Source organism: Semicossyphus pulcher, unplaced genomic scaffold (assembly GCF_022749685.1).
Source record: "Semicossyphus pulcher isolate SPU_LCO1_2020_fin unplaced genomic scaffold, fSemPul1.0.p SCAF_5, whole genome shotgun sequence".
Classification (NCBI taxonomy): domain Eukaryota; kingdom Metazoa; phylum Chordata; class Actinopteri; order Labriformes; family Labridae; genus Semicossyphus; species Semicossyphus pulcher.
Window position 1 is genome coordinate 14,025,065 of NW_027211726.1, and position 252,671 is coordinate 14,277,735.

The 252,671-nt window shown below is 40.3% G+C and overlaps 23 protein-coding genes and 2 non-coding genes across 31 annotated transcripts; 10 read left to right on the plus strand and 15 right to left on the minus strand.

The window, feature by feature from the left end:
- Positions 1 to 4,512: 4,512 nt before the first annotated feature.
- vps72a (vacuolar protein sorting 72 homolog a) lies at positions 4,513 to 8,834 on the minus strand. The gene is made up of 6 exons (XM_069681642.1): positions 8,507 to 8,834; positions 6,745 to 6,897; positions 6,472 to 6,592; positions 6,151 to 6,327; positions 5,622 to 5,766; positions 4,513 to 5,381 (listed from the first exon to the last, which is right to left on the minus strand). The coding sequence occupies exons 1-6, from the start codon at positions 8,621 to 8,623 to the stop codon at positions 4,991 to 4,993; spliced, it is 1,104 nt and encodes a 367-aa protein (XP_069537743.1). The 5' UTR covers positions 8,624 to 8,834; the 3' UTR covers positions 4,513 to 4,990.
- An 877-nt stretch (positions 8,835 to 9,711) lies between these two features.
- On the minus strand, positions 9,712 to 14,438 carry LOC138609195 (leucine-rich repeat and immunoglobulin-like domain-containing nogo receptor-interacting protein 1). Its single transcript, XM_069681835.1, has 2 exons — positions 14,359 to 14,438; positions 9,712 to 11,655 (listed from the first exon to the last, which is right to left on the minus strand). Exon 2 carries the CDS (start codon positions 11,641 to 11,643, stop codon positions 9,826 to 9,828), a length of 1,818 nt encoding a protein of 605 aa, XP_069537936.1. The 5' UTR covers positions 11,644 to 11,655; positions 14,359 to 14,438; the 3' UTR covers positions 9,712 to 9,825.
- Positions 14,439 to 20,154: 5,716 nt separating this feature from the next.
- Positions 20,155 to 25,438, plus strand: ctss1 (cathepsin S, ortholog 1). Its single transcript, XM_069681588.1, has 8 exons — positions 20,155 to 20,181; positions 21,343 to 21,466; positions 21,566 to 21,688; positions 23,680 to 23,832; positions 23,909 to 24,133; positions 24,298 to 24,463; positions 24,706 to 24,811; positions 24,924 to 25,438. The coding sequence occupies exons 2-8, from the start codon at positions 21,344 to 21,346 to the stop codon at positions 25,021 to 25,023; spliced, it is 996 nt and encodes a 331-aa protein (XP_069537689.1). The 5' UTR covers positions 20,155 to 20,181; position 21,343; the 3' UTR covers positions 25,024 to 25,438.
- A 1,163-nt stretch (positions 25,439 to 26,601) lies between these two features.
- Positions 26,602 to 28,389, plus strand: LOC138608988 (cathepsin S-like). Of its 2 annotated transcripts, none has more exons than XM_069681589.1 (7): positions 26,602 to 26,721; positions 26,932 to 27,054; positions 27,242 to 27,388; positions 27,492 to 27,716; positions 27,804 to 27,969; positions 28,100 to 28,202; positions 28,290 to 28,389. In XM_069681589.1, exons 1-7 carry the CDS (start codon positions 26,602 to 26,604, stop codon positions 28,387 to 28,389), a joined length of 984 nt encoding a protein of 327 aa, XP_069537690.1. The 2 variants fall into 2 exon arrangements, with proteins under 2 accessions (XP_069537690.1, XP_069537691.1); XM_069681590.1 differs by having other exon boundaries at positions 27,492 to 27,707.
- Positions 28,390 to 30,061: 1,672 nt separating this feature from the next.
- On the minus strand, positions 30,062 to 52,350 carry LOC138608482 (synaptic vesicle glycoprotein 2A-like). Its single transcript, XM_069681078.1, has 13 exons — positions 52,201 to 52,350; positions 44,571 to 45,303; positions 43,252 to 43,432; positions 42,265 to 42,416; positions 41,236 to 41,369; positions 41,013 to 41,102; positions 40,608 to 40,715; positions 39,617 to 39,705; positions 39,364 to 39,528; positions 39,117 to 39,250; positions 36,057 to 36,263; positions 35,811 to 35,970; positions 30,062 to 34,629 (listed from the first exon to the last, which is right to left on the minus strand). Exons 2-13 carry the CDS (start codon positions 45,178 to 45,180, stop codon positions 34,446 to 34,448), a joined length of 2,214 nt encoding a protein of 737 aa, XP_069537179.1. The 5' UTR covers positions 45,181 to 45,303; positions 52,201 to 52,350; the 3' UTR covers positions 30,062 to 34,445.
- Positions 52,351 to 53,647: 1,297 nt separating this feature from the next.
- On the minus strand, positions 53,648 to 56,881 carry sf3b4 (splicing factor 3b, subunit 4). The gene is made up of 6 exons (XM_069681755.1): positions 56,814 to 56,881; positions 55,803 to 55,931; positions 55,151 to 55,693; positions 54,561 to 54,728; positions 54,295 to 54,456; positions 53,648 to 53,959 (listed from the first exon to the last, which is right to left on the minus strand). Exons 1-6 carry the CDS (start codon positions 56,845 to 56,847, stop codon positions 53,799 to 53,801), a joined length of 1,197 nt encoding a protein of 398 aa, XP_069537856.1. The 5' UTR covers positions 56,848 to 56,881; the 3' UTR covers positions 53,648 to 53,798.
- Positions 56,882 to 57,426: 545 nt separating this feature from the next.
- On the minus strand, positions 57,427 to 66,388 carry lix1l (limb and CNS expressed 1 like). Its single transcript, XM_069682040.1, has 6 exons — positions 65,888 to 66,388; positions 63,274 to 63,437; positions 62,857 to 62,997; positions 62,063 to 62,158; positions 61,710 to 61,787; positions 57,427 to 60,468 (listed from the first exon to the last, which is right to left on the minus strand). Exons 1-6 carry the CDS (start codon positions 66,219 to 66,221, stop codon positions 60,217 to 60,219), a joined length of 1,065 nt encoding a protein of 354 aa, XP_069538141.1. The 5' UTR covers positions 66,222 to 66,388; the 3' UTR covers positions 57,427 to 60,216.
- Positions 66,116 to 72,612, plus strand: LOC138609391 (type-4 ice-structuring protein LS-12-like). Its single transcript, XM_069682042.1, has 5 exons — positions 66,116 to 66,485; positions 70,738 to 70,836; positions 71,475 to 71,546; positions 71,657 to 71,780; positions 72,307 to 72,612. Exons 1-5 carry the CDS (start codon positions 66,446 to 66,448, stop codon positions 72,518 to 72,520), a joined length of 549 nt encoding a protein of 182 aa, XP_069538143.1. The 5' UTR covers positions 66,116 to 66,445; the 3' UTR covers positions 72,521 to 72,612.
- A 231-nt stretch (positions 72,613 to 72,843) lies between these two features.
- Positions 72,844 to 79,591, minus strand: LOC138608342 (polyadenylate-binding protein 1A-like). The gene is made up of 14 exons (XM_069680907.1): positions 78,838 to 79,591; positions 77,126 to 77,319; positions 76,622 to 76,737; positions 76,174 to 76,313; positions 75,971 to 76,065; positions 75,758 to 75,895; positions 75,328 to 75,423; positions 74,875 to 75,241; positions 74,637 to 74,747; positions 74,358 to 74,503; positions 74,188 to 74,272; positions 73,889 to 74,019; positions 73,506 to 73,599; positions 72,844 to 73,237 (listed from the first exon to the last, which is right to left on the minus strand). Exons 1-13 carry the CDS (start codon positions 79,028 to 79,030, stop codon positions 73,513 to 73,515), a joined length of 1,899 nt encoding a protein of 632 aa, XP_069537008.1. The 5' UTR covers positions 79,031 to 79,591; the 3' UTR covers positions 72,844 to 73,237; positions 73,506 to 73,512.
- Positions 75,534 to 75,669, minus strand: LOC138609562 (small nucleolar RNA SNORA5). Its single transcript, XR_011309487.1, has one exon. It is a non-coding gene; the product is annotated as a small nucleolar RNA SNORA5 (small nucleolar RNA).
- LOC138609560 (small nucleolar RNA SNORA5) lies at positions 77,528 to 77,664 on the minus strand. Its single transcript, XR_011309486.1, has one exon. It is a non-coding gene; the product is annotated as a small nucleolar RNA SNORA5 (small nucleolar RNA).
- Positions 79,592 to 81,931: 2,340 nt separating the features above from the next.
- On the minus strand, positions 81,932 to 91,481 carry LOC138608311 (14-3-3 protein zeta-like). The gene is made up of 6 exons (XM_069680870.1): positions 91,399 to 91,481; positions 88,916 to 89,220; positions 87,101 to 87,224; positions 85,271 to 85,434; positions 84,547 to 84,642; positions 81,932 to 83,336 (listed from the first exon to the last, which is right to left on the minus strand). The coding sequence occupies exons 2-6, from the start codon at positions 89,204 to 89,206 to the stop codon at positions 83,265 to 83,267; spliced, it is 747 nt and encodes a 248-aa protein (XP_069536971.1). The 5' UTR covers positions 89,207 to 89,220; positions 91,399 to 91,481; the 3' UTR covers positions 81,932 to 83,264.
- Positions 91,482 to 94,298: 2,817 nt separating this feature from the next.
- On the minus strand, positions 94,299 to 97,481 carry znf706 (zinc finger protein 706). Its single transcript, XM_069681603.1, has 3 exons — positions 97,389 to 97,481; positions 95,352 to 95,497; positions 94,299 to 95,141 (listed from the first exon to the last, which is right to left on the minus strand). Exons 2-3 carry the CDS (start codon positions 95,484 to 95,486, stop codon positions 95,046 to 95,048), a joined length of 231 nt encoding a protein of 76 aa, XP_069537704.1. The 5' UTR covers positions 95,487 to 95,497; positions 97,389 to 97,481; the 3' UTR covers positions 94,299 to 95,045.
- A 7,455-nt stretch (positions 97,482 to 104,936) lies between these two features.
- On the plus strand, positions 104,937 to 121,730 carry grhl2b (grainyhead-like transcription factor 2b). The gene is made up of 16 exons (XM_069681090.1): positions 104,937 to 105,236; positions 107,050 to 107,239; positions 107,505 to 107,572; positions 107,918 to 108,308; positions 109,085 to 109,155; positions 109,336 to 109,492; positions 110,487 to 110,598; positions 115,509 to 115,603; positions 117,656 to 117,814; positions 119,529 to 119,586; positions 119,747 to 119,886; positions 119,965 to 120,002; positions 120,172 to 120,263; positions 120,400 to 120,485; positions 120,570 to 120,634; positions 120,727 to 121,730. Exons 1-16 carry the CDS (start codon positions 105,217 to 105,219, stop codon positions 120,839 to 120,841), a joined length of 1,857 nt encoding a protein of 618 aa, XP_069537191.1. The 5' UTR covers positions 104,937 to 105,216; the 3' UTR covers positions 120,842 to 121,730.
- A 1,420-nt stretch (positions 121,731 to 123,150) lies between these two features.
- On the minus strand, positions 123,151 to 138,443 carry LOC138608753 (neurocalcin-delta B). Its single transcript, XM_069681316.1, has 4 exons — positions 138,250 to 138,443; positions 128,334 to 128,765; positions 126,300 to 126,405; positions 123,151 to 125,508 (listed from the first exon to the last, which is right to left on the minus strand). The coding sequence occupies exons 2-4, from the start codon at positions 128,709 to 128,711 to the stop codon at positions 125,414 to 125,416; spliced, it is 579 nt and encodes a 192-aa protein (XP_069537417.1). The 5' UTR covers positions 128,712 to 128,765; positions 138,250 to 138,443; the 3' UTR covers positions 123,151 to 125,413.
- Positions 138,444 to 145,549: 7,106 nt separating this feature from the next.
- Positions 145,550 to 152,184, plus strand: LOC138608991 (probable 2-ketogluconate reductase). Of its 3 annotated transcripts, XM_069681594.1 has the most exons (7): positions 145,550 to 145,577; positions 145,734 to 145,851; positions 148,132 to 148,504; positions 148,757 to 148,928; positions 149,845 to 150,023; positions 150,132 to 150,228; positions 151,730 to 152,184. In XM_069681594.1, exons 2-7 carry the CDS (start codon positions 145,735 to 145,737, stop codon positions 151,884 to 151,886), a joined length of 1,095 nt encoding a protein of 364 aa, XP_069537695.1. In that variant the 5' UTR covers positions 145,550 to 145,577; position 145,734; the 3' UTR covers positions 151,887 to 152,184. The 3 variants fall into 3 exon arrangements, with proteins under 3 accessions (XP_069537695.1, XP_069537694.1, XP_069537693.1); XM_069681593.1 differs by lacking the exons at positions 145,550 to 145,577; positions 145,734 to 145,851 and adding an exon at positions 146,780 to 146,828; XM_069681592.1 differs by lacking the exons at positions 145,550 to 145,577; positions 145,734 to 145,851 and adding an exon at positions 146,784 to 147,090.
- A 982-nt stretch (positions 152,185 to 153,166) lies between these two features.
- Positions 153,167 to 156,774, plus strand: psmg2 (proteasome (prosome, macropain) assembly chaperone 2). The gene is made up of 7 exons (XM_069681271.1): positions 153,167 to 153,371; positions 153,883 to 154,054; positions 154,343 to 154,401; positions 154,507 to 154,625; positions 154,713 to 154,892; positions 155,269 to 155,389; positions 155,638 to 156,774. The coding sequence occupies exons 1-7, from the start codon at positions 153,315 to 153,317 to the stop codon at positions 155,716 to 155,718; spliced, it is 789 nt and encodes a 262-aa protein (XP_069537372.1). The 5' UTR covers positions 153,167 to 153,314; the 3' UTR covers positions 155,719 to 156,774.
- Positions 156,775 to 157,230: 456 nt separating this feature from the next.
- On the minus strand, positions 157,231 to 170,066 carry ptpn2b (protein tyrosine phosphatase non-receptor type 2b). The gene is made up of 10 exons (XM_069681270.1): positions 169,859 to 170,066; positions 169,224 to 169,314; positions 169,011 to 169,111; positions 165,697 to 165,795; positions 163,586 to 163,723; positions 163,041 to 163,250; positions 162,591 to 162,752; positions 161,149 to 161,381; positions 160,229 to 160,324; positions 157,231 to 158,114 (listed from the first exon to the last, which is right to left on the minus strand). Exons 1-10 carry the CDS (start codon positions 169,913 to 169,915, stop codon positions 158,093 to 158,095), a joined length of 1,209 nt encoding a protein of 402 aa, XP_069537371.1. The 5' UTR covers positions 169,916 to 170,066; the 3' UTR covers positions 157,231 to 158,092.
- Positions 170,067 to 175,130: 5,064 nt separating this feature from the next.
- Positions 175,131 to 196,350, plus strand: LOC138609040 (E3 ubiquitin-protein ligase RNF19A-like). Its single transcript, XM_069681645.1, has 10 exons — positions 175,131 to 175,257; positions 184,515 to 185,368; positions 190,164 to 190,372; positions 190,523 to 190,667; positions 190,932 to 191,094; positions 191,177 to 191,291; positions 191,502 to 191,660; positions 192,610 to 192,829; positions 192,935 to 193,078; positions 193,308 to 196,350. Exons 2-10 carry the CDS (start codon positions 184,770 to 184,772, stop codon positions 194,095 to 194,097), a joined length of 2,544 nt encoding a protein of 847 aa, XP_069537746.1. The 5' UTR covers positions 175,131 to 175,257; positions 184,515 to 184,769; the 3' UTR covers positions 194,098 to 196,350.
- Positions 196,351 to 197,966: 1,616 nt separating this feature from the next.
- Positions 197,967 to 211,284, minus strand: spag1a (sperm associated antigen 1a). The gene is made up of 9 exons (XM_069681908.1): positions 211,193 to 211,284; positions 209,752 to 210,360; positions 208,212 to 208,311; positions 206,369 to 206,521; positions 204,281 to 204,438; positions 201,191 to 201,332; positions 200,114 to 200,240; positions 199,841 to 199,984; positions 197,967 to 199,155 (listed from the first exon to the last, which is right to left on the minus strand). Exons 2-9 carry the CDS (start codon positions 210,107 to 210,109, stop codon positions 199,150 to 199,152), a joined length of 1,188 nt encoding a protein of 395 aa, XP_069538009.1. The 5' UTR covers positions 210,110 to 210,360; positions 211,193 to 211,284; the 3' UTR covers positions 197,967 to 199,149.
- Positions 211,285 to 211,914: 630 nt separating this feature from the next.
- Positions 211,915 to 213,150, minus strand: polr2k (RNA polymerase II, I and III subunit K). Of its 2 annotated transcripts, none has more exons than XM_069681773.1 (4): positions 213,083 to 213,150; positions 212,781 to 212,849; positions 212,375 to 212,467; positions 211,915 to 212,023 (listed from the first exon to the last, which is right to left on the minus strand). In XM_069681773.1, exons 2-4 carry the CDS (start codon positions 212,839 to 212,841, stop codon positions 212,001 to 212,003), a joined length of 177 nt encoding a protein of 58 aa, XP_069537874.1. In that variant the 5' UTR covers positions 212,842 to 212,849; positions 213,083 to 213,150; the 3' UTR covers positions 211,915 to 212,000. The 2 variants fall into 2 exon arrangements, with proteins under 2 accessions (XP_069537874.1, XP_069537873.1); XM_069681772.1 differs by having other exon boundaries at positions 213,061 to 213,136.
- A 244-nt stretch (positions 213,151 to 213,394) lies between these two features.
- On the plus strand, positions 213,395 to 219,715 carry stk3 (serine/threonine kinase 3 (STE20 homolog, yeast)). 2 transcript variants are annotated; one of them, XM_069681692.1, is made up of 11 exons: positions 213,395 to 213,535; positions 214,490 to 214,570; positions 214,694 to 214,822; positions 215,086 to 215,200; positions 215,319 to 215,483; positions 215,604 to 215,771; positions 215,881 to 216,018; positions 216,168 to 216,293; positions 216,379 to 216,583; positions 216,671 to 216,864; positions 216,988 to 219,715. In XM_069681692.1, exons 1-11 carry the CDS (start codon positions 213,513 to 213,515, stop codon positions 217,144 to 217,146), a joined length of 1,503 nt encoding a protein of 500 aa, XP_069537793.1. In that variant the 5' UTR covers positions 213,395 to 213,512; the 3' UTR covers positions 217,147 to 219,715. The 2 variants fall into 2 exon arrangements, with proteins under 2 accessions (XP_069537793.1, XP_069537792.1); XM_069681691.1 differs by lacking the exon at positions 213,395 to 213,535 and having other exon boundaries at positions 214,443 to 214,570.
- A 255-nt stretch (positions 219,716 to 219,970) lies between these two features.
- Positions 219,971 to 225,162, plus strand: rida (reactive intermediate imine deaminase A homolog). 2 transcript variants are annotated; one of them, XM_069681631.1, is made up of 6 exons: positions 219,971 to 220,084; positions 221,279 to 221,384; positions 222,014 to 222,068; positions 222,172 to 222,240; positions 223,349 to 223,404; positions 224,751 to 225,162. In XM_069681631.1, the coding sequence occupies exons 1-6, from the start codon at positions 220,020 to 220,022 to the stop codon at positions 224,805 to 224,807; spliced, it is 408 nt and encodes a 135-aa protein (XP_069537732.1). In that variant the 5' UTR covers positions 219,971 to 220,019; the 3' UTR covers positions 224,808 to 225,162. The 2 variants fall into 2 exon arrangements, with proteins under 2 accessions (XP_069537732.1, XP_069537733.1); XM_069681632.1 differs by lacking the exon at positions 219,971 to 220,084 and adding an exon at positions 220,335 to 220,399.
- A 7,832-nt stretch (positions 225,163 to 232,994) lies between these two features.
- Positions 232,995 to 235,620, plus strand: rpl30 (ribosomal protein L30). The gene is made up of 5 exons (XM_069681423.1): positions 232,995 to 233,060; positions 233,176 to 233,224; positions 233,714 to 233,859; positions 234,691 to 234,821; positions 235,520 to 235,620. The coding sequence occupies exons 2-5, from the start codon at positions 233,204 to 233,206 to the stop codon at positions 235,570 to 235,572; spliced, it is 351 nt and encodes a 116-aa protein (XP_069537524.1). The 5' UTR covers positions 232,995 to 233,060; positions 233,176 to 233,203; the 3' UTR covers positions 235,573 to 235,620.
- A 5,210-nt stretch (positions 235,621 to 240,830) lies between these two features.
- laptm4b (lysosomal protein transmembrane 4 beta) lies at positions 240,831 to 251,488 on the minus strand. The gene is made up of 7 exons (XM_069681407.1): positions 251,255 to 251,488; positions 249,861 to 249,978; positions 248,240 to 248,313; positions 248,018 to 248,140; positions 247,751 to 247,849; positions 246,090 to 246,185; positions 240,831 to 243,005 (listed from the first exon to the last, which is right to left on the minus strand). The coding sequence occupies exons 1-7, from the start codon at positions 251,345 to 251,347 to the stop codon at positions 242,931 to 242,933; spliced, it is 678 nt and encodes a 225-aa protein (XP_069537508.1). The 5' UTR covers positions 251,348 to 251,488; the 3' UTR covers positions 240,831 to 242,930.
- Between the last annotated feature and the right edge of the window lie 1,183 nt (positions 251,489 to 252,671).

Below are 252,671 nucleotides of genomic sequence, written 5' to 3' on the forward strand. Positions count from 1 at the left end.
CCAATTTGATCTGTTAAATCCAGAAGTCTGAGGGGGTTAATTTGTCTGATCTTCTGCAGTTTGATGTTCTTTCGTCGGGCAGACTGTCGTGATTAATACAAAGTACAATCAGTCTGTCACTGTCAGCATATGACAAACACAGAGCAAGTTAGATTGTTTGTCAGACGCGCAGCCAGAAAGACTTCCAGATGGCCGATCAGCCTCTGCTCGTCACTGCACCAACATTGTTTTGTATCATGACAGCGAACATCTGACTGCGAGAGAAGGGAAGTGGGTTTGATCTTTATCCTTGGTGTCGTCTCAGCAGCTTTTGTTTGGCTCAGGAACGTCAGCCTCACAACTGGAGGGAGAGTCAAATCTAGACGGGACATTTTGGACTGTTTGTCTTACATCTGTTTTTCCCCAAGTGGCTCTTATTGTTTACCTTTACCTGTGCAGAGTTACATCATTTGATTCATTTCATCCTCTCGACTTGAAAGATAATTTGGCCTCTAGTCTCGAAATAAATTAATATTGCAAAGATTGCAAATAACAAATGAAGCTCCGCGTTACTTCATGCAGGACACGCCCGAGCTGGAATCAGCTGACTCGGCTGACTGGATCACCATGTCTGATCAGTGAAGCACCAATCACAGTCACTTCTCACAACAAGGCGCTCCATTTAAATGCAACTTCCTTCTCACTCGTCCCTGCTACACCAACGCTGCAGCTTCCTCCTTTCTAGTCTGATGCCTTTTTCCCACTCTGTACACTGCATTGCGCTCCGTGGCAAGCTGTAGCATGCTGCTCGGCTAACGACACTAACAGGGCCTGTCACTGTTTCCTCAAGCCTGAATGGGGCTTTTAAATGTTGTGTCTTGTGAGACTTACAGTCCTCAAACCAAAGAAATCCAGTTGATAGAAAATATTTTTGTTGGAACAAGAACATTTAAAACTGTATAATGGGGCGCTGGTTTAGCTCAGTTGGTAGAGTAATATATATATAGAGGCTGCAGTCCTCGAGGCAGTGATCGCAGGTTTGACTCCCGGTCTGAACACCATTTGGTGCACGTCATCCCCCACTCTCTCGCTCTACTCCCCACATTTCCTGTCTCTCTTCAGCTGTCCTACTGATTAAAAGCCAAAAAAAGTAATCTTAAAAAAAACAAAAGGGTAAATCTATGATGAGTGTCCCTGACTGTATTATTTGAATTTGAATTATTTATAAATCCAAAAATGTTGAGCTAAAGCTAACAATGCTAACGGGGCCTGTCACAGTTTCCTCAAGCCTGAATGAGGCCTTTAAATGTCGTTTCTGGTGAGATTTACAGTCCTAAAACCAAACACATCCAGTTGATTTAAAAACAAGACAAGTAGGGACACGGCCGCCTTTGCCGCCCTCGGCGAGTTTAGAATTTTAATTTTAAATTAATTAAATTAATTTGCTGTTAGTTTATTGTAATATTAAAGGTAATAATAAAGGTCGAGCAAGTAAGAGAGAGAGAGCAGCAGAGTGACAGTATATGTGAGCAGAGCAGAGAGTGAAGGTGTAGGATTGAATTCAACATCGGGGCTACATTCAAAATGTTTGAGGCTCAAGCCAGCGCCCTCCAGAACGTGGCCCCCCGGGAGACCGCCTATAACGCCTATGCCTCGAGCCGGACCCGACCATGAACATTTGGAAACATACAATAATTAATTATAGAATTAAAAAACTCTTATTTTGCTTTTTGTTCCTTTTCCAACAGTCAAAAAACATTCAGCTTTTTGAAAGATAGTCTATCATATTATTACATCAAGCAGAAACGCAGCCGGGTTTACAGGATATTTAAAGGGAGGACATGAGGTCATGAATCATCGACGTGGGCTCTACATCCTGAAAACATGCATTTCTTTTTTTTATTCTAATCCAGCTGGAGGTAAAGAACTTTTTTCCCCTTCAACAGTCCCTGTACTTCTGAAAAGGAGCAGCGATGTGGTTGACTGCTCATCGAGACGCTCTGCTCAACATCATCAGGACATTACAGGAACAGCAGGAGAAAATCCGCATGAGTGCAACATGAATCTTTTGGCAGCAGCGTCAGAAACAGAATTGTGGGAGCTTTCATGCAAAAGTAAAATTTCTGCCTGAACCATCTGCTGAGGGCTAAAGTGACATGAAGGCACACTCGGCCGGATCTGTACCTGAAACTCCAAAAGGAATTCAAGGTCGGCTTCGGTAGTCGTCCGTGACGCCGGCGTCCTCATCGATCACGTTCCCGGCTGAAGTGTGAAAGTCAAAGCTGGCGCTCTGCAGCTGAAAAACAACCTTTAATGTTTCCGCTAATGCTGGACGTAATGTGAAAAGTGCTGGTGTATTTCAGGAGGATGATTTTTACCCTTCACTGAGATCTCTGTGACTAAAAATTAACATCAATGTTCCCAGGGGACCCTTATGTAACAGATGCAGGACAAAAATGGCCGAAAGCGACAGGACGTTGTGCAGGGGAGTGATTCTCAATCAATGTGCGCGGGGGGTCAAAGGTGAAGCTCTCCGCGCTGTTCAGGGTGACTCTTTTCCTCTGTTAATGTACCCTCAGAGAACAACTATAGGAAACCTGATTTAAGGCCCTGGAGGGTTTAACACAGCAGCAGCATTATTTGCTGTGTGACACTCGAGACTGGAGCTCCGACAATTTTCTGTTATTATTAAGCATGAACGCAAACAACACCTTTTATAATGGCATGCTCAAAATGCTGGTAAATCGGCCGTCTGGGTTATATAAATACTGTTATGTGATGTATGTGGCTGGGATTATTAAGATGTCTGTTCTGCACAGTGAGGCAGCAGGCAATTAGTGGGAAATTTAATTAAAATCCAAAGAATCAGACATATAATGAGGAAATAAGGTTCAAAAAGTGGAAGAAAGATTTTTAGTTTGAAGTGTTTAAATTCCTGTTGTTCTGTTCAGATTAAGCAACGAGCAGGGGAAGGGAGGAATAACGGCTTTCAATGCTTTGATCAGTTTACAATGTCACAATGACTTGACGGGCAGAGGCAGGAAATTAAACTGCAAACTCTCTCTCATGTGATTTCAATCAAAGGGTCGGACTGAATGTGAAATCAAGTTTTTGATCACAAATATGAAACTGTTTCAGTTGGCTTCAGGGTAAATGAAGGTTAAAGTGATAATATTAAAGATTTTCATGTAAATAAATGTCTGTTAATTCACTATCAATCGTCGAATGAGGTAACACAATGGTGATTGAGCCTATGGCTCACTGATGAAAGCCTTTGCATTTGCAGAATTACAGACTGGGTGTCTGTGGCGACTTTTGCGGAAAAAATAACAAGGCTTTTTCGCTTAATGGGAAAGACTACAATCGGTACTCAGACCCGGGTCAAATGACTGCAGTAGACCCGAGTAATTATCGCCTTGGCTCCGATCGGCAATGATGGGAACGCTCCGTCGGGAACTTCTGCAACTCCTTGTCATCTCAGCTACTAATTCCGCCCGTCTCTGTCCGAGCAGCGCTCGAACATCGTTCCATATTTGACGGAGCCGAGTTTAATAAACAGGCTGAGTGAGTAATAGATACAATAAAGACCTAACCACCGTAACATCTTCGCTGTTTACTAACCCTGTTTCTGGCGTGTTTGTGACGTCAGATGTTGACGCAGCAGAAAAGAGGCCGACAGGAGTATACTTCACTGGCAATGGGAAAAGAGTCAATCGGCATCTATAAACGGGTCTTCCCAGGTCTGACAAACCTGCGTCAACGTGCTAATTTCGGTGGGAAAGGGGTATAACTGACATGTGTCCCATCACCCAGCAGTGGTTGGTCTGCCAGAGAGGGTAGGCGGAGCTAAGTGGCTGCTTTTCCGGTCTCTGCAAGTGTTGCGAGTAAACAGTAATCTACTATAGCTGAATAAACAAAGAAAAGATCGATGACTACAGATACAACTTCAAAAATAAGTGAAAATCCAAAGACAAAGAAACAAATTGGACGCTCAGATGAAGCAAACAGTCTAAAAAGGAAAGCGACCGTTTGCGAGGAAAATCAAGAGTTACAACCGGAGCAAACCGTGGACGTCACACATGCGACACTGTCTGGATATCTGGGAAGTGTGCTGCCGCAATTACCGTATATCGCCATAGGTGCCGACAAAGAGAACGAAACTGAGATCTTCGAGATTATAACTTTAAAGTTAAGTTGATGACATGAAAGGTGCAGGATTCAGGATGCGTCTGTGGAGGTTCTCAGTCATCCAGGTCATGGTACGGTCCGCCATTCGGATGAGAGATGAAACGTCTTCAAGAAGTCCAGTTGCCTTTTGGATTACTCTTAGAAGGATTCAGGATGGATTTATGAAGCCTTACAGATTAAATACATTTCAATGCGGTGAGGATGGACTGATACAGAGTATTAATCAGACTTGGAAAGACAGACTGGTGCATCTGTTTTTAGTATGCTGCTCCAGCAATGTTAGTGTTGTGTGAAAGGGTTACAAACCAAGGTTCATATGAATAGAAAATATGAATTATTCATGTTTCAAAAGTTTATTTTTGTTGAGAAATATGTACACTCGTAGAAAGCAAATGTGATGGTAAAAAAAGGCATTTTATTTTGAGAAAAAAAGGAAAAATCCAAAGCTGCTCGTGTGCAGATGGAGATCTTTTTATCCACTCAACCTTTGTCAGGTTGTTAATGTAGAAAATTGATTTTTGTACACAAACGAGACATCACAAGTGAGACTAGTTTGCATTTTAAGGTGATGCACAAACTGATCTGGTTGCAGAAATGGGTTTTTTTGTATTTTAGCATTGAAACTGGTGAAGTTACATCTCTGGTTCCTGCGGTATTTAGTATGGAGGGAGATAAAGTTTGATGTAGACAGCTGTACAAAGAAAATGTTTTTACTCTGTGGTTGTGAAAAGTCCCCTTTTCTGGTTTGTCCTGACGTCACTAATCGACTTACTCTACCTGAAAGAGCACATTTCAAAAAGACACAGATCGATTGAAACCTCTTTTATGTTCCCACAGCACTCTGCTTTACGACCATTTTGTGGCGGGCGCCCTTCGCCGCTGACGAGTCAAGTCCCGTCGCCCCTCCCGACGTGTTTGGAAATCCATGAGCGGCCACGTATTTACGGTACGCTTCCCGGATGATGCGGAAGGCTCGTGTGTTAGCGTACGGTATGTCAGTGACCGGGTCTCTGTACAGTGCGGCCTTGTGGGTAACAGGACAAACCTCCTGGACGGGCAGCTGAGGACTCGACTGCTCGCTGAGTGGAAAGGCCGCCTCGAAAGTTTCGTCATCACTGAAGGTTATGTAAGTGCGGGAGCAGAGGCCGCCGGCGGGCTGCTGGGACGGCGTGGTGGGATTCTGCGGGGCGGTCTGAGGGACGTCCTGATCCAACCTTTGGAAAATGAGAAAATGACACACGATATGCGTCATCTTAACTTTTGTTTTGAAGGATGGAACTACTAATCCTAACCAAATAATGTTTTTCTTAATAACAGTCTTAAAAGGATTAAATACTTCAGGTCAATTCAGTGGAAACAGATTAGAGATTATAAACAATGGTTCAAAAAGGTCAGCATTCTATCCACCATATTTTATCAGAAGCCGATTAAATCCAGCAGTTGATCAAACGTACCCTTCAACATCCACGTTCTCTTCTTTCAGGACCGAGTGAGAGACCAGCGGCATCAGCACCGAGTGGTAACGGATGGTCGGTCCTTCAAAGCGCCGCTTCTTGTGGACTTGTTTCTTCTTGTCCGCCTCCAGACGCTCATAATTCTCTGCACACAGACAGGCACAATGAATGTGGGCATCCACGTTTAAAGTGTATTGTCATTTAGTTAAACAACTTGAGATGATATAATAACTTATTTATGACGGAAATCAGCCAAAAAAATCTGCTTTAACTTTAAAATATCTACTGTGATTTTGTGTCTCTCTTTGCAAAGAGGCAGGCTAGATGGACTCAGGATCCTTTACATTTATATACAGTTAATTTCATGTTTCTTTTGTCATTATTTTGTGTATTTTTGCTGACTTTTGCTGTATTTAAAACAAAAACCTTTGATAAACCCACTGATGAAGGCAGAAATATGTCCAAGTAATTAATCACTGAAGTTTAGGGAAAATTATCTGACACAACCTTTTACTATAAATTATTTTACCTAAAGATCGAATGTTGATCTCAGCTGTTATTTTGGCCTCGGCCAGCAGCTCTTCCTGGGTCAGGGGTCGGTCACGGTGAGCACCTCTCCGTCTCCGAGGGGCATCCTGACGCTCTTGCAGGCGCAGATTGGTCTTTCTGGTGTGTTCACTGGTGGACTGTCGCACAGACTTCCGAGCTGATGAATGATTGAGGCATACAGATAAAAAGTTACAAATATGAAGAGTCATATTCTACAATTAGTAATTATTAAAAGCTGACCATGTCTATGGGATTTGGATCATTTATGGGAATGTTTATGAACAGAGTGTGTCAGTCTTACTCTCGCCAAAATCTTGGAACTCTTGTGGAATCCTCCGTTTGAGCTCCACTTTAGTTTTCTCTGTCTTCTTCAGTTCCTCAGAGGGTCTTTTGGGTTTGGGTTTGGCCACCTTTATAGGTTCCTTGGTTTAAACAAAAACAACTTTTAACATGATTGATACTCAAAATAAGTACAAACCTTTCTAAACATTCACCAAATGCAGGCTTGTGACCAGGACAAATTATAATTCCACACTCACAGATAAAGTTACAACATTAAATAAGTTGTCACTACCTTATAAGCTTTGGTGACAACCCGACTTTTCCTCTTGGGCGCGTCCTCCTCCTGGTCGCTGTCGGGCTCGTCACCCTCATCGATGTCAAAGTCACTGTCCACCTCGTCCTCTGTGTCTGAATGTTCTCCATGATACTCGTCGTCTCCCGATTCCTGAAGAGAAAAAAGTTTAAATCCATGATCTGTAAATGCAACAACCTTTCAGTGCTCCCCTTAAGTCAGTCCAGCCAGTAGACCAATATTGTATAAAAGAGTCCTTTTAATCTGCATTTTGATATGAGCTGTGAAAGTGACACAACCATCAGAGCTCTAAGGATGAAAAAAAATCTATTGTTGATATGTGCTTAGATAAGAGAAAACCTGCAATGTTATTTAACTGTGACATGAAAACCATGACAACATGTGTCAACTCGAACAGAATGCACTGAAGAAGACCAACATCACACATTAAAATGCTTGACAGACTTCTATAAGACGAGCCAGCTACTGGAGGTGTTTGCACAGGCATGGTCTCTCTGTTTATCAGAGCTCCAGCAGAGATGACTAAGGCGTCACAGGATTTATTTGTGATTCTTTTTTTCAGTTACTCTTGTCAAAATCAGCTGAGACTAACGTCAGAACTGCCTGAGTAACCGCTGCCAAATCCCCCTACACAAGCTGCCCTTTGAACCAGCAGCTGTTTGAAGAAAATTAGCCAGACTGCAAATTGATGCTACAAATCAGCATCTTTATATGCAAGCCTTAAATGAAGTGGCTGCAACATCAAATAATAGCGTGCAATGTTCTGTTTGAAGCCTGTACAGCCTTTCTTCTCTCCTCAAGTGTGAAGCAGTGAGAACTGGCATGTTCATCCAGCCTTCACAAATCTGAGAGCTGATAACAAGAACTAGGTCTGGGTATTTTGGAGGCGCTGTCACAGTTTTGGATGAATCACAATGGCATGGTGGTTTAGATGACTTGAGTTAATGCACGAACTGCAGGAACAATGGCATAAGCAGAGTCGAATCGACACATTTTCCAATACTGCAGAGACATGAGATGAACTTGAAGAAACACTCAGCTGCTTGTCTATCAGGTTAAGATAGCTGTAAATAATACAATAGCTTTACAATAAACTGTGCCTTCAAGACAGAGAGAAAGATTATTGATTCAATAATATGGTTGAATCAGCTGCACTTGAGTGAATGTGTGTATTGTGTTATACTTTGGTCATTTTCAATGAAGGAAGACTAAATACCAGTCACATGTCAGTCCCGGGCAAATAAACTACTTGACCTCCCTTAATATAATCTATTTACTTCTAAACACTGAATGAATCATATGATCTGTGCAATAAATAACGTTTGATTTTATGTCTGGTGCAATGGTAGCAGACGGTCCATTCAGTGATATTGATGTCTGTCAACAGTAAACGAAGTTTGTCAAGTATGGATATTATTTCATGTATTTAGTTGTGAAGTCGTGTAGGTATATAACAGGAGTATAAACAGTCATGCGGGACGGTTTTATACCTTCTGATATATTGTGATAGACATTTTAAAGCTAATTGTTTACGTTACGTCAATCATTCGTTTGAATGCTTAATGCAGTAACCAAAATAACCAAGTGCTGAACTACAATCAACTAATAATAGAGGTCTACACGATTCAAATATACAACGTATCCCCTCTGGGAAATAATCTAAATACACAAAACACCTCAAGCTAGCTGGGAACTAATGCTAACTCATGAGCTCACTGTCTTTATACATTCCGGTACTCACTTCGTTGAAGCCTCCATAAGTCGTCTTGTAGAATTCATCCTCTTCTTCAGCATCCAGTAATTTTGACATGCGATTACCCGCAGTCTTTCTGGGTTCGCGACCGACTACCAGAGTCATGGTTTTATTTTCTAAACAATGCTACCGTATCAATGGTGTGATATCTAGCTAGCTTATGTTATGCTAGCTAGTGGCTTATAGGCTATATTTTTACCTTGTCGTTACTCACTTATCTGTCCTTCACCATATTTATCAAATGTATAAATAATACTTGAATTCACGCGAATATTCTTTAAATTGTTACTAACACAAGATAGTACAAAGCTAACCACTCACGATAGCCGCTGCATTCTTGTAGCTTACTAATACATCCGGTTCAGGTGGTTGTACTTCCGGGCTACGTTCAAAATAAAAAAGGCTCTAAAGTATATTTCTATCTAATTTTGCTTATTGTAGCTTTGAAACGCAGCGTTTCATTCACATTATGATTCGTAATACTTTGGCTGCTAAATTAAGTGTAGACAATATTTTATATATTTTTCATGTAAACCAGTTGATTTAGCGCCTGGTACTCAGAGAGTTGCCATGGCAACACCACAGACGAACCTTCCTGTGGCAGGTGGGAACAATATTCATTTTTTATACTTGTTCATCTTCCTCTTTCAAGTGCAAATGGATATGATTATACTATGCTTTTACTGAACGGCTTTAAAGTTTGTGGTAGTTGTTAACACTTATTTACTTAGTGTTTAAAAAATACTAACCATTTACATTAAAAATCGTCTAAATTATAGCATAACACGTTTTCGAAGCAGCGTAGTTCACATATGGATACATTAAGGCGTAGTCAACCGGTGTGGCTTTCCTTGTCTGCTGTGGTGTTTTTTAAGTTCTAGGCTATTTGACTCTTTCAGAGGTTGTGAATCTTACCTTGCACAGTGCACAGGGAAAACATTCACTCACTGACTTCTGTTGTTTCTGCTGTAAATGTTTTAGGGACACCAAAAAATAAATAATTGCATTTTAGAGAACACAAAAATTATATTTTATTTTATTTTATATAATATATATTTTAGTCAAAATACATTCATTGCATCCATTAAACATGAGCAAAATAGTAACTGAGACTTTATTGAAACACAAGCAAAACATATATGATCAAATAAGCAGAAATAACATGCAACATTGACTTGTTGTGTACAGTAACCATAAGATAACATGCTATAAAATTATATAACCTCTGTCTAGAAATTTTAATTTATAATCTACATCTTGTAATTCATTAACCCTAAAACTACTGAGTTATATCAAGGTGCTTGTAGTCATATCAGCTTCATGGTGAACCTGCTTGTCTCCGGAGGGCCACCTGCCCCTCCTTTATTGCTTGACACAGCGCTTCGTGGCACGTATGCTATCGTGGCTGTGTGCTTTATCTGCCCTTTGCTCTTACTCCAGAGGAACATGAAGATGAAGCAGACGCTCACAGAGCTGAAGAATGAGAGAAACCCGATGGTTGCTGCTACCAGTAACGTCTTGAAATCAAATGGAATGTTATGATTTCCGTTCACACCTGGAGACACTAACCAACCTTTGAGACGAGAGGGGTTTCTAGAAGACGGTGGAAAGGCCCGGACATGCAGGCTGACAGGCAGGCTGGTATCTCCTGCTGCATTAGACGCCACACAGAGATATGTACCACTGTCTTGAGGTTGAGCATAGCGAACCTCCAGCGAGCCGTTGGGGAGAGCTCGTATTCTACCTGTGTGTGATACAGGTTTTAGCTGAAGGTTCAGCCAGGTGACAGATGGCACTGGGTTACCTTCTGCATTACAATAAAACACCACTGTGTGTCCCTGATCTACTCTTACTTCTTGACGTTTCCTGTTCAGAATACGAGGCTGATTACATGTGAGTAGTCTGGGGAGTTCTTCTTCAGTGAGGTCAAGAAAGTTCAAACCCTGGAGGGGAACTGAGGTAGCACAGGTTGGTGAATTTCCACCAAAATCCAGCTGTAGTCGCCTTCGCACCAACCACAACAAACGGCAGTCGCACACTAGGGGGTTGTTATCGAGTCCCAGAGTTCTTAGGGTGTCCGCTGAATGAAAAACTCCCATCTCCAGAGTGGTGAGAAAGTTTCTGGATACATTCAGTACTCTGAAATGAGCTAAACCCTTGAATGCACCAGTCTCAATACGCAGCAATGATCCACCAACCAGATGGAGCTCTTGGAGTCGGAGCAAATCTCCGAGCTGGTTTCCGTAAATGTATGTGATCGGATTAAAAGAAAGGTCAAGATACAGGAGATATACGAGATGATGCAGAGGGATGTACGGGATAGAACTGAGGTTGGAGTGTGTGATGGTGAGGGACGTAAGGTTTAGGCCGAAGAGGCTGTTTCCGGAAAGAGTTTCCAGCCAGGGGGAATGAGAAATGACGAGTTCTTTGAGACGCTCTAGATGTCGGAAAGAGTAATTTGGCAGCGTGGAGATGCCAAGTCGCTGAAAAAGAAGACTCCTCAGCCCGCCGAGCTGTGTCAGCGCCTCTGTCGGCACAGCGGTGAGGTTGCAGCCATCAAGGTGCAGCTCTTGCAGACTTGTTAGTCCACTGAAAGCTTGATGAGAGATAAAAACTACGTCATTATCTGCTGCTGTTAAAAACTGCAAAGCGGCCAAGTCACGGAAAGTGAAATCGAGAAAAACAAGAATCCCATTGCTGCTTATGTCCAAAAATCTCAGTCTTTGCAAGCCAGCAAACGCTCCAACAGGAATGACTTTCAGGCGGTTGCGAGCAAGGCGCAGATTTATCAGATTTTGCAAGCCGAGAAAAGCTTCCACTTCAATTATTGCAACAAAATTGTCACTCAAATCTAAGTCGAAAAGTTGTGTCAAAGTCTGGAACTGCTGCTGCACCAGAGTCTTGATCTTGTTATGTGTTAGGTTGAGTAGTTTGGTGTCTTGTGGGAGGCTGTCGGGCACTGTGTTAAGTTGACTGTCAGAACAGTTTGCCTCCAGCAGCACGGTGTTGCAGCGGCAGGGCTGAGGGCACGGCCGACGCGTTGCAGATGTTAATGTCACCCCTGCTGCTAACAGGTACAGAGCTCCCACGCGCAGCCATCGATGGATGGGAACCCCTCCAAACATCTGGTGGCCTGCCTGCACAAGAGAGAGAGACAGAGAGAGAGAGGCGGAAGCTTTAAAGTGGAAGGAGGCAACAGGAAGTAGATTTTCATAACCGGACAGCTGCTGATGGAGGGCAGAAAGGTATGGTCGAATGTTGTCAAATGCTTATGATGCTGAATCACCTTTCTCAAACTGTTGTGATTTCAGTTCATGTTTATGTTGTCTACAGTACTTCGTTAAACCGAGATGATAAGAGACAGCAGTAACAGCCTTGTCATCCATCCAACAAGTCAGTTCACATCTTAGTAAGCTAGCAGCTAAAGCTACATTTTCATTTCTGGCTTTCTCTTTATTTTATTTTTTCTATATGGCATTTTGTAATTTGAAATGTGTTGTATAAATAAAGTATTCTTCCTTGCCACCTTTCTGCCACCTTTATCTACCTTTAACAATCAGGCAGTGTTCACATTTAACTTGTTTCTTACTGTTCAAAAATGTACGAATTTAAAGGGAATAATTGTGGGACATCCTCGTCACCTCCATTCACCGATCGCCATCACAGGCCGTTGAAAGCTCCCCAAAGAGGGTTAGTGGTGTTTTCATTTAGATTAACAAGTATTAGCTTCCATCCTGCAGTAAGAACACACACACAATTTAAGCTACTTACGCCAAATAAGTCCACGCAACAAAAATGCTAATTGAAAACATTTTAAATGTATGGCATCCGTGTTGTGGCTGGTTAAGTGCGTCGTCTCTAAAGTAATCACTACAAACCTCTAATTGCACTTTTAAACCACCATCAATTTAACCTCTGACCTCTATAAGACCAACACAAACTGCGGTGCAATCAGTGCAGCTTATCTCCTCCTATATAACTGTGTAGATCAGCTCGCGACCCTTTAACTGATGAGTGTTAACAGACAAATGTTGCTTCTTCACAACAGAGATTAACTCCGCTAACAAGCCCCTTTCAGTATAAATATGTGTATTATTCTCTTTTGTTCAAGGCTGCTTCACTTTCCGTCAAGGAGTTTTTTTTTTATCCAACTTGACAGCTGCTCAGGAATAATCAAAACAAGAGCAGGTTATGAACTTTCTGTATTTATGTTATTAATGTTTGAAAGCGGAAACAGGGACAAAGCTGCACAACATGAAATTACATTGAGGACTCAACCGTTCAATTATCTGTTGGTCCTCAATTATTGTAAGTATCACCCTTCTCTGGGTAAATTATAAAGTCAGAGGTACACATGCTGTATTTGATATTTTGTTTATTTCAATACTGTGGTCATAGAAGCAGCATTTTTGGGTATAAAATGCAACTTGCAAGACTAATGCAGACGGGATGTTGTTTCTTTATGAGGTAATGGGGTGAATCAGAGATCATATTAATGCACATTTTCTTTACAGACAAAACATTTACGATATATGAGACATTGTATTTCATTTGACTAGAGGGGACTGTGAAGACTAGCTCTTCATACTTCACATATTTCTTCTGTCTTTGCTCATCCTCAAATATTGCCATTTATTTGAACCCCCTGAACTTTTTTTTTCTTTTAAGAGCCAAAGAAAAAACTGTGTTTGGCTGCAGAATAAACATAAATCTTTCACGTACACATTATGAGGGTACTTCCTTGATATTGACCCAGAGCAAAAATAGTTAATTGTAAGGGCCAATCAGTTAAATCAGCTCTGGGACACTGATTATATGACATAGATGTACTTGTTAACATCATCACTTTATTGAAACTGTATCAAAATCAACCACAAGGGGGCGACAGAAGCGAAACTGTATTTGTGTACAGTAAGTCCAGGTCCTATTTTTTTTTTTAAAAACTGCTTGGAAACTGAATCAGGCAAATAACTGCCCAGTAACAGTGAAATTGCGATCAGTAATCCCATGATAGCGGATAAGTTAAAAAAAATCTATAAAATTTAACCGTGCATGTATGTATGTATGGACATGTAAACAGACATCATTACTTTTAAACTGAAATAAGAATATGAGGAAACAAACCTACGCAAAAATGTCATCAACTCATCAAAAAAAATGTGTGACTGGAACGTGCTGTTTAAGTTGCCCAGAGAGTGCTGAAATAAAAACGCCTTCAAGTGTGATGCCACCCTCTGTTCTGGCAGCTCTCCTCTATAGAGTGTGAGAGAGAGGGACAGAGACGGACACACTAACGTAGGAGTGGGACTCTTCTTTCATTTAAGGCAGAAAGAACTGTCTCTAAATGTAAAAGTGCTCATATGACTAATTGGAGTTCTTTTACCCATTCATTTTTTACTTATTAAAATACTTGACAATTGTATTTTTAAGAGCTCCATCGTGATTTTATGCTTACATAATTTGATTTTTGAACTCAAGGTCAAATAGAAAACTAAGTAAGTCAAATATTGAAGATTTTAGCAATCAAACACACTCGGGGTAATCATCTCTAACTGTATTCATCATCATATGTCAAAGTAGGTAAAGTCATCTTGACACTTATAGGTATAGAGCTGGGAAATCTAACTGATGACAGCAGCCCCCCACAGCAGTGAATAATGGAGTCTGACTCCTCCTGAACTCTTCTGGGAGCTAGGGAAATAGTGCACAAAGATGAAATCACAGTTATTAACTGTCGCCGTGAGCTTCAAGATCTCAAATACAAAAGGATGCTTTAATAAAAGGCTCAGAGTTGAAGTTGTGTCGTAGGGAGAGTAAAGAAAACAAGTGTTGTAACTCACCGTCTCTTTAGTCTGGAGGGCTTGTCATTGTGAAAACTCCACTGTGACAACTTTTGTAGTTAAAAAAAAAACACGAGAGAATTTGCAGGTGTTTTTCTTACCCTGAAATTGTCTCTTGTTAAGCTGTTGATAAAAGCAAAGAGAATTCAAAAAGCAGAGTTCAACTTCAGGTCTGTCAGGTCGACCTCATAACCTCCTGTTGCTCAGAAATAAATCCAAATAAAACCTGCAATGTGAGAGAAAGACACGTCATAACACGAAAGCTTCATGCTCCTTTTCTCTCATTTTTAACGTCTTACTTTCCCTGTTGCTTTGCTGTCCTCATGGCAACAACAACAACCTGGCCGTGGATGCGCGGGAGCTCGTTGCATGCTGGGGGATTATATGCACCAGATCCTGGACTGGATCCAGCACGCTGCACTGGATGACAGGAGGCAGGCGGGCACAGGTCAGCCAAGCGCTGAGATTCAGGAACAACACACAGATGGGAGTGAATTTAAGCAATGACACTTATTCAGAGGTAAAGGAACGTCTTTTTAGCTTTGATGGAGATATCAAATTAAATAATATTAATTAACCTGCTAGGTATTTGCATCTTGTTAGTATTTAGATTGTAAGTACAACGTTGCAAAATCTACAAGCCCTATAAAACGAAGCTGAAACAAGAGCATGGGGAACAACAAAGTGTGCAGGCTAGACTATTTGGTGGCCACTTTTCTCCCCCTTTTAGGCTGTTATCAAACCGAAACAAGGCGTGCAGGCGTTAACATCAGGTGACAACTGTTCACGCTGGTTAAAGGGGCCATATCTTTTGAATGGATATTCTCATATTTTGCATGGGTTTTTTGTTCACTGTTTTTCCAGAATTACAAGTTCTAAAAGGTCGCCTCTGAAATGGGGCGTTCAGAACAGCTACAGGTTTCTACGTAAAACCTTGCTTTTGCTGAAATCGAACAATTGTCATTCAGCGTCATTTAGCTCAGGAAGCCTTCTTGCACTAGCTTGTAGTCGAGTCGTTGTCAAGGTTTCAGCTTACCATTCAGATACCTCCTGGCAATTCTGGCTCGTACATTTAAGGCCGCATAACCGATCCTAGAGCAGCCATGTTTTCTACAACTGTGCAGTTCAGCCGCTCCCCCACGTGGGGGATATACTGTCTAACCTTTGAATGGCAAAACTGCTTGTTCAAAGTTCCTGTGAGGAACTTTCGGTTTGTGTTGACTTTGGCGCCCCCTGTGGACAAAGCCGTACCTCTTATCTCTCTGCTGATTTTGTCCTGTACATGCTTAAGTGGTGGTTTTTCACAAAAAATCTCATCCTGCTTTCTTTAACAGTCATATGTATCACTCACTTTAAACTTTTGCCCTGGAAAATGTAAACAAAGGCAGCGTGCAGTTAATCACTTCGTCTGACACCTACCCCCCCGCCAGCCGTTTCAGGCATTGAAAATAACTATAAAGAAATAATCAATCTTGTCACTGATGGTCTGGTTTGTTTTTGTAGGTCATATAGAGTCATCAGAATTAATTTCAGTCTGTTTCATAACCAACGAAAAACTCCTCACCGGAGATTTAAAATGTCACAAACTTTACCAGCGTGATTCAAAAACACATTCGAATAATAGAAAATTGATGCATAGCTAAAATATTTCCACTTTAACGCAGTTACAACAGGGTACGGGGGCTAAAATATGAGTGTCTAATGTTCATTTTTGACTATTAAATAAGACTTTTATTATCAAAAGTCCACAGTTCTGCTCTTTTTAAAGTTTTAATACACTTTTATTATCTAGTGTTAAATGTTCTCCCCTTTTCTTGTTTATTACACACTAAAAATAAGCTGAGCTGAGCTTTAAATTGCAACTTATTTCCACTTTTAAATCTTTGAATACCCCGTAATAACAAGGCGTGCAGGCTGGATTATCGCTCTTCTTAAAGACAGTAAATTCATAGATGAGAACTTTACATGCTTTGTCTGAAATGTGTCACCACATTTCTAACCAAATTTTATTGCTTTTCTACAATAGGCTACAAATTTAACCATGTTATGCTTTAGGTTGCACATGCTAAATCATATCATTACAATGCTGTATTATGTTTCTGTCATTGGATGACACTACAAGACTTTTATAGCTGTGCACCTGAGAAGTTTGTTTTCTAGTCCTGTCTCTGCTGTGCAGATTAAACTCGCCTGCTACGAGCCAATTTTAAAAAGCACAGACCAGTTTCTCGCCGTGCTCTTTTTCCAAATTAAAGTAACAGACATCAGCATAATAAATCCCCCGGGGGGGAATTTGTAGCTTAGCTGCCAAAGAGGTGAGAATTTAATGTCAACGCTGCCATCAGCAAGTGGCCAAGGCTTTTGTTAATAATGTTCCTCATCCATAGTATATTGAGTTTTTGTTGCACCTCATTATTGAAATATGTGTGTCTGTACTAATTCATACAACAAAACTATGCTGTTAATTGCAGGCTATTAAATGTTACCGGTGCAGTTAGAAAGTGCTGAATCTTGAGAGAAAAAGGTTTGACTATGACTGATTGATTACTCTCTAACTTATTGACTGTGGGCTCTTACTAAGGATAACATTTCCAAACAAACTCTAGTTTTATTAGCAAACAAAAATTCCAAAAATAAAACCATCAGGTGTTTCAGAGGAACCACCTGCCTCTCTGCTCAGCGTCAGGAATATGAGGTGTGTCGACACAAAAGGTGCGTGATCACCGCAGAAGAAGAGCCGGTGCTGAGTCAGGACCTCACCATCTGTTACCTCGGGGAACCTGCGTTCATCAGCAGATCTCTGTCCAACCCCGGACTCAGGGAGAGAAAGTCAGCGCTTAATGCCAGCTACAGCCTCGGCCAAGTGAAAGATCCTAATTACATAATATCCTCCTGTCTTTTTTAGCAGCATATTGTTTCATCAAAGATGCTCCCTGTAGTTGTGACTGCAGCAAGGCTTCTGGGTAATTCTCTCTTTTTAGGTATTTTTGGGACTTTTTTTGTCTTTTTCACATAGAGTAAATGAAAAAGAAGGTAGGTGGATATTGTCAATGAGTCCATGATCAACTACATGTAAAACATCTTAACATAACAGTTGCCATAGCATAGCATTTGGTCTGTATTTGATCTGTATTTGCATCCTTGCTGAGAGTTTCATTAGAAAGTTGATACCACAAAATGAAAACTATACAGCTACAGCCAATTAGTCTAGCTTAGCATTTATATTCAAGTAAGAAAATTAACCAACCATTGCATAGTTATAGCCAGTTAGCTTAGCATTAACGTCAAGTAACAAAATTCACCAACCAGTACGTAGCTACAGCTAGCAAACATTTAGCCAAGTTTAGCATTAAGAGTCAAGTAACAAAATTAACCAACCAGTACCTAGCTATAGCCAGCAGCCAGATAGCCTAGCTTAGCATTAAGAGTCTGGTAACAAAATTAACCAACCAGTACGTGGCTATAGCCAGCAGACATTTAGCCTAGTTTAGCATTGAGAGTCAAGTAACAAAATTAACCAACCAGTACCTAGCTACAGTCAGCAGACATTTAGCCTAGCTTAGCATTAAGAGTCAGGTAACAAAATTAACCAACCAGTACTTAGCTATAGCCAGCAACCAGATAGCCTAGCTTAGCATTAAGAGTTGGGTAACAAAATTAACCAACCAGTACCTAGCTATAGCCAGCAGCCAGATAGCCTAGCTTAGCATTAAGAGTCTGGTAACAAAATTAACCAACCAGTACGTGGCTATAGCCAGCAGACATTTAGCCTAGCTTAGCATTAAGAGTCTGGTAACAAAATTAACCAACCAGTACGTGGCTATAGCCAGCAGACATTTAGCCTAGTTTAGCATTGAGAGTCAAGTAACAAAATTAACCAACCAGTACCTAGCTACAGTCAGCAGACATTTAGCCTAGCTTAGCATTAAGAGTCAGGTAACAAAATTAACCAACCAGTACTTAGCTATAGCCAGCAACCAGATAGCCTAACTTAGCATTAAGAGTTGGGTAACAAAATTAACCAACCAGTACCTAGCTATAGCCAGCAGCCAGATAGCCTAGCTTAGCATTAAGAGTCTGGTAACAAAATTAACCAACCAGTACGTGGCTATAGCCAGCAGACATTTAGCCTAGTTTAGCATTGAGAGTCAAGTAACAAAATTAACCAACCAGTACCTAGCTACAGCCAGCAGCCAGATAGCCTAGCTTAGCATTAAGAGTCTGGTAACAAAATTAACCAACCAATACGTGGCTATAGCCAGCAGACATTTAGCCTAGTTTAGCATTGAGAGTCAAGTAACAAAATTAACCAACCAGTACCTAGCTACAGCCAGCAGCCAGATAGCCTAGCTTAGCATTAAGAGTTGGGTAACAAAATTAACCAACCAGTACCTAGCTACAGCCAGCAGCCATATAGCCTAGCTTAGCATTAAGAGTTGGGTAACAAAATTAACCAACCAGTACCTAGCTACAGCCAGCTAACATTTAGCCTAGTTTAGCATTTATAATCAACCCATTTAACTTAGCTTAGCTTTAAGAGTCAATGAGTAAAATTAGCATAATAGTATCTCCAAAGGTAATTCATTAAAACTTGATATCTTGTTCGTTTAATCTGTACAAGAAAACAAAATATAAAAAACAGCCTGTTGTGGTTTAAAAGGGGGGAAATGTGTCAGACTTCTTGGCTAAGTGCAGTAACTTCCTGAGGTTTGTTCTTGTAGCCAGGGCAACCTCAAAGTGATGACAAGACAATGCTATTGGCCAAGAAATAGTCAACCATACTGTAGGTTGATTTGGGATAAATCAGGCTAGCCGTTATCTATGTTTACAGTCTTAATGCTAAGCTGAGTGTACCAGCTGCTAAATGTGTGTGTAGATGTGCTTCACATGTAAAATATGTGTATTTACCTTCATGTAATATGACTGCCAGATTTGCAAACAAAAAAAGAAAGTAAATAAATGAACAGAATATTTTCCGATATAAATAAAGTGCATTTTGGACTATCCTACTGTTTTGGTTTATTTGGTTGTTTTACAGCAGCTAATTTTAAAGCTTTTAAAGCTAATTTTTACACTTTAAACTTCACACCAAAACCTCTCACACAAACGTCAACACAAGTGAGCCGAGAGGGAACCAACCCCAACCTCCAATACATAAAAAAATAACTTTTATTCCCCATTTATAAATTATTTTAGTCTGAATCTGAAGAGCTTCAATTGTGCAAAGTTTCTTTTCCTGTAAAAGTCAAAAATACCTGCAGCTGTCTGCACAAACTGAATCTGATGCAGACAGCTGTGACCAGGTCTGCCATGGGAGAATTTCAAAAACGCACTTGGAATAAAATGATTAACATTTACATTTTGATGGTCATAGGTCACTGTTACACTCAAAAAACTATACAATTTCATAAGTCAAGAATTCATGCACAATTAACGACATCATCTCACACAAATATGATGAAATAATGAAGTGATTGCATATCCTATCTCAAAGGTCTGTTTGGCTCGGTTTCTTTTCTCATCACATGTATTTTACTCCAGAATCAGTTTCATTTTTGTGTATTTCAAGCATGAAACCTTTGTCACTTTCATGTCTGGTAGTAGAGGAGTATTTTTGGCCTCTGCAGCTGTTTGTAAATTAGATTCACATGACAAACCAGTGACTAGACGCTCTGAAAAACAGAGTTAAAATGAACTGTGTGTGTGGGTGAGGAAACTTCTCTATACTTCCTCTTTTTAAGTGTGAAGGTTCTCTAGTCCGTTAAAAAGGGTGCAATTTCTCACCAGGACACACAAACACCCTGCTGAACATTCTGCAACAAGGTAAAGCAGCTCAATATTTCTTTTTATCTATAGTAATGAATTTCAAATGTTCATTGATTAAATGCTTTAATGCTCAAAGGTGCAGCATACTGTATAGTTTAGATGAACAGGGCTTAAAGAGGGTAGAAAAGATTTACTAAAGGAAGTTCAGAGATTACAGTGAAACAAGTTCTCTATTTTCTGCGAAAGAAAACTTTTAATAATATCTTTTGCATCTGCTCTCAAAGGTCCTGCTTTCCTGTTCAATAGTGTTGTGGTTGTAGATTAGACTAGGTGTGCACATTAGCAACATTAACAGTCTTTAAAGAGATTGATGTGTTAATTACACTGCAGAAAGATTTCTGAAAGACGGGGATACAGGGACTGATGTTTTAGTGCATTTCATTTGTAAAAAAAAAAAAAAAAAAAGAATACTGCTTGTTTCACAGTGTTAAAATGATCTTACTGGTTGGTGCAGATTTTGATACATTTGGCTTATAACCAAGCTTACATACAGTATTTGTAGGAATTGGGTTAAAATAGAGCTGTAACTCACAATAAGTTTCTTAATCAATCCATGCACATAGCTGCACGAGCATCGGGCTGGGGGAAAAGGGGGCTGAGTACGCAGGGTCCTGTGAGAAGACACATGAAATAAAAGCGGTGGATGTGAGAGGGCTTTTCACAGGGCCCTTGCATGGCTGCAGGTGTCTTAGGGGTTTTAAGTTTACATTCTACATTAAACACTTTATTCTTGGCGGACATTTTTCTCTAGTATTTCTAGTAAATTTGATGACTTAAAGGTCAAAAATGTAGATTCAGTATTATACGACCACGAGGCAAAGCATTTGGAAGATAATGCTGCGATAAAAAGTCATCAGAAAATCATTCGATAGTTAATAAAGAAGAAAAAATTAAAAGGCATGTTTGAGACTGTATTTGTGGTGTCTGCTCAAACATTTCTGGGGGACAGAAAAAGCACATCATATGCGATCTGGTATCAGTAAGAGACGTGGTAAGTAAGAATATGGAACTAGTGCTAGTCAGTTAATACAGTGCAAGTGTGGCAGTCAGTATAGAGTACATACATTTTGTTAAACCAACAGTCTAAAAGCTTTACATTACTAACTTCCTCTTACACAAAAAAAGTAGCTGTGTATCAGAATTGTTTTTTACCTGCAGGATGCACGTTTTGTGCGCGACGTTGATACTGGCCTCTCTGGATTTCGGCCACTCTTCTTCTTCCGCCTTAAATAAAGTGTGGGAAGAGTGGAAAATTAAACATCGCAAGGTTTATGATAATCAGGTAGGACTGTGAAAACCTCCATCTCTCTCTCTGTCATCACACACACACACACATATAGACACACACCGTCAGATCACTGAGCCAGTGTTTGTGTTTCAGGCTGAGATCGTTTTCAGGAGAGCCGTTTGGGAGAAGAACATGTTGTCGGTGTTGAGACACAATCAGGAGGCCTCAGCGGGAAAACACAGCTTCACAATGGGACTCAATCATCTGGCTGACATGGTACCAATCTGCTCTACTGAAACTGTGTTTTCACTCTGCTGCTCAGGAAATAGGATGTCTAAACTTGACGTTGAACTCCCAACAGAAAGACATGTCTTGAATATGAATCTAGTCATGGAAAAACCTGCACAGAGATTTAGCCGTGCAGACTATTTTATAACTCCATGTGTTTCCAAAAAGCTGCCCCTTTTAAACATCGGTTGCTTGAATCATATTACGGATGATTAATGATGACCGAGGGAGGTTTTAAGGAGGATAGCAGTAAAAACTTTTGCTGATGTTCGGCTGTGGGTTGCAGTGGGTGTGAACTCTGCAACGGAAACCTTAACCAGGGCAGCAAAGTCAGAAAGTCACAGAGTTGTTATCCGCCTCTGCTGCCCCCGAGCTCTTTACAATTATACTTGTTGTTGTATCAGCTACGACCTGCAGCGTCCTCCCTTAGCAACACCGTGGTAACAGATGCTAAATGCATGACTTTTGTTAACTAAAATCAAGAACCTCAAATTTGAGAACTGTTGCATACACACTATGACTCACAGCTCAGCAAAGTAACATAATAATAACAATAAATGACCCCTCTGTGGCACAACAGGAGACAAATAACTATTCAAGATCAAGGTATTTACTGTCAAACAGAGTGCTCATGCCCTTTCTTGAGGACAGAAATGTATGAGAGCGTCCTCTGGTGGCAAAAATAGGCATGACAAACACTATTCTGAACATTATTCCTCATTATGTCCCCTAACTGGATCATTATCCCTCCCAGAACTGCAGACACATGCTTGACATTACAACACTGCATTCACACTCACTGACATCTGCTAGTGAAAGATGCATGTCACTGACTGACACTGTTAATCTGCATTTAAAGCTGCACCCTCTGCTGCTTCATTTAAACCCCAACCTATAGAGCGGCTGTAATCTTGTTTTTTACCATCTGATTAATTTAATCCAGTATGGCTGCTGCAATCTGGAAATTCAGGACATACAGTTCATCTGGGAATGCCAAAAAAAGTTACATAAAAGGTTTGTGTACATGAAAACTGGGACAAAATGTCTGGATTGGAAAGGAGATCTAATAGACTTGGACAAAAAGCAGAGAATGAGAGAACAGTATGTCCCAGAGGACAACATGTAAAAAATGCCTTCGAGATAAATAGAAGGACGGATGAAATGTTCTTAAATTGTTTCGAAAAAAAGTGAGACGGTGTGATCCATAAAACTATGATGAAAGTCAAATTCGACACCAACTGGTGATAAAAAATTAAAGCTGGATTTGTGGTCGACTTTTTAGTCTAATTTCCTGAGGGCAGAAGATCAGATTTAATCAGATCCAGAGGAACTTGTGGTTCATTTTTTGATTGTGTTGCTGAGGCAGAGGGACACTGTGTGTAAAATAAAACTTCTTCAAAGATGTGACACTGAAAGTAACTTTTTCATTTAAATAAATGTCTGTTACGTCACTATCTATCGCTGAATGAGGTAACACAATGGTGATTGAGCCTATGGCCCACTGATGAAAGCCTTTGCATTTGCAGTATTACAGACTGGGTGTCTGTGGCGACTTTCGCAGAAAAATCACAAGCGGCGCCCAGTTAGTGACCCGTTTTCCATCACCCAGCAGTGGTTGGTCTGCCAGAGAGGGTAGGCGGAGCTAAGCGGTGTTGCGAGTAAACAGTACTCTACTATGGCTGAACAAACAAAGAAAAGATACAACTTCAAAAATAAGTGACAACCAGAGCGAACCGTGGACGTCACACATGCAACACTGTCTGGATATCTGTGAAGAGTGCTCCCGCAATTACCGTTTATCGCCATAGGTGCCGCCAATGAGAACGAAACTGAGATCTTCACACAAAACATTAAGCTGCAGCAAATACACGATATCGGATATCGCAATGTTAATTGTGGTATAAATTAGTAAGAGAGCTGCTGTGAAGAGGTCATCACAAAGATTTGACCTTAATTCCATGCATTTCTTTTCTGTAAAGACAGCAGAGGAGATCAATGAGAAGCTGAACGGCCTGAGGGTCGAGGAGCCGGGTAACTTCAGAAATGTCACTTTAAAGGAAGCTAGTGTCGTATCAATACCTCAGAGTGTGGACTGGAGGAAGAGCGGCCTGGTCAGCCCCGTCCAGAACCAGGTAAACAAAGATTTTAGACGAGAACAATCTCATAAATAATCAGTGTGACAATCATAATAATTATTGTTCTATTTAGGGGATGTGTGGGTCCTGCTGGGCCTTCAGCTCTCTGGGAGCTCTCGAGGGTCAGATGAAGAAGCGGACAGGCTCCATGGTTCCTCTGAGTCCACAGAACCTGGTGGACTGCAGCACCACGGATGGAAACCACGGCTGCAGAGGAGGATTCATTTCTAAAGCCTTCGGCTACGTCATCCGCAACCGAGGCATCGACTCTGAGAGCTTCTACCCCTACGAACACAAGGTCGTCCGCAGAATTTGCTGCTGTCAAATTATATAAAGATCGACCCTATCGATATTTACCAACATAACAAATCAAAACACATAACTTCCATAAGATCCGTTTTAAGAAGAAAAACATCTTAAAATGAATAATATTTACCTGTGTGATTAAACTTCTTTTTGCAGAACGGGAAATGTCGTTACTCTGTCACAGGAAAAGCCGGCTACTGCTCTGACTTCCACATCCTCCCTCGTGGCGACGAGAAGACTCTGCAGGCCGTCGTGGCATCAGTGGGTCCGGTTGCTGTGGCCGTGAACGCCATGCTGAAATCTTTTCATTTCTACAGAGGAGGTGAGGATGGAGGCAGAGAGAGGTCAAATAACGAGCGGTGGGTCGGTACTGAAGCTGTGAACTCTGATATTGGTTTCAGTGGTGGTATGTTGGCAGTGAATAAAAGACGATGAATTAGAATTATAGTCACACATGGCATTAACATCCAACTTAAGTGTTAGATATCAGGGGTAAATCAGGGGTAATACCACTCTGTTATCTAACTGTTTTTTTCTGTATTAACACTTTAATGTGTCTTTCAGGTTTATACAACGTACCCAACTGTAACCCCAGGTTCATAAACCACGCCGTCCTGGTTGTAGGTTACGGCACAGACGGAGGACAAGACTTCTGGCTCGTGAAAAACAGGTGACTTTGTCTCTTCTGACTACAGCTGTTCATGTTACCACACATGTAAAGACTGAAAACTGTGACTTCAAATGTATGACCAATTAATATGTTACTGTTTTTGTTATTCTAGTTGGGGAACTGCGTGGGGAGAAGGAGGCTTCATTCGAATCGCCAGAAACAAGAATAATCTCTGCGGCATTGCCAGCTTTGCAATCTATCCAACGATGTGAAAATTAGCTAGACCTTGTTACTTAAACGAAATTTAAGTTATTTAGTTTAATATCAGAGATAAGTGTTTGTTGTTTCATGTTTAATAAGACCTGCAGACGTCCTGAAATTCAAAAGTACATTTAAAAAAGTGTTTCAAAAAATCCAATTTGAAGTCATTGTGTATATGAAATTTGCTCTACAGTTTGTTTTGTATACTTGAAGTGTTTATCTAAATATTAATATCTAAATGTCAGCTTAGCTTCTGGTGTGTTTAAGTTCAAACTTACAGAAAATGTTTGAGGTAATAGGAATACAGTACCTCTTATCTATTTGTAAAAAAGCTAATGGAATTTAATTATCATCCTTACTTTTTTTTTTTTTTTTTTACAATTTTATAGTGGAGGTTATATTGTTAATAAAGTTTTTTAAATAAACGATGAATGAAAATAAGAAACCTTTTGTACAATGGAATTCCATTGGTCTTGGTGGACAATGAAAAGGGTTATCAGTCACAAAAGTGGTTGTACTCGGGTTGTATTAGTTAAAACCAGTTCCACATATTTAAGTGAAATATATTTAAGTATTTTCAAACTGAATTTCTCATTATTTCAAGAGAAACGACTTCAAGGATAAAGGCTAACTAGCTAGTTTTGCTGATGTACATTTAGCTAACCGCCCACCTCTTTCTCCACTATGAGACTATTTTGGACTGTCAGGCTCAACTTTAAGATTCCTTATAGTAAAAGCTTATTCTTAATCTGTCCGGCCAACAACTTTACTGTTTTGTTTATGGTTTCAGTGAAAAATCTTTTAAAATTTAATTCATTGTACATTTCTGCTCAGCACCATACAGCAGACAGACACAGCTAGCAACTAGCTTGTCAACACAGTGTAGCATTTAAGCTAGGGGCCTGATACTTTCCTTATAAGTTGGTGAAGACCAAAAACAGAGTCTAAAGTGATTAAATATTGTACTTACAATCGTCACGTGGTCAGAAAAAACGACTTAAATGATTGGTAGTGTTATTTGAGTGATAGTTACTTGAGTGATAGAAGCAGCTGCTACTTAAAGTGAGATGTTTATTTGTCAGTGTTGTGCTTCCACCGCCCCCATGTGGCCAAAAAAACGGGTTAGTGAGGGTTTAATGGTTTAATGACTTGCAGGTGTGCAGTCAGTGAGCATGCTGATAAATAGAGAGACTCCTTCAGGTTTTGCATGGACTCTCCCCTGGCCATCTGCTCAGGTAAGTCACATTTTAGCATCTCTGTCATCAAGTGAGGATGGTTACTAACATCTTCAAGTTAAATTGAACATGCATGTTTTTCATTTGTCAAATGTTGCCTAAACATCTTTTGCTCTAAAAAAGCCCTACTGAATTAAATATTTTGAAACGTACACTTCACTAAAGCATTGGTTTAGTCAGGGTTTTTCTCCCACGACTTCTTGATCTAATCCAAATCAGCTGGTAGAGTATTAATGAGGGCTGCTGCAGCTGGCTGCTCAAAGCATGAGTCAGGCCTTTTAGTTTGATGTGGGAAACTAATAAGACACTTTTGCTGACTCTGTTTAATGTCAACTTCTTTTCCTTGATAGAGAAATGTTTTTGACCGTGCTTTTCACCACCCTGTGTGGGTTCTCGGCAGCCGTTGTGAGTACAGAGTTGGATCGACACTGGGAGCTGTGGAAAAAAATGCATAACAAAGTTTATTCTAAAGAGGTAAAGCTAAAGTCTTTAATCTAACTGTGAATGCTAAGTATTCGTGCATTTAGAATGCAACTAATGGCCAATAAACCAAGTTGAATTCAGTTTATGCATGGAGAGTTGATTTTTAACTGTTAAATCATTATACCTACCAAAGTTTACCTTATTTTTCTGTGGATGGACAAACTGAAAGTTGTGTGGTTCATGTTGATGCAATTTTTCCAGCTTGAGGAGCTTGGTCGTAGGCGGATTTGGGAAGAAAACTTAGAAATGATTAATGTCCACAACCTGGAAGCCTCCCTGGGATTACACACCTATGAGCTGGCAATGAACCACCTGGGAGACCTGGTATGTAGTCCATCATCACCCATTGAATTATCATTAAAACTATGTGCTCTTTACAAAGGCTGCACTGATTATTTTCCCTAGTGACTTTGGTATACAGTGTCTCGGGTGACAAAATAGTTTGTCCTTACCGGACACATCCTCACATTGCTGTTGAATGCAGAGAATTGACTGGTGTGTTCATTTGTAGACAAATGAGGAAATCACTGGCACGCTAACAGGCACCATCGTGCCTCCTAACCTGGAGAGAGGTCCTAACAGTGTCAAGGTCAACAACTCTCTACTGTCATCTGTGGACTGGAGGGATGAAGGCCTGGTAACTGAGGTCAAAATGCAGGTGAGGTTACAGTAAGCCATAAACATTGCTATACTTATGGGACTAGTTTTTCTGATGTCTTAAAAATGAAATGTTTGATTTCTATTAAACTTTTTTCTTTCAGGGTTTGTGTGGCTCTTGTTGGGCCTTCAGTGCAGTTGGAGCTCTAGAAGGGCAACTCAAGAAGTCCACAGGTGTCCTGGTGTCTCTCAGTCCTCAGAATCTGGTGGATTGCTCCATAAGATACGGCAACCACGGCTGCAACGGCGGCTTCATGTCAAACGCCTTCGAATATGTCATTAATAACCAAGGCATAGATTCTGACTCGGCTTACCCCTACGTCGCCCGGGTGAGCTTCAGAGAAAATGGTGTTTCTGTGGTTAAACCTTGAAGATTAACTCCTGACAAACTCTCTTGTACATCACTTTTCTTTCAGCGTGGTCAATGCAAGTATAACCCAAAGAATCGGGCTGCTAACTGCTCAGGCTACGGCTTCTTACCAGAGGGGGATGAGTTTGCATTGAAGGCAGCTCTAGCTGATATTGGCCCCATTTCTGTAGCCATTGATGCTTCCAGGCCAAAGTTTGGCTTCTACCGTCATGGTGAGCTTTAAGGCTAATACCTCTTTAAAAATGGTACCCAAGTTAAAAGTTGGGTGAGGAAGTAAGTTCTTCATGTCTGGTTACAACTTTAGCTCAGTTTGCTTTTAATTTCTGTTTTGTGCTTCCACAGGTGTGTACCGAGACCACACATGCACCCACAACGTGAACCATGGTGTACTGGCTGTGGGCTACGGCACTGAGAGAGGACACGACTACTGGCTGGTCAAAAACAGGTGAACTGTTCAACCACACTCTGCAGAATATACATTTTTAAAGTCCCTTTTATCTTTGGGTTTTATGATGCAAGTATTTCCTTGCAGTTGGGGTGTAAACTATGGAGATGAAGGCTACATCAAGATGGCGCGTAACAGAAACAACCAGTGTGGCATCGCTCTCTACGCTTGTTACCCCATCATGTGATCAGCAGATGGTTCTTGTTTTGAAAGTACATTTTAAATAAACAGTTTGATCCTGAACCTGAGTTTCAGTTTTATTCCAAGAGGTGAAACCTTGTTTCTCTCAAGGCTAAAGTCCTACCTGACAATGACTGCAGCTTCTTTCAGAAGTTTTCACTCAAGTGGCATCATGGCTGCAAAGTTGAGTTCAATTCATGAACAAGACTACAAGTAAAAGTCAATGCGCTAAGAAGTCAGCTGAAAGGTTTCACAAACCATTGGGAGAGATCCGGTTGTCTAGGTCAACTCTTTCTACACTGTCTGATAGTTTGTATAGCGCCAAATCATAACCAGTTATCTTGAGACACTTTACAAAAAGAGCAGGTCTAGACTGACTCTTTGTCATGTTATTTAAAGAGGCCCAGCATGAATCACCATGAGTAGCACTTAGCAATATTCGGCACATTAGCAAGGAACAACTTCCTAACAGGCAGGAACCTCAAGCAGAACCAGACTCATGTTGAACAGCCATCTGCCTCGACTGGATGGGCCGAAAATGGGATAGAAGATGATGCAGGATAGAGACAGGCAAAGAGAGCAACAACATATGTCCTTGTAACAACAACAGACACATGCGTATGGTTACAATGCCAATAATAGCGGTAGACTAGGGTGAAGATTAGCTAAATAAATTGGCGAGAGAAGCTGAGTAATGATAAAGGCTGTATTAATGGTAATTGTAACAGTTGAAGTCAACAGGTCTATTCGCGTTAGCAGCAACAATGATACTAGGGGGAAGACTGTTAGTAGTTGTTGCAGTCAAGCAGGTCCACAGCAGCAGGTGGTCTGCAGCAACGATCTCCCAGGAACCTACAGGACAAGGGAGCACGAGAACTCCCGGGAAGATATATGGTTAGTATAGTTAATGGGACCAGAAGATACAGAGTTAATGAGCTGCATTATTATAAGAGAGAGGAGCTCGGTGTGTCAGATCCCCCCGGAAGTCTAAACCTATAGCAGCATAACTATGAGCTAGTCCCAATACAAAGTGTCCCAATACTGGAATGGGCTGATTAACGTCATGGTTGAGTTGTAAATCTCCAAGGTTATGAATGGCAATTTTGAACACTCCTGAATTCTTCACTAGGACAGGATCATGCTGAAGTGTCCCCAATGTGCTTTCATTGGTTGAATTGGGGACAAATGACCATTAAAGTAAATATGGCACTTAAGTAACCTCCATCCTTTTTTTAGCACCTACTTCCCTTGCCCTGCTAAGGTGAAGAGATGCTGCCAAATGATGTATTCCCTCTTAAATTGTTCAGCTCAGATGATTGAAGCATCAGAGTTGCTTTAGATTAAGTTATTTCCCCAGGAGGAACCTGAATGCAGGAACAAATGCAGGAAAATAACCTCATGTAAAGAATGAGGTTTTCTAAGAACGGCTTAACCATCATTTAAACACTCTAGATCTTCATGTGACCTCTTTTTAAATTCCCCAGGTTTGTAACCACAGCACTGGTTAACTTCAGGTTTACTGCAGTATCAGTCCTCAAAAGGAACACTTCTGGCAATAAAACCAGTAACTTTCCCTCCAACAGCTTCACCTGTGATCAGTCCAACCTCCCAGTGACATTTACATTAAAGATCGAAATAAACTCTGACTTTATGTTGTGTAATGCAAAGCATGACATTGGTTTTCTTTCAAGTTTTATTTCCATAATGATTTATCATTTTCTTCATAGAACTGGATAAATGGCACAAAAGTGCGAATCCCAGCATAATGAACAACTCTCACATAAAATAAATACAGCACCTTTTCAGCATCACTAAAATATTCTCAATATCCAGAAGTAATAAATACTGAATTTACCAAGATTTTCAGTCATTTACAAAACACAAAGACAACACACAATAGATTTTTGTGTCATATTGAACTTTTTTTGGAATTGTTTTCCTTGATCTTTTGTTCCACAAATTCCAAACTTGCACGTACAAACATCTACAGTTTCTACACACGGTACATTGATTTTTGAATTGAACTCACATTTAGAGTAGAACTTTTATCATTTAATAAACAGGTCAGAGTCAAACTTAAGAAACGGAAACATAAATCCCTTCAGTCCAAACGACGGCAAAGGTTTGTTAAAGTTCTTTGCAGATGATGGAGTTGTTTTCTTGCATGGTCGGTCCTCCTTCATCACTGGTGTTTGCTTTATTTTGACCACATCCCATGTCACTGCAGTCATCATTGATAAAACTCAAACCAGTGACCCTTTTGATAGTTTATACATATATATATAGAATGGAAATTCTACACGTAGTAACATTAAATAGTAAACTTTTACATTTTGGACGGGAGCTTCAGTTTGACAAAGGGGGCTCTTTTGATAAGTTGATAAAGCGTGGTCCTTTTGGATTTAACTTCCTGTTTCCTCAGAAGAGGGGAAAGCCTCCACTTTATTGCTTACACTTCCCCCTTTTAAAACAGACTCATGTGGACAAACTAGTTTAAATCAAATTGTACATTATTTATGCACATTTTCAGCTCCCTGTGTATTGCCTTTTTCCGGCCTTATCTTGTTCCTCTGTGAATTGCACGACTACAAGCGTCCTCCTCAGAAATTCAGGCATATATATAAAAAAGAGTCACCTGGGTCCAAGGTAAACAAGGAGCACAGTCACCACTAACTTACTTTCAGAACACATACTCAAGTTTCACCAATTTTAACCCCACTTTGATTAAGAACAATCACTGCAAGCAACAAATCTATGTCATCATACAACAATGAAAACACTAGTTCTTGCTTTAGACAAAAACAGCTGGCATACAGGACGTCCAAGAAGTCAGACAATACGATACAAACATGCGTCACGATCGGTTGAATACAGAAGGGTTAGAGGGCGAAGTCGTTCTTGAGAATTAAAGATGTGATCCTTTACTGCATTTCTAAACAGAGACTTATCTCTGAGATTGGCTATCGATATCAGGCTTTGTTTTATATACCGAACTGTAACAGCAAAAAAGCACCCGAGTCTACTTTGAAGAATAAAAGCATTAAATTCTACACTGCATATATTGCATTAGGTTTGTTTTTTCTTCTCATAGTGTAAATATATTTCCATGGTCCCCGTCTGAGCCGAATTCATCACAAGGATGAAAACACCGCAACAGAAAAAAGTAGAAAAATATGTGACGGACTATTTAGAGTCAGCTTATAGACACATACATCCACACGTTAACGACACATCCAAACAGTCTCTCTAACATGAAGACGGGACAAGTTTGTTCGTTAAATACACACAAGACTTAATACACAAACAGCAAACGGGAGACATGTTCATCAGAATGTACTCTAGGATCAAAAATAATTGTCCAACATTAGGAAATACTTTTATTTCATACCTGTGCCCTAAATTTGAAGCTGCAGCCAGGATCCGATTAGCTTAGCCTAGCATAAAGACTTAAAATAGAGGGAAACTGCTAGCGTGGGACATTCTGAATTCACTATGGCAACAGGAGTTCATGTTAGGTACTGATGGAAAGTGTTCGCTACTAAAACATATGCCAACTTTGAACTAGAAGCCATATAAATTGGATGTTTGAACTAGCTAACTTCCTTAGCTAGCTAGCATGACCCGTGCATAAGGCTACAAAATCTGCCCACCAGCATATATAGCATGTTTTGGTTTTATACAGAGCTGTAGTCCGTACAATTTCTTCAGAGTTGGCCTTTGGCAGAAGCAGCTAGCTGTGTCCTCCAGTTTCCAGTCTTTATGCTAATCTAAGCTAAGCTAATGACCTCCTGGTTTTAGCTCAATGCTTAGAGGCACAGACATGTGAGTCGTATCAATCTTCTCATCTTGATCTGGTCTGTAAAATAAATAAGAGTATTTATTAAAATGTTGAATAATTATTTTAAAGTCTCTCTCTCTTACACACACACACACACACACACACACACACACACACACATAAACATACGCATACAGTTGAAGAGCTCAGACAAACTCCTACAGCTGAGATTAAATCCACTCTCTTTCTGAAGTGTGTGTTTTTGAGTTACATTTTCGTCTCCTCTGGCCCACCAACAGACAATGCCAAAGCCTCCAATCTCCTGAACACACATACACACACACACACACACACACACACACACACACACACACACACACACACACACACACACACACACACAATCCAGAGGACGTCTTGAGGTGAAACAACAAACTCTACTGGGCCACAGCAGCACCCATGAACTCACTCACTGATTGTCAGCACAGATATTGATGTACACCTTTGGAGAAATGATACCAAGTAGGGACATGTTTCGATAATGATCCTCAAATAGCCGTCCAATTCAGATCTTTTGAGCAGTGTCATACAGTTCCTGGCACAAATAGAGAAAATAAGGGGAATGACAGGAAGCAGAGCCCTTAAAATGAAATTAGACAAGAGATTTGTAATCTCTGTTTTCTTTTTGTGCTGAAATGCCTGATCAGTAGGACTTTTTTAAAACTGATTTCTCTTCTTTTGGTCCCGTTCAATGTGTGCTTATGAGTATGAAAAATCATCATGACTTTTACGGGGCATAACACAGTTTTAAGAAAGGGAGCTGCGTTCTTTGAGTGTTTGGAGCCTTAATTGAAAGAGACACAGCAACTGAATATCTCTGGGAAAAAAATATGTGAGCTTTTATCCTCTTTGAACACCAAGCTAACTGGAAAAGGCAGTTGGGAGCTATGTAAGCCGACCTTGAGCGGTTGGAATTAACTTTCTCGCTCAATTATAAGACTAGTTTGTGACTTGTTTTCGTATTAAGGCTAAAAAATGCAGGTATGGGATGTCTTAAAACTATCCTGCATGTACAATTACTTGGTGGAGGGGTGCTAGAACATAATACCAGCTGTAAACGTGGTCTAAACACTTCACTTCACCTGAGCTACTGCATGTATTCAGTAATATGTTTCTAAAAACGTGACTGCTGTTCTGTACATTCTGCTGTTGGGTCAGTGAAATATGGTCACATGGCTGCACTGATTTGCATCACATGATGGCGTTTAAACAAATAAATCAGACACTTTGTGTTGTCTCACATGATTCAGACACACATGCATACGCACACTCACACGACTTCTACTTCTGGCGAGGTTTACACCTGACCAAAATCCGTCCCACAGACGTTCCTGTGTTTGCCGCAACAGGGAGGGAATGTAACATGAGTTTAACACTGAACACTGAGGAGCTGGATCAGACTATTCCCATTAATGACAGAGAATCCCGTGAAATGCATCTCCACCGGTCTGAGGTTACATGTAGAGGAGGAGACTGGGTTTATTCAGGGACATGAGAAGCATTCAACTCTCCGTCTCCGAGTAAATCGAGCCTCGCTGGAATGTTTTGAGAGTATTTGGTAGAAAATAAAAGCGCTCAGAAGGTCTAGCTTCAGAGGCAGGCAGTGATCAAGGGTCAGGGGCGTTCATAGAGAAAATATAGTCACCCTGACAGATTCATTTCATAGATTTTAAAAGAAAAATCAATAAGAAGCATCAGTGTGACTGTAAATGTGAGGTGAATTGTACCTGTAAACACCACAGCGAATGAGCGAAAGCACTGAAAGCCAGACAACGAGGCTGTAAACAGACGAGAAAGAAACACACTGCAATCATATTCAAAATTGGACCTCATACACCGACTAAATCTTTTCCCCATTAATGGCTTTTTTAGTCTCTTCATTTGACATCTCTGGCTTCTTAATTGTGTTTAGGATCTATTGGCCCAGAAAAAAACATTTCAAATTAACACATTATCCTTCCAGTACACACAATTTGTACTTGTCAACCTGCATGTAACACTTAAAGGATCTGTTGTTTTACAGTACCTCTTATCTTATCACTGTGGCTCTGTGAAGACTTTGACTGATGTGGTCCGTATTTCAAAGGATTCTGGGCTTACAATGGGGGTGTCAGTCTGTTCTGTTGGTGTGTGACGGGCAGCGCTGAAGCTCTCAGGGATGTTCGGGCTCGAGTTGTCAGACAACACGCCAGCTGCGCTCTGCTGCCCACTGCTGGTCGTCTGTTTTACTGCAACACTTGGCCTCGTGTTTCAGGCAACTTTGTTGCAAGGAAACTACCGGCAGCCAGCGCGCCGGCTGCAAACAAGATGGGTACAGCTTTGGTGATGCCCACGAATGACTGGAAGATGCTGATGCCCAGGACGGCCGCCAGCTTACAGAGAGCGTTCAGGAAGCCGAACGCTGTGGTCCTGAAGGAAGGAAAGAGGGACAATACACAACTTTCAGCAACCGATACAAACAATTCTGATCCGACCAGATTAGTCTACTGAAACATGTTACGTTTAACGTAATCACACCTCTGTTCTCATTTGTAGTTCAGACGAGTCAAAACATAAAACTCATACTGCCAATAGATCCTGTTCCAGCCTACATTGACTTCAGACACACGTAGTTGCGGTTGATGTGGTGAAACACTTTTCTAACAAGAATACTTTTTACACATAATATTGCATTAAAAACAAAGGGTTTAGTTTGGTCCTTAAATAAAATCTTTAAAAAAGTAAGGCACCCTTACTAAAACACAGCTTCACTTTACTGCTGTCAGGTTCTCTTTAATGATACCATATGGTTTAAGCTTTAGTTTGGTAGACTATGTCTCTGCTTATATATGAGTGTCATGAATATTATACTGTAATATGTTCTTAAAAGTATTATTAATCTTGCAAAATAAGTCATAACATATGCTAAGATATATTCCTATTGTTAGATATAATGAATATAGAATATTTGTCAGACTTAAATTAAAGGAGAAGTTCTGTTTTTTTAACCTTGGGCCCTAGAAAAAAAAACGGTCCAGTAGTTAGCCTCCACTGTAGTCACGATACGGCCGCAATGGCTGCAACATAACCCTTGGGGCAACTGCGCTCGATCAAAGTACGTCCACTAAAAGTGCTTGTTTTTGCCACTGACAGGCTCAGGTTGTTACCCCCCGTGTCTGACAACATTACGGAAATGATCCTTACAGAGGTCGACCTTTAAAAAGAAAAAAAAAAAAACAAGTAAGGAAAAAAAGATTGCCTATATATATATATATATATATTTTAAATACATTTATTTTGAATAATCTAATCTACTACTACTAAACATTTTTTAGCGTTAAAACCTGCATCAGAGCATGTAAGAAAAATTATAACATATTCATATAATTGGGAATCAACATATTAAATAGCACCTGTTCACCTGCAGGAAGAATCTACACTCATGACCAAAAAAGCAACCCAATGAGATGTAAAAATGAATCGTCTGTCAGAAAAACCCTTTAAAGGTTTGTTGCATTTTCACCACCACCACCACCACCACCCGTTATTCTACAATTCAACATAAAATCACACTTAAAACAGCCTTGAGTTTCTGCCTCTCATGATCTCACCTTTTATCCGAGGGGTACAGCTCCACTGTTATCACATCCAGGGCGTTCCACGAGGCGATGCTGATGCCTCCAAACAGACACAAGAGGGCGATCATCCCCGACTCACTGTTGCCGAACATCAGGAAGAAACAGCTGACACAAGATATGACACTGGACCCCGCTGTTTAAAGACAGGAAGGACGTTAAGTTAAACAGCCTCTTAAGCGAGCCATGAGTGAGTTATCTGCATTCATTAGATTTACCCACCCAGCATCCTTAAACGCCCAATTTTGTCCATCAATAGAGCAGACACGATGTTGCCAGGCAACACGGCCAGCGTGCCGAGGAAGTTGACAAAGTAAATCATGTAGGCATTGTTGAAGTCATCGCTGAAGTCGAGTATGCAGCCCTCCTTGTTGTGGATAAACGTGCTGTTCACCAGTTTGCAGTTGACAAACCTGTATTTGAACAAATCTGATGAGAGAGAAAGAGAGGGAGGAGTGACTGTTCTGAAATATGATGATTACATATGAATACATGAAGAATTAAGGGACATAAATGCAAGCAAATTGTTTTAAATGAGGAAAGAAAGGGAAAATTGTTTTACAGTTTGATTTTCCAAAAGTTTTCTGACAAAATCCAGATGAGAGGACGTTTCTGGACCTGGATTTCAGTCAGTCAGGGAACATCCATCCATCCATCCATTATCTACACCGCTTATCCTGTTTGGGTCGCGTGGGGCGGGAGGCTATCCCAGCCGTCATGAGGCGAGAGGCAGGGTACACCCTGGACTGATCGCCAGTCAATCACAAGGCTGACACATAGATACAGGCAACCTTTCACACTCACACTCACACCTACGGGTCATTTTAGAGTCACCAATGAACCAAACGAGCATGACTAAGCTGGAGTACCCAGAGGGGACCCACGGATGCCCGGGGAGAGCACACAGAAAGGCCCCCTACATCCAAACCTGGGATCTGGACCAGGAACCTTCTAGCTGTGACAGTGCTAACCACTGCACCACCGTGCAGCCCTTCAGTCAGAGAATATTATTCATAAAATGTGGAAGTTTTTATACATATAAGGATTACCTTTTGTTGTTATCGCGTGCATTTGACTTCAACAGTAAAAACTAAAGGTACAAATAAAGTAACCTGCATAAGGGAGGACTGAAGTTGCTCCTCAGGCTGAAAAACTTCAGGAGTGAAAGAATGCATTATATATATGTTTATTTGTTATCCTGGAAAATAGATCAATCAAAGTCTTAGCACTATAGCACAGTGCTTTTTAAAGATGGTAAATGACCTGCACTTAGAGAGCTCCTTTCCAGTGTTCCGACTGCTTTTACTCTACGTCACACTCACCCTTTCACAACCACATCCTACATCATACTCTAAATAAGTGCCATTTGGGGTTTAGTATCTTGCCCAAGGGTACTTCGACTGAAAGAGCTGGGGATCAAACCACCAACCTTCAGATTGTAGGGCGACACACTTTACTTCTGAGCCACAGCTGCCCCTCAAAACGCCGCCACTTAAAATGACTCAGTAGGGTTGCAGCATTCGTGAGATTACAAGAATATCTTTCCCCTGTTTCCGCCAACCTTTCAAAGCAAACCTTATTGCACTCTTGAATAAATAATCAGTTTCTCAGTCTCTCAGCAAAGAGCACCCGGACGTTTGCACCGCCACCACACCACCAATCATCTGCCAGAGGCTGTTTTTAATCTAAATTCCTTTCAGGCAAAAACCGAACATTAAAAATGCATCTATCACTTTGAACATTAGAAAATAAATAAGAGGGAAAATATGGAAGAGGTCGGTAGCGGTCTCGCTGTCTTTCAGCAGCAGCTTCCCTTGAGGTTGCGAGCTCTGCTGCTCTGTTCTCTGGTTATACTCTCTGCAGCCGCACAAACGGCAGCTTTCTGATGACGCTGCTGAAACTGCGTCCATACCGATAACCAAACACAGCTTTATGAAGGGGAGTCAGACCTAAAAGTGCTGAATAATCACACAATTTGAGATGCAAAATATGACGTGTAGATAAAAGAATGTATGGCTGGCTTTAAGGATGTTGAGATTTCAGTCTTGTGTTAGCAGAGTTAGCGCTTCCTCTCAGGCTGAATCTGACATATTGATTGGAAAAACACGCAGAAAACCACTGACTGCAGCTTCCACATAAACAAATAAATTATTCCATCATGTTTTCTATTTCTTCTAAATCTTCGCACATGCTCGCTGACGACGCGACATAAACGACGTCTTGCGCAATTCGTGTCATTCCTACGTCTGTTTCTTCTTAATCACAGAGCTCTGTTTCAGTGTTAGTCCCATCTGCTCTCTGCTGTCAGACAGGCTGGTCTGGACGTCTGTTTACGTTGCTACAGTAACACTTCTGCAGAGAGGTAACCCGGGGATACTCGCAACAGATTGTTTCCATGGTTGCAGTCCTGCTCAACAACTGCGTTTTGTCTTTTCTTTATTTTTACTTCAGAAGTAATCTAATTTAAATTCATGTTTTAAATCAAATGATTCATGTTTTTTCCCCGAGCAGCAGTGAAACAAACAGTGTAATGATTTTACTGTTTGTAATTCTATATTGCTTTATTTGGGATCTAATGACTTTATGTAATGTGAATGGAAACACTTGGATGTCCCCCTCAGTTCTACAGAGCATTTAAGTAATTACTTTGCTTTAATGGCATGTAACAAGATGGTTTGGTTCACTGCTCTCATTAGTTTGTTCCCAGATGCAGCAGACAGATGTTTCAGCAACAAAAAAAACCCTCTCACAACACCGAAGGCAGCCTGTCCAACAGCAGACAGACACAGTTAGCAGCTAGATATTGAACCTAGGGGAGCATTTAGCACCTAAAGAGGCAGATAGTTCCCCTGCGCGTTGACGCAGGTTTTTCAGACCCGGGAAGACCTGCTAATCAACGCCGATTGTCTCTTTTCCAATTGCCAGTGAAGCATACTCCTTTCGGTCTCTTTTCTGCTGCGTCACTAGTGTGTCAACCAAGGTTTTGTGTTCCCATCATTGCCGATCGGAGCCGAGGCGATAATTACCCGGGTCTGAATGCCGATTATAACCTTTCCCACTAAGCAATAAAGCCTGGTGTTGGCGGGTTTTTTGACCAGTGGGAAAGGGGCTTTATATTTGCTGGGTGGCCAGAAATGCGACTCAAAATGTATGCTTATGTTGTTAACCAGAACAACATAACATTTCGACAACGACACTTGAGGAATTCAACTCAACACCCAGTTAATATTAAAAAAGGGTTTCCATCACCATTCTGTTAACTTGTCATGACGTCATATTTACCTGTGTTATAGAACAAACTTGCAACGAAGGTGCAGTTTCTGAAGAAGGTGTGTGTGGAGGTGATGTCCTCAAAGTAGCACTCCTCGAACACAGAGTCCTCAAACACCATTGATTTCATCTTCATGTTGAGGAACCTGAGGTCAAAGGTCACGGGTATCCAGCTTTAGCTTTGTATTGTATATATTGCAAATGTCAATCGGACTATACAAAAGACATCTCTGTTTACCTAAGCGCGGGAAACACTTACTTGTCGTTGAAGTAGTGTCCTTGGCGATGCACTTGGTTCTCCAGGGTGAAGTTAAAGGTGACGTGCTCCACTCGCTCTTTGGTGAAGGTCCTTGTGCGGGAATCATACTCCTGCTTCTGGATGTACTTGATCATGTCAGGGAACCAAACCGTCAGACCGTAATAGCTGCAAAGTTTTCAGAGAGTTAAAAAATTTGCCTCAAAACTGAACTTGATTCCCCATATATCAAAGGTTTAATGAGTATTAAGTTTACCTGAAAGACATGGTGAACCAAACAGCCATGAGCATGAAGGTTGTGCGTTTATACTCTGGGCTGAAGCAGGCGAGAATGTTGTTCCTGATCTGCAACATGGAGCAAGAAAACAGACGACTTTTAAAGAGAAAGTAAGGGATTAATAAACTCTTCATGAAACATATTTTACACGTGCACACTTTGCATTTGTGGAACTTTAATCTAATAATGTTTCAGTTCAGGTTAACCCTTGAACACAACATGGCAGAAGCTAGGCAAGTTTTCTTTGCGTGGACCATCCTTGGCAACCACATTGAATAATCTTTACAGCTTCAACTTTAAGAGTGGAGGCTTTCAGTAGGCATTAAGCAGGCGGGTGGTGCAGCAGCAGATACAGAAGATGGAGGCGTGCAGCGTGCCGATTGGAGGATGAATACAAATTAAAAATCAGGCACGGTGCTGCTAAAGTTTCTATTGGGAGCAAGGGTGATGCACAACTTTGCAACGCAATGCAAAGGCTTCTTTAAAGCAGCCACACTAATAAAATCAATGTAAGGCAAAAAAACTGAGGCACAAGCATTTATCATGCATTTATTTGTTTGTCATCAAACAAGCAGCAGAGAAAATCTGCATGTCTTAATGGCGGGAACAAAGCTGCACTAATGTGTGTTTTTTCTGTTTTAATTCTCTCATTAAATCAAACAAAGGTCAAAAGGTCAATATAATTAGAAAGGAAAAAGATGGCATTTTAAACTCTGAGACTTGCTTTGACCCACATCGGCGCTGTTCATTTACACAGATTCCTTCTCCTCTGAGGCCTTTCCAAAGCATGCCCCCAAGCTTTAAAAGGCTGCAGAGTCATAATGTGGTACCATAGCTATATTCTTAAAGAAGCCCTCATTAAAATTCGATTACAGTTTATGTTCAGAACTGCCTGCACGAAAGACAATTTTCCCAAACTAAAACCCAAATTTAAGACTGTGTAAAGTGTTTCCCTCCGACGTTCACTCACCTGTTGGGAGAGGCTCATAATCTTCAGCCTGTATCGCTGCCAGACGGGAGTGTCAGTGCCAGTGTCCACCAGCTCATCCATCTGTTTCACCGTCTTAATGGTGGTGACCTTGGGTGAAAGAGACACAGGTCTATCAGAGGTTAACTCCAGCCAGATGTCAGAGAGGAATTTCCAGAGTAACCTCCTACAAGTGGCCTAAAACTCTTCCTCATAATGCTTTGAGTCCAGCATAGAGGCATTTCCCCCACTATTTGCTTATATTCCCATTCTCTGCCTGCGCTCTGTACCTTACATATAGCCACACATATCTTCTGTCAGCTATCTAATGAAGATATAAGACGCCTAAAAACCTGACTAAAATTATGTTGTTAAAGAGATTAAAAAAGTAATATCAAATATACTCACAGTAAACACTCTCTCTGGGTGCCCCTTTGCTCTCATGTTGGTGTCATGAACTTGCTTCAGAATCATCCAGCCTTCGTCGTGTTTGCCATTCTGTTTAGAAAAAAAGAAAACATAATATTTACAGCCTTTCTCTGATTTTTTTTGGTATTGTACCCTTTATTTTAAAAGAAAATTACAATCAACTTTAGGCATGACGTTACTGTCAACAAGCACGTCTGCTAACCTCTAAGTAGAAGCGTGGGCTCTCTGGCATGGCACTGAGGGCAGCGATGGCGGCAACAGAGGGAAAAGCGCACACTAACACAAACACACGCCAGCTGTGGAACTGATACGCAGAGCCCATCTGGAAACTCCATCCTGAGGAGACAAAAAACAACATGAAAAACTGAGCTCACACTTTCACTTTGCCCAACAAATGTGCGTCAAATCAATAAGGTCACTAGGGAGTATGTTCAATTTGATGTGACACAGTTATGAACCATGTTCTTATTTTTACTTGCCTTCAGGGAAGTCAGAGGTCAGCTGCAGTGCATTGTGTTTCTGGGAAGCTGCTTGCTAGCAAATTAGCTTAAACCAGCACAGTTTCACCAACAAGCTTACACTGAAATGTGCCTGTTGGCTTTTTTCAGCAATGTAGATGAGAAGACTGAACCCACTGTTATATTGTCTTTTAAATGTAAAGCTACATTTGGCAGCTGCTTAGCTTAGCTTAGCTTAGTTTAGCATTCCATAAAGACTGGAAACAGCTATCCTGGCTCTGTATGAAGGGAACAAAATCCAAATCCGCCCACAAGCCCATCTAAAGCTTCCAAGGTTATATCCCGTTTTTAACACACGACACACAACTTACGGTTTAAGAAACATCACTATTTTAATGGGGGTTGTGTACCAGAGTATTTATGCTAGGCTCAGCCTTTGTCTGGCACTGCTAAGAGCCAAAGAATAATCCATCCAAACAACATGTAACATGCTACTTACTGAGATTTACCATGATCCAGTACAAAAACAAAGTAGTTTCCAGTCTTTATGCTAAGCTAAGCTAAAATAAGCTAATTAGCAATAGATTTATATGTAATTAACATATATGAGTGTGGTATCAATCATCTCATCTAACTGTTGGCAAGAGAGCACAAGAGTGTTTTCCCCAAAATTTTGAACTATTGCTGTGATTGAAAACCAAAATGCGGACCATCAGCGAGCTTTGGTAGCAACCAACAACCTCATAAATTCAGGGATGGGTAACTGTACTCACCATAATGTGGGATTATAGCCCAGGCCATGGCAGATGCATATATTCCCCCGATCATCCAGAACATGCAGAGCCAGCTGAGGTGTTCACCACGCTTCTCTTGGGCCAGAAACTCAGAATAAAAGGAAAACACGATGGGGATCGAGCCACCAATCCTGCAAAAAGAAGATATAATCTATGATAAGCTGCGCTGTTGTTTAAATAAAAATTAACAGCATTTTGTTACTCCTTCCGTAAAACTAGAGCACCACGCCCTGAATCTTCATCCTCCAGTGTCTAATTTCCCGCACTGGTTGTTTTGTTTGGTCACTAAAGCTTAAACATGATTAGCTTTCATCACTCCATCACCACAGTGCAACACTGACTCACAGACGGTCTGTGGGAAAGTGATTAATTGCACCACAAATGGATTTGTCAGTATCTCAATTTGCCACTTCACTAAACCGGGGAGACTGCAGTTTTAAATGATTTAAAAACTCTGAGTGTTGAGAAACTTTGATTCAGGGTTTCATTTGGGGTTTTTCAGTTGTGCATAATTGTATTGGTTAGTGACTGTGAGGAAACTGGAAATGTTGACCGAGGTTGGATTCAAACCAGGGTCTGATCCTACCCTCTGATACACGGATGGGATACTCTATCCATGCTATCTGATTGCCCTGCCTTCAGGGATTAGTTTGGAGTTTTGAAATTATTTTTTAGTGTAACCCAAAAGGCAACTAGACTTTGTTGAAGTTCTTCAAATCCAGTTGTCTTTTGGATTAAGCTTAGAAATACCATGACCTGGATGACTGAGAACCTTTACAGACACTCTGTGCATAATTGTATTGTTAAATGACTGTGGGGGAAAAGGAAATGGATACGTTGGCAGAGGTTGGAATCGAACCCTGAGTAAGCTAAAACACATACAGTGTAACATTAAATTGATTGACAGATCAGATCAGGATAAGTGACCCAGGTTTAAGAGCATATATACAATATTTTTCAATTTACCCAACACCGGAAAGGAGCCGGCAAAAGAGAAAGGTGCTGTATCCCTGGACGAAGGAGGAGAAGAAGGAGAAGATACTGTTGATGGAGAGAGAGATGAGGAGAGACTGTCGACGGCCTATCCGGTCAGCCAGAGCCCCCCAGAGGAACGCCCCCACCATCATCCCGAAGTATACAATCAGACCTGTGGAGAGGAAGAAAGGACGTAAACATAAACGTGTGATAAAAGTATTTGTTAATCAAATGATTAGGTTATCTATTTAAATTTAAACTGCAGAGCTTTTACGTTGCAGTCTGAAGCTTAATCTGCTGACAGCCGGCCTTCTAAAGACAGGCAGACAGCAGTTTAAACATTGACAGCAACAAACCTCTCATCTTCACAAAATGAGGAGCTATTCTTTATTTTTTCTCATCGTCAACAAATCCAATGAAAACAGCAAAACCAACAACAACTGCAAACACTGCTCAAACAGGAGAGAACAAGGTATTTGTTGGGGACTATTTTCAGCTGTGGATTAATACACATTTGCTGCTTTACTAGTAATGTTTATAATATTGAAGGGGCACTTCATGGAGTGTAACAGTGTGGCTCATGTGTTTTTAATGTTTCAGGCTCTGTCAGGCCTTTGATACAAAGCCGATTGTTGTTGGTAGAATCAATTCATTGGTTTTTTGGGGGATTTGTTGACCATAATAAGAATATAGCCAAAAGACAGGCTTATCTTTAAGCAAAAAGTGAAGCGACAATGTGTCTTCATTGAATGCGATACAAGCAAGCATCAATGACATATTGACTTCTTTTTGGAATGTCCCAACTAGCTTAAACCGATAAAGTGCGCCAATTTGAGTTGAACTTTTGCCAGACGCCTTGTTTCTATATATTCTACATATTCTGTTGCTCACCTTGAACCACTGATGTTTGAAGTTAATGAGGAGTTATCTATCTGAATCCTAAAACGATGGTAGCTGGCTGGAGAGAGCTCAACAGGGAGCTTGAAGTTTCTTCTAAGAGTGTGTCAGTACGCAGACGACACCGTACTTGCTGTTGGTTATATTGTATCTCTTTTCCAGTAAAGAAAATCACATAAAGAGTTTGTTTTATGTTCAAAAAAAGGATGATAATTAACCCTCCCATCGTTTACATGAGAGTTTACCTTTCAACTCTTATGTTGAGCACACAGCTGATAGGTACATGGGTTGCCTACATTTGCATTTTCAATGGACAAGTTATGCGATTAGACTTGATTGTAGGACACTTGCTTGCTTGCTGTGAGACTGTACACCAGAAGTAGGAGACACAATCAGCAGTAAAAGCGTCTTACCCAGCATGCTCTTGTTAGGTTCAGACAGGCACATATCCTTCTCAGCGCTGGGCAGCACAAACCCGACCACGAAGATCTCCACACCGTCTGCCATGAGAGCCAGCCCCAGAACAAAGTACAGGGTCCACTGGAACTTCCCGTGACCGCACTCTTGTAAAATGGTCTCGTACTGTTGAGCCAGCTCCTCCTGGTCCTTCCTCCTCTCTGCCTCCGACACGCCGATATCTCTGAACTGCTGAGCGCCAGCCCTCACAGAGCCCGGGCCTCCTGCCAGGCTGCCTTTGCCTGACTCTGCCCTTGGAATTCCCTGATACTCGCCCTCGTAGATCTCATCATCTTCATCGTGGCCCTCCGTGGAGTCGCTGTGGCCACCCTCGTCATCGTTGGCTGCCTGGCTGTCTCCACGGTAATAGCCTCCATCCTGGCTGCCCTGCATGGGGTAGTCATCATCATCGTCCTCTTCAAAGCGGCTGTAGGAGCGCTTGCTGTACTCATCGGTCACCCGATCCACTGAACGGCCGACCTTCTTACTCGCTTGCCGCTTGACTTCTTTGGCAATGTCTTTGGCACCTTTAATGAAGGCAGTCCGGTTTTGGTAGCCGTCCTCCATTTTAAAGAGGCTGGGCGGGTGTAAAACAGGTCAGAGATTTAGTGGAGAGGCCACCTGCTTCAATTTATTCAAGATACACCTCACAGATTTGACGAGTTGAACCACCACAGGTTCTTCTTGTGTCTGTGGAGAAAATGGAAATATAAATTAACTTTGTTTGGTTTTTGAAATCATTCATGGATTAGTCGCAGGTTTCATTGTTATCAAGAGAGGCGTTTGATGGGAGCTTCAAAAGCATGAGTTTGAATTCCTGGTGACACGTCACAATTGACGGCCTGGTCGTCCATGATCTAAAGTGGCTGTTGAAACTACAATATGACATTTCTTGTTGGAGAGTAGATCAAAAGACTACAAAGAGACCACAACAAATGAGAAATGATCAGAAAGAGACACAAAACTTCTACAAATAGACACAAAATTACTATTTAAATGAAAAACAGATACAGTTGACAGTAGTTGACCTCCTCCAAGATCACAGCCCCTCCCACACCCTCCGCTCAGCCTCTGCTGGACTATTAACCATCCCCACATCAAGCCTCAGCACCATGGGTGCCCGAGCCTTCAGCTGCTCGGCACCCAGACTATGGAACTCCCTCCCCCCACACATAAGACAGTCAAACTCCATCACAACATTCAAATCCAAACTCAAAACCCACCTGTTCAAACTGGCATATTCACTTTGACACTGTGCACTACACTTGTTTTAGGTTGATGTCTGGTTTTAATAATGTTTGATGTCTTTTTGATGCTTTTATTCCCTGTAAGGTGACCTTGGGTGACCTGAAAGGCACCATCAAATAAAATCTATTATTATTATTATTATTATTATTATTATTATTACAAAAGGAGGAAGAAAAGCTACAACTACAAATGTACACAAAATGACAACACAGAAATGAAAACTAACAGGTCACCAAAAAGAACAAGATAGAGATGTAAAACTTCTCCAAACGACACAAAATGAAGACAAATAATCATCACAAAGACATAGAAAAGGACTACAAAGAGACACTACAAAATGCAATTGACCCTTCGCTAAGTCCCGACCCCCTTGGTTACTGTTGCTATGCCTGTCAAGCTTTAGCATATTTTGGCGTTTTCAACTATAACAATGAGAGGAATTAATAGCAAATTTCTGGAAAAATAGTTCCCAAATATCAGAGAGAATACGCATTTGAAAACTACATCCAGAATATAATTTGTCAGCGGAGCGTTGAAAATGAAGAGGACATCAAAATGGAGGCAAAAGCTCACCGGTCCCAAAGCAAGCATCACCCGCCCACCCACGCCTTGACAACTCACGTTAAGGACAATCATACAGGAACAACAATGTTCTTGCCCAGCAGGGTAAGTCAATATATTGTTTAATTTTGAGCTAAAGTTAAGTTATGACTCACTATAACTTTCATTATCTAATATGTTTTAGCCTATTTCTAGCAAAACTAAATGATCCCGCTTTTAATTTTGTTTAAAGCTCATCAGGATGATGCTCGCATATCGTGGGCTCAATCCATATACACAGGAGCTCCTAAAGGCACAGCCAAGACAAAATCCTGTACACGTTTGCCACATCAATGGCGCAATACACTTTGGGGATATCCGCTGTCGGACTTGCAGATTCCACATGCGCACCGTTTCGGCATTGCTCCTTGTTCTGAAAGCCTGACAGGCCTCCCATGCCTAGTTACGGTTGCTAACGTAGGATTGGGCAGTGGCCGTTCAAGGGAGGGGCTTAGCGAGGGGTCAATTGCAAAGAGACAAATAAAGGACTAAAAAGAGGCACATAACTACTACAAGTAGACAAAAAAAACTACAAAGAGATGCAAAACTACTACAAATGGACACAAAATTACAACAAAGAGATAAAAGGTTTTGGACTATAAGGAGAACCTAAACAACAATGCACAAAATTACACTAAGAGACTCGAAATGACTTCAAAAACACACATAATGACAACAATAAGACACAGAACAACTGTACCAAGACATAAAACAACTATAAAGAACAAAGAGTGCACAAAAATGTGTTGCAGTCGTTCTCTGGGTTTCTTTAATGGTCTTATTGTCTCCTTACATGTTCTTTTCTATGACCTGATCTTTGTTCATTCATGCAGGTAACCAACCACCTAACCAGCCTTTCGTGATATATTTCCTACACCTGTTGCATTTCCATATCTGCTCAGCATGCGCTTTCTGCTGCGTCACAGATGGGCCTGAGAAGCAATTACAGGGCGAGACATGAGGCCTGGAATAGTGAGAGTGATTTTTAATGGACGTCTCGTGGTGCGGAAAGGCCTTGAATGCCTCAGTTGAAGTTCCTGGTCAAGAGCTACAGTACGTGACCATGACTCAGATGTAATGTGACTGAGAGGATGAGCTCCAAAGGATCAGACACTAGTTTGAAATCAAAGAAAATAACTGTTGCGCCCTCGCTGTTTGTCATCATCCCACATCCTAACATATACTAACACCTCCTCATTATTTCTTTTAACGACTGCACACAAACGCCTGCACTGAGTTATTGAAGAGTATAATTGATTAAATGTTTAATATATTTACATTATTGCACAAAACCAATATGGATTAATCAAATAAGGCCAGAAAATGTTCCTTAATTGAAAAAACTAATGATTTACAGGAGCTGTGTGCCAGACTAAATGAGGCTTGAAATTGAGAAGAAGAAGACGGAAGATCGATGTGCGTTTTATCTGCTGCAGTATCACGTCTCCTTTAGAGAGGAGAACATTTATAAGGACTCGTGTAGTTCACTGATGATACCCTCGTCCATATGCTTTGGTCCTGAGACGCTGTGAGCCTCAGGTCAGCGTGCAATAAAACATGTCACTTTGATTTGGTAGTGCAAAGGAAAGAGCAGACAGAATGAGGGAGCTCACTGTGACATTCACTTTGACCCCTGTTTGAAAAGCTGATAGGTAATAACAGGCAGACAGAACTTTAAATGTCCGCCAGGGATACAGGACTCTAGAAATATTGAGGACAGGGGTCAGAATCTATTGACTCGCCATAAAAAATAACTGTATTCAATATTTTTTACTGTTTACTAATATTTTCTGTTATTCGTTGTTCCCTACATGGTGGTCTTGGTATAACCTCAAAGCGTTCTGCACAATCCCGCCATAAGATTATTATTGTTAATTATAAAATACCTTAATTATATGTTTATGTATTTAAGATTTTTGGACTAAAACATTCAAATTTAAATATCTAAAATTAAATTAAATTAAGATCAACCTTTAATACTGCTCCACTTGCAATACAGAACAGCAAAACTGCTGTTTAGGTTGGAGAACATGACGCTACAGTATGTCCTCAATATAGTTACAGCACTAGGTGTATGCCTTAGTTTAATCTACATCAGTGAAGCAAATTCTTGTTTGTATCGAGGTGCAGTTAATGCCTGTTAGCATAATCTGTGCTAATTGCTATGGAAATGTTATAATAGGTATGTTGAATAATATAAGATTGATGATTATAGTGGGTTTTATAATCAAAGTTATCCAGGATATAATCTCTATTTTCAGATTCTACATAATAGAATAGTCTACATAGTTAAAATCTGTAGGCAGGGACATGGATTTCCAGGAAGGCAAGTGTTCTGGTTTCCGTTTGAACTACGCTTGTAGTCCGAGTAATATTGACCAATCTCGTATCAGCAGGCTGCGGTGTATGCAAGAAAAACAGTCCGTGAGAAGAGCAAAAGCAGGTGGAAAGTAATCCGCCATAATACCAACCCAGCGTAAACAGACATCTGCATACAAGTTCAGCTAACAGCTTCTAGATCTAAAATTTAACTTGAGATGAATTCCCTTGACGCTGTGTCAGAGATGTCAGAGGCTATATCATCTCAGACTATAGCCGATGGGATCCGAGATTGTCCAGGATATAAAGTTGACCTATACCAGCATCTGTATCTGGAATAATGCACAACATATGCGTTTATTTGTTAATGTTAAATCCAATTCAAACATCATCCTCAGTCATAAGGCCACAGATCCTTCACTGTCAGCGAGCCGAGCAGATTTACTGGCACCGATCAAAGGAACCCCACAGGCCTGGTCAGCCAGGCTAAACTGTGGGACACTAACCTAATAATATCCTGGACTCCTGCACTTACAGGCCTGTATTCACTACAGTCTGAAAAACACAGGCAAACAAGCCTGGAGAAAGTAATGTGGAGAGGAAACAACAACAAAGCCCTTGCACACACGATATACCTGCACAGGTCTGTTTAGTTTTCAGAGCTAACTGAAAGATAGAAAAAAATCCATTGACCATATTCACATAGCCGCCATCCGCCAGCCTCCTTTGACATCATGCTCAAGGTAGGGAGCTCAGATGCTATTATAATGTTGTGCTGCTGTATGCCAGGTTGTCAGTTGTATGTGGGAAATCTGACAAGTCATTATGTTTTCAGCAATTACCTATTAATGAGCAACTGAAAAGACAATGATTGGAGAAAATCCAGGGGAACACTGGGCCATATTACAAGTTATAACAACATTTAATTACGCATAAGCTACTGTCAGACAACAGCTTTTAAAAACAAAAGCTGTGGCCCCCTCCTAGCTAATGTTACCGTTAGCTAGGAAGTTGCTGAATGCTAACATTACCTTTTGAAATAATAATACGAAATATGTAGCATTTAGAGAATTAGCTTTGGAAAAACAACATATTAGACATCCTATTAGCTACAAACACAAAAGCTAATATTAGGAAACAACAAGTTTCTTGCTAACAGCAATGTTAGCTAGAAATGAACGCCTTTCCTATAGTATCATACAACAAAAATAAGAAGCTAATGTTAGCTTTCTGCCATGCAATTCCTAGCTTACAGTATTATTTGCTAGTAAGTGGTTGTATGCTAACATTAGCTGTTGTCTGTTGGTAGCTAATGGGTCATCAAATATGTTGTTTTTACTTGAACTATGGCCCTATAGGTCCCTCTGTATTTTCACTTTCCAACGTTTTTCAGTTTCTTTTCAATCAGGATTTTTTGTACAAATTACAACCTAGATAATCAGCAGTATTGACACCTCCCAATCCAGGGGGTGCAGCCGTCGAAGGACACGGTCTACGGAGGCTGTGTCATTCATAGCTTGCATAGACCGTTAAAGCCGAACTGAAATGAGGTGGTCTGGTCTATGGAGGATTTCCTGTTTGCGTCACAAGCTGTACCCTTGAGTCACCAAACGCTGCTCCTGTCAACTAGCAACAGGTAGCTAGCGAGCTTACTAGCTAGCATAGCTTAGTTTTTTAAACGTGTAAAGCTAGCTATTCGATTGAGTTGAAACAAATACTTTGACATTCTAAGTTTATTCTTCAGCTGCATAAGAGTCCGCCATCTAGTTTGATGAATGAATCTCGGGATACGTTGGGCCGTGGAGGATGCACCCGATGGATCCCAGGAAAAGTAGGACGCATCTGAAGGAGCCTTCAACGTACCGCTGTGACGCAATCAGCCTTCAAATACAGCCTTCGAAGGCTGAAGCCCCTGGATGGGACACAGCATACAGCGTTTGAGCTTCCCACCCTGAGCATGACGTCAGAGAAAAATTGCCGCCGAGTGATTATGGTTAACAGTTACCATTGTAAATAACACCTGTGCTTTTCTTACTATGATAAATAAAACTGTCTTCTGTAAAATGGGTACGTATTAATGAAGTTTAGTTAGTTTGGTCATTATTCCAGCATACAGCTCCATCAAACAAATCTGATTGGACTTTTTTCATAGCTAAATTTTGACTGCAGGAAGATACAGGTGTCTATAAACAACAGTGTAAGCCATGCTAGTGTGACAATAGGCCAGGACGCTAAAAGTAAGGTGGATAAAGGGAAATCAACCATCTTTATATTTATTTCGTACACTTGTTTTAATACTGTGACATGTCAACTGTGTTAGCACAATGTATAAAAAGAAGCTCTTCTAGCTAGCAAGATGGATAGATAGATGGATGCAAAGCTACTTCCCTCACTATTAAATCCTTTATGCAACAGGTAAGCTACATGCATTCATTTTATTGTACTTTCTAGTTTGATTTGCTCAAAGAAAATAACCTATAAAGGAAAACACAGGGTGGACTCCAACAAAAGCTTTAAACCCACTTTTCTTCCTTTTTTGCTGTTGTCAACTTGACAGCATCTCTACAGCCCCGTGCAGCCTGACACACACATCGCTGTCAGTGCAGAAGAGCAGACAGGTCTGAGGAAGAGGAGGGTGGAGATTACTGCTCTCTGGCTTCAGAAAGCCTTTTACTGTTTGTTTTTTTTCCTCCCCCCCCATTCAAAAATCAATCAGCATCAGTTTACCACTTCCTTGTAGGGCCAAACAGGCTAGATAGCCATCACATCACATGCACAAGGGCTTATAAACGCTCTTTTTTCTCCAATTGTGAGATGCCATTAGAAATAACCCGCACACCTGAAGATAACATACAATTATAGATGCATAAAAATCGTGAAAAAAACAACAAAAAATCGTTCTACAATCTTAATAATATGCTCTTACAGGCTTATCTCTAACAGGGTTATAATAGGCCTATATGTTAAGTGGTTTTAGTGTCTTACAGGCATCAATTCAAGACACTGCTTAAATATGAGCAAATATAAGCCTCCAGGTCAGTCATTTCGTCTTCATTTATGCTAAAGAAAAAAAGGCCTTGTCGCCAACAGGCCAATTTACACATCCCATAAATACGGCCGGATTAAAATATTAATCTGTCACAAAAACCAGCCAATTGTTTCCTCGTCTGCTTCCTGACATCTGCGTTCATTCTTAGAAATCTCACTGCCAGCAGCTTGTCACGACCTGGATTAGATTATAGAAAGGCCCGCGACTCGATTCACAAAATCGATCTTAATTGCCTGGTGAAGCCAACGGTTGGAGAACACGCCCATCGTCTCTTACTCATGATGTCTTAATGCCAAAAAAATTACGCTATAATACGCCATTTGCCACCAAAAAAACAAGCTAATTATAATCCACGGTATATCAATGCTCACCTTTCCTCCTGCGCGGTGCTCCTCTTCAGTCCGGAGATGGTGATGAGGATGAGGATGATGATGCGTACGCGGCTGTCGCTGTGAACCGAGTGATGATGATGATACTGTGCGGTTTGGAGCAGAGAAGCCCACGCCATCCACACACACTCAGTGATGTGCAGGGGTCCCCTCCCCCCATGCAAACCCTCACGAGCGCACGAGCAAATTAACGCCTTCATATCTGGAGGGTTTTTTTGCGCATTCCTGCGTAAATTCTGCGCCGGTTTCCTCCAGGTCTGCGCCTTTTAGATCGTGTATTTTGTGCTTTTATAAAATCAAAATGTTGCTTATTGATTAGTATTAATTAAACATTAGGAAACACTAATTCATATTAAATCCACACTACAAATGTATGTCCTCGCACGCATGCGCGCACAAACCTCACTTTCACCATTTGCTTTTTTTTTTAACAATTTTTTTTTTCATTAAACATGAATATCCAATTGTGTGCACAGACAACACACACGTGCAAGCGCACCTGACTCCTGTTGCTATGCCAACCACTTGCCATATTCTTGATCCCTTCTGCTGCATCAAGATGAAGAAACGTGAGTTTTTCTCACTGACAGCGTGATGTCATCACCTGTGCCATTAATAAAACGTTTGTATTTCTCACACATTTGGCTGTCTTTTGTCTAAGCAGCATTGTCATACTCCCAGCTCTGAGGGGAGTCAGTGGAAACTGAAATGATTAGATATTTTGAAACTAGCCTCAAACACATGACTTGAAAGGCACCATCAAATAAAATGTATTATTATTCTGAGTCTGTTGTTAAACCCATATAGGTTTTGTTTGATCACTGTCATATAGGGATGGGGAAAAAAGCTTCCCATGCTCCTTGACCTAGTACTATAAGGATTGAAAAACATTTACAGGGTAAACCTACTAAATTCTTAAGTGTGCAAGTTCTACTGGAAGTATATTATCATGTTGTAAGTGTATATGCAGCATTTTAATGCTGTATCCATTCTAGTTGAAGTACAGTAGGCTACTTATTTGTGTAGTGACAGGTACTGTCTATGCACCCATTTGGCATTAATATTCTTTGTCTTCAGGGCTTGATTTCTAGTACTTTAGTGATCCCTCGACTGTTGCCTAATACCACTATAAGGCAAAAATCTCCTCGATACAAGAGACCAGAAATATCAAAGATTTTGCAGACATTCTGACTTTCAGTGTAATACAGCAGTAAAACCGCAGCTGGAACCAGCAATGTTTCCCAATTAGCATTGCTGTCTTGGGGTTGACTTGACGAAGGCCTCATCTCTGATAAATTTACAGCTGAATCTTCTTGCTGAGCACACAACATAAAGCAAATCCAAAAGTGGGTAAAATGTTCTTTTTTTGAGCCATTCAACATAAATAAAAATGATTATAAAGAAATATTGAGGGGGGTGGGGGAAGAAAAATTTTGTACTAAAATTTTTTATTCGTCTTCATCTGTACAGCGACAAAAAAAATACAAACAGGTGGTTAAATTATTCTCACTATGACAAACTTGAGTAGATCTTACGATGTTTTAAAAAAAGCAAAATGAACGCCTGCAGTCTGAGGTGGATTACGGGGGCATTGGTGCCCTCATAGGAACGCGTGGAGGGACACCGGGAGGCCTCGGAGGCATTGGGGGTCCTCTCTGGAAGCCAAAGGGAGGAGGACGAGGAGCACCATAACCAGGTGGAGGCATGGGGGGAGGGGGCCCTCTCATCCCTGGGGGCACACCTGACAGAGAGAGAAAGAGGGTCATAATGTGAGAAATGTCTACATTTGAATATAAGCTCTCAGCAGCGAAAGGCAACAACAGTAAACATTATTTCACTGTGAAGAATAAGTGAAATATACTTCACATAACAAAACTCTTGGGACAAAAACATGCTAACATAAGAAGAGGCCTGCCTATAGCGGCTAATTTGTCAATGTAGTCATGGTAACATGGGTATATGTCAATACCAAAAATCATTAAATCAATGTTGCTGCATTGTACAGATATGTAGAGGTAACGTCTAAGGTTTCTAGAGGATTTATATTTGACACCAAAGATATGGAGAGAAGCTTACCCATTGGGGGTCCATATGGCGCTCTGGGAGGCATGCCCATAGGTGGGGGTGGGGGCATGCCAGGAGGAGGCGGTGCACGTGATTGATTTGATCCTGGAGGGGCAGGAGGGGGAGGCACCATGCCAGGAGGAGCAGGAGGGGGCATGGGCATCTGAGGCATACCTGTGCAACACAAACAACCAAGACACATAAAGACCAAAGTATTTGCGCTTAACTTCCTGCTTGCAGCCACTGTGGAAATACTTTAATCTAAAACAAATTATTACCTGGATGCATGTTGCCGGGAGGGAAAGGCGGTGGTCCAGGTGGAGGCCCGCCACCACCAGGCTGTTGGCCCGGTGCCCCTGCATTTGGAGGCATGGACATTGAAGGGGGCATCGATGGAGGCATTGACCCGGGAGGAGGAACAGGAGGGAATCCAGGGGGAGGCATGCCTGCACCAAAACAAGTCGTATTAATAAGTTATAATTTCATATTCTACTACTTCACAAAGCCAAACTGGCTGTTAAATGTTCTAGTCATCCTGAACCATAAACATAGTTTTTTAAATGCCATTAGAACCTCATAAAATGCGCTCATTATAAGCTGTCCTGTTCACTTTTATTTACATAAATCACCACAGAATAAATTGAATCAATGTCATTATCTCATGCAGATTAAAGATGCATCAGTCAGAGCAGCTCCTTTACATTTCCTAACTATTAACTACTAACTACTATATTACTAACTACATCTAACTGAAATCCTCATCTATTAAGTTAATATTAATGGGACCGGTCCACATCTGCTGGTGAGGAGTGCATAAAAAAGGCCCCATATACACTTAAACTGAGTATCAACAGTATTTCAGTCATACCTGGCATGGGCATTCCACTTCCCAAAGCTGTGAGGACCGGTGTGGGAGCGCTTGGTGGTGGCGGAGCATCTGCAAACAGCTGATGTGGCCTGTCCGCCTGGGAGAGAGGGTTCTGTGCAGCCAGGAGTCGCTCTGCAGCCGATCCATGTCGCTCTCCTTTGGAATCCTTCTTGAAGGCGTAGGACACTGTGATGGGCCTGTTGCAGAGGTACTGGCCGTTCATGGCTTCAATGGCAGCATCCGAGGCGTCAAAGCTTGCGAAATTGATGAAAGCATATCCTTTCGAGTTGCCGGTGTCTGGGTCTCGCATGATCTTTGGCGTTTGGAGAATCACGCCAAAAGCACTGAACGTGTCATAGAGCAGTTTCTCGTCAATCTCCGGGTCCAGATTACCGATGAAGATGTTGGCACCCACATCCAGGTTTTTGTTGTGTGCAGAGGCCTTATTGACTCGAATTGGTTTGCCATAGAGCTTTATCATATTCATAATTTTAATGGCATAGTCAGCATCCTCTTCACTAAGGAACTCTACAAAGCCATAACCTGAGAAGGAGGAAAAAAACTTGTTTGTTATTCATTCGCTAAAGAGAGGTTTAGTAACATGCTACCTTGATTACGTCACTTAAAGAGAATATTAGCTGATACCACTCACCTTGATGTTGGCCAGTCACCCTGTCTTTGGGCATGTGTGTGTTGACCACAGGACCAGCCTGCAGGAAAAGCTCCCATAGTAGCGGCTCTGACACTTTCTCATCCAGGCCGCCGACATACACAGTGGCATCTGAAAAAAAAAATTAATACGAATTAAACATGAGTTTTATAAGGAAAGTATCTTAGACAGACGTCATTATTGAACGGAAATTCGATCGATTAATGTAAAGTCAAAATACAAGACAATAAAAATGCTTCTTGTTATTCATTCAAATATCTGCTCAGCAAAGGCTCAATAAGGTTACAATAACTTGAACATAACAAAGAAAAACAAGTTATTCTTTGTTTAAAATAACTTTAAGTTTCACCAGGAGGACTGTACAACAATTTTACTAAATATCGCAACTATAATATGGTAAAAGGGATCATTATATTATGGTTTCTTTAAACGATGTGACTTAAGTCAATGCCAATATTTTAGCTAAATTAAAAACCTATCTGGCCTTTTAATAGCACTTCTAACCTTAAGTTAGCTAAACACCTATTCATCCATTATAATCGCAATAGTGACATTTATATTTTCCACAAAGCACCTCTCTCATTCTTGCATAAGTACCCAAGCTAGTAGTTTTGCCACAGACACCATCGTTAGCTTGCTAGGCTAACTTTTGCTGTGAGCCAACAGGACATACCTCTTCTTCAAGAGTGCAAACAACAGAACGAACAAATCAAACCAATCAATTATTAATGCTACTTATAGATTACAATGCAACAAGTAATCAAAACAACTTAAAGTACATTTGATTCATTTAAATGGCTAAATTAGCGGCGAGCCATGCTAACGAAAACTGAACACTTCCATGTGTCCGGTTGTTTACCTCAAACTATTAGCTAACTCGGCAACAAGCGGAGCTCGTAAAAAACAAGCTCATAATCTCGAAGTAGAACACACAAAGAGAATCATAAATTACTGAATAAAAGGCTGAAAAAGTTATAATATTGATGCATTTACCCTGGTTTCTTTCTGAAATTGGTCCCGCTGCCATGTTGAATGAACAACGAACGGCGAGCGTCCTTAACTGTGGCCCCGCCTCTTCCTGTTCGTGTGCCGGAAGCGGAAGTGATAAATAAAAAAATAAAATACAATAAATAATAATATAGAAAATGTTATATATTTTGATGTTATACTTGTATATGTATTTAAATGTTAAGTGTTGATATATATATATTGTTCGTCATTTATTAGTTAGTTTCAACCTGATTTCAAGCCATATCAGGGATTGACACTTAATCTTAAAGGAACCAAGATTTAATTTGCAGTCATAATATTAAGGTATATTACTTTTGACAATTTTAAGGATCCTACAAATTATTTTTCCGAAACTTTTGTCCCTTTATTGCTTTTTGAAATATGATTTGAATAAACTTTCATGGGTGTATTACAGACTATGTGAAAATGCAATTCTAAAATGTTTGTTAAAAGCTTCTTTTTCCTTAAGTGCACAATATATCAACGAATTATAACCTTCGTTCTAAGCAGAAAAATAAGTGACATAACAAAAGAATTAAACATTTGTCTGAGCCATTTTATTACATCATATAAATCTACTAAAAGTATAAACACGGGATACAAAATGCTCATAGAAAATACATACAATAAGGGCCTTGAGAAACACTTTTATAAAACAATACTGTATAGAATATGAAACATAAAAAAAAAAAACTTAATCAACATATCATGCATCAAAGCAAAAGAATAAAAAGCCCAAGTTTTTTCTTTTTTTTATAAAATGCATAGCCAAAAATAAATTGTTTACAAAAGCCTTCACTGATAATAATCACAAAGAAAGGTCAAAGGTAGTGTAAGAAGAGAGCTCGGAGATTAATGGCTTGTTGGAAAAAAACACATAATAAGCATTGAAATTAGAAGGAAAATGCATAAACACAAAATTCAAGATCCATTGCCACCTTCCTGTAACCCGCTCATTTAAACACTTGTTTACTTTTTTCTCATTCATTATATTTCAGTGTTACCATGAGTGCGCTTGGACTTGAAATTGGTTCATGGGACGATACAATCACTGATGCATTCAGAAAATGTATCTGCAGATTGAAGGTACGGAAAACGTGAGATTAAGGTTGTATTGTAGCTGCAAAGCTGTGAGGTCAAAGTGTTCATTGTATCACTTCAAAGGTTCAGTATTAAAGAAAGCTGCAGGGTCTTTGCCAAGAAGGAAAAAATGACATAGAAACATTTCTTATTAGTGTTGCACACATACTTTGCAGCTGTGTACTCAACAAACAATATACAATGATTATAAATGTATACCAAAGGAAGTAACTTCTATAACCTAATGTCATGTAACATTATATAAGATAAGACACATTTTGGTAAATTCACTTTCTGCTGGAGCGTTAGGTAAAAGATTGCTACCACCATCACATCTGTTTTGTTAATATTAAGCTGCCTCTAGCAATGGGTTAGCCTGACTATTTCTCTTAGCAAAGGCTAGCAAACCAGCGCAGACTACAGGAAGCTAACAGATTTAACCCCCAGTGAAAAGAATGGTTGTTTTTACACTTTTGTTTTTTTACAGAGTCAACAAATAAGATGTAGAATTTAGCCCGTACACTTTAGTTGTGCTGGACAGCATATTTTATTACTGTAGTACATAACCAGGCTGGCTGTTTCCTGTCTGCATGTTAGCTAAGCTAACTGGTATCCGGCTTTAGTCTTATATTTAATGGACAGATACTGGAGTGGTATCAATTTTCCTGTCACTCATGAGCACATTTCCAAAAATGTCAAACTATTCCTTTAAGGGACTGTAACAGTAATATAGCATGAACTGTTTAATTTTATAGTTATATTAAATGACAAAGACGCCACAAAGCAGAGTAATACCTCCTTTAAAGACCTCATTAAATGAAACTTTTGGGGTTTTTCACACGTCAAACTGTTTTCCATAAAGGCACAATGATCCCAGGGAAAAGATAGAGCAATGAAATAATAAAACTGGTTCTGGCTTTAATCACAATCCATCTCTGCTTCTTTGTTTTCTATTTGCCGTCTCCTCAGATTTACTGTAATCAGTTCCTGCTGTTGTTGACAATCCATCATTCAGCGGAGAGACGGGACCTCCTGCTGTTTTACTCGCATAACTCTCTGCCCACAATTCCTCCGAACCGAGCAGCGCATTAGCAATCAAACTCTCACTACCATTACACGGCCATTTAAAAGGCTACCTGCTGAAGTTTCTTCATTCTTGTAATGTATTCAATACCTTTTAGATAGAGAGAGAAAATAAAGATGTCACATTTACAGATCAGACAGAATGAGGTCCTTCAAAATAAAGGTATTTGAAAGTTGATAAGTGCGAGTTATAACATTGTTTTTAGCCCATGGACACACACAAGCACGGCTAACAATCAAATTATTCTTCCAGTCAAAAACAAACCACAAGTGCTGGAACTTTTTTGTATCGACTACAATGACTCACACATGATGAATCATCTCAACAAAAGAGCCCTCGACTCATTTTTTTTGGCCTTCACATTTTCCCTCCAATCATCACCGTGTGGCTACTTCTTGTTTCTGCTAGATGAAGCACATGACAAACACAATCCGTATCACAATAACAACTCTAAATGTTAAACACTTTGCGGATCCTTTAGTTGATAGCACACTGAAAAAATATACATTCAGCTAGTGTCATAAAACAAACGCTAAAATAATTGTCAAAAGCCTTCACAAACAAAACAAACAGAAGAAAGCATAGTGATGGTTCACTATCTGTTTTTTTAACACCTGAGCTGCTGTCGGAGCAATCGGTCTCCTGCTGACAATTTCTTAAAGTACCCTCAAATTATCACATGAGCCAAAAGTATGTTTGTTGAATCTCCGGTGTTATTTGTCACCATATTCTCAGTAAAAAAAAAAAGGCAGAACAAGTGTAGCCATGTAGCCAGACTCGCCATTTAAGTTTGAAGACCCATACATTTTTATACCTTCACTTGCAAGACTCCCAATGCAAGTAAACACACCCTAAACATGAGCGATCAGAATGATCCTGACCTTGATAAAATGTGTTGGTTTATGACTTTCTGTCCTGTACATTCACTGATGAAAGGCTTTGTTTCTTCAGGTCTACTTGGAGTAAATAATGTATGAAATAACCTCAGTCAGCTGGTATGCCAGGCAAGAAAAGCACTGTTATCACTAGGCACAAAGAGGTAACGGCTATAGCGGTGTTTGTTTTATGGACAGATGTGCATACTGTAAGTCAAGGCCTGATCACAAGATACGAAGCCTTTAAGTTCAGACGAATCACCTTAACATCTTTGAAGTGATCAATACTGTTACCAGGAATGCTATGGAGTGTGAAGGCTTGTTTCCGCTACAGACGGCGGTGGGTTTAGTGTGAGGGCAGAGTGGCAGTGTTGGCTGCGCTGAGTTGGCCCACAGCTAGCATCAGGATGTCTTTCTTCTCTTTGTAAAAACGCAGTTCTCTGCCTGCCAGCCTGGCGTCCTCCAGTTCTCGCTCTGTGGACGCCACCTCCTGCCCAATAGTTCCCGCTACGCTCTGCTCTCGGTTCACCCAGTCGGCAGCCATCTGAGTGCGCATGTCGTCGTCCAGAGCCCGGTGGGAATAGTGAGCCAGCACCTCCTACAAATGAAATATGTTTGGTAATATCAAATATCATTGGCATCACCTTTTTTTTTAATATAAAAAACAGGGACAGCAAACATCACTACAGGCAACACTGCATGTGTGTTGGTGTGTGTACACAAGAATTAAGTTGTTTGCCTGAATAAGGAAAAGTTCGACTAACACAACATCACAAATGAATGAAAACTACAAAGAATTTTGTTCAGTTGCTGTACTTAAGATTTTCAATCTTCTTTTGTGTCACATTTTCTTTAATAGGCTTATATATGTTTCAAAAGTATCTTATTACTCCTTAAATCTAAGGTGAATAAAAATGGCAACGATAAGCTTATACCACTTTATCACCCAGCTAAGTAGTCAACTATAGATAAAGCATAAAAAGCATGAAGTTAGGATGCACCATTATTTACAGATTATTGCACGGCTGAGTTAAATACTTGATTCTGATTGGTCAATTACAGCATTCTAAGGTTTACTAATTCTCGATAGCAGAGCGTTACTATGAAGAACAGACTGTTGCTAGGGATGTGGCTTCAATCACAGAATCTGGAGAACTAACTGAAAACCTCAGTTGGTTGCTGCGCTGACATATGCTGTCCTGTTCACCGTGTCTTACTTCACCATCAGTGGAAATGTTTTCATTAATGTGGTTAGATGATTAGATCATTTTAAGAAGGCTACAGAGTTAACCGTTGCTATGGACACAGCTCTAACTGTGAGTGTAACAGACTATTTTGAAACGGAAGGCAGAAATATTATCATTTTTTTAATTAATAAAATAATTTCCAAATCAATATTTTGTGTGAAATTATTGATTTCGTAAGTAAGTAATAAGCCCCCAAGACAAGACCCCTCCGCCTCATGGGGTCCATTACGTATCACAACCCACTCACTACATATTATCCCTTACATACTGATGTTAGGAAGGTATGTCATCGGCCAGACAAAGATGATGCACAGTCTCATTTAAATATGGCAAAAGACAGCACTGGTTAAAAAAGCAGACAAGTAAAAAAGAAATTGGTGCTTCTCTTAGTTAGAGATACTTCTATGATGCCTCACTTGCCAGCTGTACAACCAAAAGTATAAACTGTGTGACAGTAATGACAATCTGTCTGCACCAGTCCTGTCATGTGGGGACAAATGTGACACTCTGTTTAGGCAGAAAAATGCAGGAAAACAACTACTGCACTGGGATAATTAAACCCCTCACATGATGAAAGAATGTCTTACGGTACCTGTCGGGAACACTGTCGTTCTCTCATGGCTTTCAGACTCCCGTTCCAGTGCAGCAGCTGGAACACAGTCATCAGCTCCTAAAAGATAAACACAACCAGGCCGGCAGAATTAAGGGACAAATATGTAGCAATTCAGAAATGCAAAGCATGCATGCTGCATTCACTTTTCCCATTAGACACAGGGTTATGAGATTCTAGCTTTATGCTGTTAGTAGAAGATAAACATGTAGAAGTCTCTTTAAAACATATGCTAGTCTCTCTATGTATACATGCTATTTTCAGACTATCCCAGTGCGTGTGGGGAGCATAGAATGCTACTTAACACGACACAGACATTCCCAAAGTGACTGCACCTGAAACTCCAGCATGGATTTTCCTTTGTTGGACTCGAGCATGAAGCGAAAGGCTCCGATTCCTGTGTTGGGATTGTCGGCCTCTTCTCTGTTCCCCTGCAAGCAACAACAACAACTAGTTAATTTCAATGTGCTGTGATACAACACAACAATATATATGCTGTACTGCAAATATCTGTGTGCATGCTAGCATATATATATATGTTATAAATGAGTCTTTTCTGTCCTTTTTTACTGCAGGTATGTGATGAATTTGCTGGCTGTTTAGGACTTAAAGGTATAATAAGTAGGATTTTCCTATAATTTTTTTTTTACTTTTACAAATATAACATAATATAAATCATCACTTATGGGCCTCTATACATGTGTGTTGGTGAGTGTGTTTGTCAGTGACGTTTTCAGTAGGGGCGCTGTTGTGGTTCCCTGAGCCAATCACAGCGTATAGGTGAGTGTGGGAGTGGTTCAAATTAGCAACTGGGCCCCATTCAGACCGGCGAACATGGCGAAAGAACGATGCAGAGTTGGCCTTCTTTCTGTTGGACAGGTAGGTGCCTCAAACTGGTCAGGACAAGCTAACCGGCGCTTAGCATGCTAGCGCAAAGGTAACCATGATGCTGTTGGTGTTAGCTCGGCGGGGTGGGCGTGTTCTCGCAGAGAGTGAGAGTGAGCTTCTGGTGACGAAGAGCCCAGGAGGAGGGGCCCAGTTTGAATGTTGTTGACAAAATGCAAGATAAAATCCTACTTATTATACTTGTAAGAACACAACCTTCCGTAATTTATCGTACTTAACGTACATTGAAGGAGGCCAGCGCCTCACTGACGCTCTTCTCGATGAAGTCGTCCGTGATGCGGCGAGAGGGATGCTCGTTGAAAACAGAGTTCATCAGGGCGATCTTGGCAGCGCTGCGTCTCGCCTCCGCCTTGGTGGGACAGAACTGACAAACAGTGAGGAGGACACAAATTAGCACTCACATACAGTCAGAAACACAGATAAAGCTGCAAAACGCTGGTGTTTATATGGAGAGTAGTTAGCATCCATATTTGGTATGTAGTCTTGGAAGCATGCTGGAAATGTGTACACTTGTATAAAAGCCACTTGAATCAACATCATTCTTACTTTCAATGCACAATATGAGAGGTTCTATTAACTATTCAAAAATAAAAGAATCTCTCATATTCTCTTATTACAATTACAAATGTAGTGACTGTACCTGGAAACTTCCGAAGCAGCTGCCTCCAGGAAGACTCACATAGCACACATACGGAGGGCTGTTGGATGGGACCATTTCATAAACAACAAGCGCTCCGTTCCGCAGGTCGGCCCCTCTGGTCAGCTTCATCTGCCAGAACTCCTGTAAAGCCTCCACCACGTTTACTACAGTGCAAAGAGACGAGCCTGGTCACATTGTGGAATATCAACACTTTATTTGATCATTAACTGTATTTACTTTAAAATATTCTGGTTTCTAGAAACCTTAATGTTGTTTTTTTCATTAGTTAGAGGCCGTGTTCGGCAACATCCTCTCTAAACACAGAGATGGAAAAGGGTGGGGGGAGGGTCGTTTTCAAGGATACCAGGGGTTTTTCCTGAAAATATTTGGGTGGCCGCTAAGAGGAAACTCTGCATCACCTCCACGGAGCTGCTTAAAGAAACACTTCCTCAACTCTTCACTTAACGTGTCTGTGAGAGAAAATTATATATCCTGTCTTCCGAAAAGGAACAAAAACAAAGACAAAAAGACAGGAACATTTGCGGCTGAGTCAGAAATGATAATTTGGATTTGTCTGTGGAGAGAACAGTGCAGCTGCAGCCAACATTATCCTGAGCTATTTGACTTCTGCAGCCTCTCAGCTCTTTCTCCTGCTGAGCTCTCGCTGTTTGATACGAGCGCAGGCAGTAAGCAGGCTGGCTTGCTTCTCGCTCTCGCACAGAGTCTGGAGCGCGATCAGAACGCTTTAAGGCAGCAGCTTTGGGACTATTGAGGCCTCTGTAAACAAGCCGAGATATATTCTGGCATCTGATGTGTAAATCCCTTAACAGCGATCCAAATATTTGTTTTTATTGCTTTAATGTGTGCAGAGTAATATGCTTGCTGTAAATTGTACTCTTGTTTTCAGTCAATTATGAGGTTATAACAATTAAAACAGCAATTTAAACACTTTTAACTGATGAAAAAGTTGATCATTTTCACAACGAATACTTAGTTTTTAGAACATTATTATTCCTTTCATGTTTCCTTTCAAGACACAAACCTTGGGATTTGCAGTTTACTGAAATGTGGAAAAGTTTCCCTCCGAAAGAAGGCCCTGACAAAGTTTTTTTTGAGCATTAAAAGAGTCGTAGACAGCGACAAGATCATGTATTTTAGTCTTTTTTTTATCAGTTTTGGAGCAGGGCCTGAAAGATAAATCAGAAAGAGACAGGAAATATCAGGAGATAGTGGAGGATGGCATGTGACAATGGTGCTGGCCCAGACTCAAACCCTCAATGCGGCAGTGGCATGACATCAATCAGCACATGTCTGACAAATGTAGCACGGAGAAAAACAAAAATAGAAAAAATAACACCAAGGGATTAACTTTGCTTTGTATTAGTCTAAATAGTGGTTTCATTGCAAGTGTTTAAATTCCCTGGTAATGGCGTAATTCTGACTATGCAATAGGAGGAATGCAGAAAATGCAAATCACACTATAATGTGAGGGGAAAATGACTGTCAAAAGCCAAAATACGACGCGAGTTTCTGTAAAAATGTGATAATTTCCCTAACACATTCTTCCTCCCAAAATTAAATCACAAAATTTGAGGTATTAGGACAAAACTAAAGCCCTAATAAAACCGTCTTTATGGTGCTGCCAATGCTAGAGGTGTTAAGTAGCCTAAATGAGATAGAGCAGGAAAGAGGCTGTTAGTCAGAGCATGAGGGGACAATCTTTTGGAAATAAATCCTATTAGCACCAAAAGGGAACACTTAGTATTAGCTCGCAACTGCCAGCATTACCATTACAGTAGCTTTTTAGTCTAATGTTAGTTTTAGGCATGGCTCTGTCTCTGTCTTTGTGTAGTGCAGTGATAAGTCTAAGATATATAAGGGGAAACTATGGACGTCATCCAATCAACAGGCTAATAGGAATCATTATGAGCACAAATAAGTGACATTTCTGACTAATTTAGACTATATTATCTCTAAAAAGTTAACTCTGCAAATTACATGCATCTGGTATTACTTACATACTGTCTGGATAGTAAACAACATGTTCATGCTCATGTCTAAAAAGTTGGATAAAAAATATATATATTTTAAGCACTAGATTTTTGACATTGACATTTTGTAAAGCCCCTACATTTTTTCCTTCGTTATGCATATTTTCCAGTTAACATTACATGACTAATATTGTGTGGTGTACAATGTAAGACAGGAAAACTTAAACGTGGCTGGTTTATTTATGTACAAAAGCCTATTGTTCGGTTATTGTAATCCTCTAGAGCTGTGTCAGGCAACTTAATCCTATAAAAGTGTGATTGGATCCAGGGTTACTATAGTATAGCTATGTACATATCAAAGTAAAACTTCAGAAAGAGACATTATTTGATTATTACATCTGTTTTAAATTACTATAGTAGACGTTAAAACAATGTAAAGTGACACTGTAACATAAATGTAACAATGTAGCTCGTGCGCTTCACGTTGTAAATCCACTTCCAAATAAATGGCGCAGATAAAAGTGGCTTTCTGCTCCTCAAAAGTCCCTAAACCCGAACAATATAACACAATTTTACATTATAAACTGGGCATTAGACAGAGCTGTATCACCACTGTACGTTACCTCTGCCATAACCTTGTGTGTGTTTGGCGAAGCTGCGTACCACAGCCTCCACCGCCTCCTTCAGCACCGCCGGGTTCCCCGGGTTACATGGGCCGGCAGCCCCCGGCCCCAGCCCCGCTCCCATACCGCCGTACAGGCTGTGGAGCTGCAGCGGAGGCGGCGGAGGAGGAGGCCCGGACGAAGCGGCCAGAGACGCCGGGGAGGGAAGGAGCGGAGCGATGGGGACGGTAACCCCGGGCCGGAGAGAGGAGCGGAGGGTCCCGGTCGGTCCGGAACCGAATCCAATCCCCGGCTGCAGCCGCTGAGGGCGGATACTGTTCACGTTAGATTCCATTGTCCCAACGTAACGTCTGCAAAGTCCCGGTCCGGATGAGATTCAACCCGATCAACCCGACGGCTTCAGGTTCAAAAATGGTCTCTGGTGGCTGAATGAACAAAGTATTTACTGGCTTTTGTCAATCACAGCCGAAAGAAGTACTTAACCGATGTTGATTCGACACATATCACTGCTGCTATGCATCCTCACTCTCTGGATTAGGCTGCTGGATTGTCAGTCAAATGATGCCTTCAAAGACACCTCGTATTCTTCAAGTTTTTAGTAAGATATTTCATGGTTTTGGTAGTGTTTTTCATGGTTTTGGCCTGTACAATTTAATGTATCCTACATAATAGATGGAGGGACTATTTTTTGTTTGTTAGTTTGTTTTTGTTTTGCTCTGTGCTTTTTGTTAGCATGTAAAAGGATGTGTGTTTGGTGTTTGTTTAAGTAGGCTACACTTTTCTTTTAGTTTGTAACAGTATAGTATAGTTTCCATCCCTAATATGCCTTTATCTATGTTTGTATTTTCCATAGTTTGTGGTCTTTTAGTGTTTAATTGAGTAACATTACCTGGAATAATTTTCTGAAGTTTTGTGCAGCATGACAGAATATTATAAATCAATGTGTACGTAAAAAAGCAGATCACACTTCATAGCAGACTTACAGTTAAAAGCTGCTCACCAGAGATTTTGGATAAACTGTGCCAGAGGCCTTAAAATTCTGTTGTAATTTATGTATTGCAAAAACACACCTACAATGTAATAGTGTACATAATCCCCTCTTTAAAGTATATTACACATATTGTGAAAAAACATTGTAGAAAAGCGGCAGTTATAGTACAATTCCTCAAATGTCATGTTTTGTTGACTTGACGGAACGACAACTCCACTTTAACTGCATGTTGTTTATGCTGTTGTTCTGTTTCCGACATTTTCTCCGGAACTTGAAGGCAGCAGGGGAAAGTCAGAGAAATATCAGGACAAGAAATCTGAGCCTCCTCTGTTCTCCTCTGGCACCAACAGAGCACAGCTACAGTGAGGCTTTACAGCTCCAGCTCTGCAGCCTGAAGCATGTGATTAAAACTTGGAAGCAGAGTCACTCATTTTACCCGATAAGAGGGTTAAAAAAATAACAAAAGACTATCCTTTTTTCTGAAAAATTGAAACAGACAGCGCAAGTTTGAGGAAACTGGGTTTAAGTTTTGAGGAGGTGGACCACCAACTTTGTACAGAACAAAGAGTCTAAGAGGAAATGAGACCTCCTCTTGTGCTTCCTAAATGTTTTTTATGACTCTCTGGAACGTGTGTGATTTTTCATTCTTGCTGTGGTCTGGTGAGAGGCCAGACGAGCTCAGAGGAAGAACAAGGGAGGATTTGAATATCTCTGTTTTCCAGTGGAGTCACTTTTTGTCTTTTAAATTTCGAGAAGACCTCCAGAAGAAAAGTACAAAATCCGTGATTAGATGTGGCCTGTTAGCTTCGTTAACTTTAGAGTACTCACACAACAGGAAAGTCATTTATCACAATTGTAATGAGTGTTTGGCTCACTGGAGGGCGTGCTCTCATTTCACTACATCAGTTAATAGCCTAAACTATGCAGCTCAGAGACATTTGGACACTGATGTTGTTGCTTTTGGTCATTTTAAACATGTTTTTTCCACCACTGTCGGCTGACCCAGTGAGGATGGAAAGTAACTTCACTTAGAAACAATTTTAAGGTTCTTTACTTGAGTATCCATATGTACCTGGCAGGTGTATGGGCATTTTTTCATAGGTAGAAGTAACTTTTCATATCAAGATTTTACATAAGAACACACAGAAATAAATGCAGCAGTGGGTTGTAATTCTACTTTTGTCTCCCATTAAGCACCTTACGAACTCTCAGTTTTATCTTGAGAGCCTTTGAAAGCCTTTGACCCACTCGTGGGGAACCATGGGCTGAAATACCTGTAATATAAAGTCATCAAAACCAGCGTTGCATCGACCAGCTACAACTGTAAAACAGCTGCTTATCTGTTAACATCATGACTTTTTATTATTTTACTTAAATGGGAGTTTCAACACAGGACCTTGACTTGGATTAAATATATTTTACATCACGGTGCATTTACATAAGGAAAGGATTTACTTCTTCCACTACTGGCCTTTTTTTAAACATATTTTTCTATGTTTATAAATGTAATCACTAAGACATGGTTGGTGTCTGACAGCTGTGTGTGTTACTTTACAGGTTAATAAGATTTGATCTATCTGTAAAACATGGCACATTGTTAACCAGCCAACACTAAAACATATCTTGTTTCAATTAGCTGTACTTCAACCAGCCAAAACATTAAAAAGCAGCTCACATGTTACTACAACCACACAAAAAACCCAATATTATGTTAGCAGTATATAATAACACTATTAAAGAATGTATAAGCGTCTTTTGATTCTACTAAGTACATATATTTACCACATCTTCCAGCTGTAACATTTTAGTGTTGCACTCATGTCGATGTCATCCTTGTATACCTCAGCAAACATTGTTCCTTGTCTGAAGCTCTTTTATTTCACTTTTAGAGGCAGGGTTTGAGTTATGTAAAATGAAGCTGTTTCCACCAGGGGAGTCCAGGCCGGTGGTGAACAGACTCTGGACTGAGAGAATAATCTCTGGTTGAAAAACATTCCCACATCTGGTTTTGATTTAAGCTTTATGTCAAAATCTGAGTTTTAAAACTCCGGAGTGGGGTTTTCCCACCAGATGAATAGAGACTCAGGTTTGTCGTTCAAGTCTTATGAAACAGCTCTTGTTATTCATGCCAACTACTTGCATATTTTCCCTGATTCACCCGTGTTGACTTGTGAATTACTGATTGGGGTGGAGAGGGGTTAAGAATTAATTACTTTACAACAACCATAAAGATAAACTGCCAGCAATAACAACCTGTTGGATGTCAACCAAAGGTAGAAGGTTTACATCCACATGAACGAGTGTCACACATAAGCCCTAGTTTTCAATACTCTCATTAGCTAATTACTACATTACAGCTAATAACCTTAAGAGTTAAAAAAGCTTTTGTATTTAATTTAAAAGGTGGCTGAACTCTTACTTTTAATTAAATATTTACCCGTTTAGTTGGACATAAACCCTCAGAATCAAAGTTCATGTAACATAGAAAAACAAGCTTACAAGTACAAAGCCATGCTAGCAACTGTTTGAGGCTGTAACGCTAAATGCTAAGTGCAAACATTCACAAGCTAACATAATCAGAATGACAAACCTTATATGCTAACGTTTAGCAGGTATTATGTTAAGCATGTTCATTATTCTTGGTGTTTTAGCATGCTTAATATTGCTAATTAACACAAACAGCTAAGGGTGTACCATTTACTTTATTAAATAGGCTACAATTGCTAGCAAAAAAGTCTTCTTTAAGATAGAATAATGTTCATATTGTAAATTATGGCCACATTTAGAGTAAAATTGTTGCTACCCGTGAATGACAACCCACTACCAGATCTAACTGTAAGCCAGATTAGAGACATAACAATTTGTATCTACACCGTTGACCAAGTATGATCACTTCTGGCTTTAAAAAACCAAGACAGTGACTTCCAAATGCTAATCTCAATTCCCCAAAACAGAGTCCACAAACTAATGGGTGGTGACACAGTACGGCTACGACCACTCCTTTTACAGTCTATGGTCAGTAGGCTAAATACGTTCTGGAAAAAATAGCCTAGCATAAATGGTGACCTGTTGAAGGCGCTACATTTCGGCATGGGGTCAACAAAGGAACTAACTTTGATCCTGATGTGGACAGGCATAAGTGTACTAAATATCGTTTTTAATCCATCCAATAGTTGTGAGGACACTTCAATAAAAAACAGTGTTAACCCACTTGTTGCGATAGATAAAGTTTTGTTAGACCTTTAGCCTACCAAAGTGGTGGACCAACAGACAATCCTGACAGCCACTAGCATCCAGCTAGCATGTAGCAAAAAACAACGTGAAGGTTTAGCCTATGTCTGCGTTCAGCTATATGCTAACATAAGAATGCTGACATGCTAACATCAGCACGTTCAAGTCACATACATAACTGATGATTAAATCAGAGCTCATCAGCGCTATAAAAATAACATAAAAACTAATACCAGGTACTTAAAAGTGATTATTTTATATTTAGAATAAACTTTAGAAAGCACCTTACTTAACAAAGGAAGAAAAAAAACATTTACAGGCTAAATAGTATAAAGAATTCAAAAACACAAATATCAAATAAGGTCCTCTGTCAGTTATATTTCTTGCTATCATATCTGAAGCTGATGTGGCATTTGATGTCATGTGGCTGATGCTGTTACCAGTGATTAAGTGTTTTATTTAATCAATGAGATTAGATGCACACTCATGTAGGACAGTCAGCAGAGGGACTGTTGGACTTTGGTTGAGTTTGCCCAGGTGGAAGACTGAGCAACAAGGGTCAGACCTGTGACTCACTTACAGGCAAAACCATCCAATAATGTTTTGATTCTTTATCTTGTCCAATCAGAATCACATCTCCAGGGGGCTGCATCACCACACGGGACTATAAGAGGACTGAGTGTCCTACAGGAAGGCACCATCCGGTCCAAATTCTCCTGCCGCACAGGTGAGTCCAGCTCTGTTTGTCTTCTTTTCTTGTGGGCTTAGACAATTCAGCAAATACTTCTTGAAATTTAATAACTACCTGCTGAGTCTCAAAGGTGTTGATGTTTTAATTAATCTTAAAAGTTTACTAAACGTTTTTTTAATGTTTCTTAATTAGTTCCTTTGTCCATAATTAATTAGCAAATTATGTATTAAATTTTAAAGACAAAAATCCCATTCACAGGTGGGCTGCTAAGGCACTGAGGTAGATATAATGTGTAATAAATCTTAATGGTATAGAAGCTGGAAGACCATGTTAGTTTTTACCTCTAGCTTCTTCCTTGAGTTGTGGAAGCAATGTCCCTGATTAGGTTAACAAGTTAATGCTTAAGTTGTTTTATCAAACACACAGTGACTAAGAATTATTTATTGTATTAACTCATGACGAAAAAAAGGCAGGCGCTTTCCTAGAAGAACTTCTATCAGTGAGTCATCTGATTGCGCAACAGGAGGCCTTTCTGCATTCAACTACTGAAAAACAACTTTATAAAAATGCACATTCATATCAGGAGTTTAAATACACTGCTCTGCTGTCCAGAAAAGAAAAGATTAGCATATTAAAATACAGAATAATTAAATAGTGTCTTTTTTTTTTTGTAGGTCCTGTCCACTCAGCAGCCATGAAATCCGCCTCCCTCATCGCCGCCTTCGTCCTCGTTGCTCTGGTCCAAGGTACGACTACACACCAAACTTCTCCAAATCAGAGGGTGAAAGTATCTTTTTATATTCTTAAAAACGTACTCACTTACTGACCTTGCTTTTTTGTCTTTGGAAACCCACAGGAAGCTATGCTCAAGATGCTAGCCCTCTTGAGAAGCTCACCCAGTACTTGGAGGAGATGAAGACCAAAATGACCCAGGACCTGACTGAGCTGATGAACAACCGGGAACTGGTCGACACTGCTACGTGAGTACAGAGAAGCCCTCTACCTCTTGTGCCTGAGCATTAAGATTTAATGTTACCCTACACTTCTTAACCTATGATTTTACATACTAAATATGTCAAGAGTTAAGTATGGTTTATTATTATACTGTATTATATATTATATGAATGAACTATAAAGCAGTGTATACGCTAGTCAAAGCTCAATTTTGCAACAGTAACAGTAATGCACTAGTAATAAAAAAAGAAGAACGACATTATGTTAAATGATGATAATTAAATATAAAAATAAAAATTCAGTCCTTTTTTCTTGCTCATACTTACTAAAATATTGAAGGCAGGACTTTTATTTGTAATGGAGTATTGTATTGTAGTGTGGTTTTGCTAATTTTTTCTTAGCTATTCCACTAATCAGTCATTATGTAAGGCAATTTTTCTGGTTTTACTCCATTAAAATCTGAATAAAGACAGGAAAAAAATGTTCATGTTCTCATTTGCACACTGTTTCTCCATTTTCATATTCAATGCTTGATAATGTTCTTACCCACAGCTCCTTCATTGCCGACAAGAGGACCCAGCTGGAGCCTCTGGTCGCTCAGATCCAGGAGCAGCTGAAGACCGTCGCCGCCAACGTCGAGGAGCAGATCCAGCCCCTGGCCGCCAACGTGCAGGCTCAGATTCAGCCCATGATGGAGAACCTTCAGACGCACGTTGAGACCGCCGTCAAGGCAGTGATGGACAAGACCCAGGCCATTGGCAACTAAACCTGCTGTCCTTAAAAGATGCAAATGTGCCTTGAAATCACCACCTAAAAAGAGCTACTTGCATGTGATGGCTGGCCTGAAAGTGCAGGCAGAAGAGCCTAAGATGTGTTTCAGTGATTTTCAACATTGACTTTATCATCTGTCACAAAGCAAAATAAAAACTTGAAACACAACTTTACAGTGTCATTCTGTGCATTTGTGTGTGTGATGGGTAATTTTTATATTATTTTACCAATGGACAATTTAGGAAACACAATCACGTTGGTATGAGCCAACTCTGACCATCTGTATTTTCGCCAAAAAACAAAGTCAACAACATGAGATTATTTTTTAATTTTTATTCAAGCAAGCAAAGGTCAAGGGAAATTTCACAATAACAGGCATCTACAGCCCAAACATTCAAACATTTAAAAGGGATAAAATGGCAGAAAGGAATGCTTTCCGTCATATTTTCTTGCGGATTCTCCTTTAAAACCCCTCATAGAGTGATCATTTTCTGTTTTCACTTTTTCTCTTTTTGTGTATTTTTTCTTTTAAACTCAACAAACCAGGCCAGGTGTTTTGGTACATCACAGGCCTGGCTGGAGACTCGTTTCCATTGTATTTTTAATATATTATTTGACTTATTTTTTCTTTGTTTTACGCATTTTTGAACTTTTTCCACTGTTTGTTCTTTTTTCCTCATCGGTGAAGCTAGACTCTCAAGGTTCCCCACTCCTGTGAAAAAAACCCAAAAGACACAATAAGTGATATGACTATTTTTTTTTTACCTTCATTAGAACACACTTTGAAAGAAATATTCAAATTTTCATTCTGCTTTTAGTTCACCAACAACCACTTCTGTTTTTAAAAACCAAAAAAACACAAGCCTTACAGTAAATCTGAAACAGTTTTTGTACAAACAAAGTCTTGGTTGGAATAATGAGCCTTAAAATATATAGAAGCTGTCCTCTGTGTTGAAGCAGCTGTGGAGAAATAGCAGTACCTTGGATTTAGACACTTGGGACACCAGTTGAATTTGTCTTCTGGGCGGCCTCCTTGGCCTGGTGGGCCTGAAGCACAGCCACTGCCTCATCCACCTACAAAGAGAATTGTTCAATGTAAGAAATCCAAAATTATCACAGTGGGCTCATCTCAAAGTGCCCACTCGATCCAACTTCCCTGTGTCTTTAAAAAAAAAGACACATTTTCAATCGTATCTCTCACGTCACATCTTCATTTTTACAACTGGGGCATGTTTCCCTTTACTTATATTAAGACCATTAAGCATATCTGCACTTTTCACTCCTTTAAATATTATGTCCTGCTGAACTCTTCAGAGGCACAACCAAAAGGAAGTAATCAACTTTAATGAACTAATGTACTTACCTTCGAGCGGAGAGACTCTGGAGACTCCAGCATGTGGAGCAGCTCTGAGTTGTCAATCTCCAGGAGCATGCCGGTGATCTTTCCTGCCAGGCTGGGGTGCATGTTCTGGATCAGTGGAAACAGACGCTCACCTAGAGGGTTTATAGATACGACAGATACAGAGGACATGAGACAGGACATAATACACAATTGCCACTAGGACAACACCATGTAAAAAAACCCTTTTATATATAATATACAGATGAAATAGGTATAGTCATTCATCCTCTGCTTTATGAAGAGCTCTTAGTGACACTGACCCAGCATCTGCTTCTGTTCCTGTGGTGGAGCAGCGGCCAGCATGGAGGCAGTCAGAGGCTCCTGTCCCTGAACATGAACAGCAGGCTGAGGGAAGAGAGAATAAGAAGTCAGATTTTTCCAAGTAATTTGGAGGGCACAACTGTCTGAGTAGAGAGACGCTCATGCCGACCTGCTGCATGGTGACTTGTGGCTGAGCAGTCATGTGCTGCTGGGGGTTGCGGACTCCTGCTGCATACTTGTACTGGGGGACTCCACGTATAGGGGCAGCTCCTGCGGCGGCCGCAGCGGCCGGTCGGGGGCCCATCGTCTGAGCGGCTGCAGGAGGAGCCAACAGGGGGACATAAACATCAACACAAAGGCACAAGTAGCAGCCATGCAGATGAACTGCATTTGCTGTGCAGTTAGACTGTTACAAAAATAATGCTTAGAAAGAGTGAAGGTGACTGACCGACACGCTGGGTGGACATCATGCGGGGCACCTGGGAGGCAGGCCGCATGGCACCGTAGGTCTGAGGGCGCGGGGCTGAGGGACGCATGGCCCCTGGTATGTTCTGGAAATCTGCACATAAACATAATGGCTTCATGTATAAGCACAAACAACTGATTTCGTTCACCGTCTCTTCATGTGCTTTAAAAGATAGTTAATATACACAATGATGGAACAAAAAAGGGCGTTAGATACTCACGCTGTGGCCGGACACCTTGGGTGGCCCAGCGTGGGCTCGGGCGGAGCTGGGCCATCTGCCCAGCAGCTGGGTAGTAGGCAGCACGGTTCTGAGCCTGAGGTATGGCTGCCATGAAGTAGCCAGAGGGAGGGGCTGGCTGGTAGGGATTGATGACTGGGTTTGGCACTGCACGAACACTGGCCATGCGCTGCATGTACTGGTTGGTCAGGTGGGCTTGTCTCTCTTCTTTGCGCTGAGCCAGGGCCACATACAATGGCTTGGTGGCTACAATGCGTCCGTTCATTTCTGTCACCGCTTTGGTGGCCTCCTCTGGGGACGAGAAGCAGACAAAGCCGAAGCCTTTGCTGCGCCCACCCTCCATCATGACCTGAGAGCAGGAAATCAAACGAATGAATAAGACTGGACACTAATAAAAAAGCGCCAATATCGGACAACTATCAATATAGTCCTTACCTTGGCACTGGTTATGGTGCCAAATGGTGAGAACTCCTTCCTCAGACGTTCATCGTCGATTCCATCATCAAGGTTCTTCACATACAAGTTGACACCCTGAAAAGACAAAAGCACTGTTGACTTTTGTGTTTCACTACATATGAGGCAGGTATAATAAATCAAATAGACTATCATAAAAATGCCCTTTTACTGTTCATTGTTATACATTTTGTCTGTAGTACATATTTATCCCCTCAATCCACTGTGCAGAACGTGGGGCCCATGAACTACAGAGTCACTGTTGCAGCTATTTTGGCCAGTGCATCCTACCAAGAAGGGAGCACTGAATTTGACAAAACTGCAGTCTTTTAATATGCTTGATCACACATGAAAGCGGCTGAGGAACTAGGGCACATTATTTTGTGAATTTGTACTACAAGAGGAAAAAGACCTGGTAGCGAGTCATGCGGTCTTGTTTCATCTGCTCAAATTTGCGCTTGAGCTCCGTCTGTCGCTCCACCTTCTTCTGGGCGCGGCCGACGTAGATCAGCTTGCCATTCATCTCCTTCCCGTTCATCTCATCCACTGCCTGTGGAGGAAAACGAAACTAAGGAACTTGGGCTCTTTAAACCAGTCGCTAGAAAATGGTTGGTGTGACCCTTACCTTCTGGGCGTCCTCGTGCCTCTCAAAGCTGACAAACCCGAAGCCTCGAGACTTTCCGCTGTCATCGGTCATGACGCGGATACTCATGGCATTTCCTGAGCAACAGAAGCATAAACCTTTGGTGACTTCATTTTTTTCCCCATACTGCAGAAGATCAAACCACTGCGATTGTATGCACAGATGCAGACTTTGTGCTGACTGACCGTATTTACTGAAGAGCTCCCTCAGCTTCTCCTCATCCATGTCTTCACCAAAGTTTTTAACATAGACATTTGTGAACTCCTTGGCTCGGGCACCCAGCTCAGCCTCGCGCTCTTTGCGTGATTTGAAGCGGCCGACAAATCTATGTTGAAATGGACATTTAGCAAACTTTGAATTAGACTTTAACTGCATTAATTACAGCCACAGTTAAGTATTATTAAACACTGTAGAAGAGAAATGCACATATAAAGGGCCTTGTCTGTTAGCAACCCATCAATTCATTCAGTCATCTTCGCAATGGAGAAACTGACTGAAACTGGTGAAAGTGCTCGGGCATCAACCTTCAATCAGACCCGGTGCAATATTTATTCAACAAAGTCGACTTATTCCCCAATTTCACACATTAGTATGCACCAAAACCGTTTTAAACTAGTTAAAACATTCACTTACACTTTCCGGTCATTGAGAAGCATGCCATTCATTTTCTCAATGGCTCGTTCGGCGGCCTCCTGAGTCTCAAAATGCACAAAGCCGTAGCCTTTAGAGCCATTCTCGTCACAGACCACCTTAGAGAAGGAGGACACGTGCTGTTTTAAGGCCACACACACACATGCAGTCACAATATATTTAACTAGGGTAGTCTGACCACACCTGTAATATAAGACTCCTCTCCTAAACTGACTTTCTATCATGACTATCGTGACTACTGTAATGTTAAGGATTTCTTCCACTGTGTTCCACTATCTACCCCCTATGACCTCAAACAAAAACCCATTCATTATTCATTTCATCTTGTACCATTTGATTTACCTTTTTTGCTGGGTGATTAGTTACAAAGCATACACATGCAAATTATGTCTGCACTCACAATGCTATATGACAACAATGATGGTTGACCACCCTTCTTGCTAAAGGCAAGATACAAGAAGGTGGAGCAGGCCACTGGTCCTTTACCTTGCAGGACAGGATGTTTCCAAAAGCAGAGAAGGTGTCGTATAGAGCCTTGTTGTCGATGGACTTGTCAAGGTTCTTGATAAAGATGTTTCCCACGCCACTTTTTCGCAGCGATGGATCACGCTGCGACCACATGATGCGCACAGGCCGTCCCTTGATCACATCAAAGTTCATGGTGTCCAGCGCACGCTCGGCTGCGGGAAGGAACACAGGGAAGGGGGTTGGGTTATTCAGGAAATCTAACATGCTGCAGCACTTGTTCAAGGTGGGGTTGTTAGACTTTGCGGGGGTTTCTATTGCTGAAGGGCGGTGGGGAAACCAAATGATGTCAAAAAATGGGATCGTCAAGTTTCACCCCAGGCTTAATGTGTGCAAAGTATCCCCTTATTTTTGATGTATTACTTTTGTCTGTAGTACATATTTATCCCCAGCATTCATAGTGAAGACATATGGGGCCCATGAACTACAGAGTCACTGTTGCAGCCATTTTGGCCAGTGCATCCTACCAATGAGAGAGCACTGAATTTGACAAAGCTGCAGTCTTTCAATATGCTTGACCAGGCAAAATGACTGAAGGTAATCCACTGATTGAAAGCAGCCATGATGCATTATTCTCCCCGAGAGATGGCAGTCCATTGTGTCATTGTGGTTAAACATATTTACAATGTCCTTCTAAAAGGTTTCAAACTGGGCCTTTCTAGTCACAAGTATGTCAGCAAAACTGCATGAGCAATATCTGGGAGCTTGCTGACTAAAACGAGTACATTTTTAAGAGGTTAATTTTTTTTTGTTAATAATTTCAGTGTTGTGAGTTTGGCCTACAGATTTGGGGTAATCATACTTTAGCTGCATAATTTAGGACTACATACAACTATCTAACATCACAGATTACTTGATCATTCACACAGCTTGCTCTTTACTGAAACCATTAATCATTGAATAACTTTGTTACTTCAATAGTTGTTTTGTATTATGCCACCATTGATTCATGGTAGTAATGCATTTGTGCGATGGAGTAGAATCTTTTGTCAGGATTTGTCAGAAGTGCTTCAAAAGACTTAGAAAAGGCACCATTTAACATCATATATTGATTACGCTCTTGGAATAAAAATGAAATACTACTTAAGTGTTTTTGTCTTTTAATATATTTAAGGCCCCACCCCAATATTTGAAATATTATGAAACAACAAGTATAAAGATCCTTAAACTGTATCTCAGTAGAAACACACCCAAGAAAATGACAAGGCAGATCCAGACCTGTTCTTATCGATCTTATCCAGGAAACATTTAGTGGGGGTAGATATTTGACTTCCAGGGCATGTACAGCTTGAGTTTTCTAACATTCAAGGAAATGACACCGTTTATTTACAGTGAATGTTCATATACATGTTAACATTTAGACAGTTGTGTCAGTCAGCACTTTGGGCTTAGTAGTTGGGGTGTTGTCCTGATAGAGGTCTGATAAAAAACGCATTGAGTATCAGCTGACAGCTAGCTAGCTGTTAGCTTACATTACTGGGGTGGAACGGGCGGGCGAACGTGGTGCTTTTCCGCTACGCCACTGCTGAGAGGTTCAACTGAGGGGACCCTACCGACAACATGTCGGCCGCAGTCACGTGTAATGGGAAGAGGGCTCTCACTTGTTTGAAACTGTTATTCAAACCAGACATTAATTGACACATTTTAGTCTATATTTTTGATAAATAACTTACCGTCAGCTGGCTGTTGGAAGTTGACATAGGCGTATCCAAGGGAACGCCGGGTGATCATGTCCCGGCAGACCCGAATCGAGAGGATAGCTCCGGCTGGGCTGAATTTCTCGTAAAGCATGGCCTCAGTCACATCTTGATGCAGATCCCCGACGTAAAGGGAGGCCATGGGATAACTGGGAGCGCTGGGGTTCATTCTCGTTGGCTGTGTAAGCTAGCAAAGTACTCGGACGAAGCTTGAATTTCACAACGGAAAAGTTTTCGGCGATAGAACGAATTCTTGGAAACGTTCACGGCTCACGTCGCGTCACTTCGGGGAAGAATGCAGATGGTAAACGTTAGCAACCGTTGGCTTGTCAGTTGCAGTGTTCGAGTAAAATGTTTAAGATAGATATATTCAAATGACACTAGTTCGGTTTCTAATGGGAATAAAAAGAAATGATAAAATTTGATACAGTGTTAAAAGCAAATTGTTACGTTACTAAGCCTCGTTTTTGAACCAGTAACACGTCGACTGAAAAAAAATGTCGTTCGATATAACGTTATGCAGCCCTTTCTTGTACGTTACCGTCCAGTCCTCGAATGTCTACTCCAGCTTCACCGACTTGTTACAAAAAGAAAAATGATTTTTTGGTTTTTTATGTTTTGAGATTTTTTTGTATTTTTATTTTTTTTTATAGAATGTGTGCCGAGCGAGCTCAGGAGCACACACGCACTCACACAGCACTAACAGCCGGGGTTGAGGGGAAGGAAACAGTCGGGAAGTTGTCTCATATATACTACTGGTCGCGTCAGCGCAATGGACCAATCAGCTTACAGTACAGTTGAAAAAAAGTCAACAAAGGGGCGTTGACCACTACAGTACGCATGATGATGAAATCATGTAAAACCGTTTTGTTAAAGGCCGAAATTGGCTTATTGTATTGACCTCTATATGAGATCATGTAATGGTGCTGTATGAGGACGACATGAATTCCTCCCAGATAGCAGTTTATTGGATTTTCTGGCGTCTTGGGAGCAAAGCCGCCACCCAAACGGCTAAGTAGCACATAGTAGTGGAAATGTAATGGGCTGGTCATGCCTCAGGTATGGCATTTTCCTGTAACAGTAACTGCGACATTCCTCATTTGAAACGAATGCTTCGTGCAGGATTGCATCTCACATTTGCAGAGATACAAAAACCCCTTAAACCTAAAATTTACATTTCTGAAAATGTGGTGTTCACTGCACTTTTCGGGTTAGGAGCCTTATCAGAGCTCTCAGAGAGTGGAAGATAGAGGCACATTACTCATTCAGCTATTGGTTTCAAGGGCATTGATCAGGGCCAAGTGGCAAACAAATGCGACTGATATATTTACTTACTGATTAAAGGCTCATCCCCTTGATATTGTATAATGTGCTTTGCTTACCGTTTCCTGTAGATGAGGTAGACGGTGGTTCCTTATTATCTGTTGGCTGTAAAGAGGAAGTGTTTGACATTTGAGCTCAAATCAAGACATTTGGCATCGTGTCATCTCTGGTGTGAGTGGAGTCTGGGTATCAAATCATACCTTGTCTTTGTATGGTTGGATAAATTATTTCTAGGTTTGTGTGAGGAGAGGGGTTTTGTCAGTCAAGCTTAAAATAAGCCAAGAACCATTTCCTGAAAGTCTCATTCATCATCTATTCATAGGCATCACCATCTGCAGAGGGCAGTATTATCAGTGAAATGTCTGTTTCCATCTAAAATCTGCAGCTTCTTTCAAGGTGCCTTACTTCAAATAGTTTAAGTTTTAAATTACGGTTTTTAATTCCCAAAAGTAAAAGTAAATGACAAAGACTTAACGAGCAAGCAACAGAATTCAAACAGTCTCACACAAGCATTTTTTTCAGCAGCTACAAGACATGATTTGCCTCCAGTTACTCAGAATGATGGCCAATGTTCGACGTATTTCAGGAATATTTAAAAAATGGCAAACGGTCATACAATTTACCGATAGGCCTAGTACTGACACATTTAACCCCAGCTTTATTCCTCCTTTTTTAATGATGCAGGGTTCATGATGAAGTGCCTCAAGTCCCCTTTACACTGCCAGTTAAGGAGGGATTATAATATATGTTATGTTCCATCTTCTATGTAAAACGCACGGAGACAGAATGGTGGGGCGAAGTCATTCATTAAGCCCACATCTATCCAAGTTACACCTGAAAGAACATAGCAATATATTGGGGGAAAAAAAGATTAGATTAAAAAGTGTCTCAAGGCGGTAATCTTATATCGCTCGCAGGACTCAATTACAAATGTGACAGCTGTGGGAGCCTAGACTGGAGTTGAGGCGGCAAACTTCTGCGACCGGCTAGCTGACATCTGAATATGTCAAGTCATTTTAAGTCAAAAGATCCGGTGTCTCAGTTGCGCTAATGTAAATTAGCATCACGATCGCGATAAATTAACTTAACATACAATCCATTTTACTTCACATGCTTCACATAAAATGACGTGTGCTCATACTTACAGGAATGTAACTAACTATTAGCTGCTCACTTTACATTGCTAACAATCTGCTGCTTCAATACTGTACACTAACCAGATACAGCAACCTCAAAGGGTCAAAACTCAGAAATGCAATGGGTTTAAAAATACAGCCACCACTAGGGGGAGACATTGCATGCCAGCCAGGTGAGGGCAAACCTGTCGTACCGCACAGCTTAGCCTTCCAACAGTCATGTTTCAAACAAAAATACGCACCTAGGTTTACGTATGCGATCTGAATGAGGGGCCAAAGTAAATTCAAAATTTCCAGGACAACATAAATGATTTCCAGGCTATTTGGTCATTTTAATCATTTCCAGGTGTTTCCAGGACTGGGAAACTAGTCTGGATATTTCTAGGTTTTCCAGGACGAGTGGGAACCCTGGGAGAGATTAGCAAACGGCATGAGCTTTAAAATATCAGCATCTAAATGTAGGTTCCTTTCAAAGTTTTAAAATGTGCCAAACACCAGTCTTGATTTGAGAGCTCATACAAAGCCGTAGCATGTCTAATATTGTAAAGTTGGGTGTATTCATATTGTAAAAAGGTCATTGTTCATGTAAAGAGAGAAACAAACAGGTTGAACACAGAACACCTGATTTTAATGTTTTATTCCACTTACATGAAAGCACATAACCAAAAAACGTACTCGGAGTGTAACCTGCAAATTCTGAATCCTGCATCCCCTCTTTTTAAAACCAAGACACTTATTAGAAGAAACCGGCAGTACTTTGTAACTACTAAATGGTCATAATGTAGCTTCCTATTAAGTTACTTTAATAATCAGCTTATATTTAGTATTGTTTTAGTTTGTTATTTTTTCCCCACAATGTTCTTTCAAAATAGTTAAATGTTACTGTAAACCACCTGCTCCGAGCTAAATCCTACGCAAAACAAAAAACAGCCAGTTTCAAAGCACAGCTAACCCTTATACCATTCTACTGAGAACCACATACATTCCAGGAGTCAAATTGGGAGTCAAAGGGAATAAAATACACAAAAAGAAAATACCAAACACCTGAGTAGAAAAAGAGTAGAAAGCCACACGCAAGTGCATATGGCAAAATATCCTCTACACTGCTGAAAAGATAAAATATAAAAAGTTACAGTATCGAGCCATTTTCTCAAGTTGTTCACTTTATCTTAGGCTGTCTATACCTTGTCATGTGTTATGGAGAATTGCAGGAATTATACAGTCTACACATTTCACTGTCAGTAAAATGGAATGTAATCCTCTCAACCAAAGTTTAAACGAGTTGCCATTCATACAGGAAACCTTTCATACGCCTGAATGCACATTAGAACCCACAGAGCCATGACATGTACCATCCATAAAAACACTACCTCCAAAACCGGACGCTGTCGGGGCGGGATGGATACAAGCAACATGGTCATAGATCAAAGGGGGAATTCTACCATCTATGTGACCACTGCCATCGTCAGATGACACCTACAATTTGGTGATTTCACAAAGCTGTGACAATTTTTTTTTCCAGTTACATGCTTGTGTCAAAAGGATAATAAATGTTGAGTTCAAGTAAAAACGTACAAATTACAGTCAATTTTTTTTTGTTTGCTACAGTGAATAAGGTCGTCGAGAATGGGGCAGATTTGGATCCAAAGATTTTATCTGGACAAAAAAATCTAAATAAAAAATAAACATCACACAAAAATAATAATGCTCCAAAACAAAAAGACCTATTCAATTCTTTTTTTTCAGTGGAGGTACTCAATTAACACTCACACACGCACACCAGTTCAATGTATCTGCACACACATACTGTACTTTTACACATTGTGAGTGGAGTGTAAACATACATATCAGTGCATGTATGTGCAAACACAACCACACGCACAACTTAGGCTGGTGAGAGGTAAAAAAAAAAGTGTGTTTCTGTTGTGTTTCCGCCCCCGGAGTTCAGTTCTTCTCAGCTTCCTGCTCTGTAACCCCCGACTCGTCGCCTTCACCCTGGGTCTCAGTCGTCCAGAGCTGCAACAAAAGCAGGGGGATACCAGGATTAGTGATACTTTGGATATCAAATTTTCACTAGAGTATCACAAATAATGGGAAATCTATGGAAGCCCAATTCTGCCAAATAAAAGAAAAAGAGGTAAAAACTTAATCTCGACATCAAAAAATAACTCACTTATTTTTAACATCTGAAAATGTTTTTATCTCATAATTACAACTTTTATTTAATAATTTGAACTTTTAGCGTGATCAGCTACTTAAAGTAATTATTGCTAAGATTTTCATTTAAAACTGTTAAGTCACTATCTATCGGCGAATGAGTTAACATGGCGATTGAGCCTATGGCCCACTGATGAAAGCCTGCCGATTGTCTCCTTTCCCATTGCCAGTGAAGTATACTCATTTCGGTCTCTTTTCTGCTGCGTCACCGTCTGACGTCACAAATGCGCCAGAAACAGGATTAGTAAACAGTGAAGATGTTACAGTGGTTAGGTCTTTATTGAATCGATTACTCATTCAATCTGTGTATCAAACTCGGCACCGACACATTTGGAACGATGTTCAAGCCGTGCTTGGACGGAGATGGGTCTGAATGCCGATTGAAACCTTCCCCTTTAAGCAAAGAAGGCGGGTGTTAGTGGGTTTTTTGACCAGTGGGAAAGCAGCTTTAGTGATGCGTTTTCCATCACCCAGCAGTGGTTGGTCTGCCAGAGAGGGTAGGCGGAGCCAAGCGGCTGCTTTTCTGGTCTTTGCCAAACTTGCGAGTAAACAGTAATCTACTATGGCTGAACAAACAAAGAAAAGATCGATGACTACAGATACAACTTCAAAAATAAGTGAAAATCCAAAGAAAAAGAAACAAATTCAATGCTCAGATGAAGGAACACAGTCTGAAAAGGAGCGATATCTGGGAAGTGTGCTGCCGCAATTGCCGTTTATCACCATAGGTGGTGCCAAAGAGAACGAAACAGATCTTCGAGATCAGCACTTTAAATCTCATAATTTCACCTTTATTAATTACTTTTATATCATAATTTTAACGTGAATCATCCTATAATCATGACAATTTAAACTCATAATTTCAACTATTTATAACTGACTTTAAACTATAATTATTACTTATCATGGGTAGAGATGGACCACCATAGAAACCACCACCAAACCAGTACAGAGCAAAGGGACAGCAGAAAGTGAGAGTCTAGGACACTGCTGGAGATGAGACACTCACTGTCAGATTGTCACGGAGCAGCTGCATGATCAAGGTGCTGTCTTTGTAAGAATCTGAGCTGAGGGAATCCAGCTCTTTAATGGCATCATCAAAAGCCTGGAGGAGACAGAGACAGAGAGAGCCTTTAATGCTTCCAAAAAATACATTCCCAGCTTCAGATCAATTTACAGAAACACAGGCAGGGCAATAAAAAGACAAAATACATTGAATACTACACACAACAGCAAGTAGCCTTAAAAAGGTTCAAGATACAACATTTGTGCGGAACTTGATATAATTTTTACAGTGAATATTGTATATATACACAGTGTATACAAGCTTGTTTGATTTACCTTGCTTTAGTAAAGCAATGACAGAAAGACAATAACCCTAACCATGTCAATAAAAAAGGGTCGGGTTGTAAGATTTAGTTCTGAAGGTGGAACAGCAACAACAGCAACATAAGGAAACACAAGCAAATAATTTTGGAGCACTGTGGCTTTCATTGTGTTTCCCACACATAGATAATACCTGGGCGGGCTGCCCAAGTACATTTGGCGACCAATTCTATCATGGTTCTTATTTTATCTGCCCAAGATCGTCATCTACGATTGATTAACTACTGAACGTCCTCCCCTCGACCAACTTACTTACTTACCCGACTCACCAGCTGCTGGACACCACACACATGGATTCCAATAGAAACATAAATCAAACACTGACATGAGAAGAGAATAGCTGTTACCGATTTGGCCAGTTCGCAGGCAGACTCTGGTTTGTTGACAATCTCGTAGTAGAAGACAGAGAAGTTAAGAGCGAGGCCGAGGCGGATGGGATGTGTAGACATCATCGCTTTTTTGGCGATTTCAGTGGCATCCTGGTAGGCTTTTTCTGACTGTTCGATGACTTCTACACATCGGAAGACAGACCAGTCAGGGATGTTTAGATATTTCACATTACTTGATGGTCCATGCTACTGCTTCTTATACTTGTTTCTTTGACATCAAAACCAGCTTTGACAAATTTACACAGAAAAACAGACATGTAACAACTTGCTTATATTGTATGGACCCAAACTGCCTGAAAGGACTGCAGTTAATCATTGTTTTGATAATCAATTAATGTCATTATTACCTCTAACGTTTGGCTTCTTTACTAGAAAAAGAAATGCCTTTAAGTTCCAGATTAACTGATTTATTAGTGCTGCAAGTTCAAACCCGTCCAACCAGTTTTGTGCCATTTTTTATTCATTTTTGGGGTCGGGCCAGTTAAGTTATTTCAGCTACATGAACTCTAAACACAATATTTCATATTCCTGATACCTTATAGCCTGACATATTACACATTAATGTTGTGATTTAATGAAGCCGATTAAAAAGGAAAACAAGAAAAACATGAACATAATTAAAAATGCTACCAAAACCAAAGAAAGATGTCACCTTTGATGAGATTAGTGTATCATGTACCTCTGTGTTTATTATTGAAATCCAAAGCCAGAGAACTACAAATCAAACTGCCTAAGCAAAGAGACAAAACATATAATGGATTCACTTTGGAGTTAAAAATAGGGCTACATCTAACGATAGTTTTAATTGTTGGCTTCATTGTCCATATAGAGATACCAGAAAATATTCACTTTTAAGAAATCCAAAATCACATTTGCTGATTCAGTTTAAAAAAAATCAATTTTATCGTTGACAACTCAACAATTAATCGTTGAAGATGTATATAAAATTAAAAACTTTTTTTTTTAATTATGAAAAAAGTTTTCTCGAGATCTTGACTTATTTATCTTGTTATCACGAGATAACGACATGGCACCACCATAACGTCAGATGATCAGAACTCGTATCCCCAGAGTTTTAAAAGCACAAAACAAACATAAAAACAGGCTTAACTTCCCTCATTAGTGTGGTCAATGTCAGCATGGCATGTCCTGGTCTGTAATATCACAGTGACCAGCCTGTTGTTTTGTTTTGTGGATCACTGGAAAATTATCACGGGAAAAAGAGCTACATTATCTCGAGATAATGAGAGAAATGAATCCGTTAAAATGGGAAAACCACTTTGTTTTCTCGAGATAACCGGAAAAAATAAGTAGAGATCTCAAGAAAACGACCGGAAGTTAATCGTTATCACGGGAAAACTAAATTAAATGTATGGATGCATGTCCGCTAAGGGCTTCCGAAGCCACAGCCTCCAAAGAAACTTTAAATTCAGCTGACAGATGTAGGTCAAAGATGTGGAGTCTGACCACAAATACTACCTGAAACAAGCCTGGTGTCTTTGTTTTAAATGGGCTTTTTAAAAGGTCTATATAAGGGCACACCCTTACCCCATCCTATGCTCATAGAAACAAAGGGCTGGATTGCACAGCAGTGAGTGTTTTCTGCAGTAGGTGGCACCATTTATATGCTTTATATTTGAAAGGTCTTCTGGACAGCACATGTACCCTACAGTAATCTGCTAGTTATACCTTGGGATTTCCTCTTTTGATTCCACAAGCAATGGATGGGAAAGCATTAATTAACAGTGTTTGACGGCCCCCCCAAAATAAACAGTGTGCTTTACTTACCCGTCTTCTTACTGGCTGTGGCCACCTCAGCCAGGTAGCGGTAGTAGTCCCCCTTCATCTTCAGGTAGAACACTTTGCTCTCTTCTTGTTGTGCACCAGAGATCAGGTGTTTGTCAAGCAGATCCTGCAGATGGAAATGTGCAACAATTGAAATTGTGCAGCAGTTAGAAGCCAGTTTGTGAGACGGCGTCGACACCATTGCTCGGAGACGGATGTGACAACACGATCAACACATTTGCTTTAAAAAGGACAAACCCGTCGTCACTGTTGCAGGCTGCAGGAACAACTTTGTCTTGTGACTGACAGAGGATATATCTTAGTGTGATTATAAAAAGTACTGAGGATTTTGTTTAGTTTAAAAACACAAAAAAGCATGAAAAAAGATACCGTGAAGAGGCTTTAAAAAAAAGGCACCCAGATGAAACGTGTGTGTATCTGGATTTAAATGAATGAACCATCCAGGTGTGCAAACACAGATACGGGTGCATTTCTTTCAAGGGGTGAAAATCTTTCAGTACAAAAAATGGCAGTGAATGTCAGAAAACATATCGATCAAATTATCCAAATGCTCCAAGTCCATCTGACTGATATTCAAACATCTGTTGGGGCCGGGAGCCTTCATTTGTTTAATGTAGGAAGATAAGACATGAAGCTTCAGCTCACTGATATACTGTGCATGTTCTGTGTCACTACACTCTATACTGCAGGTTCATGCATGTCAAGAATACTTACCGTAAAATCTGGTCATTGAGACGCACTTTAATTCCTTTTTTTTTTTTAATCTAAAAAGTGGGCTGCGTCCTATATACCAGTGCGACCAATATACCAGTATGAAATGCAGAGAGAGGTATTTTAATGTGTTATGGTATTTCACCCCGACAATGGCGCTATAAGCTAGCGAAAGTTTTGTCATGCGGCGTCATGATCACCAGTGAACCGCCGTCCTCACAAGATAGCAGGATTGTAAACTCGACATGGTGAAAACAGATGGTAGGCTGTAATTTGTGTGTTTTTCAAATTTCAAATTTGTGAGAGTTTCAAATTAAAATATATTAAAATAGTCTTGAAATAACTTCTATACACATATTTAATAATAAATACCTATAGAAAACCTTTTTAGACTGCGTCTTATATTCCGGTGCGACTTATATTCCGGATTTTACGGTATTTTCTGAGGATATTTACACGAAGATGAGCTGTGACCCAATGCAGTAATAAGCTACCAGACTGTATAATGACCAGAGCAAACATGAGTATTTTAATTGCCTACATAATAACATTTTAGTAGTGGTAGTAATTGTAGGCGTACTTGTACATTATTTTTCTCTATATAAATTATTTATTTTATGTGATGCGATTTTAATTTAATAACCATCTTTCAAATCATACTTGGATAAAGTGGTTGAGTCATCATCTTGGGTGTGGCTCAGCATTTGACAGAAGGTTGAAATAGTCAAAATGTTTAACCTCCCCCCCCAAGCAGTGCAGTGAGTGACTACATCATCCAAAGCATAAGGTTCACTACACCAGTAGAGCAGGAAACAGCAGCAACAACAGCAAGTTTGTAAATGGAGAGTAGACTCCAGGAGTGCTCCTCTGCATAGTGATCTGTGGTGTCTACTGGTTGTGTTGTGTTGCTTGTCTTGATTTTATGATGGTTATTATGTGAAGACAAACTTTCCCTTGAGAACAGAAGAGTTTGCTCTCTCTCTCTCTCTCTCAAACTAGTTTGTAGTTAATGACTTATTCATTAAACACTTGTGGCGATTGACATGCATCCACATATCCAACCTCCTTCTCCACTTTGTTTCTTACCAGTACTTCTTGGCAGATGGTGCTCAGTTCTTTCTCAACTTCTTCCCTGTACTTCTTTGCTAGTTGGGTCTGATTTTCCTCTGACTTCTGCTCAACGCTGGACACCACCCTCCAGGAGGACCTCCGGGCCCCCACCACGTTCTTGTAGGCAACAGAGAGCAAGTTGCGCTCTTCTGTGGTGAGCTCCCTGCCCTGCTCTGCCACAGACTTCATCGCCGCAGCCATGTCATCGTAGCGCTCAGCCTGCTCGGACAGCTTGGCTTTCTGTACCAGATGATCTACATCAGCCATGGCTCCTGTGTGGGCTGAGGAAGAACGGAAGGACAGAGGAGAGGGAGTTGGAAAGGACAAAAAAAGGAGGGGGACAGGAGTGAGATTAGGAAGAAAGAGGAGAGAGCGTTGGGGGAGGGCAGGATCAAGAAGGGCCCTCCCCTCTCCCCCATCATGTCGCTCCTCTCTTTGATTATTTGACATGAGTGCAGGAGGACAGCAGCGCATGTAGACACCGAGTCCTTCCTGCTCTACTTCCTGTCTAACCTGATTTCTCAGAGATACCTGATTTCTGGAATGCATGCAAATATATATATCCACACACCCCCCACAGATTTATACCCCTAATATATCTGAAGAATATTACATAGACAAAGAAGTCCAGAATAACTAAGATCAATATTCATCACGCCATATTCTACTACGTTCCCATCAGTGTTTCCATCTCTCACAAAGCTTGGGAATTTTTTTCAAGACTAAAATGGTCTTGGGTGTGTCCACTCAAGCTTTGTGTTTTTTGGATTTCAACCAGCTTGGCTCATCAGCACTCGCAGACTGGCACAGACATGATTTAGATTGGTGACTAAATTTATCCGGCGGCAAAGGCATCAGTAATACAGAAGGTTTTCAAAAGGTCTCCAGACTGATTCAGTTTTAGGAAGAAAGATTGTGATATAGAATGATGAATGAAATACTTATGACTGTAGATAAGCCACAATACGGACAATACGAGGTTCCTTTAGGGTGGCATTGAACTATCCTATCTATCATTTTAGGTTGCTTTATTTACTAAAGCCACTTATGCATTGCAATAATCTGTAAAAAAAAATTGTCAAATGTTATATAAAGACCTTTTGAAATATACAAAAATAGATTTCAGATTTTCCCAGAGCACAAGGTGACCTATTAAAATGTGTTAGGGAAGAAAGTAGTGATTAGTTATCTTTTTGTTTACTACATGTCAAAAATAAAGTATAAGTTTTTGCATAATTGCATTCAATGCATTTACTTTCCAGTTAATAGTCCAAACCCCCCAAAATATGCTGTTAAATGACATACAGGACACAGAAACGCTCTTATTTACGTGTTTTGTTTGTAAAATGACATCAATGACATAACGCTAATCATTAAAGCTACATATTAATTTTCTGTAAATCTACAAGTCATCTAATCATTTTAGCTGTTACATCATTTAAAATGAGATGGAACAATTGGCTCTACATGAGGTTAAAGCAGGACAAGGAGAAGACAGCCCTAAAAATAGCACAGTTAGCGCAGTTAAGGCAAAACTGTACAGTAATCTGTCAAATATCAATATTTGTCTTGTTCTCATCAAATCCTGGATGACACCTATTTTTTGGGGGAAGTAGGTTACTTCCTAGCTAGGACATTTTAGAATAACCTCGTTTCATCTCAGGGTAAATGCAGGGCTGTTACACTTAACAAGTAACAATAAACTAGAAAATTAAAAATAGCAGCTGCTCCTTACAGATAAAAAAGAAGAAGAAACGTTACCAGCCCTTGGAAACCAGCACTTAAAAAAAATCCCACGATCAGTGAGTCAGATTTGCCAGCAAGCAGACACCTGCACCCTTCTGAGGAATGTCGGCCACCCAGTTCCACGTCACACAAGCACGCGCGTGCGCGCGCGCACAAGACATACACGCACACACCTGCCCACTGTGCTTCTACCGTGTACGGCAAGGGTACGACCCATCTAAGAATAGTCTTTCTATATGAATAAGCGTTTATATTTTCATTATTTCATGAGAAAAATGTGTAAAACGCTGCGGGTAGACGGATAGGACCTACAAATTGAGTCACCCATTAGTTTAAACTGAAATGAAATGAGCCGAGCTTAGTCCAGTTCAAAGTGAACGCCCTTTTTCGCGTCCCGGAACACAAACCAAAGCTGTTGTATGAGCATTAAGCATTAATTTCAAGCTTTATCATCTATTAATGCAAATCATATACAACCGAAAGCTGCCTTCTAAAAGGAGCAAGTAAAAGAAACAGTTAAAGTTCAGCAACGCTTCCTATTTAGTAAGCGCCGAACAATGACTGAGCAGCGGCACATCACTGGCTTCCTCTTACAGTCACTGTAGCAACGAGTCATGGGGGATTAAAACGGCCCGTACAGCACCTGGATACAATTCAACGGTTTTCAGTCGAAAATATCAATGAGTGTGAGCTGTAAATAAATGTGTACTAACCTGTGAGTGTCGTTGGACGATTCTGTTCCTGAATCCCGGCCGCACAGCTGATGATTTCTCCCGCTCATCTACGGGGTTTCCCTCCAATCAAAGATGCTAGTGCAGGGGCACACCGGGACGACTGACGTCAGACTTGAGTTGCCAGGGCAACCATATTTTCTGGCAATTTGTGAATGCTTAGATACTGGATAATTTAAAGATGTTTCCTAATTTTGTAACGCACAATTAACAAACAACCTAATGTTGTAAGTATTCATCTAAATTGAATAACAATGCGTTTATAATTTAAGTTTTACTACATTATGAATGTACGAAAGGATTCGTCTATCAACGTCCGCAAAGACTCATGGGAGATGTAGTTTATGCCTATCTTATGCGTTATGATTACATTTACAGTCATTGGTACTGATACGAAGTTCAATGTTATATATTGTAAGTATAGAACTAGAATCCAATGTCTCATGAAATGAGGACATATCACTTTATCCTGTTGAAGTGTTTCAGAAAAAAACACTAAAGAAGCCGGAGGGTGTGGCAACAGAATCCTACCCGGAAGTGGGACGGGACTGTCTCGAAGAATACACAGGGGACCTACCTTACAACCTTAGAAGTTTTCAATCACGAGTAACTGTTGGGTGCTATCAAAACTGTTTCTCTTGGAGGTGAACGTTAATGGACAAAAGTTAGACATTTCATCCTTGTCAATTCAGTTTCCATATCCTCTTAAGTAAGATAAAAAAAAAATATTTATGAAGCTCAAGGGTCTTCAATGGAGATGCATCATGTGCAGAAATGTTCTGATGCTAATAGTACATACACAGTTTTCTAATTACTGAATAGATTTTAAAAAATGTTCAAATGTCAAATAAAATGTGTTTCTAACTCCTTTGACATAATTAATTGTAACCTACAGCTGTGGTAAATGCAATAGGCCTATGTAGATTAGTTAGTATAGATGAGCCAAAACTGGAGCATTATGTGCAATTTCTCCATAACCACAAACTTCTGATACCATGTGCAATGTCACTTTTCAATATCAGGCTATATTAGCTTGACTATCATGTGCAACATTAGTTTCCTATATCAGGCTATATTATGTTCATTATCATGTGAAATATCTCTTCCAATATCAGGGACTATATTCATATTATAGAGTGCATTATTATGGGCAATACCACCACATAATTATTAGTACTATGTGCAAATTACTTTAACTTCACTATCTTGTGCAATATAACTTTTCATAATTAACATGTACTATTACATTTCATATCATGCACACCTCAAAATGTCCTAATGACAAAAAATTACTTTGACCCTTGAAGTTCCACCCAGTGTCTACCTCACAAACAACACCAATACAATTACAAAATTCAACTGGTAGTAGCCTATGATTAGCTATTCAAGCAACAACATGTTGTAGAAAACATGATGTCTTTCTCCATTTATTTTTTTGGGTGGGGTTGGGTTTGAGTTGTTCTAAAGCAGGAATGAAAGAGAAGGAAACATTCAAATGAACTATTCTTTCGTTAAAATTAACCACAATGTGTTTTAAACATACCAGTGCAGTTTGTGCAGCCCTGGTCTGCAGTTTTTGTTTCATCTGTTTAAATAAAGATACAAGGCAGGAAATAGATGATCTATAGCCTGTGGGAATCAAATTAATTTCTTCACCTAATTAAGACACCTAGCCTCATTCATTTTGTGTAAGTGCTCACCTTATTCTGCTAGGAGATCTAGCAGATGTGTGTTTCTGTTTCAACTCTGTATGCATAAGACAGGCTTGTTACACCAGTAGACGCAATGCTGTAGTTATACACACATCTCATCTGTCACTGAGTCAGAGTCAGAGATGAGCTGATGCATCTGTTGGAGAGGGGGAGAAAAGTGGCCACAGGAAATTGGAGGTTTTTGTTCGATTATCAGCTGGTAAAGTGACTAATGGGTTCATACAGGATTCGTTTTTGTTGGTAATTAGACAAACGCATCGCTGCAGTTAGAGTCATTTCCTGTTTGCAGCAGTTTGGCTTTTATGATGGCTGGTATCAGTCATTACCTCAATGATGTTTTTGTTTTCATAACAATTGGAATATCTGTTTCAGATTTGGCACTGGTGTTGGTGTTGTTTGCGTCATATTTTCAATGTCTAACACTTTTCATTTTCAATTTATTACCTCGAATTAGTCATAAGAAAGATACTTTGCAACTAAAAATTAGCAACCACAATGAAAAAAGTTTCTCATACAGTATATAATGCATAATTTCCTGTACATCAGAAAGTTTTCCCTTAGAGACAAGCCAACATCTGGTGTTGAGAACCCAAAGTGCAGCAAATTTACAGGCTTAATGAACTTTGTATTGTTTGTTTGATCAATCGGCTGTGCCAGTAAAGGATAATTTATTATTATGGGTAATGCCTAAGTCAACCGCCAATTACTCTCTCAGTCTTCCCATCTCACTTACAGTCAGATATACAGTATTAATGCTCCAAAGTGGCAAAAATGCAATACTGTGTGCAGAAACAGTCATTATTCATTTATTACTGTATCATGTATTACTGCACAGCTGACGTCCTGTGAACAAATTGCAGTTTCATAATGTGAAAAAGCATTAAGGCTATGTGAGCAGAGCTGCAGAGGAATAAACAGGGAAAAAATCCCTGTACAATTTGTCTGTTCCAACTTATATACATTACATTCTGTTCCTATATTTCAGTTATAATATAGGTCTCAAATGATCTTTTTGTGGCTTGGATTCTCTTATTTCCGGAGGATGGAGCCTGAGAATTAAGAATGTAATTGCCAATCCCCAACTGTTGTGCATAAAACACAGGATTTAACTTGATTCGTCATGCAGAAAATCGGTTGTTTATGAGAAGAAACACTTGCAAGAAAAGCAGATATAGAACAAAGTAAAATTTAATAAAATGCTATAATACATCATAGGAGCATACATTCATTCCCAAAGCATACAAACGTTTCTGACAAGCTCCCGTAAAATTTTATTAATTGACCATTCCGGGTAGCAGCTTGGAAACAGCTATAGCAAAATTTCACATTTTTGTTAGCCAACATGAAATCATGATTAGCTCGATGACAGATTGCAGTAGTAGGACGAGGCAGACAGCGCTGTGGAGGCATACCATATTTAATAGATGAGGTTAGATTTTTCATCGCCTTGATTGCAGCACAATTAAATCAGATTTATCCCATCCAAGCCAAATCCGAGCTTTGTTTAAGGACACTGCATGAATTAACCTCATTTGGCATGTTGGCTGTAAAAGTTTCATCAGACTTTCAGGCCATCTAAGCTCAAAGAGGTACAATTGCTAGCAGCAAGAAAGATTCCTTTGTGCACAGCACATCAGGGCAGTGAGATTGGATTGTTCCTTGATCAGACAGGTCTTCAGTCGCCCTGAAATCGAAACCGTCATTCAGGTTAAAACCCGCGTGTTCTTAAACACAAGCGAAAAACAGGGCTGGATGGGAGGAGGCGATGCATCAAAGGCAACCTGGCCTGTTTAAAGCCTATGTGACGATAACTGCTTCATGTTGGTTACATCAAATCATCCATTGCTGCCAGACTGAGACGAGTGCAGTGTTGATGCAGGGCCTCGAAGGACTCGGTTTGATTTCCAGTGTGACCGTTTATGCTTCCACTCCCTCTAACTCGGGGGGAAGAGGGGATTTCGGGTGCTTGCTCTCAAAGTGCTGCTTGAAGGTTTTAGGGTCAGGCATCTGGGACTGCAGGAAGAGAGGACACATCCAACAAACACTGTTCAGGAAATCAGGAAACGGCACAGGCCTCTATTTGGCTGATAATATGACATCTAAGTGATCAAACAAAAAAGGAAGCAGAAATAACAAGCTAATATGTCCGACCAAAGCCTCTCTGTGATCCTGTGTCACCTTTTTGCTTCTGAGTTGTCATAGCGATGAAGACTTCCTACTCACCTTGCACACAGCGCAGGAATACACAAGCGCTGCCTTGGCTGCCGTCTTTTGATCGTGACCCTTGGCCTTCTTCATCTCGGCCTGTTTCTTGGCATTTTTCTGCTGAGACTGTAACTTCTGATGACCGCGTGCCATTGTCGCCAAGTCTAACAAGAGGGAATAAGGACAAGGGAGTTTATTTACTGATGAACATCAGTGTTTTGGATATATTTCTTTATCTTTGTTGATACACATCTACCACAGACAAGTCAGTTAGTAAAAGCCTTTTAATAGTTTTTCAAGGGTTGCATATTACAATGTTTATGGTGATACCAAAAGAAAAGATGAGAGACAGAGCTTGGCACAAATGTTGGTCCTATAGACAAAACCCCCCAATATTTTCATCGGTCTTCAGCAAGGCCTTTCTTACATTCAGCTAATTTCAGTTTATGATTTCTTCCACTCTAATCAAAACGAAAACGACGACAAAAGTTTTTCTTCTTTGGTAAAACCAGCATTACAGATAAGAACTAATCTCACGTGACTCGGGCAGAAACTGCGATCGCAGAGAAGACACTGTAGTCAAATTGTATTCACATTATGTGATTTTATAGTGATGAAATATCCACCACTTCCTCCTCATTATCTTATCGTATTATCTTGTGTTTCCAGGTCTCCTCAGAAGACACGTTATTTTTGATCAAGTTCCAAATGTCTCTGGGTTTCAAGATTTTTAGAAAAGCATGGGATTACGTAAGCACACAAATGAACTAACAAGATTACAAAGTCATTTTGACATGTTTTAGTACAGAAATGTTACATAATATACTTTTAAACTGAACAGAAAGTGCTTTGGGTGTGACACAGCCAGGGCCATAAAACCTTGATCTACCTCGACTGATTTCATGAAAGACATTCAGGGAGGAGACAAGTTCCAGGCTTTAACAGCTCAGGTAATGCTCCTGTTCCTTGGAACAGGACCTGGTTTGACAAGTTGTAACAGATTTATTTGCAATTGAGATTTTTAGGGAGTGGTATCAGTGAGAGATGCAAGTTCTCTCATGTCCTCATTTATAGCAAGGTTTTTACCGTTGTGGTTTAAAAAACTAGTTTCTCCTGTCCACTTTCAATGGGAACCCTCCTTTAAAAAAGGTTAGGGTGGATACAGGACAAAGTTTTGGGCGTGTGGGATGTCCCCTTAGTAGGCAACCATGCTACTAGTGGGGCCCCAAATATCTGCAATAGGCCTAATGAAAGATAATGCAGATGACGCCTTGAGGCCCCTACCCAACAGTTCATACACTTAATTGGTGCATATTCCCAAATTATTGCACTCTGATTGAGAGGGTGACCCCGAGGCTATCAAGGCCCCTGAAGGTCTAGGAACCATTTGACCCTGCTGGTAATATAGCCTTGCTTTACAAGCAACCCCTATAAATAGTATGCTGTTTGTCAGCAATGCAATATTCAGTATTAAGATAGTGTGCGTAAACTAGCTTACTTGGCTTGCATATAAAAGTTTGTTGATTATTAAAGCAGTTATTGTTTATTAGAGCTCGAGAAATAAAATGTAATGAGTTGATATTAGTCATTTTAGTGATCTAAGTCATGTATAAGGACGATGAGGAAAATACAGACAGATTAGCAAGTCAACTAGCTCACTAGTTAGCTAACTACTAATGTTTTAGCTAAGATATTACATCATCTCTCAATCTCTTCGTTGAGTGTTTGGTCAAATTATTCGGCTCATCTCCTTGAGACAAAACCTGTAAGTACTTGTACCACCGCACATCTGGGTGATTGTCGTCGAGTTGACACCAGTTTGTTTCTCCCTCCACTAATCGAGCTTTTATCTGTAGTTGAGTTGCAGGTGACAATAACGTAAAATAACGTGGGTTAGCCTAGCTACATGCTAGCTTCGGCTCACTTTCGACAACCCGTTAGCTAGCGGTTAACCTTACAACAATTATTTCCTTTAGCCTATGGTGCGACGTCAACCAGGAAACTGACAGCGATATGTTACAGCTTATAAAACTTTAAAATGACAGCAACACTTACCTCTGAAAATACTAGTACGTGTCGTTTGCTGGGAACACACTAGTGTGACAGCTGCACAGTTCCCAGACAGCTGAGGGCGACTGCTGCGTTCAAAGACACTCGCAAGTTTCAGTTAATGGAAATAAATAATGGAAGTGCTTGAATAAGAACTGCTTTTTACGATTATAGGAGGAGTCCATGAATGCATTGGAATGGCTGGCTGATTGTATTCGCCTTGCTGCAAATACAAGACGATGGCAAGGTTGCCCCAAAGTGGCAGAGTTTGGTCATTACATATCCATAAAATGTAAAATCCATTCAGCAAGAAACGTATAAAAAAGAATGATATCAAAGTTTTTTTAGATTTTTAAAATAGTAATAAGTTATAATAGTAATAATCATATTTTTTCCTTCTGCTTTATACACAATGTTTGTGCTGTCCACAATATCGAATGCTAAACCGCATAAAATGTGCCTGCAGACACAGGCCTGGTAATGTTTAATATAATAGGAGATGGAAACTTTTCCAAACTAACTATTTTTGTAACATTTAATTGAGCTTTGGAGAACTCAGAATCAGAATAATGTGCGTGCAATTTAAAGGAACTTTTGAGAAAGAGGTTGTGTGCAAAACAACGCCTCTTTTTCATGTGGTTCTTTAAAAATAGCATCTAATTTCGAGAGCGTACACTTCTTACTTTAACAGCTTTAACACATGCTTTTAAATATCTTAACAAAGGTTGAAAATAAAAGGTGAAGAGCTGGATTTACTTTTGTTTAAGTGAGTGTGTAACCAAACCAATATGCCGTGCTACAGATGAATCTGTTTGTCTTTGTGTTTTTTGTTTTTAATATCAATTTATTGTTATGAGGAAGCACTTTATCATTTTACTAATACTATCAAAACTCTGACATTAAAAGTTGTCAGTCTAACAATCTCAAATTAAAGGCTTGCTCTGCTCGTCCGGCTCAGCATTTATTAACATTTTAATTAAAGATATACAAACACTACTGACACATGACCTGCTGTATACACATGCATCATGGGACTGCATTTATCTTTTCTATCTATGACTGTGGCTTTGCTGTCTGCTGAGAACAGTAGAGCTGTTCATTTCATCTCTTTATTTGACTACATTCAGCTAATATGTAAATGAACTGCAACTCCAGTTATTACATGTCGACAAGGAACTTGTGTGCTAAATATAAATCTGACTATTAGGAAAGTAGTTTTAAAAAAATGAGTTGCATTACTCTTAGAGAGAAAATAAGTCAATGTAAATCGTCTAGAAAGCATTGTGTGTATATGTCTATTTTTACACGCCAATGTGAATGGGTCATGTTCATAATCCCGACAGTAAGGTGTCATGACTTTCTTAACAGAAATTTTATCATTGTGAGAAAAGTCTCCAGCCGGCCATTGTGTCCCCCCGCTGCACCTTCCTGCTTTTTTTCTCCTCATCATAAGAAAAGACAGACAATCCTTTCAGTCTTTTGTGAGAGGGTGGAAATATCTCTCAGGAGAGAAGGGTGTGATTATGCTTTCAGAAAGGGGGCGAAAAAGTAAAAAAGAAAGAGATGGAGGGTGGGGGGATGACAAAAGCTAAACATTGCTCATGTTCTCCCACCCCTGGAGGATGTTGTGCAGCGACTTGCTAGCTTTAGGTTTGGGGTGAGGTTGTGCAGCCTCGGGGCCTGCGTGAAAGCAAATCTTCCAGGTGTCAGCTATTCAATAGTGGAGGAGAATATTATATGGCTGGGCATTGTGCGTATGAATGAGCAGGGGTTTGCCGCAGACAGCCTGAGATTTGGGTCTTTTCCTCCTGCCGTGAGGGCTTTCAGGTTCTCTTTCGGCTCAGGCTTGTTGTTTCTGAAGGATCCTTTTTGTTGTCCGATATCTGTCCTACTGCAGTTTCAGGAGACTCGCATGTTAAACAAGAGGTTAAACCAACGTTAAGAAAGACTTTTAAAAATAGAAACCATCTTGCTTGGCGTTTGACACAGAAAAGGGTTAAACAGTGTCAGAGGTGAGTGTGACCTCCTTGTTTCTCTGCAGGCTGTTGAGGGAAGAGGAAGTTGGATTTCATCTTCCTCATTGGCCACTTCCTCTCCCTGCCCCCCCTCATTCTTTCTCCTTTTTTTTTTCCAAACTAACAGGTTTTGCCACGGTCCTCTGCTGCTGCTGCTGCTGCTGCTGCTGCACCACCATGATGCGCCACAATGTTGCCAGACCAGTTGGGCCGTACACACAGACCATGACAGTGACAACAAACCCACATGCTGGTGACTTTTTGAACTGACTGACATATATATCACGCAGAGAGGGTTTCTTGTGGTTTTTATCAGCCATTTTTTACAGTGTATTTTGGAGAAGAAAATTTAAATTAAGTAAAAAATGAAAACACCAACACCAACATGTGAATTGATTCATCTCGGATGGGGACAAAGTTAAAAGTAAACGTATGTGATGTATTTGTTCTTTGTTTTATTGAAACTGACCCTGAGAAATCACTGCAAGAGGTCAAACAATGCCTTCAGGGGGGAATAGTTCATTTATAACCTACACACACACACACACACACAGACACACACACTAATACAGAGTGCAACTGAAGGAGAGGTGAGGTCTGCTGCTGGTCAGACAGAGGCTGATTGTGAAGGTGGTGACAGCGCTCACTGACTCTGGCTGTTAGTGAATGGGGGCAACAGCACTTGATTGAATGTCAGTTTCAACACAACTGTTGAGGAATTTCAGATCTTTTTTAATACAACAAAGTTCAAGAGTATAATATATTTTACCATTTTTATACAGATATATTTAGACTTTAAGGTAGGGTAGATAATTTGAGGGCCTAGCTTCCTGCCTTCCTGAGTGCACTCTGCCCCCTACTTTCTGAGTCTTCCACGAGCTAAAGCTAGCCAGCTAGTTGCACAAGAAAGGTGGTTTGATACCGCACCATGAGTGGGACAGAGCTCCCGTTATACCTGACATCAGCATGCGTCCTCAGTGATCGCATCACAAGTGGGCGGCCTAAAGCACAGAACGCATTGAGGACGCATTGAGATCCAGTCACGCAGCACGTCAATGTGTTTGCGAGGAGTATCTGTGACATTTCTTCAGATGAATATTTTCAAAATCGAGCTCACTCCTGATGGGGTTTTTTCCCCGTCTCAGCTTTAGAAGAAATTTGTGTGAAAATCTTGCTAAATGGAAGCAATGAACGCACCTAATTATACTCAAATCAGTTTCTTATTACTCTGCAAAACGTGTCATGATTTGTAGGATATCCTAAAACCTTTCAATGTAAGCACGTTTATTTGTGGTCCCGATGTCTTTTCTTCTCTTATTATTTCTTTTATTGTAAAGATTTTGAGATTGATAATGAATGAAAATAGTATTTCACCAAAAAAAGTAGAAAATATAAACCACATTTCTTTCTTATATCTTTAACTGCAGAAGCAGGGAACAGCCACGCTTGCAATTATATTTTGACGGCATTATCTCGAGCAACAAGATAACAGCTAGTTTTCTTGTCAATCTGTGTAATGTGTTTATCTCTTTATCTTGAGAAATAAAGGACGATATTGAATGATAAAAAACGTATTTTCTCGAGACAATAATGAGCGTTTGCTTCATATGATCACACCTGATTTCAGCCTTTGAGATCCCCGTCATGATCTTGAAGCTTCTCCATCTTTACTTCAGGGAGTCAGGTGACCTCTCTGACTTCTGTGGCGTGCTTGCTCGTACCTATTAATCTAAAACGGACGTAAACTTAAAGGACAAACTTGAATAAACGATAATATAAAGAATGCAAATACATCAGTAGAAGACATTATGTTCATAATGACGGTTTGATGAGAATAAAAGTGATGTAACTCATGTGTTTTGGCCCTAACAGCCACCGTATCCCCACCCAAACAAACATCTATAAAACGCATCGTAAATTCACCAAACTGACAGAAATGTCATAAAGAGATGGATATTAACCTTCTGTTTACCTGTTTAAATAGCTTCTTACTCCACTCATCTCCATCTTTCCTCCTCTTCCTCCATCCCCACCTCTTTTTACTCACAGCTGTCCATCTGGAGGACAACACACAAACACACACACACACACACACACCTCTCTGTCTCAGCTGTGAGTTTTCTGCAGTCAGACTCAGACACCTAATCCTGGCCAAGTCCAGACAAGCTGCTTCTCCCTGTGAAAAAACTCCAGGTATGTTGGGAAACATCGTTCACCTGAGTTGGACACACACACACACACACACACACACACACACACACACAAAGGTATTCTGTGGCTTCTGGCCCCTGCCTGCTTGTGGCAGCTTGTACGGTAGCCTCCTCACTGTTTCAGCTGTCATATCTCCACATGGTCGACATTCCTGCAGGGAGAAGTCACGTAGGGAAAGTAAGACAAAGATTATACGTGACCATTATCATGATTAAGTCAGTCCAAACACACTTTTTGCTTTGTTTTCTCAGAAGAGGTAATGATTCATGGGCACACACAGATTTTGAGACAAGGGGCCCCTGAGCCAAGACATAACCCCCCCTTTCCCCTCCCAGAGCTCCCTAATTGTTTTGTGTCTCTAAATGGTGCTTCGGCATCTTTGTGGTAGCATGAATGTCTTCATTGTAGTTTTTGTTTCTCTTTGTGGTAGTTTCAAGTCCTGTTTTGTGCCCCTTAATTTCAGTGTGTCTGATTACAATAATTTTATGCGAATTTGCGGCAGTTTTTTACATGTTTATGGGACTTTACTTGCATTTTTTGTAGTTGTTTTGGGCCTTTTGACGGTAGTTTTTTCCTCTACTTGTAGAGTTTTTGCTATCACTTTAGTTATTATGTGTCTCTTTCTTTGTGGTCGTTTGAATCTCTCTGTGGTAGTTTAGCATCTCAGTCGTCATTTCGTGCCTCTAAGTGGTAGTTTTGCATCTTTGTGGCAGATGAATTCTGTTGTAGTTGTTCTCTTGATGAACGTTCTTCCTAACGAGTCTCTTAATGTTTGTTTTGTATCTCTATGTAGTTGTTTTGCATCTCTGTGATTGTGAGAATCTCTTTGTGGTAGTTTAGCATCTTTTTTGTTGTTTTGTGTGTCTTTGTGGGAGGTATGCATCTTTGTGGTAGTTTAAATCTCACTGTGGCACTTTTGCATTTCTATGTAGTACCTTTTCTCTCTGTAGTAGTTATGTGTCTCTTAATGGTAGCATTTTTGTGGTTGTATTAATGATGTTGTGGTAGTTTGTGCATCTCTTTAAAGTAGTTTTGCAACTCTATTCCTCTTCAAAGTGGTGTTGTGTCTGATTGCAATCATTTTAAGTCCATTTGCGGCAGTTTTTTTTATGTGTTTATGGTACTTATGCTAACGGTTCTCTCATTTTTGTAGTTGTTTTGAGCCTTATGGCAGTTTTGTCTTATACCTCTTTAGTTATTTTGTGTTCCTTTGCGGTAGTTTTGCAATTTTGTGCATGTAAGAATCTCTCAAGGCATCTTAGATGTAGTTTTTGTCTCTAAATGGTAGTTTTGCGACTCGTTTTGTATCTCTTTGCAGTAATTTCAAGTCTCTTAGTCAAGTTTTCCACGTCTTTATTGTACTTTTCTTCCTCTTTGTAATTGTTTGGAGGACATTTATTGTAGTTTTTTTGTTTATTTTAGTCATTTTCTGTCTCTTGTTGGTAGTTTAGCATCTCTGTAATCGTTTTGTGTCTTGTCGTTTTGAATCTGTTTGTGGTAGTTTTGTGTTGCTGTAGTTGTTTTGTGTCTCTTAATGGTGGGTATGATTTGTTTTGTGTCTTTATGCTGTTCTTGTCTCTTGTGGTATTATGCGTTCTCATTGCAATGATTTTGAGTGTCTTTGCATTCGATTTACATCTGTTCGTGGAAGTTTGCATCTTATGGCAGTTTCTTTAAGGTAGAAATCTGTCTCTTTAAGGCTCTTAGCATCTCCTCATGGTGATTTTGTGTCTCTCTGAGCTATGTGTGTGTTTGTGGTAGATCTCTAAATGGTAGTTATGAAACTCTTTGTGGTTGTTTTGAATCACTGTAGTCATTTTGTGTCTCTTTAAGGCAGGTGAGTACAAATATGTTTGGAATACATCAGCTTTTCATAATGTTCATCTTTTTTCCCTCCTGCTTTAAATGAGATTTTTATCCTTTAAAATGATTTTGTCGTTGTGTTGTTCATCTCTCCATCTGTGTGGTGTTGAGAGAAAAGGACTCCACCTGTATTTATCTAGCAGTTCCATTTAAACACACACAGAGCTCGGCGATGGCACAGGTGCTCTGTAAAGCAAATTAGACAAGGGAGGATCATAATGGGAAGGATAGTAGTGATCATCCAACACATACACACTCACAGACAGACACACACAAATACACGTACACACACACGGCCCCACTGACGGTTTAACTGAATCTGAAACGTAATTTTGAGATTTCCATACAAGAGTGCCTGAAGGCTTTCATAAGCAAAAAGCCCACATTGTTTCATGCAAACATCCCCATAAGACACCAAACCTGATTGGAAAACAGCATCACCGAAAAAACAACAACGTAGGGAGAGTTTGTCCTTTATTGTTTGTAACTCTGAATTATACAGCAGATGTATAAGTCTACCAGACTAGTCTGCGTTACTTTATAAAGAACATTACCAGGCTCTTTAAATTATAACATTATTAAGTTTTTAGTTAGGGCTATAAGGCTTCTATAGACTTAAGTAAGTTTTTTAAATGGTTTATAATAATTTTATTGTTCATATAGGCTATTAAGACTTTCCCATTGTGATTAATAAAGTCATCTGTCTATTTATAAGGTCATTAAAACAACAAAAAGGAAAACATTTAGACTATTTAGGGTCAGTAGTCACAATTGTTGTGCCCCACCTCAGCAGGCAGACACACACACACACACACACACACACATATTGTTTGTTCTGGCAGCATTACCCCAAACACTGGGATCTTCACATACAATGGCTTCATTAGGGGACAATGGCATTGTGTCCTTTAATGACAGGGCTCCTCCCTGCCTTCTGTCTGCTCTGAGATTACCTGACACACACACACTCACACATAGAGAGAGAGAGAGAAAGAGAGAGAGAGATACACACACACACTCACACACACACACACACACACACCTTATTATGAACATTTAGAGGGGGAAACGGTTAAAATCAGAGGATACGTGTTGCATCGTTGAGGCTTTGAGTCATAAACTTCCGCTATTTTGCCTAAAACTTGTTCTTAAAAATGTATTATGTTGCAGAACAATAAAAAAAATCTGATGTTTTAAGTTTTCCTAACCTAAATGACAAGTTTTTACCTTTGTTTTCCGGTTTTCTGGCTCACAATTTGGCCTCAATCCCGTCTTTTCCTTTGCTAGCAGGTGAGGTGGGCCCCTACCTGCCTCGCCGTCCCTTTTGCCAATCAGAGGCGAGCACCTTTCTGCAGCAGCCAATCAGCGGTCGTCTCGCCCTCACCCTCAATTCTTCTACAGTGAAAGAATTTCTGCCAAAGTTGACCCGCTGCCATTATCAAAGCAAACCCAAGGCAAATATTATAATGCGTGGGAGCAGGATATGTTAATATGTGTAACAATCTGCGTGCAAACTGAGCACGAGATAGGCAGCGTGATTGGCTGCCGGGGACAAAAGCGGCTTCACCTGCTAGGTGAGGTGGAGGAGAGACAGTCACAGGAAAAGAGGGGCAGGGAGAGAAAAAGAAGCGGGGCGAGAAAAGTCGACTTACCTGTAGCCCAACTTCTGGCAGCTCGCTCACTCTATTACCTGCTCCGACTTGAAAGTCCAGTTTCACAAGGAAGAACCGTAGAGGAAGCAAAATATGTCACAGGAGACAGACAAGTAAGTGATCGAGCCAGCGGAGACGATCTTTGATCATTTACACTTCAAGGGGAAACACTTTTTAGCATTTAAAGTGTTTTCTTTTATTCACTCATTTAAAACAGATTTATTTGATGTTGTTTTAGGGGATGAAAAGAATGTAAATTTCAGGTTATCTTACTCTTTTGGGACACTGCTCATTTTAATTACTTTCCTGGAGGTAAAGTTGTCAAGTAAACTTCTCGGCGCCGTGGATTTCGATGGTGCTGAATTCGCCATTTTTAACAGATGATGGGAAAGACTTCAAAGAGCACCGACTGGATTATTTAAACACTTTGATGCCTTTGAGTGAAAATGAGAGTTTTAGCTCCACATTTGAAGTGCATTAAATTTTTCGTGTTTTAGGCCTGCAGAGCGGTAATAATGCTCCTGTGAATGAGACTGTTTGTGTTGCATGTTGGCCAATACTGTTGTTTTGTAGTGAGAGAAACTCATTTAATTGTATTAAAGAAGAAATTATAACTTTTGTACTATCATTTACGACAAACCGAAAAGCTTTTTAAATTTTTTTTTATTTTTACTGTAAGAGGCATTACGGTGTTAAAACAATTTCTCAGCTTATTTTTTTATATGCAATATATGTATGACAAAACATCTTTAATTATAAAGAATTACATAATTTATATATCGATATTTACATATTTAACTTTTAGATTATTTTTAGATTATAGTTTGGTATAACTGTGTTATAACTAGTAATTGTAATCTAAAGTTTTTATACTCGTTCCAAATGTTATTAATGTTAATTATTATTTTGTATTTAAACATAAGAAGCTAGATGTCTCTAATATCTCTAAATATGTTGAGTTGAGTCACTACAATAACTGCCACTATTAGGTAATAGTAGAGTAAATTTGTTCAAACCATAAACTCATCTAAATCATCCTCTGTAGATGTCTGTTATACCCGCCTGTCAATCAACTACCTGCAGCTGTAATTAATGCAATATTAAACTGTGTGATTGGCAAAACATGCTGCAAAAAGCCTAAGCATGCTAAAACATACAACTGTGGTGCTTTAAGGCTGATACGATCAAACAGGTTCATCCACCTCTTTTCCAGCACGACACCTTTTTCTGCAAATGTTTGCATCATGAGAGGGTTTGTTTGATTTGGCAGACTGGTTTTAATAAAATTAGAGGAACGTAGTAATACAAACAAGTTAAGTCTTGTTATAAAACTATTTCTTACGTTTTTAAGAGGCGTACTGTAGATTTCAGAGAGTGTTCCTGATTAATATCTCTAGTTGTTACCGATTAAATAAGAAAGCAATACCTAATCTATCAATCGCAGAAGCTGTACTTTGTTGCAGCCAAAAGCAATGAACAATAACAAAAAAATAACTTTTATAAGGCTACAAAATCTAGATTTATTCAGAAGGTGTGACGTTGTGCTGATAATATTCATACTAGTACAAAAAGTGCAAGCTGACACATTCAGAGCCACTCTTGTGATTGAGTTCAAAGAGATGTTGTGAAAACACTGTGTGTTTAACTGGTCTGTGATCTCGACTTAAGTGGGCCTAAAGGGAAGTGAGACAAACCCCTTTAAACACACCATACAGGCATGAAAAAGGCCAAAGTTTCTATTTAATCCCTGATTTGATATTAAAAACACGCCCAAAACAATGACACATGACCTCATCTTAAAGTATTCTTACTTTTTGAATCAGAAAGTAAAAATAAACTCACTATAAATAGTAGAAAGCAGATGTAAGAAGCAATCTGTGGAGCTACAACCAGCAGTGAATTGAATTGTCTCTGTGTGTCCGTCAGTAAGCGTCTGGTGGTGGTGGTCCCCAACGAGAGCTCCTTCCCGGCAGTGCGGCGAGCGTACACCAGCGAGGACGAGGCATGGAGGTCGTACCTGGAGAACCCGCTCACGGCCGCCACCAAGGCCATGATGAGCATCAACGGGGACGAGGACAGCGCCAACGCCCTCGGCCTGCTCTACGACTACTACAAGGTCTGAAAAAATAGTCCGACTTAACTGATAAATATGTGATTTAAAGGTAAATGTAATAAGAAGACAGTGAATTTGAATGTTTCATTCACTGCACACTTCAGAGATTAAACTAAAGCATTTGAAGCCCTGATTTTAACGTAGAATTTATGATTTACCATGACTTTCAACGTGTAAAGAAGCAACATTTTTCAGCTTAATTTAGTTAAGGTCAAGGGTTTGAATGATGTCTACCAACGAGCACATCCTCCTCCTATTTTCATTCCAGGTGCCTAAAGAGAAGAGGCTCCTGCCGGTTCCCAAAGTGGCTGAAATGATAGAGGAGCCGGAGAAGAGGTCAGTGAACTCTCTGTGTCAAACTCAGGTTGTACATGTACAGACAGAGAGACGTAGAAAAATGCCAAGCATGTAGACACGAGGAGACCTGAAGCTCGGTAACTGTAGTACAGGATATGTTGCACTTGTGGTTTAATAAGTTCAGTTTAATATGAGAAGCTTTAGTAACAAGTACTTCTAGCTTTCATGCTTGCATGTGTGCAAATGTCACGGACGAGTAAGTCTCTTTTCACTTGAAATACTAATACTCAGTACACCTGATCACTTCCATGTGTCTCTGGGGAACATTGCCTCAATTTCAGGTTTAAATACAAGAAAATCAACCCAATCCCTGTTTTTGTTCAGGTCAACTTTGCAGAGCAACCCCAGCAGCCAAAGCGAGGTGGAGACGGTGGACAACCGAGTCCAGGTCCTCAAGTCTGTCCCCGTCAACCTGTCGCTGAACACAGAGCACCAAGAGACCAAACGGGAGTTCAGCAGCTCGACCGGGGCGCCGGGGCCGGGGCCTGGGTCAGGGGATGGAGGATCCCCAGCGGTGGCCGTGGTAAAGGCGGAGATGTACGCGCCCGTCTTCATGACGGGAGCGGGTCTGCACTACAGGGTGGAGGGAGAGGAGTCGGGGAGGGTGATCTACGAGCAGAGTCCGTATGAGGTGACCACCGTCAGCCACAGCTCGTATGTGAAGGACAACCAGCAGAGTCCGCCGGACAGCCCGTACGAGGAGGAGAGAGATGCGGTGAGAAGAGACAGCAAAGTCTGAAGGATACTGTGATAGTCCTGTCTTATCAATTTTACCCTTTCAGGACTTTAAATGAAGTAATTTAATAATAAACATGTCTCACAAACATATTAAACTCATGACAAGCGGTGAAAAGTAGACAGAGCTTCATTCAAAGGTTAAACGAGCCAAAAAGTTTGGGTACAACTTCCCTAAAACACACCACTACTGTTAAAAATGGCTGCTGTTTCTTGTATTTGTGGGTCTATTTTCTCAAACAGGTAGAACGTCACATGTGGATATTGTAGTGTCTGTAGATTCAGGTGATACTGCCCTAAAATCAAACAGCAAAGGCCTCAGTAGAGTCTCAACTTTATCTCCTCTATCTGCACATACAGCACAAAACACAGCTGAAGGAGTGATCCATCACGCTTTGAGGGTCGCTGAAAGGCATCATGGGAAATGTAGACAGATGTAAGACAGATAATGAGAATACCAAAGAACTGAACTGTACATGTAAGGGTGGAGTTGTTGTGTAAAGGTACTTGAAGACAGATATATATTTAATTACGACTCACGGGATAGTACAAAGGTTACCCGAACAGGAATGGGCAAGTCGCTGTTGTATTTGTTCCCTGTTTGCTTTTGATCTCCACTTTCTCATTCTGATGTCATTATTTATAACAATTCTGAGGTTTTTTCCCTAATCTACGTCATTGTTTAAGCACTTCCTCTCAGGCTACATTTTTTTGTAATGGATCCTGAATAATTTCCTCTTTCTGTGTTTTTTTCAGCGTTCTCAACAGAAGTATCACACACCTTCCTCTCTGGCTACAGGTGACTTCTTATTCCACCAGGAAGGAGTGTAAGTCACTTCAAGCACAATCACTTATAGAATTTATCCATATTTGTTACCGCCATTTTGGAATCAAAACGCAGACTCGAAGTGATCCAGAGAGAAATTCAAAAGTGTGTGTTGTACCCCCATCGCCCTTTGTTATGTCTAATCACATATTATCCTCACTATGTGTATGTGTGTGTGCAGTGACAGTTTCCAGTACACGCTGGACGCCACTCGCTCGCTGCGTCAGAAGCAGGGCGAGGGACCCATGACCTACCTGAACAAAGGCCAGTTTTACGCTGTGACGTTAAACGAGCTCAGCGCCAACAAACGCCTCCGTCACCCCATCAGCAAAGTCCGGGTGAGCAGATCAGTCCTGTCTCATAGCTCTTCAATATGTCTTCTATTTGGTCCTAGTGGCCATCATATTGATTTGTTCTTGCTACTTCATGTCGTGATTTAGCTGTGGTTTGTATATTATATAAAAAAATACTGAGATATCTGACTTTAGTTACACGTTAAGACTGCATGTTTTCGCCGGTCTGAATGGGGCCCAGTTGCTAATTTGAACCACTCCCACACTCACCTATACGTTGTGATTGGCTCAGGGAACCACAACAGCGCCCCTCCTGAAAACGCCCCGCGCAAAGCAAAACAACAGAATAGATGCAGAGGAAAGGGTCTCACAAGGGTCTGCACACAGACTCACCAACACACATGTATAGAGGCTCATAAGTGATGATTTATATTATATATTGTATTTGTAAAGGTCTACATTTTATTTTTCTCGGAAAATCCTGCTTATTATACCTTTAACTCTAACCCTAACCCTAATGGAAAGGATAAGTGCTCAGTGAAGAAACCCCTCCCCTTGAGCCCTCATCCCAATACTTACAATTAACCTACCACATGGCCCTTAGTGGTCACCGCAAGCCAAGCAGCATTGCCAACTTCAACAGACCCAGGCTCCGTTAATACAAGCTCGAGGTATTGACAATGCCGATACGACCTTAATGGCCCCCACAACTCAAACTTGTAGTTAGATGTAGATGTCAATATAAGACTTTAAACGAACAGTAAGTGCACCCCAAATTAAGGTGATTATGCTTCACTACACATGAAAAATATGGGCTCATACCTACTGAGCAAGCAGTTGGTAAAATTGTAAATTGTGATTGATGTTTACCGCAAACTCTTTTCCCTTATTTCTCTTCCAAATACATTTTGCTACATGACTAGTTTAACCGAAAATTACTGCTTATGTTTCTGGTCTTGTCAGACTTTTATTTTGTAATGTTGCTGCATTTAACTTCTACATCATTTGGTCGAGACTAAACGTTGCTTTCCTTTCTCAGAGCGTGATAATGGTGGTGTTCAGCGAGGACAAGAACAGAGACGAGCAGCTCAAATACTGGAAGTACTGGCACTCTCGGCAGCACACGGCCAAACAGAGAGTCCTAGACATCGGTAAGGCTTATCACTCCTTCTCTATAGACTTTCTCAATATATGAACAACAGTAAATTCTTTAATGGCTGAATGAATGAATCAAAACACATGGACAAAAAGTCAACGACAGAAGTATGTTATGTTGTGTTAGCAAACAAGCCCCCACCCAACTGTCTGCCTGAGGCTGCTCAGCTGCCCACCATTATCCACACACACACTCACACACAGCTGAATCTCTTAATGTCTAGGTGTTTCTGAGACACACAACCTAAATCCTCTAATCCCCCCCGACATCATCTGGGAGATTGAGCCAAACAGTCATATTAGAAAAAACTTTATATCTCGAAACATCCTGACAAACTTTCACTATCTCTGGCAGCATTTCCCACAGGTGTCTGCTGTCGGTCTGAAGCTTCGTATTTGTGTCTTAAAACTTTCGACCTGTGTCTGCCGGTGTTTTTTCAGTTGATGGATTTGAATGCGAACCAAGCTTTTCTACGCAATGTTGAATGAGTGTGTGTGAGAAGCTTGTAGGCGGTTTATGTTTGACAAGCCCGGGCCTGCTAACCCAGGCAGAGATTCAGAGGTATGTGGGAGACTGGAGGTGGATGGGAGTCGCACACACACACTCACACCTATACACACAGCTTGTTGGGACAGGGAGAGGAATGCTAGTCACACTGTTACCGTAGCTGGTTTTGGTCTGTTGGAAGTTATTCTCGCCCAATTTAGATCTTCATCTTAATTCCTGTATTTACACGAAGCAAGACAAATGCTAATCAGCCGTCAATTCACACACTTCTTTGCACCGGCTACAACTGTTGTTCTTGTCCTGGGTGCTCTGAGAGAAATTTAAGCAGTTGTGAGGTAGAAATCAGGTAAAATAGAAAATTCAGCTGCATTACATTAAGTTTTAATACTCATTTTTCCTCTTTTCTCTTGTGCTACAGTCTACTTTTGCCTCCCAACACTTCACAGCACAGAATTCATTCCTTATTCAGAATGTTTTTCATTCCTGATTCTTCAACTGCCTTTAATCCAAATTTAAACACGGAGACTGTAAGACTATCCTGGACTCTGTTGCCCCCTACAGAGACAAAGTACCCCAAAGTATCCCAGCCCTGTCTAACCGAATCAACCTGCGAATTAAAGAGAGACTGTAGAAGAAAGCAACAAAAATCCTAAATATTGTATCCTAAATATAATCCCGTATGAAATCCGGCACCTGCAGTCTTAAAGTTAAACCTCAAATTCCTTGCCTGTTTTTAAGCTTGCTGTTGTCCAACCTCTTTTAATGAAACCTAACCTTGACCGCTCTATTCCTAACAATTTTAGGCAAATTTCTTAACTTCATTTTCTTTCGAAAGGTTTAGAAAAAGTCATTTCAACCCAACTTTTAGCTTCGATATGTCATAGCAACCTGGAATCGTCCCTCCTCAAGGTAACCAACCACCTCCTACCTTCTTTTATCAGCCGACTAAAGTGCAGCTTTTGATACAGTGGATCATCTTAATTGACTGTCTTAAAACTTGGGTTGGCATCAAAGACACTGCACTTACTTGGTTTTATTCTTACCTTTTAAAAATAACCTACTCGGTCACCGCTAAAATTACCTGCGGTGTACCCCAAGGTTCAGTTTTAGGCCCGATTTTATTGTCTATCTACATCTTCTCTATCTGAGCTACCACTCAGCCTACTAACACAGCATCACGTCTTATTTCATTGCTATGCAGACGACTCACAGATATACCTTCCCTTGACACCTAGTGACCCCTAAAAGCCTTGTTGCTGTCATAGACTGTGTCAGAAATATCAACTGTTGGATTGTACAAAAATGTCTGCAACTCAAGAACTCTCAATCATCATATTGTTCAGTCCACATTATTGCATAAATCTCCTGGAGAGAGGCCTTGGTGCCCGACCTAGAATGTATGTAAAGCCAGCTGCCAGAAATGTAGGTGTGATTCTCACCATTGCTTTGAAACACACATCAAAAACATTGTACAGTCATGCTTCCTCCAAATACGCACTGCCAGAATAAAAACAACCATTCTTTAAAAATTTCTCTCTGCTGCATTTTTAAACTTTAAAAACTTAAGAGGTGCAGGTAGACATTTTGTTACTGGACAAGAGCCAGGTTAACGGCTGTAACTTCATACTTACCATACAGGCATGAGATTGGTATCAGTCTTCCTCTGTAACTCTCAGCAAGAAACAAAACACTTGTACAACAATCAATGTACAATGTACAATACAATGCAATGTATTTTAGAATAAAGGAAGTGTGTTATATTTCTCAGCATGATTCACTTTGCCATCCTGTTTGGCATATTTGTTTGTGTGTTTGAGAAAAGATAGCTAGTGTGCATCTACAGCTAAATCACTCTGACAGATGCTGGTAAACACAAAGATACCTATCTGGTTATAGACATACACACAAACTTCCAGCATGTACAGACACAGTTCCCAAAGATGGACTGCAAATAGTTTAGTATCTTTATAGATGGAGAACTTACTTCAATTCATCCTGCCGTCTTTCTTTTATGTATTCATTTTTTATGTAAGGGCTTCCACTTATACTTATTTTCATTATTGATTTGTTCATTCTTTTCTCAGTATTACATTTATTCAGACAAATAATTTCTAGATGGGGTGCAGGTCTGTGCATTAAGGTGGGCCGTCTCCTCTCAAAGAGCTCTGCTCTGTAGGTCAAATGACCGGCCCCTCCACCCAGCCCCTCAGAGTCAGGTCGGCCTGTCGCTGGATGCAGCCTGTAACCTGACACTGTCCAGAGAGCTGATTTGAATAGCGGTGGAGGGTTTGTGTGTGTGTGTGTGTGTGTGTGTGTATGGGGGGGGGGGGGGGGGGGGGGGTTATCATGCCCCTGGGCCATGTCACAGAATGGATCATTTGAATGGGGCTGTTTATCGAGGGGAGACTGGCAGACAGACATGTTGCTGCCTGTCCTGCCTCTTTGTGCACCTGCTAATAAAGAACCAGGAAGTGTCGCTCTAACGGCAGGTTAGAGTGATGGAGGAGGTCAGAGGTCACCTAAGGAGAGAGGGAATGATCATATCTTGCAGACTTAAAAAGATGTATTCTAGCTGAAACTACAGTGGCTGATTACAAAAAACTGCTGGTATGCTCCTTTAAAAATACATGCTGTACGGTCATATAGTTTCGAACCCGCTTCCAGCTACACCTCACCATTGTCTGTTTAGTATCGGCTGTTTCTGTCCCTCTCTGTCTAGCTATTTTTTAATTCTTAACTATTTCTTTCACTTTTCGAATCAGACAGACCATATAGAATTATTTTTATTTTTAACACTCTTCCAGTGGAGCTGAACAACTACAAAAACTGTCCCAAACTGTCTCTTGTACGAGTCTAATACTTAACCCAAACAGGACACATGTATATAAAGTTTTATTTATTTAAAGGCGAAGTAATTTCCAGAGATGTGGACTTGAGACTTGACAAAAAATAAATGACTTGAGACTCGACTTGACTTGAGGTCTGATGACTCGGATGACTTGCGTGTGTTCATAAGTTTGAATGTTAGCTGTTAAATATAAAATGATAAAATTCAAAGTTGTCAAGTTTCTAACTATCAAGTATGTACGCAGCGCAAACTGGGAATCATGATTGGACGACTCAAAAAGCTCCCCAGTATGTGATTGTCATGATTGGAGGACTGGCTGTCAGTCAAACTCCTCGCTATGGCAACACACAACATCAAAGCCCCCAAGCCTCATCATTTGTACTCGTTACTACTCAATACGGTCTCAGAGCAGACCATCATCATGGCTGCGTCTGTGCCAAGATAATACAGATACAATTCATTGTCATACCTTTTGAACAGGTTATATAAACTGGCCAATAATATCATTATTAGACGAGCTACTAACACCTTGTCTTTTCTCTTTATAAAGACCGGATACTACAGGTAAGAGTGCTGTATCTTGGGTGGAAAAAGGGGACTTGACTTGACATAACCTGTGACTTGACTTGCCCAAGAAAAAATGATTCAAGACTTACTTGGGACTTGAGCAAAGATGATCTGCTCACAACACTGGTAATTTCCTAACACAGCTAGGCACTGAAGATATTAGCAAACATGACTTAATAAGAGTCCAAAGTGTATTTGCTGGGGACTATTTTCAGCCGCGCATTATTACACATTGGGACCTGAAGTACTAACGACAGCAGCACCGTGTATGTGGGATGGACTTAACACACAGCACAAAGCACATTTCTTAAGTCAGCGTTAAAACCAGAAGACTTTGGTTTGGTGTTTGGAGACAGCTGATCTGTATCTGCTCTGTAGTGGTACCCTCGTGTGAGCAAACACTGCTGCTACGTAAACACGGCTTGTGACATCTTACTATTTATCTTCAAACTCTTCAAAACTACAACTCACTCCCAGAGGTATGATATTGTCTTGTGGTCACTGTAACTGCCTCAGATCACAGTCGCTTGTATCTTGAGCATTTTTTACAGCATACTATTGACTCAACACTCGCACACTCCTGTAGTCTGTAGTCCCACAGGTCAACAACAGGCAGCCGATGCGCTCACCTGACTGGCTTTTAATACCCTCCTCAGAGCCAGATAGCCTCCTGTGTTTCCCCCCGCTGACTTTGAAGCTTTGAGAGCTTGTTTGCTCAAGCAGATAAGGGTTAATCTTATAAAATTGGAGCGTGCCATTCGATTGCTTATCTAGACGAACAATAGCTACCTGCTTTTGTCATTTATTGACCGATTCTTGTTGTGAATGGAAGCTGATATGATGCTCCGTTGGGGTTTTTAAACAGCAGATATTAGAAAATGTAAGTTAACTTTGGTCTTATATGTAGTCAAAATTAGACCATGCTTTTATTTTGAAGTTTGTTTCATTGCAGAAATAAACCGGAACTTTTTTTATCCTCACAGCTGATTACAAGGAGAGCTTCAACACGATCGGCAACATCGAGGAAATCGCCTACAACGCCATCTCCTTCACCTGGGATGTGAATGAAGAGGCCAAGGTACCAAACACAAATACTACAGTCTGTTAAATGTCATTGTAATTTTCCCACAAACCGGTCCCCTGTATTTACTCTCACCGAAGGCGTGTTGTAGATGTATAAAAAAAAGCGGTGCGACAGGTTTTTTTTGTGCTGATTCGTGTGTTGGCCAACAACTGCACTCGTTTTGTTAACTGACTGTGATGCAAGAACCCAACATGAAATAATCACAGACATTCAAAAGCTCATTTAAAAACCGCTGAATTAAATCATCAACTTCTTAAAGCCTAAAAAAGAACCGTGTCGTCGTAAAACTGGTCGGCAGAGTTGTGTACTCTTGCTCTGTTTGTCCTCTTTGTCTCTGTGAAGCCCACTCCTTTGTGGCCACTCCTTAAATGGAGCCACGACACTGTTTGAACTCCAGAGGCCCCCAAGGGCCAACACACACCAATCCCTGTCCCCACCCACTGTTGTTTGTTTTGCCCTCATTTCTGTGTGAATGTGACTATATGTGTGTGAGTGTGTGTGAGTCAGCCTCTGTTTGTGTGTGTTGTGTGGCTCCTTCATTGTAATAGCGGCCCCGGGGACAAAGACGTTGCTGGAGGAAATCCAAGCACACTTCTCTGGGCCAATATTGACTTTTTCCTCCCTCTCTCTCTCTCTACATCTCTTTCTATCTTTAACTTAATCTAAGGACTGTTGAGCCTGAATATACCAGGAACAGGTGTCATGACCAATATAGGTTGCTATAGGTTGCTTTAGCCTCCATACTTTCCTGTTGTGTCTCTTTATAAGAAAGGGGGAAATAAGTCTTTATCGGTTTCTACAAACTTAAAGTTGCCAAACTTTCAATGAGAAGAAAATACCTGCAATCGATGGATCAAGTTTATTTAGTGGGAATTTTATTGCTTCTAGACCCACTAAATAATTCATTATTGGGTATTTAATGTCTCAGGGAAATAAGTCCTTAACCCTGACCTGTAAATGAATAAGAGTAAATAAGAGTATCAGGTTTCAGGCATAAAAAAAATAAGGAAACAGAGTAAAGATCCAGACTCCCGGTTCAGACTCAAGAATAGAAGACTTTGTGCACTCGAGCGCCTTTTACACTGCCAGTGTAAGGTGGGATTATTGCGCCTTGTCTTTTGTGTAACTCGCATGGAGGCGGAACGGTGGGGTGAAGTCGTTCAGCCTCTGAGCCATCATCGGAGGCAGAAACAGAGAGGCGAAACGCCGTCAGTGTGAACAGTGGAGCTGACAGGGCAGAACATCACCGTGTATGTGTATGTGAAGCACGTGTTTGTTTACACCCTGCACACGTTTTGCTTCTGCTACGCAGGAACGCTATGTAAAAACACACAATGGGGCGGCTGTACGCCAGCATGGCTTGGTCCAATGTAAAATGACAAATGTGGCATGACGGCAAAGCTTCGTTATGGCGGAAACGCAATGTATAAGGGCCTTCATTATCTTCATCCATTCATTCTCTATACCACTTATCCTGTTCAGGGTCACAGAGGGGCTGGAGCCTATCCCAGCTGTCAATGGGCGAGAGGCCAGGTACATTCTGTACTGGTCGCCAGTCAATCACAGGGCCGACACATAGAGACAGACAACCTTTCACGCTCACACTCACACCTACAGGCAATTTAGAGTCACCAATTAAGCTAACGAGCATTTCTGGCGGGAGGAAGCCGGAGTAGTAGCCGGAGGGAACCAACACAAACACTACGTCCTAGGCAAAAATATATCCTCAAGCATTTTAATGCACAGTGTGTCATTATTGCACCGAGGGGTCTTTAAATCAAAACGATAAAAAAGGTGTAGTTTTTATGAGGTTGTGAAGTATGGTGGGATCATGGGAGTTAATGTCAAACCACCAGCGTTAGCAATGAAACTCAGGTAGAAATCATGTTCATGGACAGGGAGGACAAGGAGATGTATTCAAGTTTGATTTATTTATCACGTTATGTCATTTCACTCACTGAAACATAGAGTGAATACAAATATTTGAAGCTGCTGTGAATGTATTGGTATGTAAATCTGTCTCTTCCTTCTCTGTGTCCCCGGCAGATCTTCATCACAGTGAACTGTCTGAGTACAGACTTCTCCTCTCAGAAGGGGGTGAAGGGTCTCCCTCTGATGATCCAGATCGACACATACAGCTACAACAACCGCAGCAACAAGCCGCTGCACAGAGCCTACTCACAGATCAAGGTCTTCTGTGACAAGGTGAGAAGGCACTGACTCCACACCAGGTCATCTTTCTGCCAGTACATTCATGTTCATTAAAGGGTATGACTTGATGCTATTCAACATTTCGGAGGTTATGTGGGGTTTCGCTCCTTGGTGTCATCATGACAGCATTGTAGTAACTATCTAAAGTTCCACTGTAGTCACTTGCATAGGTGTATAAGAAGGTCTTGACGTGTATCCAGTAACCAGTGTCCAGAATGAGGATGACTTTGGGTGATGTTCCCGTTTATAGCAGAATGTTGAACCTGACAGAAATGATGTGATGAATGATAAATCTAATACTGCTGCGGTTAACTTCGATAAACGTTTACATCACATGCTCACGATCTTACGGTTAAATGTTCAATATTCATACTACCAATATTTATACACAACTATTAACAAACATTAGAACACAACATCACATGCTTAACTCGCTCCTACAAGTGTTTTAAAGTGGATTAAAATATTTTATATCAAAGGAAAATCGTGTTCAATTGGGACTTGGGCTGCAAATAATTTTTCATTATCCTTTAATCTGCAAGTTATTTTCTCCATTTATTGATTATTTTATTTATAAAATGCCAGAAAATAGACCAAATATTCATTACAATTTTGTCTCAGTCCAAGGTGGTGTATTGAAATAGCTCCAAAACTGAAAGATATTTAGTTTACTGTCATATATGACAAATAAAAGAAAGAAATCTAAACTGTTTAGAAGCTGGAATGAGAAATTAATTTGCAACTTTGCTTGAGAGTCAAGCAATTCACGGACGTGAAAGCGCCCTAATGTTATTAAGTTCTCAGTTTCATTCTATTTGGCGGCACCTAATGGCGATTAAAGGCAATTGCGGGCGAATACGTCCCAGATAACCAGACGTCTATGGTTGCTCGCTGGCGGTCGCTTTCCTTTTCAGACTGTTTCCCTTCATCTGAGCGTCGAATTTGTTTCTTTTTCTTTGTATTTTCACTTATTTTTGAAGTTGTATCTGTAGTCATAGATCTTTTCTTTGTTTGTTCAGCCATAGTAGATTACTGTTTACTTGCAACACTTGCAGAGAGCGGAGAAGCAGCCGCTTAGTGATTTTTTTCTGCGAATGTCGCACCAGACACCCTGTCCATAATAAAACTATATACTGTAAATAGAAAGGCTTTCATCAGTGGGTCATAGGCTCAATCACCATTGTGTTACCTCATTCGGGGATAGATAGAGACTTAACATTTATTAAATGAAAATCTTCAAGATTATATCTTTAAAATGTGTCAACTTATAACAATGTTGTATGCGCCTTTATTTTGACATCATCATCCATACAGAATTACATAAACTGCAGTTTACATGTGAAAAAAATTAATTTCACAAGACCGAAAAGAAAGAAGAAAAGACAGCAGCTGCAATTCTGCAATTCTCTATCAGATTTTCACCATATCATAACTAGTTAAAATGCTGCAGTGCATGTTGTATTGGTGTTACAATGTATCTGACTGCACACGGTTCCTGCCTGTACAGTAGGTGGAGTGAGGGAGTACAATCATGTAATTAGTTCTCCCTCTAGTGGTCTCACCTGCACAGTGAGCCTGCAGATACACCTGGACTCCAGACTGTTCTCTCAGACAGGAATGATTCATAATTTTTTTCAGAGTGTCTAAAAGAGGTTCAGAGCATTTCCACAAACTGACGTCTTAAATATGTGTTTGTTGTTTTTCCCAGGGAGCGGAGAGGAAAATACGGGATGAGGAGAGAAAACTGTTCCGCAAGAAGTCAAAAGGTTTGAGCTGCACGAGAAATAATTAATTTTACATCAGAGAAAATTATAGATCCACGATGCTGTATGAGGACAGATAATTATGGCTTCAAGGTATCAATTATGTGTGAACTATTTTCTTCCTGTTCTTTTCTAAATCTGCTTTTTTTCCACTGTTGTTCAGGGAAAGATGGAGGCGTAGGCGTTATAACCGTTCCCAAGAAGTCCGACACCACTTATTTCAAGACCATGACCGACCTGGAGGCTCAGCCTGTGCTATTCATCCCCGACGTTCACTTTGGAAACCTGCAGAGGGCCGGACAGGTAGGCCACCTCCACACACATATTTCTATTTTACTTAAACCCCATGACGTACATTCATTCTTATTTATTCCTTTTTAGGTTTTTACCTTCAACACAGAGGAGATAGAGAGAGAAGGGTGAGTGTGTGCGTCATTATTCAGTCACACAAATATACAGGATGCAAATGAAAGCAGGTACAGATACACATCGTACAGAGGAAGTGCATGTTGCCACAACAATGCAAACACAATGCATACTGTATGTGTGTACGGTAAATGACCTATGTTTGTCTTTGTGTGATTTTAGGAGCGTGCTGGTGAAGAGGATGTTCAGGCCGTCAGATGAAGATCTGTGTCCGTCACCTCACAAACAGATCAAAGAGGAGACACACAAGAGAGGTACGAGATGTCTGCTTCATGTGGAGGCTTCACGAGAAAAGCCTGAAAGGCTTATCTCTCTTTTAGTGTGACTATATATTAGAATTTTATTTAACAGCTAACAGCTGAAGCTTTATTCTTCCTCCTCTCTCTGCAGTACTGTTGTATGTAAGAAAGGAGACGGACGAGGTGTTTGACGCTCTGATGCTGAAGTCTCCCACGCTCAGAGGCCTGATGGATGCTGTGAGTGAAGCCTTGCTGATTACATGCAAGATAAGTTTGCAGCAAAGCGCCTTTTTATAAACTGCTTTTATTTGTCATCTGTAGATATCAGAGAAGTACGGCGTGCCCACGGAGAGGATAGCCAAAGTGTACAAGAAAAGTAAAAAAGGGTGAGTGAGGAAGAAGATTGCAGTTTTAGGCCTTTTTCAAGCCTCTTCTTTTGCACGTGATATTAAACTCTAAAGTGTTTTTTATGTGTCAGGATCCTTGTGAACATGGACGATAACATCATCGAGCATTACTCCAACGAAGACACCTTCATCCTCAACATTGAGAGCTACGCAGAGGCCTACAAGATCACGCTGACAGAGATCTGACAGCCTCTCAGCCGAACTGAAGGACTCTGGGTTGAGACATAAAAAGAGACGCTGTGACTGCTGGTTGGCGTAACACTTCAAGGCCGCTCGTGATTGGCCGATAAGCTGACTGACAGTATTGAAGATAGTCTGTTGTGGAGTGGCTGCAACGCTCTGAGGTCAACGGCGGCTCACGTGATCCCTCTCTGACTCTAAATCTGTGAATTTTTTCAGTGCAAGAGGAGGACAACAACACAAAAAAAGAGGACAATGTCGAACTGGTTATATATTCTAACTCGCTGTGCTCATCCTCTTGTTGTGAGGTGAAATGATGGAGTACAGATCCACGTCCTCCACTCTTATTGTATAAATGAATTTGTACTTTTATTGTCTGTACAGTCTTAAGTTTTGCCAAATAACACATCAGGTGTAGCCTCATAATGCCTGATGTCCTGTATGTAGCCACAGCTTGAATTAGTTGGTCCTAAGTGACATAGCAGCGTCTTTGCATGCCAGCCTTTGTTTTTAGTTGTGTTATTATTTATTATTAATGACAATGTTTTGCATTTCTTTAGCAATTTATCCAAGGATTTCAAGTACTTTACATTTCAGTGATTTTTTTTTGTCATATAGTACTCAAGGAGTTTTTAAATGGCTTACCTCTATTTCTCAGTGATTTTGTAACATTTACATTTCAATGTATAGCTTAACTTTTTTATCTAGGACCTCACATGAGATGGTTGATACTATAAACAACTTCTGAGGGGTGAAAAATGGCACTTGGTTGTTGTGTAGCTCTCATGTGCTTGGCTGTGTTGATAAAGGGAATAAATATATAAACATGGAACTGTCATTTTTGGTAAAACAAGAGTAATTGTCCTCAGATTTTCCATTTCTGTGAGGCTGTACCTAAGGCACAGGTGACTTGAAGCTAAATGATAACATTCATGCTAACATGCTCACAGCTTACTTGATGCAAAGCAGGTATACTGCCCTACACAGGCAAAGAGCAGTAAGTACATAAACACTGAAGATGAGAAAACGGGTTAAGTGTAAAAGTTACAAAGGTAGTGTCTTAACTGAGCTACATTTAATTACATCAATACCACTGGACTTAAAGGTAAAGCTAACATTTGATGGTAGTTACTACTGTACACAGCTTAGCTAGGCTAACTTACACATCTTTGAGACAAACTTGTTTTCCTAATTTTGTCTTCATTGTGAGATTTAACTGCTAGTTAGTTATGTACGTTATCAAACTGTTTTACCATATCTAGTCATCATAATTTATTAAATATTTTTCAGGAAAAGGGTAAATTTAGCTTAAGCTAGGGCTAGCAATACCTTCCCAACTGGCATTCACTTGATAAAGTAGCTCTTTTAGCTTGCTATTTGGCTACAGGACAGAAAGTGCAAGTTAATAACATAAAATCTTTAAAATATATCGTGACAAAACGTTGATGTTTAACAGGTATTAAATGTACAGTATAAATGCATGTCTTTTCTTTTTTTATTTAATTCGTCTATTTTTGGTTCTTTAGTGGGCCAGCATTTACATTCGCTAGCTAAGTAGCACTAAACAAAACGGAACTGAGGTTAACGGTGTTATCATTAGTTATGCTGGTATCTGCTTAAAAAACAGAGTAAAGGACACACAAAAGTATTGACCTTAATGTTAAAGTTTCTTTCTTTCAGATAAATGCTAACATCAGCAAGCTAACGTTGCCACAGCATGCTAATATTTGCGAAACAGTTCAACTGAGGAAAAAGGACATGTCAGGTAGGCTATTTGGTCGTCAACCAATTTAACTTCAACTTATCCTAAAGGTGAAGTCAAGGATCATCAAACATATTAGAATTCATCCTGTGTAAAGGTGAACATATGTAGGATGCAAATGCATTTGGCAGTGCTTCAGTGTTTCAGAATCACAAAAATCTGGAGTTATCAGATAATGAACATTTTCATTTATCCACTGGGAACCTTGAAATTGAATTGCAACCTATCCAATTGGGTCTCATGCCACACTGTGAGGGAAAACTTTTTACAGCTCTCCACTGACTCTGAGGGTGCCTCCTTCTTACTTTCTTCTGCTTGCAAAATCCTAAAACTCAAGAAAGCTGCTGTGTGGTGAGATGCATTATCAACAGGATAAAGAGTACCAGGTACAGTAGCTAAGGATTGGAACTGAAACCTTTAAGAAGACATGTTGATACAAGCAATAAAACATGAAACATCAGAAGGAAGAATAGGAAACCTGTGGAATCTGATGGATTTGACTAGGGTTTTTGGCCTCATAAGACATAAGACCTGAAAATAATTCTTAGACATGTCATTTTACCATCTTGTTTTATTTGAATAACAAAATGGACATCCTACACAGAACACATTATGCAAGTTAACAATACAAAATCTACAAAATGATACAGTGACAAAGTTTTTTGTTCGACAGGTTAACAACTGTACAGTATAAATGGATACAATACTGTTTTTTGTTTTTTATTTAATTCATCTATATTTGGCACATGACCACAAGATGCTATTGAAGTGAAATGTGGGACTGAAGTACCAGATCACCTGCTAAAGATGTGCAGAAGCCCAAAGAATTGAAGTTATAGTAGTATAGAAGATTTTTCTTTTATTGGCCTGTGAAGACTGCTGTCTTCAGACCAGCAGGGACAGGTAGGTGTAAATAAAGCAGAATGAAAGCAGAGCTTTCAGTAAATCCTGCAAAAACACAATGAGGTTTGGTGAATGCAGCTTTAACTCACTACCAAGGTCAGTGCTTTGTTCTGTCAGTTAAGAGTCTGTGACTGTGCGTCATAGTAATGAAGTACTCACTGTCCATTACTGTTGTATTTAAAGTCGACACAATTAAAAGATGTAAAGTCACATTTGTGCAAAAGTTTAGTTTTGCAGATTTTAACATTGCACTTTAAAGACGCACCTTTGAGAATGTGTTCACTTTCTGTTTACATGGAATAGAGTGCTGGCGGGAGTGAGTGCCAGGAAGCATTAGCATTCTGGTTCCCTCGTCTCAAAACATCTGGGGGTTTTACGAACGGTGTTTTGATCAGATGATTGAAGAGATTTTTAAGACAAATAATTCGTCAGTAAATACCCTTGTGAATTTGAAAGCTTAAACAGGATTGAAAGACTGTGGTTGCTGACAATCAGCGAAATGAGACTACAAAGGTTGTCACAGGTGGCAATGCTAAACGCTATAAAATCATAAAAGAGAGGTTTGTTTGTGAAGATGATCTTGCTGAACAAAACTTGCAGGTGAGCATTTAAAAATACATCATCCCAGCAGCACTCTACACCGGACAGACTTAATGACTGCAAATGTTTTCTGGCTTGATTTTAAACTGAGCTATTTTGTGTCTTAAAATGAAAAAGCAATAGCAATATGTGTGGTCCTCTCCTTGTTTACCTCTCTAGCATAAATATGAGTGAATATTATACTGTACAACTTTCTTTCATTTCATATTCGTCAAGTAAAATAAAATAAAATGTTTATCGTCACATTCCAATAATTTATACGTCAAAATTTTAAATGAAATCTTCGATCGCGGCAAATCGCCACAATGTTATCACAGAGTAAAAGAATATATAAGTACATACTATATATTCATATAACATCTACATGTTTTGTCTTTTTACTGATACGCTTGTTAAATCATAGATGAAGAAAAAGAATCACAGCTCGGTTTATATGCATATGTCAAGTTCATGTGTTCATCAGTAAAATAAAAGTGTGTGTTGTCGTGTATGTGTGGACAGAACTTGGCATAAAAAGTCACTTTCAAAAGAACAGATAGTTGTAATCTGTAGTCAAAATATTCCCCTTCCATTAGAAATCTGAGTCAGTTTTGGTTTGATGTAACATTTCTCCAAAATAAACATAAAAAAACCTTCCTTTCCAAAATTCTTCAATGCTTAAAACTACATTTCCCAGATCTCCCGTCTACATGAGCCAAACTGTAAGCTGTGAACACTCGTCCCAGACTCACATACTTCATTGTATCCAGTGTAGACGAGGAGTTATGCTGCAATACTCTGTGAAGATCTGTCTGCCATCACACAACAACCCGAGTCAGTTAAAACAAACAGACAAAACAAGCATGATTCCTTTTAAATGAGGAACGATGCTTTCAAAAACAACAAATAAAAGAATAAAAAGAAACAGCGAACTTGATGCGGCTCAGAGTACCTCACAAATCTGTTGGATTATCCATGTTGGCCGTCTTGTCAGACGGAGACAGCACAGCTTTGATTCAGTGTTTAACAAGTCTTTGATGGGATTTCAGTCCTTTGGGTTATATTTGTACCGTAGACCCGTGTCGTCTGGAGCTTTTCAGACATAGAGGCACATGTACAGTATGTGCTTGTGGGCGTCTGAAAGATTATATGTGGTCTTTGTAGCATATACAGTTGCATGATGTCTATATTTAAGTATATACGTGTGCATGTGTGTGTGCCTCTATAGCTCAAGTGATCAAATGTCAATAATCTCAGGTGGGTCAGCTGGGAAGGATTTTTTTGAAGATGTGTTCAATTAATGAAACCGCAAAGGGGGAAAAAAGTCCAGTTTTCTACTGTCCAGCACTGCTGGGGTCGCACTGAAGCAGCCGGACGATGGAGGGGTCGTTCTTTGCTCCTTCAACAAACTCCTCCAGAGACAGTTTACCTGAGAGAGACACAGAGATAGATTAGAGATTATTAGTTCATTGTGGTATTTGACTGTGTAACATTGTTGTATTTGTTGACTGTGTAGTGACCATAGGCTGTATAAAAAGATGGACAACATGACAGCTCCCTATTAGTTAAACCAAGTAATCGCTATCGCCCCCTGCTGACTCGCTGCAGTATAGGTCATGTTATCAGATGGGACATAAACTATAAAATCAAAATACATGCCAGATAAGCGTTTCTCAAACCTGGTTTCCATCATTATAGTTAGTTATTATCATGCTGATTTATGTCCAATTGTTAATTTTTCTGACAAGTTTATTTTTAATTTGTTATTTGATGCTGTAAAAAGGATGATTGACAGCTCTGTTGACAAATACGGCTCCTGCAGCCGATCTGTTCCGGATTAGCAGAGTAGAGGAGGAACGGACTGACAAATCAGTTGTCATTTAAGTTTCTTATTATTATCCCAATTATTTTCAAGTCATAGCTCTGTGATAAAATAGATATAAAAACTTAAATTGGTTTATTTAATGTCATTTATGTAGAGTAATGTAATATAATGTAAAAAAAAAAGGAGCGAAGTGGACAAGTTTGAGGACATAGTTGTTTCCTTCAAACAAAGCAACACCGATTATTATTATTAGGCTGATTAAAAACCGTAGAAGCAACATTATGAAAAGGAAATCTGATGTGTCACGCTGACAGAACTTTTCTTAAGTTGAATTAAAAGTTTAAATTAAAGACTCTACTGTGTGACGAGTGAAAGGTCGACTGAGGGAAGCTTACCATCTCGATTTGTGTCCATCTGCCTGAAGATCTTATCTGTGCGCTTCTCAGGTGTCGACTCATCCTCAGGCATCTTCATCACAGAGGAAACCATCTTGTAAATAGCCTGAAGACAGAGAGGACACACAGGGAGAAATTATAGTTTTAATTTGGTAAAAAGGGTGTCATATATTTTGAAATGAAGATATGACAGTAAAAAACCTTTGCAGTTTCACTAAGCCATGATAGAGACGACCATAAAGAGCAAACAGTCTAATCATGTTTCATTTCAGGTATAGCTGCCAGAAGCACAATAAAGGTCAGGTTATATAAAGCAATGTTGCATCAGCTGGGTTAGTTAATATAAAACCTCTCAGTGAAGTCTATATACGACATATCAATCAACTTATCTCCTCTGGGAGGAAGAGAGATAAAGGATAACTTTCATTTACATCGGAGGTCTCACTCGACTGCACAGAAACAAACAGGAAGTAGTCATGTCTTAAAGAAGCATAATGATGAAGAGTTTGTAGGAACTGTTCAGGTATTTCCATCTTCAAATTTAAAAAAATCTTATGGGGAAGCAAGAGTGTTTTTTGGGCAGGGGTCAGGCACGATTGTGATGATCATGTTGTTGCTATTTTGTTGCTATTCTGACAGCTGTATTGAGGAAGATGACTGGATAACATTAAATTGCACTACAGCTGCAACAATTAGCAGATTAAATTGGTTAACAGAAAATAATGTCAATGTTGGAGCTTTCTACCTTTCAGGATTATTTTCTTTATTGACTGTAAATTAAATTGCTTGGTTGGTAAATTGGTTAAAATTAGTCTATTGATCAGACAAAACCAAATAAATGTGTAACCCTGAATTCTGGAAATTTAGATTGTGGGGAATCAGGAATAATAAACATTAGCTAACATAAAAGTTCTAACTTTTAACAGGGAAAAATAGAAGTACAGCCGCATTTGTGTTGGAAAGGAGGTTTATTTTTCCATTCATCTATTTATTATTAATTCCAAAAATCAATATTTCCTGCAAAGTGATGCAACTTGCTGCAGGTCTTTTGTACAGTGAAGTGCTAAGGAGAGTTTTCAAAGTGAATTAAAGTAATTGAAAACAGAGAGAATATGTGAGGTAACTTGAATTACTGCAGTATCAGTATCGGCGTGTATGCTTGTCTTATGTATGAAATGACTGCATTCCAACTGTCCTGCATTATTACTATTTCACTGTATGACGAAAAATAGAAAATATCCCAGTTATTTAAATTAATGCAAAACAGTGAATGTCACGCAACATTTAGTGTGATGTCATTGTTTAGCCTGACTTTCTCCCTTAGCATCCCTTACTCTGTTCCCTTCCAGCGCCTCTGCTTCTTTTTGGCATTTTATAGACAATGAATGTCGCCGTGTATTAGACATCCATCCTCACCCATTAGCACTAAAGGAGACTGACTCGGACAATAGGATTACACACTCGTTGGCACTCTGCTTAATTTAGCACCTTGATGTGTGATGTAACAACATGTGTAGAGGATTGTCAGTGTGTGTGTGTGTGTGTGTGTGTGTGTGTGTGAAGCTCGAACAGAAGCCTGAACCATTTATCCAATAAGACTAGGAGCCTGTGTGAGTCTGTTGTAAGGACACATTGCTGAGGAATCGATGAGTGTGTGTGGGGGGGGGGCTGTGCTTCCCAGAACGGCATAGTTGCTGAGTCAATACAAGGATCAGAGGAGGGACCGCTCCCTATCGAGAAATACGACACAGCCAGCCGGGTCTTATTTAGAGACGTCTGAGGGCCTGAGAGGAACTGCTGGTTTCTAAAATTACACAGCAGCTGGTTCTCCTGCAGTCAAATCGTGCAGAACTCAGGCAGATGGATATATGATGCAGCAGCTGGTGTGGACGGCTGAGCAGAAAGTTGCTTCATTGCATGACTGGGGAACATGGTGTAAGCATGATGGCATGCAAGAAAGAGTGAGGGGTGTATGAAGCTACAGAAGCAGAAGGTCTAATAAAAGATAACAAATAAACACAACAGTAAACCCACCGTTACAATCTCCAGCATCTCCGCCTTGCTGATGTATCCGTTCCCGTCCAGGTCGTACATACTGAACGCCCACTTCAGCTTCTGGTCCAGCCGACCACGAGAGGTCACGCTCAGGGCAATGATGAACTCCCTGAAGTCGATGGTCCCGTCTCCGTTGGCGTCAAACGTGCGGAAGACGTGCTCGGCGAACTTGGAGGCATCTCCATAAGGGAAGAAGTTGGCGTAGATCTTCTTGAACTCCTCCATGGAGAGGGCTCCGCTGGGGCAGTCCCGCAGGAAGCCCTTGTACCACTCGGTGATCTCGTGCTCGGTGAAGTCCGTGTTGTCCATCAGGTCCTGCATGACGTCGGGACGGAGCTTGCTGTTCTGTTTGCCCATGGTCGCTGCTTGCTGTGGATGCTGTGGGTGGTGTGAGGACAGCGGCGATTTAGACTGCAGACAGGAAGGAGGAAAGAGAGAGAGAGGAAAGGTTGTTAGAAATTATCTGAAATGAGCGAGGGACTTTCTGAAACAAGAGTGGGGGGGAACAAGGAGGAAGGACAAATGTAAATAGAAAGAAACAGTCTTAATGCAGCTTTCAAACAGTTTTTAATTATTTAGACACAAAACTTCAGCTTTATTTAAATGCACCTTAATAAATAGACTCTTAAGGCACTAAAAATGCAGTTTAAACCTGCAACAGCTGACTTTGTGTCCACTTGGGGGCTGCAGAAGACATTATACTTTCACTTTGTCTCTCTAAGACAATAATTCAGTTGACAGTTTGGTGCAAGATTCAATATTCTTCTTCTCTTACTGCACTAATCTTTCTTATTTAGATTGCTGACAAAAACAATTAAACATAACCATAAAAGCAAATATCCACTGCAATAAAATAAAAAGACATAAAGTGGAGTATGTGGTGTTGTGCACCTGCAAGACGAGACCTCCAAATGATGCACTGCAACCACAGACGCACACCTACTCTTACTTTATCACACACGTGCAGCTGATAACCCTCGATGTATGCTGATACGTCTGTGTGCATCGCTGCAGATGCATCCTCCGTTTCCTGCAGAAACTACAACTCCTAAGTTTCCACACTCACAAACACATCCTCTGTAATAATAGTCGAGATAGTTTATTGACCTACTTTGATGGGGCCTTTGAAACAACCTGCAGAGAAAACACGGACTATAAAGCAGTGAAGCCTAATTAGTTTTCTGCTTTCCGAGCGTATAACCCCACACTCCTCTGGAACAAACGAGCAGTTGCAGAAAGTGAACAGGGAGCCTTAACACTCAGCAGAGGATGCGGTTCATCATCTAACCCCGCGGCTAATGCGCTTAGCACTTTTCCCGCTAGCTGCTGCCGAGCTCTCCTGGCTAAAGACAAGAGGGAAGCTATTCTGAGCTTAGCCGAGGATAATGATAGATACAAATCAGCCATGTCAGGTCGGGGCGAAGAAAATTACCGTACAGGTAGCTTGTTCCAGGAATGGGAGTAATGATCTGCTAAATCTATGTTTCCAGGTAATGTTTACGGACGCTCTTATATTCTGCAGAGATGAAATATGAAAGGGATGGTTCAAAAGATGGATCAATCATCTATCTAATGACCCTCATACAGTTAAATTTGACTAACTCATAGACATGTAGATTGTTTACGATCCCATTTGTCGGCGCTGAACCATTAATTAATCAGGACTGATGGAAACAAGGCTGCCATCATTCCCGGGAAAGTGGGTGCTTGAGTGAATGAACTTCACATGACTGAAAGAGTTGACAAGATAACACAGAAAACACAGGACTAATCTGCACAAATTAATTGAGCAATTTTGGCATTTCAAGTGAAACTGTGTCTTCACTTTAAATTAATTGAATGTGTTTTCAATTTTCATTATTTTTGTTAACTGCTAATGCGAGCACTCGCTCTTCGTCTGCCTTTATTTCACACTCACAGGTTCCATAAACAGGCAGCGATAATCCTTTAATTAACTCAGAGTAAACAATAAGCTCTGGCAAATGTGGCAGCCACCTCTAAAAAGAGTCCCCCCCCCCTGCTGCTGCATATAGTTCACATCAATGAAAGCGTGAATGCTGGAGCAGCATGAGGAGTAGATTAACACCTGTTTACACGCTGCAGGAACAAACACTGCGGGGTCAAACGGGTGAAATTTGTCTGCTTTTAAATTAGTGAGACGCAAACAGTCCAGAATAGATAGTCAACATGGAGATTGTTTACAATACAACATAAATACCTGGGTAATCTGCTAATGCATTATTGCAGACATAATAAACTGCGTAAATGTTGGAGCTGCTGCGTTAAGTCGTATCAAACATTTGATGGTTTCAGATTCTTAAATATGACAATTTTCTTCGTTTGTCTTTCATGTAGGTAAATACACTAATACAGAAAGTAAACAAAAATCTTAGAGTAAAGAAAAACATATTTCATGGGGCCACTTTGTGCTCAAAGGTATTCTCTGCTGCAAAATGAGTAGGCCTATATGCAGCTAAAATATAACTGCTGAAATACTCCTAACAACTGCATATGAAGGCCTATGAACAAACTCACAGAGGGGATCTCAGTCTCATCAAACTCTGCCCCCCTGCCAAGGCCACGCCCCTTGACAAAAACTCAAGCTTTTAATAACTTTTAATCTCCAAAGTCTTGTCAATACACTGACCAAATTTGAAGAGGATCGGATGAAGTCCCTAGGAGGAGTTCATCAAAGTATGGACCCTGTTAATGTGGCAAAATAGGCCAAAAATGAACGAAAAATACAAAATGGCTGACTTCATGTTGGGTTTAGGGTATGTCGTTAATAGACTATTTTGTTGGTCCTGGCATGATACATATGTGTACCACATCTGTCACAATAGTTAACTAGCAACTTTATGAACTCAGAAGAAGGTTGTGAATTTTAAAAAAGCATCAGCGCGACCAAATTTAGATCTGTGTCTTATTTAAAGTCTTAATACCACCACAAATAACAACACAGTGATCTGAGAATCAGGGAAACAGCCTCTTTTTTGCCTCTATAAATGTTACTCCATCTGAGATCACATCTAGTCATCCAATTTTGTAGTCATTGAGGACCACACCAACATCAAAACAGGCCAAACGCCGCTCAGACACTTAGTTTCACATTAACACAACAAGCTGCAGGACGTTATTGCTTCACCATGCAGTGTTTGATTAGCCGTATTGAATAAGCTCTCCATCTGCTCAGACTGATACCAGAACAGCTGAATTAATGCAAAAGTAGGGGACGCATACATACGTACACATACATTTATCGATATATAATTGATTTAGAAAAGCAATTTAATTTCAGTTTAAAGCGACCCAACTCTTCGTCAGTAGACAATGCTTTACAAAGTACACAACATCACCATAAATGTTCCACTTCCTGTCTGCAAAACACCACAAACTCCCCTCATCTCACCACAAGCCGAGATCCCTCCTATAAATAATAAATCATGTTAAGAGGTGTGTGCAAACATAGTCAAATTATACCACAAAATGTACACACACACGCACACACACAAACACACACACACACCGTCATTCAGCCAATCAGCCAGTTCTCTTCATTCATAAACTCTGTTCTGACGTTGTTATCGGGCCTCATACTGCGTTCTGCATTTTAATTTCTTAATGGATTTGTGGAGCACTTCCATAATTATTGAGGCCGTGTTGTCATGACAACTGAGGTTTTTTTTTTTTTTTTTTTAAACAACTCATGAACAAAAACATATGACTTTACACAGCGCCCTTTGATCCACAGTAACGCATAATGACAATTTCTTGGTTTAATGCTTTGATTTTAGATGCGGCCCAAATCACACACGCTCCTCTCAGCTCGATGTTTTATACATGAATGTGAAGGAACAGAGACGACAAACACGTCTATCTCCTCAATAACATGAGCAGCGGGGATATAATTAAATAGAAGTCTGACAAATGTTTATGTATAGTTAAGATTATTTCATCATCATTATTTGATTTAAGTGTGAACAATGCTGATCAGAAACAAGAGCAATACAAAACTAAGGGAAAACAAAGAAACAAAGTTTGTGATGACTTCCGCCCCACCTCTTTTCATATCCTCGGATGAAAGTACAACATTGCAGGATATCAAGACCCAGATATAAGCAATAAATAAAGCGTGATTACAACTATTCATTGTTTTTATCTGCCATCTTTAGCGAAGCTGAATTATTTCCAGCTCTAACACCATGTTTTACATCAATGAATGTGCCATTATCTGTTTCACAGCAGTGATGCCTGTTAGGAGAAAACATCCATGCTAGATTTAAGAGAGGCTGTCATTTGGTCTGTAGGTTTAAAGCTACTTGGCTGCTGCGTGCAGTTCATGTCGTTTTTGCATGCTGCTCCCTGTGGGTTTTTGTTTCCTCCCACAGTCCACGCACGTGCAGGTAAGGTAAAAGCTCTAAAGACTCAAAATCCCAAACTGCTCCATGTGTGAATTCATGTGATGCAATGCAACGTCCAACTTCAACACTGCAGCCCCCCCCCCCCCTCTCTCCTCTCTGATGACGGTATCCATGTGTTTTAAAGAAGAACTGACGAGGTGAGGGCTCAGACCTCCTCTGAACATCCCTCAGGACTCAGGTTATTTCTGGCCCTCAGAGATCACAGCCTACAATTAACCACTAAGACTCTTACCTGCTGCTGCTGGCAGACCATCGATGGCTCTGTTACATAACAGAGGCTTTGACAAGAGGACAGGTCACATGGTCCAGCCAAGTTTCTACCTCCTTGAACCTCATGAGGTCAAGAAAAGTGCGCGAACACCAGGTGAGGACTGTTTTAAATCTCTGAGCGTCTGAGAGGACCTGAGATAGAGCCCATGTGCAGGTATTAAGACTGCAGAGAACAGGCTGTCACTAATTACACTGACGGTACATACAAGATCAACCTGCTGGACTCTGGGACAGATTTAACTGGTAAAAGCAACAACAAGCCCCTCTGCATGATGTTTATAATCAACTGAAGACAATAACATGACGCAACATCAGCAGCAGGAGCGCAGGGGGAGATCAAAACAGAGAGGAGCTTCAATCCTCTTATCCGACAATTATTGACAGCAGAACATCAGAACGCCAACATGTTTTAATCCCCATGAAAAATAAATGATATGCAATAAAAGACGAATAATAAAGCAATGCATTTTGTTACTGATTTACTGATATATTTGGGTGATGCATTAACAGGTTTCAACCCCCGTTCTCATTTGGAAAAAATATGCAATCTGCAACAAATAATAATTCACTGATTTATTAGGCTTTAGAGTATTTACTTGATGAATTGCACGGCCTATAGCCAGAACATGGTTAATATTTTTTGTGTTTTTTTGCACTCCAAACCCCCTAAAAATATTAATATTTACGGTCATCTGAAAGAAAAGCAGCTGGAGAAGGTCTCAATTTGGCATTTTTACTTAAAGGAAATATAAACTATTTTCTCTTGAGAGATTAAGCTTAAATATTTGTTAAATATGAATACTTTTTTGATACCTTAGTGTAAAAAAAAAACTGTTAAACAGAATTTTACTTAAATTATATAAACTATGTTAGTAATGAGCTGAAACCATCGGTCAACATATGTTTAAAATGTATTTGGAAACTGTATTAATAATCGAATCATTGTCATTCTTTTATACGCAAAACACTTCCTGGTTCAAGACACTTGTATTTTAAATTTCCCGTGATACTTTTATCCGTGTATTTGTGAGTAAAGAGCCCTTCAGATCTGACTCTGTATCTGCTGACACAGCTTCCCTCTCTGCTGTATTTAATTCGTATGGGCCATCAATCAAGTGAGGAAGACAAACTCCAGTGCATCCATTCTTTTTGCACGTTAAAACAGTCCTGCAGCATCTGAACAGTTGACTCATGTCTGCCGCTCGATTCGGAGACCCTCCACGAGACGCTCATCCTAGAACATCTTGTCGTCCGTTTACGTAACAGGCAGAAGTCTCCACTTATATCCTGCAGGTAAATCTTAACCCAAGAGTCCTACAGATAATCCAAGAGCAGGAGAGAGCTGGAGGGAGGCCCACAGAGAGCCAGAGTGAAACTAAACTAATCACAGGTAGCGACTTTATGAATGATACATTCATAATGAAACGCGATCTGTCTGCTGCAGAGCTGAGGGCAGCCACTCTCCGCCTAACAGCCGAGCAATCATTAGACCTGAAGGAGCTGCAATCTGATATTTACACACAGGTGAATATGAGATAATTAGGTTTCATCTCAGCTGTGATAAGATATTCAAAACAACAACTTTGCCCACCTTTGGGACGGATTATAGAGCAAAAGCCGATGACTAACCTGAGACACAAACCACCATCTGTACTTCTCTGCTATTTAAGCAAGTTATATATCACTCATTTGTTCGGCATTATCTGTGTTTGCAAGAGCCCACAAGTGTGACCTTTACTCAAAAGATCAGCCTCAGAGTCTTTAAGGTGCAAGTTAAGAACAACAAGATGACAAACACAATCATTGTAACAAACTGTCTACAAAGGCTAGTGAGATCCTGCAGCATGTCAAAGTCTCACCTAAAGATCATCTGAAACAGCTGCATGTGACGCGAGCAACTGAAAGCTGCATCTACAGTCTGATAAACATCAGCACATCAAAGTCCAACTGAAACCGGAGGCCTCTAAACTTGCTAAAAGAAAAGGGTTAAACTAAGAGGTGACGGGTTTATTGTTCAAGTCATGCACGTATCTGAAAGCGTCTTTTGCGATCGCGAGTCCAATCTGCAGCACATTTCAAAGCATCCAACTTGCTGCAGCAGCACGGCATTGCTTTGGGAGCACTTGTACTCACATTACAAGTACCATGCGGGCGAGCGTTGTAAGTGTAGGATGTTTTAGTGGCTCTTTGAATATCTGACTGCAATGCTATCTTTTATAATATCTAGTGTAAGGTCAGAGCTGCTCTACCAATGCAGGTTTATACTGATGCCGTGTGTGTGAAAACAGGACTCCTGGGCCATCAGTAGAGGACATTTTTTGGCTGTTTATAGCTGTAAAAGTTGGGCTGTTGATTGGACAAAACGAGCAATCTGAAGACATCACCTTTGACCTTTAGTGACCGAGATGATCAGCAGGTGAATGTTAAAAAAAGATAAAACTTAGTTGCATCATGTTTTAAAGCTTCCTGTTCAAGAGAGCAACATCAGACAGCTTCATATCGTAAAACACAGACTAAAAATAGCCTCCACTTCCTGTTTATTACCAACTTCATACTTTATATTACTGCCTATATCTCATTTCAGTGGTTGAATCTGACTTGGTAAATGCTTCAACACAACTGGCACTGCTGCTCAAATAACGGTACAAGTGACAAGAAAAGCTACAAGCTTTTTCTTAATAACTGTTTCTTTCCTTCTCTAAATGTTGGTTAACATCCCACTCCATCGTGCCTGTGGGAAACCTGAGGCAGCAACTTCATCATAATGCAGCACGCATGAGCTCCCATTGTCAGCCGGAGAGCTTTGTGCGTCAAGACGCTGCAGAAAAACCACAATCATGACAGAGAAGCCATTATGAGGCAGCGAATGAGAACAAGATAAAAAAGTGTCACTGACAAACAACTGCAACGAGGCCGGCACGGCTGCAAAACAGGCTCCGGATTGGACGAACGCACTCACAGGAAACTGTCACTGATTGCACAAGGGGGGCTGCTGTTTACTTTGCACTGAATATCTAACTGTGCCTCTCTCTGAAACAGCCTGTTTTAAAGACAAAAGGCTGCAGAGATGGAAATGTCAATCTGTCCGATGACTAAACAACTCCCACCCCTCTCTGCCAGAGATATCTGCTGCACAGCGTGTGTGAAAAAGCGGCTTTGAATCCAAACTATTATCTGCAAAAGAGGCCCCAATCTCTTCCTTTCTGTCGCAATATTTATCGCTGCATCTCCTTTCTTTGTAATCTTGCACTCATCCCTGCTTTCTCCCAATCACTCTCCCCGTCCTGCTTCCTCTAAAAAGGTCTAATTCAATTCAAAAGGGAATCGACTGCTGCTGCCCAGACGAGCATAACTACAGAGGATGCTGCCAGTGCAGTCAGTCTGGCCCAAAACAAACCCACAAGACACCCACGCAGATGAAAATAGAACATCTGTACGAATTTAGCGCATATTTGTAAGAGTTCAGCATCTTGAAATGTTTGGAGGGATGCTTTTGACACCAAGGGGGTTATTATCTGGACTCCACCCTTGTGTCAGCACCTCCACAGGTCTTGCCGCGGCTTCCTGAGGCAAGGAGTTTCATTTTTTACTAAAGTTTTGTTAGAAATTCCCCCAAAACATATCAAATGTTTGGAAGGTTGCAAAGCTTCAGAAAAAGCACAATCCAGATGCCATTTCAGAGCGTTTTCTCGTGTCACTGATAGAATTCAATTTCCTCTTCTGTGTCCACTCATGTCTTTTCACATCCTCCGCTGCTCCGATCTTAACGTGCAACACTTCACTAGGAACATCGGAAGAAATTCTGCCATGACAGGTTCTTGTTTACCTCCCCCACATCAAAACCAAACCAGCATTCACAGCAACCAGCCAAAAGAAAACATATATTTGCACAGTGGGGCCACTTTGAGAGGCAGCAACCTTATTTTCAGTCTGTTAAATCCTCCTACCTGTTTGATGGAAAACTGAAATCAATTTTCTCCAAAACTATTTAATGCATGGTTGCGAATAATGGCTGTTTTGTTTTGTATAATTGTTTTGTCTATATACTGTGAAAAAGAGTAATACATCCTCACATTTGAGAAGCAGGAGCAACTGAATGTTTGGCTTTAAACTCTCGGTCTTCACCGGACATTATTGCCGTGACATTTTCTGTTCATGGACACAAGAATTGATCAGCTACTTGCTTCACCACTTGTATATTGTAAGGAAAATATAGAGGCAGGGGAGAGATCAAAAAAAGCAGTCTGAAGACTTTATCTCAGACTCTGAAATTGCAATTTCATAAGCTAAACAATCGAATAATCTTAATGTATGCACTTGTCAAACTATTCTTTTGAAATGGCAAATGTATTATTTAGAAATATATCCTTTTTGTGACATCACCTCACATTATAGGAGAAAATAACAGATGAGAACTAAAAACAACTGTATTAATGAATTTGAAGTTTGATATTTTACTAGATAAGTTACTTCACATATTATTAAATGTATTCTCTGTCAACAAACCCTTTTTAAGGATTTATCGTCCTCCTTGACTTCCTTATACCTTGTTTCAAATAGAGCTGCTTTACAACATGTAAATAACTAACCTTCCCAAGCCATTAAAGTGAGTAACACTCTCACTGTTTACCTGAGGATGGTGATGATAGTATCAAAAAGTCCACCCATAAAGTAAAACTAACATTTCCACTCTCTTGTCTCCTCAGGATGCTATAATGATCCCTCCTCTCTGCTGGTTTAATCCACTGACTGACTGATGTGTATTTGCTGAAATGAGATACCCCTAACTCAGTCAGCCTTGTCTGGTGGCAGGACTCCTTTTTCACTTCCTGTCCTCAGTCCTGCAACAATTAAATATGGAGTGTGTAAAAAGACAAAAAAGCCCAGTCTCTACGGCTCCCCTCGGGGTCCATTTCGGACAGGAAAAGCAGCCTCATCCGATTAGACATGTAGGTAAAGCTTTATCCGCAGCTAGCATCTTGTAACGCTGCTGCAATACAAAGTTATGGAAGAAAACGTGTAACTAAGGTTATTGCAGATATATCATACAAACAAACAAGAGTGTTAGGAAGAGTTTCTGGCTGTAAGGCAACTGCTTCAACCAGTAAAGTCTTCTCACCTGAGCTGCAAGCAACAAAAAAGAAAGTAACAGGAAGCGGACAAACTGCGAGGGAGGGACGGACACAACATTAGCGACAACTTACCTCGCTTTGAAGTTGCTGTGGAGGGCCTGTTAAAAGTCTCTCTAATAGTCCATTACCTGGAGTGAACGGTAAAGTATTCAGAGACAACAACTGGCAGGCAACAGGTTGCAGGAGTCACACAGGAGCTGTACTTCACCGGCTGCTCTCAGTCCAAACTCTACCAAGCTTTTTCTCTGAGTCGCTGCTCACAGACTCCGCTTAGCTCCCACAGCCTCTCGTCGTGACGTCAAGACTGCTCGTCACATGGTGCGGCAGTGGCCAATGGGAAGCCGTGTTGTCTTGGCAACAAGAACCCAGCACCTGGACGACAATTATTAGCATGTAAAATAATGGACAGAAACGAGCGGTTTACTTACAGATAACTTACCATGGTTATCAATTAAAAATAAGTTGTAAAAGTCCTGAATGACAAAGTTGCAAATATTATATGTTTTATATTTTCTTTTTAAATATATCTTATGAAGACGTTTTAATAAATTAGGAGTCGAGCAGACCTACATACTAGGCTACAATTGTGCACATAAAATATATTTATACATACTTTAATGTTTTATTTTTCTATTTGACGAAAAATCATGAAAGAAAAGGTTAAAGCAGCAATTCAAATATTTCAAATGCTTTAAACTGAGGAATAACGTACTAGTTGTTTGTGCAACCATTTGGTGCACGTGTCCTTCAGTAACAGCAACCTAAATGTCCTCTGAATTTTTATGCAAATGTTATTTCATGCAAACATGTTTTGTACCTATAGCTTTGCATGCATCATGTGTGTCTTATTTGCCTTGCTGTTTTTTCCCTAATGATGTGTTCGTGCAGCCTTTGCAGGAATTCCACTGATAAAGATCAACAGTTGTACGCTTCATTTTAAAGTAAAAGAAAAATGACCTTCTTTTGCATTCCCTTACATTACTTTCAGTTGATATGTTCTGCTGCAGCGACATAATGAGCTTACTTGTCTCTGAGTATTGCATGATGATGATGATGATGAGTGGGATTATGTGATGATAGCCACCATGCATTTGCTGTGGCCCAGTACAAGTGTTCCCATGCAGGCACATTGGTAGCCATGCTTTGCCTAAGATGATTAGTGGAAGTCAAAGCCACAGGGCTTACTCAGTCTGTGTTCCAGCATTTTCTTAATGGCCTTATAAAGCACATTGAGAATCCCTGCCATCTGTTGAGTCAGCAGAATCCTACACACTGACGGATTGATTGAGTGATTTGCTATATTCAAAAACTAAAGTGACACATGCGTGCAGGCATCATCTTATCTTCTGTGAGTGAATATGTCCTGTTGCACAAGTTAATGGCTGGAAATGTCAAAATAGCTATAAAATAAATGCATAACAGAGTCTAAGAAAAGAGCATTCAGAATCAATGTCATTGCCATACCAAGACGTAAACTGAGATGCATGAATGATGGCATACAACGATACTGACATGTGCAACATCAAACTAAGGTCATGGGGATGGGGGGGGTCATTCTTTGCATTTATTACATAAAATAGATTATGTGGCCATTAGAGAGACCGAGATGCATCAAAGGTCTCTGGCCAGACTCAAACCATGAGTCTTGCAGCCATTGGTCAATTGATCTTGGTGATCATTACATGATTACATGGACACCCAAACAAAAATATTTTACATTGAGAAAAAGGGCAAATAAGTCTTTAATAATAATCAGAGTGGCACAGAAAATATGGGGAGAAGGGAGTGGGGGATGACATGCAGTCAAAGGCTAAGGGCAGGAGCCAAGCCTGCAGCTGCTGCGTTAGCATCCATAGCTTCTTTATATGGAGTGCCTGCTCTATCCACTAAGCTGAGCTAAATCAGCGCAACAATTTATGGCATCTTTGTGTATTACTAAATATATCAATTAAGATTACAAATGGAGAACTTGCTGGTTTTAAACAGTGGAAAGATAATGGAACATCTATAAATCAATGTTGAATGATTGAACAAACATCATGAGTTCCTGATGCTATCCAGTTTCAGGCTGAGTCATCCTGTTTCATGGAAGCATTTTTGTCATTGTAACGCCGTGAGTCTCTGTTGTTGGCTTAAAACCAGCAAACAAACATTGTTATTCACTCTTAACTGAAGTGAGATCTCATCACTGAGTTTGACCCTGAGGGAGAGAGCCTGAGTACTGTGGAGCTAGCTCTGCAACCTCTGACTAATAGGTTTGCATAACATTGATCTGACTGGCTCTCCACTGAAGAGCGACTCCTCACTCATCCACTCACATATACAGTACGTACAGTACATACAGTACGGGAGGCGCGCTCAAACGCCAAGAGGCTTTGAACCGCAGAGCCAACTTCTAAATCAGCCAGCCCCATGGCTCTACACGGGCTCTGTCATTAGGTAACAGCGGCTTTAGAGACAAGACGAGGCTAAGAAGCCGGTGCTGGATGGAGAAGCCACTGAGCTGCAAAGTAGAAGAGCAGCAGCCTCTTCTCGCTGATTATCTGTTACCTAACATGAGGAGCTAACCTTGTGCTGCTCGGAACCTACCAGGGAGTGTGACCAAAGCTTAGCTGTCTGGCAGCGTTCCTCGGCTGAGGCATATGATCTTATTGAGGAAAAGCCCCTGAAAGTGACTAATTAAAAAGTTCTCAACATTTGAATTCACCTGTAAGATTTCATCATATGCCTATTTTAGTTTCTGTTACTGTTGTCATCTTTTTGCAAGTTTCTGCAGATTACAAATGAGCTGAAAAATGTGTGATGAGTCAGCATAAGAGTGGTTATATATACTGGTGTTTTCCCCTACATTACCAAATAAAAGCATGGGCTACTGGACACCAGAGAGAAGCAGGTGATCTGCCATCAGTCAGAGAACAAGGCTCCATGAGTCGACCTATGACTTCACCGCTGTGCGTCATGAGCTGCACGCTAATGCTCAGGCTCACTGGATTACCCAGCAGGTGAATGTATTCTCAACCAGAACATGCTGAGAGTTGCGTGTTCAGCTTCTTGACAATAATTAGAGAGACACAGGTGTGAACTGTGTCTGTGGTCTCTGTTGTGTTCCTGCGAGATAACAAGCACCTGCAGGAGGGGGAATCCTCTGGATGTGTCCAAGAAAAGCCCAGGGACCAAACCCTCTGGGGGGGGGGACCTGAGTCACTGAAGACTTGTCCTGCATCTCCACATTGTTCATGCTGAAAAAGTCACCTAATTTGAGCACAAACGTCAAGACACTGACAATTACACAGTGATGGACATGCTGTCTCTTTCCTTACAACACTCAGTATTCACTCAAACATAAAACAGATCATGTCCGCTGGCTTAAACACAATTATGAACATGCAATATGGTTCCTTACACATGTACTCAAAGGAATAGATTACATAATCATGTCTTAACTGGACTTACAGTTGTCTATACTTCTATATGTGTTCTGCAGATTCACCATACACATATAAAACTATATTTTAGAATAAAAGAAAATTAAAAACACTTGCTTAAAGCAGTTAAAATTAGATCAAACTCCTGCATTTGGCTACAGCATTATGTGCCCTTTGAAGCACATTAAAACAGCTGTTATAATAATAGATTACAGAGTTGACCGGGGATCTTATTTTGGATACTATAAGCTCATTTTGCTGGTTCTTTTTGGCAAATATCCCACTGACTGTGGTCTGTTACCTGCACCATTTACAGATAACTGTTTGTATTTTGTCTCTGGAAGTGACAGTAGAAAGACTTATATATTTATATAAAGCATCCAAAACAAATTGAATTTTCCCCTGTCTTGTTTTTGCAATTTTCTTCTGCCACAGAATACAAGAAAGCAGATGTGACACCGTAGCACAAACACCGTTTAAAAAAAAACCTACTGCAAAGTCATCTGTATTGTTTCTGAGTTTTATTTTTATCTGCCTGGAGGAGGCAGAGTGAAAAGCAGCTACACCTTGACTTCAAAGAGCTCTGTGGCGCTGATAAGCTGAGTCAGGCTGTGGACTCACGTCAGCAGTCTATTATAGAGAGGCTGAGTTTACTTGAGGACTTTTTCACTTAGTGTGTCCTTAATGCTGAACCATGACAAGTGTGAGACCACTGGTTAGCTAGAGTGTAATTCCTCACCTGTTACCAATCATGACAACGTGACATGCGACAACATTGTTGTCAAATTGAGCCATAAGGAAAAGCATTTATAGATCAAAGAGGAGCATTGCCAACAACATATAAATGCTGAGTAATGACCATATTCAAATAGCGGCTATTTTCCTCGCACGTCATTTCAGGGTGGTTAGCTCAAATGCTGTTATAATGACGCATTGCTATATGTTCTAGGTTGCAATTTGGATAAACCCTAGTGAATCTGGCATATAGGCTAGTTATCATTTCACCACTTCCTGAGTTGCATCCAACTGAAAAGGCAATGGACAGTGAAAATCTGGAGGGAAATTAAAAGTTAAAACAACATATTTGCTTACTCATGACCTACAATTAAACAACAGCTAACATTAGCATATAACCACTTCTTAGCTAACTCTCCAGTTAGATAATGACAGAGAGGAAAAGCCCAAATTCCAAGCTAACTGTAATGTAAGCTAGGAATGTACTCTTTTCCCATTGTCTGATCTTTCTCGCAAGCTACATTGTGAGAACAGCCTACCTAGTTACAAGCAAACACGTTAACAATAGGGTGGCTAATTGTAATGTAAGCTAGGAATTTATTATTTTACTAGCAGTGTTATCAATATTTTTGGCAGACTAAATTTATGAGCACAGCCTACATAGTTAGCAAGCTAACACACTAACAATGCAATGGCTACTTGTAATGTTAGCTTGGAATTTACTCTTCCTATTATCGAATTTATTGGCAAGCTAAATTGTAAGCACAGCCTGCCTAGTTATCAAGCTAACACACTAACAATGTAGTAGCTAATTGTAATGTTAGCTAGGAATTTAATCTTTTACTACCAGTGTTTTCTATATTTTTGGCGGACTAAATTGTTAGCACAGTATACTTAGATAGCAAGCTAACAATGCAGTAGCTTATTGTAATGTTAGCTGTATTGTGTCAAACTATCAAATTTTCATGTTAGCTAGGAAGTGGTTAATGCTAACATTAGCTGATGTCTAACTGTACCTAATGAGTTATCAAATATCTTGTTTTAACTTGAAATATGGTATGATTATGATTTTTAAGAATTAATTATGTTTTTACAACTTGCAAACTGGAACACAGCAGAAGGGCATAATAAAAGCTATTGAGCTTCCCATCATTAGCATAACAGAGGAAAATGGCTGCAACGTGAATATAGTGAATAAAGCAGCAAAATCATTGTCGACCACGTGAGTCAGCACTTAGCTAAAAGGCCGCCTGCTGTCAGATGTGGCAGCAAATGAAACTGGAGCTTGGCTGGAGATCTGAAATGGCTTAATGGAAGCCTTAATGACTCCTGACCAGTTTAGAAAGGGGAGAGACGGGAGGAGGTGAAGAGGAATGATAGCTACAGGTGTGGGGGAGGAGTGTGAAGACAAAGGTAGGGATGAGGAGCTGCAGGGAGGAGAGGAGATCAATTAAGGGGGTGAGATTATGCAGGAGAGAAGCAGGTAAGCTGCTGATCTGCAGCTGCCTGACACATGGCTTTCACTGATGCTCTAGATTGTTGCAGGAACAAATAAACACATGCACACATAGACAATCACATCCCAGCTAAATCATCATTATACCAAATCCAGATTTCAGGAGTGAATGCATGTAGCTTAATGACAGGCAGCATGCACACTCATTGAATAACTCCTGCAAAAATTATGAATAAAACTTTCTATGTTGTGTTTTAAAGGATCTTAATGCCCCTGTATCACCCAATGGTAAATAAAGAGGTTACATTCATAGATTTAAATGGTAAAATAAACAGTTGAATATACTAATTTCCTATTGTTTACTACATTAAAGCTTGGGTAAAGGCTAATCTTTTGCTATGTTTGCTATGTGTGTTTGCTATACTCTTTGCCTCTGTGCGACTAATTTAGATTAATAACAATTTGACGTCTTCAGGCCGGTAAAAATCCATCTGATGAAACATTACCCAATCTTAAACACGCTCTCTTGTCCATACTTAGGCAATAATCTGCACATATTCCTTCGTTTTGAGGGGTCACAAGGAGCAGATGGCACGCCAAAACTGTTGCAAACTGCTGTCCTACACAGTGTCGTCTGCTGATTTAGCAAATTAAAAACTTAAGGCAGTTCAGGTCAGCAATCCAATAAGAAAGAAGCAGGATTAAATGCAGACAGGTTATGTGGACTGTGACATTTAACACTTGCAGGTCCTTTCAAACTCTGAAGTCAAATAAGACAGACAAAGATTAATGTATTACTGCCACCTAGTGGTTCCTTGTTAAAATTACATTTGTGTCCTTACGCACAGTAACATTGTTGGGTCAATGCACACCTCCAGTTTGCACACCAGTGCTGTTTACTGCATACAGACATCAAACACCTGCTCAGCAGTTCAGCACTTAAGTTTGCCTCTTGCAAAGTTGCAGAGAGCCAAAATGTGCACACATTAAACAATATGTTTCTCAATATGATGAAGTTTATATCTTGTGCTTTATGCAGAATCTCTTTCTTTTCTTTCTCGCAGCACTGTAGCTTTAAGAGCTGGATGACACAAAGCATCAGTTGGGTCTTAGATGCAAAAAAAAACCCCTTATATGTCTTCTTTCAGGACTTGTTAATGCGACTTTAAGCAACTTTTTCTCATCTGCATTTTAAATAAAAAATAGTTTGTATCCTTTAAATATACATTTTTGTTGGTTGCATATTTTTTGGGTTAACTGCCAGTTTGCATGCATGCACACCAATTACATGCTCTTGCAAATTCAATCATTCATTGCTGCTATAGTTGTTTAACTTCCCCTTTGAGGATAATTACTTCCCTCAAATCAGATCAGAATCTGGGGGGAAGAACATGACAGCACTACAAACAAATATAGGAGGAGAAATTACTGGAAAAAGTAGAGTAAGACACAAAGACACAAAATTCATTAAAACAAGAAAAGACCTCTTTTGTGTACTGTCTCTTTATGGGTGGTGGGGAGAAATGTGACCATTGGCCCCTTTGCTCAGTCTTGCACAATCACCACCCTGAAGCCGTTGCCAACCCGGTCACTGTGCTTGAATGAATTCCTCCTCTCCTCGTTATACCAATGGGTGCTCTGTACTGCTTTCAGATCTTCAAGTTAAAACTTAATCTTAAGTAAAACAGAGGGTCAGATATTTTCCAAGACCAGCTAAATGATTTGCTCTTAACCCCCAGCTTCTAGCTCTGATAGCTGGGTCAGGAAACTCCTTCCAGTGAGAGGTGAGAATTTAACCCGTTACTGAAACTTTAACTCACGTATAATTAATTACGTATAAGTTTGACAAGTTTCCACAAGTTTAATTTCAATCATTTATTCATTTTATCTCATTTTTTTCTCTTACATTAAAAAGACTCTATCATTACCTTCCGATTCAGAATGCAAAGTCTCTGCTATGTCCGGTATCTGAAGGGGCTGTGGGAGCCAGCACAAGCACACCGTCTTCTGAGAGTGGCACACCTGCACAGATCTGCACGTCAGCTGCAACATAAAAAGGTAATTGTGCAATTTTTTATCTTGATCAGTCGATCAGTTAAGTGAAACCAAATACAATTTAAAGAGTTATCTTGAGCATGCAAGTCGATTTACTTCTCACAAAGATACAACTCAGACTGTAAAAACTGTTGTATCATGTCTTCTGTGACTGTCATTAAGCTTTAAAGTATGAGAAAATAACCCTGGTGATGTCATCAGGATTATATCAGATTTGGCTTTAATATTTTAACAGAAATTCTTCGTCACGGTCTTCGTGAAGCGTGAAAATGTTTCTAAAGCTTGAACCATAATATACTATTACTTATATTCTTTTATAATGAAAAATGACGGAATTAATAACAAATAAGTGTAGGGATGACTACATTCAAAAAATATATCCCAAAATGTAATCTCTGTCCTTTTTCCCAAGACTGATTTTATAATACAGATGGACTGAGAGATGTGTATAATGGGGTTAGAGTCCAGTGCTCTCAAATTTCCCAGCCTTCTGTTTGGTTAAACCATAATTGTCAAACAGTTTAGTCATTAAACAGGATAGTATATTTAACTTTCCTGTCCCACTTATATGGTGTGGTGAGTTTCCCAGCATGCAAAGGTTTACTTACATATATACCAGTTATACCAGTCAGTATAAGGAGCATAAATAGTTAGACTTAAAGATTTGTGTGCAGGCTGAATCTCACTCTGGGCAGATTAGATTGCCTTAAAATGTTAAAACACGAAATGAACTACAAAATATTAATGACACTACAAATAATAATTATTACTATTAAGATTACTATTATGTTGTTTTCATTCCATTATATGGTAGTTGTAATAGTATCAGTGAAAGTAGTAATGTTGTTGCAGTTGTGGATTAAAAAAGCTTTTATTTTGAAATCCTTCACAACACCTGAGTAGTGCTTCCGTGTTCAGGAGCAGAAGAAGAACAGGAGGAGGAAGCATTTAAGTGTTGTCCGAGTCTTTGGGCTACTACTGTTAGCAAGTTTTTAATTTCTTACTGAAACACTGAATTATGCATGTGATCTTTAAATGTGTCACAGTGTGATTATTTATATCTGTGGAATGAATGACAAGTGATCTAAGAAACTGCAGGCGTCCATTTTGGAATAATCCAGTGATATCGCCCTACTGGTTGCTACCCTAACTGGTTTCTGTAAAACAGCTGTGTCTGTGTTTACTTAAAAGCAGCAGTTGTTCTCTCCTCTCATGTCAACTGCGGCAAAAATGATTGCATAAGTGAGTCATTCCTTATTATTAATATTTACATACTGCAAAGAGATCCACATACAAACCGGTGATATCGCCCTACTGGTTGCTACCCTAACTGGTTTCCGTAAGCCATCTGTTTCTGTGTTTACTTAAAAGCAGCAGTTGTTTTCTGCCTCAGTCGCTGGATTCGCCACACATTCACAAAAATGATTGTATACGTGAGCAGTTCATCACAGCCGCCAACGAATATAAATACATGTCAGAAAATAAAGTATTTACAAGCACGTGGCAACCTGGTTTCGATCTCACCTGAGCAATAATATAATGCTCCATATCATCCACTTAACGCTGTGAACCACCAATACCATACACTGATTCAATCTGTGTCACAGATTAATTCATCACGTCAACATTCAGGTCACATTAAGGCTCTTTTGACCCAGCATTGCAGCAGCCCACAACACTACACTACACAGTATAACAAATACAATACTTTTTAACTGACAAAATGTCAAACTATTTTTTATTTCCTAATTTGCATTCGGTACTTCGGCCAAATCTAGAATCAATTACATTACAACAAACGTATATTCCAGTTAAATAAAATAGCCCTGCAGAACATTATTTTAAGTATACTTAAAGCCCCTGTGAGGAGTTTTTTGCTGGTAATGAAACAGACTGAGATTGATTCTGATTATTCTATATGACCTACCAAAGCAAACCAGACCATCAGCGACAAGATTGATTATTTCTATATTGTTATTTTTAATGCCTGAAAACGCTGGCGGGGGGTAGGTGTCAGATAAAGCGATTAACTGCAAGCTGCCTGTGTTTATATTTTCCAGGGTAAAACAAACTGTTAAATAAAACAGGAGATTTTTTGTTGAAAAACACCACTTAAGCATGTACAGGACAAAATCAGCAAAGAAATAAGAGGTAGTTCATCACAGCAGCTTTAAAAGCCGTTTTAAATCTCAAACCTGCATTCCCGCCCACCCCAGGACACGAGAAGAACCAAAGTCGTCAAAAGCTTTCGCCACTTTTATCTTCCATGTTTCCTCCCCCCAGGTAATGGAGGACAACAAACCATGGGCTCTGTTCTCAGAGGTGGGCGAACAAGGTTACGTCGAAGAAGTCACTGACATAATGAAACAACACTTCAACCTCATCTGCCTCAAAGACTTTCTTCAGAACCCGCAGCTGCATGGGCCTAAAATCAAGGTGATGTTCGTGTGGGCTGCCTGCCCGGACTCGTCAGTTCTCAGCTTACTTCCCTCGCTGATGGTGGTTGCGAATGGAGGTGTGGGAATCGACCACCTGGATGTGCCGTACATCAACAGCCTCGGAGTGAAGGTGACTAACACGCCCGGTGTGGTGAGCGATGCCACGGCGGATATCGCAATGGCTCTGCTTCTGGCATCGGCACGGAAGGTCGTTCAGGGTGAGTGAATGCAAGTCAAGTACATTTAAGTAGCACGAAATCACATCTAAGTCTGCATAAAAGGGATTTTAGAATTTGTATGACAGCTTGTATACTGTCAAGGTCAAAGGTTAACTAAAACTCTTCAATTACAAGACCATACTTGCAGTTTTTCTTCTCTAGCCTCTTGAACTGAGAGTTTTCGAGACTAATTCTTATTTGTGAATTGGTCCAATATTTTTATAAAACCATCATCGATTTTGTTCTTCTTAGGTCACCAAGTTGTCACCGACCCCAAGATCACCCACGCAGCTCTAGACCTGATGGGATTTGAAGTCACAGGGTCGACTCTGGGAATTATTGGGATGGGAGACATCGGCAGCAAAATCGCTCGTAGAGCCAGAGGGTTTGACATGAAGATCCTGTATCACAACAGGAACAGGAGGTAAGTGTTTGATGACCACGTAGTTTTTTTCATTAATCTAGAAATGTCTTGGTTAAAAGTGTAACAATAAAAAGGAACACCGACATGTATGGATGCACGATATTATCGGCACGTTATCGGTATTGGCCGATATTGGCTTAACACGCCGATATCCGCCGATATAATTAACCGATAAAATAATGGGCTGCTGCATACTTGATTAAATGCCCAACCTCGGCGCAATGTCCCCGGTGCGAAGAAGACCTGCGCTGCCCACCGTGATGACGTCACGTGTGTCTACCTGCAGCATGAGAGAGTTAGAAGCCAAAATGTCCGTGGTGTGGAAGTTTTTCAAAGTGTCCGAAATAGATCGCAAAACTGCTATTTGCAATGACTGCTCAGCTTCGGTGATGCGAGGAGGAGCCAAGGCAAAGTCTTTCAACACTACAAACTTGATTAACCATCTCAAGACCCGTCACCCCGACCGTCTTAACAAATGTGATAAGAGCATCACCATTATACTGTACGCTAATTCCAATACAGAAGAGAGTTGATGATCTCTGCAATTAGGTGTGCGGGAAAAAAATATCGGTAATCAGCTAAATGAGTTGTAAAATATCGGCATATTGGATATCGGCAAAAAATCCAATATCGTGCATCCCTACCGACATGCCTATGACCTACATACAGTGTATGAAATATCTTGATAATGCTAAAGTGTTGCCTTTGAACCAAAACAGTCCTACGTTTTTAACAGTTCTAAATTCAATCTACAACATAAATCAAATTATGGCGTTATGCCTTTAAATACATTTAACTATACCTGTTGCTGAGCCAATAATAGAGATATTATAGATATATCACTGCTACAATAGAAAAGTCAAAAAAATTAATGTGATAAATGAATAATGTGTTATTTTTTCTCTGTGCTGACCAGGAGCGTTGAAGACGAGCAGGCGGTTGGGGCCAGTTACTGTGAGAACATGGACGACCTGCTGCGAGAGTCAGACTTCGTCATGCTAGCGGTGAACCTGACCCCTGAAACCACCAGACTGATCAGCCACAGAGAGCTGTCTCTCATGAAACCCACAGCTACTCTGGTTAACATCAGCAGAGGTGAGAAAACTGTGTGTTCCTGGAATTTCATAGTAGAATTGCAGAAGTGAATAACTGAAGTTATTTTGAAACTCTTGATCTTTAAACTCATTTCTCTTCATGCCTCAGGTCTGGTGGTGGACCAGGATGCTTTAGTGAAAGCCCTGCAGTCTGGGACGATTCTTGCGGCAGCGTTAGACGTGACTCACCCTGAACCTTTACCGAGGTCTCTCCCACACGCTCACACCAGAATAAACTTTTTCATTAAAGCGAGACTGTGAAAGAAGACAGACCACATTCGCACTCTTTGAATTGTCTTCAACAGTCTGACTTTGGATGAAGTTCTCTGTGAACTTTACATGACTTTGATGATTCACTGTCTCACGGCTTCTTTACTTTAACAAGCAAAAGGGACATATTCTCACTTTAACTTTGTCACAGAGTGGAACAGTATTTACTGACGTGTTCACTTACATTTTTGGGGTTCTGTTTTATGTATTTATAGTGTACTTAGAAGTTATTATATCAATCACTGTCAAAGCTTCAGTAGTAGTAGTGTTTAGAAGGAACTATTTAACACTTATTTATTGTCTACCTTTAATGTGCAAAATGCAGGAATTTGTCTTTGGCCTATATGTGTTCAAATCATTTAAAGGGCCAGTTTGCCGGTTTTCAACCTCAGTCCTATCATGCTGTTATGGGGAGCTAATGCCATTATGGTAGGAAAAAAATGCAATGTCGCTCTGTGCCTTTGGAGGACGCTATCTGCTTCTCCAATAGTCCCTGTAAAATCTTGCCAGGGAGCTTGTTAGACTACACTTCCTCAATCTAGGACGCCCACCTCTGATGTCATGTCTCGTCAGGTTTGAAATGCAGACTGCAGACCTGAAGATTTTTTAGACGATCCACCGGTATACTCTCGTCTTATTTCGGATTCTGTACCGCTCTGAGCCATTACCTGCAGCGAAACGGTCGTATTTCACTCCAGCGTTTCTCGCTGGGTTGTTCCTTTCAGAGGGAGGGGCGCAATGCATGCTGGGTGTTGTAGGAGTGTAGAATGGGTGAAACCACGAGCTGTTTGAACAACTTTCTCCTCAGCTATGGCGCCAATATCAAATATTATTGCTTCTATCGATTACCAGCTTTGACTGACAGCTGCGTTTTCTAGGGGCGAACTGCTCCTTTAAAAAGGAACAAATTAAAACTACTTCTCATATAAAACGCAACAAAAGCTATAAAAACTTATATTGTTTTACAAGCAATTGATCAAATTTTGTTATGTGAAAAAGTGTCAGTTATGAATCTACAGAAAACCACCTGCAGCTCTATATTGCTAAACTGCTACAATGGTTTTTAGCCATTTAGCTCATTGTTATGGCAGCAAATGCTCTCAACCATAATTCCAGACGTAGCAGGCAAATATTTTAAGAAGGTAGCTCAAAAAAACGACTGTAAACCACTTATCAAGCACCATACAGCAGACAGACACAGTAAGCAAACAGCTAGTGTTTATAGAGTGAAGCATTTAGCAGCTTAAGAGCCGGATATTTCTCCAAGAGTTGGTGGAGACCAAAAACAGAGCGCAAAGTTAATATTGAACTTACATTCATGACAAGGGCAGGAACTTAAAATGACTGATAATAGTTGATAATATGACAGTGCTGTAGAAGGAAGCGGGATGAAATATTTGCAAATATTTAACCACTTCTCTTCTTCTTCTTGTGCAGGGATCATCCTCTACTCAGCCTTCCTAATGTGGTGATCACCCCCCACGTTGGCACAAGCACTTTAAAAACAACACGAAAGATGGTGCAGCTGATGGTAGACAATACTGTGGCTGCAGTGAACGGCAAGTCTATTCCCACTGAAGTCAAACCAAAATAACTTCACTGAATAACTACCTGTACCTCATCTTTCGGGAGAGAGGGGTTGTAACACGCCAAGATGAGTCGTTTTAATGGACTAGATATTACCGGTTTGGTATACAGGGTTCTGTCCAATAATCTGCCATAATCACTGTGATTATTGTTACATGAAAATAACTTGGAAAATGTTTAAAATCACTGGTCTGTAAACAAATGTTAGATATTAAGTGTAGCTGTACAACTTTATTTTGATCAAAAAACTGTTACCGTAGAACATAAAGTGTATGAAAATGCTGCATAATCTAAAAATAAAGCCATCTATGATGTTGTACTTTTAACTGTGGCCGTTATTTTTTCTTTCAACTCAAAACCGCCTTGCATGACAAGTCTGCTAAAAAAATCACTGTCCTGTCAGGTCCTCACTATCATTAACAACACTGGCAACACATTTGTGGGCAGTTAAGGCATAAAGGTAGGTGAGTTCATCCTTAAGGGTTGAAATTCCTCAAATTAATTATTTACTCTTTTTGACAAACGTAGTACTCACCTCACAATATACGGTGTAAGACCCCCTCTCCTTTGACATTATCCAACAAAAATGAAAATACAAACACATGTCAAAGATCATTACATAAAAACATAAATAGACAAGCCCTCTTGGTTGGGTGAGTATCCTTTGTGAAACTTCTACAGAGTGAAAAGAAATGTTATAATAATTGAGAGTATTTCAGGGCCACATGCAATATTTGAATGTACTGTATCTATAATATATTTAAATATACCCAATATATTTAAATGTATCCACTTCTCACTAGACTATAAAATGGTTTCACCTGTATTTCAGAAACTTTATTATTGTAGCAAGCTTTTTTAAATTTCCTTTTCATTCATATTTTTGATTTTACTATGGCTCTTTTTTATAAGGTATCTGTAAATTATTGTTACTTTATTTTAACTGTCTGTCTATCTATATTATTGTTGTTTTCTGTATTATTAATATGTAGTATTGCTAATGTTATTGTTGTGTTCAAGATTCCACTACTTTGAAAGGGAGTTGCAGATCTCTACTACGCACAAAACCTTTGTGCCGTTGCAGGTTGACCGTAAACATGCCTGATTATAAAAGAAACTCATAAAACACAACTTCAATTTGGCAGTAAAATGGACAGGTCAACAAGGTTAATGACAGTTGGTATGGATCATTAATAATTTCATTTTCTAAATGAAGTTTAGATGCGTTTTAATTTAGGCATTTACAGCAGACACCAAAGCCATTCAATCATCAACCGTCGACGCTGAGTGAGAGCCCGGAAGGTCCACAACACCGGGCATGAAAATAGCTAAAACTGCCGGGGAAATACAATATCAGACGTAAATAACATAATTACAATCAAATCTCTTACTCAGTACCTGTTTGGCTCTGCGTGTGTGCTAGCTTAACAGCATCATGTTTATCTCTTCACAAAACTCACCGCCCTCCTTCAAAGATTTCACCCTCGTCATGGTGAGTGACACATCTGGAGATTTTGGTTTCAGTTCGGGGAAAATACTCCACTACGGTTACTTGACATCTTTGCAGATTTAAATGTTTGTGACTACCAATGTGTTTGTGCTTCAGCTTTAATTTAGAGTCAGGTCTTGCCAGACAAGTGTCAATCAGAGTAAAATGTGTGTATCCTGCTCGTATTCAGCTTTAAAATAGCGGCGCATCTGGATGCTTCTGTCAGTTTAGGAATCCAACAGTCATGTCCTTTAACTAGCTCAACGTGACATTAAAACAGACCTGACGGCACCAGATAACTAATAAGCGCTAACTGAAGTTAAAACAAGCCTAAAAGCATCTCCTGATATTTGAACTCGCATGACAAAGGTGTTAAGAAGACACCTGTTGGTGGCACCTCTCTGTTCTGTAGTTTCTCAGTTGATATATTTTTGCTTATTTGCTGCTTATGTCCAACTTACTGCCCAGACTCGGGTCATAAAATGTGATTCATTTACTGTTCTCCCCCTTGCAGCCAGCAGTGGCTGTGGGTAACGTGGGCCAGCTGGCTGTGGACCTCATGGTGTCCACTCTCAACATGAAAAGAGTGGGCTACATACACACAGACTGTCTCATCCCCATGGCTGGGAACAACCCCTATGCGACCTGTAGAGGAGACGCAGAGGAGCTGCACACCCCTGCTGAAGGTGCTTATTGATCACTGTTTACCTCTTTGGGTCTCCATTAGGCGGCTGTAGAGGAATGTGATGTATGTCAGGCTCTTTGTAAAGTGTTCAAGTCTGCTATTATAAGTAATGCTAACTTTATTGTGTCTGTTAGAATCCCGGTTTGCTAACTTGCAGTAAAAAATGCTGATCAGTATAGTTCAGTTATATGCCCAGTTTGGTATCTACAGCTTTTCTCTTTTCTTCAGCAAATTTACCAAAATAGAGTTTTAATTGTTATTTAATCTGTGAACTTTTTCTCATCTACAGTTTATACAGCAGCAGATCTGAAGGTGGCAGTTCTTCAAATCAGGGCACCAATTATTCAGGTAAAATCACTGTTTTTGCATCATTTGTATTTCATCTTTTTGAGTATGGACTACCTTTTTTCCAGTCACGTGTATTTGTAGCTCTAACTTTTGTCTTTATTGCAGACAAAATCCAAAAAGTTCAGGCAGCTGCTTGTGTCTTGGATCAAAGCCAGCGGTTTCTCCAGGACTGTCCTTCTGTCCAGCAGCCACGCCTACCAGAGGGACGACCAACAGATGCAAGGGTACCCATTCCTGCTTTATCGTCACTGCATTTCTTTCCCTTTGCTGTTTAAAAATCATGTCAACTAACAAATATATGTCCGTGTTAGCACCCCTTTGAGGTACCTGGTCACTCCGTCCCTGCTGAAGGTGAGTGCGGACGCGTTTAAAGAGCTCGGCTGGAGGGAGATGGAGCGAGTGGCTGCCTTCCCAGGACTGACGGACGCCAACACAGAGCCACGCCTCTACATCCCTGGAGGAGGAATCACCAAAGGACTCTACACAGACAGGTACGGAGATGAAGAGATGAATTACCTGGGCAGGAAACTTCACCAAAAAATAAAAAAAATGAAATAAAAATTGAGTTGTAACTTTTGTCTATGACTTGTGGTTGAGTTTAGTTAAGTAATTACAGCAACACACTAGGCACATTGACCTGGTTATGTAGCATGCCGACATAATTATTTAATCTAGTACATCAAAGCACAGAATTGTGTATATCTACAATTAGATGTCTACTTTAATACAGCTGGAAAACCTGAAATAACCTCTTATCTTTTACATGATTATAACAATCCACACTTTGTTTTTTTCACTCAAAAATTAGGTTTTGATCAGAATGTTTTTTTCATGTGTCTGACCATGTGTGCTGGTTGTTTTGTTCAGCTGTGCAGAGGACCTCCCGCTGGCTGTACTGCTGCTCTTCTGTTCAGAGGGTGACAACATCCCAGATGCCTTTACGCTGGCCAGCCACCTGAACAACTGGCTCCACCTGCTGGACAACCCTGTAAGTGACACACTTTGAGCTGAAGCTTACTGCAGTGCGTTTACGGAGCCATTTTACTTATTTATTTACTTAAAGTACTGAAAAGTGTAGTACTGAAAGTATTCAGTACAGGGAGAAAATTAAAAGCAGAGACTGGAAAAAAACCCTCAATTCTGATTCAGCAAAAATAACTGTAAACTTCACTACAACGTGTGACTCAAAATGAGTCATTCCTGTGTAATTGTGGTTCTGTGTGATTCCTGTTTCAGAGCCAAGAGCCCAACAAATGGAAGATCCCAGCTTCCTGGAGTCTTCTGTTTGGCAGCGGGATCCCTCCAGCACTGTTCTGATACACACATACAAGTATTTCGTTTTTGCTATTTTTAGCTCAGCTTCTGGGAAATGCAACAAGTTCCAAAAACTCACAGATGTTTTTCTGTGACATCTGTTCAAGCCAGCCGTGACACCTTATGGATTTTACGGAGCACTGTGAAATATTCACTGGCGTAAAATCCGATTAGTGAAAGGATGATTGTTTTTTGTGTCCTAAGCTGATAATACTCGAGGGAAGGACTGGGGCATAGGAAGCTTCTACTTATAAACAATGTTTGATGTTGAATTTACCTGGTGAGGGCAATAAAACATTGTTATTAATGTACAGGAATTGACCAAAACATGCACTTCTGAAAAACTATTTCCTTGTATTCAGCATTTAATTTTTTTAAATAAAAGATTGTTACAAAAATATAGTGTGAATTTATCTTAAACGATTTGGACTTTTATTTTGATACTCTCACTGGACCCTGCCTCTACCCATTTGACTGAAAGTGGTTGGAAAGGTGCCATAGCGTATTCCTGGCAGACCCGCCTCTCTGTAATTTGATTCCTCTCTACAACATGTTACAGCCTACATATTGGTAACACGGAGAGAGCACTCTGATTCATACTTCGACCTTGTAAGGCTGTTCTGCCAAGGTTGTGGTTTCCCTTTCTATGTGCATTGTTTTGGGTGGTTTCTGCATGGACTGGTTGTGGGAGAGGAATGTCCTGACTGCATTTTTTTTTTTACGAGTCAAACTGAAGAGAAATCATAAAATGAAGGGTTGGATCTATAATAACGCCACAATAAATGTGTCCCCTCAGTTATAGATTCCATACGTAATAAAATAGTAATAAAAAATAATAACTTATTTTAATTTCTCTTTTCCGTTCTAAATTAAAAAAAGTGAAATATTCACGGTGTTGGAAGTCATGCCGTTTGTGAGTGAAGATTCAACAAGCAGACCGTTAGCTTTGTTTAACAAAAATAAAAACTAGGAAAACCGTTAGCCATGTTCTGTCTCAAAAGAGCAAAATCTGGGCACACTACACTGGGCACTAATTAACACCGTATTTCTCTTATTTATGTCCGCACCAAACGACAAGTTGTCATTTTATGAAAAGTTACGTATGTTCCGTGCTAGCTGAGAGCAGCTAACGCTACTTAATATTCTTTGGTTGCTTAGCAACTGCTAAGAGCCAAGAAAGACTGCGGCACTTTTCCCGTTTTTTAGCTCGTTTTTTGTCGAAATAAAATGAAATGCGCAGTGTTAATTAATGAGTTTTAGAGGGGCTGGTAGACGGATATTAGTCATTTCAACACGCCACACTTTTATGATAAGCTAAGCTAACCAGCTGCTTGATGCAGCTTCATATGTAAGATTCTGTATTTTAGGGTATCGTTATTATCATCCAGCTTATCTCTACATGTTAACCGTGTGTGTGTAACTGATAAAAGGCCTGACTTATGACAAAACAATTAACAGGTTTCTGGGGACGTTTCCAGAGAAGAGTCAGAACAGCTTGTTATGTAAACTAGACAATACCAGTTTTATTTTTAGATTACACTCTAAGAGAAAGAGAAACTTAAGACAAATTCATTTCAAAAGGAGAACAAGTCATCAAATCAGCTTTTCTACTGCATTCAAATATGTAACATTGTCATCCATCTTTTTTCTTTTCTTTTTTTACAAGCAAAAATATGTCTTTTTACACACATCTTTTTAAAAAGAAGATATTTACATCATGGAAACGTTACATGCCACTGAATTTCTTTTTGGGAGGAGGCAGTGTTTTTTCTTAAACCACCCCCTCCCCCCATCTTTGTGAAAAACTTCAAGTAATCTCTTATAAAAAATAGAACATTTTTATTTCCGCCTCTGAAAAAAGTTTTTCTAAAAATACAAATATGAACAGCATTACAAATTGCAATGCATAGCCCCTATTATCACTCTTAATTTCATAAATGTAAGAAGCACAATAAAATGACAAAGCTGCAAAAAAATAAAATTAAAGCAAACAAAGATTCTGTGACTCCAGAAGCAGCACAGGTTGTGGTTGAGGGATGAAGCGCTGGTGTGTTTGTCCGTTACAATGTGCTCTCTTCAAAGAATGTCGAAGTGTCTGCTGTAAACAGTTTAGAGAGGATGAGGAGATTTGGGAAAGCTGAGAGGAGGACTAAGGCGGATTTGGGAGTGGCTTACACCCGACTAGAGGAAAACAAGGGAGGGTTGAGGTGGCTGAAAAATGCTACTGAGGATTAAAAACATAAGCGATGAAGAGAGGAGAGCTGGCTGTGGAGGACAGGAAGAAGGGCACAGAGGTTGGGAGAGAGCTGGAGTTCCCTGCCGTTGATTGCTTTGCTGCCAGAGCTGTCGGTGCGTGGCTGGCCGCAGGAGGAGGTGGTTAGCAGTCGCTGGTTTTTGCCCTGTCACGAGACACAAATTATTTTAAGATTGAACTAAAAAAACAGTTTTCTACCAGAGTGTCAGTGAAGCTCAAGAGAGATCTTAAGAACTCGTGCCACAAAATATTGTTAGTGTCAGTAGGTTCAGTTTTTAAGATAAAATCGAAACCAGCAGCAAAACACTTAAGGAAAGTTTTCATAGGAGCTGTTAAATAAACAATACACAATCTTGCATCACTTTGTTTAAACCAATGTTAGATTGATAATCAATGCAGCAAAAGCAGCAATCATGTTTAATTAACGCGTCACACTGTGTTTAGATGTTTTAGCTGTAAATGTAACATTTTGAAAATTTTCTCTCGCTTTAGATTTGATGATGTAAGCTAAGAGAAGACGCCCCTTGCGTAGAGCTTCTGAATAAGCATGCTGGTTCATTTGTATGGGTGTTTTAATATCATCTAAAATACCCCACCTTTATATCATTTTCAATGTGTCCAAGATTCCCTTGTTATATAACTTAATAAGGTTTTCATCCTGTCTTTGTCTTATGTGATAGTTATTTTTGACTGTTTGACTATTAGTCAGACAATACAAGACATTGGACATTGTAACAGGCATTTTCTCTATTTTCTGACATTCCATAAGCCAAATGATATATCCACTGATTAGGGGCGGGAATCGCAGGGTAACTCACGATACATGGCCCACGATAACGATAATATCAGCGATTCTGCGATAACTGATTTCGTCCCACTCCTACCACTGATAAACTGATAATGCAAAAGCTCAACTAATGCAATTTAAAACCCGTAAGCCAAGAAAGCTAACTGCTATGCTAACAGTCCTGAAGGAATGTAAAGACCCTTATGGAACAACTCTTTAAGTTACGAGCAGCAGAAAAACCTAAACAGACGGACCGCCTCAACCAGGACAACATTTATTTGTGTTTTCTCTCCATGACAATCAGTACTACCTTTGTATGATTGTAAGGGGACTTTCGATGATTATACACTCTCAGGCCTAGCCTACAAGAAAACAAGTAAAACCTGCTCAGTAACATCTACGTTGCAAAGTATAGGCTAAATTAGCATCTTGCATTATTCAAACTCAACCTGACATTTCAGAGCTTCAACAGCCTTAAACCACAGATATACACACATACACGCGCCACACACAAACACCATGCTATAGTGCAGCCAAAGTTTACCAAACTCCAAACCACACGAGCAAAAGCAAATCACAAAAACAAGAACAAAACCTCAACTGAAACTAAAACAACACAGCAGACACCAGGAGCACACACGCACACACTCACACACCTCTGAGTACAAGAGTGGGTGTTTTTCCCTTTTGTTTTCAAAGCTGCGGGTAAACTTCGTCCTCTAAATTTGCTCTCCGTGGTTGTTGTCGCTGCCACAGAGGGGGGTAAAGATACACCGCCCCCCACTGGACAGGCCAGCTCTTGTCATGTGCAGCAAATGCAGCCCAGGCTGTCCGAGAAGAACCACAACAGCAGAGTGAGACCTCGTCAGAAACGGTAACGGTGCAGTGACTTTGGGGCCTAATTTACAGGAACAACGCTGACATGTCACACAACAAACGGAGGCTTCTCAGAAATGACTTAGTGAGACGTTTGTGTGGAGGTGCGCAGTCATCAGAAATAAGTGCTTCATCAGGTCTAGCTGTCTCGCCTTCAGGAGAACATGAGGTGCATGTCAGTTAGCTTGACTGGTTGCTCCACACTGAATTATTAAGAGTTTGAAAGAGGAACGTAGAAATAAAGAGAAAATAAAGCCTTAGCTGTGTAACTTCTGCTATTATAGGAGGGTGAGTCATGCACAGGGAAAGCCTCCTCCGTCTGCTTAAAAGAACTGAAGCTGAAAAATGACTCATATCTCTTGTTCTCTGACATCTTTTATACGTCATGAGTCTTTTTTCTGTCTACAGGAAACTAGAACTAAGAAGAATGGAAAGTGATGAATGATCTCCCATTAAGTGCAGCTGTTAGACTAACATATGCTTAGATTACATGTTGTTCTTGGCAGTTTAATGTGCAGGAAGTAATGAAAAACAAAAGCAGCATTGTGATGGTGCATGATAAATCAGAATCGACTTCAACCTGAAGATGTTATCACCTTTTTCTCTTCTTTTCCGAGTCGTTGGTCCTCGGCTTGCTTTGGGGTGTTTTGGCTGTAGCTGATTTGGAGATGCTGTCTTCTCTGCGTCGTTTGCTGCGTAAAAGGAAGGTAAGGAAGATGACTTTTTCTGTGACTCACTGGGAATGTGTGCGTGGATGGGAATTGGACATAACGGTGCAAGTTGTAAAAAAAATCCTTTTTATTTTAACCTCTTTATTTAAGTCAAATTTGTATCTGATTAAAGCCAGTTTTGTTTTATTATTCCATTTTATTTCTGTGTTTTTTTCACCTTTTTTTGTCCTAAGCTAAAACTTCTTACTTGAGCATTGTGCTACCTTGCGTGCACTCCAGTAATCCTTTGTTGGACAAACATGTCATTGTACAATCATTCTTGTGAAGATCTGGATTTAAAAGGATTAGCTGGGGCGGGGGTGGAGGATGGGGGGGTGGGGGTGGTGGTCAGAAGGCTTGGGTGGTTGGGGGTTGTGTGCGAGGATGGAGGGGTAATCTTTCAGATTTGTTATCTTTCTAATACTGCAGCTCTCCTACGCATGATACTTTATCATTTCTAATATATGCTATAAACATTGCATATTGGGTTTATTTCAAATCAATCAAAAAAAATGATAAACAAAAAAAGTTTTAAGATGTTTGGAGATAAGCCAAGAATCAGCTTCTAAAATAAGATCATATGTGTCATAGTACGATGCAAGTTTAAAATTCTCAGAAACACTTCCTGTCTACGGAGCAGCCATGGCCGCAACTACAAACAGATCACAGATCTGATAACCAACTGCTGTCATCCAGCTTTTTACAAACACATTTAATAAAACAAGCGAGCATTGTCTTTTCTTTAACCTACACAGATCATCTATTAATTGATAAAGACAATGGTGCATGTTTTATTATTCACTCACTGTGCTGTGCTGCCGTCCAGCTCCTGTTCCTTGCAGGGAGACTGTGCGGGTACTTTGCCGTCCTGTCTGTAGTCTCCTCCCTCCTCATCCTCCTCCTGCTGCTGCTGCTGCTGCTGACCAGCCCGCTGGTTGCCGTTGCATCGCTCTGTCGGACACCTGGCCTGAGGCTGAGTTGGAGGGGGAGACTCTAATGTCGGCTCCTGATCTTCCCTGGACAACTCCCGCCACAGGTTCTACACAGGTACAGCAAAGTTTGTAGGTTAGTAAAGTTATATAACGGAGAGGTGCAGCTTTCAACAAGAAACAGCCTCATACAGGCTGTGCTATTATGCACACATATCAATGCTCTTTTAAGTATTCAGTTATAGTTTGATAATAACTACTGTCTTTTTCAATTCTTGAGCAATAAAGCCGTCTCCTTCATGAGCAGCCAAAATGTACGGCAGCGGCTTAGAAACGGAGAATATGAAAGAATTTCACTTTCAGCCTCAAAGTTTCAGCCTCACAAGCGGGAAGTTTTTCAGTGTGGGGATGGTAAAATTAACCTCAAGAACCAGTAACCGCCCATTATATGGAATACATATAAAGGATATTTGTATTGACTTTGTGAACTGCATGAATAATGAGCATTGCATTTGAAGGATGCAATGTTAATGGTATTGTTTCTCTGATCAACATTTGGCACCTTCAAAGAAAAAATAGACACACTTCAATCATGTTTCAGAAGCGTTCATCCATGTCTACTTAAACCTAGCTACTTCTCATATCAATACACCCCTCTACTATTCTCATAGTGTTTCCCTTCTCCATTTCTCTGACTATCAGAATTAAAACATTGTATAACAGATTCTAGACTCAAACCTCTGGCAAGAGTTTTGTTCTTTCCCTATGATCAACATGCAGCCACTTTATGAGGCCTGGCCGGAGGGAGCTTGGTGCCAAGTTGGGACACCTACCTGGACAATGTCAGGAAATGTTCAGGAGTGCAGTGCATGTGTGAAAGGGGCTCTAGAGTAGCCTTGAATCACCTTTTGTACTGCTAGAGAAGCAAATGCATTCAACTTGTTTTCAGTCAACCTGTTTCAAATCAGCCTCCTCTACAGCCAAATTCCAAATGGAATAGAGGCCAAGAGAAAAACACAAACTGAATAAGGGAATAAGAGAACAACGACTATATTTATAGTAAATGTATTCTTGTTGGACACAACACCTATATCACCACTGTGCAGACACCTGTGAATATCTGAGGGATGATTAAAAGTACAGAGAACCTTTAGCCTTATGATGCCCTAACACCAAAAGGGCTGAAACATGCAGAATGAACACAACAGGACATAATGCAGTCTCTATGTTTACAATCAAACCAGAGATACGCTGATAAAATGTCCAAAGTGTATCAGGACGAGTGATAGCATTATTAATGGCGTGTGTGGTGCAGCTACCTGTACAGACGAGTCTCCCATGATGTACTTGGCTCCCTCGAGGACGGCCATGTAGGAGAAGCGCAGCTGGTCGGGCGTCTGGATCAGGCCCATGCGGTACTTCCTCATGTCCAAAAGGATGCTTTTGATGTCCACTAATGAGGGGTCTTTCCTCTTGTCCATCTGGAGGAGGACATTGATGTAAATTGCCAGCAAAGCAGGATGAACTTCTCCTGATATTTTGTGACTCATTTGCTGGTTGGGTTTGAGTGGACACATTCTTACACTGTTATACATTTCCAGTCTGTAGCAGTATCTGGCTTATGCATCATCAACCTGCTGATAGTCTGCTGCAAAATATGACTCATCTAGGACATCCACATCAACCAAATTCAGCTGGACTCTGACCACTGTGAACATGAAGTAAAACTAAGATTCAGAGCTCATACAGAACAAAGAGGCGGGACTTACCAAGACCACACATGTGTCGACTAATGAAAACGTCCCTGAGCGTCCGATTCCAGCACTGCAGTGCACCACGGCCGGCCCGTGATCCGCCCCCAACGCTCCCGACTCCCGCACTTTAAAGAGGAAGTTTAGGAAGGATGCCGGGGACTCTGGGACACCAAAATCAGGCCACGTGGTGTAATGAAAGTGGTAGATCTCTCTCTTCTCCCCCGTCTGACAGCAAAAAACACAGAGGCCGAGTCAGTAGTTGCAAAACTTGTTCTTATCTGCAGTTGTCCTGTCAGTGCTGATTCGATCAGTTCTGCTTGAACTTTACTAGACGTGTTATTCAGCAAACGGAACAAACATTTCCAACAGTTTCAGTTTCATTTCACGGCAAAATAAAATGGGTATGGGTATGTTAAAGCAAGGATGTTTTCAGAAGCCTCAAACAGCAAACTCACACCATGTGATGTGACATGGTGTGAAAACCCTGAACCATTTCAGTTCTCCTTGACACAACATGCTGGGAAGGCCCCTTGTGCTAAAACTCTAAAACTGTGGCTTACGCTCAAATTGTGCAGCTCCAGGACTCTGGTGGTATAGTACGACTTTGTGTCTTCTGACAACAGTGTGACCAGGAAGCGTGTGTCTCTGAAGGGCATCTCCCTGTCCTCAGCCATGGGCCAGTACTGGGCACACTTTTCCTGTCACAGGAGAAAAACAAGGAGACTAACTTAGCGAGAGATCACAAGTCAATTCAAGATCAGACAAAGAAACACACCACATGAAAAGCAGACGCTGGCTGATTAAAGGTTAAAGCAGCTGATGTCAGACAGGAGGACATTTTGCTCCAGTTTTAATGTCTGTGACTTCTCTCTCCCCACACATACCTTGACATTTGCCTGGTCACACTCATCAACCCACACAGCACATGATACTTTTACATAATACACATTGACGAAACAGAAACATATAAAAAAAACAATAGAGTCAATGTGTTTCTTTCCATTAACATAAACAAATAATGTCCTAATCTAACCTCTGACTTGTGACACCAAACACTTTTTATCAACAGCCTTGATGCTGGTTTATTTTTAAGTCACCTTTTCTGGTATTTCATTTTGCATTTTAACGTACAAGAATCTAACAATAGAAAACTTTTTGGTGAACAATTATAGTTTTTTTGGTAACTTTTTGGTACATTAACGATGATTGAAAAGTCATTTTTTCTTTTAAAAAAAGGGTCTTTTTGTCACTGCTGAGGGAAAGGGGTGCGCTGGATTTACACCACAGGACAAAATGAGAGCGTCATTGCGAAACGGAGTGCGGCAAAATAATCGTTTTCACTCTTTTTTTTGTTACATAATTGCTGGAAGCCAAAATCGTAATTGAGATTAAAATTTGATTAATTGAGAAGCCCTAAACTAAACTACACTTCCACTTCAATAAAATCCCACCAAAAACAAAAGATTTCACTAATTTTGCACTAATTAGAGTCAATCATTAAATATACAAAACTTTATTAAAAAAAAAAGTATTATAAAATAAATGAATTACTAACAGTTTGTTCTCTATTTTGTTTTGTATATGCACTTTTAGCTGCATTTTTTATGTAAAAGATGTTATACAAATCAAAAATAAAGTTTATTATTGGGGCGCTGGTTTAGCTCAGTTGGTAGAGAAGGCGCCCCACAGAGAGGCCACATCGACTCCCGGCCTGCGGATCATTTGGTGCATGTCACCCCCCACTCTCTACTCCCCACATTTCTCTTCAGCTGTCCTATCCAATATAGGCAAAATAATAATAATAAAAATACAGTTTATTATTATTTATTATATTATTAATTTATCATTATTATAAACAAGTAGTGGAAAGAATTAGATCTAGCTGTGATAGAGTGAAGATAAAAATCCAGGTCCAAAAGCATTCCTTATCTTGTCGTGCACATACAATACAGAACAATACAATTTTAATATTTTTCAGGGATCAGAAAGTTATCTGTAAGTACTGCAGTCAAATACTGTGACAAATACTTCACTTTTGTCGACAGCTAACTCCTTATCACACAGTGCTTTTCAGTGTAAACGGACAATGGTCAGGACTGTCGAGAATAAGTCTATTATGTAACAATCCCTCTGCAGGATTGGAAAGCTGGCCTACATAAACGATCCTCTTCAGGTTAATAATAACCATGCACTAGGTGCTCTTTGTCTTCCATTTCCAAGAAATCAGTGAGCGAGTGAATCTCTTGGCCGAGCGGGATCCTCTACAGCTGCGCGATTGAGAGAGAGAGAGAGCAAGAGAGGAGAGATCGCAGATGCTCTGCGTGAAAGAGACCGTCAGTGTGTGTGCGTGTGTGTGTGTGTGTTTAATCAGCACAGGATCACAGGAAATAAAAGGAGTTGGGCTGGATCCAAGTACCCTCCCATAAATCTGTGACCCCATTATCAAAACACTGAATTCCAGTTATCCTGCTTACAGGAGAGTGAAGCTTCACAGTAGACGGTTTAATCAGAAGTCAGGATTAATCAAACAAGCTGCTTAAGTTATTTCACACTGTCAGCAGGCCGCAAACTTTCAGTGTGTGTGTGTGTGTTGCTGTCTGTCAGCAGTCTGTGTGTGGGGGTGTACGCACCAGAACAAGGTGGTTTTTTGTTGGGTTTTTTTTTAACTTACCGAGCCTTTTTCGATGACTCTGTTTAGCATGATGACCGCCTTGGTCTTCTGCTCCCAGATCATGAGCCAAAAGTGGCCGCACGTGCTCCTGAGGGGACCCTGATGAAAACAAACACATTGATTGGAAGGGGTCCAATAGGAGATTAACAAGTCATTATCAAAAGCAATGTGTGCCACATGTTTTACATAAACAACAGCATAAGACCCACTGAATAAATTAGATAAGCAATTGGCTCTTAATTAATGTGATGACTGTGCAGAGGATGAAAGCAAAAGTATACCCAAAGGTCAGGCCTGATAAGGGTTAGTGTGCGGTTGAGTTGAGAGAACTGCACTTTGTGAAGCTAAAATATCTACATATGTTAAATGTTGCGAAGGCGTTGGTGCAACAGCATGTAAACACACTGTAAAGGGCATTTGAATTAGGATGTAAATGACTACGACTGTGTAGAAGCAGCTGCTGCAACATCGCATAAGATTAAAATTTTCCACAGAAGAAAAGATTAACCTTTTTGTTTAAACACTTTCCTGTTATATTTTTCATTATGCAAAAAGAAGCCGACAAGGTGATGAATATTAAGACGCATGCTTTGCCTCACCAAAACGCTAAAAACTTGTGACATAAATTTAGTGTGCATTACAGAGCATCAACATAGTGTCTGCTTGTTGTCTGATTCTTGATATACTTGGAAAGGCAACAGTCCAAAACTGACCAAAAAAAAACAACATGATATTTTGTCATTTCACGCTGCAAATTTCTTTGTGGCTTTAAATTCCTGGAGACACATTCAGAGAAGAATGTGCTGCTATGTCGTTTGTGGACAAGAATGCTTTTACAATCAGCCCACTCTCTGTTTCCTGTGGTTGGGCTTTCAAAAAAAAACTAAAAAAGAAAAGAAAAAGATCACATGAGAAATTGTTTATTTGTCCTTTCATTTCTTGAAGACACAAGATTATTAACAGTGAAAATGTTCCCGGTGTGGGATCAATAAAGGCTTATCTAATCTAGTCTAATTAGAAGCTGAGTGGGCTGAAAGAGCTCCCGAGTTTGGCATCTGCTGACAACGACTTTTGTATCGCAGATTATTTAAGGTAAGATAAGATAGACTTTATTGATCAGGGTAAAATTCACTCATTACAACAGCTCAAAGTAAAGGACTAAATATATACACTATGTACACCTTTCACTTATTGTGGATGGTTAAGTTTTTGTATAAAAAAAATTCCACCAAGTCAAAAACGTACAGTGTGTAAGAAGGTGATATGGTTGATGATAAGTAAAGTGACCTACAGTATTGCAGAATAAAGAATTGCTCATGAGAATTAATTGAAGTAAAAGCATTATTCCAATCGTTGGCATTGGCCCTCAGTAATTATAGATATAAGTACATTCAAAATAATAACCTTTATGTGGTTCCTTTCATGAGCGGTGGCAGTGTGCAGGACTTCAGTAATAAGACTAAACAAGAGCATGATTTCAACCCAACTACCAATGTGACTGCTGGTGTTATGCCCCAAAAAAAGTTAAAGAAAGAGACCTTCTCAAAAATATTGTCGGGTTTCAGAAAGTATTTATGAACCCACAAGCAAATGTCAATACAGAGCAGCTGACTGGGATCAGCCTGCAACTTGGGTTCTCCTTCGAGGCATGAGATAGCTACTTAACTGTTCTAGTTTGGGCTATGTATATAACACTGATTCAAATCATATTCTACGATCTGTTGGGTCATGTGCATGGCTACACACAAACATGTCCAAAGGCAAGGAGCTGATGTGCGCAGAGTTTGTGATATGACACATATTAATGTTGATTTATACCCCTTCCCCTCACCAAAATTAGCGCGTGACACAAAATCAGACCGGGAATACCCCCTATAAATGCCGATAGTCTCTTTTCCCATTGCCAGAGTATACTCCTTTCGGTCTCTTTTCCGCTGCGTTACTGTCAGAAACAGAAACAGTAACTGTAACGGTAAATGTTCCAGGAACCTGTTGCCTTATTTCCTCTTCCCCTCAGGTCAGAAGAATCTCTCTCCTGTTTTTTGACCAGTGGGAGAGGGGCTTTAGAGAAGTTTTGAAATGACAAACTAGCACTAAACTATCCTCATCTTCCTCTAGGTCAAAACTTTTAGTTTTAGTAAGCTATATTCAGATAGAAAGGATATGAAACAGAGCCAGTCTTCAGTGTCTGAAGTTTGAGGTGCATTTCCAGTGTGTTAACTGTATAAAGATTAGAGATAGACCGATATGGTTTTTTCAGGGCCGATACCGATACCGATTATTAGTAGTCAAGGAGGCCGATAACCGATATTTGAAGCCGATATTCATTTGCAGTAAAATTGAAAATATCGGTATCAAATTTTTTTATAATACAAACTCCAACACTTGACTTTGATTAAATGCCTTTAAGCATATGCATCAGAGCCAAAATCACCCAGTTTTAAATTGATCTCTTATCGGCCGTCAGATAAAAAAAAAAAAAATTAAAAATTAAAAAAAATTTTGAAAAAAAAGAAAAAAAAAGGCTGATGCCGATATGCGTCAAAATGCCGAATATCGGTCTATCCCTAATAAAGATTAATCTAACAAACAACTATAAAAACAAAAAACTTTGTACTAAATGTTGTACAACCTCAACATTAATATTTAGGGGTAAAAAAACATAATCATTGCCTTGGCTTGCATCCATATAAAAATAATAATTCTTGATAAATATTGAATTATTATTTAAGGTTATTATCTACTGTTATGAAAAAGAAGCATGCTCCTACTGCTCACTGATAACTAAATAATTCAGTCAAGATGAGATGACACACATTCATCAACCCTATTTCACTTTTTGCTACATAGCCACATAAACACAACTAATATGTCTCAAAACCCAACACACACCCAAATCAGCACTCCTTAACACGCCTCATGCTCAGAAACACAGCACAACACATAATTCAACAGGCTGTGTTGAAAGTGGAACTGAGCCACTTGGCCGATCTGCTGTCAACAAATACACAAATTAGTCTGCCATAACATTCTGTCTGCCACAAGTTTTCTGACTCACTAACACTAACTAATTGACGACTATTAGGGGAACTAAGCTGCTGTCTACAATCAGGGGATGATAGGAGCTGTTGTAATTACCTTAAATTGGTAACTTATTTTTGTGGTACCTTGAATACGTCATTTTAGCATTGAGGTTTTAAGCAGACTCTGTTGTAAATACCATGACATATAGACCAAACAATTAGTCTATATTGATCCAAAAGATAAAGGCAGATAGACATGCTCGTTATAACTGGAATAAGTCTTGGACTTGCCTGCGTCAATATGTAACTTCTCTGGGCTTCCTCCATTACTACCAGACTTGCATTGATGTAGTCATTTTCTGTGTTTTCCAGCTTGACCCGACTGTGATCAACTGCAGGCAGCGTGAAAAAGAAAATGGTTATAAAATGACAGACATAGTTAAAGGTTGGAAAAACTGTGTGTCACTGGGAAAAAGTTTGGACTCTTCTTCAACATTCACTTACATGGACTGACATCTCTGTATCTGTTTCGGTTGCGATTCTCTGGGTACTTTGCCACTTTATAGGAGCACTCGTGGGACTGATTCCTGATTTCCTGAAGACAATAGAAATATTGTTTAGAACAGGAAATAATCAGATGCACAAGTATGACATGAGGCAGGGGTTCAATCTCACAGCTGTTTGATCTCTTGAGTTGGGCAGCGTAAGTTGAAAATCAATTAGATACTACTAGTAAATGTTTTTATTCACTAACCACAGTGTACAAACACAGGTATTTTCAGCCGTGAACACTGGACAACTTCACAATAACATCCAATTGCGGGCAATAAACTTATAAAGTTGTATATTCACGTCAAACAAGCTGAAAAGCTATATAATGTAGCTAATAACAGTTAACCTCAACCACATGCACACGCTCATTATAGTAGTTTATGATAGTAAGTGTATAGTGGGGAAAGAGAAAGTAAAAAACAGAAAGTAAAACAGCCAAAGAAACACATATACTAATCAATTTAGCGATAAAATAACAGGCTAGATAGTTGACGAGCGAGCCGAACTATTAGCTTGCCAAATTGAATGCGCGCTTATAGCACTGACTATTTATGTTAGCTTTATGCTAACAATGCTAACAGACTTACAAGGTACAGCTTTTGCCACCGGCCCTCTGAATCTATGTCTTCAAACTCCTGGTCCATTTTCCCCGTGGCAATGTCAGTCTACTTCCGTCACGTTAAGTGTAATTAGTTGTCCGACTATCTACCTCATTACTTTAATCAGGCTAGAGGCGCTTTTGGTCAAAGAAATATTACTTCCCTACGCTAACGAGCTCTCGGTAAACGTTTGTCCGTTATCTCTCCACAGCAGTTGACATCTGAAAAACCGACTTGTGCGCATGTGCCAAAAGAGGTCCTTCAGTAGCTGTCAAACCAAAGAGCAAAGATATTCAGTGAGCAAACGAGATGTCGCACAACCGTACCGCTCAAGCAAAAGAAGCCATTTTGAAAAAAAAAATGATTAAACTAAAAATTCAGTTTATGTCTGTTTTAATTAAAGAAATGTATTTTTATTTGGAGAAAGGCCTTCTGAATTATTGTTTGGGTATTTGCTTAGAGGTTCAGGTTTTATTTTATAATTGAAAAACTTATGGTATTCATGACAAAGTTCGAGATCATTCAATTATTAGTGTGCAACAGTGTTTGACCCTAGGGATTTCAGGGGTGGATGCATTTTCTGGCAGCAAAGATTTTTCATTTGCCAATTTATGCATCCCCTTATTTTTATAGCCAGAAAGAGTATTAGATGTAAAATATTTCTCGATAACAACTAAAATCTGACCAAAATATCAGCTGGCATCACTGCTTGATGTCAATGTGTCTGAAAAGGAATATTAACCTTAACTAACTAACCCTAACCCTAAAAATCTGCTTCTTTACTCCCTGTGCATTGCTTCTGTGCACTGCCTGTCGACACCTGTGTCCGATCGCACTTTAAGTTGTTTGTTGGTATTTACTGACTTTGTTCCCTCCTGTCTAGACTTTTGCTTGTGTTGTATTAACTCTGAGATGTACACCACTTTGGACAAAAGTGTCTGCTGAATGAAATGAAAGTGTAACATTGTAACATTTATATATTTTACATAAACATATTTATATTTATTGATGTATATATTTATTTACTTATTTATTCATATACCGGTGTATATATTGAAAAATCTTGGCTTGTTCAGGAAATATGCCGGTCAAAATTAAGCTAATATTTTTGTTTTTCTGTGGGTCTGTATTTAGGTTTGAGGGGAATTTTGTGATCAATGTTACCACCTCAACAGGTCCAATTGTGAAATAAGGATCTAACTGCTATATTGTTGCAATACAAGTCAGTGCATGAAAATCAGTCAGTGATGATGCATCTCCTCCTGGCCACCGACAGAGGTCAGCAAAGGTCACAAAGGGCTCCATTTTTAAAAAACTTGTTCCTCATCATAGCAAGCACAGTGAAATCCTTCCTTCCAAGGTGATGATGTAAAAAAACATCCATTATAAGTGGAAACTGAGGAACTATATCCACCATTATTGATTGCTTATAATATAGGAAAACTAATAAATTAAAGTATCAGTTACAGAAAATGTGGAATATTGTAGCTATGAGTGTCTCTTCAAGCAACTTAAATTCAAAGTACTTTTGGTTGAAAAGCACCTTTTGACACACGAGTACTCCCCCTACTCTCTCTACGATGCATGTACGTTAACCAACTAACTGATGACCCGAACAACCGAACAACAGAGCTCCACTCAGAAAGGCCCCAGCCAGCCTTGAATCCAGAACCTTCATGCTGCAAGGCAAACGTGCTAACCATTGCAACACCTTGCTGCTGTGCAGTACTTACCTGTTATATATCTACTTTCCATTTTATTATGATAAATGCACCACCCATATTTTTATTTGTTTTGCCTAGGGTTGGATTTGAACCAGGGTAACATGATTGATGGTCTGCCACAAGTGGGAATCTGACCGGTGTGTGAACGCATGCTTTGATACACGAGGCAGGTGCTCTATCCATTGAGCTATCTGCTCGCCCTGACTTAGTGGGTTCATTTGGAGTTTTGAAATAATTTCATTTGTGCATAATTGTATTGTTAATGGTGGAATGGGAAATATCTTGCTTCACCAGTGTCCCCACGGGATAAATCATCTCAGACTATAGCCGATGGGATCCGAGATTGGCCGTACTATAAAAAAATGCTTGATTGCTAAATTATTGTGTCATCCAAGAAAAACAGAGAATGAAAAAGTTTCAGCCAAAATCCAGCAAAAGACATCAGAACACACAGCAGGTTTATTGAAACATGACAATATAACATATGCAATAGAAATTACAGATACTCAAGACCAGCCCAGAAACAACAAATATAGGTCACACAGAACACATGAACATCGCATTTAAACCTCCAACAATCAATTTCTTTGATCACTTTAACAAGCTTCAGCCCATTTCATTTCATTACAGCAAAATCTGCTCTGCTAATCCATAAAACAATCACAATTATATTATGGTACTAATTTATGTCTGATGGAACAACAGAATGTGTAAAACCACACAGAGACAGACAAAGCTTCATTTAAAGCAGCATTAAAATTAAAATACAATCAGGTACAAATGTAAGTCTGTCACATAATAAATAAATAATGACACCAAGAATAAAACCAGCAGGTTTGTAAAATCAGTTTTGCACATTAATCAAACAACAGGCGTTCAAGAAGGTACAAAACATGTTCAATAAAAATGTTTAAAAAATAGTGTGCATAAAGTTATTTCAAAACCTAAATACAATTTCATACAACATAAAGCACAATGTGTAATAACATATAGATTAAAGTCTACATAGCTCAGAGTCAGTCATATATACAGTACATACAATACAGTATATAAAGAGTACAGAATGCTAATAAAACCTTTTGTTTTGAGAAGAAGAATCACTTTTTTTTTCAGGTTTACATGCAAATCTATTCTTTAAAAAGTCATCAGTTTTTACAGAGGTACATGTTAAATATATCTAAATGATAAACAGTACCTAAAAATGGCTTCAGATGTCCATATTTTAGAAAGAGCGTGAGTGTGTAAATCCTCATTTTTCTCCTCCACTGCTCCAATAAGTTTGACATTTCAGACAGTGTCCAGCTTCCTTTGTTCTGCCGGATCTCTTCAGTGATTGTGAAGCCTGTCCATGGCAAAGGGAAATTTGTTAAAGTCTGAGCACTTTGTATACACGGTATAATCAACGAGAAGTTTGAATTAAACATGGAAACTTCATACAAAATGACACACAGTCATTGAAATTCCAGACCGACTGATTCTGTGTCTAACAGGAGAGAATATCAGCTGAGGGATGAAATACCTCTCTTGAGCTCGTCCTTCATGATGGCCAAGGTGGAGCAAGTCATGTTGCGAGAGAGTTCTGCTGTGGCATCAGGTGGGCACGGCCACCTGGATTAGCCTGGAAATGCAGAAAAACACAGTATTCTCAGTTTATCTGTGCCTTTAAGGACATTTGATTTTATGTTTGCAACTTAAAATGCTAATAAAAATCTGTGCGGGGCCTTACCCTCGGATTCCACACAGGCAGTTTGCAGACGCGATCCTCAAGTCTCTTCAAGGCGATTAGGATTGGCCACTCCCTGATAAATGATTTTCAGATAATCTCATCCTCTTCTGCATTTTTTAATACAAAAGAATCTCATGCAGCAACATTTTCAGAGTGAAAGATCATAAAAGCATCTCAGACGTTTTCTTTTTTCAGAAACATGTCATTATTCCCACTCATGGTCAAGTAAAATTACCCAGACTACCCCTGACTTTAAGCCCATTTCAAGTTGATGTTTTTTCACTTAACAAGGACACCAGAAATTTAACAACTCGCCACATGTTGTACACTTTGAAAACTTCGTTGACCAGGGTGGACGCTGTAGCGTTTGGATAAACCTGGCATATACGGGCAACCAGAATGGCCAATGAAACACAGCCCAGGAATCCCAGCGTGTCGGAGGAAATGTTATGCCCTGAAGAGACACACAAGGAGGAGGAAAGGGATTAAGACTTAAAGTTCACAATGTTTCGGAGTGTTAACATTGCAAACACTCTTTAATGTTTATATGAATGAACTATCCGAGCAACTCAGAGGCTGCAAAACAGGCTGTATGATTGGTAACTCCTTGATAAACCATGTTATGTATGCAGATGATCTGGCTATTCTTTCCCCTAGCAGTGTTGGGTTTCAACAGCTGCTAAATATTTGCTCTGAGTATGGGGTCAAATATGACGTGCAATACAATGCTAAAAAGACTGTTGTTATGATATGTAGAACAAAAGGTGATAAGGACCTCAACTTTCCAGGTTTTTATCTATCAGGGCAAGTGTTAAGTGTTTGTAACAAAACAAAATATTTGGGGCACTTCATCACGGATCAAATGTCTCATGATGATGACATATACCGGCAGTGTTGTAGATTATATGCCCAAACTAGGGCTAGGAAATTCCACATGTGCTCAGACCAAGCCTCTTCAGAGCGTATTACACTCCTCTCTATACTGCCCCTCTGTGGGTCAAGTTTAAAACTGCAAGCATGCATACAAATTCAGGTAGCGTATAAAGACTGTATGAGAATACGACTTAAAAAACCTAGGTGGTGCAGTGCTAGTGAAATGTTTTGTAATGCAAGAGTCCCCACTTTCCATGCTCTAGTGAGAAACCTAATGTATAAATATATATGTCGCCTGAATGACTCGTTATCATGCTGTTATCGAATCCTTACTTTCTGTGTTTTACGATACCAGCCACCTCTGTGGAAACATTAGTATAATTGTCTTTTATAAAAACTTTTTTAGTTCTGTATGTATTGTACCTGTGCTTTGTGTTTTTTTTGACAGAATGTAGAATATAAGCTTCCTTCATTGTTGTTTCATTACTTTGTGTGATTTTTTACAGCATAATAAAGTGCATACTAATTAAACTGATTATGTAAAATGTCAGGTAGCACATATAGTGCACTACATGTAAATGGAGAATGATTTCAAATGCAGTTAATGACGTGTTGTCTAGTTCAGAATTAAACCCAACACAGTGAGTCAGTCATCCTTTAAGAAAAAGCTTCTTCTAATGAATTAATAAAACATAAATGACACAAAGTGTTTATAAACTATAGACTTGAGATCAATACTCATCACTGATCAACCCCAACAGAGAAGAGTTATATCTTTTTTAAGTAATTACAATAAGCGATGATAGTGTATGTAAACCAATGACTGATGGAAACCAACAGTTCAGTCTTTTATTTTGAAAAGCAGGCTTTTAGGCCGGAAGTATGCATGTTTTTATAAGTGTTTAGTTCTGTGGCGTCACTACAACAGTCAGTCTCACTCGGGGAATGTAGCTTGGCTGTCCTGCGAAGTTTTTATCAACAAATTGTTTAACTACGGCTTACGGAGACATGGAGATAGCGACACTTCTGCCGTAAAGTAACAGGAGACCAGGGGAAATTTAAAGGTGAGTGTGTAGCAGAATTATGTTTAAAGTAAGAAGTAGTAACGGTAACGTTTGGTCTTTATCACACAGATCAGAACTTCCTCCTCTTCGAGGCTCACGGGAAGCTAGCAGTTTTTAGCTTTGTTAGCTCGTAAAGACACCTCGTTAAACTCAGTTGAGCCTCTGCTAGCACCAGATAAAGTTTTATAGCCGTTAAGGTTACTTACGTGGGTAAACCATATTGTCGATGTAATTGTCTAACGAGTGAGGAAACACCAAGCTCATCTATACAGCAACTCTCTGGGTGATTAAAGTTCGGGCTTCCTGCTAGCCAAATCTGGATTCGTTAGCTAGCATGCTAATAGTGGTTAGCCTGGTGGAAAGTGTAAACACAATTTAGTCCTTCTTGTGTCGAGATTCGGGTGAGATATTTGTTGCATTTTTTACTTTCTTGTGATGTATAATTATGTTGTCACTACTTGTAAAACATGCACTTGTTTTTAACAACGTAGTTACGAGGGTTGGTCGGGAATATAAGGATATGAATAAAACTATTCACATTTCTATACCTTTTTTGCTCTCGCGGTTCAGGACTTTTAAAGGCGTGTTCACAAATTCGTTGTTGTTAAAATAGGAGACATTTCTCTTATATATCAGCCCAGTCACCTAAGACAACAACATTATTGTTAAAGCTACATTAATGTTGCATTAATAACTTCCACGTCATTGGTAGGCTGGTTCCTTTCGTTTCTGTAACTGAAAAGTGTAACTAAAAATTTTTTAGGATTCGTTAATTTTTGTAAGTGTCTTAATTACACTGGTCATTTGCACTTTACTTATCAATCAGTGCAAGGATCAACTGTGACCGTATTCTCTGTACTTATTTATTTTTGCTCTACATTTTTACATGAAGTGATCCTGATGTAAAGTGTAAATTAAGTCTGAGAGTGATTGCGACTTGCTCTGAACTTAACAGGCATGTAATGGTTCAGTGAATGGAAAAGCTCTCCTTCAATGTTTTTCTATCGTCACTTAATAGCTCAGTCAACAATGTTTTCCTGAATAGATAACACGTCACTAGCTGGGTGCAATCCTTCCTTATGTACTGTGTGACTTTTATAGCATGCATGCTAAATTAATCTGTGTCATCCTCACTGGAGCTTTCCATTTGTGAGTCATAAAAGTACTTTGCTTTGGTCTGATGTCCTGGTATTGTTAAACTCAATCCAGACTCAAACTTGCTGTGTGTAAACTACCCCAAACTAACGCCGTGCTCTGACTCCCGTCAGTGGCATTTCCTAGCACCAATATAAGGGATGTTATGTGACCTTTTGTGGCAGACATAACACTTTCAGACAGTGTATTGGTCTTTGCTCTTTACCCAAATATTGACACATAGTTTTCTTGGGAGAGAAGTTATGATGACGAAGACAAGCCTTGTTTGTCTTCTTAGCTTATTTACATATAAGGCTTGAACCACACCTTTTAATCTGGAAATAGAAAGTAGGCCAATAATTATCACGTCTAAACTAGTCCAAGGCACAATACCTAAATTAGCCGGCCAGCTGTGTAGGTAACAACTTTTTGATTACATTTTATTTGAATAATAATTTACGCTGTCTGTTTTAGATCTTTTTGACAGACCTGAAAAAATCTTCTATTCAAATGGGATAAATTCATGATCATGGAATATGTTATGCTATATACCAGTGGACTGTCGGTTTGATGTTCACTTTCAAGTTCTGTGCCTATACAGCCAATCAAATCATTACATTTGAAGCTGTATTTGTATGATCCGGTGAGCTCTCACAGTTAAGCAGCCTGTGACCCTGGAACTGTGGATTGAAGCAAACATTTGCTTTTTTTGCAACAATGTCTCCTATCTACAAGCTCAGACACTTATCTTTTCCTTTGGCTTGATGAATGAGCGAGCAAACATTAATACACGTGACATTTAGCAAATACGTCAACAGCATAATTGAATGTCCCTTTTAGTTTCAGTCGGTCTTTGTCTGTTTTGTCACATGGGAACCATAAAAATAAGGGATTATCACAACCTATGGTTATCTTTAGTCTAAGAATCAAAGGTTCGTCTTTAGATCGTAAAATCCTTAAAACATGCTCCATTTAGATAACAATGCTTTGTACACCCACTTTTAGTCCTCTTAATAATACACCAGTTAGTTCTGCAAAGTAATAATGACCATTATTTGGAAATTATCTTTCACAGATGGCCTTTGAAGGCAATTCTAATTGCTGTTTCGAATAATTATAGTATGTGTGCTTCCAAATATGGTCAACAAGAGCTTTCTTTATGTTCACGAATTTCTCACACTCCTCTTTAAATTTCTAAATGAATCTAAAGCAGTCGAATCGTGACATTTGTGCTCCGTTTATACAGTGAGCGCCAGCACTGCTGCTAAATTGTGAATAGTGTCCTCCTTCATTGTAGCACAGAATGGAGCAGAGCTGTCTCCCCCATCACACCACCCATCTGCTTCCTCCCCCCTGCTGTTTGGCTGTTTGGGGTGAAAAGGCTTAAGCCGAAAAGGCAGATACACGGAGGAGACTGTCATGGTTTCCAGTGATGGGAAGATGAAGAGGGAGTAGATTCATGCGATACAACACATTCTGGTTCAATTAGGAAATGAATTTAATAATTTGATCGCAGGCAGTGGTAAGTGACAACTTTAAAAGCATCTGCAACTGGGTAATTCACTTCACTAAAAAATGGCACCACATATGAGTCAGGTACTTCGCTCTCCCTTTAGTTCCTGCAGGAGCTCAGATTAGTTGGTTTGCAGCAGGCTGACGTTATTCAGCATGTATTCCTCATGTAGTTAGCTTTTAGCTCATATGGTTTGAAGGGGACCTGAGAGTCTTTATGCTAATAGAGATGCAGGGTCACAGGTCCACAAACCCAACGTCTGATTTTCCTCTGGGGAGCATCTCAGGACATCCTCACCCCTTTTGTCAAGTCTCTCAGAGAGGGGAGAGGTGGAGAAGAAGTTGGAGTGGTTTTTTGCCAAGGACTCTCCAAGCCAGCATGGAGGATGCTTCAGGGTTTGGCGAGAAAATGTTCTTCTTGTTACAGGCTCCCTGTGGAGTTTTCTCTAGGAGCACCTACGTGGTCTATGAGAGGGACACCATTTTGTTAGTCGCATGCACAGGAACTAGGATACACGTGCAAACACGTTCATGCCAATCCACCGTATTTACACTGTGATCATTTTCCTCTGACGTCACACTCGGGGTGGGAAGCTCAAATACTGCTGTGTCTCACTGCCTTGTTCCAAGTTTGCTAATCATACAATGAGAATCTGACAAATGATCCTGTCACTGCTTCTCGATTGATCAGCAGCTGAAAGTCAGTGTACTCCTTTCATATCCTGTAAAGCTATCAAAAGTTGAAGTCGGTTAGGAAGTGGTTGAACACTAAAGGTAGCTGCTGTCTTATGTACAATGTTCCTTTTTAAATATGGTCAGATGCGTTTCACTTATTACCTTGTTTCACATAGCTGCAGAACTAAGTAACTATACATGTCTTGAACGTCTAAGATTCATCTAAGTCATTATTTGAAGCAGTCCTGAAAGTAGGAACTGCGTGTAGAAGTGTGTGAAACTCTCTCCCAATAAATCCAGCTCTCGTTGGAATTAACAGGCAGCAAAGCGTAGACTCATACTCGAATGTATCCATGATGTGGTTCCTCTTCTTTGTTGTACTTGTCAGAACCCCACCAGGCGGCATAGATACCCCTCTATAGCATGTAAATGGTATTTCCCCCTCTGTAGCTGTCAACATGCTGAATGGAAAGTTAGATTTTAGATGGTTAGATCTTTTTGACTTGACAAACAATTTCTATACTGCAGAGAATTTCTACTCTAATCATAGTTTTACTGACCTTTAGATCTAAACAAAGCATTAACCCGTCACAGAGCTCAGATTCAGTGGGAAAGTTCCCTGCACAGTTAACTGTATATCAGACTGTTTAGTAAATAGTGCCTAAACAGCCTCAGAGACATTCACTCCAGCACCCCCTGTCCCCATTCTCAAAACACCACATTATTATAATACTGACTGGCAGAAAATAGGCTACATAGAGTTTTATAAAGCTACAGGGTTATTTCGATGGCCAGCTGACAGAAAGTTGGCCTGCACCGCATGAATGCTGGGAGGTCTAACAATAACTTGTTCTGTTAATGGCTGTGACAGTTTCCAAATAAGCTAAAATATTTGAAGGTAAACAAGTTATGTAAAAAAAAAAGAAAGTAGCTTTTCTAAAGGGTTTGCCATCCAGTCTCTGGGCTGTTCCTCCGCCCCAAGTTGAGTAGCTGAATGCATTGTCATGATCAGGAAGTCTGTCCTCTGGCTGGAATGTCTCCGGAAATTAGCTTACGTGATGAACGCTTTGCGGAAGAACACTTTGAAACGCTCGTTTCCAGTGCTGGAAGCTGATCATTGTTAGGTGTTGGATTTCTTTGAAGGAAGGCATGGGTTACTAAAACCCTTAAAATCCCAGGAAGTGTACATCCTGTATTCCTAAATTTGGACTTCAGTATTGAGAAACACAGCAGGGTTACCTTCTTAATGTCTTCCTGATTACCCAATACCCACTAGGACCAAAACACAAAGCAATAATTAAAGTTGCGAGTACAAAGAGGATGGCGTGTCACATGGTGCGCACCTAAAAATGGTTGCACCTTGGTGGAGGAAGAAAGATTCAAGTACATGTTCTCATTTTAAGCAATCCTCATCGACAATGCTTTTGTAATGTTATATGTAATACTTCATAGTGGCCACTAGGTTGTTAACAGGATTTAGTAAACAAATGTTTGCTTCCCCCTTTTTTACATGCAACAGTGAACCAGGCTTATACAAATAACCTAGTGTTTTAGCCTGGCAAACTTCAGCATCAACAAGACAACAGTCTGGCCTTGACAAGAGCTACATTTTATGTCTTATATTATAAATGTATTATCCATAAATCCTAAGTTTTATTCACTTCTCCATGTATCTGGGTCTGTAAAGCCATTTTGACTAGACTCTGGAAGATGACACGCCTCACTGTTGTCTCCTACTTTATGATTTAAGGAGATGATACAGTCTCAAGTCAGGAAAAGGTCGTATATTTTTTTTATTGAATAGTTCCAGAAAGAGAATTGCCTCTGCAGTGGGGACGTGTTTAGTGTTTCCTGCTTGTATTTGTGCTGCTGATCTTCTGTTTACTTTGGAAACAGAAGAAGCACTGCGGAGCAATGTTAATATAAAAATTCAGGAAGGATGTTCTTTGGGAGATTACCATGTTCTGTTTATAGCTTATTAATAGTCTGAAAAATTACTAAGCCCATTTATGACGCAGGTTTTGACGTGCCAGTGTGTACTCGCAGACCTGTAATATAAATGTTCCTTTGCAGTTTGGTTATGCACCTAATTGTCTCTTTGCAAATTTACAGGCCATGGAAAACCTGGATTTATTTTGTTTATTGCTGCGCGAGAGCCAACATGTTATTGCTTCGTGGTTTGAAGGGCTTCACTTGTTAAAACCATTACCACTGCAGCCCCGCGTGACACATTCTGTTACTATTTTTTTCCCTCCATCTCAGCACTTAAATTATAGTGCAACTCCCTAAAAAATCTCAGTAACCTCACGCTGACCTGTCTCCAGTAGAAAAAAAACCCCAGATTAAAATCATATTATAGCAGTAATCACGACTCAGCATCAGCTGATGCACACCCAGTGATTCCATTAAGAGTTGACGGACGGTTGAAGCCATTTACTCTGCCGCAGTAGGCTTCCTGCCCCGAGGTTGTCTTGGGAACTGGGACACCATCCCAGTGTGTGTGATCCGCAGTTGCATATGATTGCCCTGGAGCGACAGAACTTGAATACATAAATGTACGTGCACACACACAATCGCAAACACACACACATGACCGCAGTCACACGGAAAGTCCCACTCACTCTCAGTACAGTGCCGTGGCCGGCTTTTCCAGTTTAATTACACCCTGGGAATGTAATTTCACGTTCACTTGCGGGTTGCTTCAAATTGCTCCTCTCTCTTGTTAAAGTTTCCTCTTGCTCATGTGACTTTGCTAGTTGACCTCATACATCATCAAGCTTTGTTATGATGTGGAATTATAGTGTAAGGACATCACTTTAACCAGCAGTACCAGAAAAGCCTCACAATGGAAGTTGCCTTCATGGTCACTGGCTTAATTTAGGATTGAGGACACCTCGGGATGTCTGGGAAAAAAGTCCAACAGTTTGCACTCTGTGCTGGTTTTCAAGCTACAGTATTGTGCAGTGTCTTCAAATTGAGCACACTTTATCTTTGGTTGTTTTAAGACTGGCATCATTATCCATTTTATACCCAGACTGAAGTCAAAAGTCGGGACAACAATCACCTGAAGTGGGATAGTTGCAAATCAGATCGGAGCTGCAGTTGGAGATGGATTGAAATGCTAAGTCCGGCCGCTCATACAGGTGCTACTAGCAACTAGCTCCTCACTGTATGTGTCTAATGTGACAGTGGACTTCTGCAGTGCAACTTGACAGCTTTATAGTTTGGGATGGTGGATCTCTATTTCTCAAACGTATGCTTTGGAAAGTCCCCTCATGTAGTAGTAGTAGCAGCAATAGTTGGGTAAAGTCTTGACACACATTTAAAGGAGTCACGTGCAAATAGCAGTGCAGACAGTCTGTTCAGACCGCAGGGAAATCGGATAGGATTCCCAATTCAGTTCTCTAAAGTGTTTGAATTAGTGGCTTCGTTGCCTAGACGCACCATCTCTGACGTATCACATCATGTCGCCGCACATCGTCCCGTGTCCTGCTACCCGCTGGTATTTTGCCTTCTTGCATTTGCAGCTTTGGGGTTTTTAATTGCGACTCTTAAACTCTCAGAACGTGCAATTAAAACACATTATTGTTCTTTACAACTTGGCTGCAGTGCCAGTGGCTTCACGAGATGCAATTATGGTTAGACTTTTTAAAACCTAATTTATTCTTAGTTCACAGTTCAGCACAGGTTAACTTAACATAAAATTCAAGTATAGATTTTAGACGGCTAAATACGGCTGCCAACTTCTGTTGTCTCGTGTGATGCTGTTGTCTGAGAATATCGAGCGGATCTACAACTTGGAGTGTCGTTTAGCAGTCCAAACAGCTGCGTTATCACCTTGATACCACAGTGGCAGTACTCTGAACGTGACCTTAAAATTTTTTATAGCTCTGTTATTGTATTACAATCAAGGTTTGTGGCATAGACCCAAAGTAAACACTGAGAAATAACGTGGTTCATACTGGGTCAAGTTGTGCCTGTCCATTTTCAGTTTAAGAAGTGGACTAAAGTTTTGTATTTTGATAGCTCAGCTTTGGAAACCTTGTTTCTGTGACCCAGAATGTGCCGTGTTAAGTAGCTTTGAGTTTCTTCTCCATGTACTCTACCTTGCACAGGTTTGAGGTTAAACATTCATCCTACAACCCTTTGAATGTAGCATTGGTTGGTATGATTTGGTTGCATTCAAACCTATTTTCGTAATGCAGATAAATTGAACTTGGCTGATGTGGAGGAGGAAGGAGAGACGGCATCTGATGGCGTTCTAGGCACCAGACTGAAGTTGTCTCTTGGCCATGTGGCTATAAAGACTCTCCTTTAATGTAATCGTAGTAAAAGGTAACTGCTGCCTGTGTGTCACGGTGAAGGGAAGGAGAACCCAGCAGCCAGTCAGAGCGAGGTTTCTAGGTTACAACAGTGAACGTTTGCTCTTTTGCTGGATTGCCGTCCCAGTTGAGATTTGCAGCAGGCTTGTTAATTAGTCACCTTTTGGCTCCCGCTGGAATTTTCCTGAAATTAGTCCCTAATGACAAACACACACATGCATAGTTAAGCACATACACAAGCAGAGGGTGATCACTCTTTGCCGACATTTGACCTATTTGGTATTTTGTTGTAGGGTTTTGAAAGGTTAATTTGCGCTGATACTTTTGAGGACATGACCTGTGTATGAATAATTGAGTTGTTCTTTTAAAGGCCATGAAAAAAATCCTGATCTGGGGACAGTCCAAGTTCACATTCCGGTGGTTTAAACCTTGCAAGAGTTTGCCTTAAGATGGATACAATCTCATTTAACCAGAGGGCTCAAAGTGTGTTCAGCAGTGTTGAAATGTACTAATAAACCAACAAATGGGGGTCTGTGTGTCGTCGACTCCATGGACATGGCATTGTGTTTTAATAAGATGGACCTCAGCTGCTGCGTCTCTTTCTGACTGATTTTATGCGAGTCTGAGGTTTCCCTCATTTGCAAGGATGTTTAGAAACACAGAACTGACAGATGAGTTGGAAATATACGAGGACGAAACACGTGACATGGTTTTAAAGCCGTATTAAAACCTGCTTCAGCCATTGTTATTGATTTCAAATATCTTTGGGTGGATTTCGGACAAAACAGGTCAGGCTGACCTGAAAAATGTGCCAAAGACTTTACGGTTAAATCTCAAAATGTTCCAGCTGTGTCTCTAGTGAGTTTAAGCTCATTTATGCAGCATTGTTATTCCAATTGGAGCCTGGGTGTTATTGATGTAGCACAGAATCAAGTGCCAATGTTCATGTTGAAATGCAAATAGTGGGGAATTAGCTCTCATTCTTTCTGCTTTATCCATTAGTTTTACTCTTCGGGAACCGGTCCAAGGCCAAGAGAAGTTTATCCAAATTATCTAAATCCATTAGCAGGAAAAGGGATCCCTCAACAGGGACCTGAAACAAGTGAACTAAAGCTTAAGATTTATGATTTTTCTTTGCTCTACTTTTTCATACTGTGTAAAATCAGAGCGTTTGGAAGCATCAGATACAAGGTGTGGCTGCTCTAGAGACGCGCCGACACAGCTGTGGCAACATCTGAGATCGACGATGGGAAAAACACTGGATTTTGTCTTGTTTTGCCTTCAGATGATTCATGCGCACTCTGGGGAGAGCCTGCAGTCATTTCATATAAAGCTGCTTCGCATGCACATGCGCACATTCACACAAGAAACGCCTCAACAATGCCCGAAGCGAGCCAGAGAACTTCTTATTATCAAAGGGATGGCCTCTCCTTAACACAGAGACCAAACACCGTCCTGTCTGAGATTTTGATTTGCAGTGTTGCATCTTCAGTTGATTGATTCTAATGGACACCACAACATGATGCTTCTGTTTTTGCTGCAGATCATTAAAAGTTAATGCATTCAGCTTTGGCTCTGTACCTGATTTTCCTTGTTTTTTTCTGCCTCTCTCAGGTTGGTGTCCTACTTCTGAACATCTTCATCTCGTCACTGTGACTCCAACCAGGGAGAGACAACCCCACCGACCTCCAGACCTCCTACACCAGCTTCAAACCACTATGTCCTAGCCAACAGCTTCCCAGACCCCTCCCCCGACCATCCTGTCCCTCGAACCCTAGTCCTCCTCCTCCCTCTTTCATCCCTCTCCTGGTTGTCTCTCCTGATGTGGTGATTTCTGGTTGTAGCACCAGCGGCGCCCCTTCTGGCGCGATGAGCAGCCTGCACCAGCAGCATCATGGCAGCACAGGCTCAGAGCGAGACCTTCACTCTGCTGCCTCCTCTGTCAGCCTCCCCTCAGTTAGAAAGAAGCGGCGTCTTTCCTTGCACTCACTCTTTAGTCGCCGGCGCCGGCATGACCGCGACCCCAAGCGAAAGTCCAGAAATCTGCAGGCTGGAGTTGGATTGGACGGGATTGTCAGCACGGAAAGCATCCAGCCAGAGACTCTCCATGATAAAACCTCTGCCCAGTCTGCCCTGGCAGCAGTATCCACTTCATCAGTGTCGGGTTCTTCATCAGAGCTGATGGAGTGCCCTCTGTGCCTCCTGCGCCACACGCGCGACCGCTTCCCTGACATCATGACCTGCCACCACCGCTCCTGTGCCGACTGTCTGCGGCAGTATCTGCGCATCGAGATCTCAGAGTCCCGTGTCAACATCTGCTGCCCCGAGTGCTCGGAGCGCTTCAATCCCCACGACATCCGCATGATCCTGGGGGACAGAGCCCTCATGGAGAAGTACGAGGAGTTCATGCTGAGGAGGTGGCTGGTGGCTGAGCCCGACTGCCGCTGGTGCCCCGCGCCGGACTGCGGGTAAGCATAAAGCTGAAGGTTAAAACTAAAGGAAACAAAATGAAAACACTTTTTATATAAAATATGACGTGATTTAATATTTAAAAAATCTGTATTTCAGTTACCTTAGATGCACTTCATGTTTCATACTTCTGAAGAACACAGAAGTCCAAAAATACCAAAGTACGCAGCCACATCGAGGAAACTTCTAGGCTGTAATCTGCCCTTTTGAAGAAGTTCACCCCGGCTTCCGCATTGATGCCTGAGTTATAAATAACTCGTAGCAGTTATAGACCGGTTTGTTCTGTCAAATAATGAGTCAGACAAAAAATATGTGAGCAGCAAGTGAAGATGATGCCTATTTTTATTAGGCCATACACCTGTCATTTTCTAAGCACATAGGTGTTATCTGCTATAGATATACATCACTAAATAATAGAGCTGTTTTCAGTGGGTTGCGGCTGTGTGGCTAAAAGTCTGTGTTGCGCTTTTATTTTGAAGGAGACGGATTTCCTATGACTTGCGTGCAGTAGTAGATACAGTTGCTTTTAGATTCTTGAAGCCTGACAGTAGTTACATTTATGGTGCACTTTTTTTTAGTTTATTTCTGTAGAAAAAAGGGTTGCTAATTTAGAGGAAATATTTTCCTCTTCTGAACTGCCACCTGCTGGTCATTCTGGTTGACCAGTACACTGTTGTGTTTTGTGATGTTGACATAATGTGATGTTTTGTTCCGTCTCAGGTCCAAACTGCACAATCTTTCATTAAATCAATTTGAGAGGTTTTAAAAATGTCAGAAATCTGTGTCGTGATTCGTCATGAAGGAGTCGGGGGTGGGTCCTGAGGCTAGACAAGTTGAGAACCACTGCATTAGAGAATATGCAACACTTTTGTGTGCTTGTATTTATTGTATTCATATTGTAATTACTGCATTTGAGTGAAGTTGATTTATTTAAAACAATGTTTTAATGACCAAAGTGGGAAAAAAAGAAAACAAAATTCCAGTTATTTGGCAGAGAAAGGTCATTTAAAAAAGTGTCACTAACTGGACACTGGGAAAGTCACACCAGACACCCAGTCTGTAACACTGCAAATGCAAAGGCTTTCATCAGTGGGCCATAGGCTCAATCACCATTGTGTTACCTCATTCATGGAAAGATAGTGACCGACCAGACATTTACTCAAATGAAAATCTTGGGAGATTATCACTTTAATCTGGAAAGTTTTTTATTTTTTTTCTAACCCCTCTCTCAGCCATGTAACAGTTATTTGTTCTGCAGTGGCCCTAAAAGGTCACTGTATTACATTAGGAGTATTGCAGTGGAAATTATTATCTTGAGGCCAGATGAGGCTCTGCAAACCTCAGTACATTCCATCCAAAACAAGATGTTATTGAAACTGTGTGTTGATTGTCTGGACTCTGGAGAGAGAAAACTATGCTCTGGTTTCCCTCTTTCACAAGGAGGTGACGACTGTAGGTGAGGGTCAGGTCGGGGTTCTTGTATGTTTGGAGCGGGTAGGGATTCAACAGTTTGCTCACAGGGGCCTTGACTGAGGCTAACCTGGTCACCGTGCTTCACCTGTCGTTTAGTGCATCTTTAGGCCATGCATACTACCACACACACACAGCTATAGCTGAACAGCTCGTGTGTATTTGCAATAGTCTGAACCTAATGTTCTTTCTTATGCCGATGCTCGCATAAGAGTCTTAAAGAAACTCTTCATGTACAGAGTTTCATAAGAGTTTTGGAGCACTTGCGAGCCCACATTCCTTGCATTCAGTCTCCATTGTTAGTTTAGTATTGAGTGATTGCTGAGTCCAGTAATGACTTCACCCTCTCTTGGCTGTGTTGCATCAACACTGCTGACCCTGTGTGTCGGAATAATGGCTCTTTCATGAGCTTGTTTCAGCTCTCCTTGCTCTCATCATCTAATCTGTTAAGCTCCGGCTCCACGGGTTCACGCTGTCATTCTTTTATGTTATATAATTGCGCTCGCCAAGTTTATGGCTTGTTTTGGTGTTTTCTAACTCTTATCTGATTGCAGAGGCAGACCACATGATATCAGCACAAAAGCATGATTCAAAACTGAACAAGACTGCAGTTGTTACACTGATAGTTTATGTTAAAACATTGTAATCTTAGTTAGAAAACCCAAGCTAGTAATAAAACCAGACCAAATTAACCAAACCAAACAACATTGACCAAAGGTCAATTTGGAGGTTCTGCCTTTCACTTTATGACTTTAACACCATTTGTCATCAGTGTGCCGCACCAAGGTGTTAGAGGAGACTGTCTGGACACTGTCTAGACCGAGTCCTCCGTAGCTATATGGTGCCCACACACGCTATCACTACTTGTACTGCAAAGTGTGTCAGTTTCTAGGGAAACATTGACTAAAGCATCGTAAAGTGATGCCGTGACATCAGTTTGAGCCGGTGCATCTGTTTTTGACACCATGACACAGAAAAACACCATAAGACGTATCTGTGACCACAGTCCAACCTACTCTTATTTATCACTTTTCTTATCTTTTTATCAACTTTGACCCAAACTTAACCAAGTGAGGGTCAAACCAGCTGTAGTTTCTGATTTAATCATGCAAAAGAAGGCTTTTAAAAAAAATCTTCCTGCTCTACTGTAAACTTATTTTTATTCTGTCAATTTCATCACCTCTTTAAGGTATTTTCCAGGTAACCTTAAAGTTCTTGGTTCTCATTATTGACATATTGCCAATTTACAAGTCTATAAAACATCTAATATACGGTTAAAAATCCCTTAAAGTCATTAGGGCGCAATGCATGCTGGGTGTTGTAGGAATGTAGAATAGGCGAAACCACGAGCTGTATGTATAACTTTCTCTATTCTACTGATTACAGAGAACACCAGCTTTGACCAACTTTGGCCTTTTCCAGGGGAGAATTGCTGCTTTAAGCCAAGATGTGTTTGTTTACTTTAAAGTAGAATGGAAAAATAGCTAAGTTATCACAATTAGGAAGAACTATCAAATGTTTTTTTGTTGTTGTTTTTAATAACAACTTGGACAACTTATCAAAATGCTGGGCGATAAATCGACTCAATCATATGAACCTCTATTCTCAAGAATTGACATGTTGTTTTGGTACAAGTTATCCGTTTTTATAAGAAGGAAATTAATATAACAAGTGCTGCTTCACCAGAGTTACTCTTGTTTATTCCCAAATTAAAGACCCCCTCCAGTGAAAATCCAGTGTTTAACCTTGTAGACATCCTCATGTGGTGTTCTTCATGTGCTATAAGACATATCAGGGACAACATCAGCAGTCATCTCCATGGCTGGGCCTGTCTGCTTTTAAACTGCAGTGTACCAAGGACAGGCTGAACAACACGTTTTCAGATTGGCAGGGTTGAGACGTCACAAACCTAAGGAGCCAATCCCGTTAATGGACGGGGTGACACTATGCATATCATTATGTGTAACCTATGGCAACCACTTTGGCGATGCGCGAGCCAGCTGTAACCGTCATCGTAATTTTTGCAAACTGACTACTGACTACTAACGTTAACGTTAATGTTACTAATTACTACATTTCAAGCTAGCTAAGCTTCAACAAGTTGCCACTAAACGATGGCAGAGACGTGTTTCGTTTTCACGACGAAGGGGGTGGTTGGAAATGTGCATAGTGGGCGGGGCCTATGCAGATTCAGGAATTTTTAATGAGGGAGAAGGAGGAGATTCCTCGGGAGGATTTTTACAAGATAATTAAACGTATTTTGCAGAAACAAACAAACAAACACTGTTGCTTCTCTGGTATCAGCTGATGTCAGCATGTCTATTGGATTAAATACTAATTTAATTTCAAACAAGATCTCGACTAAGTTAAGGGCCCTGTGTATCAGCCAGGAGCTGTGGTCGTGTGTGCATCAGCTGATGCTGCTGTGTACTTCACTTTGATCCTCTTCAGGGAATTTGTGCTGTGCTGCAGCGAGCATATCCACGGTGATTGAGCTGATCAGCTTTAGGGGTTTCATGATTCTTATATAGATGAATTATTTCTTCTGCTCACAGTGATTTCAAGTGTACATCTGTTCTACATCGTCCGCTTTATACGTCAGTCCCAGTGTTTGTTTTTCCTTATCATCTGTTTCTAGTGTTCCCATGATAACCCTGCTATGGGATGCGCTTTGGCTGCAACAATCCCAGGGCTTAACTGAGGCTCTCATACATATGCTTACTTTATTAATAGGCCAGGTGCTCTGCTGTCCTTTCTACTGTATCTAAAGCATTCCTTCAACTAAATGATTATTCATGTCTCATCTTATCCACAGCAGAGGGACATGAGTAGTATGAGTCAGCAATCAAGAGAGAGAGGATTTATTTTGTTTCACAGATAATTTATTTGAGGCAGTAATTGTGTTAGGAATGGATTTTTATTGTGCCAGTTTGTCGAGTTGTATTAGATTTGCATGTTTAAAGCACAGCAGTGGACTTTGCCTCGGTCTTGCCATGTACCTTTCATCAGCTCTCAAACAGACCATTGTAATGATTGATGAGGGATACTATGGTGACATGCAGTCATGCAGAACTGATCGTGCCAGTACTGATTTATTTAACAGAGCTCATTGGTGAAATCATTACGGAAAGTCGGCTCATTTCCTGTCATACGTGACACATACTGCTTAAAATGTTGGAATCCTGAAGATGTAAATAACAGCATTAAAGATTTATTATTTTTATCCCTGCTGACCCCTAGTGTTGAGCCAAACTACTACATCCAAGCTTTCCTATCAGTTCACACTAACCTCCCTGTTGGTTTGATTTTCCTCTTCTCTCTCAGTTATGCGGTCATTGCGTTCGGCTGTGCCAGCTGCCCAAAGATCACCTGTGGGCGTGAGGGCTGTGGCACAGAGTTCTGCTACCACTGCAAACAGCTCTGGCATCCGAACCAGACCTGCGACACGGCGCGGCAACAAAGGGCCCAAACTTTCCGTCTGAGGAGCTTCAGGTCCTCCTCCCTCAGCTACAGCCAAGAGAGCGGAGCCGCAGGTAACAGACTAATAAACACCTGCTCGCCCTTAGCCTCTTACTGATGAACCGATGAATTCCAGACATGCAACACGCGCTATAAATAGCCACTGAAAAAAAACCTGTTTGCAAAACGCTTCTCTTGTTTCGCCCTCAATCAACCTCCACAAGGTGATGACATCAAGCCGTGCCCTCGCTGTGCTGCCTACATCATCAAGATGAATGATGGGAGCTGTAATCACATGACGTGTGCTGTCTGCGGCTGCGAGTTCTGCTGGCTCTGCATGAAGGAAATCTCCGACCTGCACTATTTGAGGTGAGACTAACGTACAGAAAAACACTCTCACATGCACGCTGTAGTAAGCAGAATTTGTGTTGTAATTTTAAAGGTTAGTTTATCAACTTAGGTATAAGATAAGGGCGCTTCCTGTCATTGGAAAGAGCTTGTTTGTGGTGCTCTTTGGATTGGGATCAAGTCACAAGATCACCCCAAAGCCCTCTCTTTAAAACAGGTCCACATAACCGTGACATGAGAATAAAGGCATTTTTTTAATACAGTCTCCTCTCTCCCTCCCCTCAGTCCGTCAGGCTGCACCTTCTGGGGGAAGAAGCCCTGGAGCAGAAAGAAGAAGATCCTCTGGCAGCTCGGCACGTTGGTTGGCGCTCCTGTGGGCATCGCCCTCATAGCCGGCATCGCCATCCCCGCCATGATCATTGGCATCCCCGTCTATGTGGGCAGAAAGGTGAGAGCTAACACGCGAGCTAGCAGTAAAACTGTGTTCAAATTTGATTCTTTAAGGTAATTAATATGATTGTCCTCCTCAGATCCATAATCGCTACGAGGGCAAGGACATCTCGAAGCACAAGAGGAACTTGGTGATCGCTGGTGGAGTGACGCTCTCTGTGATCGTGTCGCCTGTGGTCGCAGCAGTTACAGTTGGTGAGAAAGAAACGTTTGTCTCTCTTTCACAAAAGCTTTTCCTCTATGCATCTTTATTATACTATGAGAACCCTGTCGTAGCATCATCTGGGGTTTCATTTGTCTCATCCCATTTATGTCTAAACTTGGATTTTTTATAGTGTTTGATTTTCAGTCTAAAACTCAAACTTCCACTGTTTAAATAAAAATGTTACTTATTGTTTTTTGCAGGTATTGGTGTCCCCATCATGCTCGCTTACGTCTACGGAGTTGTCCCGATCTCACTGTGCAGGAGCGGCGGCTGCGGAGTGTCTGCGGGCAACGGCAAAGGAGTGCGAATCGAGTTTGATGATGAAAATGACAACATCGGTAGCGGGGCCGCGGCCACAGGTGAGAATGTCTGACTGATGGAAAAAGAAAGTAATGCCACTGATGTACAACAAGAGACAGAAATACAGCTTTACCTTGAATGTCTCACAGTTGGTGAAATACAGGACATAGGCTTAAAAATAAAGTATGTAAATTATATGTATGTGTAAAAACCAACCACACACATAAAATGGAGAACATCAGGTGAGAGAATATAAACCATGAAACTTTCTGTCTCCTTTCAAACTTCACTGCTAAGTTATTCTCGTCAGGAGAACCCAAACATTCAGATACACTTTAAACCTTTAATCTCCTGTTGACACTGTTGGCTTGTGTATCGTTTTAATGGCACTATAATCTCTTGACGTCACAAACAGCGCCTGATTGTTTGGTCAATAGGGTTGCGGTGGCTTTGTGTTCTGGCACATTTGCAACTTCTGTTTGGCTCGCACAAGTACACCTTTATCTTTCTTTGCCTTTGTGTGTAGTTATGGATTATTCATAGCCCGTGAAGTGCCAAAAACGGAGGATGGGAGAGACGAGTGTGAGGGTGTGAAATAACTGGCGCGGTGTCAGGGGTTTGTCCTGTCAGCGTGAGTTTGTCACTGTCAAACTGAAAGCCACGTGAGGTCGAGGCCGGTCCTGCTTTCCCAGGAGGCGTTTAGGGGATAGATTGTTTCTCTCGCCGCTTCTGTCAACATTGGCAATGATGATAATGAATCTAAATGACAACAGGGACCTTTCCGGGAACATAAGGTGTGAGACTTGATGACAAACATTCACACTTTATTAATCACACAGGATGAATTTAAGGCCAATTAAAGTCAGTAAAGTCCTCTATGAAACTTCAAAAGAACAAACTGACCTCTGTTGTTTATTGAGGCCTATTCTTTCTTTTTCAACTGTGTCCAAGTCAAAACCTTCCCTAGATCTATAAATTTACACTTCCTGTTTCCTCTTTTCTCCACAGACACGACCTCAGTGGCCGAGACGCGGCTCAACAATCCCAGCCTGGGTGACGGAGCGAGCGTCGGCGGCCTGACGGGCCTGAGCCTGAGTGTCAGCGGGAGTCACATGGAGCGCTGCGGCATGAGCTCCACTCAGCGGGACAACATGAGCGACAATGCCAGCACCACAGCGATGGCTGGAACCAGCATCACCGGCAGCCTCTCTGGAAGCTGCTACAACAGGTAAAACACTGGACCTGGTAGATCTCTACATTGTTTATTGATAAAAAGGTATAAAACGAACATGCAGAAGCTTGAATTAATTCTTGTGTCAATCATTATTTCCAGGATGGAAGTGCAGGCTGACGTCCAGAAGGAGCGCTGCAGTCTGAGCGGCGAGTCTGCTACTGTCAGTCTGGGGACGATGAGTGACAACGCGAGCACAAAAGCCATGGCGGGATCCATCCTCAATGCCTACATGCCTCTGGAAAGGTCAGCAGTCGGTCCTCGTTGCAGCAGCACATTTCTGACGCCTTTTGTTTTTAAAATCAGTGTTTACTTTGCTGTGAGCTTTCTGCTTTAACACAATATGATGCAGGAATCACATACAAGACAAATGAGGTGTTTCTTTTCTAATTTGGTAACTTGATTCTTAATAAATATGCAGGTGTATCTTCATAAAAGAGGCCAAAGAAAGAATTTGGATGCTTTTATTTTGCAGGGACAACAGTCTGGAGGTTCAGGCAGACGTGGAGTCCAAGCAGGACAAAGTGAGACACTGCAGCGCGAGCAGCAGCCTGGATGAAGCCAGCTGTAGCAGCAGCACTGCCGGCCTTAAAGGTGCGAGCGGCGGTGCGTGCTCGTGCCCCTCCACCAGCTGCTGTGGCCAGCACGACCACCACTCCTGCCCCTGCTACCTGCCCTCCACCTCAGGGGGCAAGAGGAGCAAAGGAAAGCTTTGGAAGCGAGGCAGCAGTAGCAGCAGCAGCAAAGGAGACACCAAGATTAACGAGTCGCGGGGAGATATGGATGCGCAGCTCCTGGAGCAGCGGAGCACCAACTCCTCCGAGTTCGATTCCCCGTCTCTGAGCGGCAGCCTGCCCTCGGTGGCGGACTCGCACTGCAGCCACTTCTCGTCAGAGCTCAGCTGCTCTGACCCTGAAACCTCAAGACCAGCTCACCCATCCTGCTCCGCCCAAACGGACCCCCAACCTCATCAACCCGCCGTCACCTTCAACGACATCATCATCGCGCCCCTGCCGGAGGTGGAGCACGACCGCCTGGAGAATTATCCGCCTCAGAGCAGCCACGCAGCCTTCACTCACCGCCTGCTGTCGACGTCTCCTCCTGCGTCGCCTAAAGAGGGAAGCAGCGGGACGTTTTTGTACATCAGCGAGGAGAGCGGAGGAGCTGCTGCAGATACAGAGGCGGAGAAAGACGAGACCACCAAAACCACTGCAGCACAGCCTGTCAGCCCAACACGGAGGCGCTGCATACAAACAGATATATAGAGGAGCTCGCTTACTCTTTGGGTGTTTTGGCGGCGTTACCACTGCTAGCTCAGTTAGCCTTATTAACCGATTTCACTTTTGAGTGAAGCATCTTTGGAAGCTGGTGGTCAAGTTAAAGGCTAAAAGTCTAATTATATTTTTACCCTGCTGTGGAGGCAGGAATGTTATGTGAATGTCAGAATATGCCGTTACAAAGAGGGTCCAGTTCCAAGTGTGAGAGGGATTTGTTTATAAGGTAAACAGGAGCACAGGAAAGTCAAAGTTGGCTCTGAGAAGTCAAGTTGAGCAGCGAAGAAGGTAGAGTTGAATGTGAGTGGACGGGTGTAAGTGTGTTATCAGGGTGGTGAGATACCGCAGACGGCCCATCCAGCTGTTATGATGATCTGCAAAATCTGACCCCCTCTTTTCTGTATCCAAGCTCAACAGAAAGCAGACCTGATGAAGCTGGATAGGAGCAGGTGTCTGAGATTATTTTTATAGAGGAGTCGAGCTGCTACCTTAAAGCCTGAACCTGTTCTCCTTTGTGACATCTGCAAAAATCTTTTTTTGTCTTTGGGGTTTTTGCATGAATCAGGGATGGATATGTCATCACTGTGGTCCACCGCTGTGCCACCAGCTCTGCTCTGCTACTTCTTAAAAAGGCATGAGAAACACCACACAGCTAAAGGATTGTGGTACCTCACAGGGACCAGTCAATACAGTAGCAGATTTTTCTATTTCCATAATCATCTATAAGAAAAATATTATTGTTGCTTTTGTTTAAAACGTTTTTGTGCTTTTTGTCTTTTGCTTATTTTTATTTTCCATTTTGGGAAAGTTGGTTTTAATGTTGAAGCCCCGTGTTGGGTCCACATTTTTTTGTGTAATTGGGTGGGAGTTATTTTGATAACGACTCAAACATAAGCCCATCTCCCTTTTTTAAAATATCGCAGATTTAAGAGAGTTGCTTCACCGAACTATGAGAGATATATACAAGTAAGGGAACTTTAAATGTAACTGAGAAAAGCCCATTTTTTCTAATTAATACTGTAGCATTTCTTACAACTTCCTGGGCATGTTTTAGCAACCAGTCACTAAAACTGTAAAGGCAACCAAACAACGTATTTGCAATAAGAAAACGAAGCTTTCAGCCGGAGCAGGTGTGTCCACTCAGCTCTGATAAAGGTGCAATGAGAAACTGCTCTTGTGTATTTGAGCGCCTCCATCTTCATACTCAGTAGTGAATGTATAATACAAATAACGGGGTTACATTTTTAATTCTCGCTCGGTAAAACCCAAATCAAAATATAACTTTTGATTCCGATCTTCTGAGTGTATTTTAACTACAATGTGTTTTGTTTTTCTTAAATCCCTGCAATTGATTCGTGTAAAGAATTTTATATTTGTTGGACCCGCAGTGCCTTTTGGAGGTTAAATCCTTTATACAGTGTTTTTATTTTATGTTCATTTCCTCATTATGTACGTCTTCAAATTATAAACATAAAAATCAGAAAAGAAGGAATTAAACTTACCTCGTAAAATGCGTGAAACCTGATGCTAAATACGCACTCTCCCCTGAGTGCTAATGCTAGCTGTCACTAGTTTGTTTAGCCGACCAAAGACTGCTTTCAGGCTGTTACAGTTTAGACTAATACACCTGGCAGAACCGTTAAACGGAGAGGACTTTACCCAAGAACAGAAATTCACTTTAACACACGGGGAAAGTTTAGTTTATAAAGGTTCAAAAATTTCCTCTACAGATCAGAAAAAACGGCAATACAACCCTGGATTAACCCCGTTTGTATTTTTTTCCCCAACAGTCGGAATCCTATGGCTAAAATATTAATTTGGGTTTTAGGAATAATCTCATGAAAATATCCCTAAAGTAGCAGAAGTCATGTTACCTGTGTTGTTGATCAGGTCCTGCAATAAAACATTTTTCCATCCAAAGCTATTAGCATTTTTAGCGTCAGATAACTGAGATGTCTGTAAGTAAATACACGGTCGTCAGAAACGTCGCGACCAAAAAAGTTCTGGTTCAAATTAAAAGCCTCCAGCTGCAGGATTTTCTCACCTCTTTATGTTCCTTCTGTCCAAGACGCCTGTTTAATTCCTGTGACTTTTTTATAGTATTATTTGAAGACTAGTGCCAGGTCTATTTTCTAACTTGGTCAAAAGAAGCTTTCGCTCTTTGAAAAAGTATATATTCCCGAATTATTTGCTTTATAATGTGCATGTAAATGCATATCCTTATACAATAAAAGTCTCAATCAACTTGTTGTCAATTTGTTGCTATGTTTCTGGCAATACATGTAGTTTAGTTTTTATACTACAATATACAAAGACACAGACAAAAGCTCATTAAAGCAACCACATAGCGGTTTATTATTTACATTTGCATTCAAACTATTTACATACAGTACATGCTCTTTACATTCCACGAAGCAACACTTCAAGCCTCTTATCAAGGGTTTTCATTCAGTTTAAACTTTGATGCTTTTATTTTGAAGGCCAAGAAATCAGTGGGAAAAGGGTTAATTAATATGCAGGATGAATATAATAAAGGTTGTGGCACATTGTGCTGTATACAGATTTACATTATTGTGAGTGTCATAGGGCTGACATGGGAGAGGTAAATCATTGTAACTTTGCTCCTAGTGAAGATAGTCGATTTCAGGTAAGTATTTTTAACTACGGAGAAGACATATTTTTTAATGAAGTTAATTTTAAACCAGTTTGAACTTTCATGTTGTATTTGACTGCGAAAACAAATGAGTAAACGTTTCTAAAGTGTGTTCAGATGGAATTAATAATCTTAATGGTCATGGTTTTTCTTAAGGTGAAGGTCTGAGCCTGCAGCATCCCAGATTCTCTTTTTCTCCAACGTATTGATGGAGAAGCCAGACAACAGGCTTTATCAGATTATAAGCCTGGACTGGTTGTGTCATATGACATTATTTTTGTTAAATGGAGGCTGTGAGGAAGAAAATCAAAATCCTTGTAGTCTGAATGGTTCCCAGTAGCAGAAAAGTCAAATATACAGAAAGAAAAGTGAAGAGGCTTTCCAACATAAATACTGTACACCTATTCACACCTTAGGACACACAGTCATCTTGGTTACATTCAAGATTGAACCTGAGACCTACAATAAGTCTTACAGTACAAGATTAAGCAAGCTGTTACACGAACTTTAGAAGCTGATAAAACAATGAGAATGACTCGAGCATTGAGCTGAAACAGAGAGATTTTTAAATTATAGTGAAGTCATAACACCCCAATAATACCGAAGCTACGAAAGGCCGTGCTTCCAATTCTTTTTTATGCCTTTATCTCGAAATCACAAGTTAATTATTTCTTTATCTCGAGGAATCAAGCTTTGAGATACAGACATTAGTAATCCCCGATTACATGAAGACAAACGGTTGTTTCAAATAATTAAATAATGTTTATCAGCGATCAGGAGTGCAATGCCAGCATGGAGAGATGGCATCTCCACAACTGAAAATACAAGATTGTTTGCTCTAATGATGTGACTGCAGCAAATACAACTACTGACTTTTTGTTTAGTTATGAATCCTCCCCTACCCTCATAATGTCGTCCTACTAGTTTATTATTTTACTTACCTGCCCGGGGACTATGGGGGGAAGATAGCAATTTGCTAAAACCCATTGCAATATATCGCTCGTTGTTTTATATAAGGTCAATGTTCTTTGTGCATTGTCCCTGCTCAAATAAAGAAACATAACATAACAATCAGGTCTGATTAAATGGAGCACTTATTTCATACTAATTTTTATTACTTCTTCATAATTATCACAGAATCCCAAGAAAACAAAAAGGTTTTGAAGAGATAAATTATCTTTTCACTCTTTTCCTTTCTCAAGATATATAAATTAACACATTATCATGAGAAAACTAGTTTTGTTATTTTGAGATCATGCACAAAAAATTATTCCAGGCATGGCCGTTCTTGGCTTCCGTACATTTAGGGCCCGTGTCCACTAACAGCGTTTTTTGCGCTGGCAGCGCCCACAACCTCAAATTCAGCACTTCTTACTGGTGTTTACTGTTGCTAGGCTACGAAAGTTGTCTGGCGGCACTTCTGCTTCCTTTGGTAAGTCTGTTTTAAATTGCTCTGTATGCTTAATATTTACTTTTATTTAAGGAAAGGAAAGGAAGGCTTCTCCTCCGCCACTATTGTTGACAAAGCTGATATCGTAGGTCCCGCCCCTTCTTGATTTTGATTGCTCAGTGAGGGAGAAGTGAGAGTGACAAGCGTGGCGATGTTGTTGAACTATTTTCAACTGAGAGCGCAGTGAGCGCAGTGAGCGCAGAGGACGTTTTTTCGGTTGAAAAACACTGAACGCCAGTTTTGTATTAAAAATAGGCGCTGCCTGCACAAAAAACGCTGTTAGTGGACACAGGCCCTTAACAAGGTCTCAAGCTTTAGTTGTTGTATGCTTTTTAAAATAAGTAGCAGCTGTATTAAAAACACATGTAAACAATGATAAAGAGCTGGAAAAGCTGAATATCTGAATACATAAAGATTGCAACAAATAATAAATGATCTTTAAGAGCCTTTTAAAGTCCTATGAGCTCAGTGAACCAAACACACCTTGAAAACAAATCAAAATAATAAGTTAATTCTTGGCGTTTTTCATCCTTTACTCTGGTAGAAATCTCAATAAGGCACACGTAACACACTCTCACTTTCTCCTGTGTTACTCCACCATATAACAAGAGCTGTGCAGCCTGTTACAACAATCCGTATTTACAGTACATTACATCACAATGTGAACGACTTATAGTGCAAGCAGGTCATGAGTACCTTGACATTAGCCTCTTCAAATAAAGCTGCCTATTATGTAAGGTTGTGTACTCAGGAGTTATGGTGTGGTGTGCACACACTGCGGATGGTGCAGAGCTGGTCGTCTGAGGAGCTGTCCCAGGAGTTAATGCCAGTCATTGTCGTTTTTACAGGTCTTACTTACTGGCTTTGATGGCTTTAGGAGTCCTTTTGCTCCATTACTGCTACATTACAGTCTGTGTCCGGACCGCGTCACAAACGGTCATCAAACCTGCAGGGAAAAGTCGGCCTCTTAGTGGGTTTCCTGTAGTTTGAAGTGCAACATTTAAAGGCACAGTGCATCATTTTTCTGAAACGCACATGAATAAGCTAAGAACGTTTGTGCTATCATCAATATGCTATATTTTAATCCTTGATGCACGTTACTTGTATCTCAATGTTTTAAAAATTGGACAAGTTTAATGATCATTTTCAGAAACTGTTTCCTGTTAACAAGAGTTGGTGAAGAAAAAAGGAACTGGTTGACCTTGGCTCTTTAACAGAGGTTAATCGAATTAGAATTTAAGGAAAGCGAGGAACTTTTTTTTGTCGATCTTGTCGACCTCTGTGTACAAAGCGGTTCGTCTTATCCCTTTCTCACGACACTACTTGTGCCTGTCTCCCGTACAGGCGTAAGTGGTGTTCTCTTCAGTCAAACATGTCACTCACCAGGAATCTTTTCAGTAGAAAATGTAAACAAAGTCTGTTTCAGCAGCACCTCGTCTGACCCGGTGGCAGCGGTAATCTTTCACTGATCTTTGCGTCAGATATTTTAACCGGGAGGTTGTAACCTTGCTTTCCGAAAGTATTAAAATTTTAAGTTGATATTTTTTCACATTCAAATCCAGTTTTGTCGTTGTCCCCAAGAATGATGTCTTAAAGAGCTTTAAGTGTGTGTGCATTAAACATTTTCTTACCCTTGGACTGTGTGACTGTGCACTGTTGTCCATCAGACTCTGTCTCAGCAGGCTCGTCACCACCTCCAGCTCCTCCTCCGCCTCCCGGACTTTCGGGTCCAGCTGGAGGACTTCCTGGAGGTCACTGCTCGCCGACAGGTAGTCCTAGAGTTGGAGGTGATGCGCACACATACACATAGATTTAATTGGAAGAAAAATACTACAAATAAATTGATGCACAAAACCTTCTAATCCAGCTTCTTCAACATAAAGGCTTATGCTGCGGAGAGGCACCTGTAAACCTTTATAAGCCAGGGCTCGTCTGTAGAAAGCTTTCTTGTTGCTCGGCTCCAGCTGCAGCGCGGAGTCGCAGTCCTGTTTGGCCTCTTCAAAGCGACTCAGTCTCAGGAGGCAAATGGCTCTAAAGAGGTGAAGAAAAGAGGAGAGGAGGCGCTGTCGCTCAGGATACGGATACATACTGGTATGGATTGTAGAGATCAACCTGTTAATGCCGAATGTTTCAAACTACAAGTATGAGGGCATCCCATCTATCTGTCTCACCTGTTTTTGATGCTCTTTATTAAATACAACCTTAATACAATCTCTTTATGCTTGGACCACAGAAGAAAATGAGCATTAAGTTAACTCCATCAAGTCCATCAGTTCATCTTTCCACTTCCTACTGAATACAGCAGGTCAGTCTGGAACTACATCCAGATACCAACTTATACAAAGCCATAAAGCAAAACTTGTTTTCAGAAACTGTTGTTATGTTCAGCTGATTGTAAGTTAACGATAAGGTCTGTTTTAAACCTGATAGTGGCTGCCCTCATTCACACAAGCAGGATCATATTAGATGTTACCGACAGAGTCAACAGATGTAATGGACTGGGGCTGACATCAAATGATCGTGTGGTGCCCTCTGCTGTTTTTCCTCGTATATTGTCCTTCAAGGAGACTGTCATATAATTTTAGCATGAGGGGATAGATAGTCCTTGTGTCAGTAAGTGTTTTTATAACCACATAAAGAAACGCTAAACATATGAAAAATATCCGATCCTAAACTAAAGAGGTATGATCTTATTGTGGATACTGTTGGTTGAAATATTTTTATGATTTTCCTTCTTAAAAGCTTTTAAAAGTGTAGAACTCAATATGTCCACAGCATGAATTAGTCCCTAAATCATACTGTTTGCACACCATGTTGTACCTGCACTAGAGTGTCTGCATGTGCCTCTAAAGCACACAGAGTTTCTTTCAGATTTCAGGGGTGATTCAACACGTTGAAATCTCCCTCTTGCAACTATCAAGCAATCCCACTGTGTGTGTGCAGCCACAGCGAGTTGCACGCTGGGCTTGTTTCGCACGCACCTGTTCGTGTAGACAGCACATTCGTCAGGTTTGAGAGCGAGACATTCACTGTACTTCTCCAGAGCCTCCGGGAAGTGGCCTTTCTTGACCAGGTCATTTCCTTCCCTTTTCAGTGAAGTGAAGCGGGCCTCTTTTTTTCTGACTGTTGGCAGACAAAAGCAAAAAGTCAATACGGAAACAGGCGAAAAGAAAAATACTTGTGGTCAAATGACCTCCTGTCTTCAGTGTAAGTGTCAGTGGATGTGTCGCACATATTATTTGTCTTTTAAGAAGATTTTTCAATCAGTTCAGAGACACTTTGTCAGGGTTGATCAATAAATCCATCATCCTGTCAGCAGCAGTCTGAATGAACGAAGGAGATGAGTCAACTGCTTACTGAGCGCTCTGCTGTGCTGAGGAAACCACTATAAGTAATGACAAGGGCAAACACACACTCAGACACACGCAGGCACTTGAGCAGACTCATGGATACAGATGCAGCGAGGGACACAAAAACGTACTTTGATGTGTGCATGTACACGAGGTTATTTTGTACTTGCTGAGAGGTCAATACTACATGCTGCTTAAGCAGTACAACACATGCAGTCCTTTCATTCCTGCTGTAGCTGAGACACTAAATTCAGAAGTGTATCGTTCCTTTTACTTAGCATGAAGTATTTCTTACAGAGATGAAGGAAAAAATATATATATAATAGAAACTAATTGTCATACCTCCTGGTGTTGTGTATGAACAATAAAGCCGTACAGCAGTACAGTATGAAACACGTGCAGCCGGTCTGTAAGTGTTTTCTGGCAATGGGAGAACAAGGATACTTGCAATCGTTAGGAGCCTAAGAGAATTTGTAATATCAACACCTGCAGCCGCAGCAGTTTAAAGATAGAGCAGCACTAAATCATCTGTGGCTATTTAAAGAACAATGTGTTCTCACATTAACTCTACACAGGAGAGCGGGATACTGCAAACAACCTCAGGGTGCTAACTGCCAATCAAAAAGTATTTCCAGTGTAAAGAGGGTTAGTTTAAAGTCGAGCTGAAACGAGAGTATCTAGCTTCCGTATCGTGACGTATTTCCGAGTGAAACAGGACATGCAGGCGGGACATATCATCAGAGGGATTTGATTTGATCGTTGAGAAGTGGGCGTAGACAGACGTTCTCCACAGCGCAGTAGCTAGCTAACTGACCGAGCGTTCTTGGTGCTCTGCGGCTAAATGTTGCAGATTGATTGGTTGAAATTGGTTGGTCCTAGCTTACGTAGGCACACGTGATATTTTGTTTTACAGGAAGAAAAAATTATCGGATTTTGATATAAGAATACGAATTTTTTTGGCCTATATTGTCAAATTGATGCACAATATTACCGGGGATGTGATCTTAATGGATTAAAACAACATTTTTCATTTCACCTCGACTTTAAGAGCAACAGTATGGAGTTTAAGCTCCATTTGTCCTGGATTGTACATTCATTATTTTAATGATTCAATTTTCTATATCACTTAGAGGGAGTCGCATAACAAAGAGCTCACTCTTTCTCATTTCAAGCTTAAATGTTGTGTTAATTAATGCCCATATCTAGTCAGATCTGTAAGTAGATTTACTATAAATTCCAATTTCAAACAAACCATAGAACAAAGTTTACATGTCTAGTTTACAAATTAAGCTATTGTTATCTGAACAGAAGCGAAGTGAAAGTGAGTAAATCAGAACTTAAATAGAGGATGCTTTAGTTCAGGGTGGCCAACCCTACTCCTGGAGGGCCACCTTCCTGCATGTTTTAGGTTTCTCCGCACTCTAACACACCTGATTCGAATGTTTTGCTCGTTACCAATCCCCTGAGACGCTTCAGTTGGTTGATAACAAGCAGATCATTCAAATCAGGTGTGTTAGAGTGCGGAGAAACCTAAAACATGCAGGAAGGTAGCTCTCCAGGAGCAGGGTTGGCCACCCCTGCTTTAGTTCAATGTCTGTCTGGTGGTGTGAAATTGTTAGGGGACGAAACTCTGGCTAAGATGTGCCTTTGTAGGTTTAATAAAAATATGTTAAACGCAAGGAAATATGATGTTAAAAAAGAGTAACATTTGTGTTCAACACATCAGGACTCATGAATGAACTGATTAATATACTTTTTTGGGAATGCTTGTCATTGTCTGTTTAGTACAGAGTAGTATTAGGAGTAGTAGGACTTATTGGTTCCTGGTTTCAGACAGAATCACTGTCTACATTTCATCAGTGAAAAAAAAAGGCTGATTATCGGATATAGAAAGAGTCAGAAACGCAGAAGTTGCTCATTTATAATTTAAAAGTTTAACATCTGCTGTGAGAAACCAGGATTTTACCAGTGAGAAAGACGTGTTAATCACTGACAAGTCGAACATCTTCACATCTGTTTCCCCAGCAACAGCAGTGTGCTATTCTGAGGTGATACCAACAGTTCATGTGTGTAGATGTGTGTCTCTCCAGGTCGGGCGCTTCATACGTGTGAGATATGAATCCTGTGTATGGAAATGTTCTTTATTGCACACAAATAAATCAGTTTATGTTCCAGTGTTTGTTTACTAAACAATATATATGTAAATATATTTGAATATATGATACATGTGGAGCTTTCTGATCTGTGTGAGCACGAGCAGCCTGCAGAAACCTGACCTGGATTGTTCCATTACAGCAGCAATACTCTCTGTGAGGATCTCTTTTCCTCTGCATTATTGATGATCAGCCCAGACACACACACACACACACACTCAGTCACAGACACACACACTATCTCTCAGCAGGAGTTTCTTCACCGCTGCTCAGCACTGACACACTGATTCCCACTGACCGACTTCTGCTGCTGCTGCTGCCGTACGGTTCCATTATTCAAGGGTTTCATTTCAGAAATGTATCTACAAAGACATGAAACTATTCGGCCAGATTACTTTATATCAGAACAAGAGGAAGTGTGTTAATGTGTGAGTGTTTAAATGCGAACGGTTTAAGAGAAAAACTAGGAGGTTATACTGTATCCTAAGCATGTGTTTGTACTTAAAGTGTACAATTCTGTAGGACACAAAACACTCCTAATAAGGCGAGCGGAAGTGACGTCACCGACCTTCCTCCTGTGCAGCCCTGGCGGCTCGGGCTTGAGCCACTTCAGCACTGACGGGTTTGTCTCTGTGCTTCTGCTGGACAGACAGAGGGACGGCAGGGATCTCTGGAAGCTGCTCTCTCCATCCTGGTCCATCCTGCTCGATGAGCATCTTGGTGATCCTGGTAAGAGACACAGAGAGTACGACTTAAAGTGTGAGCACTGACAATGGTTTGTTAGTGAAAAGTGCCACAGGCCTGTCGGCTCCACTGGAACGCCGGGGGAGGTAAGCGTAGTAAAAAGGAACATGTATTCTAGGTTTACAGCACATAGGCTCATCACATTGTTGCGGTGTTGGTATCCTCTCACTAGAGATTTAATTTTTCTCTCAAATTGAATGCACCATTTTTACCTGCAACAGTGAGTCAGCCCAAAATTAGCATGTTTTTTTTAAACCACATTTCTTTCTGAAGGTAAAAGATGTTGCTCTCCAACTCTCGTTAAAACCAAAGGTAATCAAAATCTACCTTACAATATCACAATATGTTATGATAGGATACAATAGGATACGATAGGATACGATATGCCATACCATAAGATATAATATATAACACAACAGGTGGTCCTGATCAAGTAATCTGATTGGGTAAGGCATTCCATGAGTGCTGATAGAGAGCACAACATCACTCCGCCTCAGTCAGTTGTTCTGAATACTGTTCATTAACATTACAACTGACTGGCTCAGCGGTAGAGTCAGTCGTCTCTCACTCGGAAGGTTGTGGGTTCAATCCCCAACTGCTACAGTCACATGTCCTTGGGCAAGACTCTGCCACCATGAATGGGCACAGATCTGATTGGAGATTGCCACTTGAGCCTTTGCAATCAGTGTGTGAATGTGTGAATGTGACATGTAGTGACATGAGTGGTCGCAAAGACTAGAAAAGCTCTACATAAGTACAGTCCATTTACCATCCATTTTCTGTGTATGTCTACATTGATCAAGCTGGTACATCTGAATAACATAGCAGACATATATACACATAGACAGATATTTCACTGGTTGCAGATCAATTAAAACAAACAGATAAATGTACATTGCACAAAGTAGCTGATCGGTGGTTCCCTGTAGACACAGAGTGCAGGAGAATGTTTGGGTTGCTAGGCAACAAGAGTCCAGTTTCAGTTAAGTTGTGGAACTAGTTGAGTTGGGTTAGTACCAACTGTTGTTGATTATGACTATTCGCTGCTTGTATAACTGTTGAATAAAAGCAGTATCACACTCGAAGTCGTGATGTTGTCCTGAATATCATCACGGCTGTGAATATCTGCAACCAAATCACAGCCGTGATGATATTCAGCACAACGTCAGCCCCTCTCTGTCCCCTCTGATATTGCTTAATTGCCCTGTGGGAAATTTTGTCTTGAACCCAGGACATATCCCCTAACAGTGCAACATAATTAGCGAAGATTATAATGTCATTAAGACACTTTACTTTTCATATTAGGAAAAGCAAAGGTGTTCCAAATAATGTAAACAATGCTCTGTTGTATTAAAGTGTCCCAGTAGAGTCATGACAGTGTGATATTTATCAGCAGTTGCCTTCTTCCAGCCACACAATATGTGCGTATATTTTTTCTATCCAGTCTGCAATAAAGACCTGAGATTCACAGCAGCTTGTTCCAAGAGGAGCTAGAAAGTGAAAGCAGATTTTTCAGTGTTGAGATAAATGTATCATCTCTCAGGCCTTGATTTATAGATTTATAAATCCATGTTTAATTCATATTCTACAGAGAGGTATGGTTTAAACCCACAGAGCAAAAGATATGAAATTTACAGCATGGCCTGCTGGGGGTAAGGTGTGTAAGTGATGCAAACTACCTAAGTATTCGTGTATATGACTCTTTTAAATGCAAGAAAAAGAGAATATAATCTAACATACCAACAAAATGTCACAAAAATAATTCATTATTAACTTAAGTGAAGGTTAGATACAGACGAAATCAAGAATATGTTTAAACAACTAATTTTACATCAGTTTGAACACACAAAAATCAGCTCAATCAATGATACAAGTATTTAGAGTTTCTTATGATTAGCACTTTTCAGCTGACCTGTGGACGCTGTCATGAGCAGCCTGCACCCCGGTGTCCATCTGCAGGACGGTCTTATAATCCACGTAGGCCTTCCTGTAGCGCTCCAGTGACTCATAAGCCATCGCTCTGCGCAGCAGGGGCTTCAAGGAGTAGGGCTGCAGCTCCAAAGCCCTAAGAGGATCAGAGAGACGCAGAGACAGAGAGGATCAAACCGTCTGCAGCTGCTCACCGTGGCACAGGTGTCACTGAGCTGATCCGCAGAGCTCCATTCATAAAAACATGTAGTGTTTTTGTAGTATTTGCAGTAGACAGGGAGACAATTCCGGCAGCCAAAAAGTGTGTTTATAGTTTGTAGGTCAACTAAAAATAAGAATAAAACTAAATTTAAAATTATAAAGAGATCTATGAAACAGCGGACTTATTCATGTCTGACACCAAAAATAGAAAACAAGAAATAGACTGAACCTTCAAAAAAAAAAGTATTTGATTTAAAAAGAGGCATGTGAGTAAAGTCATGCAGTAATAAACCAGGATCAACTCTGCATATACTGTTTTCTCTTAGTTCTGAGTGTGGACAGCACAATGAGTGCCAGTTTGACTTACCAATGCGAAGTTGAAAATATACATAATGTTACTTTAACGAAAAATGAAACACTTTATTTAAGGATAAAGGTAAATGTAATGCTAGCAAAGCTCATCTTGCTGTTAGCAAATCAATATTTCCAGATAATTTGACACATTTTTAACATTTCACTGCTTTGTCATTGATCAGCAACTGAAAAGACAATTGATTGTGAAATTCCAGAGTTACATTAGGCTATAAACATGTTTGATATCTTATTAGCTACAGCTAGCTAAAAGCTATTGTTTCTTGAAGCATGTATATACTAGTTTAATAGTTAATGTCTAAGGTAGGCTTGTAGTTTTAAGTTTAATATTTAATGTTAAATGTTTGTACATATAAAATGAAGATAAACCAGAGTCAAATTCCTTGTATGTGTACATACCTGGCCAATAAAACTGATTCTGATTCTAAAGCACTTCCTGGCTAACATTACCACTGAATAATATTTCAGGATTTAAAGTGCAAATTTAGCTAGCTAACAATACTATTAGCTAGCTAAATAACAGTAATGTTAGCTAGCCAAAGGTTATGTTAACTTGCTAATAGTAATGTTAGCAAGGAATTTGTTGAATGCTAACTTTAGCTGTTGCGACTTACAGCCCCTGTGAGGAGTTTTCACTGCTTATGCAACAGACTGAAATGAATTGTGATGACTCTATATGAGCTACAAAAGCGAACCAGACCATCAGCGATAAGACTGTACATTTCTATATAGTTATTTTTAATGCCTGAAACTTCTGGCGGGGGTTAGGTGTCAGACGAACCCTCCTGGTTTTCACTTCGTACTGTGTTTCAGTATCAACTGAGAAGCTCTAAAATTGAAACTATTTTTCAGAACAATTAGATTTATATGATTTGTAACCTGTAAATAAAGCTGTGTGACATTATAACAGCATTTGAGCTTCCCACCCTGAGTGTAATGTCAGAGGAAATTTGTAGCCCTTTGAATTTAGTGAATTGAATGGAAGTAGAACTGCAAGTCTTTTGTGGCTCCAAGGTAGTGCATGAAAAGTCTGATATACTGCCTCAAGTGATGTCACTAGAGTCAGCCTCAGTTGAGAGAAGAATGCTAGTCTCAGACCTCTGAGGCCAGCAGCTAGAATAACAAACCCTAGTCTCCATGAATCACCAGTAGAGTTGCATTGTGGGTAATTTTGATGTCACCTTTTTACAAGGAGAGGAAGTTTGCATATCTGCATATGTTAACACAGCTCATGAAAAACACTTATGACGTACTTGGTGCAGTCCTGTATGCAGTCTGTGCTGTTTCCATCCTTCAGGTAACAGGCCGCTCTGTTGGAGTAGAGAATGCACACGTCTTCTGGACTATCAACGCCTGCGGGGGAAACAACCACAACACACTTAATCTCAACGACCAGACGCTGACAGAGCACTCCAGTCATCTTTGATCTCAGTATACAGAAAGGTGTAAGGCTTGTACAGCATGTTAATATTTGCTGTACTTTGTGGCTTTAGTTTTGACCAGTCAAGACAAAAGAGGAAAGGACAGAGTGCAGACTGTCTGGAGATGCTGAAGGGTTGAATGGTAGACAGATAAATGGATGTGCCAGTTTCAGTCCCTCTAGAGCAGTCTTTCTTAACCGTCCTTTCTTGTTTAACCTCTGCTGCAGTTTCATGTCCACCAGCGGAGCATCGGTCATTATCCGCTGCTCCAGTGGCCCAAAGCTGAAGTGCAGATACTCCTCTGTGTTAGTGATAATCACACATTGTTTTCGGTGCTTCCCTTTCTGTCTGCTAAGTCTGCTCAGACATTTGGACTAATCTTTTAAAGCACATCTCCGGAGCAGCAGAAAAAAGAAAAACGATCGCTCTTGCCAGCTTTGAGAGTAAAAGTTGGCTGAGTGCTCTTAAAGGTGCAGCGTGACATTCAATCTTACCTAAAAGCCTCATGCACGATCACATGACTGCTATCTACGGTCAGCTGTGTTGTCTGGTGCCAAGACTCCACCGCATTCACAAATCACCAATGACGTCTCTTGTGTCAGCTGTAGTTTTTGGATGTCAGACTAAAAACTTGTGATAAGCAGTTCACCTAACAGTACAGGTAACATATCTGAAATGTCACCTGACGACCATGAGCATAATGCATTTAAAATTGACATGGGACACTGTGTATTATGAGGCCAAATGGCACTCTGACTCAACCTGTATTTGATACCCTAACAAGGGTTACTTCACAGATGATAGAGGAGGCATTCTGCCTGTCTCTGTGCCCGGCATCTGCTATTCTTTCTGAATTAAATTTTTACGCCTCAGAAGCTGCCTTTGAAAACTTCCTTTCATCAGAAAGCACAGCAGAGTGTGAAGTATGTGAAGACATTTTCCAAACAGGAATGAATAAAGTATTTGTTAAATATGGCGTCACATTCTCATTAAAGTTTTGACTGTATGAATTCTAACTAAATGTAGTTTTTGCAATGACAGAAATTCACACATTTTCTCTTCCTAAATATGAAACTGAAACTGAATATCTTTTGTGGGGGACTATTGGTCAAACAAAAGAATATTTTTTTTATCAACTTCTGCTTTAGTATAAAAGTTAGTACATTAAAGGAGAAAATAAGTCCTACTCTTCCAAAAATATGCTGTAATGTTTGCTCTCATGTGCCATGCAACTGTATTGACACTGACTCAGGAAGATAAAGAGATGTCTAAGAGCCCTAATTTGTCTTTTTTACATATTCTCCCTGGATTAAATACGCACATGAGGGTGAATTTTGTACATAAGTAACAACCTGTTCATATCTTCTCTCACCTGCTTCAGCACATCCATCAATAGCCTGTGTGTACTTCTCCACGGCATCCCCAAACTGTCCATGTTTAAAGAGGTGGTTCCCTTCATTCTTGAGGCGGCCCAAGTGAGGAGGAAGGGCACCAGCAGGGGCGTCCAGGTAACTTGTGTCCACTGCAGGGCTGCCCTGCTCCCCTTGTCCACCCACAGTGCTGTTTTCTCTCTTAGTGCCGTTGGCCACCCCCTTCTCCGAAGCTCTCTGAGTCCCTGGCTTTTCCACGCTACTTCCACCCCGGCTTCTTGTCCCGCTCCCTGCTGTGGTCTGATGCGATCTGCCTCCCCCTCCTCCGCTGCCCGGGGGTTTTTCTTGTGCGTTCCCCATAGCTGCACTCCCTCTGCAGTGTGTTCAAACTCTTCCTCCCTCCCTGCCTCTCTCTCTCTCTCTCCCTCTCGCAGAGCCGCAGCTACATCTGTGCCTGGTTGGGGATTTCTGCTGGACACGCCCCCTGGATGAGATGTCAGTTGTGATGTCACGGAGGGGGGAAGTGCCTCAGCAATGCAGTGCTGCAGTAGGACAGCTCTGAAGGGAGAGCCTCAGATTAGACTTTAAAGCACAGGGCGCCGGGGGCTGCACTGAGGTAGATCATACAGGAAGAACAAACAGGAATATGAAAAAAATGAATTAACCAGTGGCCAGAAACAAGGCCCTTTAATGCAGACTAAAATAAAGAATATAAAAGACAGGCAATTACAAATATGATTCTGTTTTGTTTTACACTGTCTACCTGTAATTTATCAAGTAAAATAACCAAATATTTGCTCTTTACACTTTCAAAAACAAAAAGAGGTGCTTTATTCTATTTGTCATTTGATACAAACTGAATATTTCAATGCTGTTTTTTTCACTGAAAACATTTGGGCATGTAAAAATAGGAAAAACACAGGTGCAAACAATAAAATAAAAAAATATGTAAGTAACATCTGTGCCTTTCCTACATTGACAAGATAGTGCTATTCCTGTGAAAAAGGCCTTGTTGAGCAGAACCAGAAGCAAATTGAAGAAATGTATTCGGATTAAAATTCCTCATTTCTTTTCAGCTTCAGATTTAAAGATATTTTAGATTAGTCGAAAAAAGAAATACGCAGCAATGAGATATGCGGTCATGTTTTCTTTAGGAGAATGTTAGCTTGTTTGCCATATTGTTGAGAATCACACGAGAATATTGAAACTTTTTAAATGTCACTGTGGTATATATTTAATTGAAGATAGCAGCCTGTTAAACTAGCTAAGCCTAAACATTGGAAACAGCTATGCGGGTTCTTTTTAAAAGCGACGAACTCCCCCTTGTACGAATAAATAATTGTCACACATATGGCACGTCATACACGGAAATACATATTCGAAGCAAACTTTCTGAAACAGTGACATAGTTTCATTACGTTTAAGTATAAGAAAGCAACTTACAACACAGTTTAACCGAGGGATGTGGCTGCGTCTGAATTTAGAAGAATTATAAAGTAATAGCAAGACTGCGTAGTTTCGAAACAGGATTACACTGTTTCTTACCTTCACAGCGTCAGCACACCAGATACTATTTCCGTTTTTCCCTTTCAAAATAAAAGCTCAAAGAAAACCCTGTATAATTGCTTACCCCGGACAACTCAACTTAAGCTACATTACAGACACTCGCTAGAATAGCTAACACTAGCGCAACTTTGTGAGATGCAGTAGTTTTTAATGTTTTAAATTAAAAAAATATGCTGAGGAAAATTACATATAACATTGTTTTTTTCTAATCTAAGAACAAACCAAAGTGTAAAAACCACCACCACCAAATTGGGTTTTTTTCTTACAAATCAATGTGTTGTTAGAGACATTTCACACCTTAAAAGAGAAATAGTTTGAATCGACCATTAATGAGAAAGCTTATTAAAAAATGAATAAAAGGAAAATGTACTAGAATGGATAAATCAGTTTTTATGAAACAAAATGTCTCTATTTGTGTATTCATCTAGATACTTAAGAGTATAATGTGTATAAAAAAGGAATGAGTCAAAGTAATTGAAAATCATTTTTTAATTAACAACAACTTTCTTCCATCCACAAATCATTGTTGGGCAAACAAAATGGGTCGTCTCTAATGGACTCATGGATTATGAGTTTTAAGAATAATATGGAAATCTGGGGCCAGGACTGTGGTCTGTTTATTTACATGGTCATACACTACAAAAATAGCACACAATAACTATCAAAACTGCTGCTCCCCTCTTCTTCATCGAGCATCAAAAACAACCACTGAAATCGAAGAGTCAAGGAAATGTGCAGGTCTCATAGTTCATTCATATATACAATTCACAAAAAAAACTTTTTCTTCCCTTATCACAAAATATGAATTTTTATCAACACGACAACTAGTACGTAATATCATCTAGTGGCTGTTAGTTCTTTGAGCTTCTACATTCTCCTACATACATTTACAGGCATAAATCTGAGACATTAACCTACTGCTTCCTCTCCACAACTACAATTCACAAATGATTATGATTGTGAATAAACCTCAAATGCTAAAGAATACTAGTCAAGTTTCATAGTCACCCATTTTTTTACAAACACACATACACACAGACATAAGACATTAAAGGATACATCTCTTTGTTCTCTTCTTGTACATGATTCTGTAACCGCACTCTCTGCATCGGATTGGATCACGGGCCTTGATTTCATTTTCGGTGTGACATTCTGCAGGTAGAGACAGAGAGAATATTGTAGAAAACAGCCTAAAAAGAACACTGATACACAGATAACAGCATGTTGTTTTATTTATCTTCCTTTTTATTTTGACCTTAGGTTTTTGTTGGTGGTGGTGGAATTTAAAATCCCCAAATAGATGTAGTAATGGCAGTTATAGCAATAGTAGAAGACGTGAAACAGCAGCAGTAAGAGTTGTGTTCGTGCATAAAGTAACGTCAAGTCTGGTACGTTAGCATTGTTAGCAAGGCTATAATAGCCTTATCTGAATTTATTAGAAACACAACCAAAAGCTGTAACATACCTCCACATATGTAGATCATGGGTTGCTGTTTGGGCGGTTGAAGATCTTTCTGCGGATCCATTTTTCAACCTAAGGAGAAGATGTTGACTCAGTCACAACTGTATCATTAACGTATAGCATGCTAACACAGAAACAGCATGGTCGTACCGACAGGATGAGCATAAATCGTCACAACCGGCGTTCTTTATGAACCACATATATCATTAATAAATCTAAAATGCAGTAAAAATTGTATGAATATGATACACATCAGAGAAAGATGAAAAGTAAGAAATCTAACCGTGTAACTGATCGCTGTTTACCTCTCTTTTTACAGCACACACTTCCTACGCACATGCGTACATCCACCCTCATCCACCTCGGAGTAAAGTGGTCTGTGATTGGTCGACGGAATCAGCGTCATATTTGACATGTTATTTATTTTTTAGACAATAGATTGTATTAATTAAAGATAAGAGTAAAAACGCAGACAACATTGTATATAGAAGTTTTTGTGGTGTATTTTGCAGGTTGATTTATTGATTTTCACATACTCCAACCCAACAGGGGGCGCAGTGGTAAACTCAACACACCAAACTGTCCATCATCAAATGAACGCTCAGCTGGCCCTCCACTAGTTTTTGACAACAACGTCTCTGTCGACAATGTTCACATCTTGACCATTGGCCCCAAAACTTCCACAAGTTACTATTAGTCCGTTGTCTTACTGTTTTTTGTTTGAAGTTATACATCATGGAGCCGTCTGCGCCCAAAAGGTGAGTGTATATCCGACTGGTTTAAAACGTGCTTGCCAAGCTATTAACCAGCTAGCTAAAGGGCTAACGTAGGCGGTAGCTGTCGTACAGCTAGCTGGTGCTAAGTTTGTTAGCTGTACCGGTTTTCTGTCAAACTTTCCACTCCGTTAGGATGAGTAAACGGTTGGAGAGGAAACTCTTGACCAAAATTACAAGCTCAGCTTCTAATGACGCTCTGTTTATTGTTGGGTAACTGTTGAAATGGTTGTTTCGTAAGTGCCTTTAGTGGGGACCTACGTTATCAGTAGAACATGTATCTTAAACATCACTGTAAAACAGATTTATTTCATTTACAACCATTATATTTTTTTGTCCTTTGGATATATATATTTAACATGGTTGTCTTGCAAACTAAATTTCACTTTAGTTTATGTCAGTGGAAGTGTGAATTAAGTGTAAGTTTACCTAGAAGTGATGCATTAAAGCAAAGTTTAAGATTAGGGCTGCAGATAAAGATGATGTTATTCTTGTTTTCCACTTATCTGTTAGTTTTATTTTAATAACTGTAAATATAGGTTATTTTCCTCAATTGGATTGCTCTACAAAATATTAGAACATTTAAATGTACCTATCACCATATTCAGTAAGCACAAGGCAATGTCTTGAGAGTGCTTGTATTGTCTGACTAACAGTCCAGAACCATAATTTATTCAATTTAATAATAATTTCCAATCACATCAAACACAGTATGGCAGCAGAAGCTCAAATTATAGAAATAGGAGCCAGATATTCCATCACCCTATGTTGTTTCTGTAATTTACATTATCCATCATTTTATTAATTGTGTATAACTATTTGCTGAGTGAGGACACCACTCTAAATTAGATTTAAGATGCTCCTATGCCGTTTGTTTTATTGTGATTTTCAGATGCACAATTATGAAGAGTTAACCGTTGATTTGTTCCACATTTACAGCAAACTTAAAAAGCTGAGTGAAGACAGTTTGACCAAACAACCAGAGGAAGTGTTTGATGTTCTAGAGAAACTCGGTGAAGGGTAAGATGTCTTTGACACAACTTCATCATCATTTTTATAATATTCACCTTTGTAAACACCTTTTATTAAAAGCTCTTCGGTCGAATGGTGTTAAAACTTTTGTGTGTGTGTGTGTGTTTTAAGTTCCTATGGCAGCGTGTTCAAAGCCATCCATAAGGAGTCAGGCCAGGTGGTGGCCATCAAGCAGGTTCCTGTGGAGTCCGATCTGCAGGAGATCATCAAGGAGATTTCCATCATGCAGCAATGTGACAGGTTAGAAGAGAAGACAGTTTTCCCCAAACCTCAAAATTAAGTTTATACATGAGATAATAAAACATCCTTATCTTTCTTGATGCATCATATTTCCCTCTGTAGTTCACTTTGCTCTTATTTAAATTTTGCGATGAGCTGCTGCAGCCTGTGCAGATCTCTGACATCTTTATCTACAAGATTTTTCTCACTTCTGCTGTTTTTGTACGAAAACGAAACTTTTCTCTTCTCCTTTGATGACCGCTCTGTTCTGCATTTCTTCCTAGCCCGTACGTAGTCAAGTACTATGGCAGCTACTTCAAGAACACAGACCTGTGGATTGTTATGGAGTACTGTGGAGCCGGCTCTGTCTCTGACATCATCAGATTGCGCAATAAGACGGTGTGCAATTGGCAAAAAATGCTCAGCTATATGACTCAACTGGCAAAACAAAAAAATACAACCAGTTTCTTTTTGATTTTATTTCATCCCTGTATTATCTTCTTCATTCTTGCATCAGTTGACAGAGGATGAGATTGCCACTATCCTGAAGTCAACGCTGAAGGGTCTTGAATACCTTCACTTCATGAGGAAGATCCATCGAGACATCAAGGCAGGAAACATCCTCCTCAACACAGAGGGACATGCCAAACTGGCAGACTTTGGAGTTGCTGGACAACTCACGGTAAAATTGTAGCAGTTGCTTGTACAAATCAGCACACTTGGAATATATTATCTGTCATTGGTTTTGTGAATCCATTTGAAGCGATGTGAAAAGTTCATAATGATTGTTTGATCTCTGAAGGACACTATGGCAAAGAGAAACACTGTGATCGGTACTCCCTTCTGGATGGCCCCGGAGGTGATCCAGGAGATCGGCTACAACTGCGTGGCTGACATCTGGTCCCTGGGCATCACGTCCATAGAGATGGCAGAGGGCAAACCTCCCTACGCTGACATCCATCCCATGAGAGTGAGTGTTAAAGTGATTTGTTGACAACGTGGGGGCTTATACCCAACCACTCAACTGCTAAAGAACAAAGCCCTGATGTGATATGTTTCATCTTTGTTATTTTCTCCAGGCTATCTTCATGATCCCCACCAACCCACCCCCAACATTCAGGAAGCCGGAGCTGTGGTCAGACGAATTCACAGACTTTGTGAAAAAGTGTCTGGTCAAGAATCCAGAGCAGAGAGCGACCGCCACACAGCTGCTGCAGGTTGGAGGAAGGACAGACAGAAACACACACACACAAGATTAGAATTATACCAATAGAACTTAAACACCCCAGATAAACTTTGCTTTGTACGCAGGGGCTGTGTAAGAAAGCCACAAAACCCTATTTTTTTTGCTCTTGTGAATATCCAGCACCCGTTCATCAGCCAGGCCAAGCCGGTCACAATCCTGAGGGACCTGATCACTGAGGCCATGGAGATGAAAGCCAAGAGGCAGCAGGAGCAGCAGAGGGAGCTGGAGGAGGAGGACGACAACTCTGTGCGTAGACCGACATGTACCCTTTAAGTTTAGTTTTGTCTTTATATTTTCAGGCGATATGATCAATTATCCTGGTGTCTTTCAGGAGGAGGAGACGGAGGTGGACTCTCACACGATGGTGAAGTCAGGCTCGGAGGGTGCAGGAACCATGCGAGCCACCAGCACCATGAGTGATGGGGCGCAGACCATGATCGAACACGGCAGCACCATGCTCGAGTCAGACCTGGGCACTATGGTCATCAACAGCGATGACGATGATGAGGAGGAGGAAGACCAGGGATCCATGAGGAGTGAGCACACAATAATCCTTTAATATTTATGTAATTTATGTTGTTGGAATACGGGAGTGTAAACACAACCCTCTTCCTCCTCCACAGGGCACGCCACCCCGCAGCAGCCGATACGTCCGTCCTTCATGGATTATTTTGACAAGCAGGACTCTAACAAGGCCGCCCAGCAGCAAGAGAACTACAACCACAACCAGCCGCAGGAGCAGCCCGGCTACCACATCCAGTCCAAGAACGTCTTCCCAGACAACTGGAAGGTGCCTCAGGATGGAGACTTTGACTTTGTGAGTAACATCTTCCAGCTTTAGGGGTAAAAATAGAAAAACAGAAGCAGCTCTTACAAAACAAGACACTGAATAAGACTCGTCTTTTTTTCCTTCATTGATTGTGTGTGTTTCCATTCCCAGCTGAAGAACCTGGACTTTGAGGAGCTGCAGATGCGTCTGACTGCCTTGGATCCCATGATGGAGCGGGAGATCGAGGAGCTGAGGCAGCGCTACACTGCCAAAAGGCAGCCCATCCTGGACGCCATGGATGCCAAGAAGAGAAGACAACAGAACTTCTGAGTGCTCCCCCTCTCTCATGAAGCCACCTTCACCACAACACTTGTGTCCTATAGACTCAGAGGAATTAAGATGACCTTATTGCGCACTGCTGGTCTAACTGACTGCCCTCTAACTGAAGTTAAATGCGTCTTTTACTCTCCATTTTGGCTCCAGGAATCTACACTCATCTGTCCTGTTTCTACACTATGAATTTAAAGTTCTCCACTTTAAATCTTATTTGCTTCTACGGTTCCTGTCAAGTTGCTCTCCGGTGAATGATGCTCAAGATTGCAGCCGAAGAGTGAACTAAAGCTCTGTTGTCACAAAATGGATTTCCCCTTTTCCAAATGCATCTTGTGTCACGCAGGAAACCTTCGGGGGAAATCACCGTCAACACATAAGGAAGCCTGTCCTCCGGCAGAAGCAGCAGCAGTGTAATCAGCAGGTCAATGACAAGTGGTCTTTCTTCCTCAGACTTCAGTGTAAATATAATACAGAGCCTAGTTTGGAAATATCTGCAACAACAAGCTGTGGAGGCTTGTCCATGACCAAAGACAATCAAAATGATGTTGATTAAGTTAAGAATGCCTTAAAAATATTGGAAACCTGGTTTTCAAAATAAGCAATGTAATAAAACAACCAAGTCGTCACATGGTTAAATCCATTTCCTCACTTGAGATGAGTCTGAAGTGGACAGCGGGAGGCTGCAAAAATGGACGGAAATCACGTAGTAGGCGAACGGATCGTGCATGTTATAGTAGGTGGATCAGCAAATTTAAAACTTTAGTCTTAATCTTTAAGTTTGTTCTTCAAAGTATGACATAATCGACTGCTTTTAGCATCCATCCATCATAGTGCCTCATAATACAACTGTCCCATCGCGCCAACATTTTAAGTTATTACAACGTTGAGCTTTAACTTGTCAAAATAAACCATTATAGTCAATTTAAATAAGGGTTAGCACATAAATCCATTCCTAAGTTTTAAAAAATCAATTTCCATACAAGCAAAAACATTCCAACACACTGTGTTACATTTATTTTTATTTCTCTGGAGTCTTTTAAAAACCCTGCAGATTCACTTCAAGGCTCTAGTTATTATGATTTCCACCATTGTTCCAAACTAGACTCACGTCAGATTACAATAATCTTACACGTAGCAGTAAATAAGACAACAGTTGAGTGCTAAGTGAAGAAGACCAAATAGCCGGGCACGATGAGTCATGTGATTGGTTTTATACCTACAAAAATGCATCAAGGCTTAAATGATTGATACTGTATACTATCAAAAATAGAGCTACGGTATCAGCCGCACATCTCCTGTATGTATTTCAGATACATTTTTTTAAAAAGCATTAGGATTTTTTTTCAGCAAATTTTCCTTTACAAGTAGTTGAAGTAGAAGTTACAAATGAAGGAGTTGAGCTCTGCTGTCATCGTGCTCTGTGCTCTGCAGTGCAGTGATCAATCAAAAATAGTTATTATTCTTCTGTGTTCATCCTAAAAAGTTGTAGCTGTTATCAGATCCTCAGCTCTCAAATATCTCGTCAGTTTGCCTTTTTTTTTTTTTTTTTACAATTATGAATGTTTGATTGAAAACTCTGACTGACAAGCTAACGGCATATCTCTTTATGAAGGAAACAAACTGCTCTGCTTTGACATATTGATTTTATACATGTATTAATAATGACCCTATGAATGATTTTTGACTATCTTTACATACTTGTAAAATATATTCACAGGTTGCTGTTGCACATGAATGTTAGTATGCAGTTTTACTGTGTGGTTCCGCCCATACTTACTGCGTATTAATCACTCATTCTGACAATGATGTAGTCTTATGAAATAGACCTTTTACACTGTTACATCTGATCGACAATGTGGCAAACTGAGCCGACATTATCAACACCTAAATCCAAATTTCCATCAGTACTATCTCAGCTTTTGAATGATCATGTCTGTCCATTGTTTGTTTTATTACTTTTTTACCTGTTCTGTCACACAAATCATTACCATTCTTGCCCTGCCCTGTTTCCAAGTCTGCAGAGCAAAGACAAGTTACTCACAAGCATTTACTCCTTATTTATTAAATGTGTTTGATTCTTTTTCTTCATGTGACACTGGTTTAAATATAGTGGCTCATTTGGCTGTTAAAATTTTCGCCACCTTTGTCAAATTCAACGGCTTGATTTCGGCGTGTTTTAGACTATGCATGTTTATAATTACGTTTGCTTTCTAGTGGAATGCTATTATTGTATTAACCGCGCTGGTAAGAGTACTGTTATTATGGAAGCTGTGTTTTCAGCTTCAACAGAAACTGATGTGTACAATAAATAAGCCCCGTTGATGAGAATCTGCCATAATATGTATAGTTATCATAAATCTGAAATCAGTCTTTGACATATAGAAATATGGTTTTGTTTTCATTTATTTCACTGTCCTTGTTTCTGCTTTATAATGACTTGAGGGTGTAGAGTGGAATGTAAGCATTTATGTTTGAACCACTTAATTTATTATATTTTCTTTGTAATACTTTATAACGTTTTGAAAAGGTGCAAGAAATAATAAAAGTTACTTATAGTTAACCATTACGGCTGTGAAGTGCTCATATCTTATCGCTGACTTCATGACAGGAGACTTAAACCTCTGACTTGGACTTCTTAATGAATGACCACCTGTTGTACCGTAATTCTCCTCCTAGAGGCGCCACTAAAATTCGTTTCCCATTCAGTTTCCCTGGGAGCTCCTCCAAAAAATGCGACGTGCGCTTATTGACAGAAGTTACGGTACACTTTACGGCAGCAACTGTTCCTCTTTCCTCAAGTTGTTGCAAAACCGAACTCCATTCACAGTCGGCAGTGTTGAAACGTCAGGAGAGAAAAACAACAGAAAATCATGTCTGCATTCATCAGAAGGATCGTCAACACTACATCCGCCCCGGCTGCCATCGGCCCGTACAGGTAAGGAAACACTAAAAACCAGAAACATGCACCATTTACTATTTATAGCGACACGTGGGGTGCGGAAACTTGCACTTATATAAAAAGTTTGAATAAACAGGAATCACAAGGACAGTTCGGTTCATGATGGAGGCGGGTCTTAGTGTTCAATGAACTCTGCGGCTTGCCCCATAAAATAGTGCCAAGGTTTAACTTTTAGCGGAGTGGAAGAAGCATTTGCAGAGTAGGAATCTCCAACAGCAGACTCGACATGGCAGCTATTCGTCGACAAATCCCTTACACACCAAAAGCTCCTGTCAGACAGGGAATATACAGGTAAGGATTAAAGTTATTTTAAATGATGCACCGGGGCTTCAGACAGATTTTAATCTGCAAAAAATTCACATTTTTGTTCTTTAATAAATTGATTAATATTCACATTAGTAATCAAAGAATCACTAAATAACCTGACAGAAATCAATCATTTGCATGTTTTCTAGTTTAATTAACTCTGCACTGTTTCACATGTTGAGGGGAGTCTCTGCTCTGACCAATTGGCTGTCAGTGGGCGGAGTTACTCCAGAAAACGTGTGAATGGCCTCTGATTATTTGGATTCAAGGCAAAATGCCCCTTGATCCACTTCATCAAGGTTCTTCAACCTTTGCTTGAGTTAGCTTATTTTGCCATTTTGGTGCCCGGTTGAGCATTACGGCCGTGTTGTCTTACACTTGTTAAAACATTTGATTTGATAAACAACCTCAAAAAAACGTGCAGCAGAGAAATCAGGGTCAAGTCTTTTATGGTCATTTTAACAACAGTTGCAGATAAGCTGTCCTTGGCAGTGACATTCTTAGATCTCAGACCCACGTTAACTATGCTCATACAAATGCTGTCAAATACGTCACATTAAGAAGTGCAGATACACAATAGTCTGCTTCCTTTGTGTGCTCATCATATTTGAGTATGTTCAAAAGACATATAGAGAGAAATCACTGTACTTCATTGCAACCTTAATATCTCCATGCTGAGTGTTTGTTCGTTTAAATTATAGATTAAGAAAGAGTGGGTACATGCAACAAAATGTAGAGAGATAATAACTCAAAAAGATTGGTTACATCATGATTTGCTTCGATCTCATGAAAGTAAATGTCCTGGTCTAAGTTGTGTATTTTTCTGTGTTAACGTGTGTGTGTGTGTTTGTGTGTCCTCTTCAGCCAGTCGGTGGTCGTGGACAGAACGATGTACATCTCAGGTCAGCTGGGGCTTGATGTGGCTTCTGGTCAGCTGGTAGATGGAGGAGTGCAGGCCCAGACCAAACAGGTGAGGCTCACAGATGATGATGATAATGATGATGATGGTGGTAGACCATGTTTGAACCAGATTACTGGACATACATCTTTCCTACACCTGCCAGGAGTTTCTATTGGCTGAGAGGAGCCACATTTATGATCTTAAAGCATAGTTGTGTGTAACATGGATCTCTCAATGAGTCCTTTCTGGTTAGTGATTATATTTCTTAATAAAATTGATGCTCAAAATATTCAGTAAGTATTTGTTTCAATGGCAAAAACATGCTGCATGCTGTGATGATGAAAGTACAAGAATGAAAATTACTTTCAATTTAATTTAGATTTCAAGATTCAAGAGCCATGCCAGAGTCTGTAATGCTACTGTTTTCTTATAGTATAGTTTTATTTTATTATGTGAATATTATATTATTATTTATTTTAAGTGCTTTTCACTACCAAAGAAAATAAAAATTGACAGCTAATAAAAGATTAAAATGAAAAAAAGGCGGTCTCAGCAAACCAATAAAATATTACATCAGCAGACTGTTCACCTTTTCTGAGCGGCTAATAATTCTTCAAATTGGAACAAAATTTATAAAGGAAATAAAAACCAAAAACAATAAGTTAAATGTTGATCGACTGTGTTCTGTCATCTCTCAGGCTCTCAACAACATGGGGGAGATCCTTAAAGCTGCTGGCTGTGACTACACCAACGGTGAGATCTCAGTATTATTACACTTTAAAGTAACACCGCAGCTCCTCGACCGAAGAGTTCAAACATAACAAACTTCCTAACTGAGTAAACTCCTTGATTTCAGTGGTGAAGACAACGGTGCTGCTCGCCGACATCAAAGACTTTAACAGCGTGAACGAGGTCTACAAAACATGTAAGACGATGCCTTAATATCCACACTCTGTACGCCTTAAATTTCAAAATAAGAGATGTTCGATTTATTGGATCTTCTTATGAAATTAATTCTAATGTTTGTTTTTCTGTCATATTAATATTCTGTGTATAAAAGCTGCCACATGGGGGCAGCCATCAGACAGGATGTTCTACTCACCTGTTCAAACTGCCACGTTTACTCACTTTATATGAGCGTCTTTGTTTAACTTCTGAGTCCCTTTTTGTAACTTACATATTGTACTGTTAAAATGTAAAACATTGTGATAGCATAATACTGTTTCAAAATGTGTCATTGAACTTCGTTTTATTCAATTTGCCAATCTCTATCCCGTCACTCCCTTTCATTGTTAAGTTAAATTACAGTCAATTAACTCAAATCCAATTATAATACAATTAAACACTATAAAAGCCTCCATGTATTCCAGGCACACACCAGGATCCGTACATGTGTTGTTATAAGAGGACGCAGTGCCTCATGTTTCACTGACATACCTCAGAAAATGACTGCTGACAGGTGTATCAGCCACCTGACAGACAGCCTCACTCAGCTCGCCCTCTGCTATGAATGCTTGGTCCGGGCTTTTCCTCCTGGATCACAACAGACAGGTGTAATGGAAGCTGCAGAGCACGGCGAGTCGTAAGTGGACACCGCTCTCCAGTCAGATGTAACCCAACCCTTCCCAGCAGGCTTTGCTGCGCCCCCTGAGCTCCCACCTCCCTCCTCTACTCGACCCTAAAACACTGACGGGGAACTCTCCCTGACCCTGAAGAGAGGACGGAGAGGATGTGTGTCCTCTGGGAACTTTGACCTTCCAGGCTGCTCTCAAACTCTTAGACATTAATTTAGGTGTCTGATGAATTTGATGACTTATTTCGATTTGGAAATTTGGACATGCTAAATCTGTTTAATGTTGTAAAACCCATTTAACAAATAATTTTTTTAGTAACACTATTCTAACTCTTAAAAATATGCGTCCTTATAAGGTGGTGCCCAGGAAACAGTTCAAAAGATAAACCTAACTAAATCTGGTGACTTCCATATATGCTTTTGTTTTAATGTTAATATCATGTCAATGTTTTCCCTCCAGTTTTCACCTGTAACTTCCCTGCCAGAGCTGCTTACCAAGTCGCTGCTCTCCCCAGAGTAAGTTTGAATAAAGCCTTACACATATACAGAGCTGCAGTGCCCTGTGGAACATATAGTTCATATACACCTTTACACTTGAGGGTGGATGAGATTACTGGTAGCTAGGTGCATGCTCATTCATCCATGCCATGTAATTTACATCATCCATGTATATGGAGGGTGAAATTGTGCTAATGAATGTGGTTGTTATCCTGAATGGAAACAGAAAAGCTGAAAGCAATCCTGTCTGTTTAAGAGTACACGACAAGTACCTAAACATTAGCTTCATTAGTCAACCAGTAACTTTAGCATTCAACCACCTCATAGCACATTTATGTCTGATAGTATTACAATACAAATTCCGAGCTAATGGTTATGTTAGGCCCATTGTCCCTTTGAATTTTTACTGTAGCCTTTCTTTGAGGTTACTGACCTAAAAGTAAAGCGAAACCTGAACATTGTAGGTTTTTTTAGCCTTGCGAGCGACGAATTCATAATAGTCCCCTCCCATACAAAAACATGTCCCCTTATTTATACGGCAGCCATTTTCCTCTGGGAAGCTTAAAATGCTGTTTTCGGAAAGGCTAATGTGTTACTGTTGTGTTCGAGGTATCACAAAGTATAAACGGAGTATTTGATAACCCGTGAGCTACCATTAGCCAACCAGTAACATTAGTGTTCAACCACTTCAGAGCAAACATTACTGTCTGGTAGTGTTACAATACAAATTCCTAGCTTACAGTACAAATACTTCGCTAACGGTCGGTACAAATACCTGGCTAACGGTCCAACTTTCTAGCTGACAGTACAAATTTCCTTGTTAACAGTACAAATTCCTAGCTAACAGTACAAATTTCCTTGTTAACAGTACAAATTCCTAGCTAACAGTACAAATGTCCTTGCTAACAAATTCCTAGCTTACAGTACAAATTTCCTTGCTAACAGTACAAATGTCCTAGCTAACAGTACAAATTCCGAGCTAACAGTACAACCTCCTAGCTAACAGTACAAATTCTTGGCTAAGGGTTATGTTAGCTAGGCCCAATGTGTTGTGTTGAAATATGTTGAAATGATAATGATTTGCCAGATTTCCTCAATACAACTTGCAACTTGGAACACATCAGAATGAAAAACAGCATTTTAACTTCCCACCCTGAGGATAATGAAAGAGAAAAATGTCCACTTTGAGAATATGGTGTATTGTGAGCATCATGTTGCATTCAGCTTAAAGCACATTGTACTAAGTAAAACCTCTTATGACTGTAGACTTTCAACCTGTTGGATAATTTTGCCCTCTACTATTTAGTTTTACCCACATTGCCTCATTTCCCGTGTCCTTAGTGTCCTCTTCTTTTTGTCTTCAGGGTGGACTGGTGGAAATTGAGGCGATTGCTGTTCTCGGCCCTCTCTCAGACTCCTGACTAGCCGGCCATGTTGCAAACAAGTTGTAGTCGCCTAACCATCAAGTGACCTTCATAGATATACAGTGGAAGCCTTTTTGTAACTCCAGATGACACACAAAAGACCAAATTAGGATCTTGTTGATTTTCTTTATCCACATTTCCAGGTTTTAGCATCATTAGTTTTTCCTCCGGCCACTGTAGTTGTTTGACAGCACTTGTTTACTACGCATATTAAACATGAAGCAAAAAATAATACAACCAGTCTAACATTCCCTGCTCACAGTGGCCAGACTCGGCTAACTCTCTGTGCTGTTTAGTTCACTATCAAATCTCCTGTTTTATGCAGCTCTCACCAATAAAAAATGTAGTGAAACCACTGATCTAAGAATAATTATTAAGCCGCAAATGTCATGTTTTTGTACTGCATTAAGATATAGAAGAAAAAATACATCCGATGCCATTTCTAAGGTTGTATTTTTAATTTGTGGACAGTTTGTAGCTTATTACAGATTCGAAGGTCGTTTATATGTAGCAAACCCAAAAAAGGTCTGACATGAACTCGTATCTCATTCATGCTCTTATATAAATGTTTAAAACCAGCTGGACAGTCATCAAAGTATCAGCTTTTCATATCGTAAAATCAAAGCCTGCTAGTGAAAATAATATAATTTCATAAATCAAGTATAATTTGGCTTTGGTTTTTATTATAACTATAATTTGGTAGAAAAGTACAGAATGGGCTTTTAGGTTCAAACTGAAGAGATATGTAATGGTTCAGAAAAACTGCAATATAAATTTCTATACAGAAAATAAATAGGAAGTTATTCTGACATCTTTTGAAAATAAACACACCCTATAAGTGCTGGAGAAATCTGTCTATATACAGTTTGCGAGTATGAATTTAGCCATACACTGTGGTCGAGGAAGGCAAAGTGATGACAGAGGAACCCTGACTGAAAGAGGTCGTCACAGGGTCTGCATGTTGGCAACGAGGATATGTCTTTCACACATGAGCACGCACCTACACATACTTTCATTCATGCATTGTAACAAGGTAAGACACTTCTAACTAAGTCATCTTTGCAGGCATTCAGGTTGCACTTCACTCACTCGGAGCTGGAAACACAAAAGACAACACGTTATTCATGCATAGAAAATTTTATATGGATTAGGTTACTTTGTGTTGACATTACAACAACACTCACCTGGTGCCTCCTCTGTTTTGGGCTCTGGATCTGTTGCTTTTTCTGTTTGAAAAGAAGGTAAGATTTTACACGAGGAAAGAAAAATGACATTTAAACGCTTTGGTTCACCTGAGGGCATCCTGGAGGGGATCGTATTTTGCGCAAAATGATAAAACATTCAAGAGCATCATCTCTATCTAGAAATGACGTCCTTTTGCTTTGGTCAAAAGTGCATCCAAAAATGGCTCATAGCAAAGTCTTTGGATTATCTTGAGTAACAGATTGTTTCTGCAGAAACACATGTATTTTTCTAATGTTGCACCAGAGACAATTTTATTCACCTCAACTGAATTGGGGTTGCAGCAAAAATCCTGCTACAATCTCAAAACCTGGTAAAATGGAACCAGGGACTACCTTCATATCTAGTGCTGCAGAATGAGGCATTCAAATAAGTATGTTTTTTTGTAATTTGGGTTAACTAACCCTTCAAAACTAGCGTAAAATCCATGTCACTAACAAAGAAACAGTTTAGTTTTTAGCCTGAAGCAGACAAGGAAAAACAAACATTTACGTTTCGTCCCACTGTCTTGACTTTAAAGACTTATGGTTGCAGATTATTTCCACTAAACTCAGACACTGACAGATCCAGAAGTGGATGAGCTGCTGTGTCCGCCCCGCTAATGTGACACTCGATCCCCTCTCTCTCTCTCTGGCTGTGAAACAGAGGCAGGGAGGCTCTGTGGGCCTTACATCGCTCATGACCACTGGAAGCCCTGTATGTGTTGGCGTGCTCTAGTTTCTCTGTGGACTCAGATTGCACCTTAATGACACCACGATGACAACAAAGTGTTGGCAACACACACACATACACACATAGAAACTAAAATGAAGGCTGTGCAAACAGGCCTGTGGTCAAGCTTGAGGGTGGGTCCAGTTGGACGCCACAGGGGGTCGAGATAAAGTGAAGACAAAAGGTCAAGGACAGAACTGACTACTGTTTGACTAAATGAGCCGGAGAATGATCTACTAATCTGCATTTTTAAATCCACTTAATGTACAAAATGAAGGTCACATGGTCACGTTAACAGCCTGTTGTGCTTTTCCATCTTGTTTTCGCTCATAGTGTGTGCACTTCCTACTTTAGGCAGGATTTAAAAGATGATTTGCAGCAGCAGAAAGTAACCAGCTAGTTTTTGAAAGAACAGCCCAGCACTCAAACAGTTGGCTTAAACTTAATAAAGGGGTTTAACTGTATAAAAAATCCCTAAAATCCCTGTCATATGTTATAATGCTGCTTTAGATTTTTGTATGTATGCACTAAGCTTTAATATTAAAGTTTCCAATTTTACTAATGGTACAGGTAGATAGAAAAAAAACATATTTAGATGCTATATGCAGTAATCCAAAAATGCGATACACTGTATTTTTCTCATGGAATAAGTGCACAGTGTATTGGCTTTTCTGCCTTACCCACTTTATTTAATGGCCTGCTTTACAGTGGTGGACACTTTGCATTAGACAAAGAGGACAATGAAGAGCTGACTTCGCGAACTTGTCGGATGCCTGTGTCCTTTGCATAAACTTGCATCATGAAGCAATAAATGTGAAAGTGTGCAAGAGTGTGCAGAGTTAGAAGGGTAGGGCAGGCATTATATTTGGGATGTATTTTTTTATGTGCATGTTGAAATTTTCTACACATCCCGACAGCAATTCATAAATGATATTCTCTGTAAAACAAACGTGCTTGTCTTCCTACCTACCAAAGCAGAGGTGCATGTAAGTGTCCTGACAGTTTTAACCTTTCAAGTATCCTGACTACATTATTTGCTGAGTGAGGAATGAAATGTTCTCTGAGCTCAGCTCGCACTGCTGAACAAACTGTCACGTGAAACAGGTTTAAAATCATGAATTAAGACGGGCTATTAATCTAAAACATTTGTTCCTTCTTAAAAACTGTGACGCCATCATTCCAATACTTAACGAATTCATAAATGAATAGTGCTGTGACACATTGTTAAATGCTAACTAAATTATCAGATGTGTGACTCTCATGTGGCCACCCCCCGGTGTGTTCATTAAAGACCAAAGTCGTGTGTGTGTGTGTGTGTGTGTGTGTGTGTGTGTGTGTGTGTTGTTGTTGTGTGGTTACAGCCATTGTCGTGCGACTGGGGAGAGGTGGAAGGGACATCATGTACCTGGGCGCTGTAGCAGCCTGTGTTCATTGGGCCACACTATGCAGGGGGCGGGGCTGTACTCCTTTCAGGAACACACTTTAATGTGACTAATGTTTTCTCCTTGTTGAACTGTTGCACCTCAGCTAATCCCAGTGTTTTAAACCAAAGAATCAGTTGAAGATAAAACATCTGTTTGGAAGTTTTTTCCTTGATAGAAACACACAGGTATGCAGCTCCATCCTTATCCTTTGTAAAGTGTCAGTTTGATATATGTCATAAGATGATCATCAGACCGCATATGTATTGGAAAATGTTTCATTTGCATAGGAAATAAAGCTAAATGAAAATGAATACATGCTTGGAGCTTTGCAAGCGCTAAGCTAACAGCTGTAAACGTGTCATTATACAGAGAGTCCTAAAAGTCATGTAGAAAGAGGCCTAAACCGTAGTTGAGAAAATGTCTATTAAAAAATTTGAGATAACTGAGACAGTGGCGTTTTTGACTCAGACCTACCTTGCTCAGGAGCTGCAGCTGCAGGCTCTGAGGAGTCCGCTGCAGGCTCTGCGCTGCTGTCTGCTGCTGCAGCTGCAGGAGCTTCTTCAGGCGCTGCTGCTGTTTCCGCAGGTGCTTCTGCGTCTGCAGGCGGGCTGGCTGCAGCAGGTTGAGGCTCCCCCTCTGCAGGTGGAGCTGCAGATGTGGTGTCTGCAGATGTTGCAGCTACAGCAGGTTCATCTGCAGGTTTAGCATCGCCGCCTTCAGGAGCGGTCTGGTCGGGGATAGTTTCACTGTCTTCAGCTACTTTGCCATTCTCATTCGCCGCCCCTGTCAGGAACACAAGTATCAGAATCAGCTTTATTTGCTTGTTATATTTACACTAAAGGAATTTAAGTCTGGTTTTACAGTGACCTCAATGTACATACATAGATAAAGAGAATATGTATAGACAAGGATAAGTATCAAAGCATGTGACTGAAAGATCCTCCCAACAATTTCACTACTATAGGGTCAGGGTCAGAGGTGAAGGTAGTATTGGTTTTCAATGGGGTTACTTCAAGTTCATGAAACTTCAATGTTATTTTTCTGTCTGCTTTGGGTACAAAAATATCCTCAAAAGGTATCTATTGAGTTATTTTAAAGAATCCCACATAGATCAAGACCATATCGCTGGTTCGAGTCCAGTCAGGCGCTCTGTTGTTCCCTCATATCCTGTCATCTCTCTGCTCATGTCTGTAAGCAGCACTTTTACTGATGGTGGACGTATACTGTGACAAGAAACCAAAACAAACAAACACACACAGACACAGTCACGATTATTATTTAAGTATGAGACGGTTCTGGGCCTCTATTTTGTGCTGTTGGGTCTCCATTGTTTAAGTTTACTTCATGTTTGTGTTGCCTACGTGATGGCAACAGAGTTTACCTAATCCAAAGCCAGAGAGTTAACCAGTAACAAATATCATCATGGGTGCCATGCAACACTGAAAACAACTTGTTGAGGCACCTTTTGGGATTCTGCGAACTTTGTTTGCAGATTGCTTAGGCATTAAGTTTGTTACCTCTTAAAAAATGACTACTCAATTAAGTCCTATATTTGGAGAAATGGAGAAAAAATTGAAAGAAGTTCTAATATTTGTTAAATTTCACCACCATGTTTCATACTTTGAGAATGGAGTTCTTGTTAAAATAAGAGTCTAATGCATGCTAAATGACTCCTAGCATCCAAAGAACTGGACCATGCAAAGCTAACACTTTCCAAGCATCAATAGTGTGCACATAATTAGACTTGACCGGCTATTCCTGTTTGAACTATGCAGGAAAAGAATGAAACATATCTGCTGCTATTTGCCACATATCACTGGGCAAAAAGAAAAATAGACCATAAAGAGACCTCCACTGATACATACCAGGAACCACAAATGGTTAATGACAATGTGGATTGTTGTAAATAAACATTAACAACCTCACAGCTTCATAAACAGGATGTCGTGCGTTCAGGAACATTGAGTATTACTTCCTTGTTGTCCTTGTTTTTCTGAAGGATTTGCATTGCAAAGTTTTGCACAGCACGGATCAGCGAAGTCCTCAAGCTTGACCTTCTATGTTTATATAGATGAAATGTTTTCCAAAAATGGGAACATTTTGCATGTTATGAATAATAACGAGTGAGTACATTCCATCTGTCAGCTGATGGATGCTAACTTTAGGTTGACACTACTTAAAGGTTTTAAGACGGAACATCAGGTTTATTAATGTCCTCCTTCTGCTTGCGTGGGAGCAACAAGTGGCATTAAGTGAAGGAAATGAGACATGCAAAAATATGATAACAACCTGACAAATTTCCATCTGACCTCTAAGACGATTGTCACAAGAACACCTCCAGTTTCAGTGTCGTTCAGCTGATGAACCTGGAGAGCGACTTGCAAGCAAAGTGTGAAGCTTTGCCATCGTCAGTTGACAAAAATGATGACATACTTTTAACTATATGCCTTTTTACATGGAGGTCAGAGGTCAGCTGCAGGACTTGAATTTCAGCACACTTTAGCAGGGTTAATTGCAGTTTCTCAGCTTTCTTTATCACTGTTTGCATGCATGTGCCTCCATTGCACAAACAGGCCCCTAGTATCCCTTTAAGGAATGCAAAGAGTGAATGGAGCAAGAGACACTTGCTCAGAGGGGGTCCAACTTAGTGAATCTTTGACCAGTTTTTCACCTATTTATTCCGTCAACTCATTCTCAAGCTGGCAGAACTGCAATGAAAGTCACGTTCATCATATTTGTTGAGCACACGGATTAGGCGAAGCTAAACATGACAGCCTCTGAAGGTAAATTGCACGACTAATATTAGCTAAGTTCCCATGAATGCAAACACAGGATCCAGTGTTGTTGTTTCAGCTTTAAAGGCGTGCTACTTTGCACCACAGCCGGGACCATCTCTGACCCACTACAACAAAGGAGTGTCCAAAGTGGCTTCTCCATTTCCTATTGAAACCGTAGACTGTCACCAAATCTGCTTGGGTCTCGCTCAGGGAGGACAGGGCCAGAGACCACTGTTAAATAATCACAATAAACTTTCCCATCCTGTCACTGTGGAGCTCGGGCTCACTAAAACCAAAGACACCAGATACGGTAGCCAGAGAAACACATCGATCATTTGCATGTAGACTAGGTACCTTTTATCAGAGCAGTGCTGGCTAATGCGATTAAATAGATGATGCAACTTTTGAAGAAGATGGTTTAACCAACATGTTATGAGGCTATTTATAGTATATAATAAACTACCATGACTTTTAAAAGTATTTTTGACTAATATAATTGATTTCTTAGTTATGATCTGAGTGGAATGATGATAGAACATCTTATATTTTCAGTTATTTTATAGGCGTTAACATCTGTCATGTCAGGCCAATGCTTTATCAGTTATTAACCGCTTGAAATTGCTAATTTTACACAATGAAACTAAATGAAATACAGTTTTTTACATGCAAATTATGAAACTTAAGTATGTAAAATGTATTTTAAGTCTATATATACAGCCCTTTTTTCCCATTATACTAAATATTTCATGTGTTTCATCACTTAAAACGACTTGCAGAGAATGTTACCTACCTCTCATAGATATATTTTTAATATAACATGTTATTCTAATGTTAAGTTCATCACCTGTCGTGCTAGCTCCGTTGCTCTCCTCGGGTTTAGCACTCGGTCGAGTCGAATCCACCGCTGAAGTTTGTGAGCTGGTGGAGCATCCCATCCTGTCCTGTGCACATAGAGGACTGTGTGGTTAACTTTCGAGTTAAGAGGTGCGGAGAAGAGGCTGTAGCCGCACTGATGACGTCGTGCATAGATATCCTCTCTTTAAATGATGAGGACTCAAAACTGTGCACAGCGAATCCCCTGGAGGAGAAACAAAACACAGGCAAATTCCTTTAGTCCCGTGCGTAATTGCGCATTATGGTTCTCCCTTCCTCCAAAAACCGCGTTTAGCTATTTGTGTTGTGGCTACAGGTCTGTAAACAGTTGGGAAGGCAGGTGAAATGTGGGCTTTTGTTGTGTGCTGTAACTTAGGCTGTTTCCAGGAGGGACAAAAATACATTATTCAGTTAGCGTGCTGCGGCCACCTCTTGTGGCAGGGAAAGTGAACCAGAGGAAACTTACAAGTCGACAAAGTAGTATTAAGATATATATATATAGCACAATATAATATATCACTATAAAATACTATATTTCAAGTAAAAAAACAAACAAAAAAACAATTGTATAAACAGCATAATAGGCTAATGGTAGTCATTTGGCACCGGAAGGACACGTATCAATGTGATGAATTGGGTTTTTAAAATATTTTATGCATTTAATGAGCAGCATTTTAATATTGTGGCTAGCGTAAACGGGTCGTATAAGTCAAATGGTAAACTGGATGGATATTTAAAAAGCTTTAAATGCATCTTTTATTTTAAATATTGTAATAGACTTGTTTGCACAATTTGTACAATTAAAAGGCAACTATTAGCTTCTGTAAACGTTTTTTAAAGATCTTAATACATGTATTAGGTTTTTAATAAAGTAAATTGTGTTATTGTAGACTACATGAATATGTTTTGTATAAATTCAGGCCTACTTTGAATGTGTTGCATAAACAAAATTCTAACCAAAAATCTATTTTATGGTTTTGACCCATTGATACTTTTTGTTTAGCATTGTTTTTATGTATTTATTTTGTTAGACAAACTCGAATTCCATGTTTTAAGATCAAATATTCTGTATAACGCAATTCATTGTCTCTGGTCAAAGATCTGTAAGCCATATGCATGAGTAGTCTGCGCAGTACCCGTTTGCGCAGGCACACCGACAGATAGCGGCGCAGTGCACCATGGGACTTCCTTTCTCTCCGAGGCCATATTGGAGTTAACTCACAGTAAGATTCGCTCCGAGTTTTCTGATAAAAAACACAGCGGGATTCGTTTATTTTAACATTTGATTATTATCAAGACCCTAACGACAGTCTCCTTCTTCCCTCCTCTCGCTCGCAGGTTGGCCTGACCGGACTAAACCGCAAAAATGGTGGCCGCAAAGAAGACGGTGAGTTGCTGTGCCTCGGCCCTGAGTGCACGCGCTGCTACAGGGCCAGGCTTCTGCTTCACGTGGAGACGTGTTTCTGTCAGGGCCTGTTAGCTAGCAGTGTAGTTATCCGTTTAAACGCATTATTTGTACTCTACAAGTATATTTTTCGTTACATCATTGTGGCTGTTGGCTGTCTCTTTATAACTGCTGTCCATCCATCTGTTTGTCCGCTATGATTTGATGCTGTAGTACTGTATTTAAACGACAGCCTAGCTAATGCTACTTTGCTAACTAAATCCGAAGATATACATTTGTCAGTCAAATGGCAACAACCTAACTAACGTGCGAAACATACCTGAAGTGCTGACTTCCATGTATACTTTAGTTAAATTTCTTATCCCCATTACGTTTAGGCATTTTACGAGAGCACAGTGATGTAAATGCGCTAAAAGCTAGCTCTGTAGCTTGTCTACTGTCACTAACTTATATATATATCTGTTTGTTTAGAAAAAGTCCATGGAGTCTATCAACTCCCGACTCCAGCTGGTGATGAAGAGTGGAAAATATGTCCTGGGATACAAACAGTCCCAGAAGATGATCCGTCAGGGAAAAGCCAAGCTGGTTATCCTGGCCAACAACTGCCCTGCCCTCAGGTACATGAAGACGATGAAAAACATTCATTCATAGATATTTTTCACTTAAACTTTTGTAAGCAAACAGAAACATTGTTAGTGATGTGATTTGTCTTTGACTTATTTGTAACAACAACCTGTCGACCAATAAGCCTATAACGATGACAAGATATCAATAATTTGACCAGAACATTAAGACAGAATTTTAATGACAACTTATTAGCACAATGCATTCACATCATAACCTTGTTAGTTTTGCAAAATGCTTTTAATGTTCAATCTGATTATTTCATGTATGTCAATTACAAAGACTTCAGATGTTGGTTAAAGTCTTCATAACCAATATCACAACGGGACTGTTTGACAGGGTAGTGTGCTTTAATGCAGATGATAACACAACTGGGCGTAAGGCCTCTTCTGCACTTCAATAGTCCGATTACACATTGATTGTTTTGTTTATTTACAGTAATCAGAGTTTGTGTACAATCAGTAGACATCACTGCTTGGATTATCCAGGATAGCATGACCTGTAGACATCTTTCTTGGCATTTTTGTATTAAGGAGGTTTGATTTTAAGTTTTTGTAAATGATCTCCAGTTTAGGATTTCATAATAAATGCATGCCTGAGATGATGGAACTTCAGCTACCTGAAACCGTATTTGTACTTGATTTTGTAGTTTTTGTAATGTATCAAAACATTTCAAACGTGTGCACTTGCAGATTTGTTAATCATAGAAAACCTGGAAGGTCTGCAGTCTATAAGTGCGCTATAGATTAATTGGGGTCCCCTGTGAAATTTGATGCATTTACTATTTTTTTCCTCACATTTTCCTTTGTCTCTTCTGTGTCCAGGAAGTCTGAGATTGAGTACTACGCCATGCTGGCCAAGACTGGTGTCCACCACTACAGTGGAAACAACATTGAGCTCGGCACAGCCTGCGGAAAATACTACAGGGTGTGCACACTGGCGATCATTGACCCTGGTGAGTACCCAAACGTACATTGAAACAATTAGTGTGGGGCAACTGATTCCTGAGATTTTTCCTGTCTTCTCCATTGAGCTCGTATTGTGGCTCTTTAGATCTTTGTCAGATTTTAGGATGGAGTGTCCCATGCTAGAATAATTTTTGAACTAATTGGATGTTTACTACATGAGCTTGTGCCAGTCAGTCTGGTAGCAAAATAGTTGTAAAGTAACTGAACTGCAAGTAAGGAGGCATCCCTAATGCCAAGGAAAACCACAACGTTTCATTGGTGCATAATTGTATATGCTTTTTCATCTATCGTAACATACAGGAGTATTATTAATCATGGTATTTAACACACAAAGATACAAAGTAATACAGCCAATGCAGCTGGAGAAATGACACTGCCAAAAAATGTCACCTCACCTCTCTCACCTCCTGTTACGTGGTTCCCTCTGCAAATCTTTGAGCTTGTTACATTTGTGGTCCAGATCAGGACTAGTGGTTCGCTTCATGAAAACCTTATGAAGCTCTAAGCAGACCTGCCAGTGCTTTCTGGAAGGTTCATGAATGCTCTGTTGGAATCATTTACCTTCATTTATGCAACTCTTTATCAATTCATAGGTGTTTTATGGAGGGTATATAACTGGCTTTCTTTGTAAATAGGACCAATTTTAATTTGACGAGCTGACGTTTTTGTTGTTTCTCCTCCTCAGGCGATTCTGACATCATCAGGAGCATGCCAGATCAGCAGCAGCCACCTCAGTAGAGCTGATCCCCCGCCCCGTTGTTATAAATAAAATCGGTGTAAACAGTACGAGCTGCTGTCGTGTCATCTCTGATCATCTCATCTCTGATGTAAAGTGCATTTCCAGACACTTCATTATTCATGCTCGTGTCCACCAGAGAGCATCGGCGTGCTCCTTAGTTTTCTCAGAGCATTTTCCTTCTATTAACACACTCAGGGTCTCTGAGGGATTTCCTCTCGTCTTCTCAGATTGTTTCACGTTATGAGGCTGTGAGCAGAACTTGATTGAAATCACCAAAACTACAACTGATCGTTTTTTAGAGAGTTGTGTAACAAGTCATGTTGACCGGATTAAATGTTTCTGTGTATCTGACGTTTCGCCCAACTCGCTGCTTATCGCAGTGTTGATGTCAAAATTACGCAACTGCTGATCTCTGAGAATGTATTTTTTTCCTCACTTACATAAACCTTGGGGATGACCGCCTGCTTTAATAGCCGCTGACTGTAATCGAGTAAGGACACTCTCTTCTCAGCGGTATTAAAGGCTTTAGGGTGATGGGCGTCTCTGTCACACATACCGTTGATGTCCTCGGACTTGAGTACGTGTCTATAGTCCCAAGCACTATGAAGCCAAGATGAGGGGTGAAAAATTGCCTCGGGCTTAAGAAAACGGCTCATACATGAAGTTTACATTTAAGTTGTGTTTCAATTCTTAATGTTTATCACATGATCAAGTAGTCGTACAGTTCAGCTGATGAAACAAGTATAAATCCACATTCATTCATGCTTTTTTTAAAGAGGCATATTAAAAAAAAGAAGGGGAAAAACGACAAATATAAAAATCTAAATAAAAAGTAAAAAGCCCACCCCAAACTGACGCTAATACTGTATACATGGACACATTACAAATAAATACATACCTGCATACACACTGTATACATATGCCTGTACACATGAATAGTCATCTAATATTGTACAGCAGGGGTGCCCAATCCTGCTCCTGCATGTTTTAGGTTTCTCTGTACTTGAACACAGCTGATTTGAATGATCTGCTCATTATCAACTGAAGCTTCTCAGGGGATTGATAATGAGCAAAACATTCGAATCAGGTGTGGAGCACGGAGAAACCTAGAACATGCAGGAAGGTAGCTCTCCAGGAGCAGGATTGGGCACCCCTGTTGTACAGTAATATGGCAGTCAAGAGACAGCATCCAGGGAAAATTCATTAAAGCCTCTGAAGCAAAGAGAGCAAAGGCTTCCACAGTCTCCAGAATATGTCTGATTTATGATCGAGGTCATGAGTCCGTTTCATTCATGCTGGTTAACTGCCCATGATAAACTACGTTTGTGTTGCCTTTGTGCTTGAGTTTTAGTTTAACTAACAGAATATTCAAGGGGAAAAAAATCCCATCACTAAACTTTATTTTAAAAAGCAATTATGTTGCATCTGTAGAGATTTTTATAGCTTAAAGATGTCGATGTTTTTGTCGAGATATTGGCATCCATCTGAGCAAATTTCATTTGATACATCCTTACATTGATATGAAAAAGCAGAATACATGTTAAAGCAAGGTGTGCACTGTTTTACTTTCACAAAAAAACCTGAATAACAGTTGATAAAAACCATCCCCACCCAAGATACATTTAACATCTGAAGCTTTATACTATACAATATTATTCTCAGCTCTTACTCAATAGCTGTTTCCAAGGTCTAAAATAAACTGTTAAAATTCTTATTTTTAAAAACCTGAACAATTTTACAAAGCGCTTTACAAACAGCCTTGACTACATCACAATTTAAAATAATAAAAAGCTGAATTATAATAAATGAAAAGAACAGAATAAGAAAATGTAAACAGAAAAATACGCCTTAAACAAAGAAAGTATTAAGAAAAGACAGATTTAGCTAAATTAATTTAGGACTGAAAAAGCCGTTAGTCTCCAGTCGGGCTCTGGGTACGACCAGCAAACCCCATCAGCTGATCTGAGCGGGCGCCCAGGCTCAGAGGGGGTTAGTAAATCAATGATATACCTCGGGGCCTGATTATAGAGCTTTAAAAGCAGATGTTCATCGGCCATGTTAGAGATGCACTTACTTGATTCTACACATCATTCGTGTCCAAACTGGGAAACAGCATGCAGTATTTTTGGAGTTTGACAGACTACAGATAAACAGTCAGGACTTCTCCACTTCCTAAAAAGTTTAAGAAATGTAACGGGTCTTCAGTACCTCTTAAGTATTTTGTGTAAAAAGCAATATTTTCTTTTCAGATGAGAATAAACAGAAATAAACTGCCAGAATCAGTGGCACCTTGTAAAGGATGTGGTAAACATCCAATAATTAAAAATATAACAGTCTGCTGCATCCTCAAAACCATATAATGTACATCTTTTTTTGTCTGCATTAAAATGTTGAATAATTTGATGACACAGCACATGATGTCAACTTTAAAGGGTTAGTATGACTGTCTGTAACAAGTGTGATGAATGGCCGAAACATCAGTGCCTAAAAACACCAACAGTAGACATATGTGCCATCGGTAGTCACTGAAAGGTAAACATAATGACCTGGAGACTTGTAGACACAGATGTAAAGGTCATTACTTTTGACCAAAGTCCAAAACTCAGGCCTCACATGGGGGCTGGAGCATCCACCCAGAGACAGACATATAAGCCGTCCATCATCCATCGAGCGGTTTGGCCCAGTTTCCCCCCCCCCTCACTGCTCCCCTAAGCCGTTTTCTTGATTCCCAATTAAATCGAATGAAATCATCCCAGATGATCTGCTCACGTGCTGCAGATGCCCCGCACCGAATGAGAGCAAGTGTGGACAATCCGCACCATAAATAGAATTTAAAGCCTGTTAGAGCCCAGGCAGCATCCTGCAGGGCCTCACATTTTAGAGACACAGTTAAAGGTTCATTCATTCATTTATATTTTACTGTTTTTGGAGGATCTCAAATGAAGTAGTTTGCTTATAAACCAATAAATTTCAAGTTTCAGAATATGTGTTCAGTTATATGTCAGCTGACCTCTACTGTGTTCACTGTGCTTTACGCTTACACACACATTATTGATCACAACCTTCTCTGGACAATGTCATGACACACAAACTAAATTAAACAGTCTTACAAACATATAAATATACTGTGTGCGTGTAACTGGATACTGGGTACTGGGTTTTATCATATCGTAGAGATTTTGTAGTTATTTTGCTGCTTCAGGGTAAAATCTTTGGTGCTGGAAAGTTTCCGAGGAGGATTTGAATGCTATCCAGGTCATTTGAAGTCTGCAGACAGACTTTTGCAAAGCCACCCTTTGGCTCCACTGTCCTCTCTCACAAAAATCTCTCCCCTTTTTGAAGCTGATGTCTCTGAACAACCCTCTTTCTGCATCCAACAAACATTTCAGCAAGAAAAGAGACAGAATGTGACCCACTTGTCTCTTTTTTTTTTCCTCCCCCTGCCCCATGCCGGTCGTAGAAAGTAGGTGAGCGTGTCTGTCTGCTAACCGGCTGTCAGACCCAAGGTAATGCCAGCGTCCATTTTGAGGCGGGCGGAAATAAATCCTTGCTGATCTGCCAGCTTGTTTGTCCTCTCTGAGAGAGGCTGAATGTTTGAGGACAGCAGGACGCACGCACATCATCTGGACAGCCATTTTTTAAATAGTCGTACTCTCAAAACGTGACTATGAAATAATCTGATCTGGTGGTGAGAGGTTTTGAGCTGTAGCTGGTTTTATGTGCAGAGAAAACACACATTGTATATGAGTACTGTGTTCTACTTCTAACATCTTTTCAATAAGAGAGAATGTGATTGATGTATTGACCACATTAGAACAAAAGAACTTAGAGTGGCATTGGAAATCAAGTCAGTGCTCTGCATATGATGCAGCTATTTTTTTGTTGAGTTGTGTTTCCCAAGATGTCAGCTCCCTTTTAAAATACACTGTTATTCAGATAGGATGGACATGGTGTTGGTTTCATTCAGATATATTGACAAAGAAACTCCACATAAGTTGTCTTCAGGGGCAGTCAAAAGGGCTGGCCTGGGCCCCCCTTGAAATCTGATTGGCCACCGCAGGTGCCAGCCCAAAATCCTAAACTCTAATTGGCTATTTGCCTTGTCAGAGGCGGGACTTATATGTTAATATGAACTATTTGGGCTGTGTTGCACTAGGCTGTTAGTAGCTCTCTGCATTTCAACAGGGCTTTTTACATTGCCAGTTGAAGGCGGGATTATTAGGCCTCTGTTATGTTCCATCTTCTATGTAAAACGCACGGAGGCGGAATGGTGGGGCGAAGTCGTTCCGCCTCTGAGCCGGCATCAGAGGTGAAACACAGGCGAAACGGCGTCTGTAAACTGCAGAGCCGGCAGGTTGATTGTATTTGAAGCATGCGCTGTTTGTTTACACCTCGCGCACGATTTGCTTCCGCTACGTCGGAACGCTATTTAAAAACACACACTGGGGCGGCTTTACGCCAGCGTTATGTGGTCCAATGTAGAATGACAAAGCTGGCGTGAGGACGGAGCTTCGTAACGGCGCTGAGGCGGAACCGCAGTGTAAAACAGGCTAGTGTGTCACATTAGCTTTTGTTAGTACTTTAAATTGTTACATCTTCTTTTTGAGTACCTAAAGAATTAAGCTTAGAAGATTTATATGTTGCCACTCTTAAAAAAGAGTAAAAAATCTACACAGGAATATAACATATTTTAAATACTTTAATGTGAGTTGTCAAAATAGATATGAGGAGATAGAGAGGGTAAATAAAAACCACCCCTGCATAAGTCAGTGCCCAGGTTAGGCCATTAAACATGACAAAAATCGTGTAATATATATTAAAAGGTCAGTTACTCCGTTTGATGGGAAGATTGATATATTCAAATTTTATTTTAAAATTTTGTAAATTTTACGCCAAAAAGTTAAACACCAGTACTTTACTTGAATTGGATTCTGAAATAGGAACTGGTTTTCCTTCATCTCCCAGGCTGTCTTCAAGTAGCCGGCCTAGTAGTGGGCCTCCATCAAGGAGGTCATGTTTTTGATCAAGGTTGGTTGTAAGCAGAAAAATGTAGGTGGAAAAATGTAGCATTAAGAACCCATTATTACCTATTAACCTAACCTACTACTATAAATTTAAGAGTGTATTTGACTCAACTCAAGACGATAACCCCTCAAATTAAAATTAACTGTTATTTTTAAGATGATGTTTAAAGCTAAGAAAAACCGACCATTGTCCTTGTAAATAAATCCAGCAAAAGACACAGATTGATTTTGCTTTTTATTGTTTAGAATTAAAGACATGAGCTCATGCAGATCCAACAAGAGGATGTGTGTGGATGGGAAGCGATAGAGAGAACACAGGCTTAAAGTGATTCTAATAAAATGAGGCATCAGCCGAACACTGGTCCAGATAACTGTGCGAGACTTTTCTCTAAAAACTCAATCACATTAGAATCTTTCAGCATTTCCGTCACATCACATGAAGCGAAATATTGATTTGTTTTGGGAGCTTTTGATCCTCCAGAGGAGGACTGCTGCTCACATTAGAACCACTTTAGCTACAGCACACCTTGGTCAAGATGAACAAACACAAACACATCAGTTCTTATCTTTAAAGTGCAGTTTCAATTTTTGTTGGATTTGCAGAAGCAGCGGTCATAATTCACACGGGGACAATAATGAAGGGGCCAACGAATGGCTACATTACCAACTACAGCATTAGTATCAAATGGAGAACTACTTCATGGTACAAGTCTAACGCGTTGTTCTGCACTGTTGCATAGTCTGAGTGATAAAATGATATTCTTCTGTCGATAGCAAAGACTACTTAGGAATTACTGGAAAAAATGGGACAAAGGAATTTATCTAATATTGTTTTCCCCATTAACATGTCTCAACGTATTGCCTGAATAGTTCAAGGCAAAAGACAAAGCATCTATCTCCTCTAGCTTTGTATGTATAATGACTTTGTGCTAATATGCTAAGCTAAATCAACGCTTTAGATTCCCATCCATCGTTAGTTTCAAAAAGGTTACCAGCACAGGAAATATCTGGACATGATATCACTGAATGTGCAAGAAGAAATGATACTACATATAAAGGACGTGGGAGTTACAACACAGCACTCAGGCATACACACACCAACCAACCGCACGCACGCACACTTAGACAGTCTCTGCTTATACAGCAGCATGTCACGCCGTCTTTATAGGAAATGCCCTCAGTCCAGCTAAGTTAGCTCAACTAAAAAGATCAGATTTTACACCATGATCAATGTAAAAAAAAACATTAAAGACACAGACAGAACTGTTGCAACTTGACGGGAACACCATACAGACGTCTTATGAGATATTTCACACGTTAATGCTTACACTTTTTTAAACAGTATGTGTGTTGTCGTTGTAGTGTGAGAATGTGTGAAATGTTTGATAAGAGCCTCACGGGATGATTACATTAATGCCAGTCCTAACTTTTTAAAATATCGGAACAGACAGGAAGGCAAACTGGAATATTTAGATAGAAGTCAGTGGGCGCACAAGGTTTTCACTGGCAGTCGATGGAGTACAGGTTTACACACAGTGTTTACATGGATACAAAAGGAAGACGTACAGTAGCTGTTATTGGTCAAGGAACCTTTTTTCAATACGATTTCCTGCAGGACAAAAGCTACATCAACACACAGATGATACATCACGACGGGACAGCCTTTCACTACTCGCTTCTTTTTCTCTCTGTTTTCACTGTTATACAAAAAAGTCATACAAAAATACCTCGACATTACATTCAATGAAGGAATTTGTCATTTTCTGAAAAAAAGTGCTCTTGCATAACTGATCATGTATGTCGCTTTCCTTCTCACTCTCTCTGTCGCTTTCTCTCTCTTCAGGTAGTTTGTTTCTAGACAAAGACCACGAGGGAGATTCACAGTATTAAGGGGGGTTAACAGTTGGTGGCCAGACCGTAGGTGCACGTTTCACTCAAAGAAAAGTGCAAATTAAGTCGGGACAGAGTGTTCAGGGCGTGCAAGAGTTCAGACGCTGCCAGGGGGACGCGGCAGCTGACAAGAGGGAGGGGCTTGTGGCGGTTGAAGTTGCTGCGACTGTCCTTGAAGGAGGACAGAGGAGACGATAGGGGGAGGGAAATACGTCACAACAACCGGGGGGAGTGTTTGGGGAGGTGGGGGGTTGATGGCGATACTGGCTCAGGGTCCTCCTAATCTAATCTAAGGTTGGCAAGAATCCAAGCTGAAACCAGCCTTTAAGACTTTGTTTGGTCTTGTTTTTGTTCCAGCCAGCGTTGGGGTCCTACAGTTGGAGGGAGATGTGGCGGGTGTTGGGGGAAGTTTGGGGTGTAGGGTCCAGCAGCGGGGACGTATCTCATGCTTCCATATACTGAGGAGGGGGCTCCTTCGGTGGGATGGCGATGGCTTCCTCGTACGGTGGCAGCAGAACCTGGAATATAATGGAAAACAAAAGACCGCTCAGTCCCAGTGTATACCTCAAATGTGTCTTTAGTCATTCAGATGAAAAGCTTCATAGGAGTGATGACTTTCTACTGCATCTCACACACGCTAACCGTAACCTTATAGAACAGGAACAAATTTAACTTTTGGTTAAAAACACATAAATTGTTGTTTGTGCACTAAGGCATCACTAGCTGCAAGGATGATGTCCGCACACATCCCTGGGCTTTAGAGGGCAGATTGCAATTGCTTTCTCTGTAAATGGTGTTATAAAACCAGCTCTGCTGCTAATTCAGTGAGCGAGAGAGAGAGAGAGAGAGAGAGAGAATATGCTCCGAGGGGATGGAATTGTGAAGCAGCCAGGGAGGCCCGGCGAACACATCACAGAGAGGATTTGAAATGAAGCGGACAAGCAGGCAATTATGTAACATGTCCAGAAGAAGAGAGGACGGACAGAGATATATACAGGGAGGGAGGGAGGAGGGATAGAGAGAGAGAGAGAGAGAGAGAGAGAGAGAGACGACCCTTGTGCATTTTAATGACATTTATATAAAAGCACGGCAGATAAGCAGCTGGGTACTTGATGTTCGAGGCAGTAAAAAGCCATTTAGACACACTGCCGGCCTTTTAACAGTAAAAATAGAAGGAGCGCTCTATTCATTCTCCACTTTGTGTTGACGGAGAGAGAGAGGGATAAAAGAGTGGTAAAAACTTGTCGTCAATATTCCGGCTAATATGAGAGACTCACGTTAACCGTGTGCCAAAGATATTCATTGCGTCCGTTAAGTCCGATTTGTTCTCTGGTAGTTGTCTCATTAAAATTCTCTCACCTTCACTTTGAGCTGGTTGACTCAGCTGTACGACTCTTTTTTTGAATCAAAAATTTGTAAAGTCTCATTTTGGTTTAAAAGAATGGAAAAGATTTTTTAGTTTATATTTATCAAAATACACACTCATTTTCCTAAGTTTCCATTAGCTTAAAGGGCCAGTTTGCTGATATTCAACCTCAGTCCTCTCATGCTGTTATGGGGAGCTAATGCCTTAAAGGTATAAAAAAATGCAATTTGGCTCTGTGCCTTTGGAGGACGCTATCCGCTTCTCCAATGGGTCCTGGAAAACCTCCGCCAGACTACGTAAAACGCTTCACCCGGCGGAGGCCAGGGAGCTAGCTAAACTACACTTACTAAAATCTAGGACGCCGGCCTCCGATGTCATGTCTCGTTCAAAATCATCAGGTTTGAAATGTAGACTGCAGACCTGAAGATTTTTTAGACGATCCACAGGTGTATTCTCGTCCTATTTGGGATTCTGTACTGCTCTGAGCCATCGCCTGCAGCAACCAATGTCCTCGGCTGGAAAAGGGTAGTATTTACGCATGCTTTATGTGAAAGTCAACTGTTTTCATGCCAAATGTATTTAGCGTTTTCTCTCAAAATTTGGTTGAGAAAAAAACATGTCTTGGATTGGCTCCTACATGTGGAGTGTGTTTCATCAGGTGAAAAGCGTCCGCACTGTGAACCAGGGCCACGACAGCAACAAGGACAAAGTGACGGATGAAATGCGGGGTATTGAGACGACAGCGTGTGTGAGGCAGATTAATGTCTTATGTATCTGTGTGGAGGATTACAGACAGACGGACAAATGGAAACCGTGACTATGCTAAAGCCTCTCAGAAACCCCATGAGTCAACACTGAAGGGGAGGGGGGGCAAGTGGGATGGACGACACCCGGCTGTGCACAGCCAGCCAATCGCACCTCAGGATGACCTACAGCGCCCACTGCACCGCTACCCACAACACCAATGTCACTTCACTGTCAACAGAGATAAACTGCATGGAGACAACACGGACAGTCTGGATCCTGTACTGTGCATGCTATTCTGCTGTAAACTATACATACTTTCTCTCCTTCTTGTGTCATATCTAACATGGCCAGTATTATTCAATGGTTAAAATGCTTCACATTGTATTTCCATCTGTCCATGTATGTAGAGACCTTGAGATGATAGCTATTCTGTATACTACTTCTGAAGTTATTTTGATTTTAAAGCAGGACCTAACTAACCTGAACCTCTTAAAAGTTATTTTAAGTTTGAAATTACACATAAGCACAGGATAAAAACTTCTTAAAGAGGGGGTATTATGCTGTTTCACATTTAAAGACATATATGTAATGTTACTATGTTGGATGTCCAGACTTAACGTGGGTGAAGTTTCAAATCTGTAGGTAAAAGTATGTTGGAGTAATCCCCAGGCTCTCAGCTCAGGCTGCTGTGAACGCCAGGTTTCACACAGTTTTTTCTACATGACGCACTTTGTGACATCACAGAGAGCTGGCCAATCAGAAGAAAGTGGGCTTGTGGGGGCGGGGTTTCTTAAAGGGACAGAGTTTTCTTTAACTGTATATTATGCTAAGCTACTCCTGGTAATATGAAGCTTGAAACTAGCATAATACCACCCCTTTAATTATTGTTTTTAAACCTAAAGTAAAAAAAGAGATTTACAGATTTATATTTCAAGAGTAAACACATTTTTTTTTCAAATTGTATGAAGTGAATGTGGTACTTTTTCCTCCTTTCCTACATAATTATTGACCACACTGACACGAAATTACCTGTTTTTCTTTGTGACATGGATTCATTTATTGTCAAGTCTGAGGTTCAGGTTAATGAGGTTTTATGACAATTTTACATTTACTATTTTTTTCAGGCTCTAAATTTCTGCTCTAAGCACAATTAATGCTATATAATAATAATAATAATGATGAAAATGTGTAATTACCACCATTCTTACCTTGTATATTTAGAGGTATCAACTCATTGAACTGCAATAACATGCAAAAGTAAATATGGTCTATATTTTAGTTCAATAAAACCTACTGGCATGTTATGAACTTTTATTCAAAGTGCGGAGTTTAGCTATGAAAGCAACTTTTAAAAGGCTTCATGGGATTTTTTTTTAACCTTATATAATGAGCTGAGCCAAAAAAATCAATGCTGCACAAATGCAATTACACTGTGATGTGAGTGAAGGGGATTTTCAGTGTGTCCTTGCGGGCGGTTGTGAGGACTCACCGTGGTGTCGTTGGTGGTGACATAAACCAGAACCTCTGTGGTGCCCCTGCCGCTCACGTATCTGTAGCAGTTCCACACACAGCCAATCAGGTAGGCCTGTCCCCGGGAGGTGAAAAGAAACAATACACAGTGACCTTTAGCAACGTAGTCTCCACTTTTCATTATTACTCATCAAGGTTAGGGATGATGACAGCAGGGATGCATCATATGACAACGTGATATATCGGCTTCATGACATGTATGTACGTGCCTATTCAATTCACTATAAAAATATAAGAAACTTTTATGTTCATTTTCCGAACAATGTCGCTCTTCTTGGTTTTCCGACATTTCATCCAAGGCAACTCATCAGGCATCTCTGGCCCCGAGGAAGGCTGTGGTAGCACTGGGGTAAAGGTTTGTCTGAGCTGGCAGAAGAACAGGAGGTTCATTGTCCTTATGTGTGAGTAGCCTGCTGAGTCGGTGCCTCTGCCAGCACTAAGCGCAACCAACCGACCAACCAGGAAACCAAGCAGCCTGCTAGCCAATCGCTTTACCATCTGCTGGGTTGACCTCGTCACTGTGAAACCAACTCTAAATGGAGCTCTGTAGCACAATAATGGAGGCACATTTGCACCTTTAAAGCAATCGTTAAGTCATACAAAATAGTGCCTTTTTAATAGCGTTTTTGTTTGTTCTTTCTTGAACGTCAAAATGCCCGTTTAATTTGTTGGAATAATAACCTTTAGAATAAAAATGTTAATATGCTACTTTTTTAAATGCCATACAGTCTCTATGTCTTCATTCTATCTGCCCTCTCTTCCCGCTCCAGCTCTCCTTCTTCCTGCCGGTTTCTATCCGTCATTTATGCCAAGTGCAGTCAAGTGGAGGATGTTGGCTTCAGCAGGAGCTTTAGCAGGTGTTGCCTATGTGCTGAGAGCTGAATGCGTCCTTGAGGTTTAAGATATGGCCCTCTTCCAGTGATCTGACTCTAGCAAATATATACTGTATGTGCAGCCCATTGAGAAAAACTGGGTGCTTTTAATTGCTAATTTTTCTGATTCGATTTACGTTGTGAGCAAACTATCCTCTTTACTCTGTGAATCAAAGCTCTCCGCTGAGACTTGACATTTATAACTCGTCTCTCTGTTAGTCCGGCAGTGTATCTTCCAGTGGCTGCTTCCTATCATAAAACCCCGGCTCTGGCGCTGGATATCTGCCGAGAACATTTCCAATCTGAGCTTAGAGGAGAAACAAGTTGATTTGATTGTACAGATGACTGCAACTCCGTGTCCCATCTCGTCCCTGAGCCCCAGAGCAAAGCCGCGCCTGGAGAATCATCCATGCATTGAGGGGAAATGAGCTAGACAGGAGTCGGTTTCCTGTTGTCCCTGACCCGCTGCTCTCTGACTGTGTGATAATCTCATGAATAACATCGATAATGGAAACCTTCACACTGGCAGATTAATTATACATGCCATATGGTTCATATTCATGCGCACAGTGTGAAACTTAATAGCCTTAATCACACTGCAATATCTATAAAAAGGCAGCTCCACAGGGAGCAAATGTTCAGTGAATGTGTGTAATCTGTCATTATACTTGAAGAGTGTTGCCTTTTCTTAGCATCTGTACAGGTGGAAACATTTCTTAAGTGGATGATGACATGATTGTGGGCTCACCTTGAAGGAGAGGATGCAGCCGATGAAGAGGAGGACTGCAAAGACTAGGCACATGTTGTTGGTGGACATGATGTCCTCTTTGTATGGGAATGTCCCTGGCTGGAAGGGAGGGAAAGACGTAGGGAGGAAAAATCAATCCGGAGTGTTGCAACAGATAAGTTCCTCGATTACAATTCTTTCTATCGCAGCTTTTAACAATAATATAACAAGAACAAAAAGTAGGCAGGAGTTAAAAATATGTTGGCGTTAGAGGGAAGTGGTTCTCACCAGCTGCTGGAGGTAGTCCTGCACCGTGTTGGGATAAACCACCACACTAATGGCTACAAGTGTGTTAAGGGCAAAGTCGAAGATTTGGTAGCAGAAGAATGGAATGATCCAAGCAGCGTGTTGCTACGTGGGAGAAATTAAGAACATGTGAAGGGAAACATCGAAGTGCAAATGCAGGTCATAAATCTGTTCTGATCTCGTTTGCATTGTTTGTGTATTTACCTTGTAAGCACCGTACGTCGCCATGCCGCATATGAGTATCATGAGCAGGGATATCGCAGTGGCTATGCAGATATCTACAGAAAGAAAACACAGACAAACAGAAGGATGTGAGATCAGATAATCTAGATTGCCGCAACGCGTCATTTCTCCGTGAATCCAGACATAATCCAAAAGTCCTAACCGAGACATGGATTGTAAAAAAGTACCTTAAGTAACATGACTATTTTTAGCACCTTATCTGCCTTGGACAAAACACAATCAGCACGTGGGTAAATGTTATGCAAGATGAGCTAAATTTAACAAAATGTAACACCCAGCTCACATTCTCATTACAGCTGTGAAATGTGCCTGATGAGGCGCTTGTCAGTGTCACGATGGGATCCACTATCATCAAGTTAGGACAGGATGTCTGACGTGTGCCGCTTGATGGAAGGGATCCCAGATCACTATTCAGCATTGGCTGTTATTGAACTTGTTAGAAACAGTACTGGCTGTGAAACATCAGCAGCAACGGTCGGCATGGAAATTTACAAGGAAACATTCTGTCCACCATCATGACTAATGCTGGTGTCCTTACACTCAGCAACTCTGTTTATTACATCACTGATACTGTGTTAAGACCCTGGAAATGATGATACCCTTCCCTCTTAATCCCTTACCACACACACTAAGCAGAGACACATGCCTACACATACTACACCAACAAACAACACCTATATATAAATGCTCCACCACTCCTCACTTTTCATCATCTGGTTAACATTTACAAAAAACTATTAAACACGCTCGTCTCCACTGATTCCCGCTCTTCCAAAATCTTTCACGATGCTGCACAAGCACAACGCTCTCCAACGAGGGGAGTAAGTCAAGATGGCCGCTCTAATCCGGCGGAGAATTAGAGCAGTCGTTTTTAATCAGAGTGGCCAGTGACAGGCTCTGTGCTGTTCCAGAGGCGACTGTGATGATGATAGCTGCTGGAGGGGGAAACACTGAAAATACGCATGCACTCTGATTTGTTCTCTACGGAGCCGAGCCAACTCAGCTATGTCCGTGCTGAGAGCAGCATTCTGGGAAAAGAAGCGGTCGGCAGAAAGGAGAGGTGGATTTTTAGAGCTGCAGCAGAAACGCACGAGGCTGTGCTAAAGAGTCAGATAGACACCATATGTAAAAAATGATAATAAAAAAGATCCTAATCTGATTGTTCGAAGACAATTTAGGAAAATTAAGACAGCCAATCCAAACATCCAAACTCCAATTTAATAGATATTTCTGTACTTCACACACATATATATATATATATACATTTTCTGGATGTTTTTGTTATTATTGTAGACTGCTGAGTTTTACGTCTACCTTTCCTGTTAAACGCTGTTTGAAACACTTTTTATATGTTCGTTATGGTTGACAGTAATTACAAAGTATGATTTTATCGCATATTATTGACTATGAGCATCTTTGTTTTTTAAGAATAAAACAGTTTTGTGTCCCTACATCCTAGATCCCTCAATCAAATCACATTGGTACATCTTGATTTGCACTTTATATGTAGAATAATAAGCATCTGGACATGTGATCAGAGTCTGTGTCAGAGTCAGTGAAGGGATTAGTTGGTTGCACTCACTTGCATCGTCCATGACATCAATGTCAGTTCCCAGCTCGGAGCTGGTAAGGTGGTAGCGGTATTGAACTGGGTCATTGAGAGCCGACAACAAGATGAGTAGGACGACGGCGTTGATGAGCTGTGGGAAAATTTAGATCAATATTAATATTACATTTCATAGTGGAGTAATGCCAGTGTTCAGTTAACCTTCCGGATGAAACGAGTGAATGGATCAGGGCTTTTTATTATTTTAGGATAAAAGTAATTAAATTTGGAGAAACTTCTCGTTGGGTAAAGGTTTAAATTAGTTGTTAGATAAGGTTTTGTATTTAGTAACTCATTTAGATATGATACATTAAAAGGTGGTTAGATCTACATGAAATGTTCATTAGGGCCCCTATTAGCTATTCTTGTTCATTACTAAGTTCTCAGTTTATTCTCTTTCTAAATAACCAGATATAACATGACTATTCAAAAATAGATAATCACAGGTTCATTAAGCCCAAACCCACATCTTCAAATTGCTTGTATTGTCCAAGCAGCAGTCGAAAATCTAAAGAAATTGTATTAAAATAATATTAAAATGGAGGAAAGTGACTAAAATCATTACTTCATTATTTAAATTGTTGCCAATTACTTGACCAGTTGTTTTAGTACAGGTTCCAGCCAGTCTGATCATAAATAATGACCTTGTGAGTCATTTATGTCACAGTTTCCACCTTACAGAGGTAACGTAACAGGTTTTTTTGTCCTTGCCTTGGCTCGATGTAGAAGACATATATTTATATGTAGCAGGGTCAAACGGACAGAGAGAGACTTAATGCTTACTAAAGGTCAAGGATTTAACAAGCTTACTGAACTATGTTTGAAACTTTAGGTCATCCTGTGGGTAAAAACAGAAGCAATCTCTATATTTAACCGGTACAAAATTAGGACAAATCAAATCATTATCAAGTCAGTACAACTAATATAGTGACGTCAGCTTCACGTTAGGATAAATACCCAACGCGATTTACACAAACTGCGCGAGTATTGTTGCATGTAAGCATGTTTTGATTAAAATATCTATATGGCCCAAAATGAAGCTTTAAATATAAATGTTTGTGATTAATTAGCTGACATTTCTCTTTAAATTTGTAAAAGTACACTATTAACTGACGACATCCTCAAAATGGCTTAAAGATGAATGTCGAAAACAAATTTTAAAAAAAAACAGCAGTCGCTAGGTAACGGTATGAAAAACTGAATGAGACCTGATTGGTCATAGATATATGGATAGATACTAAAAATATATATGCATAGGCTATATACTGTATATCATATTGTACATATTATATATTTTAATCAGTAATATAACACAAATTCAGCCATATTTCTAGTATTCGACCTGATATCGAATGAAAAATGAGACTTACCATGTACCATATTCCCAGAATGATGGTGCCCGTCCGTACATGGCAGCACAGGCAGCAGCTCGTCGAGTACCACCGGTCCCACGGCGAAATCATGATTTATCCTGCTATAGATGTCAAGCTAGTTCATGAATGCTGCCGAAAATTAAATTGACAAGGCTAAAATGTCCTAAAAAGATGGAATAGTTCGCGTCCTCGGTGCTAGGACCGCCACATCAAGCGTCTGTGTCGAAGCGATGGTTCGCCTGTTTCCGCAAGTGGACTGCTGGCAAACAGAGAGCAGCCGTTAATCTGGCTCATCCCGGAGTCACGTGACTAGGGAGGATTTTGACCAAGATCCGAGGGATGGGTGCTTTATAATCACACAGAATATTCTAGTTCAAGCCAAACATGAAGCTTTCTTTCAGACCCATTTGACTTTACAGCTCGACGATATTCAAAACTAAATGATTATTGCACGTACTTACTCAAGTCGTTTCACACTGCTCATACAGATAACCTACATATATGAGCTCAGAGTGTCTTATTACTCAGGGTGTACAATACAGTAATATAAAACAGATACAAAGATGGATTTGTGAACAAAAATTAGTATCTACTTCCCGCTGTCAATGTCTTTTGTAGTTTAATGGGGTCACTTGTGCATTCCCAAGCCTATAGGTTCAAGTGTGGTGTGTGAAAAAAACTAAATTAACTAATTTAAAAAGATATCAAATGGGAGAAAATGCCATAAAGCTGCATACTTTCACTTTTATGGGTCTCTAAAAATCCTTTTGTGTTTTGACTAGGCTTTTGACAGAAGCACAACAACAAGTTTAGTGTATTCACATGAAATTGATTGGTTAATTTATTTAATTCCCACCAAACATTACCAGTACAATGGAAATAACTAAAATAAACAGGCTGAGTTGAGTGCAATTTTTAAAGCCACGTCACTATGGACCTTAAACAAAACACTGGACATGTTAAGAACTTGGCCAGCAGGCGCATTCATTTTCCCAGTGGAAAATTGTTTGTAAATATTTGATCAAGTAACTTGTTGAATGTGGCTTATTGAAATATGATCGGGGTCGCCAGGAGTGTGTAATTTGAATGGGATCTTGAGACTATGTTTGGTCCAAGATCTAGGTTCAATACTTTCATTATTTGGCCTGATATTATGCTTACATGGTACATTACTAAATTAAATAGTTTTCAGAACTCATCATAACATGTTCAGATTGGTGGTGCTTCAATGCAGCAGTTCCCATGTGGCAAGTGATGTCCCCTTAATATCACACAGATTGTCAAATTACTATCAAGTTTATGTAGTTCGATGTATTCTTGAAACCAGTTGATCACACTGAGCGCTAAAGAGGGGAACGAAGTACAACGACAAGAAAAGACTCCAGTTTATGTCATTTTGTCCCTCCGTCTGTGC

Excerpts from the sequence above, each read along its gene's own strand:
- lix1l (XM_069682040.1), bottom strand. The coding sequence starts at position 66,221 with ATGGAATCTAACGTGAACAGTATCCGCCCTCAGCGGCTGCAGCCGGGG. Across the intron at positions 63,438-65,887 it reads CACACAAGGTTATGGCAGAG|TAAACGTGGTGGAGGCTTTA; the intron begins GTAACGTACAGT and ends TTTGCACTGTAG. Across the intron at positions 62,998-63,273 it reads GCTGCTTCGGAAGTTTCCAG|TTCTGTCCCACCAAGGCGGA; the intron begins GTACAGTCACTA and ends ACTGTTTGTCAG.
- znf706 (XM_069681603.1), bottom strand. The coding sequence starts at position 95,486 with ATGGCACGCGGTCATCAGAAGTTACAGTCTCAGCAGAAAAATGCCAAG. Across the intron at positions 95,142-95,351 it reads ATTCCTGCGCTGTGTGCAAG|TCCCAGATGCCTGACCCTAA; the intron begins GTGAGTAGGAAG and ends CTCTTCCTGCAG.
- rida (XM_069681631.1), top strand. The coding sequence starts at position 220,020 with ATGTCTGCATTCATCAGAAGGATCGTCAACACTACATCCGCCCCGGCT. Across the intron at positions 221,385-222,013 it reads TGCAGGCCCAGACCAAACAG|GCTCTCAACAACATGGGGGA; the intron begins GTGAGGCTCACA and ends GTCATCTCTCAG. Across the intron at positions 222,069-222,171 it reads TGGCTGTGACTACACCAACG|TGGTGAAGACAACGGTGCTG; the intron begins GTGAGATCTCAG and ends CCTTGATTTCAG.
- laptm4b (XM_069681407.1), bottom strand. The coding sequence starts at position 251,347 with ATGATTTCGCCGTGGGACCGGTGGTACTCGACGAGCTGCTGCCTGTGC. Across the intron at positions 246,186-247,750 it reads GCTGCATCCTCTCCTTCAAG|GCCTACCTGATTGGCTGTGT; the intron begins GTGAGCCCACAA and ends TCCCGGGGACAG. Across the intron at positions 243,006-246,089 it reads TCACCACCAACGACACCACG|GTTCTGCTGCCACCGTACGA; the intron begins GTGAGTCCTCAC and ends ATTATATTCCAG.
- grhl2b (XM_069681090.1), top strand. The coding sequence starts at position 105,217 with ATGTCACAGGAGACAGACAA. Across the intron at positions 107,573-107,917 it reads ATAGAGGAGCCGGAGAAGAG|GTCAACTTTGCAGAGCAACC; the intron begins GTCAGTGAACTC and ends GTTTTTGTTCAG. Across the intron at positions 108,309-109,084 it reads ACGAGGAGGAGAGAGATGCG|CGTTCTCAACAGAAGTATCA; the intron begins GTGAGAAGAGAC and ends TGTTTTTTTCAG.
- LOC138608753 (XM_069681316.1), bottom strand. The coding sequence starts at position 128,711 with ATGGGCAAACAGAACAGCAAGCTCCGTCCCGACGTCATGCAGGACCTG. Across the intron at positions 126,406-128,333 it reads AGATGCTGGAGATTGTAACG|GCTATTTACAAGATGGTTTC; the intron begins GTGGGTTTACTG and ends CTCTGTCTTCAG. Across the intron at positions 125,509-126,299 it reads GATGGACACAAATCGAGATG|GTAAACTGTCTCTGGAGGAG; the intron begins GTAAGCTTCCCT and ends TGTCTCTCTCAG.
- LOC138608988 (XM_069681589.1), top strand. The coding sequence starts at position 26,602 with ATGTTTTTGACCGTGCTTTTCACCACCCTGTGTGGGTTCTCGGCAGCC. Across the intron at positions 26,722-26,931 it reads ACAAAGTTTATTCTAAAGAG|CTTGAGGAGCTTGGTCGTAG; the intron begins GTAAAGCTAAAG and ends CAATTTTTCCAG. Across the intron at positions 27,717-27,803 it reads CTTACCCCTACGTCGCCCGG|CGTGGTCAATGCAAGTATAA; the intron begins GTGAGCTTCAGA and ends CTTTTCTTTCAG.
- spag1a (XM_069681908.1), bottom strand. The coding sequence starts at position 210,109 with ATGGGGAACGCACAAGAAAAACCCCCGGGCAGCGGAGGAGGGGGAGGC. Across the intron at positions 204,439-206,368 it reads GCTCATGACAGCGTCCACAG|GATCACCAAGATGCTCATCG; the intron begins GTCAGCTGAAAA and ends GTCTCTTACCAG. Across the intron at positions 201,333-204,280 it reads CAGGGCTGCACAGGAGGAAG|TCAGAAAAAAAGAGGCCCGC; the intron begins GTCGGTGACGTC and ends GTCTGCCAACAG.
- vps72a (XM_069681642.1), bottom strand. The coding sequence starts at position 8,623 with ATGACTCTGGTAGTCGGTCGCGAACCCAGAAAGACTGCGGGTAATCGC. Across the intron at positions 6,898-8,506 it reads CTTATGGAGGCTTCAACGAA|GAATCGGGAGACGACGAGTA; the intron begins GTGAGTACCGGA and ends TTTTCTCTTCAG. Across the intron at positions 6,593-6,744 it reads TTGTCACCAAAGCTTATAAG|GAACCTATAAAGGTGGCCAA; the intron begins GTAGTGACAACT and ends GTTTAAACCAAG.
- LOC138608991 (XM_069681594.1), top strand. The coding sequence starts at position 145,735 with ATGCAAAGTCTCTGCTATGTCCGGTATCTGAAGGGGCTGTGGGAGCCA. Across the intron at positions 148,505-148,756 it reads GGCACGGAAGGTCGTTCAGG|GTCACCAAGTTGTCACCGAC; the intron begins GTGAGTGAATGC and ends TGTTCTTCTTAG. Across the intron at positions 150,024-150,131 it reads TCTGGTTAACATCAGCAGAG|GTCTGGTGGTGGACCAGGAT; the intron begins GTGAGAAAACTG and ends TTCATGCCTCAG.
- psmg2 (XM_069681271.1), top strand. The coding sequence starts at position 153,315 with ATGTTTATCTCTTCACAAAACTCACCGCCCTCCTTCAAAGATTTCACC. Across the intron at positions 153,372-153,882 it reads AAGATTTCACCCTCGTCATG|CCAGCAGTGGCTGTGGGTAA; the intron begins GTGAGTGACACA and ends TCCCCCTTGCAG. Across the intron at positions 154,626-154,712 it reads GACGACCAACAGATGCAAGG|CACCCCTTTGAGGTACCTGG; the intron begins GTACCCATTCCT and ends TGTCCGTGTTAG.
- LOC138608482 (XM_069681078.1), bottom strand. The coding sequence starts at position 45,180 with ATGGAGGACGGCTACCAAAACCGGACTGCCTTCATTAAAGGTGCCAAA. Across the intron at positions 41,103-41,235 it reads GCCCACGCTTCTACTTAGAG|AATGGCAAACACGACGAAGG; the intron begins GTTAGCAGACGT and ends TTTTCTAAACAG. Across the intron at positions 39,251-39,363 it reads GGACACTACTTCAACGACAA|GTTCCTCAACATGAAGATGA; the intron begins GTAAGTGTTTCC and ends CTTTGACCTCAG.
- LOC138608342 (XM_069680907.1), bottom strand. The coding sequence starts at position 79,030 with ATGAACCCCAGCGCTCCCAGTTATCCCATGGCCTCCCTTTACGTCGGG. Across the intron at positions 75,424-75,757 it reads ACCGCATGACTCGCTACCAG|GGTGTCAACTTGTATGTGAA; the intron begins GTCTTTTTCCTC and ends TTGTCTTTTCAG. Across the intron at positions 74,748-74,874 it reads CCAAGGTGTCCGGCCACAGC|ATTTCCAGAACATACCAGGG; the intron begins GTGAGTATCTAA and ends GTTTATGTGCAG.
- rpl30 (XM_069681423.1), top strand. The coding sequence starts at position 233,204 with ATGGTGGCCGCAAAGAAGACG. Across the intron at positions 233,225-233,713 it reads TGGTGGCCGCAAAGAAGACG|AAAAAGTCCATGGAGTCTAT; the intron begins GTGAGTTGCTGT and ends CTGTTTGTTTAG. Across the intron at positions 233,860-234,690 it reads AACAACTGCCCTGCCCTCAG|GAAGTCTGAGATTGAGTACT; the intron begins GTACATGAAGAC and ends TTCTGTGTCCAG.
- stk3 (XM_069681691.1), top strand. The coding sequence starts at position 214,443 with ATGCACAATTATGAAGAGTTAACCGTTGATTTGTTCCACATTTACAGC. Across the intron at positions 214,823-215,085 it reads ATCATGCAGCAATGTGACAG|CCCGTACGTAGTCAAGTACT; the intron begins GTTAGAAGAGAA and ends ATTTCTTCCTAG. Across the intron at positions 215,484-215,603 it reads GAGTTGCTGGACAACTCACG|GACACTATGGCAAAGAGAAA; the intron begins GTAAAATTGTAG and ends TGATCTCTGAAG.
- LOC138609040 (XM_069681645.1), top strand. The coding sequence starts at position 184,770 with ATGAGCAGCCTGCACCAGCAGCATCATGGCAGCACAGGCTCAGAGCGA. Across the intron at positions 190,373-190,522 it reads CCAAGAGAGCGGAGCCGCAG|GTGATGACATCAAGCCGTGC; the intron begins GTAACAGACTAA and ends AACCTCCACAAG. Across the intron at positions 192,830-192,934 it reads TCTGGAAGCTGCTACAACAG|GATGGAAGTGCAGGCTGACG; the intron begins GTAAAACACTGG and ends CATTATTTCCAG.
- ctss1 (XM_069681588.1), top strand. The coding sequence starts at position 21,344 with ATGCACGTTTTGTGCGCGACGTTGATACTGGCCTCTCTGGATTTCGGC. Across the intron at positions 24,464-24,705 it reads TTTTCATTTCTACAGAGGAG|GTTTATACAACGTACCCAAC; the intron begins GTGAGGATGGAG and ends TGTGTCTTTCAG. Across the intron at positions 24,812-24,923 it reads TTCTGGCTCGTGAAAAACAG|TTGGGGAACTGCGTGGGGAG; the intron begins GTGACTTTGTCT and ends TTGTTATTCTAG.
- LOC138608311 (XM_069680870.1), bottom strand. The coding sequence starts at position 89,206 with ATGGCTGATGTAGATCATCTGGTACAGAAAGCCAAGCTGTCCGAGCAG. Across the intron at positions 84,643-85,270 it reads CCTGCGAACTGGCCAAATCG|GCTTTTGATGATGCCATTAA; the intron begins GTAACAGCTATT and ends TGTCTCCTCCAG. Across the intron at positions 83,337-84,546 it reads TGCTCCGTGACAATCTGACA|CTCTGGACGACTGAGACCCA; the intron begins GTGAGTGTCTCA and ends CTTTTGTTGCAG.
- LOC138609195 (XM_069681835.1), bottom strand. The coding sequence starts at position 11,643 with ATGTTTGGAGGGGTTCCCATCCATCGATGGCTGCGCGTGGGAGCTCTG.
- LOC138609391 (XM_069682042.1), top strand. The coding sequence starts at position 66,446 with ATGATGCCTTCAAAGACACCTCGTATTCTTCAAGTTTTTA. Across the intron at positions 70,837-71,474 it reads CAAATTCTCCTGCCGCACAG|GTCCTGTCCACTCAGCAGCC; the intron begins GTGAGTCCAGCT and ends TTTTTTTTGTAG. Across the intron at positions 71,547-71,656 it reads CCTCGTTGCTCTGGTCCAAG|GAAGCTATGCTCAAGATGCT; the intron begins GTACGACTACAC and ends GGAAACCCACAG.
- sf3b4 (XM_069681755.1), bottom strand. The coding sequence starts at position 56,847 with ATGGCAGCGGGACCAATTTCAGAAAGAAACCAGG. Across the intron at positions 55,694-55,802 it reads GGTGACTGGCCAACATCAAG|GTTATGGCTTTGTAGAGTTC; the intron begins GTGAGTGGTATC and ends CCTCCTTCTCAG. Across the intron at positions 54,729-55,150 it reads AAGTGGAATGCCCATGCCAG|GCATGCCTCCCCCTGGATTC; the intron begins GTATGACTGAAA and ends GTTTTGGTGCAG.
- polr2k (XM_069681773.1), bottom strand. The coding sequence starts at position 212,841 with ATGGATCCGCAGAAAGATCTTCAACCGCCCAAACAGCAACCCATGATC. Across the intron at positions 212,468-212,780 it reads CATGATCTACATATGTGGAG|AATGTCACACCGAAAATGAA; the intron begins GTATGTTACAGC and ends CTCTACCTGCAG. Across the intron at positions 212,024-212,374 it reads CAAGAAGAGAACAAAGAGAT|TGGTTGTTTTTGATGCTCGA; the intron begins GTATCCTTTAAT and ends CTTCGATTTCAG.
- ptpn2b (XM_069681270.1), bottom strand. The coding sequence starts at position 169,915 with ATGGACCAGGAGTTTGAAGACATAGATTCAGAGGGCCGGTGGCAAAAG. Across the intron at positions 169,315-169,858 it reads GGTGGCAAAAGCTGTACCTT|GAAATCAGGAATCAGTCCCA; the intron begins GTAAGTCTGTTA and ends TATTGTCTTCAG. Across the intron at positions 165,796-169,010 it reads GAAGTTACATATTGACGCAG|GGTCCCCTCAGGAGCACGTG; the intron begins GCAAGTCCAAGA and ends TGTTTTCATCAG.